The following is a 288,358-nucleotide window of genomic DNA, read 5'->3' as shown; positions in this document are numbered from 1 at the left end:
TGGTGATGAGAAGATCATCAACATATTGGAGCAGGACTCCCTCTTCTAATCTGAAGCCCTGGAGATCCCAACTGAGTGCTTCTCCAAAGATGGTTGGCCTGTTTTTAAATCCCTGGGGAACTACAGTCCAAGTTAATTGGGACTTGTGTCTTGTGTTGCAGTCTTCTCACTCAAAGGTGAACAGTGCCTGAGATTCTTGGGCAATGGGGATGCAGAAAAATTTATCTTTTAAATCAAGCACAGAGAAGTAGTTTAACATTCCAGTTATTACAGCTAGTAAGTTATACGGGTTCAGAACAACTGGGTGGATATCACTTATGATTTGGTTGATGGCTCTCAGGTCTTGTACTATCCTGTATTTTCCATTGGGTTTCTTTACTGGCAGGATGGATATGTTATATTTTGATTTGCATGGTCGAAGCAGTCTCGTTTTCAAGAATTGGGTTACCAGTTTCTGAAGTCCTTCTCGAGCCTCTCTTCTCATGGGATACTGTTTTAGATTGGGAGGCTCAACCCCTTCTTTTAGTTTGATTACCACTGGGGCTGCTCTCCCAGGCTCTCTACTACCATACAATGGGGTATACTGCTTGTAGGGTGTGTTCCAGTATTTGGGAGGAGTCTTCTATCCTCTGGGGCAGGAGAACTGTTTGTAACCATCAGCCCTTCTTGGCTGGAGCACTGTTTGTAACCGTCAGCCCTTCTTGGCTGGAGCCTGGATTTACGTAACTGGGTTTTCAGTCCCATGAAAGGAGATACTGGCCCCTAATTTGGAGAGCAAATCCCATCCCAATAAAGAGGTTGGGCATTCTGGTATGTACAGGAGTTGATGAGTGAGAGTGGGTCTCCCAGTCATCCGTATAGCTGGTTTTAAAAAGTAATTTTAATTTACTTTTTTTGATACCCCGACAATTGGGGCCTTTTTGGTGCTCAAGGGTAAGGTAAGAGGATCATTTAAAGCTGAGTGGGTGGCCACTGTGTCTAAGAGGAATTGTATTGGCCTTCCCTCTACTGTTAGGTTAACCTGGGGCTCTTCAGGGAAGATGGTGACAGTCTCTCCTGCTCAGAGCCAGTCTGTGGGAAGCCCTGGGCCCCTTCATGATTGGGGCATTACTCACCATATGTTTTGCTGGCCGGCCCTGTTCAGGGCATTTATTTTTTCAGTGTTCCTCTTTCTGACAGTAGGTGCATTGGTCTCTTTTCAGGGGGCTGAAGTTCTGCTGGTGTTCTCCTGATTCTGGTTGATGTTGTGAGGGGAACGGTTTCCTGGTTAAGGCTGCTGCCAGCAGGGTAGCCTGTTGTCTTGCTCGGCGAGTCTCCTTCTGCTCTTGTTCTTGGTCCCTATTATTAAAAACTTTAAAAGCTATTTCAAGTAATTGACAGATAGGCATACCTGGTCTTCTAATTTCTGGAGTTTTTTGTGGATATCTGTAGAGCTTTGTCCTATGAAGATGAGAGTAACTATTTGTTGATTTTTAATAGCTTCAGGATCCATGTCAGAGTCTCTGGAAGGCTTGAAAAAGTCTTTGGAGAAAATCAGAGGGTTTTTTTTTTTTTAGGTCCCTGAATTACTTCATAAATTTTTTAGAGTTTTTTTTTGTTTTTATACCTCAGATTTAAGGCCTTCTAGTAAGCACTTTTTGTAATGTTTCAGCCTACTCATGCCCTCCTTTGCATTGTAATTTCACTCTGGATCAACTCCAGGGACTGCGTTATTGGCTGGCAGTTTGTCAGGATTTTGGGGGTCTTCATTACGTTCTTTATCAGCAAACTGTCTAGCCTTTTTAAAAACCATTCTCCTCTCTTCGGAAGAGAGAACTTCCATTAAGGACTGGCTATCTGTCCAGGTGGGTTGATGGGTATTAAAGATGGACGAAAACATGTCGTGCATTTTTTGAGGATCTTGATGGTTTTGACGGTAGGTTGGGAGATTATTTTTTCAGTTAAACAAATCTGGAGTGGTGAAGGACACATGCACCAAAGCGTTCTTAATTCTCTCATCTGCTCCTGTTCTGGCCCATGTCTCTCTTAAAGGGAATTGGTCCATTTCTGTATCACCCTCTTTGCCACTACTCTGGCTAGTTGAGGAAACAGACAGTCCCTGGACAAATGTAGCACCACTGTGGGTGTGATGTGGGGAGAAAATTCCTGTTCCTGGGGTCCTGAGATCGGCTGGGGCTGCCCCCGGAGGCCTCAGGGCTGGGGTCGGCAGAAACCACTTGGGGAATCTGAGGGTAAATGGGATTATATGGGGGCAGCGGTCCTGCCACAACCTTGGATTCTTTTGCCTCAAGAACTGGTTTAGACTTCTGATTAACCTGAACCATCAATTTGCATTGTCGTTGTAATCTCTGATTATAATACAGAGTCATGAACATGTGAACATATACTTCATCCCATTTATAGATTTTCTTATAAAACATATTAATGGTACAATGGTATTATAATTCAAACTTTCCTCAGCTAGCCACTTCTCTTGATCGTCTAAGTTATATTGAGTCCAAGCTGTGCCACAGAGGAACTTCAAACACTTCCTCCTTGTGTCACCAGTTTTTAAGAAATCCCAATGGGTCAAGGTGTACTCTACGGGGGATGGTTCAGGGGTGGACTGACCGGCACCCATCTTCTTTATAGATCTTATCTCTTCTAATTAGTTGGCCAGGGGAAGGATGTATTCAAGGGGCCCTGGCTATAAAGAGGCACAGAACTCAGTTACCCTGATAAATAATTTCAGGTGGCGCAATTCAAGTACCACACCTTCCAGAGCCAATATTTGTGAGGAGTGTATTTTGTTCCAACTAAGTTACTGTCTTATATAATCTCGGTATTTAAATTAGAAAGAATGTTTCAGTACACTCCTTAGAAGAGACAGAGAGAGATAACCCTCCTGAGCAGGAAGGGCCCTGGACTCGAGCCAGCTGAGTCTTCTTAGCTAACACATGAGACAAATAGGGAGTCCAAGACACAAAGACAATATTTCTTAACCAGATTCTGTAACCAGATCCTGACCAAAAAAACATGCAGGGGTTGAGACAAAAGACCAATTGGAGACCTATGCCCTCATGCAGGTGGGGACTGAGCCCCAGGACACGATTACAGTCTCTCTAGGTGTCTTTTGGGTACAGGTGCAGGGATCAAGGGCTGTGCCCTCATGCAGGTGTGGACTCAGCCCCAGGATACAGTGATACCACCAAAAGGCCTAATAACACCTGTTACTGAGGACACAATCTACCACCTAGTAGCTACCCTAAGATGAAACTTAAAATAGGTACCTGTTTCATGACATTGTTGGAATGCTTCTGTTCTCCAACAGGGTACTTGAACGGGATGTCTGGTCCAGTGTTGGTGTTGCCCAGAAAGTCCTGTTGAACCAATGGAGGGTTGAGGTCACCCTTCGGGGGAGGTTTTGGGACCTAACTTACCCCAAGCCACAGTCTCTGCTGAGTCCCATCTGTGGTGCCAAATGAAGCTGTCAACCAATAGGTTTTTGTCAAGTAGACTAGTGAATTGAAGTCAGCCAGACACAGGGCTGGAAGAACAGAAAGGTTCATTCACTGTTTGTAAACTGGGAGACAGGCAGAGTCTCGTGACCTAAGGCTGTCAGCTCCCTGAACCAGGGCAGATTTGTTCTTTTTATAGGGAATGACATACATGAATAGTGAGGGGAGAGTCTTTAGTCTTGTGATGCATGTGCAGTCTGCATAATTTTAGTGAATAAGTTTTTGCTCATGGCTCTAAAAATATTGCACACAGCCCTAAGAAAAATGGCAACAGCTTGCTAGGTAGGTCATATAGCAGGTAGATTCGGAGTCAGTGGGCCCGTGCCTTGGCCTCCTGCCGGGAGAAGAGAAGAAACCTGTGGATTCGACCAATCATGGTGAAATGCTGTAAAAGTTGTAACAAAAATGTAGCAAGAGTAGACTTTTTTGAAAACAACTATTATGGGATGGTTAATAACCCTTAATAACCATTTCATGACTGTCTGTTTTAATTACAGGTCTGCCAAACCATTGAGAATCATGCCTGGCCAAGTTGACACATAACATTAGCCATCATGGAGAGAGAGTAGAGATCATTCACCTCTTAATTACTTTGACCTGATAGTGACATGTATAATTTCCACTTGAACTTCATTGGTAAGAGCTGGTGAAGTGGCTCCACTTAGATGCAAGGGGTTGGGTAGCACTGGAAAAATATAGCTCCTGGCTTGACAACTATTTTCTAGCAACATCTAGTTTCTGTGAAAGGGTACAGTTAGCATCCCTGTCTCAATGCTGCTAAGCAGCTGTTGGCCAGAGAATTGGACCAGTGTTTGTTGACTTTTTCTTCTTACTCTTTCAGTGGCAAGCAGCTTTTTTTCTTATATCTATTGAAAAGGACTAGGTGAGATTCCTTTAAAAAAAAAAAGAAAGAAAACGCTCCATGGGCAGCCATGGATACTATTTCAAAACAGGCAGGAAAAATAAAAGGGAGAGCTAGGGTAAAAAAAAGAAGAAAATCATAAGGCGATTATGTAGGGCAGTGAAAAATATTTTATGTGAGTTCTTCACCAAATGAAGTCTTCACAAAATGTAGTATTGGGGAAAAATTTATGAGGGGAAAAATGGGAAAGTAATCTAAACTGAGACAAATTTATAATATTCTCACACCATGAATTCTCTGTGAGAGATTTCTAAAGCACTTGCTGTTAGTTGCTGTGGAACTGGCTCTGCCTCATGGTGACGCCACGTACAGAAAAATTTTGCCTGGTCCTAGGTCATCTTCATAATTGTTCATATGCTCAAGTCCATTGTTGCCACTGTGCATTTTGAGTGCCTTCCAGTCTAGGGGTCTCATCTTCCAGCACTATGTTGTTGTTGTTGTTGTTATGTGTCATGGAGTCAATTCTGACTCATAGCGACCCTATAAGTGTCTAGGAATATATTGGACTATATCCTATTTGATCCGTAGGGTTTTCATTGGCTAATTTTCAGAATTAGATTGTCAGGCCTTTCTTCTTAGCCTGTTTTAGTCCAGAAGCTCTGCTGAAACCTGTTGACTTGGAGTGACCCTGCTAGAATTTGAAATACCAGTGGTATAGCTTCCAGCATCATAACAACACACAAGCCACCACAGTATGACAAACTGACAGACGGGTGGTGGCTAAAGCCCGTACGTACATAGTGTTCAGAGGCTGAAATAGAAAGGTGATCTTAAAAGATTATCTTCTAGTTAACTGAGGGCTTGTATTAATTCTTACACGTATTTTAGAAGATCTTAGCCCTGGGACTCCTAACCTGGACCTTAGTGAACACAAATCTGGCAAGCCACATCTAGTGATTCAACAAATATCTATTGGATATCTCCCAAGTGTCAGGTACTCTTCTAGGTGTTGAAGATACACTGGTAAAAAACACACAATTACCGTCTTTACAGAGTTTATGGTCTGGCAGGAAAACAGACACTAAGCAAATAGTTACTGCCAAAATAAAATGATTTCAATGCTAATAAATGTGAACTACTAGCTTTAGCACTTAAGTGCTCGGCTACTAACAGGAAGGTAGGCTTCCGTAAAGATTACAGCCTATGAAATCCTATGGGGCAGTTTTATTCTGTCACATGGGGTCTCTATGAGTTGAAAATTGACTCGACGGCACCTAACAACAACAACCCTAGAGGTAAGGAGAAGTTTGACAGGTGAGGAACAAAGAGAAGGCTGGAATCAGGAATTGAAATGAAAAGTGAGTCACACCATCTGTGGTGGGGAAGCTAGGCAGAACCAGGTCATGAAGGGTCTTTTAGGTCAAGCTCAAAATTTGTAATTTTAGCCTAAAAGTAAGGACAAGCTTCTAGAAGGATGTCAGCATAAGAGTCTTATGATTATAGTTGCATTTCTAAAAAGATTACTCTAGGGCTAGCCATGTCAGACGTTAAAACATTATATAATTACTGGTAGATGAATTAAATGACAACTCAATGCAACAGAAGGGACAGTCCAGCAGAAGACCCAAATGCATATAAGAAATTTGTATATGGTAAGTATGACATCTCAAATAAATGGGGAAAAATATGGATTATTCATGAACAATTTCGGTTAACTGAGTATCTCTCTAGAAAGTAGATAAAGTTGGATCCCTACTTAAGAAATCATAAAAGACCCGGAAGAAATCATGGAGAATTTAAAAAATAATCTTGGGGTTAGGGAATGTCTTTTCTCTGTAGGTTTCAAAATCCAGGCATCATAACAATGGTGGTGGCTAGGCCTAGGCCCTGGGGAGAAGCCAGCGGACGGATTCAAGGCATATTTTGAGGTAGAATCATCAGGAGCAGGATCATTGAATGGGGGCAAGGGGAGGGGGAGGAGATGAGAAAGGCAGAGAATGGGGAGATGTGAAGCATAACCTGATGACTTCCAAATTTGAAGTTTGAGGAATCCAGTGGCGGTAGTGCTGCCTACTGAGATGGGGAACAAAAGGAGAGGATGTGGCAAGGACAATCAAAAAAATTCAGCTTTGTATTAAAACCTTTTGGGCTTTAAAGGAAACCATAAAGGAAGTGAAAAGACAGCACAGAGAATGGGAAAAAAACATTTGCAAATTATATATCTCATAAGGGACAAGTAATTTGAATAGATATTTCTCCAGAGAAAATATACAAATGGCCAGCATGCTCATGAAAAGATGCTCAACATTATCAGTCAACAGGGGAATGCAATTCAAAACCACAATCAGATAACCACTTCACACCCACAAGAATGGCTGAAATAAAAAAGACAGGTAAAAACAAGTCTCAGTTAAGCTGTAGAGATTGGGACCCTTGAACATTGCTGGTGGGAATATAAAATAGTGAAACTACTTGGGAAACTGTTTAGCAGTTTTTCAGAATGTGAAACACAGAGTTACCATATGATCCAGCAATTCCATTCCTGGATTTATACCCAAGACAAATGAAAACATATGTCCACACACAGTCACACGATTGTTCGTAGCAGCATTCTTTATAATAGCCAAAAATGGAAATAACCCTAATGCCCATCAACTAGTGAACACAATGTAGAATAGCCATGCAATGGAATACTATTTGTCAATAACATGGATAAACCACAGAAACATTGCGCTAAGTGAAAGAAACCAGTTGCAAAAGACCACATATTGTATAACATATACATAAAATGTCCAAAATAGGCGAAGCTATAGAGACACAAACTAGATTGGTGATTGCTTAGGGCTGGGAAAGGGGGGTGCTGCATGCCAGAGAAGAGGGAGTTACTGCTAATGGTTACAATGACGAAAATGTTCTAAAATTAGATTATGGGGATGATAGCACAACTCTGTAAATATGTCAAAAACCATTGATTTGTACACTTTAAACACGTGAACTTTATGGTATGTAAACTATTCTCAACAAAAAAAACAACAAAGCTCTTTAAAAAAAAATCCAGCTTGAGAAACGTTAATTTTCCTAAATACTCCTGTGAATTCTCTTAGCGTGCTCTGTTCGGGCGTACTGGGAGTGAAGGGGTATCTAAGCAGAGTCGAGGGAATGCGAGGTAACACAAAGCAGAATGAGGGATGGAGTGTTGTCAGGGCATCTAACGTTCTTTCTCGGGTCTCCCAGCGGGAGGCTGCCCGCCCTTTCTCGTTTCCTAGCAACCACCTCCCAGCCTCCGCTCTTCCTCAAGCCTCACTCTTTCGTCACTTCTGCTCGCGACCGGAAGTGAGGTCTGGGCGGGTAGCTTTCCCGGGAGTTCGCTGTCTGCCACGGCGGCTGCAGCCACTGAGGAAGTGGGGTTTCCTTGGAGCTGGCGATCTCCCCTCTCTTCGGGGTTCCACTTCCGCGCCGGGCGGTGAGGGCCTCGAGGCGGGCTCCGAGGGGTCTAAGAATCGAGCCTGGGCTCCGGGCGCGAGGAAAGCGAGGCCCGGAGTCGGGGCTGGCGGGGCAAGGCGCTGAGGATCTCTGGAGTCTCTTCAGAGTGGCTGGGTCTCTGCTGCGGCCCCCAGAACCCTTCCAGGCCTTTCCCATTGCCCGCGGCCAGCGGGGTTCCCCGAGATTGAGATTTTGCTGCGGCCCCTGCCCTTCAACATCCCAGCTCCTGCCTTTGAAGGAGGACCCTTCATAGCGACAGACGTCTCTCCTGGCTGCTGACACACTTCCCCGCCTAGGCTCCGAAGTGGCTTGTCATGACTGCAGTGTGAACTAGTGAGAGATTTTTGATACTTTCTGGAGACCTAGGGTAAACGCTTATAGGTGCTCACTGCCATGTGTCTATGTGTGGCTTTTATTTCCCGCAAAACCCGAGCTAGCAGAACCTTGGGCTGCGCTTGGCAACTGTGTATTTTGGCTTACTTTTCTTTAACAGCTGCATTGCTGCAGATGAGAGAAGTTTGCGCCTTCTAGTAGCTGTGTGGGAATGCACCCTGGAATTAGGCTGGAAGTGTCCAGGGGATACTGTTTTTTTTGTGTATTAATCTGACCCTTGCAGGCATTCAGTGAGTGACCTGTTTGTATTAGGTGTTTCTGAGTTTTACGTTTTAATGCGTGTTATCTGCAAGAAGACTACAATTTCTTGAACAAGAATGTCATGTAGTACTGTTTTGACCCTTGTAGCCCCAAGCACAATACTGAATAATACATAGTAAAGGCTCATTACTATTTTAAATTTAAATAAAAAAAAATCGCATTCTAACAGGTTCAACTTAAAGAGGCTTATTTAAGTATAGTTCATCTCCTGAGAAGGACAACATAAAATAACAAGAGCTTTTTAGATAAATGTGTGTGAGGCTGTCTAGATGGCTAGATATAATGCTCTCAGTGGGAGGGAAATATGATGCATTTATCTTTTCGGAAGAGACCGGATGATGGCGTTTCATTGCTGCTTCTTTTCCTTCTTAGGTGTGTATCCTAACTTACTGACCCAGAGGTGCTTGCCATTATGGGGAATCAGCTCGCTGGTATTGCTCCTTCCCAGATCCTTTCTGTAGAGAGTTATTTTTCAGATATCCATGACTTTGAATATGATAAGAGCCTCGGAAGTACTCGTTTTTTTAAAGTTGCTCGAGCAAAGCATCGAGAAGGTTTGGTGGTTGTGAAGGTCTTTGCAATTCAGGATCCCACATTGCCTTTAACCAGCTATAAACAAGAGCTGGAGGAACTGAAAATCAGGCTTAATTCTGCTCAAAACTGTCTCCCTTTCCAGAAAGCAATGGAAAAAGCATCTGAGAAAGCAGCTATGCTCTTTAGGCAGTATGTGCGAGACAACCTCTATGATCGCATCAGTACTCGTCCATTCTTAAATAACATTGAAAAGCGCTGGATCGCTTTCCAGATACTGACAGCTGTGGACCAAGCACATAAATCTGGAGTCCGTCACGGGGACATCAAGACTGAGAATGTGATGGTCACCAGTTGGAACTGGGTTCTTCTAACTGATTTTGCCAGTTTTAAACCCACTTACCTTCCAGAGGACAACCCAGCAGATTTCAACTATTTCTTTGACACTTCACGGAGGAGAACTTGCTATATTGCTCCTGAACGTTTTGTTGATGGTGGGATGTTTGCCACTGAGTTGGAATACATGAGAGATCCTTCAACTCCGCTTGTAGACTTAAATAGTAATCAGAGAACAAGGGGAGAGTTGAAGAGAGCAATGGACATCTTTTCAGCAGGTATTTGACTTGGTCAAATTTGCTAAGGGGAGCTATGTACATATTTTAACTGTTGAGTGTAGAAATAGAGCTTTTTTTAATCTCCAGATGTTAAAAAATTAATTTCACTGTTTCAGATAGATGCAGCGTTCATTCATTTGACACGTTTAAGTGCCTAGAAAATGCAAAGAGCAGGTCATTCATTTAAACATTCAAGAAATATTTGAATACATTTCTGCTGTGTGTGTCAGGCATAGGTGATAGGTACTGGGGACATAAATGAATTATATATATCCCTCTTTTCAAGGAGCTTACACTTTAATGTGGAGATAGATAATGGAAAAGGAAATTTCAGCACAGTGTGACTTGCTATGGTGGTAATAATCATTGGATGTTGTTATAGGAACACATACTTAAATTACTCTGGGTCGTCGTGATGGGTAGGATCTTAGTTATCTAGTGCTGCTGTAACAGAGATACCACAAATGGGTGGCTTTAACAAATAGAAATTTCTTTTCTTACAGTTTAGGCGGCTTGAAGTCCGAATTCAGGGCACCAGCTCTAGGGAAAGGCTTTCTCTCTCTGTTGGCTCTGGAGGAAAGTCCTTGTCTCTTTTGAGCTTCTGCTTCCGGGTGCTCTTCATGTAGCTTGGCATCTCTCTTCCCCCATCTCTGCTTGCTTTTCTGTCCTAATCTGCTCTTAGGTGATTGGCTTAAAACACACCCTACATTGATATGGCCTCTTAACAAAGAAAACCCGTTCCCAAATGGGATTATAGCTACAGGTATAAAAACCAAACCAAACCAATTGTACAGGCAATTCACACTCATAGGGACCTTATAGGACAGAGTAGAACTGCCCCATAGGGCTTCCAGAGGCTGTAGTCATCACAGGAACCAACTGCCACATCTTTCTCTTGAGGACTAGCTGGTGGGTTCAAATCGCTGATCTTTCAGCTGCTGGGTGGTTAAACTACTGCACCACCAGGGCTCCTTGCCACAGGAATGGAAACCAAAAAAACCAAACCCGTTGCCATCGAGTGAATTCCGACTCATAGAGACCCTATAGGGCAGAGTAGAACTGCCCCATAGGGTTTCCAAGGAGTAACTGGGGGATTTGAACTGCCAACCTTTTGGTTAGCAGCGAAACGCTTAACCACCGCGCCATAGGGGTTAGGATTTACAAAACATATTTTTGGGGGACACAGTTCAATCCATGACAGGTAGGGAGATGGGATCAGGAAAGGCCCCTTAATGGAAGGATGACATTAAACTGAGATCTGAAAGACGATTGGGAACTAGCTTGAGTGGGAGTAGTCTATTTTAGGCAGAGGGTATTATACAAAGGCTTGAAGACACGAGCGTGATGCATTGATCTCTTGGGGAAGTTCAAGTAGTTTAATATGTCTGGAACGTAGGGTATGAGGTAAACGAGGCCTAGAGCAGAAAGGGTCTATAGGAACATTTTCCGATACGTATTTTAGACAAAACACTGACCATAGCACGGAGAATGGATTGCAGGGGAGCTACACTGGAGACAGGAAAACCAGTTAAGAGTTCACTGCCACAATCTGTGCAAGACATGATTGTGACTAGCTTGAGGTTGTGGCACAGTTGGAGGAGGAATGGAGAAGAGCGGTAATGTTTAAAAGATAATTGTTAGGGGCCGTTGAGTCAGTTTTGACCCAGGGACCCCATGTGACGGAGTAGATTAGCTATAATCTTAATGGGCGCAGATCACCAGGCCTTTCTCCCTAGAAGTTGCTGGATGGATATGAATTGCCAGCCTTTTGGTTGGCACCCAAGTGCTTAACTGTTGCACAACCAGGGTTCCATAAGAGATAATTGGTAGGTGGAATTGTTAGGACGTGGTGATTTGATTGAAGGATGAAGTCAAGAACATTCCATTTCCTCAACTGGGAAACTGGGTGGATAGGTCACAGAAATAGGAGACACAGGAGGACAAGCAGGTTGGGGAGGGGCTGGGGAGATGATAAGCTCTCTTTGTTTTTTTTTTAATTGTCGTAAAATATACACAACGTAAAATATGCCATTTTAATGATTTTCAAGTGTATAATCCCACTCAACTGTTGCGCAGCCATCACTGCTGTTGTTTCTAAACAGAATCTCTGCACTCTTTAAGCAATAACTCCCTAGATGAAGTCTGTTTTAGGTATGTTAAGTTGGAAGTGTCTAGGGGATATCTAGGAGAAGATGTACAACAGGGAGTTGGTTATAAAGGTTTGACACTAAGAGATTTGGAAGTTACAGGAAGTAGGTAGTAATTGTAGCCAAAGGAGTGAGACTGTAGAGAAGTGATTCTTAAGCTTTTTTGAATTCCCCTACAGACTCCTTTTTTGGAAAAACACATTCATATACATTATTTCATATACAGTTTCAGTGGGCCTGTAGACTCAGGGAAGCTGCGCCAGGATTCTAGGTCACCGAAGAACTTCAGGGATAGAGAAGAGAGGTGGGCTAAGGGTGGTACCCCGAGGAATACCATATGAACTGTACCATCAGTACCATTTTTGGTAAATTTTGGAGTGGTTTGGCTTAATCTTTTTCTCGCCTGTAGGTTTATTACAAAGAAAACATTAATTGATCCGTATTTTTGGTTAGTTAGGAAATGTAACATAATTAATGGAGAAACGTGTTTCATCTCGGGGGTGATGAATAAGAATTGTTACACAGGATTGCACCTGGGTTGGACCAGTCACCTCACTGATTTGTGTCCCGGTACTGAGAGGTGGTATTGGTAAGATAGGATTAACCTCCAGGCTGTAAATATGACAAGTTTAGAGATGTAATCACCGAAGTCCCAATTTACTTTATCAGTGAATTTATCTAAATTTTTCTTGAACCATTTTTGTAAAGTAATATGTACTCCTTTAACTTAGAAATGTGAGCACTTTCTAGTGTATGTATTCTGGCTCTGGTCACGTATGTGCATAGCCTTGTGTGCTGAAAGCACACATATCATATTTAGACATCATGAATTCACACTGATACCTCCAATTCCAGTTCCCCCTACAGGGTTCTCTTTTGCCTTCCTCTTTCCTTATTTATATGTTTCTTTTTTTTCATAGTAAGAACTCTGGCTCTTACTGGTATAAACAAATTTACCCATTTGTTTATACCTATAATACATGTATGGGGCCATGGTGGTGGAGTGGTTAAGAGCTATGGCATGCTACAGTTGCTAACCAAAAAGACTGGCAGTTCAAATCCACCAGATGCTCCTTGGAAATCCTATGGGGCAGTTCTGCTCTGTCCTATAGGGTTGCTATGAGTCGGAATCAACTCAATGGCAGTGGGCTTTAGTTTATAACACATGTATACCATTTCAGAACTGCTTCACGTGCATCACTACAATAAACAAGTCTACTTAAAAGAGTTCACGATTTGTTTGCACTCTCCTCTCCTCCCAAGATTGAGAGTATATAGTCAGATATTACGTTCATAAGCTATTTTGTTTAACTCGTTCTTTCTTTTTTGCCACCTCAGTGTGGTTATGGTGTTCGTTTGATATATAGTTAGATTCATTTATTTCAGTTTGTTTTCAATTTTTTTTCTTCTCAATCTTACTGATTTAATTTAAAAGTCAAAACAACACAAAAAGGAGACCACTAATCTACTTTCTTTATTGATTTATGTATTCTGGACATTGCGTATAAACGCAGTCATACAATATGTGGCATTTTGTGACTGCCTTCTTTCACTTAGCAAAGTGTTTTCAAGGTTCATCCATGTTGTAGAATGTATCAGTATTTCATTCCTTTTTATGTTTGAGCACTACACCATTGTATGGATATACTTCCTCTGGTTTATCCATTCATCAATTGGGGGTCATTGGAGTTCCCACTTTTTGCCTATTATGAATAATACTGGGGTGAACATTCATGTGTAGGTTTTTGTGTGGACTTATATTTTCAGTTGTCTTAAGAATATATCTAGGAGTGGAATTGTAGGGTCCTATTGGGAGCCCTGGTGGTTCAGTGGTTAAAAGCTCAGCTGTTAACCAAAAGGTTGGCAGTTTGAATCTAGAGTTTCCTTGGGAACTCTGTGGGGCCCTGGTGGTTCAGTGGTTAAAAGCTCAGCTGTTAACCAAAAGGCTGGCAGTTTGAATCTAGAGTTTCCTTGGGAACTCTATGGGGCAGTTCTACTCTGTCCTGTAGGGTTGCTGTGAGTCCTAAATCGACTTGACGGCAACAGGTTTTTTTTTTTTATGGTAACTGTGAGGGAGCACTGGTGGCACAGTGGTTAAGTGTTTGGCTGCTAATGGGAAGGTCATTAGTTCGAACCCACCAGCCGCTTCACGGGAGAAAGATGTGGCAGTCTGCTTTCGTAAAGATTACAGCTTCGGAAATCCTATAGGGCAGTTCTGTTCTGTCCTGTAGGGTTGCTGTGAGTTGGAATTGACTTGATGGCAACAGGAAAGGAAGGGTAACTATGTTTAGCATTTTGAGGAATTGCCAAAATGTTTTTCAAAGTTACTGTTCCCATCAGCAATATATGAGGGTTCCAGTTTCTCCACATCCTCTCCCATACGTGTTATTGTCTTTTTTTTTTTTTACTTACAGCCATTTTTTAGTGGGTGTAAAGTGGTGTCTCACGGTTTTGATGTGCATTTCCATCTTGTCATGTGCTCATTGGCTATTTGTATTTTTTTTGTGTGTGGAGAAATGCCTGTTCACATCTTTTGTCTCTTTTTTAATTGGGTTGCCTTTTTATTATTGAGTTGTTAGAGTTGTTTATGTATTCTGGATAGTAGATCTTTATCAGATATACGATTTGCAATTATTTCTTCCATTCTGGGTGGTGTCATTTTACTTTCTTGATAGTGTCCTTTGAAGCACAAAATTTTTAATTTTGCAACTCTCATTTATTCATTTTTTCTTGTCGCTTGTGCTTTTGATGTGAAACCTTAGAAACCCTTGCCTAATCCAAGGTCATAAAGATTTATATACCTGTGTTTTTTTCTAAGATGTTTATAATTTTGCTCTTACATTTAGGTCTGTGATCTGTTTTGAGTAATTTTGTATGTGGTGTGAGGTAGGGATCAAAATTCATCCTTTTGCTTGTGAATATCCAGTAGTCCCAGCATCTTATGTTGAAAAGACACTTCTTTTGCCATTGAATTGTCCTGGCACCCTTGTTGAAAGATGGTCGTATTTGTGCACTTCAGCTCTATTCCATTGCTCAATATGTGGCAGTCTGCTTTTGTAAAGATTACAGCCTTGGAAACCCTATAGGACAGTTCTGTCGTGTCCTGTAGGGTTGCTGGGCCAGTACCATACTGCCTTGATTACTGCAGCTTTGTAGTAAGTTTTGAAATCTGCATGTGTGAGTCTTCTAACTTCGTTCTTTTCTTTCAAGATTGTTTTGGCTATTCTGAGTCTCTTGGATTCCTACATAAATTTTAGGACCAGCTTTTCAATTTCTGCAAAATAGGCAACTGTAGATTTGATAGGGGTTGCGCACTGAATTTGTAGGTCAGTTTGTGGAAGATTGCCATCTTAACAATATTAAGCCTTCCAAACTATGAATATGGGATGTCGTTCCATTTATTTAGGTCTTCTTTAATTTCTTTCAACAACATTTTGTAGTTTTCAGTGTACAAGTATTGTTAAAATTAACCCCAATTATTTTCTTATTGTCAATGGAATTGTTTTATTAATTTCATTTTTATTGTTTACTGCTAGTTAATAGAAATGCAATTGATTATCGTGCACCTTTTCTGAACTCATTTGTTCTAATATTTTTTGTGTGTGTGAATTCCTTAGGATTTTCCATATACAAGAAGATAATGCTTCCTGCCAGTAGAGGGAGTTTACTTCTTTCCAATCTGGATACCTTTTTTTTTCCCCTTGCCTAATTACCCTTTTTCAATTGCCTAAGAACCTTTGTGGAAACCCTGGTTGCATAGTGGTTAGGTGCTATGGCTGCTAACGAAAAGGTCGGCAGTTCGAATCCACCAGGCGCTCTTTGGAAACTCTGTGGGGCAGTTTTACTCTGTCCTATAGGGTCATTATTAGTTGGAATCGACTTGATGGCAGCGGGTTTTGGGATTTTTTTAAGAACCTTTAAGACAATGTTGAGTAGAAGTTGTGAGAACAGGCATCCTTGTTGTTTCTGATCTTAGGGGGAAAGCATTTAGTCTTTCACCGTTAAGTATGATGTAAACTGCAAGTTTTTGCTGATGCCCTTTATCAGCTGAGTGTTTTTATCATGAAAGTGTTGGATTTTCTCAAATGCTTTTTCATTACCTATTGAAGTAATTGGGTGATTTTTGTTTTCTTTATTAATATGATGTATTTATTGATTGATTTTTGTATTTGGAACTTGCCTTTTATTCCTGGCATAAATCCCATTTGCATGGTGTATAATCCTGGATTCATTGTGTGTGTGCGCGTGTAAGGATTTTTGCATTTATATTCATCAGGGATATTGGTCTTCTTTAGTTTTTTTTTTTTTCTTATACTGTCTTTGTCTGGTTTGGCATGAGGATAATGTTGGCCTCATAGAATGAGTTGGGAAGTGTTCTTTTTTTTGGAAAAGTTTGAGAAGGATGAGTGTCAGTTCTTTAACATTTGGTGGAATTCACCCATAAAGCCATCTTGGCTTGGGCTTTTCTTTGTGGGTACTTTTCCGTTACTAACTTAATCTCTTTACTTATATATCTGTTCTGATTTTCTATGTATTTTTAACTCAGTTTTGGTAGTTCGTGCCTTTCTAGGCATTTGTCCGTTTCATTTAGATTATCTAATTTATTGGCATGCAGTTGTTCTTAGTATCCTTTATAATCCCTTTTTCTTCTGTGAGATTGGTGGTAATGTCCCCTTTTCGATCCCGATTTTGATAACTTGAGTATCCTCTGTTTTTTCCTGGTCAGTGTGGTAAAGGGTTGTCAATTTCGTTAATCTTTTCAAAGAACTCACATTTAGCTTCTTTGATGTTTTCTATTCTGTATTCATTAACTTCTGCTCCGTTTATTATTTTCTGCCTTTTACTCCCTTTGGTTTTAGTTTACTATTATTTTTTGTTTCTAAAGGTTAAGGTTAGGTTAGTATTTTGAGATCATTCTTTTTTAATACAGTGTTTATAGCTATAAATTTCCTCCAAGTGTAGCTTTAGATGCATCTTGTATGTTTTGGTGTGCTGTGTTTTTGTTTTCATTTATTTCAAAGTATTTTCTAATTTCCCTCTGACCCACTGGTCGTTTAGGAGTATGTTGTTTAATTTCCATATATTTGTGAACTTCCCAAATTTTCTTCTGTCACTGATTTTTTATTTTCTTTCCATTGTGGCTATATATGTAAAAAAAAAAAAATTTTTTTTAATATATATATACGTGTATATATATGTACTTATTTTTTGTAGCTATATATGTGTACATATATATAGTATATACACACACTCATTTTAAATTATGGAACTAGCAGGTAATTCTATTTTATTTTTATTTAAGAGGAAGAAAAATTGAATAGTCCTTTTTAACTTTAAACTCTTAGAAATTGATGATTAGACAATAGGCATTTTCCCTGTCTTGCTTGATTGTAGTTGTTACATTTTCAGTTTTATGAACTCTTTGAATTTGTGATATATATTATTGATATCTTGTGTTTCATTTCTAATGGAGTTGTATCTGCTATTTTCCAGGTTGCGTGATAGCTGAGCTTTTTACAGAAGGTGTACCACTATTTGATCTCTCTCAGCTTTTGGCTTATAGAAATGGACATTTTTTCCCTGAACAAGTGCTAAATAAAATTGAAGATCGCAGTATCAGAGAATTGGTAACTATGCTACAGATATTTACTATAAAGTTTTTAATGGAATTATATCCCCACTTTTGCATTAGCTCTCAGGAATACTATGATTTTGGAAAAAAAAACAACGAAGTCCCATAGACTAATACAGCCTATTGCCTTAATTTTGTTAGGGAGAAATTTGCTACTTTTTACCCTTCTTAAATATATTGGTTTTAAATAAAGAAACAAATAAATAAGTGTATATATATGTGTGTGTGCATGTGTGTGTGTGTATGTGTATATGTATGCATATATCTTACCATTATAATCTTTAGTTCTGCTTTAATTTATAATTGGCAACATAGATGTAGAAGCAGGTACTTGAGAGTTGGACAGGTTGTACAGGATAAAACCTGCTACTAAGAAATGAAGAAGATAGACATGTAAAATGAATGAGACAGGAATATCAACTTGAATATAATACAGCAGAATAGGCCATTTCATATACAGGGAGACCCTGGGTTACTAACTGTGTCTATAAAAGTTGAATTTGTAGGTAAGTTGGAACACAGGTGCATAACGTTCTTAATTAGCCTTACCTTGAGTCGCTGTGAGTTGGAAATCGACTCGATGGCAACAGGTTTTGTTTTGTTTTTGGTTTTAGTGCAAGAAAAGCCTTGAAGACTTTTCAGTGACTTAAAAGCTGCACACTTGCAGCAAGTGAAGGTCACTGTGACAAAGAATTAGTTGCGAATGGGGGTTGGTTCAGTTGTTTGAAAGTGAGTGCAAATTTACATAATATGAAGGCCAAGTATGAGTTGTTCATAAGTTTGATTTTGGAATCTGGGGGACTGCCAGTAGAAGCAAATAGTTTTGTATACCTTCCTTGACCCTGATGGCAGTTTTGGAAGGGGAACTATAGAACCAATCACAAATTAGTATTGTAGAATGGATGTGAGGAATTCTGTAAGAGGTCAGCCTAAGCTGTGTTATCCACATTTTTGTTTGAGGGCATCTTTTTTTTTTTGCCACAGAAAATGTGCTTTATTTAAAATACTGTTTTAGCTACCCAAATAATTGTATGTGCTACTTTTTTTTTTTTTTGTATTTTAGATGAAGGTTTACAGAACAAACTAGTTTCTCAATAAACAGTATACATATTGTTTTATGATGTTGGTTAAGAGCCCCACGACATGTCAACACTCTCCCTTCTTGACTTTGAGTTCCCAGTTACCAGCTTTCCTATCCCCTTCTGCCTTCTAGTCCTTGCCCCTGGGCTGGTGTGCCCCTTTAGTCTCTTTTTTTCAAATGGGCCTGTCTAATCTTTGGCTAAACGGTGAACCTCAGTAGTGACTTCATTACTGAGCTAAAAGGGTGTCAAGGGGCCATACTGTTGGGGTTTCTCCAGCCTCTGTCAGGCCAGCAAGTCTGGTCTTTTTTGTGAGTTAGAATTTTGTTCTGCATTTTTTTCCAGCTCTGTCTGGGAACCTCTGTTGTGATCCCTGTCAGAGCGATCAGTGGAGGTAGCTGTGTGCCATCTCGTTGTGCTGGACTCAGTCTGGTGGGGGCCATGGTAGTTGTGGTCCATTAGTCCTTTGGACTAATCTTTCTGTTGTATCTTTAGTTTTCTTCATTCTCCCTTGCTCCCCAAGGGGTGATACTGGTGTAGTATCTTAGATGGCTGCTCACAGGCTTTTAAGACCCCAGATGCTACTCATCAAAGTAGATGGTAGAACATTTTCTTTATAAGCTACATTATGTCATTTGAGCTAGGTGTTCCCGGAGAACATGGTCCCCACAGCTGAGGGCATCTTTTTTAAGTCAGTAAGGTAACTGATACTTGTGATAATGACTCTTGAGTCAGGGAAAAAGTTATATTTAGAATATTTTTTAATAAGGTGGAGAAACATATAATAAAATGTTAATTTCTCTTAAAATGGTGACTATTAAAATGCAAGATTCTTCGGAGGAAGCCAGTTACCTCATGTTCAGTGAGCAGTGTACTGGACTAGGAATTAGCATACCTGTGTGCTTTTTGTTTGGGGATGCCGCAGATTGGCCATGTAATTTTGCCGTGTAATTCAGGTCCTTTGGGCCTACATTTTCTCAACTGTGAAAGAAGTAAATTTGACTGATCTTTAAGGTTTAATGCACATGTAAAAGCAGTTCTGTTAGATCATCTTTCCGTATTTACAGTACATTTGATTCCTCCAAGTTCAATGCTAAGCGCCTGTTTAGAATATAAACAAAGTTCAAATAAATAGATACATTTTTATGATATTTTATAATATTTAAATAATGACTTATGCACAAAGAGAGTCCATGAAAGATTATATTATATTCTGACATTCTGACACAATGAAAAAAATTATTTCCCTATGATGTTAGAAAAAAAGGATAAATTCAGATTAAAAAAAAAAAAAACATTGCCATTGAGGTGATTCTGGCTCATAGTGACCCTATAGGACAGAGTAGAACTGCCCCATGAGGTTTCTAAAGCTGTAATCTTTATGGAAGCAGACTGCCACATCTTTCTCCTGCAGAGTGGCTAGTGGGTTTTAACCACCAACCTTTCCGTTAACAGCTGAGCGCTTTAACCACTGTGCCCCAGGGCTCCTTTAATTTCAGATTAGGTATATCATCTCCAGCATTAGCAGGATTTAGCATCTCTTTTGCACCACTTGAAAAGTTTTAAACCACCACTTTCCCTTTTAACTATACCCAAGAGCTACCCTTAAGCCTTTGGACTTGGGACAATAGGCTCTAGACCAAGAACTCTTATCCTGGGATATGTAGATGGATTTCAGGGATTCTGTGAATATTTCAAGAGTTGTATGTAATTCTCTATGCAAAAATGTCTATACATTTTTTTTTTTCTTGGAGAAGACCCATTGCTTTTCTTAGATTCTCACTAGTGTGTGCCTTGAGTTGTGGGGGCGATGTATAATAATGGGGAATGCTGAATAGGGTATAATCTCCTCTGTGTGTGTTTGGGCCAGTGCATTACATTAGTATGTAATTTCCTGTTGCTTTCTAGGATGACATTGGAGTCACATTTTACTTAGTCAGGTTCTGAAAGTAGTATGTCAGGTGAAGATTGAAAATAGTAAGAATTACCTCAAAAATTCTTTAAATCTCACATGTAAGTTGTCCATGTTGGTTTCATCGGGTTTAATTTGCTGTTCTCAAATCTTATTTTTTACTCCCTTTCTCCCCTTGGTGTAGGTAACTCAGATGATTCACCGTGAGCCAGATAAACGTTTATTGGCAGAAGATTACTTAAAGCAACAGCGTGGCAATGCCTTTCCTGAAATATTTTACACTTTCCTTCAGCCCTACATGGCCCAGTTTGCCAAGGAGACATTTCTGTCTGCAGATGAGCGTATTCTGGTTATACGGAAGGATTTGGACAACATTATTCACAACCTCTGTGGACGTGACCCACCAGAAAACACCGAGGGGGAACCTAAGGACAATGGGCTGGTTATCTTGGTGTCTGTTATAACGTCCTGCCTGCAGACCCTGAAGTACTGCGATTCCAAACTTGCTGCTTTGGAACTTATTCTCCATTTGGCCCCACGATTAAGTGTAGAGATCCTTCTGGATCGTATTACTCCATATCTTCTGCATTTTAGCAACGACTCTGTTCCCAGAGTGAGGGCTGAAGCCTTGAGGACGTTGACCAAAGTTCTTGCTCTTGTCAAGGAGGTTCCTCGCAATGATATCAATATCTATCCGGAATATATCCTGCCAGGCATAGCCCACTTAGCCCAGGATGATGCCACCATCGTCAGACTAGCCTACGCTGGTAAGAGTTTTTTTGTCCAAGTAATAGCTACTCAGTTATTTTTAAAGTTAGTGGCTGTAGTACTTCTTATTTCTCTGATGTCTTTGGGAGTGTTTAAGTGTAAACTTTGGTCCATGTAACTGCTTGGGTACATGTAGATAATGTGGATAGCTAGTCTGTTTCTAGGACTCAGCTTTTGTGTGCCCTCTTATTTTTGAAGTGATCAGAATTATTAAGTGAAAAAAGCACATTACATAATACGTATTTTTTTTTTTTTTTTTTAAACCAGGAGTATTAGATTTAACTTGGAATAATACTAATGCTTCGAAGTATGTGATTTTGAGCTAATGTCTTTAGGCCGTTGCAAAGTTTCTCTGAAGAGATACGCTTGTTGGCCTATCAGTTTTAGGATACAGCAATCTATTGCTATTGAAGAATGCTAATTTTGTTGGTAATTTGGTGATGAGAGAACCTACCACACTAGTTTACTGAATTTTCAGATCCTTCTTTCAGTTATAATAGCACTTAAGATATGTGGCTTCTTTCTGATGAGGTGGGCGTGCTATACATCATGCCAACTTGTTTTACTTGTGTAATTCTCACTCAAAACCAGGTGGTACAGATTCATGTTGTTAGCTCCCAAAATCAATTTGAACATGCTTATTTCTGAATGGCAAATCTTACTGAAATATTTACATAATCTTTTAATTTATTTCTACAGTATAATCTGATAGAGATCAAGGATTTTATTTTGAAATCTTTGTGAAAAGTACATAATATGCCTCTGGTGATGATATTGTCACTGTTTTATGATTTGCCTGTCATTGTTAGTAATGATGCATGTGAAAAACGGTCTTTGCATTCTGACTTTGCCTCTGTGCACATCCACAAAGTAAGTGGTGGTTATTGGTTGTATTTCAAACACATGTATTTATCTATCTATTTAGTTATTTATGGATCCCAGTTTCAGTAGCAGTATAGGTATAAACTTCAGGCCTAGACAAACGAGAATTTCCTGAAGATACAGAGTGCTTCTCATTTATAACAAACCTTATTTATAATTCACTTGGCAAATATAAATCATTGAACCAAATCAAATCAAATGAAAGCTTATAGGTTTTTAAAAAGAAGCTTATTGTCTTTACTCAAGTTTCATGACTCTATTTTTGGCTCGCTGAATCTTAGTCTGTTCTCAGTTACGTTAAATAAGTTGTGATGTGTAGGTGCCACGTTACCATCATGATGGTTATTTACAGCCATAGCATACTCATAGCTACTATTTATTGAAAAACCTCTGCATGTCAGGGCATCTACTGCTCAAGTTGCAGGGATTGTTGCAACGAACCCTTGGAACCACCTTAAGCAGATAGATGTTATATTACCCCTCATTTTATGGGTGAGGAAATTGAGACTTGGCGAAGCTGAGTAATTGGACTGAAATGTCTGAAGAATCAGGTCTGATTCTTTCTTAATTCTCAGAGCTGCGGGCATAGACTTTGATTTTAAAGCAACCTTAATTTTCTTTGGTCTTCTGGCTCTTTTTGGTGAGAGAGTCCATGACAATCCAAGGCCAGTTCCAGTACCTTCCAGTGTCCCTCCATCATGACTGAATGTGTGATAAAATAGCCTTTTTAAGTACAGCTAGAAGTCTATTTGAACTTGTGTGGTTAAATATAGTTAAGCCACATGTGTCAGTAATGATGAAAGTTGGAAATCAATATAATTTTCTTACTTCATAGTACTTTAAAGATGCTAGTATAGGTTTGTATCTTATGTAAAGTGAACTTGCACGTACGCTGTGGTTTATGGGTTTAAAAGGGGAAATAAGCATAAATGTAGTCAGATTTTAGAGGTGAGGAAAGAGACTCCTCCTACTGAAGATGGTTCATTAAAGTGAAATTTTGACTTATTGGGGGATGGTCCAGAACTCTCCTCTCTTTAGAGTGAGCAGGTATTATGAGTATTAACATCTTGGTTATTTAGAGATAAGATTTTGTTCTGTTCAGAACAATGTCGAGTCTGGCAGGGGTGGAGAGTGGGACCCCAAGATAAAAGGAATCGTTGTATTTAATAGGATTTGCTATTGTGAGCTATAGCTCGATTTCAAAAGTAAGGAAAAAGTAAGTTTCAGAACCAGTACAATAAGGTAGTAAACTTTATGTTCAATTCTATCTACTAATAAGGAAAAGTACAGTCTTTGGTTGGTTATGGGCATATGTTGAGAAGCAAGAAGTGAGAGGGAAAGAAGGGAAGAGAAACAAGAATTAATAAAAATGAGAGGAAGAGGAAAGTATAGGCAAATGAGAGGAAGGGGAAAGTATAAGCAAAGTGCAGATGTAACAGCAAACGTGACAGCAGAAATCAGAAGTAGGTATTTTTGCAGTGCTGAGGAGAGTCAGACAGTTGTCTTAATAATAGACTATCAGGAAGAGAAAGACAGCTGCAGAAATGTGGCGCGGTGTCACATCGTCTGCTAAGAACTTCACAGCATCACCTGTAAGGCAATCTAACCATGGCTGATTCAGTTTGTTAATGGGTCTTTGAGGTAGATGTGACTTCTCATTTATGTAGAAACTGAGCCTCAGGTTGGTGAAGCGGTCAGCTAAAAAGTGGCAGGGTCGAGTTGTGAGCTTAGCTCTGTCTGATTCCAAAACCCAGCTTGATCTGTTATTTTTATGTGAAGGTTTCTCTGTTAGCTTAATAAATACCTCTAACTTGTCAAGATACTGTTTATAGGGTAGGTCTCTGTAAAAAGATGAGGTTTTTTTTTTTTGGCCACAATAAATTTGGGACTAGAATTTGGGCCGTTGATGTATTTTTCTTTTAAAAAAGCATGTTTCATTATTAAAACTGGAGGTTTGGGGATAGTTATAAATTATGAGATGAGTTATTAAAAATCTGATTAGGGTTAAGTGCTAAATTCAAAAGTCCTACTTTTCCCCCTTTGTTTTATGATTGTTATTTATATGTGTAAAGACTTAGGAAAACTTATAAACATTCCAGAGATTTAAGATGATACTTATTATAAGTCACCCTGTTTTTATCTTACAGAAAACATAGCATTGCTGGCAGAAACAGCTCTGAGATTCCTGGAATTAGTGCAGTTAAAAAATCTCAATATGGAAAATGACCCAAATAGTGAAGAAATAGATGAAGTTACACATCCCAATGGAAATTATGACACAGGTAGTATAATTTTCTCCTCCAGATTTCCTATTTTTAAGACTGAATTGTTAATGCTAACTTGTAAAACCTATCATTTGTAATTTTCATGTAAAATCAAGGAAAACCAGGTACATAGATGGGAGGGGTTCTGGGTTCCTGATCGTTCTCTCTGTTCTCTGACACTGTCATCTGACCAGAAAATGTCTCCATAGATTCTAAAGTCAGTTGTTTTTCAGCCAGAATTGATTTGTGTCAACAGTAAAGCTAGTGGAATTATATAATTCTTATAAAGAATCTAAACTCTCCATGTATGAGTATCTTCTGAGTATCCTCAACCACAGATTGTTTTTAGTTCATAGCATCTCTGGCTTACATAGCAAAACCCTCATTTTACTGTAAAAGAACAGATGTGATGGTAAACTCTTTGAGGCCAGAGCCCCTGTGTTAGGTTTCTTTACATTCACATAGCTCTTACCAGGTTTTCAGTTAACGTTTGTTGATTTAGAAGTTAAGTAATATATTTAGATCTATTCCAAGATGTTTCTAGTTGAAAAAAACTGCTGAAATCTAGTTTTCAGATTTGTATGCTATAGACAGCTGTAGTTACTCTGTTACTTGTTAGAATGGTACCATTTTTAGACAGCATATTATCTAGATCTGAATATTATTAAATGATTTAAAATTTATGAGAGGAATTACCAGGAAGGAAAGCCTAGATTTGTCTTTCAGTGGTAGAATTCTCACCTTCCTTGTGAGGCACCCGGGTTTGACTCCCAGCCGTCAGTGGTGGTTTGTATGTTCTGTGATGCCGAACAGGTTTCAGCAGAGCTTTCAAACTAAGATGAACTAGGAAGAAAGGCCCGGTGGTCTAATTCTGAAAATCAGCCAGTGAGAATTCTGTGGATCACGATGGTCCGAGCTGCAATTGATCATGAGGATGGTGCAGGACTGGGCAGCGTTTTGTTCTGTGGTGCGTGGAGTCACCATGGGTCAGGGCCAACTTGACAGCAGCTAAGAACAACAAATTGGGAAATAATACTGTCATACATTGTATGATCACAATGGAATTAGGTAGTAAGACTTTTTAGTTAAAGTTTTTCTTCAGGTGAGCATATAAGTTTGCATAGCAGACCTTCTTTTCTGGTATGTAGCTGGACCAAGACTGGCTTTTGTCTCCCTTTATGTAATCAACAAATAATTTTTAAATGTAAACTCTGCATCGGGCAACTATGTTCTGCCCTAGGCACATACATTTTAGTAAGGGGAAGACAGATAACTAAGTAAATAAATGAAAAAGGTAAGATGAAAAGTGGTTGGAGAAGAAGGCAGGGGCCAGGTCACGTAAAGCCCTCACAGGACTTGCCTGTGGACTTGAAAAACAATGTATTTTCCAGCTTTCTAAAGTGTAATAAAACTGTCTTTAAAAATGCTTACTAAAAGTGTTAACCTTTATCATCAGATTTTATCGTGAACCTAATCCAGTACGTTCAAATCCTTTATTAAGTCATCTTTTTGGGGCAATATGATCTCCTTTCTGGTGCTTCTCTACAATTTTCTCCTTGGGCTTCATACATGGAGCTTTTTAATTAGTGAGATAATGACCATGCTGTGGCACCTGCTTATTCGGATGTTCCTCAATTTATATTTCAGTTTTCCACCTGTCCTTCAGAGCTTTGGATAGTGGACAAACTTAGTGGTTATAGACGTTCTACGGCAGCTTCTGTAATATCCTATCCCGTGAGGAGTAAGAAAGAAGACTGAGTCTATAGGTATGGGTAGAAATTTTTATCCTATCTTTATTATTTTTTTTTTCAGAGCTCCAAGCCTTACATGAAATGGTCCAGCAGAAAGTTGTCACTTTGCTAAGTGACCCAGAAAATATTGTGAAACAAACCCTGATGGAAAATGGAATAACACGGCTTTGTGTATTCTTTGGACGTCAGAAAGCCAACGATGTGTTGTTGTCCCACATGATCACTTTCCTAAATGATAAGAATGATTGGCATTTGCGTGGAGCTTTTTTTGATAGTATAGTTGGTATGTTTTTTGTTTTTAAATTCATCTTTGAAATTTTGAATCATCCTTCCAAACAAAGAATTTAATGGAATTTGAAGGATAAGTGAGAGTACTACCAAAGTTCGTTAATAATGAAATTAATTCCTAGTATTTATGTCTGTCTTCATGCTGCTATTGGATGATAAAAGTATCTTCGCTAATCAAAGGATTGATTAATTAAACTGTGATAAAGCCACTTGAAGGAATACCATGTGATAATTAAAAGCCGTATTTTAAAAGAATATTTAATGACTGGGGAAAATACAATGAAATATTGTTTACATGACTAAAGTAGGCTGTAATCTACTTACAGTATCCCAGTTGTGTAAAGGTGGTAACAAAAGTCATGTATGTTTGGAAAAAAGGCTGGACTGCACTGATAATGTTTATAGTGGCTATTGCTAGGCCTTGGATTATAGGTGATTGTTTTCTTTGCATTTTCCATATTTGTTAAGTTTTCTACAGTAAGCATGCATCACTTTTAGAATCAGAAAGTAACAGTTAAAATGTAATCGTATTTGAAAATCAGTCTAATTAGAAAGAAAGTTAAAACTTTTACAGGCTTTGCCTTGTGCAAACTGAAAACTGAAAAATTAAGCAGTGTTGTGTTTTTTAAAATTTCTGTTCTTTTATGTTGCACTTCTGGTTTTTCAGCTTTATCTAGAGAATGTAGGTGTCTTGTATTTTTATCTGGATGACTCCTATTACGTTTAGATTCAAAATTAGAAAGAAAGTGAACTTTACTTTGAGTGGGTTAAGTTTGATACAGGGTATAGTATTTTTCTCTCTTGAATAACTGATGCCTTTCTCCCCAGATACACTGGTCTTCTCATGTTTAGATTTGGTCAGTATTATATGCCAAAGCCATGTTGTTTATTTATTTTTATTGTACTTTAGATGAAGGTTTACAGAACAAGTTAGTTTCTCATTAAACAGTCCACATATTATTTTATGACATTGGTTAACAGCCCCACCATTTGTCAACACTCTCCCTTCTCAACCTCGGATTCCCTATTACCAGCTTTCCTGTTCTCTCCTGCCTTCTAGTCCTTGCCCCTGGGCTGGTGTGCCCCTTTAGTCTCGTTTTGTGGGCCTGCCCAATCTTTGGCTGAAGGGTGAACCTCAGTAGTGACTTCTTTACTGGGCTGAAGGGTTTCTGGGGGCCATACTCTCAGGGTTTCTCCAGTCTCTTGTCAAGCTAGCGAGTCTGGTCTTTCTTTTTCAGTTAGAATTTTGTTCTACATTTTTCTCCAGCTCTTTCCGGGACCCTGTATTGTGATCCTTGTCAGAGCAGTCAGTGGTGGTAGCCAGGTACCATCTCGTTGTACTGGACTCAGTCTGGTAGAGGCTGTGGTAGATGTGGTCCATTAGTCCTTTGTAATAACTTTTCCCTTGTATCTCTAGTTTTCTTCATTCTTCCTTGCTCTCAAAGGGGTAAGACCCGTGGAGTATCCTAGATGGCCGCTCATAGGCAAAGCCATGTTATTATGATCACCTACTGACCCTTTCTATTTCATTTCCTACACGATTATAATAGCTTGTCTGGTACTCTAAAAGGCTTAAAGATTAATTATTTCTATGCATCGTGTATTAGTTTCCTAAGGCTGCTGAAACAAAATACCAGAAATTGGGTGACTTATTAAGGACGGAGACTTATTGTCGCACAGATTGGAGGCTAGTAGTCTAAATTTAGGCTATCATCAGGGCTGTGTTCTCTCCGAAGGCTCTAGGGGAAGATCCTTTCTTGGCATTTCCTAGCATTGCTTGGCTTGTGGATGCATCTTCACATGGCCCTCTTCTTGTTTGTGTCTCTTTTTTTCTTTTATAAGGATCACCCTGTTCTTGTATGACCTCATGTTAACTGATAACACCTTCAAAGACCCTATTTCCAAGCAAGGTCACATTCAGAGGTACAGGGGTTAGGATTTGAACATATCTTTTTGGGAGACACAATTCAATCCATAACACATTGGAAAACTTGACTGGTATCCAAACTTTCTCATGAGGTAAGTAGGTCCTGCAGGTCTTCCCCTTCTCTTTCCATCTTATCTGTCCCATTCTGTCATATATACTGAGGCACTTCATGATTAAAAGCAGATCAGGCATTATGTTTTGGTTCCCAATAAAGTAGGATAGTTACTGCTATAAATTTTGGAGTTGGATATTTTTTCCTAAAAATTATTAAAAAAAAGGAAAGATACTCATATGGCAGTAGTATTGATATTTCTGCAATTGCTGTCATTTAATGTTTCAGCAAAAAGGGCACTTGCTACTTTAGAAAACTTTTAAATTGCTTGCTATTTTTGCTTTGTTATTCCTGGTTGTTCATATTACTGTTATACCTCCTCTTTTCCGGTGTCTTTAGTTTGTCTTTTATTTTTGCATTACTGTACTTTACTGAAGTGTCTCATTCTTACATCTTGGACTCTTAACTCAGTTCCTGAATGTAGTATACTTTGCTTCTCATATCTTTCTGTCTTCTTCTTCCAAATGATTTTATTTCCTCTACCTTTTCTTGGGAAAAGGTGGTTCTTAGACTTCTTCCATCTATTGGTCAATTCATGTATGTTTTGTCTCTCTTTTTAAAATTTTTATTGTGCTTTAAGTGAAAGTTTACAAATCAAGTCAGTCTCTCATACGAAAATTTACATACACCTTGCTATATACTCCTAACTGCTCTACCCCTAATGAGACAGCCCGGTCCTTCCCTTCACTCTCTCTTTTCGTGTCCGTTACACCAGCTTCTAACCCCCTCTCCCCTCCAGATAGGAGATGCTAACGTAGTCTCAAGTGTCTACTTCATCCAGAAAGCTCATTCTTCACCAGCATCTTTTTCTATCCCATTGTCCAGTCCAATCCCCGTCTGAAGAGTTGGCTTTGGGACTGGTTCCTGTCCTGGGCTAACAGAAGGTCTGGGGACCATGACCTCTGGGGTCCTTCTAGTCTCAGTCAGACCATTAAGTCTGTTCTTTTTATGAGAATTTGGGATCTGCATCCCACTGCTCTCCTGCTCCTTCAGGGGTTCTCTGTTGTGTTCTCTGTCAGGTCAGTCATCAATTGTAGCCGGGCATCATCTAGTTCTTTTGGTCTCAGGCTAATGTAGTCTCTGGTTTATGTGGCCCTTTCTGCCTCTTGGGCTCATTATTACCTTGTGTCTTTGGTGTTTTTCATTCTCCTTTGCTCCAGGTGGGTTGAAATCAATTGATGCATTTTAGATGACCACTTGCTAGTGTTTAAGACCCCAGATGCCACTCTCCACAGTGGGATGCAGAATGTTTTCTTAATAGATTTTATTATGCCAGTTGACTTAGAGAGACACTTGATTTCTTGACTGCTGCTTCCATGGGTGTTGATTGTGGAAATCCTTGACAAATAACTATCATTTCTTGGCAAATACTTTTCTCAGGTTGTTCTTTAGCTTGGTTTTTATTTTTAATGTATTTTTAGCAACTTTTATGTGGTCAATTTATTTGATCTTTGGCTTTGTGATTTTTTTTTTTAAACTTTTGTCCTTGAAGCCTCTTTCTATTCCAGAAGTTAGGTTAATAATCTGTTTTAATGCTTTCTTTTTCACACTTTACTGTACTGTTTAGTTGATCTTTATTTTGGGGTATGTGATTTATAAATTTTTTTTCTTCTTGGAAATGTAGCCAATTTTCTCGACACCATTTAATGAACAATTCGTTTCTTCCCTATTAATTTGAGAAGTTTTCTTTATCTTCTGTTGCATGCATGTCTGTCAGGGTCAGTTTTCTGGGTATCTACTTTATTTCATTGGTTTCTCTATTCTGATATTCATATTACACTCTAATAGCCACATCAGATTTTCATTATTATATATTTATTATCAACTTTAGTGTCTGCTAGGGTAAGTTCCACAGATGTCACTCTTCTTTTCCAAAATATTTTTAGCTATTTTAGTTCTTTGTACACTTCAGTTTATAAAGTTCTTAAATATAATCTGCTGAAATTTTAGATGATTTCTAAAATTATTTTTTTCAATCACGGGAAACGTGCTTTTAAAAATATCTCTTCTTTATGCCAGGTGAAGATTAAATCACTCATGTTATACCCTGATCCCTCTTTCCTTCAGTTTTTGATATGTAGGTTACTGTTTTCAGTACTTCAGTTTTTTGTTTTTGTTATTTTAAATAATTAAATCTATTTCTTATTGATGTACTTCTGATTTGCCACAAGGAAAGTTATGCCCCTCTCCTTCTCTCCAACTCTCTCCTGTATTTTTGGTAATTGAAAAATCAAGTAATTGTTGAAAATCCAACTAGCATTTTCATTTTCATGGTTGGTAATATTTATATACTGTTCTCTTAATAAAGAAACCCTGGTGATGTACTGGTTAAGAACTACATCTGCTAACCAAAAGGTGGTCAGTTCAGACCCACCAGGCGCTCCTTGGAAACTCTGTGGGGCAGCTCTACTCTGTCCTGTAGGGTCCCTGTGAGTCAGAATCGACTTGGTTTTTTGGAATCATAATATCAGTCTTCTGTGCTTTGTGTACATTGATTCTCAAAGTTCAAAAAAATTTACATGATTCTGAATGTACAAATTTTATTGACTAGAGAGCCAAATAGTACATTATATTTCCTTTACCTCCATCCCAAAGCTAGAACCCCTCTACTACTTGATAAGAATGTTTATAGCATCAAGGTGAATTGATTCTCCTTTCCTTCTCTACCAGTTACTGAAAACACAGTACATTTTAGTTTGTTTCATATTTAGACCATGACTTTCTTGAATAATTTTTTTTTTTTTTTTTTTTTGCCATGGAGTTTCAGATTCCTTTGTTTTCCTTTTAGAGAGAGAAGAGATATATGCTTTCTTCACCATATTTGTTGCCGATTTTTAATTTTGTTCTTGATTACATTCTTGAAATTTATTGGCTTTCAATTTTAATTTGGCCTGATTGATTTATAGCTCTTTGCTAGCTATCATCTTGCTGGGTTTTTTTCCCTTGGAATTCCTGGGTTAGATCTACCATTTTCTACATTCTGCTCTTTCTTACTATTTTGCTGGAGTGCATCCCCTCTGCTGGCCTTGCCATGTATTGAAATTACCTATTTTGTTCTCATATTTAATTGACAGTTTGAGTGTAGAATTTCATTCATAACTTTGAAGGGCTTGCCTGTTGTCTCTAACCTCCGTTGCTGCTGAGGATCATCAGATTCCAGTCTGATTCACTTCCCCCATTAAAAATCTAAACCCACTGCCGTGGAATTGATGCTGATTCATAGCGACCCTGTAGGACAGAGTAGAGCTGCCCCGTAAGCTTTCCAAGCTGTAAATCTTTGTGGAGGCAGACTGCCACATCTTTGTCCTGCAGAGCAACTGGTCGGTTCGAACCGCTGACCTTTTGGTTAGCAGCTGAGCACTTAAACACTGCACCACCAGGACTCTTTTTTTCCTTTTTAAAAACCAAACCAAACCCAACCCAACCCAACCCAACCCGTTGCTGTCAAGTCACTTCGACTCATAGCAACCCTATAGGAGGACAGAGTAGAACCGCCCTATAGAGTATCCAGGGATTCAACTGCTGGATTCAGACTGCTGACCTTTTGGTTAGCAGCTGTAGATCTTAACCACTACGCCACCAGGGTTTCCTTTCCTTTTTAGGAGATCTGTATTTTCCTTTCTTAGGATTTTTTCTTAAGATTTTTCTTTTCCTTGGTGTCCTGAAATTTCTTGACGATTTGCTTTGGTGTGGATCTTTTATTGTAGTGTAGGAAGTGTGATGCCCACTCTTCCTTGATCATTGCTCACTTGGTAGGCTTTTTGATTAATTTTATTTTTTTATTTAATGATACTTTCTACTTTCAGGTCTCAAATAATCATGCAGTGTTATTTCTCTTTTCCAGGTGTTGCTGCCTATGTTGGCTGGCAAAGCTCCTCAATTCTCAAACCCCTGCTGCAACAAGGCCTTAGTGATGCCGAGGAATTTGTTATTGTTAAAGCTCTCAATGCCCTTACCTGTATGTGCCAGTTAGGTCTGCTACAAAAACCTCATGTCTATGAATTTGCCAGTGATATTGGTAAGTTTCTCTCTCTCAGACTTACGATGAGAAAATTAGAGCATGAAAGGAGAAGTAACAACGGATAGACCATTGTCAAAGGTCTAGGCAATATAGAGTCAGAATTTCAACTTGTCCTACTGTTGATTGTGTGTGTGTATGTGTGTGTACATGTGTACTTGCACTGAATGTGAGAGGCCCATAGGCAGACTGACAGGATTATTTGGTAAATATTTCATTGTTTTATCTGTGTTTAAATCTTTGTGACCCTTGAAATATGAAGTTTTTAAAGCTGTTGTTTTTTAAATGATGCGGATAAAGACATGACTGCTCTGGAGATTAAACTAATTTTTTGGACACTTGACCACTAGTCAAGCTGAAAATTGGCTGTGGAGGATTATCTATGACATCTGTCATTGCATTGATTGCCAGTTAAGAAATTATAGTATTGAAGTTACTACTGTTAGTAATTTTATAAATCAATGAAAGCCATTAATTCCCTGACCTTAATAACACTTATGTATTTCCCTGAAAGTTTTAGAATTCAGAGTAAGACCAGACAAGTCAATATGGCAAATTCTAAAATTAAGAATATCTGGAACATTTTAGTCTTACTATCTCTTCATCTTAAGATAGGAAGCAATGTAAGATTGCCAGTTGGCTCTGTACTGAAGAAACATAAAACCTTAGAAAATTGTCTTTTTTGTAAAAAAATACCTAATTGCTACTGAATGCTTTGCCAAGGAAAATTAGTAGAAAGCCAGAACTGGTTAAACTTGATCGTAGGTTTTCCTTGAGGCAGTTTGCAGCAGGAAAAGATTCAGTTTTTATTGTTTATTTGATTGTTGAGAAACGAGATGGTGGCTAGTAGATATGTGACATTTATAGAAAATTTTAAGACACAAATGTAGCTGTTTTAAAAAAACAAAAGGGAAATTAAAGCATGCCTATGTAAGTTTCAAGGAGCCCTGGTGACACAGTGGTTAAGTGCTTGTCTGCTAATCGAAAGCTCAGTGGTTTGAATCTACCAGCTGTTCCACGGGAGAAAGATGTGGCAGCCTACTTCTGTAAAGATTTCACCCTTGGAAACTCTGTGGGGCGGTTCTGCTCTGTCTTATGTGGTTGCTAAGAGTTGGAATTGGCTTGATAGCAGTGCGGTTTTTTTTTTTGGTGTATGTAAATTTCTATTTTTTTCAACCCTGTTCGTTTCCTAGGACTGCCATAACAAGTTACCACAAACTGGTTGCTTAAAACAACAGAAATTAATTTTCTAACAGTTTCGAAGGCTGTTATGGTGTTCTTTTGTGCTGTCTGGTCAATTCCGACTCATAGCGACCCTATAAGGACTCTCTGGGACGGAGTTGAATTGCCCCATAGGATTTTATAGGCTGTACTGTTTAACAGGAGCAGGTTGCCAGATCTTTTCTTTCACGGAGTGGCCGGTGGGTTCAAACCACCAACCTTTCTGTTAGCAGCTGAGTGCTTAGCTGTTGCACCATCAGGGCTCTCTTCTGGAGGATAGAAGTATGAAATCTAGGTGTTGGCAGAGCCATGCTCTCTGTGAAGACTCTAGGGGAGAATCTGTCCCATGGCTTTCTCTTAGGTTCTGGTATTGCCAGGAATCCTTGATGTTCCTTGGCTTGTAGACACATTAGTCTCTGCCTCTGTCATCACATGTTGTTCTCCTTGTGTGTCTGTTTCTGTATCTACTTTCTTTCTTTTTTAAAATTGTGCTTCAGGTAAAAGTTTACAGCTCAAATTAATTTGTCATACAAAAATTTATACACATATTGTTATGTGACCGTAGTTGCAGCCCCTATAATGTGACAGCACACTCCCTCTTTCCACCCCGGGTTTCCCATGTCCGTTCAACCAGCTCCTATCCCTTTCTGCCTTCTCATCCCGCCTCTGGACAGGAGCTGCCCATTTAGTCTCCTGTATAAAAAAAAAAAAAAATTTTTTTTTTTTTTTATCTACTTGAAGTAAGAAGCACACTCCTCATGAGTATTATTTTACATTTTATAGTCCAGTCTAATCTCTGTTTGAAGAGTTGGCTTTGGCAGTGATTTTAGTTCTGGGTTAACAGAGCGTCTGGGGGCCTTGTCTGGGGTTCCTCAAGTCTCAGTCAGATCATTAAGCCTGGTCTTTTTACGTGAATTTGAGTTCTGCACCGCGCTGTGCTCCTCCTCCATCAGGGACTCTCTGTTGTGTTCACTGTCAGGGCAGTCGGTGGTGGTAGCCAGGCACTGTCTAGTTCTTCTGGACCCAGGCTGATGGACTCTGGTTTCTGTGGCCCTGTTGTCTCTTGGGCTGATATTTTCCTTGTGTCTTTGGTGTTCTTCATTTTCCTTTGTTCCAGGTAGGTTGAGACCAATTGATACATCTTAGATGGCTGCTTGCAAGCTTTTAAGACCCCATACGCCACTCACCAAAGTTGGATGCAGAACATTTACTTAATAAATTTAGTTATGCCAATTGACCTAGGTGTTCCCTGAATCCATGGTCCCTAGACACCCGCCCCTGCTACTCTGTTCTTTGAAGTGTTTGGTTGCGTTAGGAAACTTCTTAGCTTTTGGTTTCGTCCAGTTGTGCTGACTTCCCCTGTATTGTGTGTTGTCCTTCCCTTTGCCTAAGATAATTCTTGTCTACTGTCTAGTTAGTGAATTCCCCTCTCCCTTCCTCCTCACCTTTGTAACCATCAAAGAATGTTTTCTTCTGTGTTTAAACCTTTTCTTGAGTTCTTATAGTAGCAGTCTCATACAATATTTGTCCTTTTGTGAGTGACTAATTTCACTCAGCATAATGTCTTCCAGATTCATCCATGTTATGAGATGTTTCACAAATTTACCATTGTTCTTTATTGTTGTGTAGTATTTCATTGTGTGACTATACCATAATTTATCCATTCATCTGTTGATGGGCTCCTAGGATGTTTCCATCTTTTTGCTGTTGTGAACAGTGCTGCAATGAACATGGGTGTGCATATATGTATTCATGTGAGGGCTCTAATTTCCCTAGGATATATTCAAGCAATGGGATTACTGGATTTTATGGTACTTCTAGCTTTTTAAGAAAGCACCAAATGGATTTCCAAAGTGGTTGTACCATTTTACATTCCCACCAGCAGTGTCTACACAACCTCTCCGACATTTGTTATTTTGTGTTTATTTGGATTAATGCTAGCCTTGTTGGGGTGAGACGGTATTTCATGGTAGTTTTGATTTGCATCTCTCTAATGGCTAATGATCATGAGCATTTCCTCATATGTCTGTTAGCCGCCTGAATGTGTCTTCTTTGGTGAAGTGCCTGTTCATATCGTTTGCCCATTTTTTAATTGGGTTATTTGTCTTTTTGTGGTTGAAGTTTTGCAGTATCTTGTAGATTTTAGAGTTTAGACCTTGACTGGTTATGTCATAACCCCAAATTTTTTTCCAGTCTGTAGGTTGTCTTTTTACTCTTTTGGTGAAGCCTTTTGATGAGACTAAGTGTTGAATTTTTGGATCTTCCGGTTTTCTAGTTTCTCTTCTGGTATTTGTGCACTGTTAGTTATGTTTTGTATTCTGTTTATGCCATGAATTAGGGCTCCTAGCATTGTCTCTATTTTTTCTTTCATGATTTTTATTGTTTTAGATTTTATATTTAGGTATTTGATCCATTTTGAATTAGTTTTTGTACATTGTGTGAGGTACGGGTCTTGTTTTATTTTTTTGCAGTTGGTTATCCATTTATGCCAGCGCCATTTGTTAAAGAGATGGTCTTTTTCTCCACTTAAGAGACTTTGGGCCTTTGTTAAATATCATCTGCTAATATGTGGATGAATTTATGCCTGGATTCTCAGTTCTGCTCCATTGGTCTAGGTACCTGTTGTTGTACCAGTACCAGCCTGTTTTGACTACTGCGGCGGTATACTAGGTTCTGAAATCAGGTTGTGTGAAGCTTCCCACTTTGTTCTTCTTCTTCAGTAATGCTTTACTTATCTGAGGCCTCTTCCCTTGCCATACAAAGTTACTGATTTGTTCCTCCATCTTGTTAAAAAACGTCATTGCAATTTGGATAGGGATTGTGTTGTATCTGTAGATCGCTTTTGGTAGAATTGACATTTTCACAATGTTGAGTCTTCCTATCCACGAGCAAGGTATGTTTTGGTTTCTTGCAGTAGTGTCTTGTAGTTTTCTTTGTATAGGTCTTTTACATCCCTGGTTAGATTTATTCCTAAGTATTTTACCTTTTGGGGGCTATTATAAATGGTATTGATTTGGTGATTTACTCTTTGAAGTTCTCTCTGTTGGTGTAGAGAAATCCAACTGATTTTTGTATGTTTATCTTATATCCTGGTACTTTGTGGAAATCTATTAGTTCCAGTAGTTTTCTTGTGCATTCTTTGGGATTTTCTGTGTATAAGATCATGTCATCTGCAAATAGAGTTGCTCTTACTTCTTTCTTACCAATTTGGATGCCCTTTATTCTTTTTCTAGCCTAATTGCTCTGGCTAGGACCTCCAGCACAATGTTGAGTAAGAGTGGTGATAAAGGGCACCTTTGCCTGGTTCCTGTTCTCAAGGGGAATGCTTTCAGACTGTCTCCATTTAGAATGATGTTGGCTGTTGTCTTTGTATAACTGCCTTTATACATTTCTGTGTCCCAACGGTTCTGGTAGGATGTGTTTTCAGTTGAGGAAATTCCTTTCTGTTCTATTTCTTTGAGAATTTTTATCATGAATGGGTGTTGGACTTAGTCAAATGCCTTTTTTTGCATCAATTGGTAAGATTGTGTGGTTCTTCCTTATCTTTTATTTATGTGATGGATTACATTGATTGTTTTTCTAGTGGTGAACATACCAGCATACCTGGTATGAATCCCACTTGGTCATGATGAATTATTTTTTGTTAAGTTGTTAAATTCTGTTGTCTAGAATTTTGTTGAGGATTTTTGCATCTATGTTCATGAGGGATATTGGTCTGCAATTTTCTTTTTTTGTGGTGTTTTTTTTTTTTACATGGTTTTGGTATCAGGGTTATGCTGGCTTCATAGAATGATTTTGGGAATTGTCCATCCTTTTCCATGCTCTGAAATATCTTTAGTAGTAGTGGTGTTAACTCTTCTCTGAATGTTTGGTAGAATTCTCTGGTGAAGCTGTCAGGGCCAGGGCTTTTTTTTGTTTGGGAGTTTTTTCATTACCTCTTCAATTTCTTCTTTTGTTATAGGTTTATTTCTTTTTTGTATTAGTTCAGGTAGGTAATGTGTTTCCAAAAATTTGTCTGTTTCTTTTAGGCTTTCAAATTTGTTGAAGTACAGTTTTTCATAGTATTCTATTCTGATTCTTTTAATTTCAGTTGGGTCTCTTGTGACATCACCCGTTCTCATTTCTTATTTGGGTTATTTGCTTCCTCTCCTGTTTTTCTTTTGTCAGTTTGGCCAGTGGTTTTTTCGATTTTGTTGATCTTTTCAAAGAACCAGCTTTTGGTCTTGTTAACTCTTTCAGTTGCTTTTCTATTCTTTATTTCATTTGTTTCTGCCTTTAATTTTTATTATTTCCATTTTTCTGGAGCCCGTGGGCTTCTTTTGCTGCTCTTTTTGTTTGTTCGAGTTGTAGGGTTAATGTACAGATTTTGGCCCTTTCTTCTTTTTAGATGTGTGCATTTATTGATATAAATTGACCTCTGAGCACTGCTTTTGCTGTGTCCCAAAGGTTCTGGTGGGATGTGTTTTCATTCTCATTTGATTTTGTGAATTTCTTTATTCTGTCCTTAATTTCTTCAATAACCCAGTGGTTTTTGACCAAGCTGTTGTTCAGTTTCCATGTATTTGATTTTTTTTCCTTGCTTTTTCTGTTATTGATTTCTACTTTTGTGGCTTTATGGTCAGAAAAAATGGTTTGTAATATTTTGGTCTGTTGGCTTCTGTTAAGGCTTGCTCTGTGGCCTAATATGTGGCCTGTTCTGGAGAATGTTCCATGTGCATTGGAAAAGAAAGTATACTTGGCTGCTGTTGGGTGGAGTGTTCTGTATATGTCTATGAGATCAAATTGGTTGATTGTGGCATTTAGATCTTCAGTGTCTTTATTGAGTTTCTTTCTGGATGTTCAGTCCTTCACCGAAAGTGGTGTGTTGAAGTCTCCTGCTATTATTGTGGAGCTGTCTATTTCTCTTTTCAATGCAGTTAGAGTTTGTTTTATGTATTATATTTATGTCCACCTGGTTTATTGACCCTTTAATCATTAAATAGTGTCCTTCCTTATCCTTTGTGGTGGATTTTGCTTTAAAGTCTATTTTGTCAGAGATTAATATTGCCACTCCTGCTCTTTTTGGGTTGTTGTTTGGCTGATATATTTTTTCCATCCTTTGAGTTTTAGTTTGCGTGTTTGAGTTTGAGTTGTGTCTCTTGTAGGCAGCATATAGACGGATGGTGTTTTTTGTCCATTCTGTCACTGTATATTTCTTTATTGATGCATTTAGTCTGTTTACATTCAGTGTAATTATTGATAAGTATGAGTTTATTGCTGTCATTTTGATGTTTTTTTTTGTGTTGCTGAGTTTCTTTGTTCCACTGAATTTTCTGTGCTTTTAGTAGTTTTTTTAATGTATTTTTCTTTTAATCTTTTTCACTGCTGTTAATTTTGTATTTCCTGAGTCTTTATTGTTTCTTGTTTTTTATTTTGATGTGTAGGATTGTTAGTTGCCCTTGTGGTTACCTTAATATTTACTTTTATTTTTCTAAGTTTAAGCCAATCTTTTACTTCTTGATATTGCCATGACTTCCTCTCCGTATAAAAATTCTGTGACTACATTATTTAGTCCCTTTTTTGTTTTAATGTTGTCATCCTTTACATATTGATGTCTCTGTTTTCCTATTTTCAGTGTTTTAGCTTTGATTTGCTTTTGTGAGTTCCCTATTTAGGTTGACATTTCGTTGTTTTGCCCTGTGTTCTAGTCTTGGGTTGTTATCTGATGTTACTGATTTTCTAACCAGAGAACTCCCTTTAGTATTCCTTGTAATTTTGGTTTGGCTTTTACAAATCCCCTTAACTTCTGTTTATCTGGAAATGCCCAAATTTTGTCATCATATTTGAGAGATAGTTTTGGTGGATATATAATTCTTGGCTGGCAGTTTTTTTCCTTCAAGGCTTTATATATGTTATCCTATTGCCTTCTTGCCTGCATGGTTTCTGCTGAGTACTCCAAGCTTAGTCTTACTGACTCTCCTTTGTAGGTGACTTATTTCTTTGTAGCTGCTCTTAAAATTATATCTTTGGTTTTGGCAAGTTGGATTATAAAATGTCTCGGTGACTTTCTTTTGGTATCTACCCTGTGTGTGGTTCAATCAGCTTCTTGGAAAGATATCTTCTCATCTTTCACAATATCAAGGAAGTTTTCTGCCAACAAATCTTTAATAATTCCCTTTATTTTCTGTTATCCCACCCTGCCCCCCTCCCCCCTAGTTCTGGTACTGCAGTCACTTGTAGATTATTCCTTTTGATAAAGTCCCACGTAATTCTTATGGTATTGTTATATTTTTAATTTTTTATATGATTTTTCCTCAAATAAATTGGTGTCAAGTGCTTTATCTTCAGTTGCACTAATTTTGACTTCCATTGCCTTAGTTCTACTCCTATGACTTTCTGTTGTTGTCTGATTCTGAAATTTTATTGTTAATCTTTTGGATTTCTGTTTGCTGTCTCTCTGTGGATTCTTGTAGCCTATTAAATTTGTCATTATTCTCTTGTATAGCCTTCTTTAGTTCCTCTGTTGCGTTGCTGTGTGTTCCTTGGCTTAGTATGTGTTTTGCCTGATCTCTTGAAGAGTTGTATATATTAATCTTTTGAGTTCTATGTCCAGTGACTCCAAGACTTTATCTTCCTCTGGGAGGCTTCTTGATTCTTTGTTTTGGTTACTTGCTGAACCCATCATCGTCTTCATCTTTACATGATTTGATATTGATTATTGTCTCTGAGCCATCAGTAAGTTATTATATGTATTTTATGTTTGTTTACTCTATGCTAGCTTCTTGTTTTGTTTTGATATGCCTAAATAGGCTGGTCATGTGAGCTGCTTTGATCATTGGCATCTTTGAAGCTCTCACATCCTGTCACCAGGTGGTTAGAGCTGTTACTGGGTATGCGAGCCCTGGAGTCCATTTGCTTTTCTTGTGTGGATTTAGCTGAGGTGTCCAGGTCGTCGGTCACTGAGTGTGTGGTGCAGGTTCTCACTTACAGTCCTAGGTGGGTAGGGCTACGTAGGGGTGATTGGAGTAAGCACAGGTATCTGGCTGCAGTAGGGGGTTATGTGCTGAGCAAGGTAGGGGGCTGATGGCTGCCCCTGGATGCCTGGGTTGAAGGTGTGTCTGTGTTTCCTAGAGCGCATAGCAGGGTGGGTTTTGCAGCTGGACTTTGGGCATCCAGTGCTATTGACAGTGAGGACTGGGAGGCACCACTTATTCTTGGACCCTTGTTGTGGGTGGCTAGGTGGAGTGGGTGGAGCCACCAGTCCTCAGGGCCCTGATATGGGTAGGTGAGGACCCTGCTTAATGGGCTGAGCAGTGTCAAATATCACGAATCTACCAAGCCCCCTTAGCTGTTGCAGCTGAAAATAGGCTCCAGATATGTACTGTGTTGTACTGTGCTAATGAGGGCCTACACTGTTGACATGGGTCCACACAGGTCTAGGCAGGGGCGAAAGGCATTTAAAGTCTGTGGACTTCTTATGCCTGTACCTAGGTAAAGGGGCTGTGTGTGCCCTGAGTTCCTGGATTAGGGGAGCTGGCAGATTATTTTTTCCTGTTAATTTGTTCCCTCTCCAAAGCTGGGAGAATGGCTCAGGGTGCAAGACGGGTTCTACTTGCGGCCCAGGGGGTGCAGCAGTCGCTGAAGCTGGTCCGGTACTGGAGCAGAGTGGGGAGCGGATGTGTAAATAGGACAGAGGTACTTCCCAGGGGGCGAAGGATTTTTTTGATCCTGCGGGGTAGGTTAGACACTTGCATTTAACTTTTGCAGATTTAGCACCACTTCTCTCTGGTTCTGGAGGCTTGAGCAGACTCTCTGCTGCTTGGTTTCTTCCAATGTGGAAAACTCATCCCGAATGCTACTGCTTGCCTCAGCCTGTGCATGCCGGCCGATCCAGCCTGTGGAGTGCCAGCCAGGTCAGGTCTGGCAAATGGTCACTGCTTCTAAACTGTCTCTCCCTCCTGCTGCCACTCACTTCGACTCCTCAACTTTATCTTTGATTTTCAGGGCTCCGAGATTGTCATATATAATGGATTCACTTGTTTTTTTCGGGTCTTTGTTGTAAGAGGGACCACAGGAAGCATCTGACTGCTCTGCCATCTTGCCCCTCACCCCCGCCATCTTGGGCCTGCCTCTCCTTTTCTTATAAAGATACCAGTCATATTGGATTACAGCCCACCCTAATATGGTGTGACCTGATCTTAACTTGATTACATCTGCAAAGACCCTATTTTCAAATAAGGTCAAATTCACAGATACTGTGGGGTTAGGGCTTCAATATAACTTATTTGGTGGGGGGACACAGTTCAACATTCTCACATTCTAATATCTTGATTTTGACTTTGATCCTCCTCATTTTAATGACTATCTTCTGTATATAAATATGAACTCCTGTAATTGTAATACATTTCTTCTCTTGCCTAGTTATTTGGAAATTATTTTTCAGATTAAATATAGCTTATAATTAACATTTTATTTATTTCAAAAATGTTTAGGCAGTATTTAAACAAAAATCGTCATAGCTTTTACCCTTCCCCTTAAATTTTGCTGAGATTTTTCTGGGCCCAGTTATTTCTAGGCATTGAACACAAGATGAACATATGGGATACTCATGTATCTTTAGTGTCAAAATAAATTATTTTCTTTAGGTACAGAATAAACCTCATGTGGTACGATTTCTTTCATGGGGAAGTCTCTTAGATCCAGACCTGAACTTGATACCAGCTATGCAAATAAAAGCCTTGCTAAGAAAAATCAAGTTGACATTTTGAACTATCTAAAAGAAAAATAGTTTTTAGGAATTTTAAAACACTTGTTAAATGACAAGCTGTATATGTATCTTTTTGTTCTGTCTTTAAACTGCAAGTAGTCAGTCTGTTATAGTGACACTTAAAGGGAACGGTGGTGGTAGTGGTGGTGGCGCCATCTATCATGATTCCCTTGCTAGTCCATTTTATATGTGTATTTCTTTAGATGAAGATTTATAGAAAACATTGGTTTCTCATTAAACGATTAATACACATATTGTTTTGTTGCATGGGTTGCCAACCCAGCAACTTGTCAACATTCTCTCCACCTTGACCTTGGGTTCCCCATTTCCATTCATCCAGCTTCCCTGTCCTTTCCTGCCTTCTCGTCCTTGCTCTTGGGCTGGTGTGCCAATTTAGTCTCGTATATATGTTGAGCTACGTGTATTGTTTGTTTTATGGGCCTGTCTAATCATTGACTGAAGGGTGAACCTCAGGCGTGACTTCAGTACTCAGTGAAAAAGGTGTCTGGGGGCCATACTCCCAGGGTTTCTCCAGTCTGTGTCAGATCATTCAGTCTGGTCTTTTTTTTTTTTAAATTGTACTTTAGATGAAGGTTTGTAGGGAAAACTAGCTAACTAGCTTCTCATTAAACAATAGGCATATTATTTTGTGACATTGGTTGCCAACCCCATGACATGTCAACGCTCTCCCCTTCTCAACCTTCGGTTCCCCATTACCAGCTTTCCTGTCTTCTCCTGCTTTCTTGTCCTTGCCCCTGGGCTGGTGTGCCCGTTTAGTCTAGTTTTATTTTATGGGCCTGTCTAATCTTTGGCTGAAGGATGAACCTCAAGAAAGACTTCATTACTAAGGTAAAAGGATTTCCAGGTGCCATACTCTCGGGGTTTCCCCAGTCTTTGTCAGACCAGTAAGTCTACTCTTTTTCTTTTCTTTGAGTTAGAATTTTGTTCTACGTTTTTCTCCAGCTCTCTAGGACCCTTTCTTGTGATCCCTGTCAGAGCAGTTGGTGGTGGTAGCTGGGTACCATCTAGTTGTGCTGGACTCGGTCTGGTGGAGGCTGTGGTAGATGTGGTCCATTAGTCCTTTAGACTAATATTTCCCTTGTGTCTTTGGTTTTCTTCATTCTCCCTTGCTCCAGTCGGGGTGGGACCAGTGGAGTATCTTAGATGGCTGCTCACAAGCGTTTAAGACCCTAGACGCTACTCACCAAAGTAGGATGTAGGAGGTTTTCTTTATAAACTATGTTATGCCAATTGAGCTAGATGTCCTCCGAGACCATGGTCCCCAGCCCTCAACCTAGTAATTCGGTCCCTCAGGGATTTTGGATATGTCTATGAAGCTTCCATGACCTTGCCTTGGTCAAGTTGTGCTGACTTCCCCAGTGTTGTGTACTGTCTTACCCTTGATGTTGTTGGTTCTCTAACCAAAGGACTCTAGTAATTCTAGAAAGTTTGGTTTGGTTTTTACATATTCCCTTAATTTCTGTTTATCTGGAAATGTCCTAATTTCGCCGTCATATTTGAGCAAGAGTTTTGCAGGATATATTATTCTCATTTGGCTATTTTTTTCTATCAAGGTTTTATATATATCATCCCATTGCTCTCTTGTCTGCATGGATTCTGCTGAGTAATCAGAGTTTAGTCTTATTGCTTTTCCTTTATGTGACTTTTTGTTCTTCTCAAGCTATTCTCAGGATTCTTTCTTTGTCTTTGGTTATGGCTAATGTGATTATGATATGTCCTGGTGCCTTGGTTTTCAGGTCTGTCTTGTATGGGGTTCCTTCAGCTTCTTGGATGGTCAGCTTTTCATATTTCGTGATATTAGGGAAGTTTTCTGTTAGTAAATCTTCAACAATCCTGTGTTTTCCATTTTCTCCCCCTCTTCTGGAACTCTGATCACACGCAGATTATTGCTTTTGGTTGTATCCCACATCATTCTCAGGTTTTCTTCATTTTCCTCAAAGTGATATCCAAGGATTTGTCTTCAATTTTGCTGATTCTGTTTTCTGTTGTTTCCGATTTGCACAGTCTGTCTCTGAAGTCTGTTGTTTATCTTTTAGATTTCTAATTGCTGTATTTATATGATTTCTAATTGTTTGTTTTTTTGTGACATTTCGTTCCTGTATTATTTTCCTGAATTCTTCCATTGCTTTGTCTGTGTTTTCCCTGATTTTGTCTATTTTTTCCTTATTTTTGTCTGTGTTTTCCTTCACCTCTTTCTTAATCTCTTGGAAAAACCAAAAAACCAAACCCGTTGCCGGCGAGTCGATTCCCACTTGTAGCAACCCTATAGGACAGAGTAGAACTGCCCTATAGTGTTTCCAAGGAGTGCCTGGTGGATTTGAACTGCTAACCTTTAGGTTAGCAGCCGTAGCACTTAACCACTATTCCATCAGGGTTTCCTTGGAGAGGGCTGAATATTAGACTTTAGAATTCTCTATCAGGTAGCCCCATGCCTCTTCCTTCACTGGAGGGACTTCTGGTGTTTTATTTTGGTCACTTTCTTGAACCACCCTGTCCTGTTTTTTTTTTTTAAATATGTTTTGATCTTGTCTACTGTCTCTGGGACATTCAGAATTATTTTCTTCGCTTATTGATTACAGACTTGTTTGCTTTGTTCTGTTCTTTGTTTGGTTATGTCTAGGCAGGTGGGCTGGGCATGCTTTGTTGTTTGCTTGTTTGTGGGCACGATACTTCTCACCACCTTGTCCAAGTGGGCAGAACCAGTTGCTCAGCTATGGTGCAGCAGGGCAGGTCCAGTGGGCGGCGGGGGCGGGGGGATGGGGTGGATCATCGGCAGCAAGAGCTGGGGTCAACAGGGCAAGGGTGGGGGTCTAAGCCGTTGCTGCTCAGGGCACAGTGCTCAGTGCAGATAGGAGGGAAGGGGAGGATGTTATGTGCGGAAGTATGTGGGTGAACGAAAGAAGAGAGAGAAACGGAAGGTGAAAAAGGAGAAAATAAAAAAAGAAGGAAAAAAGAAAAAATGAAAGAAAAAAGAAAATGAAGGAAAAAAGATAAAAAAAAAGTAAATAAAATGGCAGCACAGTAGGGTTTGGCAGGTAGTGGTGAGACAGACCTGGAGAGGCCGTGTGCTGGTGGCCCTCTAGCCAAGCGATGCAGCTTGGCCTGTTGAAAAGGGTTGTGGGTGGCACACGGGGCTAGGCTGGTGAGGGAAAGGAGAGAAGTTAAAGGGAGAAGAAACAAACAAACCAAGAAAACAAAAACAACCCTAAAAAAAATAAATGGGATGCTGAGGGAGCTGGCCTTTAGGGGCAGGGTGGAATTGGGATGACAGCCAGCTGATGTCTCTCAATGCTCAGCGCATCATGGCCCATCAGGAATGGGCGGAGACAGCACAGGGCCTATATATACACATATATATACATACGTACATATATACATATATATATACATGTGTATATATATATATATATATATATGACACTGAGGGAACCAGCCTGTGGGGGTGGTGCAGACCCAGGAGGCGGTGTGCCAGAGATGCAGCACAGCCTGTCACACGGGGCTAGGTGGGTGAGAGAAAGGAAAGGAAGGAAGGAAGGGATAGAGAAAGAACAAACAACAACAGAAAAGAAAATAAAACAAAAAGGTGGCGTTGAAGGAGCTGGTTGGTGACAGCAGTTCATGCCTGGGATGGTCATGTGCCACTGAGTCTCTAGCTGAGTGGAAAGGAAGGAAGGGAGAGAGAAGAAACAAAAAAAGTTAATAACAAGAGCAAAAAAAAAAAAAAAGTCCTGAAGGAGCCAGCTGGTGGGGGCAGTGAGCTCGTCTCTCTGGCCACGTGACTGTGGCTGGCTGAAAAGCAGTGGAGGCCACGTAGAGGGAAGAAGGATGGGATAACGTGTATCACTGGTTACTGAGTGCTCTGTGTCCTGTTGGGAGCTCTGTGAAGTTGCCTTCCTGTGTACTTCTGTGTGCATTCCTTGGTGGCTGTAGTCCAAGATGGCAAATCCGTGCCGCATTAGCTGGTAGGGGGCCTCCACTCTGTTCTCTGTCAGTTTCTTATTCCATTCGATGCTTGATCAAGCTCTTTATCCCTTCATTTGATGCGTAGTGTTCCAGGATTGACATTTGTATGTTTTACTTAGTTTTTCGGGTCTTTGTTGCAGAGGGGACGGCATGATGCTTCTGTTGGTAGTGCCATGTTGCTGTAAAACTATACTCTTGCCATTTTCCCCTGTCTTTGTCCCCAGATAATTGGAATATGTTTGATGGAGAAAAGATCGAGTATACTGTTTTACAATAAAAGAAATTCTCTTGATTCAGTTTTCTTCTTTTTTGAGTATTTATGGTGCTTTGTGTCAATCAGTTATTGATACAATAATGTGGAGTAACAATCAACCACAGAATCTCAGTAAATATTCTCACTCACCTTCAGTGGGTTGTTGGGTGACTCCCCTTCTAGCTGTGTGTCTGTGTACTGTCTGGGGTGATTGTGATCCATCTGTCTCATTCTGGGGCCCAGGTTGGAGGAATAGCAGCTACCTGGATTATGTTCTCATAGTGATGGCAGAAGCACGAGGGGTAAAGCCTAGCTCTGCAGCACATTTCAAGACTCTGTTTGTGTCACTTCCACTAACATCCCATTGGTCTAAGCAAGTAGCATGGCTGAGCCAAAACCAAGGGAAATGGGAGTATCCTTTGTTCTCCATGAATGAGCCCTTGGTAAGGCTGTGGTTGTGTAATGCTAGTGTTCTGGAAACTAAAGAATGGGGACCAATAATTCAGTCTAATACAGTGTTTAACTCCTGCCAAGCCAGTATAGAGTTAGCTACTTTCTGGGGGTTTTAGTGGTCTCCAGGCCTCATTTTCTCTGTTGCCAAAGGAAATCTACCAGTGCTTCTTTGTTGAATGGATCAGAGTCTGCAGGATATTTACACAATAACCAAACTCTCTCTCTCTATGCTTAGAAGAATTAGAAATGGGAGAACTTAGAGATATTTTGAATAAATCTTTTCTCCTTCCCCTTTTTATGAAGGTAATGTTTGCATCAAAGAGCCCTGATGGTGCAGTGGTTAAGCACTTGGCTGCTAACCAAAAGGTTGGCAGTTCAAACCTATTCCCTGTTCCATGGAAGAAAGATTTGCCTTTCTGCTTCTGTAAAGATTATAGCCTTGGAAACGCTATGGGGCAGTTCTGCTGCATCTTACAGGGTTGCCATGAGTTGGAATCAACTCCACAGCAATGGGTTTTAATGTTTGCATATTACAGTATTCTGGTTATTAGGACAAATTTCTTATAAGTATACTCTAAATGGAGATGATGTCTTTGCATATTCAGAACTAATATAAATGCTTTTTTTTGTTTTTAGAAGTTTCAATTTTTTTTTAAATCAGGTTAGTTTTACTTTAATTAGTTGAAATCATTGGTTTTAGGTTTAATACACAAAATTCTTAAAAGAGGGTGAAAATTTTCTGGTTTAATCTTATATTTTAAACTTATAAGAATAGGTATAACATTTTCTACCTCTTTAATTTCCATCCATAATGACTTGTGAATGATCTATTAGTTTTATTTTTTTATGTAATTAATTTTGTTGTTGTTAAGAGCATACGCAGCAAAACATACACCAATTCATCAGTTCTACATGTATAATTCAGTGACACTGATTTACATTCTTGGAGTTGTGGAACCATTGTCACCCACCTTTTCTTAAAAGAGCATAGTGTTCAAGGCAGGCATTCTTTACTAGTTAAGCTAAGCTTTTGTTTGATTTTAAGAAGACTTAAGGGAATATTTTTGGTTTAAGGTTTAAAGATTATCTAGGGGAATAGTTTCAGGGGTTCATCCAACTACGTGGTTCCAGAAAGTCTGGATTCAATGAAAATTTAATATTCTGTTCTGCATTTTATCCCTTTTGATCAGGATTCTTCTATAGAATCTTCATTCAAACTGTTCAATAGTGGTAGCTGGGCACCATCCGGTTCTTCTAGTCTCATGGCAGAGGAGGCAGTTGTTCATGAAGGCAATTAGCCATACATTCCATTTCCTCCTCTGCAAAGGGTGCTGATGGAATTTTGATGGGCTTTGCATTGAATTTATAAATCGCTTTGGGTAGTACTGACAGCTTAACTATATCACACCTTCGGTTGCAGCAATACATTGACAGGGAATTGCCAGAAATTCAAGCTGGATTCAGAAGAGGATGTGGAACAAGGGGTATCATTGCTGATGTCAGATGGATCTTGGCCAAAAGCAGAGAGTACCAGAAAGATGTTTACCTGTGTTTTATTGAATATGCAAAGGCATTCGACCATGTGGATCGCAACAAATTACGGCTAACATTGCAAAGAATGGAAATTCCAGAATACTTAATTGTGCTTGTAAGGAACCTGTACTTAGACCAAGAGGCAGTCATTTGAACAGAACAAGGGAATAGTGCATGGTTTCAAGTCAAGAAGGGTGTGTGTCAGGGTTGTATCCTTTCACCATACTTGTTCATTCCGCATGCTGAACAAATAATTCAAGAAACTAGACTATATGAAGAAGAACGAGGCATCAAGATTGGAAAAGACTCATTAACAACCTGCAATAGGCAGATGGTACAACCTTGCTTGCTAAAAGTGAAGTGGACTTGAAGCACTTACTGATGAACATCAAAGACCACAGCCTTCAGTACACCTCAACATAAAGTAAACAAAAGTCCTCACAACTAGACCAATAAAAAACATCATGGTAAACAGAGAAAATATTGAAGCTGTAAAGGATTTCATTTTACTTGGATCCATAATCAACACGCATGGAAGCAACAGTCAAGAAATTAAATGATGCATTGCATTGGGCAAATCTGCTGCAAAATATTTCTTTGAAGTGTTAAAAAAGCAGTGATGTCACTTTAAAGACTAAGGTGCCATAGTGTTTTTAGTCTCGTGTGCATGTGAAAGCTGGACAATGAATAAGGAAGACTGAAGAAGAATAAATGCTGTGATGGTTAAGCTTGTATGTCAACTTGCCTGGGCCATGATTCTAGTGTTTTGGCAATTATATAATGTTGTGATTACTTCCCTATTGAAATTTGATATGTGATCACCCCCACAAGGGAATCTGCTGAGTGGTACTGGTGGGGGTGGGGCCTGTGGTGGCTTATCGCCCCCTCGGCCTTCATCTGTCCACCTTCCACCACCTATTTCCGTCTTGCTCACCTTACCAAGATTTTTGGCTTTTTCTGGATCCAGCAGCTGCCTCTTGTCTGACCTCTGGCTCTTGGAACTTGAGCTAGCAGCATCTTGGGATTTGTGGATCTTCACAGCCTGTGAGTGAGAGTCCTGCTCCGCAACCTGCTGATCTTGGGTTCGCCAGCTCCTGCAGCTACGTGAATCAGAAGAAAGTTTGTGGTCTTGCCTGCCAACCTTGGGATTCCTCAACCTTCACAGCCTGTGAGCGGGGGCCCTGCTTTCCAACCTGATGATCTTGGGCTCACCAGCTTCAGTGACTCTGTGAGTTGGGAAGAGCCTCTGTCCTGATCCACAGACTTGGGACGTTCCAACTTCTGTAATGGCATGAGCTGTTTCCTTGGTATAAATCTCTCTCTAGATATATTTATACAGTTAACTGGTTTTGCTTCTCTTGAGGACCCAGCCTAAGACAGATGCGTTTGAATTACAATGTTGGTGAAGAATATTGAATATACCATGGACTGTCAGAAGAATGAACAAATCTGTCTTGGAAGAAGTATAGGTAGAATGCTCATTAGAAGCGAGGATGGCAAGACTTTATCTCACATACTTTGGACACGTTATCAGGAGGGACAAGTGCCTGCAGAAAGACATCATGCTTGGTAAAGTAGAGGACCAGTGAAAAAGAGGAAGATCCTCGACGAGATGGATTGACACAGTAGCTGCAACAATGGGCTCGGGCATAACAATGGTTGTGAGGATGGCACAGGACCCACCAGAGTTTCGTTCCATTGTACATAGGGTTGCTATGAGTCAGAACTGACTTGACGGCACCTAATGACAACAGTCCATCAGCATGGCATGTCATTCTATTTATTTAGTTCTTTAATTTGTTTCAGTGTTTTTTTTCTGTGTACAAGTTTTTCACCTTCCTGGTTAAATTTATCCTTAGGTACCTTATTCTTTTAGATTTCATTGTAAATCATAATGTTTCCTTTATTTCCTTTTCTGTTTGCTCATTGCTGATGTATAGAAACCCGACTGAGTTTTGTGTGTTGACCCTGTACCCTGCCACTTTGCTGAATTTATGTATTAGTTCTAATACCTTTTTTTGTGGAACCTTTGGGATTTTCTATGCATAGGGTCATGTCATCTGGGAAGGGGATAGTTTTGCTTCCGCCTTCCTGATTTGGATGCCTTTTATTTATTTGCTGTAGCCTAATTGCTCTGGCTAGGACTTCCAGAACAAAGTTGAATAGCAGTGGTGAAAGTGAGCATCCCTCTTTTGTTCCTTATCTTAATGTCTGTCCGTTAGTTTTTAATCCAGTCCTGCAAATGGGTAGGTGCTCACACATCTTTGCACTGGCTAAAAAATATCAAATTTAAGTCTTCAGAAAGGAGGTAGGTATTTTTATTGCTTCATGATGTTGCTTATATTTATGGTAAGGGGATAGTATAATACCAGCATGTTCACTTGATTGATTTTATATCTTGGGTTATTTGAGGATTTGAAGGCACCTGATAGTAGCATTGTGGTACAATCCTTTATCAGTTGTTCTGTAAGGCGAAAATTTGTCCTGATAGTTTGAAGTTATTTGTGTACCTGGTTTGAGTTATACCTTTTTTCCTCCTCTACAGCGCCCTTCCTTTGTCATCCCAATCTGTGGATACGCTATGGTGCCGTGGGATTTATTACAGTGGTAGCTGATAAGATAAGCACAGCTGATGTCTACTGCAAACTGATGCCTTACCTTGACCCATATATTACCCAGCCAATAATACAGGTATACGTATTCCAGCTTGGAATCCATCCTCCCTCCAAGCTGTGTTCCTTTCAAAAACTGTTCAGAAAGGCCTTGTTTAAAATTTTAAAGATTGATAGTGTGCTACAGCATTTTCATACTTCTTTCACGCTAGTTAATGTTAGTGGATCAAGCACTTTGGAAGGTGAGAAAAGTTCCGGAGAATGTATGCTATGTACGTCATGGTATGCATACTGTAGCATTCAGTCGTTCATACTTAGGTGTGATACTCTAAAGCATCTGCTGTTAAAGTCAAATGTAATCTATCAAAAATGAATACTGAGGGACCCTTGCTGTCGCTGTAGAAGGTATAACTGCTTTCAGCCAAAGTTAGCATTTATAATACATTAGAAAAAGCTTTTTCATATGTTTGTTGTTTGCACCAGCTGGTGCTGGTTTAATTTTTTTTTTTTTTTTTAAATCTAACGAACCCCTCTACCTCTCAGCAGTTTAGAACTTGATGATACACTTTGGGTCTTTGATTTATACAAGGCAAAAATTATTTATCCAGCTCGTAAGTGTTTACACTATCAAAATAGATATTTAAATTGAATGGAATGTTGAAGGATGATTCTGGTGGTTAAACACCCTGAAGATGTCTTATTTTTACACAAGCTCTGTTTCCCACTTGGAAACCTGTATGCCTTTGTGGCTTTCTCCTACTTTTATATCCCAGCATGTTTTCCCTTTCGTTAGAAAGAACAGCCTGGATACCCTGTGGAAACTAGAAATCTTGGGTGTGCTGTCAGTCCTTACTTTTTCCCTTAGATTTATCCATTTCTGGGGATGATCTGTTTCAGAGTTTGTAAAATTATTGATTTTTAAACTCTAAGAACAATTTATATACACATGAAAGATGGATAATATTACCAGAAAATAAGCTTTTGTCTTTTTGAAGTGTATTTCAGCTTTCCTGAAGTAAGGTTTAAAGGTGCATACTACTTCTGACTAGTTATTCTATTTATAAGTTTATTTATTAAACTTTATAACACAATGTGGAGAAAGCATTGCGGGATTTAAAAATTGGATTCATTTGTAATAACTTTTTTAGTGGTGGTTTACTATAATAAATCTGACATACGTGTGGTTTGTTACAATCTGCATTGAGGACTCTGTTTTCTCAGACTTTTTTTTTCTTTTATCATTGTTTTATATTTTGAAAGGCCAGGATCAGGAGTTGAGAGACTAATTGTCCATTTGCTTCCTAATCTTACCTCTGCAGTTTGATTGGACAGAGGATACCCTTTTATATTGAAAGGTTTTGTATTTATCAAAAAGATACAGGTCTTCACTGGCCAACTCGCCAGTATTTAAATATACCTGAAGAAAGTCCACTTAATTACTGTTAGTGCTTGTTCTTTTTACTATATATGCATTGACAAGGAAAATATTCTTGAGCATAATAAAAGAAGGATGTTATGAACTCCATGGGTAGAGTAATGTTTTTTAGAAGTAGTTGAACTTACTGAGAAAACTTGGTGACTGCGGGGAAGACCTGTGGTTATTGAGCATCTTTTCTGGACCAGTACCTATTGGCTGTTAGACCTGTGAACTGCAGGTGCTTTTCAATCTGGGAAGTCGTCTGCCATATTGAGATCTAGAAGAGGCTGTTTTTCATCTTCTAAAAATTTCTAGCCTGGGTATTTATTATTAGTTTTCTGGTATGGCAGGCACAGATGTGTACTCTGATGCTAACATTGAGGAGTAAGAAATGGCTTAGCCCTTTAAAATTCAATAGTATTCTTCTTTCTTCTACACAAAAATTGCAGATGTTGATAGCCACCATTTTAGAAATAATACCCTATGTTAATTTTACACAGGTTGTACTTACTGAATTTGAAGATTACAATATTTTGTATCTTTGGCTGATTGTTTTTATTTTTCTAACATAGATTGAAAGAAAACTCGTTCTACTCAGTGTTCTAAAAGAGCCAGTAAGTCGTTCTATATTCGATTATGCTTTGAGGTCTAAAGATATTACTAGCTTGTTCAGACATCTTCATATGCGTCAGAAGAAACGAAATGGGTCTCTCTTTGACTGCCCTCCACCCGAGGATCCTGCCATAGCACAGCTTCTGAAGAAATTGCTCTCTCAGGTTGTATTACCTTTCTGAAATCTTATATTTAAATGCAAATTTCATAAAAATATTGAAGCCTCCATCTAGCTATTAAAAATGTTTTTGGTTAACTAGGTTGTATCATAACAGATGAGTGAGTAAATCTGGCAGACATGCATTTACTCTAGTACCTAGGAGATAGTGGGATGATGAGGCGGCATCGAGCTGAGCTAAATAAGGAATCATGGAGACCTGCCAAGCCTCTTTGGTGATTACTAGCTATATAAATGAGGGAAAGGCAGTAGATATAACCTTTCAACACAACATTTATAGAGTGCTCACTACTTGCAAACAGCTGAAATAAGTGGGAATTATAAATACATCTTAGGTTGGATAAACCAGCAGTTTACTGCTGTATCTTAAAGGCTTATGAATTTTGATGAATTAACAAGTATTGTTAGAACCTAGGAGGTAATCTTTGTATTATACTTGGTATTGGTAAGGCTTTTTTAGAAATATTGAGCTTAATTTCAGTATTCTGCTTTAAGAGGGTTGTGTGAAACCTAGAGAGGTCAAGATAGGAATAAAAATGGTTAGAAATAAAGTTTCTGAATAAATGCGCCATGTGTCATAAGGCAAACACTGAGGGACAGTCTTAATGATTGTCTTTAAGTCTGCCTACGGTGTTTGTAAAGAGAGGACTTGGCAGTTGTCTTACGTCCAAGGAGGAAAGAAGGTGAGAAATACCTTCAGGTGCAGACAGAGAATTTTCTCAGTTTGGGATATAAATCCTTTCGTGTATTGCCCTTGCCACTGAGCATCTCCTGGGTACTGGGATCCAATGCTGTGGTGCCCAGATGTTGGTTTGGGTGATTGAACTTTGGGACAGCCTTCTGTGGGAGGCTGGTCGATAACTATTTTTATTGTTTTGGCTCTGGATTTGCCGGGAGGCTGGGCTGCCTCTGAATATCCCTTCCAGGCCAGTGGTTCTGTTTCTTGTATTCTAGAAAACTTAATTTGATGTGACTTCAGTTGCCCAGGAGCTTTTTCTCTGGGTTTTACTTTAACCTTGGCTCATAAATTGTATCTATTTTCTATTTTAGAGAGCCACAGAAAATTGGATATTGAGTCGCATCTTTCTAGTTTTTCCCCCTGAATAAGTGATCCTTAAAAAAATTTTTTTAGAATGCAATAAAAACTACCTCAGTCTATTTTGGTGAAAATATACATGGTCATACACCATTTCAGTAATATCTGCATATATAATTCAGTGACATTGATTACAGTCTCCAAGTTGTGCAGACATTCTCACCATTCTTCTCTGAATTGTTCTACCACCAAGGTACATGTATGTGTGTATTTTCACCAAAAAAAAAAAAAAAAAAAGTGGAAATAAAAAGGAAACAAAAAAAAAACCAATTACCCCAATCTCAATGCTTCTTCTGGCTTGACTAGCCTGTGATTCTTTGGTATTTCTTTTCCTTCTGAATTTAATTTAAATTAAATATATTAAATTAAAAGCTTGTATACTTTAGCCCCTCAAACAACAAATCCATTGCTGTTGAGGTGATTCGACTCATAGCGACACTGTAGGACAGACTAGAACTGCCCCAGAGGATCTCCAAAGAGCGGCTGGTGGATTCGATCTACCAACCTTTTGGTTAGCAGCCGAGCTTTTAACCACTTTGCCACCGGGGCTCCACTTTAGTCCCTAGTCTCTGTTTTCTATCTTGCTGTGGTTTAACTTCTACTACTGCCCTGGGTGAAGGGAGGGAGAGGGAAGCAGCCGTTCCCTCAGCCTTTCTACTTTCTGCTTCCCACTGTTCTTCTCCCAGGCCCTGCCCCACTGTTGCGTCTTCAGTGCCAGCCACCATTACTGGATGCCATGATGAAGTCGCTGAAGCTGGCTGACTCACAGTCCTCTGAGATGTCAGTGCTTGTTGTATTTGTTTGTCATTTATTCCTTCACTTGTCTGAGTGGAAAAAAGAGGAGCAAGTAATCCCCTATTTATGTTGTTTCTGGTGATAATAGCTTTAGGAGACTCATAAAGGTTAGGAGACTACCTACACTCTGTTTCAAGAGGATAGGCACTGCTAGTACAAGGGAGAGTAGGTCAGATATCTGAGGTCCTTAGAAGAAATAACAACCGAACAACGCCAGGTTCCATTTTTTGAGTACCTGCTGTGAGTGTGCCACTGCATTGTAGTTGGTGCTCTCCATAATTTGTGACTGCCCTTAAAACAAGCCTGAACAACAGATGTTACCCCCATTTCGTAGGTAAGAGAACTGAAAATAAAGAGGGCTAACTTGCCTATTATGCTCACACAGTTCAGGAAATTTCAAGGCTAGAATTTGAACCTAAGGCTGTCTAACTCCAAAGCCTACACTCTACATCATGCCGTGTCACCTCTCAAAAGACAAATGAGGGACAGGGAACTAAGACTGAGAAGCTTACTTGGGTTTTATTCGAATTTATGAAGCAGCTCATCTCCAAATCCTTGGAGACCTTTTCTCTGCCTTCACTTCTTTCTGGTCCCTGTATGGCCTGAGTTTCTAGGGATTACTAGCAGGGCATAGAGCTAGGGGAGGCGTTGGAGCAGGGAATTGAGTCCTCTTTTCTACCATCAGGGGTATAGAGGGAAGAGACATGTCTTTAGTCTTAGTAAGTAGGAATTCGAAACATTCCTACAGAATTTTTATACTTGAGGTTCTGCAGTGCTCTTTTGTATAAGACTATACTTGACATTACATCACGGATAGAATAGGTCTTTCTAGACCAACTTCACATCGTTTCTATGGGGAAATATGTTCAAAGTTCTAGATAATAGACTTAGAATACACTTTGGGAACATTACTCAGATGGGAGTTGGGATCTGCTTGTACTCCAGATTTTCAGTAGGACTTACCATCTGGAGGTGACACATGGCAGGGCTGTTTTAGATAGATCTCATCTACAAGAGCTCCCTGTTTTATTTGTATCCATTTAATCGGTGCTAATGCAGAATACAAAATTATTTCACTCTGTATCTTAAAAAACTGATGAGGATTGACAGTTTTAACCTATTAGTAATTTTTATTTCAATAATTTTTGGCTGAGTAGTCTAGACACAGGTGTAACATTGAAAAGGCATAAGGAGATGTACAAGAAGATGTAAATTTTCCTTCAACCCCTGACCCCAGTCACCTGAGCTTCTTCCTAAGTCCAGATTAACTCAGGCAGGCTTCTCAGCCTTAGCTTCCTATTCCTTGTTTATTTTCTTTTGAGAGACAACATAGCGTGGTGTGGGGGTGTGGGCTTTGAAATTCTGTATTTAGTGGATGCTGGGCATTGTGACTTTTGTGTTGTTAGTTGCTGAATTCCTTTAGTCTTCAACTTGTGCTGTTGTACAGTTAAGTTACTTGGAATCAGCTTGATCCTTGTAAGCTTAGTTAGGACAGGTCCAGAGCAACCTTTAGTCTATGGCCAATTTAGCCCCATTACAAAGGACTTCCGAGACTGTGCATGGTGTCCTGTGTTTTAAGAGATCTTTCTACTCTGGCTGGTGGGAACATGAACTATTCCCAGCCCCATGTAAACTCCGAGAATTGTTTGGCCTACGGCTTTCTGGTTGCTCCTGGCCTTGGATAGTTTCTTCTTACACATATGTAGTTCAATACTTAGTCAAAGACCAGAGGGGTCCTTCTGTAGCTCTCTCTCTCTGTAGATCCCACCTTTCCAGTTCTCTGTCCCACAGATTTAGTCTTCTTGGTTTCCTTGAGGAAACCCTGGTGGCGTAGTGGTTAAGGGCTATGGCTGCTAACCTAAAGGTCAGCAGTTCGAATCCACCAGTTGCTCCTTGGAAACCCTATGGGGCAGTTCTACTCTGTCCTATAGGGTCTCTATGAGTCAGAATCAACTCAACAGCAATGGGTTTTTGGTTTGGTCTCCTTGAACTCTTGATCTTCTCTTCTGCTCAGCCCCATTGCCAAGGTTTGTTTGAGTTCCCACCCTTGTGCCATGGCCTGGAAACTCTTTACAGGGAGTATGCTGGGGACAGTTGTAGGACTCATCTTAGGTCTCACAGCCCTGCACTGCCTGTTGTCCAGTGCCTGAACAATGTTGTTGCATGTAGTTTGTCTGGTTTTATAGTTGTATGGAGTGGGAGGGGGAATCTGGTCCCTGTTACCCCATCATGGCCAGAAGCAGATGTCCTTGGGGTGTTAGTGGGCTTCTATCAGTATTGCACTTTCTTAGTTAGATTAAGTTAATAGTAAGTCTGGATCTCTGGTAGAGAGAGATCTCCAAGTTTGTTTTTGATTTTCAAGATTGTCTTGGCTACCTTTGCTCCTTTGCGTTTCTGTATACATTTTTAAATCAGTTTGTTACTTTCTACAAAAAAAAAAAAAAAAGTGGTATATTGATTGAGATTGCGTTGAACCTATGGGAAAGAATTGACGTCATAATACTGAGAATTCCAGTCCGTGAACATGGCATATGTCTTCATTTAATTAGGTCTTTTGAAATTTATCACAACAGTGTTTTATGGTTTATTTTGTAGAATTTTTGACACACCTTTTATTATGAGTATTTTAGGTATTTGCTTTTTTAATGCTATTGTAAACAGTGTATTTAAAATATTATTTTCTGTTTCTAGCTGGTATGTAGGAAAATTTTTTATATTGACCTTGTTTCCACCAACCTCACGAAACTTATTAATTCTAATAATTTGTGTATTTCTTTTCAGTTTGCACATTCCCAATCTTATCATGTGTGAATAGTAACAGTTTTGTTCATTTTTTACCAACCTGAATAGCTTTGTTTTATTTTATGGTCTTATTTTAGTGACTAAAATCTTCAGTATAGTGTTAAGTAGAATTGGTGATAGTGGCCATTCTTAGCTTGTTTCTCATATTGGGAAAACTCTCAGTATTACATCACTTAGTGTGATGTTTGTACAATCTTTTTATCAGATTAAGGAAATTCCCTTCTATTCTTGACTTGCTAACAAATGCTTTTTATCTACTGAGATCATTGCATGATTTTTCTCTTCGGTTAATGTGGTGGACTACATTGGTTTATTTTCAGATGCTAAACCAACCTTTTATTCCTGGATTTTTGGAATAAATACAATATTGTCATATTGTACTATCATTTTTATATATACTTGATTTAGTTCAGCCATTGCTGTCAAGTTGATTCTGACTCATAGCTACGCTATAAAAAAAAAAAAGAGTAAAACTGCCCCATAGGGTTTCCAAGGAGCGGCTGGTGGATTCAAACTACTGACCTTTTGGTTAGCAGCCTGAATTCTTAATCACTGTGCCGTCAGGGCTTTGGTTTATTGAATATTTTTTACATTTAGATTTATAATGAGCTTGTCCCGTAATTTTCCTTTCTTGTACCCTTGTCAGATTTTTTGTTTTGTTTTTGGTGCTGTATTCCTAACATTTTCTTTTTGTTGTGATATAAATCACAGACCATAAAATTCACTCTTTTAAAGTATACAATTTAGTAGTTTTTAATATATTCATAAAGTCATGCAACCATCACCACTATCTAATCCCAGAACATTTCCATCATTCCAGAAAGAAACCTTGTACCCGTTAGTAGTCATTCCCCATTTGTCCCTTCCCCAGTACCTGGCAGCCACTAATCTGCTTTCTGTCTCTATGGATTTGCCTATTCCAGGCATTTCATACAAATGGAATCACAAATATGTAGCCTTTGGTCTGGGTTCTTTGACACAGCATGGTGTTTTCAAGGCTTATCCATGTTGTAACACGTGTCAATACTTCATTCCCTTTTATGGTTATTACAGTGGCCCAATTTTTTGTGGACTAAAACATACAATAACAAAAAGAATATAACTCTTATTATAGCTATAAAATTGTCTGTGAATTTTAGGAGAAGTGAAAATAAAGAATCTCAGGCTAATATTGGGAAAAAATTCAGTCAAGGATCTCTGTTTGATTGTTGTACCTTAATGCAATTTTATTTCATTGTTTCTTAGGTTTCTAATTTCCTCGGATTTGCTTGTAATATATTATGCCTGTAATTGTGAATATTACTTTAAACTCTAGTGAGATTCTAGATTGGTGCCTTAAGGCAATCGCCATTTTGGTAAATGAGTGTTTTTTGTTCATTTGTGTAATAAAAACAGCACCAGAAGATTCTGTGAATGACTGGAAAGTAAAGCAGAAAATGTAGAACTGCACCATTTACCAGAATATTTAAGGTGCATATTGAATTAATTATTTAGTTATTTACTATTTATTGTGTCTCAGTTTCAAGTGTTCTAAGTGCCTTAACTCATTAAAATTTCACTGTGACCTTACATGATGGGTGCTGGCAATGATCCTCATTTTATAGAAGAATAAATGGAGGCATAGAGAAATTGGGTGACTTGCCCAGGGTCACACAGATAGTAAGTAATGGAGCTGGGATTTGAACCTAGGAAGTCTATCTCCAATCATACCATTACCCTAGAATGCTACTGGGTGTGTTGCTTACATTAAAGCTTAGCTGGCAGTCCTAATTGCCGAGATTTGTAGAATGTTTTATATATCACACAGTGCCTTTACATATGCCTCATTTAATATTCTTTTACACTCCTGGGAGCAAGGTTGAAGTAGGTACACTTTCTTTTGCTTAATTTTGTACTTTTGGAATTTTTGTTTAGATATTAAACATTTATTTACTTATCAGTTATGTGTTGAAGATCTGCTAGATTCAAGGTATACTGCGTTTTAAGTTCTTTGGAGATTTCAAAGATGAATTGTATGTGAATGCTGTCATTTAGAAAGAAGCTTAAGATATAAAAAAGTCAATTGTGATAACAAAGTAGAACATGCTCTAATCTAGTACCTGTTCTGGGAGGTCAGAAAAGTGAGATGTTACTCTGTATTGATACTTTCTTTTTATTTTGCCTTTGCTTGCTTCCTTTCTCCCTTCTGACTCTTGCAGTTTTAAATTGGATGGTTTCACCCTTCAGTTGCTGGTCATTCCAAGGCCAGTTGTTATTACTCGTGAAAATAACCTAAAATGTGTGGTTTTATTTGATTTTAGGGAATGACTGAGGAAGAGGAAGATAAACTTCTGGCACTGAAAGACTTCATGATGAAATCTAACAAAGCAAAGGCCAATATAGTGGACCAGAGCCATCTTCATGATAGTAGTCAGAAAGGTGTAATTGACCTGGCAGCCTTAGGCATAACTGGGAGACAAGTTGATCTTGTTAAAACCAAACAGGAACCAGATGACAAGCGGGGTTAGTATATGCATGCTTGTGTGTGTGTGTTAGCTGGTTTTGGCAAATTAATAAAATTAAAAGTCACATTTCCCAGATACAGAACTTGCAAATACAGTGACTCCATTACTTAGAGAGATTTTGGGGAAGAAAAGTGGGGAAGCTAACTAACAGTTAAGAGATTAAGTAACCTGCCAAAATCACAGCCAGTGTGTGTCAGAACCAGGAATTAAACCAAGGCTTGACTCCAGAGCCCTACTGTTACAGTAAAACCATGTTGCCTCTGTGGAGGTATGTGATCGAAGGTGAAATTCTGCCTTTTTAACCCTTTAAACATCAACCCAAGGCCAATGGTCTAGTTAAAATGAGATGAAGATTTCTAGTTTGTTATTAGTAGAAAAATGCCCAGTGAATTAAAAAATTATTTTGGTATTGACATTGAAATACAAAAGGGTAGAGACTAGAGAAGCTTAATTACTTAAAGAAGTCTTGAGATTTGGAACTGTCAGCTTTTGTGACATTGGCACTAACTGAATAAAGTTTTTATGATCTTGTGGGTTCTTCTTTTAATCTTTTTGCAGATGTACTCACAAATACTTGCCTTCAAAATTCCCTCTATTATAGTATCAGATTTTCAGGGTGACTAATGAATTATATTTAAAAGAATCCTCTGTCAAACTTTAGATAAAGTATTTGCAACTTAATTATTAGTGGTTTATATCATAATATATAAACCACTTAAAAATATATTTCAAACACTCATACATATTAATAAGAAAAGTGCAAGCACCCCAAAAGGAAAATGAGTGAAGGATTTGAATAGGCAACTTACAGAAATGTATATGTAAAAAAGGAAATCATTAAATAAGTGCAAACTAAAGCAGTGAGGTGCCATTTTCTGCCTGTATAATTAGCAAAGATCGATGATACCTAGTGATGGCAACCAAACCAAAACCCACTGCCACTGAGCCGATTCTGACTCATAGCGACCCCAGAGGGTTTCCGAGGTTGTAAATCTGGAAGCAGACTGCCACATCTTTCCCCCATGGAGCTGCTGGTGGTTTCGAACCCCTGACCTTTCGATTATCAGTCAATTGCTTTAACCACTGCACCACCAGGGCTCCTAGTGATGGCAAGGGTGTGGGAAAACAGGCATTTTCATACACTGCTGGTGAGAATATAAATTGAACATAATCTTTTTTTAGAAGGCAGTTTGACATTGTCTTTAGTTTAAAATGTCCTTATTCTTTGACTCACCATTATTAGTTCTGGAAATTTCCCCTAAGAAACACTGATAGGCACATGAAGAAGTATGTACAAGAATGTTCTCAGTCGTGTTAAAAAAAAAAAGAAAAGAAATCAAAATGTCCATTACTACTGGAATGGTTAAGTCAACGTTCTAGATGTTTATTTAAGAGGGAGAAAAAAAGCAAGTTGTAAAGTAGTGTGTACTCTATTTTTCAAAATAACATGATAGTATATATTAAGCTATATAGTTTTTGAGATTTAAAAAGTTGGGAGACTGTACATCAAGCTACTGGAATTATGGGGCAATTCATGTTATGTTTTGATAATGCTAGAATTCAGTGGTATTTAATATACTTTTTGTAATCGGACAAAGGTAAGAACAGAGTTTCACATCTGTCTGTAACTAGGAGCTAGCTTTATAGCAGTTGACCTTATTTTCTTCTATGTAACTGATACTGGAAATAGAGAGGTCATATTTAGCATTATGGTCAGTGACGTTTGCAAAGGTTTTTACTGTTGATTCTTCAGATAAAGTGAATACTTGAAAACAAGCCAGCCTTAGAAAACCAGGAAACAGGCCTTTCTAATTGAAAGCTCATCTTTTCCTTCTGCCTTAGAGGTGCAGCGAGAGCTAATTAGCTGATCTATAAGTATAAATAAGTTAGACATCCTAAGAAACAAATATGAAAGGAAATGAATTGCTGTCCCTCCCCCATCAAAAAAGAAAAAAAAAAAAGGCAATAAAGGCACATACTGGCTTTAGAGACTACCTTCAGATTAACTACTCTGAATATGTTTTCATAGCTAGAAAGCATGTAAAACAAGACTCAAATGTGAATGAAGAATGGAAAAGCATGTTTGGGTCACTGGAGCCACCGAACATCCCCCAGGCGCTACCTAAAGGGAGTGACCAGGAGGTGATTCAGACTGGGAAGCCGCCTCGCTCCGAGTCCTCTGCTGGCATTTGTGTCCCTTTGTCAACTTCTCCACAGGTACTGTGACCTAGGGAATACTCCTTATGCCTTTGAATTCCATTCTACTGCTTTGGATGTTTAAAGACTGTGTACTGTACTGGAAAAATCAATATGGTGCCTCGTCCTTTAGAGAGGGCACGTTTCTTGTTAAGACAGGTTTATCTTTCATTTTATAGCCAAGAGGAAATCTAGTTATTGAAATCACCCAAAAGGTCTCATTTTAGAATATTCACCAATCGACGGCACTGGGTACCAATAAAGTGATCTGAAATTGTAGGTTGAAGACATTATTGTGAACTGTGGTTGTAATGAGGCCACAGTAAACCTTTTAAGTCTTAGATTCTTTCTCTAATGTAACAGTTTTATCTGTAAAAATAACAATAATACCTCTGGAAAGAAAAGTCCCAAGCTTGCTATTTGTGGTAAGCGTTATGATGATTTCGATGAGTTTGAAAGAAGTTCTTGTAATTTAAGGTAATTCTTCCCTAGCCAGTCATATTTTAAATGAAAAATACTGAGCCAGACTGATAAGATAATTTCTTATTTTCATTTAAATGAATGAGTTTTTTTGTTTAATGTTATTGCTGTGCTGTTAATTTTTTAAAAATAGTGTAGAGAGGTTTGAAAATGTAACATTTGTGGTTTCACTTCACTTAATTTGGTTCCCGCTTAAGTCAGTGTATTTAAATGGATTTAATGATTGGTACATTAATAAGGACAAAAAGTTGATATAATGAATAGAGAGAACATGGGTACTTTTTTTCTTTAAACATACTTTGTTTATGACATAAATACATATCATTCTTTTTGTTTTCCAGGTTCCGGAAGTGACCAATGTCCAAAATAGAAAACCGACAATACAGGTTCTAAGTAGTACAGTTTTACCATCCACCTCCCAGATTCGGATCACAACTTGCAAGACTGAACTTCAGCAACTCATACAACAGAAGCGGGAGCAGTGCAATGCTGAGAGGATAGCTAAGCAGATGATGGAAAACGCTGAATGGGAGAGCAAACCACCACCACCTGGTAAAAGTGCCATTGATAGGTAGTTTTATTTCAGCCTAGGTGCCTAAGCGTGGGATCTAATGGAGGGAACAGATACTCAATTACCAGGCAAAGGAAATAAGGACAAAATCATCATTAGGAAGCCCAGAGGAAAGGGCAGAAGTGAGAAATCTTACTTACAGGGAATTTGGGTATCCTTATCTCTGGGGGCTGCTTATAGTGCCAGGTTTAGGCCAATCTGTGCCTCATTTCCCCAGTTATAGTGCCAGGCTTTACCTGCCTGCCTGGCGTCATGCTACTTTCTCAGTGAACGTGAGGGTTCTTGGAGGAAGCTCTTGCTTATAGTTTCTGAATGGTTTAACATATATATGTTAATATTCTTTAAAAAATGATGGAAAAATTTTAAAAGAAAACAAAATCAGCTATAATCTTACCACTCACCAATTAAGATTTTGGTGAAACATACCTGAGAAGTTTTAAAAATATTTGGAAATATTTCAGGTGAAAATGTGGCTTGACTACCTTAACAGACTTGCCCGGAATAATTGTGGCAGAGCCAGTATTTCATGTTAGGATTTGTGGAGCATTTTTAGTTTATTTTTGATGAATTCCTATATTTAGACTTTACTAATACAGATTTACCTGGAAAACTCTCTGAGAAGAAAAACACAGTGTACTTTTGTGTAGAGAAGAATCACATAAATGTCCATGGGCTTCAGATGTGGGCTTGGGAAAATGCTGGTGAAGGTTAATGATTTGAAGGTTTAGAAAATATTGTTATGTGGTAAAGGGTATTTCTAGTCACATAAATTTTCTTATCAAAATAAATATCCTGGAGTGTTTAAGGTGTTTCTGTGACATAAGTCAATATTGTTTACCAGCCCTGCTTTAGGAAAGAAAAAAAAAAATCACGAACTTTATATTTTATGATCAAATCTGTTGTTATAAGTGGCATTTTATGTATAGGTAGAATTATGTATTTTATTCAGTAATCACAGAAATAGTGGCAAATTTTGTGGTTTAAGAAATATGTAATGACTGTTGGACTCTTGATTTTTTTTCCTTCCACACTTGGGTGGTTCTGTGAAATAGATTTTCTCTAGAGGGAAGTGTTCAACCTAGCCTGGTAGATTATCTTGACTTCATGGCAGAGTGTTTTTGATCACTTCCAAATCCAGCATACCCGCCTTAGAAATCACATTCAGCTCTTCTTCCCACATATGGGAGCTAGGCAGCCAGAGGAAATGTTTGATTTTTTATCTCAAAATCAGCCAGGTTTGGCCATATTTTTGGTTTCATTTTTGTTTCTCGGTGAAAAGAAATCATCCTAAAATAACATTTTGTTGTCATTTAATTAGGCACAGTGCTGACTCCCAATACAGTATGATCTTTAGCATAGCATTAAATAGATCAATATAAAATATTATTAAATATTATACTTAATGCAACTTAAAACATTTTATTCTTTAAATATTGAGGATAGTTACATGCAGGGACCTGTTTTAGGTACTGTGAATGATTCAGAACGGATAAGACATGGTCTCTGGCCTCAGGGAATTTATAGTTTATTAGGGTAAGTTAATCATACACAGAAAGAGTACACATAATAAAATGTAGAAGCGTATGGTGCCCTGGTAGCACAGTGGTTAAGAGCTTGGCTGCTAACCAAAAGGTCAGCAGTTCGAATCCACTAGCCGCTTCTTGGAAGCCTTATGGGGGCAGTTCTGCTCTGTCCTGTAGGGTCCTTATGAGTTGGAATCGACTTGATGGCAATGAGTTTAGTTTATAGATGTCATAAAGGAAGTACTGGAAAGTCCTTTGACATTCTTAGGCTGTCATTTATAATACCATTTATACTAGCATGTTGATACCACAGAATAAATGATTATAGGTAGAGAAGGGTGTTTGGATGTTTATTATGGACTAGGGACAGTACTGACTCTTTATATACCTCATTTATCTATATAGTCACTCTTTGGGTTAAGTAATATCCCCCTTATTTTACATTTGAGGAAACTAAGCTTAGGGAATTTAATTAAGTGGCCCAAGGTCAAATGGTGGAGCTGAGCCTTTGAGACTTTGAAGCTCAGGCTGCCTAGCTAGAGACCATTCTCTGCATTACCTCATTCTACTGAGCCAGTATGCAGGGTTTTTAAGGGTAGCAAGCAACTGCTGTGCCTTCTCCTCAGCCCTCAGGAGAAGAGTCTGAAGTACAGTCTTTCTGAGGTTGTTTGTGTAACACTTGATTGCTATCTTGTATGTCTTACTCGCTAGATAATATCTGTCATGACCCAGCAGACTGTTCTGTATTGGCTAGCTACCCTTTAATTGCTTAGTTCTTCTGATTGTTCGCAAACTGGTATTGGTGATGGTGGCTGGGGACGTGGGGGAGGTTGTTTTTGTAGACTACAGTTTAAGACACACTACTTTGCCTTCTTTAGGGTGGCGCCCTAAGGGGTTACTAGTTGCACATCTTCATGAACACAAATCTGCTGTGAATCGAATTAGAGTTTCTGATGAACACTCACTCTTTGCAACATGTTCAAATGATGGCACAGTGAAAATCTGGAATAGTCAAAAGATGGAAGGGAAGACCACCACTACCAGGTAACATGCTCAGGAGGAAATCAATTCATTCATTTATTCAATCAACAAATGTTTATTGAATGTTTGTGACAGGTGCTGTTTTAGATGTCAAGGATACAACAGTGATGAATGGACAAAAATCCCTCTTGTATAGAGCTTACATTCTAGTGGGAGGTGACAGACAATAAGCAATATGACTAAGTAAAACATACAGTGTGTTAGGTGGTGAAAAAATGTTAGGGAGAAAAATAGAATCAGACGGGGGATAGGGACTGCAGTAGGGGTGGGATAGGGTAGCATTTAAATAAATTGGCCAGAAGAAGGCCTCACAGAAAATGATACTTGAGGAAAGACTTGAAAAAGCTCAGGGAAGGAGCAATGTGGGTATCTGGGGGAAGAGCACCCCAGGCAGAGGAAACAGGAATTGGAATGACCCTGAGGTGGAAACATGTTTGAGGAAAGCAGAGAGGCCTGAATGGCTGGAACAGAATGAGCAAGAGAGAGGGAAAGGTAAAAGGGACCAGATTAGAAGGGGCCTTGTAGACCACTGTAAAGGACTTTGGCTTTTACTGTGAGTGAGTTGGGAATCCTTTGGAGGGTCCTGAGCAGAGGAGCGATGTCAGTTAGATTTCAACAGAATTCCTCTGCCTCTTGTGTTGAGAATAGACTGAAGTAGGGCTAGGGCACAGGCAGTCAGAAGGCTTTTACAGTAGTTCAAGCAAGAGATGATTGCCTGCCTCCACCCACCCTTCTTTCCCCTCCATCCCCTGCCCTCCCCTCCATTCCTTTCCTTCCTGTCAGTACTACCGTATTATATTTGTTCTGAGCCTAGTTTGGTCTGATGAGAAGGCTACTAGAAATCAAAAGTTGAATCTCATCTACATAAAAAGATGTGGGGAATCTCTGTTGTTTTTCTCATTATCAGTTCATTGACCATACCAAAAAAAACCCCAAACCTATAGCCGTCAAGTTGATTCGAACTCAAGGTGACCCTATAGGACAGAGTAGTAGAACTGACCCATAGAGTTTCCAAGGAGTGGCTGGTAGATTTGAACTGCCGACATTTTGGTTAGCAGCTGAGCTCTTAACCACTGAGCCGCTAGGGCTCCATAGCTGCCACAAAATCGTCAAGCAACAGAATATTTGATAACTAAAACCATTTAAAAGTTTACTCCTTACTTACAAACCTGTTAGATTTTGTGCTGTTTTGTTTATTTTTTAGAAAGGCTCTGTGTTTTTATACCATGCATAGTTGTTCTTTGTGTGTGTGTTCATTCTCCCTTGGTATCGCATTGTTCAGAATGTAAATCAAAAACCAATAAAAGAAGACTGGCTCTAATTTTTTGTCAACATTTTATTATGAAATTTTCAAACCTACAAGAAAAGTAGAAAGATTTTCTCAGTGAATATCCAAATACTTGCCACTCAGATTCTATAATTAATAATTTTATATTTGCTATGTCATATAGTTATTCATCTATCCATCCACCATCAATCTACTTTATTTATTTTTTGATGTGTTTCAAAGTAAGTTGCAGACATCCGTACCCTTTTACTATTTGTTTATTGTTCTTTTTCCTTTTTGACCTAAAATTGATATGCTTTGAGGTCCACAGATCTTCAGTGAACCATACCATGAGTCCTGACAAATGCATGCCCTGTGCAGCCTAACCCTGTGCAGATACAGAACGTGACCATCACACCAGGATGTTACTGCATGGCCCTTCCCATTCCATCCCTACCGCTCCCCCTACAACCTGCGATCATTCTTTTGATTTCTTTCCCACCATTGACTAGCATTTTGATTAGCATTTTAAACACCTCTTCTGTCCTATAGGGTCGCTATGAGTCGGAATCGACTCAACGGCACTGGGCTTTTCTGATCATTATTTTCCAGGTGGTTCTTCATTATTATCATCATCAATTTTATTCATTTCCTTTTTATTAGGAGGATACATTTCATTAATAAGAGTAAACTTTATAAGCACTTTGCAAAATCCCCTCCCCCCCTTGTTAATTGCCATGTGATTCTTGTTACAGAGCCATGCTTCTGTATCCTGGTGTCACATTTCAGACAGTGCTATCCCAGAAACTGGTGTTTTAGCGGGCTGCATAGTCTTTGAGGAGTGTGGATTAGGACAGTGGTCCTGGCCTGGAGGCAGCTGCTCTCTTGCTCTGAAGTAACATTTGACTCTCTTGGTAGAGGAGGGCAGTGGGCCTTGGCTTGGATGTGCTCTATCCCAGGTCCAGGGTGAGGAGGAGGGAAATGTTTGCCCTCATCACATGCCTTCATGGACTGATGAAAGGAGAGGGAGACCATTATTGTTGCCAGCTGGTAGTAGGGCAAGAGCAGCAAAACTGGTGTTTCTCCTTAGGAAATGTTACTCTAGTACATTCTGACCACTGAGGTTTCCCCCTCGCATTCTGTTAGCTGAGCAGCCAGTTCCCAGTTCTGACTTTTTTGTTGAGTTACGAGTGGTGATTTAGGCCACCTGGTTCTCACTTCTGCTGTTTTCATCTTTCCTATTTGAGTTACACTTTCAGCTTGTCCCTTGAGGTTAGTTCTTGAAAAACTGCCATTTTTCTAAAGCTTTGCCCAGATTTTCAGTTTATTCTTTTATAATATCATATATAATATCACGTAATGTATTTTCCATGTCTGCTTCTTGGCCTGTCCTATTTCTGGCTCATTTAGCTTCTCAGTTTTAGGGGGGATCGATCTCTTGGTACTTGCTGAATTTGAGGTAAAGCATCTGAGTGGAGCCGTGTCAGAGTGAAGAGTTGGAACAATATGAGGGAGCGCAGGGAAGCTTTCAGTGTTAGGGTTACATGTTTTGAAATCATTAGTAGTGTTGACAGTTGAAGTTTTTGAGTGGTATGGCTACTCTGAAGGAAAGGGAATGTAAAGGGCAACAAAAGTCTGAGGCCTGCATCTTAGGAAATTGAAGTTGGGGGGCAGGAAGAGCAGGGCCAGAAAAGGAGAGAGAAAAAACCAGATAGACTGGAACAGAAGAGAGAGTTTTAAGAAATGGACCCAAAGGCAGCTCTCAAATGCAATTAAAAACCCAAGTAGCATGAAAACCTAGTTAGGCCGTTGGGGCATTTTTATACAGTGCCTTCTGGTGGAATACAGTTGATATGTCTCCCCTGGGGTTGGAAACCTGGTGGTGTAGTGGTTAAGTGTTACTGCTGCTAACCAAAAGGTCAGCAGTTCGAATCGCCAGGCGCTCCTTGGAAACTCTATGGGGCAGTTCTACTCTGCCCTATAGGGTTGCTGTGAGTTGGAATCGACTTGATGGCAGTGGGTTTGGTTTGGTTTTTGGCGGAGGGTTTTTTGACAGTACAGGTCACGAGCCTTTACTGTGTCCATATCCTAAGGAAATAACTAAGAATAAGCTTATTAACTTGCCCTAATCCCATCCTGGAGCCCCTAGATAGTGCAGTCGGTTAACTTGCTCACTGTTAACTGAAAGGTTAGAGGTTTGAATCTACCCGGAGATGCCCCAGAAGAAAGAGCTGGTGATCTCCTGAAAAATCAGCCATTGAAAACCCTACTCTGACATACATGGGGTTGCCATGAGTTGGAATTGACTCAAGGTAACTTTTTTTTAAATCACATTCCCTTTTTCCCAACTCAGTGATAACCTTGAAAACTAATTTCCCCACAACTACGTTAGCTGTGAAAATCCGAGGTCTAGTAGCCACTAAGGAGTCGTGGTAGCTCAGTGGTTAAAGCGCTCGACTGTTAACCTCAAGTTCAGCTGTTTGAATCCATCAGCCGCACCTCAGGAAAAAATGGCAGTTAGCTTCTGTAAAGATGACAGCCTTGGTAACCTTATGGAGCAGTTCGACTCTGTCCAATAGGGTTGCTATGAGTTGAAATTGACTTCACCGGAGTGGGTTTGAAATTTTGGGAGTAGCCACTAAACCAAACCAAACTTCTTGCCTTCAAGTCGATTCTGACTGATAGCAACCCTGTGGGACAGAGTACAACTGCCCCATGGGGTTTGCAAGGCTGTAAATCTTTAGAGAAGATTGCCACATCTTTCTCCTGTAGAGTGGCTGATGGTTTGAACTACTGACCTATCAGTTAGCAGCCGAGTGCTTTAACCATTGTGCCACCAGTGCTCCGGAGTAGCCCCTAAAACCAAACCTGTGGCCGTCCAGTCAATTCCGACTTACAGCGACCCTGTAGGACAGAGTAGAATTGCCCCATAGAGTTTCTAAGGAACGGCTGGTGGATTTGAACTTTTGGTTAGCTGCCGAGCTCTTAACCACTGCGCCTCCAGGACTCCCGAGTAGCCACTAGAGGGGTCATAATGGCTTTGGAACTCCCCAAAAGCCTCAGAGAAGTGTCACTATTTTGCTTGTCTGGGAGCCCACCGAAAGCTCCATCCTCAGAGCCTGTCATTACTTGACTCAGCTTGCTGTGTTAGAAAAACCCTACGCACAGGGCATTTGCCAAAAATAATAGTAGCAGTTGTTTCACGTTGCAGCTGCCTGAGGAGGCAGTGCCAGTGGGGGCTTATAAATAACCAGAAAGTGGAAGCCACAGTATTCATCAGCTGATGAATAGGTACCAACCAACGTGGTGTGTCCGTATAATAGAGTGTGACTCACGCATAAAAAGCAGTGAAGTACTGATACACGCTGCATCGTAGATAAACCTTGAAAACATCATGCTAAGTCAAAGAAGCCAGATGCAAAGGCCACATACTGTATGATTCCAGTTTTATTAAATGCCCAGAATAGGCAAATCCATAGAAAATGAAAGTAGATTAGTTTTTCCCAGGGTGAAGAGACAGGGACAAGGGGATTGAATGCTAATGGATATGGGTTGGGTTTCTTTTCGGGCTGATGAAAATGTTCTGGAATTAGGTAGTGGTGACCTGTGCAGAACTCTGTTAATACAGTGGAACCTGTGAGAGCCGGAATGTGACAGTGGAACCTGTGAGAGCCGGAATGTGACGGGACTGCCTTGTTTCCCCGGTGCAGTCTTACCACTTTTCTCTCGCTCTCTATTAAGAATCCTACCTCATAAATACCCAGTGAGTTTGCTTTCTCTGACAAGTTTCCACCTTACACAGGTTCCAGCTTTCATAGGTTTTATTGTATGTTAAAAATCACTGAATTGTATACTTTATGGTATGTGGATTGTATCTCAATAAAGCTATTATATATAAAAAAGTAAAAGAGAGAGGTCATCAGTATTTAAAAAGTATATAAAATATTCCATATTTATGTAAAAAAGTAAGTATGTACGTTTGTAATATGTGTAGATAACCCTTTGGAAGAATGTATTATAAAATGTTAATAGCGTTTGTCTCTGGGTGGTAGAAATGATTTTACTTTATTGTTTTCTGTAGTTTGATAGTGTTTGTAGATTTAATATGTATTTTTAACTGGTGTAATAAAATGAAATAAATTATAAAATATGGATTAATAAATTCGGTGAGTAGGGGTTTGTGACCTTTTCGAGGTAATGGCCCCTTAGAATGATGAGGGTGCAACCTGTGCAGAGGGGAGTAGTGGAGCGAATTGGTGGTAATAGGAGACACCCTGTGTAGATTGTATATTCAGGAAGTTTGGCAGTGAATTTAAGGAAGAAGAATGGAAATGACAGCTTAAGTGGTCAGCAGGTAGGTGGGAGAGACTGAAGATTATAATAAAGTTGTACATTTATCAATGTTTTATATATTATCTTCATTATGACCCAGTTAGGTAAATGAGGCAATCCCTGTTTTGCAGATAAGTAAACTGCAGCACAGAACAGGTTAAGTGGCTTGACCAAAATCATACAGATAGTCAGAAGTGGAACTCAAGCCTTTGATCCCAAAGCCAGTGCTTTTCCTGCTCTGCCAGACTGCATTTTAGGAAGTGTAAAATAACAGACGGGTGTTAGACTAAGGGTTTAAAGTATTACAGGAGCTGGAGGAGAACTGAGTCAGGACCTGAGAAAGGACCTTCCTTCTGAGAAAGAAGGAAGGACCAACCGTCTAAGAACTGCAGTGTAGGTTAAGGTGGCCATTAGGAGGTATCAGAAGAAAAGGTGATTTTGTTCCAGTGTTTTTGAGCGGGATTCTTGTTTTTATTACGAAACTAGGGAGATAAAATGGACCTTAAAGTATTAATGTTGTTTGTTAAATGTCATGTGGGCATTTATTTAACATTAACAATAATAATGCATTTGTGCCTTTTCAGAAATGAAACTTTATTTTTCTCTCATTCAGATCTATTCTTACATATAGCCGAATCGGAGGACGCGTCAAGACGCTCACATTCTGCCAGGGTTCCCATTACTTAGCTATAGCGTCTGATAATGGTGCTGTCCAGCTTCTTGGGATAGAGGCTTCTAAGCTGCCCAAGTCTCCTAAAATTCATCCTCTACAGAGCAGGTATCCATCTTTGGTTTCTTTTTTAAAACTTTGCGTGTAGTGTACTGTGCCAATTTAATGTCCACCCCCTCCCATGTAGTTTGGATCAACTGAGGGCCTCTTATATTGTACTTCTTTTTTTTAAGTGCATGAAATAAATAAAACTGCTCAAAATTATCACATCTAGTTAGTTTCAACAAACTATGTCTGCATGTTTTATTTTCTGCCAGTTTGTCAAAGGTCAGAGGGGCAGCTTTGAACTTGTGGCTCATCCCAGTCTGGAATCTGTCCGAATAACCTCATTATCAGTTACACGTTCCATCTCAACTCTGTCTGCCTGGCGTGTAGAATTTGAGTGTCCTTCATAAAGAAAACTCAAACGTCAGCATTCTGTCACTTGGCATTAAAGACTCTGTAGGTGATGGGAATATGGTATGGAGCTTTTAGATAGATGATTTATCTTATTTTTAAAACAAAATACTAGCTGTTTTTATTTAAGAATTTTCTTACTACAAATTACGGTCACTTACAGATTAAACACCTGTGAAAGGTGAGATATTTAAAGACAAAGCAGAACTGTTTCTCAACTGACCAATATGTATTAGACTCTGAGGATTCTAAAGACAAATAAGATATGTTATGCTTTCTTGAAACTGAAGTCTAGTGGAAGAAATGGACAAACGTGCTGTCACAGGGACAGCGGGAGCCAGCATGAAGGGGGTTAGGAGGAAGGCCTAAAAAAAGCAGAGCGAGGAGGTGCTTGTGGTTTAGTGGTTAAGTCATGGCCATTGGACAGCTAAGACAGAAATGGATGTTTGTTGGGTCACTTAGGATTTTTTGTTTTTGCATTTGAAAACACTTATTTTCAACACATTCACAAAAGAGATTTGGGCAGCTTTTGCCCGGAACATGTTATGTATGGCCTTTAGCTAAAAACAAATACCTGCCAGTTTTCTTTTAAACCCATTTCATCAGACGATGACTGTACAGTAATGCACCTTTGGATTCCATGTAAATTAACAAAAAGTTTCTGGGAAAATGTGGGGTGACTGCTGGCAAGACACACAGATGCACACATTCTGTGCACAGTTACCGCTCAGCCTGCTGTACCTTTTACTCTGAATGTTACTGTCTTTAAGCAAACATCAATTACCTAGGTTGGGAGATTGTGCCAAGATGCATAGATTTCACTCTGCTTGACAGCAGTGTGCTCCAGGGAAACCTTGCATAAGCCTCGTTTTTTTGTTTCATTCAACCAGATCAATTATTGTCATGGATCTTAACAATTAGAATCTGTAGAATCATTTCACTTTTTGTCGTTTGGATTTTTCATCACCCCTCTGGAGGGAACTGTCGAAGTCAGAATGTTTGTAAATATTTGTTTAAGACAGGGGCCAGCAAATGACAGCATATATAATGTGGCCTATAAACTAGGAGTGATCCTTGCGTTTTTGCATTTTTGAAAGATAGTGTAAAAAATAAAGAAGAGTATGCAACAAAGATGTATGTGATTCGCAAAGCCTAAAATATTTATCATCTGGCTCTTTATAGTATCTGGCTCTTTACAGGAAATGTTAGCTGACCCCGGTCTAAGAGATAAAACTAAAACATTATGTGCGAAAGCGTGATATGTACCAATTATGGAGGCCAGCCAGTGTGTTTCGTAATATCCTTTCTGGTCTTAAAAGCTTGGGAAAAACTAGTGCACCCACACAGTGTAATAGAACTCAGCAAAAATAAATAAAAAGGAAAGAAATATTGATTCATGTAACAACATTGATGAATCTTAAAATCATCTTGTTAAATGCAAGAACCCAGACCCAAAAAGGCTATATGTATTGTATGTTTCCTATTATATGACCTTCTGGAAAAGGCAGAATCATAGGAAAGAAAACAGGTTGTGAGTAGGGGAAGGGCTTGACTACAAAGGGGCTGTATAAGATAATTTGTGGGATATGCAACTGTTGTGTATGCTTGGGTAGAGATAGATACATGACTATACATTTGTCAAAACCCTTAGAATTTGCGCTACAAAAAGTGAATTTTACTGTATGTAAATTGAAAAAAAAAAAAAATCAACCAGGATATGGGGAAAAAATGGAAAGCAATCTGTGACCAATGAATGGAATGCAATCTGTGACAAATGAATCTGTTTCACAAATGAATCATAGTCACAATGAAAGAGATGGAGAATAAAGGAGCCAAACTGAGTAACTTTGGAAAACATTGTTTTAACTGGATACTTACTGCAAGGCTAATGACAAAAGGAACCAAACACAAATATTGTACTCTAGTTGGTTGTTTTCACAGGGATATGGGTTAGCAATTCTGAAACTACTGTAAAAATATATTAGAATCTAACAAATAAGTATATTTCTCACTGTTGGAGAAAAAAATTACAAGTAAGGAAAGGGGGAAATAGGAATGAACCTGGTGCTGGATAGGAGTCAGAGATACTACTTTATCAGTACAGACTCATGGTATATGTATATGCGTATGTGTAGATCTGTGTATGTATATTAAGTTTATGTACATGTACATGCACACACAAATAAAGAAATATACATGTGTCTGCATGTATGAGATAGTAGACATAATATATTTCCTAGCTCTGTCCATTGAGAGTGGCTACACGCAGGAACACCCCTGCAGCAGTGAAGCACACTTAGTGCCCAGATCTTGGTTTAAATACCATATTCCAGTAAAAGGAACCAGGACCCCTTGGAGAATTGGTTGGTTCTAGGCCTGAGGCAGGGAAGATACAAGATAAGCTTGGTATATCTTTTGGCACTAGAAAGATACAAAGTGCTCAAAAAAGATATCAGAAGAGCCCGAGAACGAATCTGAAAGAGCTTCCAGTGGCCAAAGTGAGAACAACTTGAGCAAAAAAAAAATGATTATATTGGATTGTAATTCATGAGTTAAAAAAATATCCACAAGCACATATTGATACAAATAAGTAACTGAATAAATAAACGAATGGGGCAAAAGTGACAGACAACTCTTTACAAAAGAATTCTAATTAATAAATACAGAAGGAATGAGGGAAATCAGAAAGTCACCATTAGAATACCACAGTAATAATTGGTGCAGGCATGGCTCATCAATGGATGCTAAAACGTGTGGGCAAAAGCTTTAGCAAAAACAGGAATTTTCTATAGTCTCAAAATATTCCCGCAGATATTGGGGGGAAAATAATAAGTACAATGGAAACTCTTAGCAGACACCAGCTTAGCCAAATGACCAAGGTTGACATCACCAGGAATGCATATTGATGTCACGTACTCCTTCACTGATGTGCTGAGAAGGCACATTGCCTCAGGCTAATCATGAGAAAGCATCAGACAAAACCAGACTGATAGACATTCTACAAAATAACTAACCGGCTGCCTTAAAAAATGTCAGGGTCATGAAAGGTGGGAAGAGACTAAGGAGACATGAAAACTGAATTCCAAGTGTTGTCCTAGATTGGATCTTGAAACAGAAAAAGGATACTAGTGGAAAAACCGGTGAAGTCTGAATATATTCTGCACTTTAATTAATAACGCTATATCAAGGTTCATTTCTTAGTCTCGGTAATTGTTTTATGGTTGTGTAAGATGAAAAAAAAAATTTTTTTTTTTTAAGATGTTAACATGCAGGGAAGGTGGGTGAAGGGTATAAAGGAGGGACATTCCTTAGGATGTTTGCAAACCTTCTGTAAGTCCAAAATTATTTTTTAAAGATGCCTCAGCTAGATGGATCACATAGTTTTGATTTCCTGACCAGGGATAGAACATAAATTCATCTTAAATGGAAGCTGGTGCTATGTTTTCAGTGGCTGGAAAAGCCTCCCCGTCCTGCTTTGTGTATTTCCCTAGAATCCTAGACCCGAAGGAGGATGGCTGTGTTGTGGATATGCACCATTTCAACTCTGGGGCGCAGTCTGTTCTGGCCTACGCCACTGTGAACGGCTCGCTGGTTGGCTGGGACCTCAGGTCTTCAAGCAATGCATGGACCTTAAAGCACGATTTGAAGTCGGGCCTCATCACTTCCTTTGCCGTGGACATCCACCAGTGCTGGCTCTGCATTGGTAAGCTGACTTTCACGTCACTGACTGGGTTGGACTTGGCATCTCATGAAAGTGACTTTTTTTTTTCAATTGGTAATTTTTTTTCCCATCTCCTTTTTCCTCTATAATTATAATCACTTGCGTTGAATTTTTAAGTTAAAAAACAGATTTGAAAGGATGCAGTCAGTATCTCAAGGCATAAACCAATTAATTTCTTCTTTTTCTCATTCTTACATGAGCCACTTTATAATCATTGTAGTGGTCTGATTTGCTAGCGTTCTCTGATTCTGTCAGGGAAGCAGCTGGCTTGGTTTGTGGAAAACAGCATTTGAGTTTGGGTAGACAGGTTTTAAATTCCAGTAACTTCAGATAAACTACTTAACTCCTCTGAGTCTCAGTTTCCTCATCTTCAAATGAAGCTAATCCTTTCAAGGGCTGCTTTGAGGATTTAAAGAGGCATGGGAGAGGACCTGAACAACAGTTAATTGCTTCACTACTCCCCCCTGCCCCCCACTTTTCCTCAGAGGCTAAAGATGTGCTGGGTGAGCTTGTTTCCTCTGTTTTTACTTTCACATTTTTCCCCCATATAGGCTTCGAGCCTACCGTTTGAGAAACTACCACGTCTGTTTTGTTTTTTTTTTCCTACTTTGTACTCTCATTCAGAGGAATTACAATTCTGCTGTGCTTACATCGGAAACCTTGGTGGCGTAGTGGTTAAGTACTAGGGCTGTTAACCAAAAGCTTGGCAGTTTGAATCCACCAGGCGCTCCCTGGAAACTCTATGAGGCAGTTCTACTCTGCCCTGTAGGGTTGCTATGAGTTGGAATCGACTTGACGGCAATGGTTTTTTTTTTTTTTTGTAATTTTTATTGTGCTTTAAGTGAAAGTTTACAAATCAAGTCAGTCTCTCACACAAAAACCCCTATACACCTTGCTACACACTCCCAATTACTCTCCTACTAAGGAGACAGCCTGCTCTCTCCCTCCACTCTCTCTTTTTGTGTCCATTTCTCCAGCTTCTAACCCCCTCCACCCTCTCATCTCCGCTCCAGGCAGGAGACGCCAACATAGTCTCAAGTGTCCCCCTGATCCAAGATGCTCACTCATCACCAGCATCCCTCTCCAACCCATTGTCCAGTCCAATCCATGTCTGACGAGCTGGCTTCAGGAATGGTTCCAGTCCTGGGCCAACAGAAGGCCTGGGGGCCGTGACCACCAGGGTCCTTCTAGCCTCAGTCAGACCATTAAGTCTGGTCTTTTTCTGAGAATATGGGGTCTGCATCCCACTGCTCTCCTGCTCTCTCAGGGGTTCTCTGTTGTGCTCCCTGTCAGGGCTGTCATTGGTTGTAGCTGGGCACCGTCTAGTTCTTCTGGTCTCAGGATGATGTAGTCTCTGGTTCATGTGGCCCTTTCTGTCTCTTGGGCTCATAATTACCTTGTGTCCTTGGTGTTCTTCATTCTCCCTTGATCCAGGTGGGTTGAGACTCATTGATGCATCTTAGATGGCCGCTTGCTAGGGTTTAAGACCCCAGATGCCACTCTTCAAAGTGGGATGCAGAATGTTATGCCAGTTGACTTATATGTCCCCTGAAACCATGGTCCCCAAATCCCTGCCCCTGCTTCACTGGCCTTCAAAGCATTCAGTTTATTCAGGAAACTTCTTTGCTTTTGGTTTAGTCCAGTTGTGCTGACCTCGCCTAGCAACGGGTTTTTGAATGGAGTATAAACTAGCAAATTACATCGATGCCTTTTAGGCACCTTGATCAGCTTTGAGGAGCGCAACCAATGCTACCTGTAGCTATTTGAGCCATCATCCTGGAGTGTGATATGGTGACAACCAAGGGACCCAGCTGTGTCTTGCCTTTTCTTATCCCCCATCTCTCCACTGGAGTTGGAGACCAATCCAAGAATGTGCTCTTTGCCTCTCTCATAACAAGCTGCCAGTGTTGGAGCAGGCACTGTTCTTTTTGGATGAGGGGGCTTTCCCACAGGGGTTTGAGTTGTCACGGGCAGATTCTCACACAGGTACTTACCCAATTTTACTGTAATTGTATACCCATACTCATCTTTAGAATATCTAGGAGAAAAAGGCACCTGGAAGTGATTGAAACTGAATGATAACTACAGAGCTGCTGCCACTTTGGAGTTGGTAAATTGATCATTGAATGGCCGCAAAACATCGCTGGTTCTTTAAGGCATCCTGAACATTTTGACTTACCAAATTCAGTTTATATCTTCTCTAGAGCTTCTGTTTTTGTGGGTACCTTTGGCAGTTAATAACAGTACCAGTAATTAATGAATTATTCACTTTCAATTTACATTCATTAAACAGTTCTGTAATAGCATTGCAATAAGCACTTTGTTATTTAGTAGCTAGAGGTGCTGTTTGAAACTGGGGAGAGCAGCTTCCTGAAAACAGCCTTTTTCTAAACGACTAAGGCAGTTTCAAAATACATTTATATAAAGCTAATGCTGTTTACGATTTGTATAAATGCAACCTGATGTGTCTTGATCATGAAATGACTGTCTACTTGTGCTCTTTTTCTTTAAGGTACAAGCTGCGGTACCATGGCTTGTTGGGACATGAGGTTCCAGTTGCCAATTTCCAGTCACTGTCATCCTTCTAGGGCTCGAATCAGGCGACTGTCAATGCACCCACTGTATCAGTCCTGGGTGACTGCAGGTAAATGGAGGGCTGCCTATCACATGTTGGGGATTTTCTTGGAAAGTGGATAATAATCCTGCTGTCAAGACTCATGTTGCTGGAGTTTTTTAATTTTGCATTTAGACCGAACACTTGAGTCTGCCCCATTCTGACCACAGAAGTTCCCGCCACTGATATCTCACTGGCATCCCTTGCTTATGGTGTTTAAAAATGATCTCATCACACCAAAGACACAAGGTAATTATGAGCCCAAGAGACAGAAAGGGCCACGTAAACCAGAGACTACATCAGCCTGAGACCAGAAGAACTAGATGGTGCCCAGCTACAACTGATGTCTGCCCTGACAGGGAACACAACAGAGAACCCCTGAGGGAGCAGGAGAGCAGTGGGATGCAGACCCCAAATTCTCATAAAAAGACCAGATTAATGGTCTGACTGAGACTAGAAGGACCCTGAAGGTCATGGTCCCCAGACCTTCTGTTAGCCAAAGACAGGAACCATTCCCACAGGCAACTCTTCAGACAGGGATTGGACTGGACAATGGGATAGAAAATGATGCTGGTGAAGAATGAGCTTCTTGGATCAAGTAGACACATGATACTATGTTGGCATCTCCTGTCTGGAGAGGAGAAGAGATGAGAGGGCAGAGGGGGTCAGAAGCTGGTGGAAGGGACTCAAGAAAAGAGAGTGCAGGGAAGGAGTGTGCTGTCTCATTAGGGGGGAGAGCAATTAGGAGTATATAGCAAGGTGTATATAAATTTTTATATGAGAGACTGACTTGGTATGTAAACTTTGACTTAAAGCACAATAAAAAAAAAAAGATCTCATCAGTTACCATCACAGTTGTTCATTCTTAACAGTCCCCTTACCATCTCCCATTCCATTTCTTTTTCATGTATCTTCTGTTTTTGTTAGAACGGTTAGTATCTTTCTAGAAGTCTGAGTTAGAAACCTTAATTCATCCTTCTCAATGCCCATTTCTTGTGGATCTGTTTCTGTTTTTCTCACAGCTTCCCTTCCTTCTGGTTTTGAATCTCACGGCCTTCACTGGCACTCACTTTTTCTTGTGTAGATTCTTGGGCAAGACACTTGCACATATCTTTGAAATTGATTTTCCTCATCTGTAAAATGTGTTTAAAAGCACTTACCTTACAGAGTTGTCAGAATTTGAGATAAAACGTGTCAAGTACATAGCGTTGTACACAGTTAGTTCTTGATAAATCTTGGCTGTTGTTATCGTTTCCTCATTGGTCCTCTTGCCTCTAGGCTCTTTCTAGTCCCTTTTCATAACACAGTCCGTCTCATACAGTGCTACTGTCAGAGTCACCATGTTGCCAAATTCAGTGGCCTTTACTTACCCCTCCTCTTACTTGACTTATCATGTGGTCACTTGATCATTTGTATCTTTTCGAAATACTTTTCTTACATGGTTTCAAGGGCATCACTCTCTGGTGATCTATTGGTTTTTCCTACCTTCCTGACTTTTAAAGTTTGGCTTGCCACTGGGTACAGTCTTTAGTCTTAACTAACCTCTTCTCCTTCTACACTGGATCCTTCTGTGAGCTCATCCAGTGCATGCTTTAAATATCAAATTTATATTTCTGGCTTTGATATTTCCCTTAAAATTCGTATTCCTATATCTGTCTACTTAAAATTTAGGGCCTACCCAGGTAATCCAGGATAATCTGTCTCAAAGTTCTTAAATTAATCACATTTGCAAGTCACTCCGCCATATAAGGTAACATTCACAGATCAGGGATTAGGAGCTCCATATCTTTGGGGCCATTGTTTGCCTATCACAGGATGAACCCATCTAGAACCCAGAGGACACAGGAGCCTGTTGACGGGGTCCATACTTGTCAGCCTTAGAATGGCAAACGGAGGCTGACCAGCACTACCACTCTCTCCTACTAACCTCCCATCCACACTGCTCCAACCACACTGGCCTCCTGATTTACTCCGTGAGCTGAGAACACTCCTGCTTCAGGGCCTTTTTATTTTTTTGTTTATTATCTTCACTAGAATGTAAGTCCCATGAAACAGAATTTTTCTGCTTTGTTTATCATGTTTTCTTCAGTGCCTGGGACAGTGACTGGCTCATAGTAAATTACTGGCTCAGTAAGTGTTGATGAATTAATGAAGCCTGGGATGTTGTCCTGTTTCTGTTGAGTCGATTCTGACTTACAGTGACCCTATAGGACAGAGTAGAACTTCCCTGTAGAGATTCCAAGGAGTGGCTGATGAATTTGAACTGCCAACCTACTGGTTGGCAGCTGAGTTCTTAACCACTGTGCTATCAAGTTGGAGCCCTGGCGGCACAGTGGTTAAGAGTTTGGTTGCTAACCAAAAAGGCTGGCAGTTCAAATCACCAGCTGTCCCTTGGAAACCCTACGGGGCAGTTCTACTCTGTCCTATAGGGTCGCCATGAGTCAAAACTGACTCGATGGCAGTGGGTTTGGTGAGATGTTGTCATGCCCGCTGCTCAAAAATGCCTCAGGGATAATGTCTACCCTTCTCAGGCATGTAGTCCCAGTTCTCTATAATCTGCCTTCACCTTTCTTTCCTCTCTACCCTCCATCTCCCACTCCGCCCTGTCGCAACTGTGCTTCAGTCGAACCAACTAATGTGTTTTCTCAAAATGCCCAGAGATTTTTGCTTTTGTGTTTTTTCCTCATTCCATTCTTGCTGCCTGAATTGGTCTACCTTCTGCTTGTATCTATCCAGTTGTCCAGTTTTACCTGTTCTTTCAGTCCTAGCTGAAATGTCTTCTCCATGAACCGGCCTGGATTCTCACTCACTGCATGTAATCTCATTGTCTTATGTGTTACACATTTTTTTCATTTCTAGGCTGTAGATTTCTTGAGGGCAAGATCTACTTGTGATCTGCCTTTCTCTCCGCCTAGTTGGAGACCAGTAAATATTTACAGGGAGGTTGTTAAAAATATTGTTTTTTTGTACTCATATAGTCTGGTCACAGGGTCACGATTTTTTTAAAAAAAACACTAGTCGGTATTTCATGCAGGATGGGAAAAAATGGGAATCAGTACAGGCTGACTTGCATCATCTGCCAAGATGTGAAAGCTCCGAGAACAATGATTCTGGTCTTTGTCCCCCTCAGCTGTTCAGGGCAACAATGAAGTGTCCATGTGGGACATGGAGACTGGTGACAGAAGATTTACTCTCTGGGCCAGCAGTGCACCTCCGCTTTCGGAGTTACAGGTTTGACTCCAGTTTTCCTGTAAAGGCCAGTATTATGTATCACATGGAAATACTTTCTGGCATTATACCAAGCATGGTATCTGTTGGGCTTTTGGGTTATGTTTTAAATTTGGGTTTTTAATAAAATCAAGTATCATGAGGCTAGTGCTGCGTAGTTTGTTTGTTTTTTTCCTAATTCCTTAGGTGTACTAGTGTCTGCTTCATTAGATGCTTCGGTTGCCAGCTCCGTGAAGCTTGTGATGTCCCTTTGGAACCCCAGTAAGGCCTAGGTTAATTAAGAAATCCCATATTGAAGTTTAGATTGTTAAAAAATGGAACATGATCCTCTTACATATACCTTTGTTTTTAATTATCATGTAGCCTTGTTGAGGCAAATGGCGGGAGATTTTTTTTTCTCCTTTAGTTGGGGTCCCGCTCAAGGTGGTCATGAAAATGAAAAGATTTAAGGGAGCTGAACAGGCTGTGCCTCTCTATTCAGAGTGGTAGAAAGCAAACACGTTTTCAAGTCTGGGAGAAAGAATTAGCTATGACGTACACGGACTGGTCTCTTATTTCATCAGCTAGCCAGGTGCCTGTGGTCTAAAAAGCCACTAATATTTAGCTTGCCTTTGAAAATGTACCGTCATTTATGAAATATATTATGTCTTTTATTTGACTCCATATTTATTTCTCTTAAGCCTTCTTCTCACAGTGTTCATGGTATCTACTGTAGTCCTGCAGATGGAAATCCTATCCTACTAACAGCTGGCTCAGACATGAAAATAAGGTACAGTATTATGAAAAGAATGTTTAACACAAAAGACTTACAGAAAAGGATTATAAAATGTGAATGCATACTTTGGTTAATATAAAGGTATTATTATTATAGTTATTAGCATCATTGTAATGTTTAAAATCATCAACATCTTGCAGGGGCAGCTGTTAATATTTTATCTGTAATTAATTCTCTGCTATTAGTTCTAGAAAAATCTCTTTTCCTAATGCAAAAGAAAATAAGCTATGTATTGATGAATGTAAACCAATGACCATTAGTTCCTCCCATTATCCATCAGAGGTGAATTACCATTTTTTTCCTTTCCCCTAGGTTTTGGGACTTGGCTTACCCAGAGAGGTCCTACATTGTTGCCGGAAGTACTAGTTCCCCGTCTGTGTCCTACTACAGGAAGATAATAGAAGGCACTGAAGTCGTCCAGGTACAATAGTCTTTATTTATTCTCTCAACTTTTGTAGGTTCAAAATAGCTTTCAGAAACGTTGAGTTGATTAAAATAAATGGCCTTGGACAGTGGTGGCAGTATTTCTTTGAGTTTAAGAAATTATTTTCTCTTGGTTTTTCTGTATTTCTTAAATGAACTTTTATTAAGATATAATAGACATAGAAAGTAAACATAGTGTCCTTGGACTCAATGGATTTTCACAGACCAATCACATCTGTGACACCAGATCAAGAAATAGGGCATTACAAGCATTCCAGAAGCACCTTCCCATGTGCTGTTCTACTCACTATTTCCCCCGTCCTCTTGTAAGGGTAACTGCTATTTTGACTTTCACAGCATAGGTTAATTTTGCGTGTGTTTGTACTTTATATTAATTAAACCATACAGTATTTACTTTTTGGTGGATGACTTCTTTTGCTTAGTATGATGTTTGTGACATTCATTCATCCATACCATTGTGTGTAGTTGTGAATCATTCATTTTTATTGCCTTATTCCATTGATTGAGTATACCACAATTTATTTACCTGTTTTCCTGTTAATGGGTATTTGGGGAGTTTTCAGCTTCAGGCTATTATGAATAGTGTTGCTATGGACATTCTAGCACATACCTTTTTTATATATATAATTTATTTTATTTTATTTTTCTTGTCATTGTTGAGAATACACACAGCAAAACGTACACCAATTCAACAGTTTCTACATGTACAATTCAGTGACATTGATTACATTCTTTGAGTTGTGCAACTGTTCTTACCTTCCTTTTCTGAGCTGTTCTTTGTCCATTAACATAAACTTAGTGCCCCCTGAGTTTCCTGTCTAATTTTTTTGAGTTGCTGTTGTCAATTTGATCCCACATAGATAGATCTTAAAAGAGCACAGCGCTCAAGGCACACATTCTTGAGTAGTTAAGCTAAACTTTTTTTTTTTTTTTAATTGTGCTTTGGGTGAAGGTTTACAGAATAAATTAGCTTCCCATTCAATAGTTTGTACACAAATTGTTCCGTGACATTGGTTGGAATACCTGCAACGTGTCAGCACTCTCCCCATTACCACCGTGAGTTTCCCATTTCCATTCATCCAGTTTTCCTGCCCCTTCCTGCCTTCTCATCTTTGCTTTTAGGGCAGATGTTGCCCTTTTGGTCTCATATAGATGGTTGTTCTAAGAACACTTTCCTCATGTGTGTTATTGTTTATTTATAAGCCTGTCTATTATTTGGCTGAAAGGTGATCTCTGGGAATGGCTTTAGTTCCAGGTTGGAAGGGTGTTTAAGGGCCGCAGTCTTGGAATTCTTCCAGTCTCTCTTGGACCAGTAAATCTGGTCTTTTTTAAGAATTTGAATTTTGTTCTCTATTTTTTCCCCACTCTAACTGGGATCCTCTATGATAACCCTGGTCAGAGCGGCCAGTAGTGGTAGCCGGGCACCATTTAGTCCTTCTGTCTCAGGTTAATGGAGGCTCTGGTTCTTGTGGTCCATTAGTCCTTTGGGCTAATTATTTCCTTGAATCTTTGGTTTTCTTCACTCTCCTTTGCTGTTGATGGAAAGAGACCAATAGTTGTATCTTAGGTAGCTGCTCACAAGCTTTTAAGACACCAGATGCTACTCACCAAAGTAGGGTGTAGAACATCGTTTTTATGAACTGTGTTATGGCAATTGATGTAGCTGTCCCCTGAGACTATGGTCCTGAGCCTTTAAGCTCAGTAACCAGGTATTTGGTTATGTCTAGGATGTTTCCATGCCTGTGCCCCCAATGTGCTCTGTTATATGTGTGTGTGTGTGTATGAATATACACACAGCACATACAAATATGTATGTAGTAATATCCACAGCCAAACCTATATATGCACATGGGTATACTCCCATATGCCATCCACACCTATTCAGCATACGTATCTACCTATGTATCCACTCATAAATTATTGTTTATTACTATTCTTGTTGTGGGATTATATATGTTATAGTATTTACCGTTGTTGTCTTTTGTTCTTGTGTACCTCTCAGTGTCTTTCCTTGCCTTGGTCGTGTTTTGCTGACTCTCCCCATATTGTGTACTGCCTTTCCCTTCACCAAAGTTAAGACGTGTCTACTCACTAGTTTGTGATTTTTCCCTCCTGTCCTTGATAACCATCAAAAATGTTTTGTTCTGTGTGTAAACCTTTTCTTGACTATTTATGATAGTGGTCACATACAGTATTTGTCCTTTTGTGATTGACTTATTTCACTCAGCATAATTGTCCTCCAGATTGATCCATGTTGTGAGATGTTTCATGAATTCATCACCATTCTTTATCATTGCATAGTATTCCATTGTGTGTATGCACTGTAGTTTATCCATTCATCCAGTGATGGACACTTGGGTTGTTTCCATCTTTTTGCTGTTGTGAATAATACTGTAATGAACATGGGTGTATATATCTCTAATCTTGTCATGGCTCTTATTTCCCTAGGATATATACCTAGGAATGAGATTGCTGGATCATACAGTATTTCTATTTCTAGCTTTTTAAGGAAGCGTCATACCATTTTCCATAGTGGTTATACCATTTTACATTCCTACCAGCAGTGTATAAGAGTTCCAATCTCCCCATAACCTTGCCAGCGTTTGTTATTACTTGGTTTTAAGGAGATTTCGGGGATATTTTGTTGTAAGCGGTAGTTAGAGGGATTCATCTAGCTTCCATGGCTCTAGAAAATCTGTATTTCATGAGAATTTGAAATTTTGTTCTATACTTTTCACCTTTTATTCGTGATTCTTCTATAGAATCTTTGATCAAACTCTTCAGTAGTGGTAGCCGGACACCATCCAGCTCTTCTGGTCTCATAGCAAAGAGGGCAATTGTGTATGGAGGCAGTTAGCCACACATTCTATTTCTTCCTTGTGTTCCTGATTGTCTTTCTTCCTCTGATGCTCCAGGCAAATAGAGACAAATGGTTGTACTTTGGATGGCCATTTGCAAGGTTTTAAGACCCCAGGTACTACACAACAAACTAGGCAGTAGAACAGAAGCACTAAACACAATATTAGACCAATTAACTGGTCTAACCAAACCCGTTGCCATCGAGTCGATTCCAGCTCATAGTGACCCTATAGGACAGAGTGGAACTGCCCCGTAGAGTTTCCAGTGAAACCATAGCACATGTCTTTTAGTGAAGTTATATACATGTTCATTTGTTTTTAACTACCACCCATGACATTTTTTAATAATGAAAACTTTGACTTTAATTTTCAATTAGAGATTTTTTACTGATTCTTTCACTGGCATTAGGTTATTCCTTCTTAGAAGGAATTCCATCTGTTTGAGTCAACAGGAAGAAATGGTAGAGCAGCAAGTTGTAACCATGGATAGAAGTGACTATAAAATAAAAGCCCGATTCTATCTACTTGCTTTATAGTTACAAACCCTTTTATGTTAGTTTTAAAGAAAACTGACAAAAAAATAAGCCATTGCCTCTAAGTAAAATGCGGTTTAACCTGTAAGTCAGAGGGCTGCTCTAATTGCTACCTGTTCAGCATCAGTCCAGTTCTCTCCAGTGCTAAGCATCTGTGTCTCTCCAGCCTTGGGCAGGCCCAGAAACCTTTTGGCATCAGATCTGGGGACTCCAAATGAAGCCCCTGTTCTGGGGACCAGACACACTGCCACTAGACATACGATTGAGAAATTTGATTCTATAGAGATGACTTTATTGTAGTGGCTCTTGTACCATCATTGACAAATATACAGGGTGCAGTTTTCTTAAACTGTGAAAATATAGGCAGTCTTCATGAAAACGTATGCTTAAAAAATAAATGAATTGAACAGTAGGCACTTTATATACTCTCTCGGTCCTTAACTTTCTAAGGAAGTGCTTTTGTTATTTTCTGTTACAAATTAGAGCAGCAAAGCTGGAATTTCAACCTGGCTGTTGGGACTCTAAAGCTTATGTTCTTGCCTTAGGCAGAAACTCTGTATGAGGTGACGTCATTACCTGAAAGTGCACGGCCAGAGTGGGTGCTCGGTACGTGGAAGTGTGCTTCCTTCCATGACAGATCATGACGAGCTTTAGAAACACTGACCATCTGATGTTTGTTTACTTCCTGTGTTGTGGTCATTTATACCTCTTTCAATTATATTGTTTCCCTTAGCTTTTTCTTTTGATGTTCACCAATGTTAATATGCACAGACTCTTTGCTTATTTATAAGTTTTCCTTATTTTTAAGAGGCTACTCATGAGACCCAGTGACTGGAAACCTAGAAGATTATTTTGGACCCTCCCTCTTTACTTCTTTCATTCAGTGTACTATTTGTGACTTCATAAAAGGTGAAGCATGGTTACTTCACAAAAGGTGTTAAATATATATACATACAGATATCGTAGAAGCAAGAATGCGACAAGACTTAGAATGTGATACAGGCTTTTAACTCTTGGCTTTCTCCTTGACTTTTAACCATGAAACAGGAGATTCAGAATAAGCAGAAAGTAGGACCGAGTGATGATGCCCCTAGGAGGGGCCCAGAGTCTCTGCCTGTAGGACACCATGACATCATCACGGATGTTGCCACGTTCCAGACAACACAGGGCTTCATCGTCACTGCTTCTAGAGACGGGATTGTTAAGGTGTGGAAATAAAAGCCTAGTGACTTGTATTATTTGTAATAAAGCTATAAATACACTGTAACTCAAGAGAAAAGGTATTTCTAGAGAGCAGAAGTGAGCCGATTAATTTCTTTAATTTTCAGAATCATGTCTCTGTATTACTGATTCATGATTAAATAAGTCCCACCCACGGTGGTTAAGGTAGTACTTGACTAGTATACCTGTGCATATCTCTGTAAGATTTTATTGTATATGTCATGGAGGTGAGGAATTCAAATGCTAAGGCATATATGATCTCGGATTACTTTGTATTGAATAAAATGGTTGGAAAGATGGTTGTAAACTATTGTAATGTAAACACAGTTTTGCTATTAAAAATGCTATTGAAACCAGCCAATAAACTATATTCAAACATCTTAAGAATTTTTTTAAATTTTATTGTGTTTTAGGTGAAATTTATACACAAATTATTTTGTGACATTTGTTGCAGTCCCCGCAATGTGTCAGCATTCTCCCCCTTTCCCTTTCCACCCCAGGTTCTCCAGGTCCATTCGTCGGTTTTCCTGTCTTTTCCTGCCTTCTTGTCTGTGATTTTGGGCAGGTGTTGCCCATTTGGTCCCGTATACTTGACTGAACTAAGAAGCGTGTCCCTCATGTCTGTTATTGTTTGCTTTATAGGCCTGTCTAACCTTTGGCTGAAAGGTGGACTTTGGGAGTGGCTTCAGTTCTGAGTTGGCAGGATGGAACCAAACCCGTTGCATCAAGTCAATTCCGACTCACAGCAGCCCTACAGGACAGAGTACAGTCGCCCCATAGGGTTTCCAAGGCAGTAATCTTCACAGAAGCAGACCGCCGCGTCTTTCTCCCGTGGAGAGGCTGGCGGGTCTGATCTGCTGGCCTCGTGGTTAGCGGCCAAGCGCTTAACCACGGAGCCACCAGGGCGCCTTTAATGATTTTTTGTTTTTGGTAGTGTTTTTAACGGTAAACTTTAACAAAGAGATAACCTCTGCAGCAAACAATGTTTGTTCAGAGGTGAAGAGATGGACTCAGTCACAAGGAACCAGGAACCAGTGACAGAACTCGGCCTTATGCCCCACTCTGCACTCTCAGTAGTACAGTCTTTCTGTTCTGCTATCTTATCTTCCTTCCTGTGTGTTTTATAGTCTGCCTTATTAGTTATTTTGGCTGTAGGATCGACCTCCTGTGTATCAGCTCTAGAGAAATGTCTTCTTGTCCATCATCATTGTTTTTTTATGGACTTTACTACAAAACCTGAAACTTGGTTCATCAGCTTGCTTTTTATCCAGTGTAGATTTTTTTAACGCATGAAAAAGAAGGAAAAAACAAAATAAAAGGATTAAGCTGTTAAAAACATGTCAGAAGTTCATACTAATTTTTAAATGACCAAAATTGGTCTTTCCTATTACGATAAAACCCATCAAGGTTATGGATTAACCTTTGTACACAGACCCAATTCTTTCTCCGCATTTAATTCTCATCCACTTGCAGAAGGGTTTATTGTACTCAAAATATTTTAGTTTGAAAATAGTTACATGAGTTTACAAACCTAAAAAGTTGAATAGATAATCAGAGCATGGGGAAATTACTAGTTGTCTACAAAATACTCCAAAAAATTAATTTTCTATAATTCTGTAATTCAGTTATAAAACATGGCAGTTTACAGTACGTATGTCTGGCTTCATAATACTTAGTGTTTAGATAAAGTGTTTAGGTAAACAACAAAACTACTGGAAAATGCCAGTTGTTGATAAAGGTCAGAGTCAGGCACGACAGACTCTGACTAGGCCCGATAGTTTAGTGGGTTGGTAGAATTGACAAATTTGTCATTGTCATGCTGCATTGCTTCTGTTCCCCTTAAAGTTTGCTACTGAGTCAGATTTAGAGTATGCAGGGGCTAGGGAAAATTTTTCTGAAGACATAAACTGTTCTGCTGGGAATGTGTTTCAGGCCTAGAGCCATTAGATAAGCCACAGGCCTGATAAATGTGGGAAGTGCCGAGGAAAAAATGGAGTGGGCTGGCTGAGATATGGTCTTTTTCTCCTCATCTTCCACCTGTTCCTGTTCCCCTAGATCCCCCCCTTTTTAAGAAGTCATTTGGTTGAACTGTTACTATTAAAATCGGATGCCACGTTGAGTTGCATGTCTTTTTGACCTCTACTTTTTTTTTTTTAAACAAGTTTGATTCATAGTTCAGTGAAGAGATAATGGGACACAGGAAGCGTCAGTGCTTATTTGTGTGATTCTTGGTTTAAATAAAGTTTTATGTCATTTACACTCAACTTTTAGTTTTTGCTGCATTCTACTTTTAGGAGAAGAAGGAAATCATGGAAAATGCTAATAAAACCAAAAGGATCAAACCCGTTGCCATCAATTGATTCCCACCGATAATGACCCTATAGGACAGAGCAGAACTGCCCCATGGGGTTTTCCAGGAGTGGCTGGTGGATCCGAACTGCCAGCCTTTTGGTTAGCAGCCAAGTTCTTAACCATTGTGCCACCAAGGCTCCAAAATGCTAATATTCGGATTTATTTTAAAAAAGGAATTTCAGTTTGCAGTTAGTATGCCTTAAACCCCTTACAGATTAATGGTTAGAAAGCTGACCCAAAATGCTGAAATAATCTCAATCACCAAGGAAATATTTGTTTGGTGCACTTTACTTTACCAATGCAGAAAAAATAGGCAAATACATTGTGAAAGTATTCTCAACAATAAACAGAAGAAAGGGGTTTTTGTTTAATCCAAAGTTAACCAGAAAAATTTCTTTTAATTGAAATACTTCTTAAATATTATTCATCAATTTCTTGTACTTGAAACTCGATGCACCACTTAGGAAAAACGAAGAAACCTGATGTGCTTCGTTCTTCTCTGTTACCTGAGTGTGACTACGTGTAGCATTTAACTCCTTGGAATTCCTGGTCCTCTGAACTAATGGAGAACTATATCTACTATGGTGCTGCCTGAGTATGGATGGCAGAAGTGGTTAAAAAAAAAAAATACTGCAGATGGCTCTTCTTTACCAGGTTTTATGAAAGAAGTATAGAAAAGAAGATCAGATTGCATCTACTGGTCTTTGTTGTCATTAATCATCTGACCATCCAAACAGGACCTCTTCCCCAAGAGGGTGATATTCTGCTTAGCAGGGGCATTGCTACCATGTATGTTTTTCTATGGAGCTAGCTCTTAGAGTTTCAGGTAAGGTCTTAATATAGTGTCTAAATTCAATAATGCTCCGTTGGCATTTACTTGTTGAGAACAGCAGCCCCATCACAAGATTTAGTTCTGTCTTGTGCAGGGACATGAGGAGAGACAGAGAGTGCTATCAGACAATGCTACTAGGGGCTAGGTATTTTTGAAGACTTTTCCTGCTTTAACTCACTCTGATCTCTTCTGCATCTCTGCAGCCTCATATGGATTTGTAGATTAAAACAATCCAATTTTCTAGCATTTTCCAAGCTCAGTAAGTATATATACAGGTGATTTTCGGAGCTCTGCTATTCCTATTTTGGTGTTGTTCACTAAAGACTAAGTAGCTACCTGATGGGTAAGAATAACTAGAGCTTCACCCATGATAAGTTGTGTCTTTGGTCACCTTGTCTGAAGAAAATAGGAATTAGCGGAAAATAATAAATGACCATAATAAGAAAGAAGGAATAAAAGTCCATCAAAATGGCCAGGCAGGAAGCTCTGTAATGAAGGGAACTTCCACCTCAAAAGTGATAATTCATGTTCTGGAGGAATTATGAGCTGCTTGGTGAGCTAAGGAGGATTTGGAGCTGGAGAAAATTACCTTCTGCTTCTCACCTTTCTAAACAAACAACTGCAGAAGGTGTGAGGAAACCGTCCAGCACAAGCCCATCTGAGGGCTGGTGAGTCTACACAGGGACAGTGTGTTTAAATGGAATAGACATGGAAGTTCAGATTTTTGAAAACAGGACGTACCAACAGCATCCATTTCTAGGGTAAATGTCAAGGCAGACCAAAACATTAAAAAATACCTCTGGTTAAACAGATGAACATTAAACAGTACTAAGTTGAGAAAGAAGGCTTGGTTTGCAGAAAATGGACTGGACAGAGACCTATAATCAAAAAAATTAGCATTGGCCCTTGTACACACACATCTAGGCATTTTATAAAATTTACTTTCAAATTACATCTCCAGTAGACTTCTTACGCTCTTCCATCTTCTAATGATAACAGTTCTTGAACATAACAGTGTGAGAGTGCTGGAACTGTCAGGGGTAATCAAATAAATGAGCAAGATATATCTTAATAACAATGAGCGCGAGGAGTCAGGTTACCGATAACCTGCAACCTGTGACTTGTTCAACACTCCAGAGTGGACATTCGGACTCATGCAGATATCCAAATACAAGTCGCCCAGGGTTCAGGCTCTGGGCTTGGATTTAGTTATTATTTAAGTCCCAAGTCTTACTGTGCTTCCTAAAGCTAAGTTGTTCAAGTACTTCCTTTATCATGTCATTTGGAAGCAGTTTTTATCACATTTTTTCCATTTTTAAAAGTATGGGATATGCTTCTGGTAAAATTTGGAACAGCAACGTCTTTGCCGCTTCTTGTTACTCTTGAAAGATATTTTCTACCTTGAAAGAAGTGTGCTGCTTGTAATGCACCTTTTCTGAGGGTGGCTTTATGTGGTCCAGGAACAAAGCTATACAGCAAAAGAAGAGAAACATCATAGAAGATAAATGCCATTTCAACTTTAATAGACTGTATTAATCTGTCTTTCTTCCTACATGAATGGTTGTACCTGTTTCTGTTCTGCGTCCTTCCTCCAGGGTAATTTTATTAAGATTATTAAACCAAGAATTTGTACTGGCTTATATGTATCAGAAGCTAGAAAATGAGACATCTTGTCAAAGTATGTAAAAATATAAGTTCAACAGCAAAATTTTCTCCTCATGGAACATATTTTACCCAGATCTTCGTATAGTTGGTTTCTTCTGATTATTCAGATTTGGATTCAAATGGTACTTCATCAACCTTCATCAGAGACTACCAAATCTAAGTATCGCCAACCTCAGGCCCACTCCTAGTTACTCGGCACAGCACACCCTTACTTTCATCATAGGACATGAGTATCTGAATTTTGATTTACTTGTGAGCCACTTTATGATCTGTTCCCTACTCTGCCACCCACCCAGCCAGAAAGTTAGTTTCACAAGATCTTGTCTCTTCACTACAGTAATCCCAGGATTCCAGAAGAGTGCTTAGCACATCGCAGATAGTAATTACTTATTTAATGAAAACACAAATGAATGCCACTCCTTCCTTTCCTCCCTCCCTCCTGGCCATCCCTCCCTCCCTCCCTCCCTCCCTCCCTCCCTCCCTCCATCCACCCATTCGTTCATCCACCTGTCTGTCCTTCCAAATGCCTACCATGGGAGGCACTGTGTTAGGCACAGTGGAGGATGTAAAGTAGAGCCCAGCCTGGCAGGCGCATGAAGAGTTTGATTATGAACAGTGAGTAACCCAGCAGTAAAAGAGCTAGAGTCAGACTCTGGAAGGCCTTGAATGCCAGGTTGAGAAACCAGGAAGTCAGAGAGGTCAGTGCTGACTCAATGTTCTAGAACGTCTAACAAAGCTTGCGTGCTCATGGAAATGTCCTGTAATCTGCACTGTCCAGCATGACAGCCACTAACCACATGTGGCTATTGAGCGCTTGAAACGTGGTTAATGAAACTGAGGAACTGAATTTTTAATTTCAGCTGATTTAAATTTAGATATCCACATGTAGCTGGTGGCTATTGTATTGGACAGCGCAGGAAGGAAATCATTTTAGACAACCTCATTTTACAGGGACTGTAGGGACTGAAAACATGTTTATATTTCAGCCCCAGCATTTAGTAGCTGTACAGCTCTGGGCAAATCAGTTAACTAGAGTGATCCTTATTTATTCAGGTATTAAATAACCCATCTTGTTGTGAACAACAACGGAGGACTCCAGCCTCTCTTGGTTACAGATGAGGAAACTGAGGTGCATAAAGGTGAAGGTTAGTGGCAGAGCTGGGCCTATAACTCAATTTTTCTGATACTAAGAGTCCAGTGTTACTTTCACTTAACTAATTCTATTCAGGACGCCACAGAGAACTACCAAGATATTTGGAGTAAGAAAGTGAAATAGAAGGCAGGAAGGCAGATGGCCTGGGGCAGGTTGGACAGTTAAGAAGGCTCGAGGAGGCTGGCACGTGGCTGGCTATTCGTAAATATTCATAGAAGGATTGGATGAGAGCCTGGTGGGTTGAGAAGGGAGAGGTTTATCAATAGTGATAAACCTCAGCGATGAGTGAATTGAAGTCAAAGGAGGATTCAAGAGAACTCCAAAATGGAAAGATGAGAAAACAGTGGCAATATTCACTATGATCCATTTCTTCATATGTGGATTTTTCTATTTTCTCCAAGGTGTAAAATCTAACCTCACTCATAAGCCAAACAACCATCAATATTCACAAAATGAGTACAGTGAAAGGCATAGGAAGAATTTAAACAAATTGTTTCTCACACACACATACACTTAAATATTCTTTTATCTTCATCTGTAAACAGAATTAAGGGTAAAAGGAGACACCAAACCAAAAAATGTTACATAGACCCCAAAGTACCCACGCATCATGTACGTCTGGACTTTTGAAACTCAAATCAAAGTTTATCTCAATTCACTTCTGCCAGTGGGATCAGGGAATGGTTTCCAAAAATACTTTTTATTTGTGTAGGTGGCTCTTGCATGTGCCCTTGTACTCATGGCTGGCCACGTAATTTGTGAAGCCTGGTGCAAAATGAAAAAGTGCTTTTTTCTTTCCTCCGCAGTCTCACTCTCCTGACCTGTCACAGAGGGTTTTTATTTGCTATTTAATATTGCTGTCCCACAGCGTGGGGATACTCACGTGGAGTATGGACCATCTCAGGGGCCTTGCCCTATGACTTGGCCGTGCAGTAGGGGCCCTCCAGCCTCCAGACCAACACCCCAGGAAGTAGAGCCAGGCATCTCTCCTCCCCACCACCCATCATCCCAATCCATGGCAAGACATTGCAACCTTGCTAGGACATGCTAGGTGCCTGGATGGAGGTGGACAAGAGGCTCACTCCCACCTAGCCACCAGCCAAACTTGCCGTGGCACCACCAATTTGAGGTGGGACAGCTGCTGACCTGCCCTGTCCCATGACTCTGGGGGGAGTGCGCCTGACCCCAAGCCTCCTTGTGTTTGTGTCTATGTCCCTGCCAAGGTGGCAGTGGTCACTGGGTGGGCAGCCTGGGAGAGAAGGATGCCAGGAGGTGGGGAGCAGTGGAAGGCGGGATCTTGAGTGAACCAAGGCCCCATCTCCCTACCCCCACCCAACCCCGCAATGATGTACTGCCCGTTGGATTTTATTTACAGAACGCAAATTCAAAGGTGAAATTATTAATAGCGACCACACAGTGTCAAAAGTCCAGGTGTGGGCCCTTCTGAACACATGGTTGGACTGAACTTGTCCCACGCCCATGAAGCTGGCCTGCTTGTAGCACCTACCACCCCCAACTCAACGAGAATGCGCAGATACCTGTTTGCCAGCTTTAATGCATCCTCCATACTGAAGGTGCCACCCTCCACAGAGTCAGAAGGCAGGGCATCGTGTCTATTTCCTCCCTCTGAGCTGCCAGACATTTGCTGCAGAGGGAGCCCTGCCCTTGACTTCAGCAAGTATTTGCTGCTGGACAGTTCCCCAGCCTCAAGTCAAAGCGAGGAGAGATTCCAGGCAGAGACTTCTCAGAGGCTCTGAGCTGGGGCTTCTGGGTTGGGAGTGCCCCTCTTCTCTGATCACCATGCAGAAATATACATACTACACAATGTAAGAAGTCACACTGTCAAAGGTGTTTGTCTGTGACTCTCAGACTGCTGCAAACTTGATTTTAGTCATTGGCCAGGTATGTTTGTGTGTTACTACAAAATGATTTCCACAAAAACACTTTCCTAACTACTTGATTTTAATTATTTTTAATTTTTAAAGATGTAATATTTATACATGCAGAAGGATATATTATATATATTTCTAGTATAGCTATAGACATATCCTGAAGTCTAATAGAAAAATAAGCACCTTGAACCCACTCTCCCCAATTTAAGTTCTAGGACACAACACCATCCCATCTCCCTGTGTGTTCCTCTCTAATCCCCTTCCCTAGCCGTCCTCTCTGAGTATTCTGAAACTTGGATTTGTAGAAAAACAAAAACAAAAAAGACACGTGGTGGCATTCATAGGCAATATGTGGTGTAGTTTAGCCTGTTTTATAAAAACTGGCTTCATACAGTTTTTTTTTTTATTGTTGTAAAAACGCATTTGCCAGGACAGCATTTTTTTACATGTGCAATTCAATGGCACCAATTACACTAATCATGTTGAGTATATAGTCTTTGGAGACTTGCTTTTTTTCACTCTTTTTTTTCTGTAAGAGAGTTCAATGTCGTTGCATGTACTTTAGTTTGTTAATTCAGCTAGTGTCTTTTATTCCTTTGTGTGTGTATTACCACAATGTAGTCATCTATTCTGTTGATAGACATTTGGGGTTTTTCCAATTTTTTTTGCTATTATGAATGATGCTACTGTGGACTTTTTTTTTTAATATACTTGCAAAATATTTATTGATTGCTGACTGGATGGAGGCAGTCATTTTAATAATACTGGGTATGCGGTTTGGGGGCTTTAACGCATGGGGCCACAGCATCAAGGTTTCAGTAGTCCACTGTGAGGTGCCACTTAACCCTTCCTATTTGTCTACTTGAGAACAGGCAAAATTGGTTTGCTAAATGGAGAAGTAATGGGGTAATCATCCCTTTCTCTAATTAGGTCTTTTTTTTCTTTTTAATTAAGGTATTTTACTGTGTTTTCAGTGAAAGTTATGGACATTCTTGTACATATCTTTGGGGCCCATGTGCAAGAGTTTCTTCTCTAGGACATATAGCTAGGATGGGAACTTCTCGATCATAGGATATGCATATTTCAGTTCTAGTAGATATTGCCAAAAAGTTTTCCAAAGTGGTTGTAACAACAACAACAAAAAATCCCAAACCCATGTCCATCGAGTTGATTCCAACTCTTAACAACCCTATAGGACAGAGTAAAGCTGCCCCATAGGATTTCCAAGGATCACCTGGTGGATTCAAACTGCCAACCTTTTAAAGGTTAGCAACCTGAGCTCTTAACCACTGCACCACCAGGGCTCCCAAGTGGCTTTGACAGTGGTTAAGCACTCAGCTGTTCCCAGCAGTTTGAGTCCACCAACTGCTCCTTGAAAACCGTATGGGGCAGTTCTACTCCATCCTACAGGGTCGCTATGAGTCAGAATCAAGTTGACGGTAGGCACCACGTTTTCTAAGAGTATATAAGAATTCCCGTTGCTCCACATCTTTGAGACATTTGGCACTGTCAAGCATCTTAACTTTTGCTAATCTGCTGGGTATAAATGGTATCTGGTGAATTTTCCTAATTACTAATGAAGTTGGGCTTTTCCATAGGTTTACTGGCACACTTCTGTGAAATGCCTGCTCACGTCTTTTATTATTAAATTTTTTTGGTAATAAAATTATTTATAGTATTCTTACTATCTTTTTGATTCCTGGTCTATTCTTTTTATTTCCCCAATATTGTTTCTTTAGATCTTTTCTTTTTCCCTCGCTGTAGTTGCAATTTGTCTATTTTAATTAAAAAAAAAACGTTCACCTTTGTTTACACTCTTGTATGTTAATTAAAACTGTTCTATTAAGTTCTACTCTTATTATCTTCTTTGGGTATATTATGTTTTTTTCTTACCTAACATTTTAAGTACTCCTAGCGACCCTATAGGACAGAGTAGAACTGCCCCATAGGGTTTCCAAGGAGTGCCTGGCGGATTTGAACTGCCAACCCTTTGGTTAGCAGCTGTAGCACTTAGCCACTACGCCACCAGGGGTCTCTATGAGTCAGAATTGACTCGATGGCGCTGCGTTTGGTTTTTGGGTTTTGGTAACATTTTAAGTGCAATGTTCAGCTCGTTAGCTTTTAGGGTTTTAAAAAAATTCCTAATATAAGAATTAAGACTAAAAACATTCCTAAATGAAGACTTTTGGTGCATCCCATAAGTTTTGACAGGTAGCATTTCCATTATTTTACAGTTCTAAATACTTTTCAGTTTTTATGATGATACTTTTGTCCAATTAATTATTTAGAAAAAGATTTTTAATTTTGAAATGTACGGGCTTTAAAACAGTTGTTAATGATTTCTAACAATTGCATTGTGGTCAGATAACGTGCTGTGTATGCCACCAGTTTTCAGACTTGTCGACGCTTGTTTTGTAAATTAAAAACTGTGCAATGAACACCTGTAAGCTCTCCACCTTGATTCAACAGTAGTTAACATTCTGTATGTTCTTTAGAAGGATGGCTAATTTTTCTGTGCAGCGTTAGAGGTATGAGTATTAAATCAAGATTGTTATTTATTTAAACTTTTTTTATCTTTACTAATTTTCTTGTCTGCTTGACCTATCAATATTCAAACTGGTGTATTGAACCCTCTCACAGCAATGATAACTCAGGGGCAATTTCTCCTTGTAGGTTTTCCGTTTTCACTTTTTATATTTTAAAGCTATTCTATTACCCTCTGATAAATTTAGAATTGTTATATTTTCCTCACAAATTTAACACTTTGTACTCATGTACTGACCCTCTTTATATCTAAAAAAACGACTTTTTTAAAATGCCTTTGTTAAAATAGACTTTATTTGATATTAATATATCCGTCGCGGTCAAGTCGATTCTGACTGACAGAGACCTCAGAGGGTTTTCAAGGCTGTGAAACCGCATGGGAGCAGACTGCCACATCTTCCTTATGTGGAGCTGCTAGTGGTTTCGAACCTCCACCCTTTCAGTTAGCAGTTGATTACTTTAACCACTGCACCACCAGGGCTCCTAATTAGCTGTCCCAGTTTTCTTTTTTCTAACTTTTTTAAATATTTGCCTGGTATATCTTTTCCATCACTTTACTTTCAGCCTCCCCATTTCCTAATGTTGTGGGCATGTCTCTTGAAAACATTTAATATTGGATTTTGTTTTCTTTTTAAAATCAACTCCATCAACCTCTGATTGTAACTGGCATGTTTAATATATGTATTTTTATTGTGATTATCAATATATTTAAATGATTTGATTCTGTGTCTTATTTTTTGCCTTCTATTTGTTGTTCTATATATTTTTCCTTTCTTGCCTTTTTATTTAAAAATAGTTATTATGTTGTTTGTTTTTATTTCATTTTCCCTTTTGGTAGTTAGCTACTTTATATTTTTCTTTTTAATGTGTGCCCTTGAAATTTCTAATGCATTCATTGTTGTTGTTGTTAGGTGCCATCGAGTTGGTTCCAACTCATAGCGACCCTATGCACAGCAGAACAAAACACTGCCTGGTCCTGAGCCATCCTTAGAATCGTTGTTACGCTTGAGCTCATTGCTGCAGCCACTGTGTCAGTCCACCTTGTTGCGGGTCTTCCTCTTTTCTGCTGACCCTGTACTCTGCCAAACATGATGTCCTTCTCCCGGGACTGATCTCTCCTGACAACATGTCCAAAGTATATAAGACGCAGTCTCGCCATCCCTGCTTCTAAGGAGCATTCTGGTTGTACTTCTTCTAAGACAGATTTGTTCGTTCTTTTGGCAGCCCATGGTATATTCAATATTCTTCGCCAACACCACAATTCAAAGGCATCAATTCTTCTTCAGTCTTCCTTATTCATTGTCCAGCTTTCACGTGCATATGATATGATCGAAAATACCATGGCTTGGGTCAGGCACACCTTAGTCTTCAAGGTGACATCTTTGCTCTTCAACACTTTAAAGAGGTCCCTTGCAGCAGATTTACCCAATGCAATGCGTCGTTTGATCTCTTGACTGCTGCTTCCATGGCTGTTGATTGTGGATCCAAGTAAAATGAAATCCTTGACAACTTTGATCTTTTCTCTCTTTATCATGATGTTGCTCATTGGTCCATTTGTGAGGATTTTTGTTTTCTTTATGTTGAGGTGCAATCCATAGTGAAGGCTGTGGTGTTTGATCTTCATTAGTAAGTGCTTCAAGTCCTCTTCACTTTCAGCAAGCAAGGTTGTGTCATCTGCATAACGCAGGTTGTTGATGATTCTTCCTCCAATCCTGTTGCCCCGTTCTTCTTCATATAGTCCAGCTTCTCGGATTATTTGCTCAGCATACAGATTGAATAGGTATGGTGAAAGAATACAACCCTGATGCACACCTCTCCTGACCTTAAACCAATCAGTATCCCCTTGTTCTGTCTGAACAACTGCCTCTTGATCTATATAAAGATTCCTCATGAGCACAATTAAGTGTTCTGGAATTCCCATTCTTCGCAATGTTATCCATAATTTGTTATGATCCACACAGTTGAATGCCTTTGCATAGCCGATAAAACACAGGTCAACATCCTTCTGGTATTCTCTGCTTTCAGCCATATCTGACATCAAAAGTGATATCCCTGGTTCCATGTCCTCTTCTAAAACCAGCCTGAATTTCTGGAAGTTCCCTGTCGATATATTGCTGCAGCCGTTTTTGAATGATCTTCAGCAAAATTTTGCTTGTGTATGATATTAATAATATTGTTCTATGATTTCCACATTTGGTTAGATTACCTTTCTTGGGAATAGGCATAAGTATTTTTAAGCAAATAACAAGCACCTTCTATATTTGTTTGCCAGCCACTCCTTCCCCCGTGCCACGCAAGGCATTTTCATAAGTGCCGCTATGCCAATTTTTTTTTACATATTGCTGTAAAAAATTAGCATAGAACGCTTACGGAAAAAAAATACCTTGGGAGGGGAGGGAGCAGTTGGCAAACAAATGTAGAAGGCACGTGTTATTTACGTAAAATATGGCAATTCATGATGCTCAGCATCTTTTATTTATTTGTTGTGCTTTTGATGAACGTTTATAGAGCAAATTAGTTTCTCATTAGGCAATTAATACACATATTGTTTTGTGGCATTGGTTGCCAACCCCACGACATGTCAACACTTTCCTCTTCTCCACTTCGGGCTCCCCATTTCCATTCGTCCTCCTTTCCTGTCCCTTTCTGCCTTCTCATCCTTGCCCCTGGGTTGGTGTGTCCATTTAATCTCATATATATGGTTGAGCGACATGTATTATTGCTTGTTTTATGGGCCTGTCTAATCTTTGGCTGAAGGGCGAACCTCAGGAGTAACTTCAGTACTGAGTTAAAAGGGTGTCCGGGTGTCATAATCTCGGGGTTTCTCCAGTCTCTGTCAGACCAGTAAGTCTGGTCTTTTCTTGTTGAGTGAAAATTTTGTTACATTTTTCTTCAGTTCTGTCTGGGACCTGGTATCAGAACAGTTGGTGGTGGTAGCTGGGTACCATCTAGTTGTGCTGGACTAAGTCTGGTGGAGGCTGTGGTACTTGTGGCCTATTAGTCCATTGGACTTATCTTTCCCTTGTGTTTTTGGTTTTTTCCATTCTCCCTTGCTCCAGATGGGGTGGGACCAGTGGAGTATTTTAGATGGCTGCTCACAAGCTTTTAAGACCCCAGACGTTACTCACCAAAATAGAATGGAGAACATTTTCTTTATAAACTATTTTATGCCAACTGATCTAGATGTGTCCGAGACCATAGTCTTTGTCAAGCATCTTTTAATGTGGGTATTGGCCATTTATGTATCTTCTTTGGAGAAATGCTTACTCAAGTACTTTGCCCATTTTTTAATTGGGTTGATTTTTTTGTTGTTGTTGACTTGTAGGAGTTCTTTATATATCTGAATATTAAGCCCTTATTAGATGCATGATTTCCAAATATTTTCTCCCATTCCATAGGTTGTCTTTTCACTTTCTTGATAATGCCCTTTGATAAACAAGAGTTTTTAACTTTGATGAAGTCCAGTATATCTATTTTTTCTTTTGTTGCTCATGCTTTTTGTGTGGTATCTTGAAGTCCATTGCCAAATACAAGGTCCCGAAGATTTCTCACTCTTTCCTTCTAATAGTTTTATGATTTTAGCTCTTATATCTAGGCCATTGATGCATTTCAAGTTAATTTTCACATACGATGTGAGGTATGGGTCCAAATCTATTCTTCTGCATGTGGAAATCTAGTAACCTCAGCATCATTTGTTGAAGAAACTATTCTTTTTCCATTAAGTGAATGAGGCACCCTTGTCAAAAATCAGTTGGTTTTATTTCTGTTTTGTCAATTCTATTCCATTGGTCTCTACATCTATCCTTACACCAGTACCACATTGTTTTGATTACTGTAGCTTTGTAGTATGTCTTGAAATCGGGATGAGTATGCCTACTTTGTTCTTCTTTTTCAAGATTGCTTTGGCTATTCAGGGCCCCTTGCAGTTCCATATGAATTTGAGGACCAGCTTTTCCATTTCTGCAAAAAGCATTGTTGGAATTTTGATAGGGATTGTGTTGACTTTGTTAATGGTATTAAGTCTTTCAGTCCATAAACATGGAACATCTTTCCATTTAAGTCTTCTTTAATTTTTGTCAATAATGTTTTCTAGTTTTCAGTGAACAAGTCTTTCTCCTCTCTGCTTAAATTTATTTGTAGGTATTTTATTCATTTAGATGCTGTTATAAATAGAACTGCTTTCTTAGTTTCCTTTTCAGATTATTCATTGCTTGTGTATAGAAACACAACTGATTTTTGTGTGTTGATCTTGTACCTTCCAACTTTACTAAATTCAATTATTAACTCTAGTAGCTTTCTTGTGGATTCTTTGGGATTTTCTATATATATAGGATCATGTCATCTGTGAATAGAGATAGTTTTACTTCTTCCTTTCCCATTTGGATGCCTTTTATTTATTTTTCTTGCGTAGTTGCTCTGCCTAGAACTTCCAGCACAATGCTGAATAGCAGTGGTGAAAGCAGACATCCTTGTCTTATTCCTGATCTTAGGGGAAAAGCTTTCAGTCTTTCTCCATTGAGTGTGATATTCTAAAACAAAAACCAAACTTGGTGCCAAAGAATTGATTCTGGCTCATGATGACCTTTGTGTTTCAGAGCAGAACCGTGCTCCGTAAGGTTTTCTAGGCTGTGAGTTTTCAGAAGCAGTAGCTGTGGGTTTTTTTGTAAATACTCTTTATCATACTGAAGAATTTTTCTTCTATTCCTAATTTGCTGAGTGTTTTTTTTTTTTTTTTTTATCTTGAAAGGGTGTTGGATTTTGTCAAATATCATTTCTGTATCAAATGAGATAACCATGTGTTTTTTTCCCCCTACATTCTATTAAAGTGCTGTATTACTTTGATTGATTTTCTTATGTTGAACCACTTTTGCATTCCTGGGATAAATCACACTTGGTCATGGTGTATAATCCTCGTAATATGCTGTTGGGTACAGTGTTATAGTATTTTGATGAGGATTTTTGCATCTACATTTATAAGGGATATTGGTCTGTAATGTTCTTGTGGTGTCTTTATCTGGCTTTGGTATTAGGTAATGCTGGCCTCATAGAATGACTTAGAAAGTATTCTCCTGTTTTTTCAAAGAGTTTGAGAAAGAATGGTGTTAATTTTCTTTAAATGTTTGGTAGACCTTACCAATGAAGTCATCTGATCCTGGACTTTCCTCTGTTTGAAGGGGGAGGTGGTTGTTCAATGTCTTTTCTCATGTTTATATAATTAATCAGAAATATTTTATCAACATTTATACTCTTGGTACAATGGTTTTCTTCCAAAACTACCAAGTGACAGATGTTTTCTTTCCATAGCTTTGTGAACAAGTACAGCTTTTTTGTAACACCACAAATTAGATGTTACTGTTATTTAAAAAGACATTTGTTTAGATTTACCTAAATATTTACAAATTTTACTATTCATTCTTGCTTAGTGCACCTCAGCTTCCTTCTGTGGTCTTTTCATTTCCCTTCAAGTGTTTACTTCAGACGATTTTTTTAAGTAAAAGTCTTCTCAGGCTGAAATATTATTTTTGTTATCATTCATTTGGTTTGTCTTTGTTTTACCATTATTTTGAAAAGCAGTTTTTCTGAGTACACCATTTTAAGTTGATAAAATTTTTCTTCCACCACTTTGAAGGCACTCACTAGCTTTGTGGTTTCCAGTGTTGCTATTAGGAGTTCAATTACCAGTCTAGTTATAGTTTCTTTGTAAATGATCTGCTTTTTCTTTTTGGCTGCCCTCTTTGTCTTGGTGTTCTACATTTCCCTACACTATGTATAACTTGCTTTCTATTATTTATCCTGCCTGTTATATCTTGTGCCTTCTTCATCTGTGAACTCATGTCTTTTATAAGTTCTGGAAAATTATCATCCCTTTATCTCTTTGAATAATGCCTCTCACTCATTATTTCTATTTTATCTTTCTAGAATCTGATTGGCTATAGGCCAGACATTTTTGTTCTGTTCTGTCTCTAAACCTCTCATATTTATCATCTATGCATTTTGAATAATTTCCTCAGCTTTATTTTCCACTTCACTATGTTCCTCTCAGATGTGTCTATTATTCTGTTTAACCCATCTAGTAAGTTTTCCCAAGTTAATTTTTAATCCGAAAATTGTTAAATTCACAGGAAATTGGAAAGAACAGAAGAACCATTATCTGTATATCTTTCACCTAGATTCTCAACTGTTTTCATCTTGCTACTTTCTATCTACACACACACGTATATACGCACCTCTATATATATACGTGTGTGTGTAGATAGAAAGTATACGTATATATACATATATAGAGGTGCGTATATACGTGTGTGTGTAGATAGAAAGTAGCAAGATGAAAACAGTTGAGAATCTAGGTGAAAGATATACAGATACAGATAAAAATTTTTTTTTTTTTATCTATACATGTACATATATACGCACACACACACACTGTCCTACTTCCCTTTAGGAAAACCAATTGAAAGTAGGCTGCAGCCATCATACATGTTATTTTTAAAACTTCAGCATGCCTCTCTCAGGAACAAGGACATTTCTCTTATACAACCGTGTTACTATTACTACACATAAGAAAATCAACGTAACTGCAGTATCATCCAACTTAGCATTCACACTCAAATTTCCCCAACTGTCCCCCAAATGCCATTTTTTTCAGGTCTTTTCTTCTGCTTTAAAATCTAATCAAGCTTCACATAATTACATCTGGAATATATGTCTCTTTAGTCTCTCCCATTCTACAAGAGAACTCCACATCTCTCTGTTCATGACATTGAAACCTGTGAAGACCATAGGACAGTTGTTTTGAAGAACATTTCACATTCTGGAATTGTCCAACTGTTTCCTCCTTAGTAGACTTGGGTCAAACATTTCCAACACAAACCTTACGTAGGTGATGTTCTCCTCCACTGCATCGCATCGGAGGGAACATAAAACCAGAGCTGGGTCAAAGTGGGTACTGCCAGACCACACCATGTAAAGGCACATTTTCCTCTTCGTAGTTAATAAGTAATATATTAGCAGGGTTTTGAGGCTATATAATAGCCTGTTCCCAATCTTCACCCAATGGTTTTAGCATCCTTTTAATGACCCTTGCCTGGTTCTGTTATTACACTAGGGATTAAAAATTGGTGATTTTCTGATTCTACATTTATTAGCTATCATTATTCTATAAAGAAGAACTTTTCCTCTCCTTTCCCTTTTTTGGGCATCCCTACAGACTTGTGGATTTTAAAAATTCAGTGTGTTATTCAATCTATTACTATCATTAGTCTTTCTGATGTTCCAATTGTCTACAATTAGGCCAGTAGGAGTTCTTTCAAGATAGCTCCTTTGATCTTTTGACAAGACATGTAAATTTTACTCCTTTTTTCTTTCTGGCAAAAGTTGTTCTAGGCTCACATTGTGCTTTCTCTGCTACAGCCTAGAAGTGCATATTTCTCCGGGAAGTCCTGGTTCCTTTTGGTGGGAAATGGTATTTAGAAACCAAGATCTGATCATTAGGTGTGCTCATTGTCACTAGGCTGTCCCACTGGGTGTTTTATTTCAACAATTAGCTTTTCAATTTTAAAAAGTTCTGTTTGGCTGTTTTTCAGACCAACCTGTTCATTCTGAGTATCTTTTGTTCCCTCACGTTGTAAAGTAACATCACGTAGCACGAGATTCTGCCTGAATAGAATGGAAGAGGAGAAGGGGGGAAAGAAAGAAGGAAAAGAGGCGAAGGAGACAAGGGCACGTTCATTTATCAACACCAAGCAAATAATACCTTCGCAGCGGCTGTAGAGGCTGCTTTGGGTCTGCAGGGCTGAGTTTATTGCACTTTGTTTTGAAGCCTATTGGTGGATATTTATTGACTGCACCTAGGAAGAGAGAAGTCTGCGGTGAGTCTCTTATTCACAAATGTTAACATCCTGCAAATCTGCTCCATATGCCAAGTATCACTTCACTGTTCTCAACATCCATCAGAGAAAGATGCCAACTTTGGTGGCCATATGAAATAAAGGCAGATTTCCCTGGGGGAATCTCTAGATCTGAGATTAGAAAACACATCTCTGCTGAATTTAGAGGCAGAGAATTCAATTAACTTTCCAATAAGATGCCCTGAGCTGCAAAAAGCAGTCAAACATTAGAGATCAGAGCCAGTCCTAAGGTTCCAACCTCTAATTGCTGTGAACTAATCTGAAGTTATTTTTTTATTTGCTCCTTTGCAATATCAAAATGCAAAGGAAAAGGATATTCCATTTATGGTCTTTGTATCGCTAACAACAGTCACGACAGAGCCACCTTGGGTTTAATTCATTAATGGCTCATTTCATTTGGAAGTGTAAGAGATTAACATGGTCCACATAAATTAATTTTTCAAAATAATGTCACAGGCCTCTTCCTATACCATTTAAAATTTTGATATCCATTTTTAATAGGAAACCTTAAGAACTGTGTTATATATTTCCTTGGAGCATTAAATTGATCAGACTTGTTAAACACCCTTCAATCTCTTCCTGGTGACTCAGAGCCATCCTAAGTAGCAAGTTTGCTCTGGGCTGTGATACAGCACTGTCACGGGAGCTGCTGCAGTAGGCGGAGCTGTGTGCTTCAAGTGAACGGCCGAAAGCCGTGATGCTTTCCTTTGCAGGCATCAGGCTGTTTGTCAGCAGTTTTGTTTCTTGTAGGAAATGTGTTGATTCTGACGTGGACTGTGCTTGCTAAACTGTTACAGCAGTGTGCTAAATAAGAGTCACAACAACTTAGACAGGAAGTCAGAATATAATTCCCAGGAGGCCAGTGACCGTGTCTGTTTTGGTCACTCTTCGACACCCAGTACCTGGGAGAGTTAGTGGCTCAGAGTAGGTGCCTCATAAATACATGTTAATGTTGAATGGGTGCGTGTGTGTGCGCCTGCTATTGAACCAAGTGTGTAGGCTTTAATATGATTATGCCAAAGCCTTTTTTGATTTCTTGCACTTTCATGGTTATGTTTTAAAGATTGGAGATTTCCTGATACCTAAGTTCTAGAAAAGTGGTGTTTAACTGCATCATGGTTATAGTTTTCAAAACACTTTTATGTATCCCTCACTTACCCCGTATAATTTTATTTCAAGTCTCTTCCTGTAGTTGGACTAATTACTGTGAAATACCGTTATGAATGTGGGACAACCAGTGAAGGAAATTCCATCTTAAAGTTCCTTCCAATTTCTTGCCACATAGGGTCGCTATGAGTCGGATTCGACTCGACGGTACTGGGTTTGGTTTTGGCTTAAGGAGTGTTTCTTCACAAGTTTTTCAGAGTCTTGGGAGGTGTTCTTTTGTTTTACCCTTGCAAATGCCTCTGGTTACTTCCTTCAGAATGTCCCCCAGCCCCCCTTTTTTTCCTTCTTTTTTGGTAACTCCTCGTTCTGGTTCCTGTTCAAGAATCAACCAAAACCAAACCCATGGCCATCAAGTTGATTCTGACTCATAGCGACCCTATAGACCTGCCCACCAGGGTTTCCAAGGCTGTGATCTTTACAGAACCAGACTGCTACATCTTTCTTTTGAGGAGCAGCTTGTGGGTTTGAACCGCTGACCTTTTGGTTAGCAAACGAGCATTTTAACCACTGCACCAACAGGGCTCCTTATTCTAGAATATATCCACCTAAATTTCATTCTGGAAATTTCAGCATTTCTCAAACCTTAATGTGCCTATGAATCACCTGGGAATCTGGTTAAAATGCAGATTCTGGTTCAGAACGTCTGGGGTGGGGCCTGAGATTCTGCATTTCTAACCAGCTCCCAGATGATGCTGATACGGCTGGCCCTATGCTCAGATTCTGAGAAGCAGTGGACTAGAAGACACAAGGTCAGCCCCATCAGCAATCTCCCAGGGCTCCTCAGACCTCACCCTGCAAACTGAATAATCTGCGTCTGCATCCTTCATTGATCTCGCCCTGTAATGTCAGCAGCAGTTCAAGACACAATCAGGACCTACTTGTGCTGTCCTGGGTGCTCTGTTCCCTGTGTGCCTATATTTCTTTATCTGAATGTCAAGAGTTCATTCACCACGAAAATGTTCAGAAATCCTATTATTGTTGTTGTTAGGTTTCGAAGAGTCAATTCCGACTCATAGCGACCCCATCTGACAGAGTAGAACTGCCCCATAGAGTTTCCTAGGCTGTAATTTTTAGGGAGACAGATCGCCAAGTCTCTCTCCCTCAGAGCTGCTGGGTAGATTGGAATCACCAACCTTTCAGTTAGCCGCCAAGAGCTTAACTGTTTGCCCCACTGTTTGCCCCAGTAGGGCTCTTTTCAGAAATCCTACTGAGTGCTTTTCAACTTCAGAGTCATAGCAGAACAGGGCTTCTTTTTATGCACCCTGTTGCATCCAAAGTGGATTACATACTTCCAAGGCGAACTCAACCCAAGAAATGAAAGCCCATGTTTTTTTTATATGGGCACAAATTACGCTAACTACTGGCATCATAGAAAGTCATTAACGAGACTGAGAAAGTTTTGCAAGTCTGTATCTTTCATTCTGACAGGTAAAATGGTATCCGCTAATACTTCAAACTCTGCCTTCAGGACTTGGAAAAGCCAAGCCAAGGATTGTTTATTTTAATTTTTCTTTGACTCTCTCTTTTGGTGTGTTAACTGATGAAACTTTCCATTGAAGGGCAGTGAGCTATTGTTACATGGCAGGGTTTTGTACTCTGTAGCTCCAGCCCAGAGTGTGACCTCACAAACCCAGACTGCACTGCTGCATGTAGACAGATGAGTGAACAGCTGCTTGTTATGATTGTCTCTCTGTGGGAACCAGAGGCATAAAAAAGATGAGCCAGAAAATTAAATGCTTAGGAAACAGAGCCTCTCCCCTCCCCAACTGTCCATCATTACATATTTTCCTTTTTGACCCTGTGGCACCCTTGAAAACAGAGGAAAAGTTTCCAAGAATCCAGCTGAGCTCATCAACCTGTCTTTTGGGAATACCAAGTCTACTCTTAATGTGCAGAAAAGTACAGATTTTATGACTTACGCCTGAGCGAGTTTATAAAGGACTTCACAAACTTCACACCGTATCTGTGGTCAGGTTTATGAATTCGGCCAAGCTGGACCAAGTGGTGATCCAAAGGGTAGCTGGCTAGATCCTCCAGTTCCTTGTCATTCCAAGCAGGACCAAGGGAAAACACAAACAGGGCATAGCCCTGGCATTTGGCTCGCAAGGATTCCTTCTTTAAGGTTTCCTTGTCCAAGTGGCTAGTTTCTCCAACGGATACCACAAATATGACTTTGTTTCTTCTCAGGTTGGGTGTATGTAAAAAGACATTGTCTAGAGTCCACTGTAAGGCGTGACCAATGAAACGGTCTCCATTTAGTTGTTGAACTGACTCTTCCAGGTGCCTCTTCATGAGGCGTTTACTGTTGTAGGTGGTAAGGTTGAACTCAGTTCTCACGGGACTCTTCTGAGTGTTAGGTATGAAGTCAGGGGGAGCGTGGCTCAACAGGGCTACTCGGTCTCCAGTGATGGAGGTCATGGGTTCAGGAGTAATTTCAAAGTGATCTAACAGTGCTTCCATGAAGGCTCTTATGTCTTCAAAGTCGGCACTTCCCACATTCCGAGAACCATCCAGAAGGAAAGCTGCATCCACGTAAGACTGCACAGGGGGTGGTCTGGCTTGACTGCAAGAAGGATCCGGTTTGCATACATCTGCTAACCAAAAGTCACTTGGGGTTACTAAGTAGAAATGGACAGAAAATGAAAGATAGCATCTCATGTATTTGGCATTTGAGAACTGCATAGCCTTTGATGTTAAAATAGTTGCTAAATGACTTTAATATCAACAAGACTTCCTAGCACATGGTTTGCACCTATATTCAAAAAGCACTGACATTATACCCAGCCTGAGTCTTATACTTACACTAAAAATCAGGCTGTTTTCAACATCAATTTCATCTCAGCTGAATTTTAAGCTTACAAAGATTTAAATGGACAGTGTATCTCACCCACACACGAATATACTGTATCACAACATAAAAGCTAATAATTTCTCTAGATTGACAATACACGTGTTAAACCAATGGCTCTTATCTTTATGCTCCCATTGTTCTACCCTGAAAAGGTAAACTGTTTAAAAAGTGAGAGTGAAAAATAGCAACACGTCTTTTATTTCAATTTAAAGGTGTGTTTATAGCTCAATGTCCATGTATGCTCCTTAATGACAAAGCTACCACTCATCTTTGTATCTCCAGAGTGCTTACTAGTTGAAAGCTCAATACTTGTCTGCTAAAGAAATGAATATAAATATCACCTATTAATTGACTCTCAGAAAAGACGAGGTCATTCTTATAAATATGCAAATCACATTTAACTAAGGAATGTGTAGCAATAAAAACAGAGAGGGGATTGTATTGAATCCGACCACAATGAATATTCACAGGAGGTCACCTGATCCATCCTTCTTGTTTTACAGAAGAAACTGAAGCCAAGAGAGGAAAGCATTCTGCCAAAGGACACACCAGTACTTCTAGAAGTTTCTAAGATGAAGTCATGTTCTATTGTTAGAGGTAAGCCATGCGATGTAGCAGTGGAGAGGCCCCTTGGCCTGGCGGCCAGGATGCCTGGGTTCTGGCCTTGTCTCATTAACACTGTGTGCCCCTAGTCAAGCCCCTTGTTCTGTACAATTCCTCTGTAGGAAATAGAATAATATGTGTGTGCACAGCCGGTACTTAGATATGGCCATGAACCACCAATAAAAGCTACTGGATAAAAGATTAATGAGCAGAATGCAGATCCTAGGGAATCTAGCAGACTTCCTAACTTCAGTCTTGCTCACAGACTCACTACGATGTGGCTCTGAACAGGTAATGCTTCCTTACTGACATTCAGTAAAATGTCATGACCATGTATAATGGTCAGATGACAGCGCAGTAGTCAGCTGTGTGCATGGCAGTTTCTAAAATCAGAGACAGCAGGTCGCCCATTTGTTCAGTTTTGTGGGTTTTTTAACTGCGGGGAATGACAGCCAAAATAGCGTCCATTATATGCCTCAGAGACTAAACAAGTGTTTGAGCCAAAATCCATCCCCAGTCACACATGTGCAATTTCTGACTGCACGACATGTCAGCACACTGTTGTAATTGATATGTTTGAGGGTGCAAGTGAGAACACATAAGGTGGGATGTGTCTCCCCATAGCCTGGTAGGTGCTGTAACTGCTGTGAAGACTGCCAGTGCTGAAACCCACCCTGTGCAATGGGGGGCGGTTGATTAGGAAAACGGAGGGGGTTATTAGAATTGCCCCCTCTCTGTGAAGTCACTAAAATGGCAAGAATTAGCATCCCGCTAATTAAAAAAAAAAAAAAAAATTTTTTTTTTTTTAATATACATGGGGAAGGAGGGGAATTCAGCTTTTTCTTTTAGACCAAATGGGGAGTTTCAGGGAGCAGAAAAATGGACCCTCCATTAACTCGCAAAGTGCGGGCAGTGTAGACCTTGCTTTCTTGGGTTTAACCTGGCTGTGTGCTCCTAAGTAAATTATTTTTTCTCTTCAAGCCTCATTTTCTTTATCTGTAAAATGGTGCTAATAATAGTCCAAATGTTTTAGGGTGATTGAATGAAATATTCAAAGTAATAAGAACAGAGCTTGGACCATACTAAACACAGTAGTTTAAGTATTAACTATCATCACCACTGATATTATATAAGTAAGTAGCCAAGTACATGGCCTACAGTAAACACTTGATAACCGTCAGCCATTACACCTACCAGTAACCTCAGGGGCTTCCACTCTCTTCACGATTATTACCAGGACCAGTTGCCATCATGTCAGTTCTGACGTATGGAAAGCCAATGTGTATCACAGTAGAACTGTGCTCCAGAGGGTTTTCAGTGGCTAATTTTTTGGCAGTAGATAGCCAGACCTTTTCTTCTGAGGCTCCTCCGGGTGGACTCAAACCTCCAAACTTTCAGTTAGCAGCTGAACATATCAACTGTTTGTGCCACCCGGGGACTCCTCACTGTTATTAAAACCCACTACCATTGAGTTGATTCTGACTCATAGTGATCCCATTGGGTTTCAAATGCTGTAAATCTCTGCAAAAGCAGGCTGCCACATCTTTCTTCCGTGGAGCCGCTGGTGGTTTCCAACCGCTGACCTATCAGCAGTTAGCAGTTGATTGCTTTAACCACGGTGCCACCAGGGCTCCGTTGATAATTATTAGAATGCTCGAACAGAAGATTACAGTCCAGTTTTCTAGCTAGATGCTATTTAAAACACAACAATAGACACAGCCAGGTGAAACCCAAGAAGGCACACCTTTTTGAGGCCTAACATTTGGCAATTTATGAAGCTTTTTTTTCAATGAGAAATGCATGAGTATCTGCTAGTTTTCATTTCTACTGTACTAAAAAAATATCCCCAAGCAGATAGGAAGGTAATGAATTTCTAGAAAGCATTTCTTTGAGGTTGTGAACATTTGAGGTTTGAAAAACACATAAATACACTGAATTTTTATGCAAATAATGTGCACGTTATGTTTTGGCAACTGCGCAACCCCTTCACGCATTATTTTCCTAGGTGTGCTATGCACGTTAGGGTATTTTAACGTAAATAACACACGCCTTCTATGTTTGTTTGCCAACCATGCCCTCCCCCCACAAGGTATTTTCTTCTTTTTTTCTCTTTTTTTATTGTGCTTTAAGTGAAAGTTTACAATTCAAGTCAGTTTCTCATACAAAAAGTTATACACACATTTTTATGTGACCCTAGTTGCTCTCCATATAATATGGCAGCACACTTCTTCTCTCCACCCGGTATTTCCTGTGTCCATTCAACTAGCTCCTGTCCCCCTCTGCCTTCTCATCTTGCCTCCAGACAGGAGCTGCCCACCTAGTCTCATGTGTCTACTTGAGCTAAGAAGCACACTCCTCACCAGTATCATTTTATGTCTTATAGTCCAGTCTAATCTTTGTCTGAAGAGTTACCTTTGGGAATGGTTTTAGTTTTGAGCTAACAGAGTCTGGGGGCCATGCCCTCTGGGGTCCCTCCAGCCTCAGTCAGAACATTAAGCCTGGTCTTTTTGCAGAATTTGAGTTCTGCATCCCACTGTTCTCCTGCTCCATCAGGGATTCTCTGTTGTATTCCCTGTCAGGGCAGTCATCGGTTGTAGCCAGGCACCATCTAGTTCTTCTGGTCTCAGGCTGATGTAGTCTCTGGTTTATGTGGTCTTTTCTGTCTCTTGGGCTCTGATTTTCCTTGTGTCTTTGGTGTTCTTCATTCTCCTTTTCTCCAGGTGGGTTGAGACCAATTGATGCATCTTAGATGGCTGCTTGCTAGCTTTTAAGACCCTAGACACCACTCACCAAAGTGGGATGCAGAATGTTTTCTTAATATAGCTTATTATGCCAGTTCACCTAGATATCCCCTGAAACCATGGTCCCCAAACCCCTGCCCCTGCTACTCTGTCCCTCAAAGTGTTTGATTGTATTCAGGAAACTTCTTAGCTTTTGGCTTCATCCAGTTATGCTGACTTCCCCTGTACTGTGTGTTGACCTTCCCTTCACCTAAAATAATTCTTGTCTACTATCTAATCAGTGAATACCCCTCTCCCTCCCTCCCAACCTCATAACCATCAAAGGATGTTTTCTTCTGCGTTTAAACCTTTTCTTGAGTTCTTATAATATTGGTCTCATATGATATTTGTCCTTTTGCAACTGATTAATTTTAGTCAGTATAATGCCTTCCCCAGATTCATCCATGTTATGAGATGTTTCATGAATTCATTGTTGTTCTTTATCGTTAAGTAGTATTCCATTATGTGAATATGCCATAATTTGATTATCTATTCATGCATTGATCACCACATTCATGTACGTCTTTTTGCTATTGTAAACAGTACTGCAATGAATGTAGGTGTGCATATATCTATTCATGTGAGGGCTCTTATTTCATTAGGATATATTCCAAGGACCAAGATTGCTGGATCATATGGTAGTTCTATTTCTAGCTTTTTAAGGAAGCACCAAATTGATTTCCAAATTGGTTGTACTATTTCACATTCCCACCAGCAGTGTATAAGTGTTCCAGTCTTTCCACAGTCTCTCCAACATTTATTATTTTGTGTTTTTTGGATTAATGCCAGCCTGTTTTTTTTGGGGGGGGGCGAGATGGAATCTCATTGTAGTTTTGATCGGCATTTCTCTCACGGCTAATGATCGTGAATATTTCCTCATGTATCTGTTAGCTGCCTGAATGTTTTCTTTGGTGAAGTGCCTGTTCATATCCTTTGCTCATTTTTTAATTGGGTTGTCTTTTTGTTGTTGAAGTTTTACAGTATTTTGTAGATTTTAGAGATTAGATGCTGCCTGGATTTGTCGTAGCCAAAATTTTTTTCCCAGTCTGTGGGTTGTCGTTTTACTCTTTTGGTGAAGTCTTTAGATGAACATAAGTGTTTGATTTTTAGGAGCTCCAAGCTGTCTAGTTTCTCTTCTGATGTTTGTGCATTGTTAGTAATGTTCTCACGTGGCATTTTTGTAATCGTACTATGCTAATTTTTTGGATTGTATTTTAGATGAAAGTTTACAGAACAAACTAGTTTCTCATTAAACAGTTAGTACACATATTGTCTTATGACATTGGTTAGCAACCCCATGGCATGTCAACACTCTCCCTTCTCAACCTTGGGTTCCCTATTACCTGCTTTCCTGTCCCCTCCTGCCTTCTAGTCCTTGCCCCCAGGCTGTTGTGCACCTTTAGTCTCGTTTTATTTTATGGGCCTATCTAATCTTTGTCTGAAGGGTGAGCATCAGGAGTGACTTCATTACCGAGCTAAAAGGGTGTCCTGGGGCCATACTCTTGGGGTTTCTCCAGTCTCTGTCAGGCCAATAAGTCTGGTTTTTCTTGTGAGTTATAATTTTGTTCTACATTTTTCTTCAGTTCTGTCTGGGACCCTGTACCGTGATCCGTATCAGAGTAGTCAGTGGTGGTAGCCAGGCACCACCTAGTTGCACTGGACTCAGTCTGGTGGAGGCTGTGGTAGATGTGGTCCATTAGTCCTTTGGACTAATCTTTCCCTTGTATCATTAGTTTTCTTCATTCTTCCTTGCTCCCAAAAGGGTGAGACCAGTGGAGTATATTAGATGGCTGCTTACAGGCTTTTAAGACCCCAGATGCTACTCACCAAAGTAGAATGCAGAACATTTTCTTTATAAACTATGTTATGCCAATCGAGCTAGATGTTCCCAGAGACCATGGTCCTCAGTTTTGTCCCTTGGGGAGTTTGGATGTGTCTATGGAACTTCTATGACCTGCCATGTATAAGTTGTGCTGGCTTCCCCAGTATTGTGTACTGTCTTACCCTTCACCAAAGTTACCACTTATCTATTGTCTACTTAGTGTTTTTCCATCCACATCTCTCCTTTCCCTCATAATCATCAAAGATTGTTTCTTTTTGTGTGTAAGCCTTTTCATGAGCATTTACAGTAGTGGTCTCATACAATATTTGTCCTTTTGTAATTGACTTATTTCACTCAGCATAATGCCCTCCAGATTCACCCATGTTATGAGATGCTTCACAGATTCATCATTGTTCTTTATAGTTGGTTAGTACTCCACTGTGTGAATGTACCATAACTTGTTTAGCCATTCATCTGTTGATGGGCATCTAGGTTGTCTTCATCATTTTGCTGCTGTGAACAAGGCTGCAATGAACATGGGTGTGCATATGTCTATTTGTGTGATGACTCTTATTTCTCTAGGATATACTCCTAGGAGTAGGATTGCTGGAGCATATGGTATTTCTATTTATAGCTTTCTAAGGAAGTGCCATATCATTTTCCAAAATGTTTGTATCATTTTGCATTCCCACCAACAGTGCATTATCCTAATTTTTTATAGCAACACATAAAAAAATTGGCATAGCAGTTGGCAAACGAATGTAGAAGGCAAGCATTATTTGTATAAAATTCGGTACATGTATGAGCACTTAATTTACGTGGACACATTATTTGCAAAAATACGGTACTTTACAACAGCATGAAAAACTTGGCATTGAGACAGGCTAAACTTTTCTGAAAATTGTTACTGTTTCCTGGAGCTGCACTCAGTAGAGAAGCCTGGAAAGCAGCCTTCCTGCTGCAATATGTATAGGAGGAGACTCTGCTCGCTGAGCTAAGAGATTCCATCTGTGGAAGACACAGTGTGATGGGGTGAGCCCAGAGCCCCAGGGAAGTCCTCCTGGGGCCACTCACATCCCTGCTGCCAAGTTCCAGCTGCTCCTGCCAACTGTGACTCAGTGCACTAACAGGCCTGACTAGTTGATGCTTTCTCTGTGGGTCTTACCATAGCAGAAAGTGCACCGCTGGAGACTTTCTAGTGCTGGCATGTAGTCAGCCCCCGATGGAATCGTTATTATTTGGAATGTGCCAGTATCGTCGATCTGCAAGGAGCAGAAGCAAGAGAAAGAACAGCTTAGTGGGTGGGGCTGCAAAAACTTCCCAGGATTGCTCAGGGAACTGAGATCTGGAGAGGTCAAGGCTGCTTCTTCTAAGAAGGTCATGGTTGCTGCAGCACGTCAGGGAGGCTAAGAACACTGCCTGGGTTTAACCTCGATATTCCCTTTAGCTATATGACCAGGTACTTCACCTCTCTGTTTCCTCATCTGTAAAATAGGGATAATAAGCAATCAAAGCCTGTTGCCATCAAGTCGATTCCAACTCACGGTGACTGACCCCATGTGTAGAGTAGAACTGCTCCATAGGGTTTTCTTGGCTGTAATCTTTATAGAAGCAGGTTTCCAGGCCTTCCACAGTGCCGCTGGGTGGGCTCAAACTGCTAACTTTAGATTGATAGTTAAGGGAAAACCATTTGCACCACCAAGGGACCTGCTGGGATGATAACATTACTACCTAATAGGGCTATTGTGCGCATTAAATGAGTTCATAATTGTAAAGCACTTACTGGCACAGGGTGAGCGCCACGTGGGTAACTGAAGACCACCTGGCAGTTTACAAAGCACATTAATGTCTATTATCTCAACCCAACAGTGATAGTTCTGTTTACCGCCCACACTTTACAGATGAGGAAACGGGCACTCAGAAAAAGGTTAAGGGTCTGATCAAAAGACAGTGGACACTGAAGTCATTTAAAGAAGAGGATCCCCCAGGTCCCAGACAACCGTGTGAAATTTATAACCATCCTTTCAGTTCCCACTGTAAACCAAACATTGAAGGTGGCTTTGAAATGGACACCTAGATCCATGTCCAGGCGCCATTCCTCTCTAAACAACTCCCTACTCAATCCAATTTGGTCCACTGTTAGTAACCTGCCTAGGAGATTTGAGGGTAGAGAGCTGGGAGAACTGAAGGAGGCCCCAAGTAATCAAGAATAGTTAACTTGGCAGTTAACTGACTTAAAGATAATTGATAGTTGAAGAAAAATTGCAGGTATGGCCTTATCTAATGCCTAAGGGATAGGTCAGATGACATTTTAGTTTTTCTCTGTGAATCCTACTGTCTTAAGCTAATGACCCCCCTCTTTCTCTGGGAATTTCCCTTCCCATACTTCACCCATAGAGGTAGGACTCTGGCAGCCACGTTTGTATGGGACGACTCCAGCTCTCTGACCAGAGCTGACGGAACCAGGGAGGAACATTTGAGCCAATCAGATCCACTCTCTCGGGAATCTGCAGCTGGGGTCCTGAGGGTGTTGAGCCTATCCGTGTTAGCGACAAGAACGAATATAGCTGTGTTGTTGATGCTAGGTGCCATAGAGTTGGCCCCGACTCATGGCATTCCCATGCACAGTGCATGAAATGCTGCCCAGTCTTATGCCATCCCCATGATTGGTTTCAGACTGGACTGTTGTGATCCATAGGGTTTTTATTGGCTGATTTTCAGAAGAAGATCACCAGGCCTTTCTTCCTAATCTGTTTTAGTCTGGAAGCTCCTGTAAAACCTCTTTGTCATCATAGTAACATGCAAGCCTCCACTGACAGATGGGTGGTGATTGTGCTTGAGGTGTATCAGCTAGGAATTGAATCCCGGTTTCCTGCACGGAAGGAGAGAATTCTACCACTGGATCACTAATATCCCTAATAGAGCTGTAGGCTGGATGTATTGCATCTTGTGGAGTGAGGGTAAAGGAAAATGGGAGGGAGGAAGAAAGAGAGAGAGAGAGAAAGAGAGAGAGAGGAGGAGGTTGAGGAGAAGGAGGAGGGAGAGAAGGAAGTAGGGGGAGGGAAGGAGAAGGGAGAGGAATAAAGCAGATAAGAGTGAAGTGGAAATGAAAGATGGAGAGAGTCCTGGAGACTCCAGGCTTTTCCTGAGGCTCATCTCTGTTTCTGCCCCATCTTTTACTCTTCTGTGTATAGAGATGGAGAAATCTGTGCCCACGAGAATTCCTCTCTGGGAGACCATTGTGCTTGCCTTCATAAGCCACCTGGGTTAGAGGGGATCCTCTGAGGGGAGATGTGATCACTGAAGGTTCTAGCTAAATCTCTAGGTACAAGTATATGTACGGAAGAAACGATAGTCCCAAGGAGAGACTGGGAGGGAAGAAGCAGAAGGTAGCAAAGGTGAGCACTGTGTAGTATAAAAGGGTACAGAAGACCCTGTGATGGGCAGGGCAGTGCAGAAGAAGAGGGTGCAGTGACATGAATGGGGACTTTCTGTGGTGGAATGCAGTGCTCTGCAGGGTGGGGCCCCTCTTGTGACCCACAGACCTTTAGTAGAGTCTGCATATCACTGGTTCATGGTGCAAATGAATCTCTGAAGAAATGGTGGATTCTGTGTCAATGGGGTTAAGGCAGAGGCTGCTCCCCTGGACCTGAGATCAGAGGACACCTGGGTTATATCCGGATCCTTATAATAAATTCCACTTATTACGTGTACATGGGTGTACTTAAATTGGTTTTGGTGATCTGTAAACAAAGTCTTGACTAATAAACCAGCAGAAACAATTAGTCCTTATTGTTAATAGCTTTTAATAGGTATCTCCGTGCAATGTTTCAAGTGAATCAAGCCTTCATGCCATCTGGATGATGACTGGTGACTGGAAACGAAACCCAGTACCAGTCCAGAGGACATGGGTCGGACCACCTGGAAGGGGCAAAGAGCTTTCTTATTGCCAACAACCAGGATCCAGGGGGAAAAAAAAAAGCCACACAGAACATTTGAGCTAGAAAAAATCTCAGAAACCATGTAATCCAATTCCGTGATTTTACAGATGAGGAAAGTGAGTCCCAGAGGGGGTGGAATACGTAGGGCTCTACATTTAAGGTTTGCTCTCCCCAACCGAGGCCTAAGTTCCATCTTCTGTGTGAGCAGAAGATTGTAGTTTTGAATCAGTGAGTCCTAAGTCAGTTTAGAGCAATGTCTCTCAAGATGTGGTCCAGGGACTGCTGCTATTTGTCACCTAATCTTGTGTTCTGCGTGGCTATAATATGACAACTTCCATATTCCTGGTGGTTGCATTCTTTAATAATTTAGGCTTCATATTCAATCATGCAACATCATGTTGGTGTCAACCTAAAGCAGTGCCGTCCTTCTCATCGGTTCTAGTGAGTTGCTTTACTGGGGAGAGTGCACAGCGGGCCTTTGCCCCCACCATCCTCACCAAGGAAATCTCTCAATCAGTCGGTAAAGTTTGGAAGATGTTGTTTTAGAGATCACCTATCCTACCCCATATCACCGCAGCAACTATAGTTAGTACATCACGGAAAAATGCCGTAAGCTGAATGTGGGCTGGGGGTTCAAATAAAAGGGTCCTTTTGTTCACTTCTCCTGTTACTCACTTTCCTGTGCATTCAAAGAAGCACCAGCTTGGATGCAAGTTCAACTATAAAGTCCACAGACGGGCTGTATGGGGTGTTCAGCAAATGGTTCTGGATGACACCCTCTTTTTTCCTCTCTAAACATCAAGTGGTTAACATTAGAAAAAAAAAAAACAAAAACAAAGGGCTCCCTAAATTGGTGTACTCAAGGAAAAATAACATCAATATTATGGATAATTTCTTCAGACAACTATTACACTTAGACAATTGTCTTTAGACAAGTCTATATTTAAAAAAGAAATACTTTTAAAAAGATTGCTAACATTTCCCATTGAAAAATGTTCCCCAATTCAGTGGTGTCTCCAATCACTAGAATTATTTATAAAATCAAACACTATACTTCTTAATGTTTTTCTCAGCTGCAATGCCAAACAGCAGACTTAAAAAAAAAAAAAAGGGCTATCGAAAAGAGAGGAGTCCTGGGTGGTGCCAGCTATTAACCCCCTTAGCTGTTAATCAGATGGTTGGAGATTTGAGTCCAGCCAGAAGCACCTCAGAAGAAAGGCCCGGTGTCCTACTTCTGAAAAATCAGCCACTTGAAAACCCTACGGAGCACAGCTCTACTGTGACACACGTTGAGTCCCGTGAGTCAGAACTGACTGCACCGAAACTGAGTTTTAGAAGATAGACACATTTCTTGTAAGTATATTAGAAAGCGAGACACTCCTTATGTTAGAATTCCTAATGTGGCCTGGTGGTCCAGTGGTTAACAGCTATGGCTACTAATCAAAAGGTGGGTAGTTCGAATCCACCAGCTGCTCCTTGGAAACCCTACAGGGCAGTTCTACTCTGTCCTATAGGGTCATTATGAGTCCGAATTGACTCAATGGCAACAGGTTTTTTTTTTTAATGTACAGCAAGTAAAATTTCACCAGAAGTAAAAGCTAATTGTCAAAGGAATTTAGAGGAAAATTCCTAGGGCAAAACAAAGCTGAGCTTGAGATTTTCCAGTCAAAAATGGTCTTCTACTCTAGAAGGGATGACCAGTTCATCAATCAGCTGTATACCATTGCAAAAACTTTCCAAGATGGTAGCCATTTGCTAAGAAACATAGGGAAATCGCTCCATGCTATCGGAGCAGCTGCTCCTGAGTCCTGCCACACATCTGTACAGGCGCTCAATTTCAGATTGGACAACTGAACTCAGATGAATCAAGATTTATAAAATTCATGGTAATGATGAAACAAACCAGGTCTATAAAATATGACCTCAAAATGAAGACGCAGGGCAGCATGGTGCCCGTAGACCTTTGAGTTCTGTTCTTAAAAAATAATAAACAAAAGCTTAAGGTTCCTGGGTGGAGCAAATGGTTAAGTGCTTGACTACTATCCGAAACGTTAGCTGTTCCAACCCACCCAGAGGCATCTCAGAAGGTGTTCTGCTCTGCACACATGGGGTTGCCATGAGTGGGTACAACTCGATGGCAACTAACAATAACAACAACAACAACAAAAGCACAGTTGAAGAGAACAGTAGAAGAAAAAATAAAAGAGGGGAAAAAAAGCACAATGGAGAGGTACAAATGTAATTTCTCTTCTGTAATGTCAGGGATTGAGTTCCAACCAACATGTGTCTATACCTCTAGCCCTTCTAGACGACCCTGTTCATCATCTAATGTCAGCTTTCCGGGTCTCTTGTTTTTCTAGTTTACTCTTATATCCCCAGAGCCTAGAACAACACCTGGCGTGTATGAGGTGCTCACTAAACATCTGTTGGATGAATGGACCTTGGGACCAATTCTAGCTCCTCTCTGCATCTCTAGCTCTCATGCCTGAGGGATGCTGAGGACCAATGCTGCTCTGATTTATGACGGCCTATGATCAAGAACTTGAATCTTCATTGGTGCTTTTTTGAGATGAATTCCTTCAAAAAAGTGCAAAGAGTCTCTAGGCTATTTGGGTAGAATCGAGAAACCAGATTCATTAAGCTCTAAGGGAGAGTGTTAGCACTCAAAAATTAAGGGTGATGGAAAAATTTGGGTGTGGTTGGGGTGATGGTTGAACAATGTGATGAACATAATCAATGTCACTCAACTGTAAATTTGAAGATTGTTGAAAGGTAAGCATTTTGTTTTATATATATATATTTACCACAGTCGGACAAGCTAACGAATAAACCAAAAAACCCCAAGAAAATATGTCTTTGTAAGTTACTTGCTGTGCATATGCCTTTGGGTGAGTGGGTGGAATTGTGTCAGTTACGTTTATACCACAGCACCGTCAGTTATTTGCATCTGTGCCTAGATGAAGCCAAGAGGTGAGGGGGGCCCTCAGTAAACAGGGAATGATGAGGACTCTGTGTGCTACCAAATTCACGTACAGAACGTTTGAGTTGCTGCTTCTCACTCAGCAGCTCCATTTGCATAGCCTATCCCCAGTCTTTTCTAATCTATGTGTATTCTCTTTTCTGGCCCTGACACATCAGCCTTTCGTTTGCCTAATTCTGAGAGGTAGTTCAATGATGCTCACAGCAGTTTTGGCTCCTTTACAACCTCTACTTCAGGATTCTTAAATTGGTTTCAATTCAGATCATGCAACTGAATATAATAATAAAGCAAAGCAAAGTGCTTACTTCATCCTAGGCACCTATGCACCTGCATTATAAGACCTAATCTTCACATCAACTCTAGGAAATAGGTACTGTTTTCCGTATTTTACAGGTAAGTACTATATTTCAACTCTGTTTTGCTTATTTAACCACCTTTACGTAAAATTATAGAGCTGGAAAGAGCCTTAAAAGACCATTTAATCCTGGCCTCCAAGAAAGATAGACAGAAGTTACCTCAACAGGTGAGCGGCCCCTATAAAACTGATATCTTGACCACCTGAATTTAGTCCATGCCAACAGTAAATCAAACTTGCAATCCAGAAAGTTCTTTCTTAAACCTAACCTGGAGTTTCTTATTGCTATTACATTCAGTTTCTCTAATATACTCAGTTTCTCTAATATAAGGTTTTTCTCCACTAATGTTTTTTTTTCACACATTTGAAGAGCTTTGCTACTTCCTTTCTCTAAATGAGACAATTTTCAAATGGTTAGCCTTTAACAATACTGCTTTGCTGCTCTTTGGGGTCCCTCTTGAAGTTTTCTACATGAATAAAGAAGCAAACTCCATGTTAGACCAACATGGCCGTCTTGATCCGCATGTGGTTTACTCAGGAACGTTACACATTAAGATTTTAATCCTCAATCCCAGTAACTATAACTAGAGTGGCTTTTCTTTTTTAAAATTTGGATCTTTTCATGACTGCTTAGGTTATAAAATCAGCCAATTGTTTTTCATCCAAAAACCACTCCTCCCCTGGCCATATTAGTGACATCCATGCTGTTTATGGTCCTTCCTGGTTCAGTATCTTGAGACCCTGAGGCAACTCAGTAGCCCTGGGAAGCAGTAGAATAAAAACCTGGATTTAAATCCTGACGTTGAGACTTATTAGCTGTGTGAACCTGGGTAAATAGCTTCTCCAGGATCAGTTTTCTCATCTGTAAAATGGGAATAACAAGTCTATCTCTAGATACCACCTGTGAGAATCAAACAGGATAATGCATGTGAAGGGCTTAGCATGTTGCTGGTATAATAGTAACAAACAGTTATCACCATTACTCTCTACCAACACAGAATTAAAAAAATTCAAACAAAGAATCCTAATTTTGAAGACAGGAAAGTATAGTTATACGTCTAGAGGCTTGTGAACACACACACAAGATAATAATTGTTGGGCAAAAGGCTAATCCTCTTACCGCAAACGCCCGCTTGACTGAAGGGGTGTTGCTGAAAGCGATCACGACGGGAGTGATGTCAAGGGCGCTGAACTCCATGGTGGCTGTGGTGATGGAGTGGGCATCGGCAGACTGGCCACTGCTGAAAAACGTGGCGATCCTCCTGGTGTGAGCCCCTGGGAGGGTTCGCTTGAAGACATTCCTGGAAATAAACCTCATTGCTTTGCCTATCTCCCTGCCGTCCGAGGAGCTCTCATAAGGGATGGCTTCGATTTCCCTGAGAAGTCGGCTCTTGCTGTAGGTGTCTGAGAAGCGGATGAGGTGCCTGGTGTGGGAGTTATAGGAAAGGACGGCAACGCGTGCTCCCACGGGACAGCTGTTGTCCCGGACTTTAACTTCTCTCATGAGGGACAAGATCATCGCCTTCATCCGCTCAAAATCCTGCCTGGTGACATCCCGGGACTGGTCTAACGCAAACACCAACTCAGTTGGATGCACAGGGCATTCGGGCTTTCCTGAAAGGCAAGAGAAGCCAGGTGCCATTGAGGGGACTCTGACTCATGGTGATTCCATGTGTGTCAGAGTAGAACTGCATTCCATAGGGTTTTCAATGGCAGGCCTTTCTTCTGAGGTACCTATGACTGGACTTGACCCTCCAACCTTTCCTTTAGCAACAGGGTGAGTTAACTGCAATGGGCTTGGTTTTTGGTTATAAGTAAATTACCATTTCTTTCTAAACAATAAAGAGATCACAGAAATGTGAGGTCCACCAGCTCTTCATAAGCTAGCTCAGGAACTCACACCTGCCAGGGCTTGCCCAGGAGGCAAGGACGGAGTCCCCTCTGCCATGGGGCCAGCAGGGCCTTGCCCACCTTAAAAAGCACTAGGTTATTATTTCCTTCTGGTTCTTGGCACCATGACCTCCGTGACCAAAAGGAGTTCTTAGCTGGCCAGTGAGAAAAAAAATGTTCAAAGCCAAATTACACTCTTCACCTCAATGGAGACAGGAAATGTTTTATTAGCTTTTGAGCCAGACTAAGTGGGTTGAACAGATATTTAAAATTTTTTAAGGTTATGTCATTTTTTTAATAAAAATAAAAGGAGTAGAATTACGACCAGCCACTCAGGTGGTTCTGCTAGCATTCTGGCTGGGTCATTATTTGCATAGAAAGCTTCAGGTGTGATTTGGAGATAAAGGAAAAGAAGATTCACAGTGCTGCCTGAAGATATGAAAAACTTCAAGTTTTTAGGAAAAAACACATGAAGGCTAACTCAACTTGCAAAATACATCCTCCAAAACCCAGCAAACTGCAGGAACCCTGAGGATTCTGAAGAATGATGGGCTGGATGCCATGGTCCCTCGGAGGCCCTCCTGAAGGCATCATCACCACATGGAGACCCAACTTGGTTCTCTGGCCACACACTACATAGTGACGGCTGCTGCTTGTCACAGACCAGGTGACGGTGAGGATGGAGGGAGGCAAGGGTCAGCTCCAAACCACTGCCATGTAACTAACACACAACACTGGTGGCCCTCGTTCAGGCCACCTCATCTGTGTCATGAACACCACGACAGCCTCCTGACAGTCCTTTGACTTCTACACTTGTCTTCCTACTGTCCACTCTCCCCATAACAGCTCAAAGAAGCTTTAAACAATGTCTATTGGACCATGCTCCTCCCCACAATACTTTCAATAAGCTCTTCACTACTGTCTAATTGGAAACCCTGGTGGCACAGTGGTTAAGAGTTATGGCTGATAACCAAAAGGTTGGCAGTTTGAATCCACGAGGTGCTCCTTGGAAACTCTATGGGGCAGTACTCCTCTGTCCTATAGGGTCGCTATGAGTCAGTAGCAACTGGTTTGGGTTTTTTTTTTTTGGGGGGGGGGTACCAATTACAACTCACATAAAAGCCAGCCTCCTTATCATAACCTGCAAAGCCCCTGCTTACTTCTCCATTTTCTCATGTGCCGATCGCCCCCCTTGTCACTGTGCTTCAGTCATGCTGGGCGTCTGTTGGTTCCTGGGACCTGCCTGTGTGTTCCATGGCCTTGTACTTGGAGTTTCCCTGTGAGAGGCTCTGGCAAAGCTGGCTCCTTTTAACTATCCAGTCTGAACATCAATGCCACTGCCCCAAGAGATGCCCACCATCCAGAAACATCTCTCCCTTCCTACAACATGATTCTGTGTCAGGGCATCTCTCTTTCACACCAACTATAGATCCTGTAAGAGGTGCAGTGGTTAAGCCCTCGGCTGCGAACTGAAAGGTTGGCGGTTCGAACCCAACAGCCACTCCTTGGGAGAAAGATGTGACGATCTGCTTCCTTGAACATTTACAGCCTTGAAAACCCCATGGGACAGTTTTACTCTGTCCTATAGTGTTGCTAGGAGTCAGAATTGACTCAACAGCAATGCATATAAATCCAATAGAGTCCCTAAGTGGTGCAAGATGTTTACATGTTTGGCAGCCAATTGAAAGGTTGGAGGCTCAAGTCCACCCAAAGGCACCTCTTCCTGAGAAACAGCCATTGAAAGCCCTGTGGATCACAGTTCTATTCTGACACACAGGCTGGTTACTGATTATAGATCCTGTAATTCTTTTGTTTATTATCTGTCTCCCCCACTAGAATGGAAGCTCCTAAGGGCAGGAACCACGTCCATCTTATTCAGCCCTGTGTCCCCAGTGCCTAGGACAGAGCCTGGCACATAGACGGCTTTCAGTAAACATTTGTTGAATGAGTGAACAAGCGGTCAAAGAGCATGATGGTGAGGGATTTACACAAGAGCATCATGTAATAAGCGTTAATAAAATACTTGAAAACTAGCACTGAAAGGAATTCAGCCAACTTGGAAATTAACATCAGGATTGAGCTGTACACTCAGCTTAACTGCTAGCTGAACATCTCTGATTTATTCTTCACACATTTGCTCTCTGCACCTTAATCTCTAACCACCGGACTATAAAGATGACGTGAAAAAGAAAGAGAGAAAGGGGGAGAGAGAGAGAGAGAAAATGAAGGGAAAGAGATTTTTTTTTTTACAAAAAATCTCATAGTTAAGTGAATAGTAAAGCTAACCATTAAAATATTAATAATAAAAAGAAAAGCAAACCAGTTGGTTGAGAAATAGTGTGAAGCTCAGCTAAAAGTGAGTGATTTATTGGGTCTGTGCTACCAGTAGACGGCAGCAAAAAAAAGCGCGAATAAATTTATATTGTTTGGCAGGCAACACATTGTTCTAACTCATCTCTCCAGATGTACAACATTTTGGATCTTGATTAAAACACACTGTAAATAAAGATTACTCACCGCGTCTGCCAGCTGGGGAAGAAGAACAGAGGAGACTGGGTTATTATTTGGTAAGAGAAGGAGTTCTGTACCATACAGAAAAATCATCGCAGCCGAGGTTCTGCCTGGGTGTTTTTTATAGACGACCCACAAATGAAGGTGGCAAGTAGGGTATGGAGAATTTGTGGACAGAACCTAGCATGTTGGTGAAAGCTACTTCTTTCCATGGGGAAGAGATGGGAGTAGTGGTGGGACAATAAGTCAGCAGCCTGCAGTCGGCCGTCAGAGACAAAGGACCTTTCCTGAGGGGGAACACGGTCCTGCAGGGAGGTTACTGAATCTGGAAAGCTAACAGGCCCTAAGCTGTCTTTAGTCTGAATATACTTCCGGTTTCACCCATGTAAATATCTGTAGCTAGTGATTTTGTGTATGTCTCAGTGTTGGGATGTGCGTGTATTTACACATTCTAAATGTCAAACGTAGATTTACTCTGAAGAAAATGAAGCTTAAACTTTAGACTTGCACGGTACAATACAGCAGCCACTAGCATAGGTGGCTATTTAAAATCTAAATTAATTAAAATTTAATGAAGTTAAAAAAAAAAAAAAAAACAGCTCCTCAGTGGCACTAGCCACATTTCAAGTGCCCTGTATCTGAATGTGGCTAGTGGCTACTGTATCGGATAGCACCGTGGAACACTTCCATCATTCCAGAAAGTTCTACTGGCCGGTGTTGCTTTAGCCTCTCATGTGCAGGGGCCTCTTGTGAGGCCCTGGGAGGGGTGCTCGCCATATGTTCACACAACGTTTTTATAAATGCCGAAGTCATTGGCTGTGATTTCTTTTCTTGTTCTAAATAATACTTACCAGTGAAATAACTTTGTACCTACTTTTGGATTTATAATTGTATATCAGGCTCCTCGAATTTTAAATGATTTTAAAAGACCCCATCACACTTGGATCTGCCCCTCAGTCATTAAGTTCACATGGCTACCATGTTAGAAAATCTACTGTGCTGAGTCAGCCCCAAAGCAAGCAATGTTCATGACCCAGTGTATAGATTTGATTCCCGTCATGGTTCTATTCTGATAAAACACAAAGGCAGAGTTAAGGTCAACACAGAATTGAAAGTTTTAAAAAGTCTCTGTCTTGGAAACCAGTTCTCTCTATAGAAATGGACTCTAATTTGTCTATTTTTCTCCCTTAAAATTCCTTGAGGTAAATTTTGGCTTCTTTCAGTCACCTTGTTTATTTGGGTAGTCGTTAAGCATTATAAACGAACATGAAAAGTTCCCTCTCTGCTAATCCTGCAATGGAATTCCTATGATGGCACTAAAATGTATCTTGATAGAAGAGTGTCATGGACTGAATTGTGTCCCCCAAAATATGTGTCAACTTGGTTAGGCCATGATTCCTACTATCGTGTGGTTGTCCTCCATTTTGTGATTGGTATAATTTTCCTATGTGCTATATAAATCCTAATCTCTGCCTGTGGTTAATGAGGCAAGATTAATTATGTTAAAGAGGATTAGGGTGAGATGTAACACCCTTGCTCAGGTCACACTCCTGATTCAATGTAAAGGGAGTTTCCTGGGGTATGGCCTGCACCACATTTTAGCTTATAAGATAAGGGAAGCAAGCAGAGATGGGGGGACTTCATACCACCAAGAAAGCAGCCCTGGGAGCAGAGCGCTTCCATTGGACCTGGAGTCCCTGTGCCTGAGAAGCTCTTCGACCAGGGGAAGATTGATGACAAGGACCTTCCTCCAGAGCGGACAGAGAGAGAAAGCCTTCCTCTGGAGTTGATGTCCTGAATGTGAACTTGTAGCCTACTTGACTGTGAGAGAATAAATTTCTCCTTGTTAATGCCATCCACTTGTATTTCTGTTAGAGTAGCACTAGATAACTAAGACAAGGAGTCTGCTATGAGGGTCTTAAACAAATTCAGAAGAGCATTTACCAAATCAAAATGCTTTTCGCTTTTAGAATTTTGAGAGGAAGAGGGGAGAAAAAATATCCCCAGAAATGAATAATTTTACAAGCGAGTCCATTAGTCCAACTAAGAGCAAGTAAAACATGCCTTTCTAGGAAAGGAGCAAGAAACAATGAACTGAAGTCAGGTTCCCACCCACTAGGTCACCCTGTTATCATGGCTGCCTCTTTCACACCAAGTGAATTCAATCCTGTCAATTAGCGTCAGTTGTTAATGCTCATTTGAAAAAAAAAAAAATTCAATGTGACTCTTCGCCGATGGATTTCACCATCAGGAGAGTTCTGACCTCATCCTTCAATTTCCCCTACATAAAAAGCACTAGATATATTATTATTTAGCTCTTGGAATGGGTTCAAATAGACAAGCTGGCTGCCAGAAAAGAAGTTAATAGTCGCCCATCTGTGCAGACTCAAAATATATGCAGTGAGATCTCTAATTTTAAGAAATTGGCTGGTAAATTGTCTCAATTCAGAGTGCACAGTTTGCTACTTTCCTTCTATGAATAGTGACACCTGGGTGACCATTTTCAGCAGGGTACTTACGACTGTTGTCCCGCACATACTGGATGAGCTCACATGTCTGTAGTTCACAAATAAAACAGAGAGAATTAGCCAGCAGACCACTAGGTTCTCACATTGAAAATACATGCGTTTAATGCGGTGAACCAAGCACTCTTGGGATACATACCGAAAATGAAGCCCATCCTTTGGCCCCTTTCATGCCCTAGAAGAACAAAAAAACGTGGGTTTCATGGCTCTGAATACGCCAGTAGCCAGAATGTGCACCAATCATTACCCTGACAAAGTGATAACCTTTCAAAGTTCTTATTCTTTTTAAGTTAGAGGGGGGGAAAAATAAAACAGGCAAGATACTCATCGCCTAATTAACAGTAACATTCTAGGAGGAATAAACTGTAAGCAGCAAGTCGGACCCATGCAAGCTTCCCAAGGCCACTTTCCTCTGGCTCCATCTTTGGCTAACAACAATGGAGATGACAACTGGAGATTGGCACTCAGGGCTGCGGAGCAGACTATAGCTCAGACTAGATAAGGCTGAACCATTCGTCTGCACCGGCCCTCCTTAAGGCGGGGCTTCCGAGTTCCTCAACCCCTACACCTGGCCTTGGTCGCTGAACCTTTATCTGTTCCTTTCATCAGTTTTGATGACAAAGGGACCAGGCTCAAATCAAACATCTGGAAAGGTAATCATATATATAAATATTTGGGTTGGGAATAAAAGGGGAATGTGGAATTTGCTTTAATTTCATATGCTCAATCCCACATTGGAACCAGGAAAAGTTTGGCTACTCAAGAAAAAATGCAACGGAGCCTCCCTCCCAACTCCTGAAGAATAAGTTTCACGTGCATGCAACTTTTGATCATTTATTCACTTTCCTCCAGCCTTCATTCATTCACTGATCATTTACTGAATGAAACGAGAGGGTGATTTTAGACTAAGACTTTTAATTTTCTCTCCATTTCCCCAGCTTTCAAGAGATGGCAACTGATTATTAACTGGCATTTTCCCTCCTCTCTCTGACCACATAAAGGTGGAAAAATAGTGAAATGAGTGGCTAAGCAACAGAGGCAGAAATCATGCGCATTTGGACAATGACGGCGCCACACACTACTGGCTCTTCTGGTGGAAAATGACTCGGTGTGATTTATGGATTTTCAACTTACCTTGCGTCCAGGGGGTCCTGGCTCCCCAGGGGATCCTGGCTCTCCTGGAAGCCCAGCAGATATCTTGAAGCAGAATTTATTTATTTTAAAATTATATTTATACACATATATATGTGTGTTTGTGAGTGTATGTATGTTTTAAATTGTAAAGGTAATACTCTTTTACTTTAGAAAGGTGAGAGATTTCTAGAAAGCAAACAGAAGAAAAAAAATTCCCAGAAATCCCAAATAATCCTCATTAACATTTTCTCTAGCATTTTACTATTTATTCTTTCGGTGTTAAAATACATATTGATTTTTTAACTTATTTGAATCATAATTTTCTTTTCCCTTTTAAACAATATCTATCTTATGGACATCTTCATGTAACTGAATATTCTTTGGCAAAATCATTTTTCGTGGTTGCTTAGTAGTCAGAATTGACTCGATGGCAATGGGTTCTTTTTTTTAGTATTCTTTTTATTCTATGCATGCACCATGATTTATTTAATCAATCATTTATTGATGGCATTTAGGTTGTTGTAATAACCAATATTATTATAAAGTTATATGCATAATTACGATTATTTCCTTAAGAAAGCTTTCTAGAGCTGTTAATTGCTGGGACAAAGGAGAGATTTTCATTTAAATGAGATGGTAGATGACTAAAGCAAAACTCAAACAAACAGAAAACCCAGAAAAACAAAAATTAAAACATAAAACTCCTGAGACAATAAGAACAAAAGAAATCTAACAGTTGGCTAGAAGTATTTTTAGTGAAATGGGGAATAACAACAGTAATAATAACAAAAGTTATTGAAGACTGTTTACTATATCCCAGACATTTTTCCATGTGCCTTAAGCATAAAATTTATCATAAAGGAAGCTACAAAATTTGGTCAGTGGTCCTTTCTTCATTCAAAATGCCATGGAATAGACAAATTTTATAGGAATAAAAAATGAAGCATTGCTTACTGAACAGCAAATAATTATTGACGACCTTTGGGTATTGCAATGATATTTACAGTGTAGTGAGTTGAGTGAGAAATAAAATAAAATAAACTTTGTAAGCCATGTTTTATTTATAAGATACAGGTGAACTCCCAGGGGAAAAGATGGCAGATTGAACACATGCATTTAATTTTGCCCCCTCCCAGTATCCTACTAAAACGACAATAAGTAGATTTTTTTGAAAAGCAAAAGACAATAAGATGCAGAGAACGAGACAATAGCTGTAAAATCTTGGATACTGGGAAGCAGGTGTATGTATGTGAAATGACTTAGCAGACCTGAGAAAGCTGATTCCTAAGCCAGCAGCAGGGAAAGCCAAGAACTGGTGTGTTTTATACTGCACAGCCCAGTAAGGCTCAGGAATAGTTGGCAGCAGGTGCCTTTAGAAGTGGAGGTGAAGAGGAGAGGCTAAATAAGGGAAGATTCATTGAACATTATTTTAGGAAACCCCAAATCTCCTTCCTACTCTCTATAGTTGGGTGAGGGTCCTTTTTCTCACTCCAGCAACAGGCAGAGGGGTAAAATCAATGGGTCTGGACTGGGAGGTTCCAGGCAGGGTGGGGCCAGAGGTACCATAAGAAAACATTAAACAAAATATATGCAGTGCATGTGAGACCCTCAGCCCTCTTTTTCCATGTGGCCCCTAGAAAGCTGGCAGACAGTCTTTGACTTCCTGGCAGGAAATTGCAAGAATCTTCTCAGGGGAATCAGACTAGTCAAAGAAGACTTAAAGATACTGGTCTGAGAAGTTTGCTAAATAAAGAGCTCAGCCAGACCACTTTGCAATGAAACTTGTAGCTGACAAGCCCTCCCTATGCGCTCAGCTTCCATTCAGCCTTTTTGTCCTCAGTTCTTAAGCATGAAGAGACCGTGCATTTATCAGACATGTGAGAAAGAGACCAAAACAAATACAAGAAAACTGCAGGAAACAGACTATGTTGGGCAAGGAAAACTTACAATGTACCCGTTTATCTTCTCAGAGTGATAAGACATGATGTGTCAACTATGCAACAAGAACAGAATAGTATTAAAAAAAAAAAAGAACATTCAGAGAATAAAAATGAGCTCTTAGAAATTATAAGAGGAGGGTTATAAGATAAAGCCAAGAAAATCTCAGAAAGTAGAGCAAAAACACAAAGAACTGAAAAATAGAAGAGATAAGAAAATTAGAGGACTTGCCTAATATAACAAATGATAAAACCCACTGCCATTGAGTCATGGTAGGTATGCCAAAATTAGAGAAAACAGAGGAGAAGAAATCATCAAAATAAGTAATGAACAATTCTCTGAATTAAAGGACATGTGTTTTCAGTCTTAAGAGGCCCACTTATTGCTCAGGAAAATGGATAATAATGGGCCAGACATCAGAGCATAAAAACCATAAAATACCAGAACACTAAGGACAGAGAGAAGATCCAACAAGTTCCTACAGAGAGAACACTGGTCACACACAAAGGATCAGGAATCAGAATGGCTTTGGACTTCCTAAAGCAACAAAGAAGCCAGAAGGCCACGGAGAACTAATTGCCTTCCAAATTCTGAGAATCTCAACCCAGAATTGTATACTAGCCAAAAAGAAAACAATTACATATAAAGGTAGACTAGAGCTATTTTCAGATGTTGGCAGTATAAAAAAAATGTCCTTCTCATGCTCCGTTCTTAGTAGGCCACTGGATAAGTGTTCCATGAAACGAGAGAAATACAAGAGAGAGGAGTCTGGGAATGGGAAACAGAGATCCAACATGGAAGAGAGGTAAAGGGAATCTTGAGGGTGAGGGTGAAGGACAATCTCAGGGTGGCAGGTGGCATCAGTTGTTGAAGGCAGCCAACCCAGTTTGGACAGGTCAGAAGACTCTGGGTCAGGATTAAATTTGATACAATACCTAGTATATCTAAATGTCTTGAGAAGGATTTAGATAAATAGCAAACCAAGCAAAGTAAACCATCAACTTCTATGTAGAAAATCAATTCATAATACTTAAAACTTAAAAATCAAGAAGTAGCATGATATCTAGAAGCACATTGTCAATTTCAAAACAATCAAGAACTGAAAGTTGTTTCTGAGAAGGAAATGGGAAGGGGTGGGGGAGTGGTTCTGATTATTGGTTGCTGTTGAGTTGGTTCCGAATCATGGTGACCCCATGTGTTATAGAGTAGAACTGCTCCATAGGGTTGAGGGAGCGCAGGGATTGCCATTTTTTCGTTTAACAAAACTTGTAAAATTATTTGACCCTTTAAAACAGTAGGTCTTAACCGGGGATGGTGGTGGTGGTGGATTTTGCTCCCCAGTGGACATTTGATAATTTCCTAGATAGAAGTTGACGGTTGACTTTGCTTAGTTTGCCATTTATCTAAGTCTTTCCGGAGACATTTTTGGTTGTCATAACTGGTGGGAGGGGGTTGTTACTGGCATCTAGTGGGTAGAGGTGAGGGATACTGCTAAATATCCTGTGATGTATAGGATAGCCCCTCATGACAAAGAATTATCTGGCCCAAAATGTCAATAGTGCTGAGGTTGAGAGACCCTGCTTTAAACTATGTGCATGCATGAAGTTGATAAAAATATAGATACATACAAATATACATTTTTATACAAAATAAGACACATTAAAAATCAAGGCAAACTTAAAAAATTGCTCCAGTTGATTAAAAAAAAAATCAAGGTAAAGATGTAAAGAACTTAATCTAGGCAGATAGTCATTTCAAGAGAACTGAAGAGGTATGAAGAATTTAAGGCAAAGCTTTACCAAAATCTTCCAATGGAAACTTCAGCTCTTCCAAGGGGGCAACCTGGAATTTTTCACTATCTAAAACCTCAGCTTCAAATCCAAAAATACTCATGCAGAAGTAGAAAAACAGCTTGGTAGGTGAAATAACCAAGTTACAAACAGTGATACAATGCCCAACATGGGGAAGAAAAATAGAAATTCAAATATTTCCAAAGGTCAAAAGTTCATAGGTTTTCAATTAGTTTATTGGTTTCTAAAAATGATTGTTGTGCCATTGAGGGGAGGGAACCCAAGGAACTGCTGAACCTGTCAGCATGTGTCTAGTGTCTACTTAATTAACAAGCCAAGGGAAGTGATCCAGAGGTATTTCAAGGCAAAGTGACATCTGGGTTAATTTGAAAATCTATTCCAAATTAATTTTCAAATTATATCAGGCTTCAATTTTTTTCCTTAGAGCATAATATTAAAGGCTAGCTATTTTTTTTTATACAAAAACTAGTATGAGGAAAAGAATTCTAGGTGGAAAGCAATCCTCTTTGAGAGAAGGAGGTAGAAGAGAAATAAGAGTTTCCTTATTTTATCCATTTAAATCTTACTCCTAAAATCCACACAAATAATCTTTACACATAAAGCTCTTGTTACAGTCTGTAGGGAGACAAAAAAAAAAAAAAAACACTAGATCAGAGTAAAATTAACTATGATGACAAAACTGGAAAACCATCCCAAATATAATTTTTATCAGACTTCTTTTTTTGTGCTAACTGCCATGATATTAAGACCAGATTCCATAATCAGTGTTGTTCTGAAGAAAAAAGACAGAGAATGTTTTGAGAGACAATTGCCATAAAATTGTCTCTTCAATAAAACAGCCAACTCACATAAACGTGGTCTAAGTTATACAAAGAGTCAGCAAATCTAAGAAATCCGTTCTTAACCCGATGGGGCCCAAGGCAAGCCTGGGATACGGATGCCTGTGAGATGTACCGGAGACTTGTTTCCTCCAAGCCATCCAAGCATTAGGCGATATCTAAGCCCCTCCATAAAGACATATTTGGTTACAACATAAGTGGAGACTTCCTCACAAAAACTCAAGAGATACGCTCTTGAGCTAACCAAGGAGAGGACCTGTCAGTGTACACCTTATTAAAAATAGTTTCAATAAACCTTGATATTGAAGACAAAATGCCAGTGGGCATTAGATTGCACAAAACCTGACAGGAAGAAGGGATCACACTAACCATATTTTGGCAGTGCAAAAACTGTTTTGCACCACTTAAAAAACAAACAAACAAACCTGTTGCTGTCGAGTTGATTCTGACTCATAGTGACCCTATAGGGCAGAGTAGAACTGCCCTGTAGGGTTTCCAAGGAGCAGCTGGTGGATTTGAACTGCTGACCTTTTGGTTAGCAGCATGAGCTCTTAACCACTGTGCCACCAGGGCTCCAACAAGGATCTCTTAAAAATTTGTTGTTGTTGTTGTTTTGTTTTAATTTCTAGTGGTTAGAATGGTACCTTGTCCTCGAAAAGTTGAATTTAGAACTACCATATGACCCTGCAATCCTAATCCTGGGTCTATGTCCTGAAGAAGTGAAAGCAGCAGTGCAAACAGCAATGTGAACACCGATGTTCATTGCACTACTTTTCACAATAGCCAAAAGGTGGAAATAACTGCAATGTCCATTAACAGATGAATGAATAAACAAAACGTGGTATATGCATACAATGGAATATTACTCAGCCATAAAAAAGAAACGAAGTCCTGATGCATGCCACAACATGGATGAACCTTGAAAACATTGTGCTGAGCGAAGTAAGTCGGTCACAAAAGGGTCTCCCTTATATGAAATAAACAAATACCTAGAAACCAAAGAGTATTTAGTGGTTACCATGGGTGAGAGGGAGGAGGTATGGGGGAGCTTTTGCTTAGGGGGTATTGAGTTTATGTTAATACTAGTGGAATAATTTGGAAAAGGATTGTGATAATGGTCATACAACATAAAGAATGTAATCAATAGCACTGAATTATACATTAGAAATTGTTGAATTGGCAAATGTTTTGTTGTGTATATTTTTACCACAATAAAAACCAAAGACAAACAAACAAAAAAAGTCATGGTACTTTGGCAGCTAGAACAGGCGAATCTGTTCACTAACGAACAAATTCATGGACTGCTTGCCAGCACTGGGGGTAAGTAATATGCCGATTTCTCTTCCCCAGGTTGGTCTTACCAACAAGTAAGTACCATCTACAAGTCTTTGGGAACAAGTGACAACTCAAATGATTGTAAAACACATAAAGAAGGACTTCCCAAAGTAGCTGAGGTTGTAGACAGCTGGGATTTCAGAAGCTTACCGTTTTGCCTCTAGCTCCCTTGGGTCCAATTTCTCCTGGATCACCAGGGTCCCCAATCTCACCCTAAATAAGTTCAGAAAAATAAAACAAAATGATTATTATAATCAAACAAGCATATCTCAATTTTTTTTTAAACTGATCCAACATGAAGATCTTTGTTATATGTATTTCCGTCCTTAACAGTCTTCTTTGAAATGTCTTTTTTTGTTGTTGTTGTTTTGTATTTTCTAGCTCTACGGAGCACGCAGCATCCTCGTTGCTTTACTTTTCTGGCTCTCCAACTAGAACACAGGCTCCATGGCGACATGAACTGTGCCCTTTATTTTGTCCCCTGTCCCTAACCCAGGACTGGCATTTACTTAGCTCAGAAGTGAAAGCATTAAGTTAAAGGACACCCCTGCTAACTTATTATCTGAAGGTGTGTTACAAACACATTGGGGAAAACCAGCCAGGCAAAATCAGACAAACTGAGTTTTCTTCACATTTAACTTTCCTTTGAGCAAAGAAGAAAATATGTACAACAGAGGGGAAGGTGTATATCAGAGGAGAGAAAAATTTTTTAAAATTATTTTTCTCCCTTTACCCATGAGCTAAAAATGGAAATGGAATTTTTTTTTAATTATACACTTGTAAACAAATGCATGATCTTAAAACATGAAAAAAAAAATAGCCTGCTTCTTTCTTCCCTCTTTCCCTCCAGAAAGGTAGAATATTTATTATAATGAGCTATCCTTTTATTGTTCTAGGGTACGTTTCAGAACTTCAGGCTGATAAGTGAGCAAGCTTTTCTGAGTGATCTCTAGCTAATACAAAGCACACAGTACCTTAGGTCCACTTTCTCCAGGGAATCCTTCTGGGCCCTATAATTGACAGTAGGGAAGATTAACACATGCAACACATCACCCAGATACGTTCATAGTGATTTTAATTTTACCTGATACCTTGTTCGGTTTTAGTACTTCTGAACCAAAGAAGCGCCAAAACAATTGGAACCTGGTAATTGCATCTGCTATCTGAGAAACGAACCTCAATTTCTAAATTAAACTATTTGCTTAATTTCATCAAAATATCATGACAATCTAAGATAAGTGGCTAAGTGTCCACACCTGAGGAGTGATAAGTCGGCTCTCCTTCTATTGTGGGCATATCACAAGTTAGGTAGATGGTCATCTGCCCGTGTGCTTCTGAAACAGTCTGTAAAACACATTTCAGTGGAGCAATTTGGGGAGGCTACATAGTCTGACCACTGCCTGCCTGTCATTTTGTGGCTTGTGTGTTGTGATGCTGGAAGGTGTGCTACCAGTATTTCAAAAACCAGTAGGGTCACCCATGGTGGACGTGTTTTGGTGGAGTTTCCAGACTAAGACAGACTAGGAAGAAAGGCCTGGCAACCTACCTTCCAAAAAACAGCCAATGAAAACACTATGGATCACAACAGAACACTGTCTAGCTCTCTTGCCTTGGACATGCCATCAGGGGGGATCAATGGCTGGAGGAGGACATCATGAAGCAGAGAGCCAAAAAGGGTCAGGGAGACCCTTGGTGAGATGAATTGGCACAACAGCCACAACAATAGACCTGAACATGCTAGTGACCTTGAGGATGACGCAGGACCAGGCAATGTTTCATTCTGTTGTACATTAAGGTAGCCATTAGTAGAAGTCTATGGCAGTTATTTATGGTCATTCATTTTCTGGTCCTGTGTTTACCTTCTTTTGGACAAAGTCTGAAGAGGTATGATCATCTCTATTTGGTAAATGTTTTCCTGATTACTAAAGTATTATATGCTCAAAAATATATAAAAACAAAAGAATAGAACAAAGAAACATCACCCAAATCTTACTACCCAGGATCGATCATTACAAATATTTTGCCATTCTTTCTTTTAGCTTTCTAAAATATATTTCAGCATAAATGGGAAATATGATTTTCTAATTATAGATTTTTTTGACATTGTCAAATAATTTCTCCACTTCATTATAAATTTTTATATACATTCCATTTAAAGGATATCTAATATTCCAATGCTATAGGCTATTTAGTATTTCCTCTATCATGGGATATTTAAGTTGTTTTCAATTATTCCCTATTTTAGTGAACATTTCACTGGACATTTATTTTTTATTTTTTGGTTTATTTTTCCAGATAGCTTCTTGGATCATTTCTATTGGGATTTCACTTGGAATTACACTGATCCTTTGTATAAGCTTTAGACTTTCAAACAAGAATTTGGTGTGCCTCTCCATTTATTCAAGTTTTCTTTTCTATCTCAGTAAATCTTTGTTATAGGCCTCGTTTATTTTTCAGAAAGGGTGTTCTTAACTATATTATACTTTTGTTGATGTTGTAATTATGGTTGTTTTTTTTTAATTACGATTTCTAAGTGATTATTGTTGGTAGAGAGAAATCACTGGCTTTGGTACATTCATCTGTCTTACTTCCAGACACTTAAATATTCACTGACAATATAAAATTACTTTTTGATGTAAAATTAAAAGTGTTTATTTTTAAGTTACCACTTGGCCCAATGTATTCAGGAAAGTCCTGCAAAACCTCTCATGGATGGCTGGAGCCAACACTATAAAAGAACGCCACATCTTGGAATGCCTCCCTGAGTAAGCTCAAGCACACAGCTGCTAGGATTACATGTTCTGTTCAGTCTGGAACAAGTCAGGCCCTGGCCACACACCTCTGCAAAACGCCAAATTCATTTTCAAGTTTCAATCATTGCCTGTACCTTAAACCAGCAGGCGATTTTCTCCCACATCACATTCTCCACAGGGTACCAGCAAAGAAATTATCAAAATACCAAGACAGTCTTATTCACTATCTGCCTTTTTTTTTTCTCTTAAATGTGGCAAACAAACAAGCAACAACAACAAAAAATGGAAAATGGCCAGCTTCTAGCAGCTGTAACTTACTTTTTCTCCTTTAGTTCCAGCTCTACCACTACCTGGACTGCCATTGTCCCCCTGTAAACAAAGCAATGGGTTACAAACATCCCAGACTCAGAAAAAGGCAGATGCACTCACAAGAGGACTTTGATTAGGGGAAACTAGGGGTGGGGTCCTCCCTCTAGGGTATGCCACCGACATTTTGTGATAGTGACACTAAAGACAACTGTCAGTAACAGATACAATGTACTGCCCCTTAGTATTTTCATCTGTAAAACTGAAAAAATACTTACTCATAGTATTGTTTGGAAACACTGGTGGCGTAGTGGTTAAGTGCTACAGCTGCTAACCAAAAGGTTGGCCGTTCGAATCCACCAGGTGCTCCTTGGAAACCCTGTGGGGCAGTTCTACTCTGTCCTATAGGGTTTCTGTGAGTCAGAATCGACTCAACGGCAATGAGTTTGGTTTGGTTTTTTGGTTCATGGTGTTGTTATTGGGATTAAATGAGATAATATCAGGCATATAGTAATTTCTTAATAAAAGGAGCTAGTAGTATTATCTTTTGGGGATAACATGTGTATTCCATACCTTAGCTCTATTTATCAGTTTGTTAGATCAAAATACCAAAACCAAAAGCCAGTTGCCATCGAGTCAATTCTGACTCATAGTGATCCTTTGGTTAGCAGCCAGGCTCTTAACAACTGCACCACCAGGGCTAACCAAAAGGTCAGCAGTTCAAACCCACCAGCCATTCCTTGGAAACCTTATGGGGCAGTTCTACTGTGTCCTATAAGGTTGCTATGAGTCAGAATTGACTTGACAGTGAAAGGTTTGGGTTTTTTGAAATGCCTGGGCATTGACTACTGCCTGACCTATGCCGGAGGCCTTAATGAGAAGCCCTGAGCATTGGTGGAAGGATGGGTCTCTGATGAAGAGATTCTGATGTGACAAAAGATTGGAAGAAGTGTTATGGGGTACTGATGTCAAGTTTTGTCCATTTTACAATTTGGCTTCTAGAGCATCCCAGCCATGCTGTTTTGTACCAGGAAACTGCCCCCTTGGGAAGGCTGGCCACTGGCCAAGGAACTAAGCCAAGACAAGGATGATATGCCCCTCAATTTCTAGAAAACTGTAAGGCTAAACTGGGATAACCCATTGCTGTCAAGTCAATTCTGACTCTTAGCAACCCTATAGAACAGACTAGAACTGCCCCATAGGGCTTCCAAGGAGCACCTAGTGGATTAGAACCACCGACATTTTGGTTAGCAGCTGTAGTACTTAGCCACTACACCACAAACTGGGATAGTATCCTTAAAACTCTTTCAGAGAATCACACCAGGTATCGATCTATTGAACTAAAACATTCCAAGGGCCTGACTGAAAGTAGCGATAAAATGCAAACCGGCATTCCTCGAGGACCGGGCAAGCCAATATTTCCTTTATTCCCCAGATCTCCAGGTTCTCCCTGTTAAAGAGAACAATCAAATATGTCCTCAGTTAGGTTGTTACTATAATGGAAATCAGACAAAATGGCAGTGAGACAGCATTCAACCACATCTATGTGCACCACACACGCAACGACAGTGGGTCTGGGCTGTGCATGTTACACGAGAGGAACTGCAGCTGTTGGCCTGTGAGGTCTCTCAGTTGACAGCTGAAGCCTTAGTCTGATTTATTGTTTAGTGCAAGTTGCCATGTTAGCAGCCCAGTGACCCGAACCACACCCTTGGAAAGGTCTTACCAGGGCTCGAGGAGGAAGCGCTGTATTGTTTAACAAAACACTAACTAAACTGTTTCTTATGACCATCCATGCAAATCATCTGGCCGCTGCAAAGACAGCAGGTTTATTCATCCAATTCTAAGTGTGAATAAAGATACCCGAGGGAGTATGACATCCCTGGCAAGAGTCGCTGACTTCTTACTGGAAGAGCATCTACTGTGGGCTGTAAATCAACCTCAGTGTTACATTTAGGAAGTTCCAGCTATGTAGGAAAAAGTAACCCAGGCTTATTTTTTAACAAAGGGTGGTTAACTCCTTTAAAAAAAAAGAAAAAAACTTTTAATTTTTGAGTAGTTTTAGATTTGCAGAAAAGGTAGTACAGAGAATTCCCATATACCCAGACCCAGTTTCCTCCATTGTTAACATCACATTGATTACATTGGTATGGCACATTTGTCATAGCAAATGAACCAATACTGATCCGTTATTCCTAACTAATGCCCATACTTTATGCACATTTTCTTAGTTTTTACCTAATACCAGGGGCAGATTAACCAGTAGACATAGTATGCACAGCTGACAGTAAGCAAGGTAACCAAACCAAACTCCTTGCCGTTGAGTCGATTCTGATTCAGGATGATCCTATGGGACAGAGTAGTGCTGCCCCATAGGGTTTCCAAGGAGCAGCTGGTGGATTTGAACTGCCAACCCTTGTTAGCAGCCAAGCTTTTAACCACTGTGCTACCAGGGATCCGTAAGCAAGGCAGGCAGGGCTTCGTTGTGTTTGCTTACTAATTTGCAGTACATGATTTCACCTGGGTGATGTGGTGAAACCCAGGTGAAACTGTGCACTACAGATAAGAAAGTAAACACAAGTAAGGTGTTTACCAGAAGGTCAGCGAGAAAGAGGAAGACCCTCAAAAAGATGGTTTGACACAGTGGCTGCAACAATGGGCTCAAGCCTAACAACAATTGTTATGCTTGACTGGGCAGTGTTTCGTTCTGTTGTACATAGGGTCGCTATGAGTCGGAACCAACTTGACGGCACGTAACAACAACAACCTTGCTTATTGGGTAATCTGTCCCTGCCTAATGTCCTTTTTCAGTTCCAGGATCCTCACCACACTGCATTTAGTTATCTCCTTAGGTCCCTCTAGACTGTGACAGTTTCTCAGACTTTCCTTGTTTCTGATAACCTTGATAGTTTTGAAGAGTACTGATCAGGTATTTTGTAGAATGTTCCTTAATTAGGGATTGTCTGATGTTTCCTCGTGATCAGACTAGGGTTATAGGTTTTTGAGAGGAAGACCACAGAGGCGAATTGCCATTCTCATCCCATCATGACCAAGTGTACATACCATCAATGTGGCTTATCGTTATTGATGTTGACCTTGATCACCTGGTGGAGATTGTGTTTGTCAAGTTCCTCCACTGTAAAGTTACCCCTTCCCACACACACTTTCCATACTGTACTCTTTTGAAGGAAGAGTGTGGAAGTGTGTGTGCAGTCCACTCTGAAGGGGGGTGGGGAGTGGTTAACTCCTTTTATAAAGATAGAAAGGCAACGATTAGTGTGAGAGGTACAAATGGACAAGTGTCTACCAGCAACTGCACTCTAGGGGTGAAAGAGAGTAGAGTTCCATGGAGAGGCTACAGGAGATCATCTTCCCTGAAGCCCATCTTTCAGGGCAGTGATTCTCCAAGTATGTTCTGGTGACCACCTGTTCCACAATCACCTGGGGTTCATGTGTAAAGGGAAATTCCTGGACTCCATGGGAACAGGTTTCTGGTAGCTTCTCAGCTGATTCTTAAGCACGCTGAAGTTTACCGATGTCTACTTTAAGAAAGAGAAACAAGGGAAGCTAGGTGACTTGTCCAAGATCAAATGTGTGATTATTGGTAGAGTCAGGCATTGAGCCCAGGGTTAATGGCTGAGTTGCTTGCCTCGCTGGTAACTTGAGTAAGCTAGGGATACGGCTTTTGGGTTCACCTCAGTTATGATGAGCCTAGAGGCTTCTATCCATTCTGGAGCTGCCCAGAGGGTTCAGGTTTGCTTTGGAATGCTTGCCTCCCAAAATCTTGCCCCCTCCCTTGAAAAGCCCTTTTTATTAATAATGACCTTTCTTGGCACAAATACCTTGTTCATGTTTGACCTCCTACCATGCTCTCACCTCTACCCAGCTCTAGGCTCCCTCTAGCCTTGTCTACCCCTCTTTTGGTCTCTTCTATTACACCCTGTGGAGTCCTTCATTTCACATGCAAACCTTCTCTATACTCTCATGATGTGTGATACATCTTTCCTAACTGTAATAGAAACTTGATTCTCGCAGTGACACCACTCCTCTGCACTTTTCTCCATAGTTTGGGTTGGGGGGGAGCTCTTCCTCCCAGTTCCTCAGCCTTTCAAGGCCAGAAGGCAGCATTTTCTCTGCTCTAAACTTTCATTTATAGACAATTATTGCTACACAATATGCCCAGCAATTCCTTCATTTTTAAGGTGTCTGTCCTTGTCATCCACGTATCCGATTTCATCCTCTAACCAACTACTCAACTGTCTTTGCAACATTCAACTGCCGGCTTCCACCATTTCAGCCATTGCTCACAGTTCTCCATTACAAAGCTAACCCCTCTTCTTATGCCCTCAATCTTATCCTCTCTGTCTAGAAATATCTCCATTAATTCTCTATTTTTTATAACATCTTCAACTTCTTTTTTCACCCTGGTTTTCTCTTCTCTCCTCATAAACACACTGCAGTCAATCCTATCACTGAAAACAAATACCTACCTCTAATCTTTCCTGAAGTCCTGGGGACACAGTCATTAAGGGCTTGGCTGCTAACCAAAAGGTCAGCAGTTTGAATTCACCAGCTGCTCCTCGGAAACACTATGGGGGCAGTTCTATTCTGTCCTGTAGGGTTGCCATGAGTCGGAATCGACTTGAAAGGAACAGGTTTGGTTTTTGGTTTAATCTTTCCTAGACCTTGCCAGTGCTAGTAGATAATGCCCTCCTCTTTCCTTCTCTTTAAAGCCTGGTTTCTCCATAGTTTATATACCTGTATCCATTTCCTTCCCACTTACACATTGTTCAGTTCCTTGCAGTTTGCTTGCCCTTCTGTCTCCTCCCTTTAACTGTCACTCTTTTATTCTTTGGAGGGTCTTAGCAACCAGATGTGATGGTTTCTCCTTGCTTCCTCTCCTTAACTTTCTGTACCAGTTGATACTCTTGACCTCTCCTTCTTGAAATCTCCTCAGCATGCTCTTCTGTTTCTTCTCCTTCCTAATAATTCACCATATGGTTTCTTCTCACCTTTCTAACAAGTAGGTGTTACCAAGAGGTTTTTATTTTTTTATTCAAATGACTCCAAAACTGTATCTTCAGCCAGCCCTGAACTCTTTGTTACCCCCCCTAAAACTAAGTGGTTTTCTTTGCCCTTAAACCCTCATAACTTTCTTATTTCCATGACAGCATTATCGCTCATGCTGGAAGCCCCAAGTCATCTAGCATTCTTCCTTTGCCTCAGGTCCCTATTGAAAGAATCCTACTAAATCATCACAAGCCCCGCCTGCCCCACTCTATTAAGTCACCCCAACACTGCTTATCCTGAAGACTGTAAGGCCATAACAACTGGCTTCCTAACTTCAAAATATCTCTACACTGGACTGTCTATTTAAAATCTTCTAAATATCTGGCTATGTTAATATACGTCATTCAAAAAGTTTAAATAGCACTGTACTGGCACAGTGGTTAAGAGCTATAGCTGCTAACTGAAAAGTCGGCAGTTCGAATTTACCAGCCGCATCTTGGAAACCTTATGGGGCAGTTCTACTCTGTCCTATAGGGTCGCTATGAGTTGGAATCGACTGGACGAGAATGGGTTTGTTTTTTTTTCTGTCCTGGTTACTGGATAAAGTCAGTCACCATGGGTTTTCTTGTTCTATTATTAACCAGCTAGAGAGGATCATTTTTCATTCCTCAAATACTCCCACCCAGGATTTTCTAAGTCCATGCCTTCCTTCACACTATTTCTTTTACCTGGAATTCCTCATCATTTCCTATATCTACTTGTCAAAATCCTTCTTATCTTCCAAGTCCGTGTCCTCTATGATGTCTGTTCCTCCAACTCCCAAATTAGCACTTTAAACCTCCATTTCAGCCCTTTATCCCAGCCTACTTTATATCATAGGTCATAGTCCTGAAACTATTCCAGATTCTGTGGGAGATGATTCCATGTCATATTTAACATTATGTTGATGTTGTTGTTAGGTGCCATCAAGTTGGTTCCCACTCATAGCAACCCTATGTACAACAGAATGAACATCACCCAGTCCTGTGCCATCCTTACAGTTGTTGCAATGTTTGAACCCATTGTTGCAGCCACTGTGTCAGTCCATCTTGTTGAGGGTTTTCCTCTTTTTCACTGATCCTCTGCTTTACCAAACATGATGTCCTTCTCCAGGGACTGGTCCCTTTTGATAACATGTCCAAAGTACATGAGATGAAGTCTTGCCAACTTTGCTTCTAAGAGCATTCTGGCTGTACTTCTTCCAAGATAGATTTGCTCATTCTTCTGGCAGTTCACGGTATACCTAATATCATTGCCAACACCATAATTCAAAGGCGTCAATTCTTCTTCATTCTTCCTTATTGATTGTCCAACTTTTGCATGCATATGAGGTGACTGAAAATACCATGGTTTGGGTCAGGTGCACCTTAGATGTCCTCAAGGTGACATCTTTGCTTTCGAACATTTTAAAGAGGCCTTTTGCAGCAGATTTTCCCATTGCAATATGTCATTTCATTTCTTGACTGCTGCTTCAATGGGTATTTAATATTATATCACACAGAAATTCATTCATTCAACAAATATTTACTAAGCACTTACTAGGCACCAGATACTGTTCTAAGCACTAGGGATGCATCAGAAAACAAAGCCGACCAAAATCCCTGCCCTCCTGGAGCCTAGCTGAATGCCCAGTAGAGTGCTTTGGTCCTAAAACGTGTTAAGCAAAGATTTGAATGAATGGAGGAAAGGAAGAAAGCAAAGAAGGGAGAAAAGTAAGGAGGAAGAAAGGAAGGAAAGAAGAGAAGAGACAGGGAGGGAGGGAGTGAGGGAGGAAAGAAGGAAGGCCTGCCTCAGAATAGCTCCCTTTCCCTGAGGTCTCTTAATTCAGACTGGGTGTAGCCCCTCATGAGATTATGCTGCACTGGAATCTCTGACTTCATCCTGGTCCACACCCAGGTCCTTAGACATTGCTGGCTCTCTAAGAATCAAGCCATGGTGTAGGGGCAATGAGATGTGTTCTCTTTTGTGTTGAAAGGGCTCTGGCTAATAGCACCAGATACACTTCTCTTTAGCAGCAAATCTCATCTTTGGTGAGTGTCGTGGAGGTGACCTACTTTATTTCCTCGGCTTCCCAAGTGGCCTTGACTCCCTTCTTCTCCTCCTGGTCCTGGAGGCCCCTGAAACAAAACAAGGAATGCAGATATAGCAGAACATGAAGCGACTTTTCTTTAAACCCCTCATGTCTCTTTGAAGAGGAAAATGAACTACAGATGGCAAAGGAGTTATGGCTGTACTGATTCCTGCTCTGGAAAAAAGTATTGCAGCTGTCATATAAAGACTAGTAAATAGATGAAAATTAATAAAGTAATTCATGCCAGATGTTATGTAAATGCTTGTGCTTCCTTGTGAGTCTTCTCTTCCAAAGAGATTTCAGGTTCTCACTGTTTTGGTGTTAGGGCAGATGTCACTACAATGGCTAACATTTGAGGAAGGCATTCTAAATGGCATTTGCCTTCAACTTTATTCTTACTGGTCCCTTACTTTGGTAGAAAGCATTTTTGTAAAGGTAAAATTATTTCTATTTGCAAATAATATGATTCCTCTCTTAGGAAGCTCAAAAACTTTACTAAAAACAATAAGCATTAATAATAAAATTTGTTAAGGTGGTACAAGATAAATATTCAGAAAAAAGTTTTTTTTTCTCTTAGCAATAAGCTAAAAAAAGTTAATGTAAATACATTCATACTTACCAGTAAGAGAAAAATGTAAAATATTAAGAATAAATATAACAATAAAGATACAAGAAAGCGCTTTGAAGATATTATTAAAGAACAAAATAACAAAACTTAAAGAAATGGATAAATATGCTATGCATCTATATGCAAAATATATTAGATATAATAAAAGTAAGACCTTCCAACATTCTAGAAAGCATGTTTTAACAGAACAGTCTTAAAGCTGAACTTTTTAAAATCTTAATTCAAGGAAGTACGACTGCCCTCCTCTGTTATTAACACTTGGGACCAGGTTTTTCCTTTGGCGTATCCAGACACATGGCAACAAAAATATGTTTTGGTTAAACTGCTTATAGGTACTTGTAAGTAATTTCAACACCAGTGAACTGAGTTTATTTTCAGAAATATTTTTGCCATGGTTGCTATAATTTAAAAGTAAGTTAACTGTGTGTAATAAGTATGATGCTTACCAAATTTATTTTGCTCAGAAAAAAAAAAAATTGTGACATTAACCTTTTGGTCTTAAAAAAAGATAATAAGTTGGACATAAACATCTCCTAATAGAAAGGATATTGAACGAGTTGGCTACTAAGGGAGATAATAACGATCTTTACACCATCTCTCATTTTTCCCCCTTTCTTCTTTATCTAAAAGAAAAGTCTAAATTTCTTCACCCTCATAGCTCTTTAAGCCATTTCCTTCTAACTTTCACTTCCAACACTGAGTGGAGCTAGCTCCAGTGACCTTCATGTTCAATTCAGTTGACACTTTTCTGTCCTTACCTTACTGGAAAATCAAATCTGCTGCCTTTGAGTCTATTTTGACTTATAGCAACCCTATATGGTGTTGACAAAGAGTACTGAATACACCAGGGACTGCCAAAAGAATGAACAAATCTGTCTTGGAGGAAGTACAGCCAGAATGCTCCTTAGAAGCAAAGATGGCGAGACTTCGTCTCACATACTTTGGACATGTTATCAGGAGGGATCAGTCCCTGGAGAAGGACATCATGCTTTGTAAAGTGGAGGGTCAGTGAAAAAGAGGAAGACTCATACAGTGGCTGCAACGTGGGCTCAAGCATAACAACAATCATGAAGATGGTGCAGGGCTGGGCAGTGTTTCCTTCTGTTATACACAGGGTTGCTATGAGTCGGAACCAACTTGATGGTACCCAACAATAATAAACTTACTTGACTTTGCTTAGATACTTGATGAAACTTTTCCATTAACTTCTGTAATACCAAGTTACCATAGTCTTCCTTGTACCTCTCTGGTCTCCTCTCAGTAACCTTCCAAGACTTCCTTTATTCTATTTGCCTCTTGAATTTTCATGTGCCCCAAAGTGAGAAAAGTCTGACCTTACTTTTCTTACTTCATCTTCCCTTCCTGAATGACACCTTCGTAGGTCCGCTTACCACTTCTACACAGTAACTCATAAATACATGCATCTCTAGTTCAAAGACGTAGGAGCCCTGGCAGTGCAGTGGTAAAGCACTCAACTGCTAACTGAAGGGTCAGCAGTTTGAACCCACCAACTGCTCCGTGGGAGAAAGCTGTGGCAGTTGGCTTCCATAAAGATTTACAGCCTTGGGAACCCTATGGGGGTAGTTCTACTCTGTTCTACGGGGTCACTATGAGTCGAAATCGACTCAATGGCAGTGGGTTTTGGTTTAGTCGAAAGCACTCAGTTGAACACCAGACCCATATATTAAAATGCCTATTGAATATCATATAGGAATTGATTATCCTAATAATCATATTTGTCCTAAATCATGCTACTAGCCTCATATTCTGTTCTTCAAGGAATGGTACCACCATTTATTCCCCTTGAAGTCCAAGCCAGAAGCCTGAGAATCATCCTAGACCCCTCTAGCTCACATTTTAAAACCAATCAGCTCTAAATTCTACAGATTCTATTCTCTTTTTGTACTCATTCCTTCCTTCATTCCCATTGCTATCACCTATCTTCAGAGAATGATGTTAGCAAAATGGTGGGGTGGATACCTCCAAGCTCCTGTCATCCCACAAAAACATTGAATAGCAAGCAAAAAATATCAGCACAAACTTTGTTAGAACTCGTAAACAGTAAGGTTAACAGTAACCAAATGAATGCTGAATCAAGAAAAAAGCAACGTAACATGGTAGAAAAAATAACCAATGGGTCAGAGAAGAAATCACAAGGTAAATTAGGAAATACTTAAGAATGAATGAAAATGAAAGTGCAATGTATCAAAACTTATGGGATGCGGTGAAGGCAGTGATCAGAGGAAAGTTAGACCTGTAAATCGCTACATTAAAAAAGATCTCAAATCAATAGCCTAACATTACATCTTGAGGAACTAGAAAAAGAAGGCAAAACTAAACCCAAAGCTAGCAGAAGGAAGCAAATAATAAAGATAAGAGATGAAATACATGAAATAGAGAACAGAAAAACAACAGAGAAAATCAACAACAAAACCAAAAGTTGGTCTTTAAAAAAATCAATAAGAATGACAAATGTTTAGCTAGATTAACAAAGAACAAAAGAGAGATGAAGCAAGTAACTATAATCAGAAATGAAAGTGGGAATTAGTCTCTGGGTTACAGAAATTAAAAAAAAAAGATTATAAGAACAAAAGTACACTAACAAATTTGATAATCTAGATGATATGGACAAATTCCTAGGAACACCAACTACCTAATCTGACTTAAGAAGAAATATGAAATCTCAATAGACCTATAACAAGTAAAGAGATTGGATCAGTAATCAAATATGTCCAAAAAGAAAAGTCCAGGACTAGATGGCCTCACTGATGAATTCTACCAAAGATTTAGACAAATTAAACCAATTCTTCCCAAACTTCTCCAAAATACAGAATAGAAGGGAACACTTCTTAGTTCATTCTATGAGACCAGCATTAACCTGATACCAAAACCAGATAAAGACATCACACCCACCCATCCACCCACACACAAATTACAGACCAATATCCCTTAGGAATATAGATGTAAAAATTTCAACAAAGTACTAGCAAGCCAAATGCAACAGGATATATGTTGGGGTAGGACCTTAAGGTAAATGAAGCAAGAAGAACAGAGAAAGGTAAAAGAATACTTTTCTCTCAAAGATATCTCCTCCTTTTTACTGTGCATTTCTTTTATACGATAGCCATAGGCTTGGCTAGATTAGCACGTTTGATTTATGCAGAGAACTCCTAACACTGCATAAGTTATTAAGCCTTCAAAGTATTGTCAACAGAAATCATGTCCCTTTTTCTAAATGTATATCTTAAGAAAAACTTTAAAGCCCACAATTAGAAAACACTCCTGTTACTCCACTCAAGCAGCTGGTCCTTTTGTGCTGTAAAAACAATACAAAATCTACATAGTAGATTTATAGAGCCAGTAAAGAATAACACTTGTTGTACAACTGATTGTGTTTGTCTCTTGTGGTTTTCCTTTGAAAACAACAATTTAAGATGTCATTCATCATGTTCTGGATGTAGAAATATTTGAAACTGCATTTTCACTGGGTTGACAAGCAAAGAAAAAAGAAAATCATGCGTTCCAGCCGGACAAATGCAAGAGTTAGACTAGAGAGAACAGATGCCTTAAACTAATCCTGGCAATGCCAGGGGGTTGAATGATTTATGACTACAACCAAACAGCCAAAGCAAGATTAAAGGGGACTCAGTCATAGAAGTACACTATAAGGCAAATGGAATAACTTATTTTGAGTAAGAGCTACTTGGATACAACTTTGGATTCTAGACCAAGGAAAATACCAACCTTTGGATTTCAACCCCTCTACATCTCAATATTATATAGACAGAGATGGGATTATTGCTCAATATATGTTTTCCTTGGCATTTACTAATTTTTTTTCTAAATCCCAATTTGCAGAGCCAGCCGGCTTTTAAGATTCAGGGATGTGAACACGAAATAATAGCTTTTTATGAATTTAGTTTTACCATGAAATTGAAAAAGAAGTTGCCGTGCTTTTTGAAGGAGTGCATTCATCAAAATGGGGAACTAATAGCCTCGTGAGGAGTAATTAATATGCTTTAAACCATTATCTCATGAGATAAAAGCTTACTCAAATGCTTCTTAAATATTTTGATGATGAACATAGCCACTTAAGCGTTGGGCCTTTGCCCAGTTTAACTAAAGGACACAAGGTCATGGATTCCCTTTTTCCTCATGTCAGCAAGAACACAAGTCCCTGTGTCTCATTCATTCAATTACTGATTAATTTACTATACAATTATTTGTTGTGGTCCACTATGTGCCAGGCGCTGCTGTTCTGAGCTTTGGGGAGACCTTGTGGAGCTTACAATCTAGAAGGGGAGACAGAAAAACAGCTAAACAAATACATATATAATTCAATAACAGGTAAGCAAGGGCCTTGCTACTGAAAGCGTGGTTCAGGGACCAGAAGCAGCAGCAGCGTCTCCTGGGAAAGAGGTCAGCGGAAATGCAGACTCTCAGACTCCACCCCAGAGCTATTGAATCAATATTTGCATTTTAACAACTTTCCTGGGTGATTCTTATACACTTTGAAGTTGGAGAAGTGTTGACGTCTGGCAGTCATTCCCAACGTTGCTGGATGTACACTGGAATCACTTGGGAAGCTTTCAAAACTAGATATCCCGGCCCCACCTCCAAAGATTCTGATTTAAGTGGTCTTGGAGAGTCCCAGGTGGTGAAATGCTTCATGGTTTCCTCAGGATATTCTAATGTTCAGCCAGGGTTCAGGACCACTAAAGTAGGCTATATCCTTGACACCAAGAATATACGCCGCCGTATTTTATGGGAAGCCCCTGACCGTTGAGTGACATGATCTGATTTACATACAGGAGGAATTCTTAATCCACAGTAGCTGCTGGTTAACCCAGGCGAAGAAGGTTAGAAACCACCTCCCACCTCTGCAGGAGCCCACAGGGGCAGATTATCCAGTAGGCAAAGTAAGCACAGTGCTCACTTGCTTACCAGATCATCTGTAGTGAACACTTTCACATTTTTTCATATCAAAGATTCTGCTTCTAGGTATGACTGGCATCCATCTCTCTCCCAACCCCACAGCACCTTCGTAGATAATCAAAGCCTCTTTTCAAGTCTACAATCCCTGACAGGGGCAGATGACCCAGTACGCAAGGTAAGTACAGGCTTACTTGTGCTTACTTACTGATCTGTAGTACACAATTTAACATTTTGGATGTGGGGAAACCCATGTGAAATTGTGCACTACAGATTAGTAAGTAAACACAAGTAAGTCTGTGCTTACTTTCTTACTGGGTCACCCACCCCTGCACCTCTAGTTGGCCGGATCAACAACCTGCTCTGCATGGTGATGACCAGGATTTGACGTGGCTACCAAATCGAGCTCTGAAGTCAAACCTACCATCCCTTGCTGGTTCACAGGCAATAAATGACTCTATCTGAAGGAAAGAAACCACAAAGACATTCATGTTAAGACCAAGGTCAAATCCAGTTGCAGTCACCTTTTCTCTCATAACATACCTGGGGACCTTTACTTCCAAGACCTCCTTTATCTCCTTTCACACCAACATCTCCTCTTGGACCCTAAGTACACAGAATTAAAGCATTATTTTCTCCCTAAAAGAGAACAAATACTTAAAGGATGACTTGGACATTAAACATGGAAATGCTAAGTCAGTGGCATGGGCAGAAATTGGAGAGAGAGCTCCCATCTGCTTTTTGTTCTGTCTTGATCTTTTGAGCTCTACCTCATCTGTGCAGGGATACGGTAGCTTAACCTGAAACATAGGTTGAAGTGCCTGGGACCTAGAAGAAATACTGAACAGTTGAGTTTGAAAAGTTGGTGGTCTAGTGGTTAAGAGCTATGGCTGCTATCCAGAAGGTCTGCAGTTCGAATTCTCCAGGCACTCCCTGGAAATCCTATGGGGGCAGTTCTACTCTGTCCTATAGGGCCGCTATGAGTTGAAATCGACTCAAGGGCTGTGAGTTTGGTTTTGGTAGGTTCTAATTATCCTAAACATCTTTAAACTTCAAATCCATGTTTCTTACATTAAAAACAAAAACCAAAAAAATCCTTTGTTACATAAATCTCAAATCGGAACACTGAAGTGGCTTTTCTATTCAATAACTGCACTGAAGACTGGTCATAAACAAGATATGGCATATAAAGTAAGATATAATTTGGATATTTCTACTTCTCAGATATTATATTGCCTAGTAACTCTGGCTTCCATGTGTTATTCAAAGCAACCTCCATGTCGTGTTTGGTTTTAAAATATGTCATTGAAAAAGAGTAAGGGTATATAAAATGGAAGAAGGGATGTTGTACTATTACTTGTTCAGTGTGAGATAAAGCCACCAACCTATTGGAATGCTTCCTTATGATCCCAGTCCCAGCTTTTGTCAGCTGCCAAGTAACGACAAAGAAAAAGCAATAAAACTAGAAAGAGATAGAGGTCCAAGAGGGAAGACTGTTCACTGCTCTGAAATCTTGGTAAATGTGGACAAAATTTCTCTTCTGATGTTAAGGATATTTTGCCCAAGTTCCAGGCACCAAGCTGCCAACATACTACAGTTACTTTTATTTTTTAAACCTATGTGGATTTTTTTTAATGTGGATTAAAACTTTGAAAAATAGCAGAACCACTCATTGTCATGGAGACACCAAACAGCACCATTATTTCTCAAGTTTGCAAAACTAAAAGTTTGGAGAAGAAAACAATGTTCTAACTTTTTTGTGGTCTAACCTCTCATGTCAGCATTTTCTAGGACCTCCTTTTTCTTCTCACTTATTATTTTAGGCTACATTTTGCCCTCTCTGGCATTTGCTTCCTTTTCCCTCAGGTGATCAGGGTAAAGAGCCAACTACGGCTTGTTCCTTACAAAGGAAAAACTGCTTGAGGTATCTGCCTGGAGAAGTTAGCTAGAAAAAGCAGGCTGAATGCCACACTATAGATCACCTTGCTGAAGACTCCAGCTGTGTTCGGAACAATTCTTTCCTAAAGTAGAGCCATTTTTCTACATCACAGGCATCTAACTATATAACACTGAGCTCTGACTGTGCTGAATTGACCACAGTTTCCAGATTTGTGGTTCAATGTTTTCTTTGGCTCAAGGTCTCCCTGGAATACCCTAGCCAGCCTGAACCTAATACGCAGACATGGTTGCCAGGGTGTTCGTCCTTTAACCTCTTTAATGGTAATAAAGATAAAGAAGACCACGTGCTATGCAAGTCAAGATAGAGTTGCTTACTTAACTTTATTACCATGAATTCACTAACATCTGTAATTCTGCAACAGGCTTTGAGGGCTACTATCAAAGTTTCAGGTTGCCCCCACTCCCAAGTGGGAAAACAAACTTCTCCATGCTTTTGCACTTTTATTACATTCTGATATGTACCTGAGGTCCCTTTAGTCCCAGTGAGCCTTCAAGTCCATCTGGGCCTGGGACTCCTGTTGTGCCCTGTGGTGAGAAAGAATCAATCTGTTAACATTGTTTCCTAGGGACTTTGTCTCCTTTATGTGCAAGTTTATAAATAGTTTTGCAATCACAATGACAATAGATGATTTTTTCCAAAAAACTGAAAAATAGAGGAAAACAAAAGAAAAAATAAAAATAACCTATGATTCAGTCAAGCAGAGCTAACCATAGTTAATATGTCGGTGTATTTCCTTTTGGTCTGACTCATAGCCTATATATATATATATATATATATATATATATTATGTATATAAAATCAAATCCATTGCCATTGGGTCAATTCTGACTCATAGCAACCCTACGGGACAGAGTAGAATTGCCCTATAGGGTTTCCAAGGAGTGGTTGGTGGATTTGAACTGCCCGCCTTTTGGCTAGCAGCCATAGCTCTTAACCACTGGGCCACCAGGGCTTTTCTATAAAATTTATATTATATTGTATCTATCATTTTGGGTATTGGCCTTAAAAAACTGACTTCACATTTTCTTCAAAAACTCCAGTCACCTTACAGCACTATATTTCTATTCAAATAGGCTAAATATCTAAGGATCAAAAGTTCGGAATTTTCTTCACATTGCCCTTGCACTCTGCCACATATAAGAATTCCAAAAAGAGTAAGGAAGGATTAAGAAAGTTTAATTTCAGCAACTATTAGAATAAAAAACCAAACCAAACCCAGTGCCATTGAGTCGATTCCGACTCATAGTGACCCTATAGGACAGAGTAGAACTGCCCCATAGAGTTTCCAAGGAATGCCTGGCGGATTAGAACTGCCGACCCTTTGGTTAGCAGCCGTAGCACTTAACCACTACACCACCAGGGTACCTAAGTTTATATCTGAGTTGTTACACAGTTGGATGTAATTAAGTGTTCCTCACTGATACTTTTTCCATGTAAATCAAAAAGAGGAAACTCCTGAACGTCTCTCTCCTATTTCATTTATTTCATGACATCATTCTGAGTTTGTTCTCCTTTTTGTTGAAGTCTAATCTTGAAGAGGGATGGGAGGTATGTCTGTGGATGGTAAACTCTTAGTCTTCGTTTATCTGAAAATGTCTATTTTACATTTACTCATAGTTTAGCTAGGTATAAAATTCTAGGTTAACAATTATTTTTCCTCTGCACTGTGAAGATACTCCTCTGATGTTTTCTGGCATGTATTGTTTCTGCTGCAATCTAGTTTGTCATTCCTTTGTAGGTGTAACTATCTTTTCTCTCTGGTAGCATTTAAGATCTTTTTCTTTAAAAATTCTGGAGTTTTACCATGATGTGATTGAGAGTAGATTTATTATTTATCCTGAAGGCATTTTTAATCTGAGAGGATGTGTTTCCTCAATTTTGTAAAATTCTAAGTCACAACTGCTCTTTCATAAATGTTGCAGGTTAATGACACATGTATAATGAGGTTATAAATTATAAACCAATGTGCACTAGTGATATATAATATAGTTTTTGGTATAATTAACTTTTTGAACAAAACAGCCAGAGTACCTAATTTGTATTAAGGTTTTATTGCATTTTCTTGGTTTATATGAAATTGTACGGAAATAGTAAATAAGGCTTCAGAGTTGGTTGAACAAAAATCTAAAAGAGAGGTCACCCATTGAGTTATGACAGCTTGTGCTTAAAATCCTAACAAAGTTAAATGTAACAATAATTGGGTCAAGTACTGTCTCTGGTCATTTAGTTTTTATGGTCTTTGATTAAATTGCCCAAACTTTTCCAAGATTTTATTCCATAATAAATATCATCAAAAAGCAAAACAAATTTTAGGTTTGGAAAAGCCTTTACAGAGTCTTTACTCCAGATCATTGATTAGATAAAGTTATGGATTGAATTTTATCTCTCCCTCCTCAAATATGTGTCATAAATCCTAACCCCTATGCTTGTGGATATAATCCCACTTGGGAATTGGTTGTCTTTGTTATGAGAAAAAGGCAGGACTGATGTAGGATTTATCTTGAGTCAGTCTTTTTTGAGGTATAAAAAGATTAAACAAGGCATCAGAGAGAGGAATAGGGTAAAATAGACGCCAAGACACATGGAGATCTCCAAGGAACCAGGAGGCAGAAGATGAAGAGCCAAGGACTTTCCTCCATAACCACAAGAGGGTTAAAGTCTTCCCCTTGAGCTAGGGCTTTGAATTCAGACTTCTAGCCTCCTAATCTATGAGAAAAGAAATTTCTGTTTGTTACAGCCATCTGCGTGCAGTATTTCTCTTATAAAACAGACACAGAATATCTATCATTTAGAGTTCAGAAAAAAATCATTGTACCTGTGGCCCTGTAAGTCCCCTTCGGCCATGTGCTGCCTAAAACAGAAGAAAAAAGGGGAATATCATTAACTCTGACAAATAAGTTTTTAAAAATTTGATTAAATTTAGTAACAGACACCTTAAGGCACTGACATATAAAACTTTCCCACATAGTACTTAAAGCATTCAATTATTTTCTGCACCATGAAAACAAAATGTTGCCAACTCTCACTTTCTATCCTAGGGCAACGGGTAACTGAAATCACTGACAACTGAATTCTAAAGATACTTATGAAAACACATTGTGGTCAAAGTTGTCTTCCGTTAAGCTTTTACTAGAGCTGTTCACAAGCTGCAAAATTGACTGACGTGAATTTTATTTCTTTTCTTTTTTCCCTGAGCATTACCAAGTAAGCTAGAAGTCAGGATTGTAGTGGCCAAAGGGCAGGAGGCCAGAGGAAAAATTGAGAGAATTGACTCCATGAACTTTGTTATAAATTAAATTCAGAAACTAAAGACAGCCAGACTTTAATTTTATCCAAAAAAATCAAATAAAATACATCTTCCTTCAGCTTTTGGCATTCAGAAATAGAAGAACCATTCCAGCATTTGAAAGCTACTAAATTCAGTATATATACACAAACACACACAGAGATATATATGTATATACCTATTATAATTTATTTTATTTTTGTTGTTGTTGAGAATATACACAGCAGAACATACACCAATTAAACAATTTCTACGTGTACAATTCAATGACACTGATTACATTCTTCAAGTTGTGCAACCATTCTCACCCACCTTTCCCAAGTTGTTCCTCCCCCATTGACATAAATTTACCGTCCCCTACGTTTCCTATCTAATCTTTCAAGGTGTCAGTTTCATTGCATATGGATAGATCTTAAGAGAGCACAATGCTCAAGGTAGAAATTCTTTACTAGTTAAGCTAACCTATTGGTTGTTTTAAAGAAGACGTCAGGGGATATTTTTGAAGTTTAAAGATTATCTCAGGGCAATAGTTTCAAAGTTCATTCAGCTTCCATGACTCCAGAAAGTCCATGAGAATTTGAAATTATGTTCTGCATTTTCCCTCTTTTGATCAGGATCCTTTTATAGAATCTTTGATCAAACTGTTCAGTAATGGTTGTTGGGCACCATCCAGTTCTTCTGGTCTTATAGCAAAGAGGGCAGTTGTTCATAGAGGGAACTAGCCACACATTCCATATCCTCCTCTTATTCCTGACTCTCCTTCTTCCTCTGTTGCTCCAGGTGAGTAGAGACCGACTGTTGTACCTCGGAGGGGCACTTGCAAGCTTTTAGAACCCCCAAGCACTACGCAAAAAACTAGGAGGTAGAACAGAAGCACTAAACATATTATTAGGCCAATTAACTGGTATGTCCCATGAAACCATGACCCTAAACTTCCAAAATAAGGAAACAAATTACGTGAGGTGTTTGGTTGTACATAAGCAGCCCCAGTAACTACATTTTTTTTTTGGTTGTTGTTGTAAATAATATCTATCACACAACTTTTGCCAGTTCATCTTTTTACAGGTGTACAACTCACTGACAGCAATTACATTAATCAACTGTGCAACCCTATCTTTAATCAATGTGATTTTTCCTTCAATGTAAACAGAAACTCAATAGTCTGTAATAGGCCCCACCCCTTACCCCTCTTTCTGGCCCCTGGTAACCAATAATAAACTTTGGCCTCTATACATTTGCCTTTTCATGACTTTTTATATAAGTGAGGTCATACACTGTCCTTCTGGGATTGACTTATTTCACTCAACATAATGTCTTCGAGATCCATTCATACTGTAGCGTGTATCAAAACTTCATTTCTCTCCCTGGCTAAGTAGTATTCTGTTGTACGTATGTACCACATTTTGTTTATTCATTCATCCATTGATGGGCTTTTAGGTTGTTTCCACCTTTCGGCTATTGTGAATAGCGCTGCAGTGAACATTGGTGTATAAGTATCTGTTTGAGTCTCTGCTTCCAAGGCTTTTTGATATATAGCTAGGAATGGAATTGTTGGATCATATGGTAGTTCTATTTTTAGGTTTTTTAGGAACTACCACACTGTCTTCCACAACAGCGGTGCCATGTTGCATTCCCACCAGCAATGGATAAGAGTTCCAATTTCCCTACATCCTTGTCTACATTTATCATTTTCCTTTTATCTTAGTGAGAGTGAAATGGTATCTCATTGTGGTTTTGATTTGCATCTCTCAGATGGCTAATGACATTGAACATCTTTTTGTGTGTTTGGTGGTCATTTGACTGTCCTCTTTGGTAAAATGTCTATTCAAGTCCTTTTCCCATTTTATTATTGGGTTGTCTTTTTGTTGTTAAGTTGTCAAAGTTTTATATATATTTTGGTTATTAGATTCTTATCAGATATGTGGTTTCTGAAGATATTCTTCAAGTTGGTAGCTTATCTTTTTATTTTTTTGGTAAAGTCTTTTGATGAGCAAAATTGTAAATTTTTATGAGGTCCCATTTATTTATTTGATCTTTTACTGTTTGTGCTCTTGTTGTTACATTAGATAATCCACTGTTAAAAGCTAGACCTGTTGCCCTTGCGTTTTCTTCTAAAATTTTTATGGTTTTGATTTTAACATTTAGGGCCTTAATCCGTTTTGAATTTGTTTTTGTGTAAGGTGTTGAATTGGAATCAACTTAATAGCAATGGGTTTGATACGGGTTTTTGTTTAGTAATGTATCCTGTTACATTTTTCTGCATATGGAGGTCCAATTTTCCCAACACCATTTACCGAAGAGACTCTTCTTTCCCCGTTGAATGGACTTGGCACTTTTGTCAAAAATCAGTTTCCCATACATGTGTGGGTTTATTTCTAGACTCCCAATTCTATTTCATTGGTCTATGTGTCTATTGTTATACCAGTACCAGGTTGTTTTCATTACTGTAGCTATATGATATGTTTTAAAATGAGAAAATGTGAATCCTCCTGCTTTGTCTTTCTCTTTCAACATTGCTTTAGCTATTCAGAGCCTCTTGCCATCCCATATAAAGTTGAGGATTGGTTTTCCATTTCTGTAAAGAAGGCTGTTGGAATTTTGATGAGGATTGCACTGAATTTATAAATCACTTTAGGTAGTGTTGACATCTTAACATTATCAAATTTTCTAATCCATGAATGTGGAATATCTTTCCATTTATTTAATCCTTCCTTTATTTCTTTCAACAGTGTATTATAATTTTCATTGTATAAGTCTTTCACATCCCTGGCTAGATTTATTCCTAGGTATCTTATTCTCTTAGATGCTACTGTAAATGAAATTGTGTACTTAATTTCCCTTTTAGATTTCTTATTGCTGGTCAATTCAGTATATTAATAAAACATCCAATCAAAATAACTGTGCTACACAATCAAGTGAATTTTTCCAGCTACTCTCATTTGGTCTGACATGTAAGGTTAGGGTATATTTCAGATCAATATTGCACAGCTATGGAAATCAAAGGACAAAGACATTTTATTGTATAATTTAGGAACTCTCAGTAAGGTCATAGGAAGACTGGCATCCGGGATTTGCAACAGTTCAATAAACATCAGACAGCATTGTCTTGATGGAAATTTGAGATGTGCAGGTAAAAATTCTATGAGAGACCAGTGTTGTAGACTTTCAATTCTGCTACTCATATTTCAGTCAAAAGCACACTCTTATATAGGAAACAGACTGTGTACGTCTGAAAAAGGTTAGAGGTCAGTTTCTGTAAAACCTTAATGAGTTGGTTCACTGTTGATGATATTCCATTTCTACTATTGCCTTTGTTGCTTCCTGCTTCCCACACCCAAATGATTTTTAGTCATGTTTATTCTATTTTGTTGTTGTTGCTTGCTTCTAATATATCTTACATCTCTACATTTTTTTCTTTTTCTTTGCTTTTTTAGTACTACCAGCTTGCTTTTCTTCACCTTCTATTGTCTTGTTGATTTTTTATGCTCTTTTTTTAGAGTAGTCATGTTGTCTTCATTTCTTTGAGACTTTCTTTACAGAACTATTTGCCAGAATTCTTCTACTGTTTCCTTGGATAATTCCTCTTCCAGTAGGGATTTATCTATGTTTTGCAAGTAAATTTTTTCTCCTCCTTCCTTGGAGTTTCTATGCCTATGTCCTCAGTGACCTCTTTCTGATTAATAACCATCTTTGAATAAAAAAAGGGCTACCTAATTAACTGTTTGAGATGTATAGTTGGAATTGGGCCAGTAGCTTTGGTATATACATAATTATCTTAAATATATTCTCATCAGATTATTTCTGCTACATTAGGGCTACATCTCCCTTTAGCTTTTGGCATTTAAGAGATTCATGGCACTCACACAAAGTCCTGTAAGTAAGTTTCTCTGTGTTGTAGGTAATTTTTTCTATGTTGTGATGGTCACTGCTTCCTCTCCCCTCACTGCTGGCAGCCTCCACGCCTAGGTTGCTAGTTGTAAATAATACAAAGAGAATATTGTCCATCTTCTCATTATTTATACCTTCTCTGCTAAACTGCGTTCCTGGTATATTTCCTGCTCTTTTCACAATCTATGGTGACCCTGGGTTTTGCTCCCCAGCTCTTTCAGTACCATTGCAGTTACTTTTAGTGAAATTTGATTCCTGTTTGAGGTCGGAGGTAATATGTGTCAGATGTCCAAATCCTTTCTCACGAACATCCAGATTTAAGAATAGTTGGTTGGTATTGTCATCAATTGTGGCTTGAGGTTGTGGCTATTCTTTATCTATTTCTAATTTCTTTTGTTGTTTCCGGAGAGTTTCACAAAAGGGGAGTAATGTAAAAAATGTTTTTACTTTGCCATCTTTTACTGAAAGTCCCAGTTTTATTCCTTAATGGTACTTCTGAATCTATTACCCAAGGTAGGGGTCATATTTATCAGGAGTTGTGAAATTTAAATAATACTTGGAGATACTGTATTAGCCTCTAAAGAGTCTATAGCTGCTATAAAACAAACAAGTGAACCTCGCACACAAGGTTTTCCTGGATGATACTGCTGAAAATATTTTCCAGGCGTTGTAAGCTGTCTACACCCTTTCTGGAAATAAAATGATGGCAAATGCATTTCTTTATCCTGAGATGCATTAAAACATCATTAGTAAAGTGCTTTCCCAGAAATCAAATTACATACGTTTTAAATATGATATTTCCTTTTTCTCTGGCCTCAAAAATAAGAGGAAGGCGTGTTCCAAAATACAAAAATATTCTCTGGATGGGGTATAAGTAATTGGTTCTATGAATTTCTTCTGTTCAGAAAATAAAATGTATAATAAATGTAATATACCGAACTAGTTTTTGTGTTCAGTTTTAAAACATTTATTTGGTAGGGGGAGGTGGAGGAAGAAGCTTGGTTAACTAACTAAATAAAGAGGGAAAGAAAATATTGCAAAATGAGAAAAAAAAATCAAAACCAAACCCATTGCCATCGAGTCAATTCCAACTCATAGCAACCCTATAGGAGAGTAGAACTGCTCCATAGGGCTTCCAAAGAGTGCCTGGTGGATTCAAACTTCCAACCTTTTGGTTAGCAGCCAAACTCTTAACCATGACACCACCAGGGTTTCCAAAATGAGAAAACCAACCCACTGCCATCGAGTTGATTCCTACTCATAGTGGCCCTATAGGACAGAGTAGAATTGCCCCATAGATTTTCCAAGGAGTGCCTGGCGGATTTAAACTGCAGACCTCTTGGTTAGCAGCCATAGCACTTAACCACTATGCCACCAAGGTTTCCAAAATGAGAAAAAAGACAGGTCTAATTTAGAGCCCAGTGCAAGCATCTAAGTATATTTCATTAATGTTATCTTTTTCTTAAGTTTTTGGATAAAGGTTTTCTCCCATAATCTCTGTAGTTTTCCAAGTATCCAAGCACAGAGATATTTTTTGAAGTACTCTTGCAAAAGTAATAATGAAGCAAACAAACAAAAAATCCAGAAGCGTTCAATAAACAAGTAACCTAATCTCACTCTTCATTATGTCTACACCAGGACTGACTTTTCTAAGAAGTCATAAAATTTGGCAGAATAATGAAGTTTGGACTTAACATCACTGGCAATCTCAGTTAGCCTAGTGAGGAGGCCAGGCTTGGATCACTTTTCCCCTAGTTGGCTACTGTTTTGGTCTCTTTGCCCAGTTCTCTCTTTCGATTGATAATTATTCCTGCAGTGAGCACCTGCCTGCCTCAACTTCATAGGCTTTTCCCCCAAGTCCTTTGCCAGCCTTGTTCCGAGAGCTCTCTTAAGTCAGTTTCTCCAAGGTAGTGAGCTCCAGTGGCACCATCCCACCTACTCCCCGCAATCAACCATTTTCATCACAAAATAGGCTAGTGGAGCAGTGGGTCTCCTTGTCTAGAAGGGCTCTTACTGTCTTTCTTCTGGATCCTGGTGTCCCAGGAAGGCCTGGCCAGCCTCTTCCACCCTGTGAAAGGAAAAAGCAGATGTGTGACAATAATTACACAGCATTAAACATTTCCTCTTTAATATTAGCTCGTAGTGTTCTACAGAGGATGGATGGGTATACGCCAAGGAGAGAAATGTTTTTCCTTTGGAACATGGCACTACTTCTAGTGGTCATAAACCACATCTCTTTTTGGGTAATGAGGAACGGCAGGACAAAAATGCTAACGACATGGCTTCATCTTTCATAACCACTGTCTAACTTGTGTTTGGAGTGCATGTCACAGAGTATTCAAATTGCTGTCCCCATTGTGTTGACACATAGGCTATGCGTTCATTGAACCATAGTACATGGCAGGAGTATGGCTGCTACTGCTTTGAATTTCTACCTTTGGATTTCTTGCTCCCTTTGGTTTTTTTTTTTTTTGGTTAACCTGTGTAGATTAACACCCTTGTGAATAAAATCTCATAGTACTCACAAGTCTCCTTAATTTAGGGGTCTATTTTGAGACATATTTCTGATGTAATAACGACAGTAGGTAACACTTACTGCATGTTTATGGTGTAACAGAATGGGTCACTGAATCCCCATCATAACCTTCAAAAGTAACCTACTCATCTCATTTTGCAGATGAGAAAATCCAGGTTTACAGAAAGTGGCTCAAGACTTCAGAGCTGGTAAAGGGCAGAGCCAGGGACAGGATGTAAGTCTGTCCCCAAAGCAAAGTTCTTTCCACCATACCAGAGTTCTTCCCTCGGTAGAATCATGAAGGAAACTTCCTAATCAAGAAGATCCAGAGGCACACATTTTCCAGATAAATAACTATTTTTTTATAAATCCTGAAAAAAAGGCTAGGATGACCAAATTGTGACTTGCAAGATCCATGAGATTAATTCTAAGAGACTTGCCTCTAGGACGTGGGCCATACAGATCTACCAGGTCTTGTTCTTACAACGTACTACCAATAACACAATGCCTTTATAGGGTATGTGTTTTCTGGATAGCAGGAAGGCCAAAACTCTCTGGATAGCACAATTCTATCAGATATTTCCACATTTCAGGTTAGGATTTAGATGTTTACACTCAGAATGAACACCTCAAGGGTATAGCTTGGTGAAGTGAGTCACCACAAATTTAGAGGAAAAAGAAGAGAATGTTCCTTGAATCCGAGAGAGCAGATAACCAACAACAGCAACAAACCCAAGCCTGTTGCTGTCGAGTCAATTCCAACTCATAGTGACCCTATAGAACAGAGTAGAACTGCTCCATAGGATTTCCAAGGAGCTCCCGGTGGATTTGAACTGCCGGCCTTTTGGTTAGCAGCCATAGCTCTTAACTACTACACCACCAGTAGCAGATAAGCAGGTGTAAAAGATGTATGTACTCCTAGAAAAATTTCCATATATCAAGTGTATTCATTATGATTCCAAATTCTTTATTGTGCAATTCATAATCCATCACAAAGTACTTGAGCCTCATAGTTGTCCCATCATCATTTTACAAATCTATGCTCAAATGCCCACATAATTACTTGTCTTCCGTTTTCTCCTTTCAAGCCCTGGGGTCCTTGTATGCTATTGTCAGATCCAGGAACTCCCTAAAAATAGACAATAAAGAGAAAAAAATTAAGAAATTTTGAACATTTCTCCTTAAAAATGTAACTTGCATAGAACACATTTTACTACCCCAAAGGAAGTTGACAAAAGTCCAACCCATTCGAAAGCATAAAATAGGTTAAAATCACAAATGGCTTCCATGAGCATTCTTTTCCTCCTGTGCTTTGCATTATCAGGATGAGAATGGAGAACTAAGGTGAGTGTGTGAGGAGAAAGCCAGCACCCACTCGAGAAGGCACAGCCAAGGGAAGCTAGGGTGACATGACTTGTGTTTATGACAATTCTTAACCTAAGTCTAGAGGTGCCCTTTCTTGCTATTCCACTTCTTCTCTTAGCTTTCCCTCTCTTTCCTTGGGCCTAGGCAATTTTATAGTTGAGGGCTGGTAGATTTTACTCTCACCTACCCTTGGGGGAAAGAAAAAGTTTGTAATGGGTTCCACCACAATAACATAAGCACACTGAGTAATATTGCGGATACGCCTGCCACTGGCTCCTCCTCCTCCTTCTGGACACCTGGCTCCCTTCTATTCCTGTCTACTCATCCCGACTTTTCTGTTTTCCCAGAAAATACTGGAATCTTGATTTTTTTCTAATATTCATACAAATATCCCAGCAGAAACTCATTGAAAAGCAGAAACACATTATGGGATATATTATCCTTAGCCGACCAAAGGAAGGCTTTCTAACTTGGTTAGTTAGGACCACAAATAAAGCCTTGTCTCCAAGATGCCAAGACAATCAATTGATCCAGTCATTCAGTCAATGCTCCAATAAATTGAGAAGGACAACAATTACCCAACCTGCTGAGTACCACCTGCCTGGCTGTTTGGCTGAAAGCAGCCCAGACTACCTTCGTCAATCAATAAGCAATTTGAGATCACCAACAGGGACATAACGTTGCTCCACATATTTAGTGAGCTATTTAAAGGAATAGTTTTTGCACTTATAGAGTTTATAGGCTAATGCATGAAAAAATGGGCTTGGAATTTACTTTATATAACTAATATTACTAAAATTTATGTGAAAATTTAATCATTTCTTTTCCTGACATACAAAACGCCAAAGGTTGTTTTATACTCTTTCTTTCCCCTTAAGTTTAAATATTTGCCTGTTAAGTTCTTCAAGCAGGGTAGACCTAATATATAAAATTAGAAAATTGTATTTTGATGAGAAAGGTGGATCAGGAAAAGGAAGGTACTGTAAAGCCCAGAATTTTATCCCACTGGACATGTAAGACTCTTACTGTAGTTCAACTCTAAACTATTGGATCGAAGTGATGACATCGAAAAGAACCATGCATCAGCACATTTTACAGAATAGAACAACCGAATGTGCGTATGAACCAGTTGTTTGGTCAATCTGAATATGAACTGGTCCTGTATTTCTATTTCTATGCAACCGGACAAAAGCGCATCATCTAATACAAATTTATGATTACACCTGGGCCTCTAATACTAAATTACTTTAGAATGGTGACCCTTACTAGCCTCTATAAACCCAACAAATGATCTAGCTCAGTTTTCCCCCAATATTACGTGAGATTTATCTATCTTCAGGTGGGAATGGGAGATCGCACATACCTAAGCTAGCTTTCGGAAACCCTGATGGCGTAGTGGTTAAGTGCTACGGCTGCTAACCAAAGGGTCGGCAGTTCGAATCTACCAGGTGCTCCTTGGAAACTCTGTGGGGCAGTTCTACTCTGTCCTATAGGGTCACTATGAGTCGGAATCGACTCGACGGCACTGGGTTTTTTTTTGGTAAGCTAGCTTTCATGTGATCAGAAATCCTTTCTGAATAAGCTTAGATTTTCAGGAATTTGTGCCATTTGCACACGTCCCTATGAATAATCTGATCATGTGTGTGTTCCATGAACGTACGCCAGTATTTATTTCATCAGTCTTGCTCTCCCAGATTTTTCCTGAAATAGTAACCCACAAAAACCACATGTAAAGAAGAACAGTTGTCCCAGATTTGGATCTCTTTTTTCAAGTGAGTGGGAAGAATTGTTCTGCAAGGACAAATCACCTAAAGTGAGTTTTATGACAAACAGCTCTTTGCAGCGAGGCTCTAGTGGGTTGATTTTTTTAGCCAACTTGAGGTCATAGAACGTTTGCTTTTAAGTAAAAAAAAAAAAACTTTTTACATTACTCAGGCTCTTTTAAGTATCTTATATAATCACACATTCTACAGCAGACAAATTAGGGGGAATTCTGATCAAAGTGAATGGCAATTGCAGAGCAATACCCTAAAAGATGCAACCCCAAACACCCCCAAAATAGTCACCATATACAGATGACTGAAATGCCTTGTATGCGAACTTTCATTTCTTAATTATCCTTATTTGTGGATGTTTTTCTGGTTATAAATTAGGTAGTTTTGAAGTACTTGAAAACTCAAGTCATCAGATTATTATCAGAAGATTTCACTTAGTAAACAATGTTGTCCTCAAGTGCAAATTCCCTCTGCTTTTAAATAATCTCAATGCATACTCAATATATGCATTTGCCAATACATATTGTATCAAATTCTTTCTCTGATGAACACATTGTATACTGGAGGAGGAGTTATTAAAGGCTAAGCTCTGTGAGATTGCTGGTTGCCCCACATCCTCTCCAGCACTTGGTTTTGGAAGTTTTTAAAAAGTTTCAGCCGTTCTGATGAGTGTGTACATCAGTACACTGCTCTCCTACACTGCTGGTGGGAGTATAAATTAAAACAAATTTTTTGAAAAGCTGTTTGGTTGTAAATAGTTAAGCTGAATATACGCATAAACAACACGATCCAGAAGTTCTACTCCTTTATATACCCAAGAGAAATGTGTACACACGTGTACCAAAAGTCAGGTACAAGAATGTCCATAGTGATACTAATCATGACAGCAAAAACTGGGAACTACCCAAATGTCTATCAAGGCTATAATGAGTAAATAAATAGTGGTACATTCACACAATGGACTACTCTATAGCAACAAGATAGAATGAATTATTGTTATGAACAAATTTCACAAGCATAAAGTGGAGCAAAAGGAGCCAGAAACAGAAGAGTATATATTATGAGATCCCATTTATATATATTATATATATATATATTTTAAATATATTTTTATATTTATATTTTTAAATTTATATAAAAGGTCAACAACAGATAAAACTAATCTGTGGTGTTAGGATAGCAATTATCTCGGGATAGGAAGGCAGTGACTGGAGAAGGCGTGGGGGCTTCTGGGATGCTGGTAATGTTCTATTTCTTGATCTGAATGGCAGCCATACAGGTGTACTTACATTCTTCAAGCTGTGCACTTGACATTTGTGCACTTTTCTGCTGTGTGTTACAGTTCAATAAAAGTTTAAAAACAAACCTAAGTGTATGGTGAATGTAATTAGTGTCACGGAATCGTACACTTGAAACTAGTTAAAGATTTTTTGCTTTATATATTTCACCGAAATAAAATTAATTTTAAAATAAAAAACAACAAACAAGTCCTAATTCATTCAAGTTTTGGATTCAGGGAAATGAGGCTAAAAGTCTCAACTGAGAAAGACTCTTGGAGAATAGAAAAAAAAAGTGGCGACTTTTGTTTCCTTCCATTCATTCCACATTTTGAGGTACTCAGAAGGAAAACAATGGAGTGGACTGGAATTCTTTCATGGCTCTGAGGCCCAAGGACAATTCTGAACAGATATTCTTGAGAAATACGCGTGCAAGTGATGTGCAAGGGCTTCTCCTTGTCCATACTCCTCTGATACATGAAGGGGGTCTAGTGTTAGGTGTTTGCTTTTAAAATCCTACAACAGTTGTGCCTGTGATGGTTTACATTCAGGATGGCTATTGTAATACCTTTAAATGGGGATGGCTCTCTGGGTGGCGTAAGCGGTTTGTGATGGGCTGCTAACAGAAAGGTTGGAGGTTCAAACCCACCCGGCGGCTCCGTGAAAGAAAAGTCTGGTGATCTGCCTCCATTAAGATTACAGCCAAGAAAACACTATGGAACAGTTCTACTCTGTAACATGGGGGATCATGAGTCAGAACTGACTTGATGGCAACGGGTTTGTTGCTCTCTTCTCCGTATCAGAAGTGCTGATGGTAACCAAACCCAAACTAATTTATAGGCCATGCAGCCCAGGTACTTACAGGATCCCCTCGCAGGCCCTTTGGTCCATGGTCACCAGAAATCCCTCTCTTCCCTGGGTTGCCCTAAAGTTAATACAAATGAGAAGGAGAACAGGACTAGGACTAGGATTTTTACCAAAGTTAATACAAACAAACAGACAAAGAGCTTATAATCTTTTTCCTGCTTTGAAGAACTAAATATTTTTCCTACTGAGATTAATTATTTTTAAACTGGAAAGAAGAACAACCAAAATTAGTTTCAGGCATCATATGGATAATTTAAGAGTGACCTCAATTATCTGCCACGGTAGTAAAATCTGTGGTACAGACACACCTGTCACCTTGTTTAATTCTTGCCACTGCTTTGTGAATCATGTATGGCTGATTCTTTTAACGAGGCAGTTGCAAGTCAGAAAGATAGCCAATTTGCCCAAGGTGGTTGTGTCAACTGGAAAGGGCTTTCAATTCAACCGTTCACACTCTATAAATAGATAAACTTGATGACGGAAGTATGGCCGCAGCTGCCATTTGTTCAAGATGAATGTGTGGTGTGCACGTGTCATTGTGCCACCCTGCACCTCCGACCCGTCTATACCTCTAACTGCTGCCCTTGGTGTAGTCGCTGCTTTTCATTAATGGCTCCAATTCTTCAGGTTTTAGTGCCTTCCCGCTGTGGCAAGGAGTCCCTGGGTGGCACAAATGGCCAAGTGCTCGACTACTAACCTAAAGGTTGGCAGTTTGAGCCCATCTAGAGGTCTTCGGAAGACAGGCCTGGTGATCTGCTTCCTAAAGGTCACAGACTTGAAAACTCTTTGGAACACAGTTCTACTCTGCAGGCCTGCGGTTGCTATGAATTGGAACAGATTTGTTGGCAGCTAACAACAACAACAACTACTGTGTCTGGGCAAAATTCTCCACCACTGAGTTTGGCCTTGTGACTTGATTTAGCCAGAGAAAGAAACAAAAGTGTCAGTGTAAGAGTTCCAAGGTCAGGCTTCGAGAGATCGCTGAGTGTTTCTTCTTATTCTGTTGTGTTTCTGCCATATCCTTGGAAAGGACATGGCCTACATGGCCGGACTAGTTCTGCAGTACCAGGAAGAAGATAAGAGACATCTGGAACAAAGCCCCCAGCCAATGAACAGACACATGAATCAAAGTCAGTCTAGATTAACTGAACCCCTCAGACTACCTAAGAACTACATGTTTATTTCTGTATGCAACTGAGGCTTTGCAGTTCTTTGTTATACAGCAATTTGGGGCAACAGCTTACTCATGTAGCCAGGGTAGCTATTCTAGTCCATTAATCACATCTCTATTTCCCAGTGCTGCCCCTTTTTTTCATTCCTTACCTGGGATCCTTCATCACCCTTTTCTCCTTTTCTTCCAGGAAGACCATTGTCACCCTAAAAGAGAAAAAACTCAAATTTCCATTTTTGTAACAGAATCACTCAGAAGGATTCCTGTGTACAAGGAGAAGGCTTTACCTGTTCTCCATTTAATCCATCAATTCCACTTTCCCCAGCTTCTCCCTGAAAAGACAGATGAGATCAGAATAGAGCACATCCCATCGATGTGAAAAGAAGTCAGACACCAAACAAAAACAGCCTAGTTTTGTGTTCTACATACAATCTCATTGTTAGGCTGGCCCTGGGTAACATCAAGTATTACTCAGCAATAGAAACTGTCAACAAACAAGACACATCACCTGCAATCAAAGACAGGAATGCAGGGAAAAAAGAAAATGGCTGGCAATAAAAAAATGAAGGTCAAAAACCATGAAGTTTACGAAAGAAACTTCAGTTGTGCAACCTACTGGCCAATAATATCAGGAAATAAAAATATTCTGGATAACAGAAGGCAGATCAACGGATGTGCCTGGTGGCATACCTCCTGTCCAGTGAAGCCCCTGGCTCCCTGAAAATAGAAAGACAATAGTGGTTAGTGTAGGAAAATGAAATTAATATTGAAAAGGCTTTGCAATGTTTTATGTGACTCTTACCTTAGGACCTTTGGTACCATCGCATCCTTTAATACCTTGCTCTCCCACTGGTCCAGGGACTCCTCTTTCTCCCTGAGAAAGAGCACATGTCTAGATAAGCTTTTTCTATTGTAGTCTTGGATTTGTCTTGAAAACTTGAAAAATTATTTGTTGGGAAAAAAATGTGTGACTGCTCATTGTTTACAATCCATAATTCATGTTTATAAAAACTTAAGAATGGAAGCAAATCGGAGGAACTCTGATGACGGCACTTTGTTTTTGGTCCCATCTCACACTGCCCTGAGTGGAGTTCTATCTAAATATGACATGCAAACAAACAACCAGCAACTAAAGTCTATTCTCAAGGTTTCAGGAGGTATTCTGGGAATAGGTATTGAAGAATTGATGAGACATCAGAGAAGGATGATCCAGACATGATCTAGACAAGAGGCATGATTTCTAGATTAAAATTCATCTTTCTCAAATCATATACCTCTTCAGCAGTTCTTGTATTGCTGAGCTCCACCACAATCTGTGTAATCTTATTAGCTGGAAACAAAGATGTATCCTCGGCTTTTCTCTTCCCAAGTGGTCACAAGTTAGGTCTATTTAATCTCCTTAACATACCTATTCATCCTGTCCCAAGCCAAGATTAGGACAGATCTCTCTGTCTTGCACCTGGCCTACTGTGAGGCTTCTACCTGCTACCCATGCCTTAGCATTATCTATAATGTTGCCTGAGCAAGCTTTCTAAACCCACACCCCCATCATCACTCCTGTGCTTAGAACTATTCAATGACTGCCAATCAACTAGAAGACACAATACCAACTCTTCTGCAGCATATTCAAGACTGCTGCCTGGGTCCTGTCCACCATGTAACCTCCCTCTGCCGTGCTCTGTATTCCAGCCATGTGGACCCACATGCTACTCTGAAATCCAGGGCTTTGAGCCAGTTAGAACCGGTTCAATCATGGCCAACAAAGCAAAACCGGAAGAGACTCAGATGTTTAAAATTTGAGTGATCTGAGAGATAACCAGAATGGGAAAAATTAGGGAGGAAGCCCTGGAATGGGAGGCTCAGAAGATACACAGTGAGTCCTTTCAGGAGCTTGATGTGTGAAACTGGATTACTTGCACAACTGTGGAGAGTAACATACATTCAAAGCAGTGTGGTCAGCCGCCATCTTTGCATGGGGCACTGCTGTATTTAACTCTGCTCAAAATCTGACAGGTAAAAGATTTGGTTGCTATGCAATGCATATGCAGCCCTTGTTTCCTAAGAGGGAGATTAAGTTTCCAGCAGAGCTTTGACTCATAATTTTTCCCATTCCAGTTAGCCCAAATTCTAAAAATTCAGGTCTGTTCCAGTTTCGCTTCCTCAGCCACGACTGAACTGGCAAGCACTGGTTTGAAGCCCCACTGAAAACATACCATTCTCTGACTCAGTTACGTGCCCTTGAACACATTGTTCCTTCTGTAGTAGAATGTTCTTCTCCACCCACTTTGCTTGGAGAGATTCTTATTCTTTGTTCAGACGTCTGCCTAAGTATTACCCCTTGTCTGCAGCCTTTCTCTCTTATGTTCTGACTCTCAACCAAGGCTATTACTTGAGGCTGTTAGGTCTTATTCTGCCACACTTCCTTGCACCTCTTTATATACCTTTATTATAGCCCTGTGTATAATAACTGTAGCCACTGTTTTCACACTTGCCTTTTCACTAGCCTGGAAGTTACTTGAGATAGGGACAATATTTTTTCTTTTTTTTACTTTTCTTATTTCTCGGGCCTAGCATTGTGCCCGGCAAGATGCTTAATATATATTTTTTAAATGAATCAACAAATGCTTTAATGAGTTAGGTCTTTGATAAATAATGTAGTGAGTGGTAAGATGTTTAATATATAATTGTTAAATGGATGAATGGGTGGATGGAAGGAGGGAAGGATGGAAGGAGGGAGGGAGGGATGGATGGATGGATGGATGGATGGATGGATGGATGGATGGATGGATGGATGGATGCAAGAAAGAGTAAGCTCCTTTATAAACAAGGTGTGGAGTGGGTTTATCTGTGCAAAATGGGCCAGAAATGGGAAAATGGTGGTAGTTTGACTCTCCTGATGAAAAGGATAACTTTTGCATTGAGTCCATTGTACAATGTTGGTGGATGGTCAAAGAGGTTAATAAACCACTAACAACTATCAGAAGCAAGATCCTATCCATGACTAGGATCAGGAAAGCCCTGAGTTTTTGCACATAAATCCTTAGACTCTGACCTTTATTGCTTCTCTCTGAATTGATGCAAGTGATACCATATTGTAAATATATTTCTGGGAGTAGATGAATCTGAAAAACAACTTGACTTACAGTAATACCCTCATCTCCTAGGTAGCCTTCACTGCCTTTAAAGCCTGGAAGTCCCTGGAAATAAGAGAAAGGAGAAAATATTAGCATTCCATAGACCCTAAACAGAAGTAATCAAGAAAAATTCTTCAACTCTACAGTTTTATCTCATGTGGAATAATAAGGGTTTGAAAAACTACTCTCCCACTCCCAAATCAAGGCAGCATTTATACATATATAAAGAAATGGGCTATGGAGACAAGTAGCCAGGTAACTCAAGATATCATGAATGTGTGTGTGTGTGAGAATCAAGATATTGTCTACTACTCTCTCAGGGGTTATTCACAGGCCTCTAGTTTTAAGACAGGGAACAGATGGGCCCCCAAATCTGCAACTCACATAAACAAATTAAAGTAAAAAGGTCACAGGAAATGGGCCAGGGCACAGAAACAAAGCCATTCCCCAGAACAATGGGGCAGGGTATCAGAAAACAGTCCAGAAACTTCCTTAAAGTTATCTTTCAGAAGCAGCCGGATGAAACCAGCCCCAGGGGCATGCACAGGACATCTACCTGTGACCACTGTGTGACCTTCCACCAGGGGCAGCGAGGGGCTGCAGCTGTAGCTGGGGAATCGAACTCTGGGTGTGAGAGACTGCGCAGGTGTGACATCCCTTCATAAGTCTTGCTACGAATTGCAGAAGCCTCCGGGACAGGAGCCATCTTAAAGCCATCTTAGAAAGCTGCTGCGCGCACACCGCAGCTAACATACCTCCGCCCAGATGAGCCACCTCCTGGAAAACCCCACCTATACCTATGAATAAACATAAATCTTGTCCCACCCAAAAACCTTTAAAAATCCATGCAAATCCTTTGTTCTGGGAGATGTGGGTAAGCGTTACCTGGGCCCTCCTTGTTGCCACTTGAAAGCCTCTTTTAATAAAGCTTTGCTCATGTGGAAATTTCTCTGTGCCTTACCTGTTCATTCTTGACCAGTGAGAGGCAAGAACCTTATATAATTAAAGGCATAAAGGCACCAGCAACAGTTTCTGTTCAGACTCATCATCAAATGAACAGAGCTATATTTGCCCTCAGCAAATAGATTAAAACTATTGTCTTTAATTAAAAAAATCTTTTTTAGGATTTATGCTACACACAGAATAACAGACCACATGCGTTTTCCTCCCATTCTCTCTGAGGCCTGTTTTTATTTTTTTTAATATAACAACCTTTTTACATCAAGTTGAAGCATTCAGGAAACAATTGCAGCAAAACTTTCAGAGACACAGCCATGGTGATTTGGAAGTTACAGTGGTGTCTATAAATTATCCCCAAAATTAAACACACATGTAAACAAACAGGATTGAAATCATTATTAAACACCTCTGTTGTATGTTTTTGTTGTTGTTGTTGTTGTATGTTTACACATATTTCAACATTTCCTAAAGTCCAAAATAGTATTTTTACATAAGGGTAAACAAACTTTTTTGGGGGGAGGGGTTAGGAAATATGTGAATGAATTCTGGTTACTTTTTTTTTTTTTATCATTGGCCTGTTTTTGTTTGTAAATCTGTGGCAATATTTTGGCCTGGTAAAGCTGAGTAAAATATCTTAGCACCTTTTGCTCTGACAGAGTAAGCTTCTTCAGCTTGATTTTCAGCAAAATAGGTACAATATTCTCTACTTTAGGAAACCCCGGTGGCTTAGTGGTTAAGTACTACGGCTGCTAACCAAAAGGTCAGCAGTTTGAATCCACCAGGCGCTCCTTGGAAACTCTATGGGGCAGTTCTACTCTGACCTATAGGGTCGCTATGAGTCGGAATCGACTCGACGGCACTGGGGTTATTCTCTACTTGATTTTGTAAATATATAGCCGTGACTCCACAGCTATATACTTAAAAATGGAAATTAAAATGAGTTATCGGTGTTGAGGAGGCTTTCATTATTCAACATGAGGAATCACAGTTGAGTTTTTGTATCACTGTCATCACTTCTAGAACAGTGGATAATCAAGGATCCTGGCAGTTGTTTCTCCTGAGATGTCTATAAAAACTTTTGAAAAAGGTTCTTATTTAGAATGTCAAGGAAAATTCATGACTATCTAATTTGATATATAAAATGAGGAGTGAAATAGAGATTTACCTCAGAGGTTCTACCTTGGGGTTAAAGTCACCCCTTAATCTACCTAACCGCATTTCTGAAGGACATACTACATTCAAATAAAGTGAAACAGGAATCTGAACTAAAATCACCTTTTTTCCTGATGGTCCAGGAACTCCTATTGTGCCATCTCCCCCAGAGCACTTGCAGAACAAACAGCAGCACGTTCTTTCAGCAACATTGACCTTGAGTTGAGGGGGGATGGGGAATACATAACATTTGGTATCATTGCTTCCCAAATCATGCACACAAGCTCATCATGCAAATGAGACTTCTACTGGAGTTTCAGAAACCTGTTCACCATTAAAGAGACCATGTTCTAGAGTGAGAGAGAATGCATGAGACGTTCCTCTGGTACTATCTTTCCTCCTGTGATCTGCATTCTACACCCTTTGAGGAATTCTGAATTGACAAAAGATGTTTTTGGGTTCCCCAAAATGGTATCAGTTTAGCCCAGCTCATTCCATACTAATTTATTACCATGATTCCCTGTCTCCACCCTACCCCAGCATTGACCATGGTGTTATCGATTACCCTAAATAATTTTGCCTCCAAAGACTTTGTGGACTAAAATGCCTGCATGATGTTTTCCCCATTTCATGAAATTTATTTATTTTATTTTTTATTGTGCTTTAGGTGAAAGTTTATATAGCAAATTAGTTTTTCATTAAATGGTTAATACACAAATTGTTTTATGACACTGGTGCAACATGTCAACACTCTCCTCTTCTCCACCCTGGGTTCCCTATTTCGATTTGTCAAGTTTTCTTGTCCTTTCCTGCCTTCTATTCTTTGCTTTTGGGCTGGTGTGCCCATTAGTCTCCTATGCATGAATTAAACTATGAAGCCTGTTCCTCACATGTGTTATTGTTGGCCCTATAGAACTGCCTAATCTTTGGCTGAAGGGTGAACCTCAGGAGTGACTTCAGTACTGAGTTAAAAGGATGTCCAAGGGCCATACTCTCGGGGTTTCACCACTCTCTGTCGGACCAGGAAGCTTGTTTTTTTTGTGTGTGTGTATGTGTGAATTTGACTTTTGTTCTACATTTTTCTCCCGCTCTGTCCGAGGCCCTCTATTGTGATCCCTGATAGAGCAGTTGGTGGTGGTAACTGGGCACCATCTAGTTGTTCTGGGCTCAGTCTGGTAGAGGCCGTTTTGGTGAAATTTAGATGCTAGTGCATTTAAAGAGTGCCTGTAATATTGCAGGAACTAAGTTCAATGGTGAACCCTTCAGAACAGCTTGTTTGTGATACGATTTCAGAAATACCAATTACATGTCCAACATTTTGGAAGTATTTGCTATAGAGAGTAGGGGCATGGGGAGAATATTTCTCTTCGTACTTTGGCCAAAAAACTGTATATTTATAATTTTATCCTGAAACTATTTAGTCACACATATGAACAAACAGTACTGTGCCAAAAAATAGCTGGCATATTCCACTGTATTTTTACAATGAACCCACCGAATTTATTTTTAGGAAAGAAAGTTCTGTTTGAAGTAAATTCTATGCTTCACTTTAGTGGGGAAGAATCAATCTTTGTGTTGAGAAGTTTCCCATCTAAATTCTAGTGTGATGAGAAAAATGGAAATCGCTTGTGATAACCATTTAGTAATTTCCCGCCTCTAATTGTTTCCTATTACATAAATATTCTTTTTATGGCATTATAAAATACTCTGTTTTCCAGAAATTTTCAGAGAAACCAATAAAACCTGAAATGCGTGAAGCTAAATGAAAACAAATGGACTCTGCAATTTCATACTGCTTGGCTTAATGTCAGCTTTCTTTGGCTCACCAAAACCTGGCAGCACCAAAATCTATTACTATTACTATTATCATTAAAATTGATCTATGGCCATTACAGAAATTGATTATTGTTTTTCATATACAGTGTTTCATTTATGTGATATCTAAAAACTAACAGACATGTTTCAAAGAATAACTTCCTCTCTCTATGAATCACCAATACAGATTTCCAAATGGAGGAGACAGAAAAAAATACATTTTTGTAAAATAGATTCTTTGCCTTCCCCACGTAGGAAAGGGACTCCAGCAAAACTTCCATATTCTTTAAGTAATCGTTTTTATATTTTATAATTGACTCCACGGCACTGGGATATTATATATAGTGGTGGCATAGTGGTTAAGTGCTACGGCTGCTAACCAAGAGGTCGGCAGTTCGAATCCACCAGGCACTCCTTGGAAACTCTATCGGGCAGTTCTACTCTGTCCTATAGGGTCACTATGAGTAGGAATCGACTCGACGGCAGTGGGTTTGGATATTACATGTATATATTATTATACTGAACAAACTATGTTTAAATATATATTTATATACTAATTCTATTGGTGGCAAATAGCAGCAGCTAGCACTTCATTTGAAAGTGTCCCGATATCCTGATTACAGACTTTACAAGTTATTAACAAATGGCACATTATTAGCCATTTTTAAAATTATTAACGTAAAAGCCGTGCCACATAACTTGGTAACACTTCACCATCCTAGTTAAAATTCTTGTACCTTTTTGAAAGAAATATGATTGAGATGCGTCTTATTTAGGCATTGCTGTTAGTGTTGTGGAAACCCTGGTGGTGTAGTGGTTAAATGCTGCAGCTACTAACCAAAGGGTCGGCAGTTCAAATCCACCAGGCGCTCCTTGGAAACTCTATGGGGACAGTTCTACTCTGTCCTATAGGGCTGCTATGAGTCGGAATTGACTCGACGGCACTGGGTTTGGTTATTGCTGTTTGTTGCCTTTCAGTGGGTTCTAAAAATAGATCATAACATAAAAATCTCAACGTCAGGACAAGCCTTAAAAATCCTTCACTCTCACATCAAGTACAGTGTATGACATCCACCGTCACTACTCCAGGAGCAGATTGTTCTTTCCCTAGTTGCGCTCTAAATGTGACTGGCTCTTGTTTATGGGTTACATTGTAGGGAAAACATACATCTCAAACACTATAACCAGACTCTGTGGTGAGATGTGATGGATGCCCAGGCTCTTCGAGGAATGTGACAACTGGCTGCCTGAGGGAACAGCTGGTTCCAGCTTTGCATCTCGGGTTCTCTGGCACTTTCGCTTGTTGACTGGAATTTGGGCAGGACTACAGGTGCTGCTATTTAAGTAATTTTTTCTTATTTCTTTTTATTCTTCTTTTTGCCAGGCATATAAATTAAACATGCCTTGTCACATCTCCTTCATCTTACATTTCTTTCAAAACTCCCTCCTGTTTACGTTGTTCTTTTTTTTTAATTTAGAAAAATCTTTCTTTGCTCCAAAACGAACAGAATGAGTCCAAACTCATAAGCATAAATATTAAATCTACATTCAAAATGAATAGAAAGTTTAAATTCACCCGCCTTTTCGGAATAACTTACCAGCTGCTTTGACAGTCGGCTCCTGAGATCTCTCATTCCAATAATCAGCTGTGTTCTGTACTCAAATCCTTTCCCAAACTCAATGGAGAGAAGATTGTCCAGGTCACTTGAATGAGCAGCTCCGTCCAGGGCAACAGTTATGAGTGCATTCAGGCCTATTCAATGCAGTTAAACAGTTGTCAGTTACACTTAACAGTAGCTGACAACAGGCAACAGTTGACAATTCCCCAAAACAGATGGCTTTGGTTACCATCATCTTTTTGCACATGTATTTAAATTGTTTTTCTAGGAATTGTATTCTACTTGCAGGAAAAGAAGTCATTTTATTGTCCACTTCACCCAACCACTTGATGTAAAATTAACCAGTGATGAGACTACAGTAACAGCACAAAAGAAATGGGATTAAACTAAATAGACTAGAGCCAAGGAAAATTGTAACAGAGCCTGCAGTTCCCAGATGATTTGAATTGAAAGAATGAGTTCATTGGGCATCCTAAACACCGCCCCCCCCAAAAAAAAACCAGAACAAATTCACTGCCGTTGAGTTGATTCCGATTCATAGCAACCCTGTATGATAGAGTAGAATAGCCCCATAGGGTTTTCAAGGAGGGGCTGCAGATTCGAACTGCCAACCTTTTAGTTCGGAGCCAAGCTCTTAGACACTGCGCCACCAGGACATCCTAAAGTACAGAGAAATTCACAAATGTAGAGAACAGGTGATCTAAATTTTTGCCACTCAAAGAAGGATGGGATCCTCGGCATCACGTGGGAGTTCATCAGAAATGCAGACTCTCAGGCCTCATCCCGGATGTACTGAATCAGAATTTGTATTTTAACACACCCCCAGGTGATTTGTATGCATGCTAAATTTGAGAAGCACAGCTCTAAATGACGTCATAAGGAATCCAAAATCAAGTTGGAACTATAAGTAATAAAAGACAGCAACAGACCTATTGTTAAAAAAAAAAAAAAAAAAATTTTTTTTTTTTTTAGGTAATTAGAAATAAATGACACCATTTATTTCTAACTGCCCAGATTGAGTCAGAATCAACTCGGTGGCAACAGGTTCGGTTTGGTTTTGGTGACTGCCTGAAAAGGAGCCCTAGTGGTGCAGTGGGTAAGCACTCAGCTGCTAACTGAAAGGTTGCCAGTTTGAACCCGCCAGCCACTCCAAGGGAGAAAGATGGGGCAGTCTGATTCTGTAGAGATTTACAGCCTTGGAAACCCTATGGGCAGTTCTACTCTGTCTTTTACGGTCACTACGAGTAGGAATTGACTCAACAGCAATGGGTTTGGTTTGGGTTTGGAATTGCCCGGGGCTGTGGTTCACAGACCTTGGCATTTCTTAGACCAGGCATTTTAATAACATAAATGTAATACGGACATAATCACAGAATAAAGACCAGGGCTAAAGATTGAATAAATTTAGCTTAAAGAAAACCAGACTCTACTGGCATCATTTGCCTCATTTTATTACACATGAGTAAAGAATTTTCTGGGTGGGATTTGGGAACCAATTCACTGGAGTAGATAAAGAACCGTTCAAGCAGTTGGCTGAGAGTCAGGAACACCTTCTTATTTATGCTTATATGACCTGAGTTTAGAATGAAGCAAGGGGTTGATGTGAGAAGAATGAAGGGAATAAAGTTTCAGGGGCATATTGAGGAGGCTCAAGTTCTTCAAGAGGCAAACAGAGTGGTTGGCTGAAGAGGAGGAGTCAAGGAGAGAAACACCAAGGAATAAGGTGACCAACTCGTCCTTTTTTGCCTGGGACTTTCTGATTTCAGTGCCGAAAGTCCTGGATTCCAGGAAACCTCACAGTCCCAGGGAAACCAAGACAGTTGGTGGTCACCCTTTCAAGAATGAGAATGGGGACAGGGAGTAAAGACGTGGTGGATATCTGTTAGCTGAGGTAGGTAGTGAAGAATGCCGTGTAGATCATTTGAAGCTTAATCATCAAGAGAGGGCACGCTAACATACCTGCATACATTTAAACCACGTGCATTTATAAGGAAGGAGCCCTCGGCACAGTGGTTAAGTGCTTGGCTGTTAATCAAAAGGTTGGCAGTTCAAACCCATCCAACAACTCTACTGGTGATGACGGGGAGACCTGGTGATCTACTCCTATAAAGATTGCAGCCTAGAAAACCATATGAGGCAGTTCTACTGTGTCATATGGGGTCACTATGAGTCTAAAATCAATTTGGCAGCATCTAACAACAACCATGTATTTATAAGGGAAAATATTCCCACATTTGATTTGTTTTGTTAGTTCCAAGAAATGTAAAAATTTATGAGTTATAAGAACAATGGGAATATTGACTTGCAGGAAATATGCATATAATTATTTCTGGTAAGAATGAATGGATATCAATCTTGCTCCTCTCAGGAGCAGGGGACTCCAATAAATGAGCCACATGATCTTAAATACAATATCTAAAATTTCCTAAAAATTAGAGTAGACAAGATTTTTTAAAAAGTGGGAGAATAAAGAATCACTGAATAGATTCTAGGGTTTTAAATTCTAAAAATTAGCAAACTAAGTCAAGCCTCAGTTTACATAGATAAGTTCTAAAGGCACGTCCATCATCCGGGACACTTTCCTCCTTGTCTCCTTCTTAGTCCTTGGTAATTGCACAGTTCACCTGGCCTCATATTAGGAAGGATCTCCTAGACATACAAGTCATAGGGCGCAGCACCTACTCAAACCCTGTGTGTAAATATGGGAAGTCAGTGCTAGAGGTACTCTTGGTTCATATTGTCAGCATCCCTGAGAGCCATTTGACACTTTTCAAAGAACACTATAATCATCATCCTTTTATTTCTCCCTTTTGAATATTCTTAATTTCTGGGGATATGATTAAAAATCAGCTTCTGAAATGGAAACTCCTTTATTAGATTTCTTTGGTGGTTGGAAGAAAGAAAATGAGACTTGATCTTAGAAACTTCCTGAAGAAAGCTCTGATGTTGTGTGCAAGCACTCTATCTTTTTCCCCCACAAAAGAAAAGTGAAATAAAAAAAAAAATTAAAAACCAGCTTGTTCTCAATCTTAATTAAAATAGCCACTACAGTTATAAAAAAAAAGATCAAGACTTGGCAGATTAAAGAGAAGGCGGTTTTAGTAAATAAAGGGTAAAATTAAAATCATTACTCGCTAGCTGTAAATTCAGAGAACTTTGTAATTTGTTTAAGATTGAGGAGAGAGAACCAAACAGAAATGACAAAATCCAGCCAGCATCTACTAACTAATCTGGGAGGTAGATGTCTTATGTCAGGTTCCCTAGAAGCAGAGCCTGAGCCAGGGTTTGGGGCGCACCTAATTTATTGAAAAAGTGCTCTCAAAAGAAAGGGAGGGAGGGAAGCAGGATAAGGCAGGGGAAGGAGCTGAACAAGGTGTGTTAGCTCTAGTCTAGCTTCAGCCTGTCCCCATGGCGAGCCCTGGAGCATAAAATGCACCACAGCACTTTGAGGCTTGGATCCAACCCAATTCCCACAAGTAGCATGGGGTGCTACCTTCCAGGTAAGGCAATTCACATTGGCCAAAGGCTATTCTCCAGAGAAGGAAGAAGCTGTGCATTGTTTGTAGCCAGTACTCACAGCATCTGTGGGTGTGCCGAGGGGACCGTGGGGTGGGTGAACTTGCCTAAAAGGGGGATACCGGTAGGGCACCAGTAGCCTCCACTTACAGAAGAGTATTTCTATCCTTAATCAAACCAGCACACATGGATGCATTTTTCTTCTTCTGACTCATATTTAGTAAGAACTGACACTGAGGCCAACTGCCATTGGCTTCTAAAGCCAAAGCCCGGTGCAAGAGCTTTAAAAAGTCATAAACACCGTAGTTGTTCCAGCTGTGGTATGAAGGAAACCAAAACCAGATCCACTGCTGTCGAGTCAATTCTCTCACAGAGACCCTATAGGACAGAGTAGAACTGCCTCATAGGGGTTTCCTAGGGTGTAATCTTCACGGGAGCAGATCGTCAGGTCTTTTCACCAGAAGAGCAGCCAGTGGCTTCAAACCGTGGACCTTTTGGTCAGCAGCCAAACACTTAACCACTGCACCGCCAGGGCCTTTGGTATGAAGGAAGGAACAGATTAAAAAAAAAACCCAAACATGAATAAACTTGTCCAACAATGCTTGCAACTCTGGAAACTTTAAGAGTGTTAGAGGAAAATAATCTAATACCTTCTTTCTTGGTGCAGGAGAAATGTACTGTCCACTTTTACGGATACTAAAGAAGTAACAATGTTAGATAATGTGGGACAAGGGAGACAGGAACACTCTCACGAAAACTTAAGAAGAAATACAGTAATACAAGACAAAGGATAGGATTTGTATTTAGCATTCTTCATATGCGTACTGCATAACATGAGGAAAAAAAAGATGCCAGAACGTCCTGAGGGCCCATTTGCTCTGCCAAGCGCATACAGAGTGGAGAGTTTGGAAAATTTAGGGATATTTGAGTGCCTGGAAACTTAAGAGCCAGGGTTGAGTGCTAAGATAATAAAGTTAATAAACACTCCTTTCCCATACCTCCCCCATACTTAGTACCTTGTTTTCTAAGTTCATCAGATTTTTGTTCAAGTTTTTCAACATCATCATCCAATCCATCTGAAAATAAAAGAACCACCTAGGAAAATGTTAAAAAAAAAAAAAAAAGAGAGAGAGAGAGATGAGTAAAAAGAAGGTCATGGCAATCGTTGACCAACAAATAAAATAAAACCATGTTACCTTTCCTCGAGCAGCTGATTTATTCTGAAATGCATCCCATAGTGAGCTCAAGAGGTTTGCGTTGAGAAGAGACGGCTCTTTAACTGTTACATCCTTCAAGCTGTTCAGGATATTTTCACTGTAGATCTCAAACTTGGGGGAGTATTTTTTCATGGCATTTGTCACTTGAAAAGCTATACTAACCTGAGTCTCTGTCCCGACCTCACAGCTTACCCCATTGAGGGAGCTGACAGCATGTAAGATGTCTTGAAGGTAGGTTCCCATCCAAGACTGATCTTCAAGTAAACTCTGCCCTTTCTGCTGAGTTGAGATATCGAATCCCACCACAATGTCCACAAAACAATCTAGGATTCAAAGGATAAGTATCTCTTATTAGATTAACAAACACCTTTAATTGGCTCATATGCCATGACTGATTCAAGTGATTTGGAATTATTTCTATTTCAGTTATAAAATTGGAAAACAAGGAAGACTGCGGGTAAGTAATGAAAGAGGCTGAGAATCACTCTTTTATTACCTGTAAAAATGTAAGTGTCGTTATTTGTTGTTAAGTTGGTATAAAGTCTACATAATTCTATAACAAAGTTCTGAAAGATTTTATTGAGGTCATTGAAAAAGCCATGCAGAGCCATTTAAATAGTTCTAAAGTACGTCCTAGAAACGCTAATAGTCTAAAATAAGAAGGTCATATCATCCTACTTATCAGTTGAGGTCATTCAACAAATACTAACTTACAACAATTATAAGGCAAATGTAAATGTATTTGAATAGAGAAAATCAGTTAAGAAAAAGTAAATCACAAAGTATTTGCCTAAAAGAAGGGTCTTCTATGATTTATCTTTCTAAAAATGGTCTCTGATTTCTCTTTTTATTTCTTAACATCCACCCAGACATGAAACAGTCAAAAACAAAAATGAAAATTCAAGAGGTCTTTTGAGATCTTGCTTGGTTTGAGTCCTAGAAGAAATTAGGACTCTTCTTTCCTGAAGAAACTAAATACCAAATTACTGTACCCATATTCAACCATGTCAAAGAAGGCGCTGCCTTCCGGAGTCCAGCCACTCAGTAAGCCAAAGTCATTGTCATTTTGGGGTTCAAGAAATACTGACAGAGATGTTGCATCAAGAGCACTTTGCTCTTATCCTTAATCATTCCAGGGAAATCCAGCATTTGAGAAGCTAGAAAGGGCTTGATATTTTAAGCTGAGCCTCTTAAAGGCAGTTAATTAGAGAAGGATAAAGTCTGAGAAACAGTTTTAATTCTCCTGGAATCCACATTTCTGGGGTCCATGGAATTGGGGAGACCCACCAGGTCAGTACCCTGAGATCTTCTTTTGAACCTTGAAGCTTGAGAAAACTGGTTTCCTAAAGTCACTTTTAAGTCAAACAATAGCCTAGTAATAGCATCATGAAGACTGTTTTGCCTTAGGCATTGGGCTGTTCAGAAAAAATTATCTTTGTGCAGTCAGTTTCGAGAAACAGAAACTCCCACTTCAGACTAGAAGCTGTATTTTAGGGTAAATTGTTATTATATAAACACTCTTCCAGCCCTTTTCCATGGCAATGCTGATAAGATGGGGTCTAAGAATGTTTGGAAGTTCTTTCCAGTTTGGAACATTTTTGACTCCCTAGTAGCACAGTGCAGTGCTTAAGAGCTCAGCTGCCAACCAAAAGGTCGACAGTTCGAATCCACCAGCCTCTCTTTGGAAACCCTATAGGGCCGTTCTACTTTGTCCTATAAGGTCAAGTAGTCAAAATGTTACCCGGATTTGCAAATCATATATCAAATAAACTTCAATCAGTTTCTATTACTGGCTTAATATGATTTTTGTTTTAACAAGTCATATGACACATAACTCTTCATTCAAGAGTTTTTAATTGGTTAAAAACTCCACCCTTCTCAGGCAAACTCAACACATATGACTTGCTTGGCAAAATAAGAAGTGTTTATTTTTAATTTCCCTGTTTATATCAGCAGTTTTTCAGATAATCATTGTGTGGAAAAACGTCTGCCCACATTACTTGGCCAGCTGGACACACGGGCCAGTTGGACATTTGCAAGTTTTTTCAACCAAATGTCAGTTTCAAGCCTTAAAACTAGGGCTGGTAACTTGATTCATTTTTAATGAGAGAAAACTTTGGTGAGGGAAAATAAAAGCCTTACTTGATAATAAATTTTCACCATGATATTCAAGGTAAATCAATGTGTTATCAAAAAATTTGCAAGATTGGTCTTCTTATTTTACTAGACAATCTCATCTCAGATATTCAGAAAGTGAAGAGAAAAAAGACAGACAGAAGGGACCCTCAGAATGCACCCATTCCAAAATTCCTCTTGAGCCCATAGACTCTCACTTCTATCTTGAGATCAAAAGTCTCACTCCTGAACAAACATTGTTCAAACCTTTGAACAGAGAATCATTCAGTGACCAAGATATGTTACTGCCTTCAAGGTAAATAGATTCTTGTGGGGGAAAAAAAATCTGCAGAAATGCCTAAATGACATTGAATGACCCTGGGAAAGTATTTCAACTTTTTATCTAGATTGCTGAAATTACAAATGCTACCTAAGAAATGTTCTGGTGTTTATTGGGCTAATTCAAATTGATAAACAATTTGCTAATAATGTAACCAAAAGGATGTTATTTGGGGAATGAGTCCAGAATCAGCAGCCATGTGTGTACGTACAATTAGAGAAAGACCTATTCTGATCAAGTGGACTTTCACCTAACAGCGTTGAACACTATGGAGGCGCTTGCCCATAAACCAAGATCCCTTCAAAGTTTCAGAGCTGGAGACTTCCATGACAGAGGTTATGTTTTAGAGCAAATCTGGCAGTGGTGATTAGAATTAACTGGAAGCAGGGATAGCTTTGAAAGCGAGCCACAGGGAGAAGTCTAAAATTAAATTTCCAAAGAGAAGTAAGGAAAGATTGAATTGGAATAGAAGAAGTGGGAATAGAAAAGCGGTGATGAATGGAAGAGAAATGAAGAACGTAATCTACGGGACTGGCTATAAAAAGCTATAGAGGGTGACAAAAAACTAGTGCTCTAAGCTTTTGACTAGTCTTCAGAAACAAGCAGTGTGGGAGCCTGGAGGAGGGAGGTCTTTGATTAGGAAGTCAGAAAGTTTGGTTTCAGTCACGTATTGGTCACGACCCTGTTACTGTGAAATAACTTTTGGCAAATCATTTATCTTCTCTGGGCATTGATTTTCTTGTCTATAAAAACACGATTATGTATTTTAAAATAAAAATACAAAAGAACAAAAAACAGGGGATTGGACCAGACGGTTGCAGTCTCATGGCTCCATGCCAGGCCCAAAAGCTGGTTCTAATGATACGACTCATAAATAAAACACATAATTAGAGTTGATGATGGCAAAGTTTTAGTACTAGCAAACAGTGTCAAGTGGCCAGGATATAAGAAGACTGGAGATTCTTGAGAAAATACCTTAAAGGGGAAACTGAGGCTCTTATTAGCTGGAATGGTAGAAAAATTTGTTCGGGCCCTTCGAAAGGAATATCTTAGATGAAAAAAGGGGAAGAAAGATCTAGAACATATAGCTAGGTACTGTAAGAGACCCAGTTTAAATGCTTCTCAGATTTGCTTGGTTTTCTTTCTCTCCTCTTGGTTCCCTTCCTCCTCTTTCCCCAGGGCTTGGGCATTTGTCCAATGGACAGCACCAGCTGCCACCACCATCTGGTCTACCAGTACTGCGGGGGTGAAGGCCAGACTTTGACATGGCCTCCATGATGCCCACAGTAGTAAAACTACAGTTGCTCTCATGCTCGCATCCAGCCCAGCTGAACTCATGGAGGCTCTGTTCCCTCCACCACTTCAGCCCCAGATGTAGTGCACTGCAGGTCATACAGCTTCCCAAAGGGGCTGGATAACATAACCCAGGAGGGTGGGAGAGTTACTCTCCATAAAACTTTGACCAATGAAAGGCAGGAGATGGGGAGGAATTGGCAGGAAAATCCCATCCTTTCTTCCCTGATGGAGTGTTCCATGCAGTTGCTCTATATGGCTTCTCTGGCAGTGTCTCGTATAACTAAGATACCAGTTATGCTTTCTTAAGAAGCTGTGGATAGCTTGGTAACACATGGCATTGCATTTATTTTCCCACCTTCCCTGCACCACTTCCCCTCCCTTCACACCTGCTTCCCTGGGATTGTAGCTCCAATAAAGGATTAACACATAAACTTTGCTTTAAGCTCTGTGTTCTAGAGAACCCAACTAAGACAGAAATCTAACGAGATCCTCATCAAGAAAAGTTGGAAATTGCCATGTTTTGTTCCCCTTATATTTCCCACATTCCTTAACTCAAATCCTGAGCTTCTCTTTATCTTACTTCATCCTAATCAGATTGGCCTTTTGCTTAATCTCCTTTTTGATTCATCTACACATAATAATAATGGAAACCCTGGTGGCGTAGTGGTTAAGAGGTACGGCAGCTGATCAAAAGGTTGGCAGTTCGAATCCACCAGGCTCTTCCTGGAAACCCCATGGGGCAGTTCTACTCTGTCCTGTAGGATCGCTATGAGTTGGAATCAACTCAAAGGTAATGGGTAGTAGTAGTATCCATAATAATAGATGCAAAATATGAGAAGTGTTCCTGATTCTTTCGCTACCTAAACATGGCTCCATGCTAAAAAGGTCTTTCACAATGCTGAAAATTTCCTGATGTCCCCTCTAGGTGGGCAGAGTAGACAGGGTCAAAGACATACCAGAAACGTAAGCACGGATGAATGTAAGCAAACAGATATTGGAGTTTAGTTGCTTCAAGGAATTTGGTGTATGTTGAGACATTAAAGATGAATACAGCTTTGAAGTGTTGTGTGGTATGATGGATTGTTTTTGTGTGTCCTTTCTAGCCATGGTCTTATAACTTCCACCCAAGTGATTGGGTGGGACCGTGTGATAGGGCAATTGTGGCCCACCAAAGGGATTGGTCAGTTTTGCCATCCTGCTGGGCTTGAAATGAGCCACCCCAGAGGCCAGAGAGAGAAGAAGATACAACCACCACCAAGGAAGAATGGCCAGGAGCCAGCACGTCCTTTGGACCTGGGATCCCTGCGCTGAGAAGCTCCTGGACAGAGGGAGCTAGCTGCAACCTTGAAGATGGTGAAAACTGGCAGCAGAGACTCTGCAAGCACACCTGGAGCGAGGCTGTCCTGGTGGAAGAACTATATCCCTGAGTGTTCCTGAGTCTGAATTGTAACTGTTACTTCCCTGATAAACCCAATAATCGTGAGTATTGTCTGTGAGTTTTGTGTGGCCATTGCAATGAATTATCAAACCTGGCAGAGAAGTAGAGAGTGTCATGGGAGGGACTGCCAGGGCCAGAGCTGGTAAGGATGGTGGGAGTTGGTAAAGAGGAGGCATATCTGACCTCTGCCTCATAGGAATCATCTTGGGCTGTAGGTCTTGATTCTCCTCTCCCCTTGTAAAGTTAGAGGAGGTTGATACTACCTCCACGCCATTTTTACATGTTGCTAAAATATTTAGTTTGTAAACGAAGAAACTCTTGGTAATTATCCTTCTGTGAACTAACCCCATTACTCCACACAGGGGCAGATTAACCAGTAAGCAAAGTATAAAAAAACTAGTGGCACAGGCTTAATTGTGCTTGGGCTTAACTGTGCTTACTTACTAATCTGTAGTGCCCAATTTCCCATAGATTTCTTCACGCCTTTGGTGTGGTGAAAAACAGGTGAAATTGTGTACTACGGATTAATAAGTAAGCACAAGTAAGCCCGTGCATACCTTGCTTATTGGGTAGCCATCCCTGACTCCCTGCATTTGCATTTGTAAGATTACTTCCAGGAACCCTCTGCAGCACTCTGTGATAGCAACTCGTACACACTGAACATTTACCAGGCACTTCTCATTCTTTATCTCATTCTTTATCTCACGTATCTGTATGAAATGCAGAATAAGTAGAAATGTTTTACTTACAGCATTCATTTCCAGAAGAGGAAATTGAGACTTACAAAAGGTTGCCTGAGACCTCACAGTTATTACATGGCACACTTGGGATTCAGATCCAGGATTGCCTAATTTTCCCTCCTGTATAGCCTGTGGTGATGATAGGTCATGCGAATTCCTCCTTCTGTTACTAGATTGTGCTGGTGGGAGCTGACAGTTTAGCGGTGTGTAGCTTCCTTAGGGAGCAGCAGTTTATGAGAACAATTTCAAAGATACAAACCCATAATGTCTTAATAAGCTCCAACTATTAGTTAGTGAGGCATGGCACTTAGACGCTAGTTCTTTATAATGTCAATACAGATACCCTAGACAACTACATCAAGAAAACAGCCAGTTTAACAAAAGAAAATGGGCTGGAGTCAGACAAACAGGTTTCAAATTTGCTTAATCTGCTACTTACTGTACTACTGTGGCCAAAAACTATTGTGGCCAGGTGATCAATATTCCTTTAAGGCCCAGTTTCTTCACTTACAAATGGGGGGAGAAATACAAGCTACGCAGGGTGTTGGGAGATTTAAATGCGATAATGCATTTAAAGTGTTTAGGGCACCATGCTCGACCCCTCGTAGAGGCTCAAGAAACATTGATTCTTAGCACTGCCCTCATATCTCCATGTGGGTGACCTTCCTCTCACATATATTGAATCACAGTGTACAATTAGAGAAACTCTTAGAGGTTATTTAATTTTACAGATGAGGAAATTAAGGCTCAGAAACAGTGTGATTTCTCCAAAATTGTACATATTTTACTAAGAAGCAGATCCGGGTTTTCAGACTCTAAGCTCAAGAGCCCTGGTGTTTTAATGGTTAAGCCTTCACCTGCTAACCGAAAGGTTGGCAGTTCAAACCCACCAGCGGCTACATGGGAGAAAAATCTGTTTATCTGCTTCTGTAAAAAATTAAAGCCTAGGAAACCCTATGGGACAGCTTTACTCTGTCACATGGCGTCCCTATGAGTCAGAATCCACTCGACATACCTAACAACAACAAGCTACTCAAGCTACTGTCTTATTCCTTTAATTTTGAGTTTACCGATTACGAAGAACTGGCATCCCTTAATATATTTGTACATGCCTTTGAAGCATTGTCAGCATTCATTCCAGCCCCATCGGTCCTCAGCCCACAGCTTGGCTACAAACGCCTCACATTCTTGATTGTTGGAGTAATGATTTCAAGTTTATCTTAATATAAAGTACTTTTCTTATTTTTTGTTTCATGACTGTTTGCTTTAAAGATAACTCACTCTCTACTTGGAGCGTACATTCCTGTTTTTGACTTTACACATGGTTTTCTCTCATTCTTTCCAGGAGAGGCTAGATGGTTCCAAGATAATCTTCTGGTTATTAATTGGAAATAAGTATTTCATATGAAACAGGAAATTAACATGGAAGGTTTGGTTGAGGTACACAGACAACAGATGACACACTGTGAAGTATGAGGAGATCATGAAGCAGGCTTGACAAAAATATAGCCTCTAAGCAGTTATAGGACTCTTAACCTTTAACTTACATGCAGGTTTGCACTAGGAGTTTAAAAGAACATTTTGGGGAAGGCTGTTTATATACAATCAGTGCTCTCTCTCTTTCTCACATATACATTTCCTTGTTAAGTCAAGAGAAAGGGGTTTTCAGAGATAACTTGGGGTCACCTGATCTTTGACAAGGGTCCAAAGTCCATCAAATGTGGAAAGACAGTCTTTTTAACAAGCGGAGCTGGGAAAACTGGATGTCCATCTGCAACAAAATGAAACAGGACCCATACCTTACACCGTATACAAAAACTAATTCAAAATGGATAAAAGACCCAAATATAAAACCAAAACTAAAAAGATCATGGAAGGAAAAATAGGGTCAATGCTAGGAGCCCTAATAAAAAAAAAAATACACGGCATAAATAGGATACAAATCATAACTAACAATACACAAACACCAGAAGATAAGCTAGATAACTAGGATCTTCTAAAAATTAGAACACTTATGCTTATCAAAAAAAAAAAAAAAATTTTTTTTTTTTTTTTTTATCAAAAGACTTCACCAAAAGAGTAAAAAGAGTACCTACAGACTGGGAAAAAAAAATTGGCTATGACATATTCAAAAAGGTCTAATCTCTAAAATCTATAGGAAAATCTAACACCTCTACAACAAAAAGACAAATAATCCAATTAAAAAATGGGCAAAGCATATGAACAGATACTTCACCAAAGAAGACATCCAGGCAGCTAACAGGTACATGAGGAAGTGCTTGCGATCACTAGCCATTAGAGAAATGCAAATGAAAACTACAACGAATTACCATCTCACCTTGACGTTACTGGCACGAATCAAAAAAAAAAAAAAAAAAAAAAAAAAGACAAACATTGGGGAGTCTGCAGTGAAATTGGAGCTTTTATGCACTGCTGGTGGAAATGCAAAATGGTACAAACATTTTGGAAAATGATATGGCACTTCCCTAAAAAGCTAGAAATAGAAATACCATATGATCCAGCAATCCCACTCCTAGAAATATATCCTAGAGAAATAAGAGCCATGACATGAATAGACATATACATACCCATGTTCATTGCAGCGTTATTCACAATACCAAAAAGAAACAACCTTGGTGTCCATCAGCAGACGGACGGATAAACAAATTATGGTATATACACAATGGAATACAACGACATGAAGAAGAACAATGATGAATCTGCAAAACATCTCACGACGTGGATGAATTTGAAGGGCATTATGCTAGAGAAATAAGACAATCACAAAAGAACAAATACTGTATGAGACCACTATTATAGAAACTCATGAAAAAGTTTACACACAGAAAGAAACAATCTTTTGGCTAGAGGTGGGGAGGGGTGCGGGGGAAAAACACTAGACAATAGATAAGTGGTAACTTTGGTAAAGGGTGAGACAGTACGCAATACTGGGGAAGAAAGTACAACTTGGAAACCCTGGTGGCATAGTAGTTAAGTGCTACAGCTGCTAACCAAAGGGTCAGCAGTTCGAATCTGCCAGCCGCTCATTGGAAACTCTGTGGGGCAGTTCTACTCTGTCCTATAAGGTCGCTATAAGTCAGAATCGACTTGACGGCACTGGGTTTGGCTTTTTTGGGTTTAAGTACAACTTGACCAAGACAAAATCCTAGAAGATTCATAGACACATCCAAACTCCCCGAGGGACCAAGTTATTGGGCTAAAGTCTGGGAATCCTGATCTTGGAGGGATATCTAGCTCAATTGGCATACATAGTTTATAAAGAAAATGTTCTACAACCTACTTTGGTGAGTAGCATCTCGGGTCTTAAAAGCTTGTGAGCAGCCATCTAGGATACTGCATTGGTCCCACCTCATCTGAAGCAAGGGAGAATGAAGATAACCAAAGACATAGGGAAAGACTAGTTCAAAGGACTTATGGGCCACGACTACCACAGCCTCCACCAGCCTGAGTCCAGCACAACTAGATAGTGCCCAGCTACCACTACTGACTGCTCTGACAGGGATCACAGTAGAGGGTCCCAGACAGAGCTGGAGAAAAATGTAGAACAAAATTCGAACTCACAAAAAAAAAAAAAAAAGACCAGACTTACTGGTCTGACAGAGACTGGAGAAACCGGAGAATATGGCCCCAGGCACCTTTTAACTCCGTACTGAAGTCACTCCTGAGGCTCACTGTTCAGCCAAAGGTTAGACAGGCCTATAGAACAAACAATAACACACATAGTTCAACCATCTACATGAGACTAAATGGGCACACCAGCCCAATGTCAAGGACAAGAAGGCAGGAGGGGACAGGAAAGCTGGATGAATGGAAATGGGGAACCCAAGGTCAAGAAGGGGAGAGTGTTGACATGTCATGGGGTTGGCAACCAATGTCACAAAACAATATGTGTATTAATTGTTTAATGAAAAACCAATTTGCTCTGTAAACACCTAAGCACAATAAAAAAAAAAAGATAACTTGGAAATCACTCAAGTCTGGTAATTCTAAAGAATGAGACACAGGATGGTGTGCTCCTGTTCCTGCAGAGGAAAAGCAACCATATTGGAGGGCTGTAATTTTCAGAGTTTGTTGGGAGCCAATTGATATGTTATTTCCCAATGTGCTGATATGGCCAATATAAGAAAGAGTTGTTGTGGGCTCGTTTGACTTCCTGTTCAAGAAGGCTATCTGAAGGAGGCAAACAGATCTTAGAAGGATAAAGCTGGAGGCATCACCGGATGCCCAGGGGCTGAAGACAGCATAAGGGACCATCTGAGATTGAGATATACTTACCCTCCTCCAGGGAACTCTGGTTGAGAGACTTCCTGACCAGTGTTCTTTGACAGGGGTGGAGATGATGGGGGTGAGTAGAGAAATCTCGGAAGGACCCATGAAAGGGCCCAGTTTTAGACAGGGGCTGCAAACACTGAAAACCTAAAACTTCCCTGCACCTCTTTAGCTCTTCTCCCTTCCCCAGCCAACTCTGGAGAGGCCAGAAACCATGGTCAGCAAGATGGGGGCAGGACCTGGGAGAGGGTATAGAAGTGAAAGGTAGGGAACAATGGGTAAAACCCCGACCACATATGTCCTCTTCTCTCATGGCAGGCGAGCAGCCTGCAACAGACCGGAAAAGTGGAATAACCTTGAACCAATTTTAAAGTTTTAATAGTTATGCTGGAATGGACATATTAATCACCAATAGGAAGTTCATTTATTTCCTGAAAGTAATTAGGGGCAAGGGAAGAGCTAGCCCCCATGAATAAATCAAACGGATCACCGGTAGACGAAAATGAGGTGACTTTATAATTACATTTCAGGTGTCATGCTTATTCAAGGTAGAATTTAAATATGCATTTTCTCACTTAAACCTCACAACAATCTTTTGAACTAGGTGCTACTATCGTTCTCATTTCACAGATGAGAAGATTAAACTTTGAGAAGTTAAGCATCTTTCTCAAGAAAAAAATACCTATAGAGCAGGGATCTACAGTCAGGCTGTCTGCAGGGCTGCCTCTTAACTACCTTGGAGCTTTTGTCTTCTTCATGGAAGTAAGTAGCTTTCCTCTCCTTGGCAAAAATTAGGATTACTATTTACCATGGGTAGTTAGTTATATAGAGCCAAAGCCAACCCATAGGACACCTTTATAAAAATAGAAAAAGTTAACCCTTTCTTCAATCCCTTTACTTCCATCTGTTGGAAAATGTCAAAATGTGCCAATTTTTAAGAAAATACTAACTTCTGCAGTAAAGTTTTATAATAAGGTCACAAATCTCTAGAATGTTCCCTACATACCTATACCACAGCACTCAGACACCCTGTAGGTTCTACTGCCAGGCAACTAAAATCCACTAACTAGTTCATTTTTTGAGACCCCTTCTCAAACCTCTGAAATGAACCAGACTGTAAACAATGGACATTCCCTCACACTTTCTGAAGTGGAAACGTTCCCATTCACAAGGACAGTATGCTCTCTCAGGAGAGACAGAGATAAAAAGATACATGCTCTCAAACACCTTTTTTCTCAATCCACAGATCATAAAAAAATGCTTGATAGCTGTGAAAAGTTCAAAATCCAAATTCTCCCATAAGCCCTAACCCCAAAAGACACTGCCCTGAAGCTGATTTCGACTCATGGCAAACCTACAAGACAGAGTAGAACTGCCCCACAGGGTTTCCAAGGCTGTAATCTTTAGGGAAGCAGACTGCCACCTCTTTCTTCCTCCATGATGCTGGTGGGTTTGAATCCTCAACCTTTCATTGGCAGCTGATGGCTTAACCACGGTGCCACCAGGGCACCTTTCACCAGCCCCAGAGGATGTGAATAGAGCTTGAGGTGAATGTCAGTGAAGACAGGGAGAGGGAGAATAAATATGAAGAACTCGTTAAATACTTACTGCTCTCACCCCCTGAGGTACAGACGTGGCGAACGATCCTTTTTTTGACCTTTTTTAGCTCGTCAAAGTTTTCCACTGTCATTTTTTTGTCTGCGGTCCCAGTGATCTGAATGAGCTCCTGGTCATCCACGTCCCCAATGCCCACAGAGTAGATGTCGATCCCTCTGTGTCTCAGGTCTTCAGCTGCCTGAGCCACCTCATCTTGGGACCGCCCATCTGTGAGGAGCAGCAGCACCTGTGGGGTACCTGCATTGATTCTACTGCCCATGTCGGAGTGGAAGTAATACCCCACCTGGCGGAGGGCAGCGCCGATGTGAGTGTACCCGAAGATCTGGTTGATGTTTTCAATCTGAAGTGAAATCTCCTTTTCACCTGTGAAACGCCCCAGTGGGAACTCTGGCCGATAGGCATCACTAAACTGGGCTGCTCCAATACGCACTCTGTTGTGGCTGACATCCAAGTCTTGAACAACAGAGGCCAAAAATTCCTTCATCTTCTTGAAGTCATCTGGATGAATGCTATTAGAACCATCCATGAGGAAGACAAGATCCACTTTTTCAAGTCCACAATCTACAAAGAAGCGGAAAGGGAACAGCAGCAACAATGAAAATCATATTGTTATTCTTTCTTTAACTCTCCAAAAGTAAATTCGATGTTTGCAGCTATACAGAAATGATATATCTGAAAGTGGCTTCTTGTCTTATCCTGCACAGTGGTCACATTACTTGGAGAACAAATAAGAACAAACAGCCACTCGTAAAGGCAGCCATAGGCATGGACAACTTACACATCCTTTTACAATGCTCTGAGCTTGCCTAGTTGGTCTTACGCCATCTTCTTTTCCCAGAACTGGGGAGGGTGCTACAGAAAACTTGTTCTCACCTGCTATCAAGATTTGTTCCTTCTAGAAAGCCAAGTGACTGTAGTAGCTCAGCAAGAAAAAACAAACAAAAAAGCTCACATTCATTTTGGGATTCAAAGACACAGATGGTTTGTATCATTGACTTGGCTTCCCTAATGAGTTGAGCCAATAAATACTACTCTGATTTATTAGGGCAAATTGAAGAGAGGTTTTAAAATCATGCCTTATGGCCTGCACCTGATCAGTTTTCCTCTTTATTAACCCTCTTTTTGGTGCATGTAAAAATGTCTGCTTGAGAAAAATGTTTGGGGACAAACAATGCTGTATAGTTTAGAAATGTTTCCCCTGTATTGTCAGAGCAAATACAAAACAAAAGGAATATGAAAGCATTGCTGATGAGTGAGTTATGCTTGGCGCACAACTCATGTGTGTTCCTCAGCCTTCTGGTAAGCATTATCGTTCCCTTGAATTCCCCAGTGATCCCACCAGTGACCCAAGTAAATTCTCATTTTAGCCTCAGGAAAGATTAACGGTGGCTGAGATTCCTGCAGTAGAGATAAGCAATAACCAGTAATGTGGCAAATAGATCCTTCAGGAATTGCTTAACTCATTAAATGTTTTTGCTTAAGATTCAAAGAAAAGAAATCAAGTACTCTTTTTATCTACCCAAAGGAGAACAAATGCTATGTCCACTTCTCCAATGTACTGTGGAAGATCAGTTCATTTTTGAGATTTGAGAAAGACAGATTCAATTTTAGGCACTGGCCACGAAGAGGTAAACAATTTGTCCCAGTTTTCAAAAAGACCCAGAAAGTTTTTGTTAGTTTTGTGAAAGAAAAAAAATGGTAGCTGCGTTCTAAAGACACAAAGCATAGAAAAATCAAAAGAGGTAAATAAATAATATTTTAAAAAGAACTGCACCAAGAAGTTGGAATCCTGGATTCATAGCAATTCATCTAATAAAAATAGTATATTTAATACAATACACCTTAGCAAAACTACTAAGGAATTTTGTTGTTGTTGTTAGTCACCATCAAATTGATTCCAACTCATGGCGACCCCATATGTGCAGAGTAGAACTTCTCCATAGGGTTTTCAAGGCTGTGACCTTTCAGAAGCAGTTCACCAAGCTGTCTTCCAAGGCACCTCTTGGTGGGTTTGTACCGCCATCCTTCTGGTTAGTAGTCCAGTGCTTAAACATTTGCACCACCCAGGGACTTCAAGGAATTTTAATAGGCCACAATTTCTTTCTGAACCGGAAGTATAAAACGGTAGCCAAATAAATAAGTAAACAAATGCGCCAATGAAATCTTCAGCTGCCAGAATAGAAACACAGTGACCAGGGCAAAGCAAGTCCCACTGTAATCTGCCTTGGAAACATCTTACTAGGAAAAAAAAAAAAAAAAAACCAAAAACCCACTGCCGTCCAGTCGACTTAGCAACCCTATAGGACAGAGTAGAGCTGTCCGATAGAGTTTCCAGGGAGCACCTGGCAGATTCAAACTGCCGACCTCTCGGTAAGCAGCCGTAGCACTTAACCACTATGCAACCATGGTATTCTAGGCTAGAATAGAGCATTTAACACTGGGCTTCACATTTTAAACAACCTTGTGCCATAGGAGAAGTAGGTGAAGCATCTGGGGACTTTTAGCCTGGAGGAGGAAAGACTTCAGGCGATGATGCTAGTTCTTAGGAGGAGACAGAATTCGACTTCTTGTGTAAAGAGCTGGAAGAAGAACTAGTGTATGTTCCAATAAATAAAGCCTAATCGTGAATTTTCCTTTATTAGAAGAAACGAGTAGGAATGTTGTAGAAGGTATTTCTCCTTGAGGAGGCAAATTAAATGTCCTCGAGGTCTTTCCAACCCTGAGATTCTGGAACTGTGGGAAATTCTACGAAACAATTAGTGTTCCTCTCTTCTCTCTGGAGAACTTTGTTCTGAAAGTTGTTACTTTGGTGCTCCCTCATTTGGCCCTCTGCTAATATTAGGAAAATCATAACCGACAAACCTTACCTACTTTTGAAGAGTTACAGACGCTGGCTGACACGTCTGAAAATATCCCCTTCAGGCCTCCAAAAGTCTCCACGAAGAAGTACTTGTCACTTGACCCTGCCATAGCTAACAGCTCCACTTGATTGGCGCCAGCAATCCCCACAGCTAGGACTAGAATGCCCTTGTCCCGCAATGCCCTTGCTGTGGTGTTGAGTTTATCCGCATCATGGGATTCCCCATCGGTGATCACAATGAGGACCTGGGGGACCCCCTTTTGTAGGCGGCTGCCCCGGACTTCGGTGAACATGTGGTCTGAGAAGCCTAGTGCTTCGGCGGTATAAGTGCTGCCCCCCATGGGCTGGTCACCCTGGAGCCGTGAAATCACCTCCCATTTTGTGCCCAGGTCACCAAGATAAAACAGCACCTCTGGGTCATCAGCATACTTCAGAGCACCAAACCGGACCTGATTCTTGCCAACATCGGCTTTTTTCACCAAGCCAATCATAAAGTCCTTCATGATATTATACTCATCGTGGTCAATGCTGCCAGAGCTATCAATCACAAATACAACATCTAAAACTTCAATCCGCTTGCATTCTAAAAGAGGAAGAGAAAGGAAAACTGTATAAAATTGGCTTTGGATATCATGGGAGACTTTTTAAAGCAACAAACTTTATATTTTAGGGGTGTTTAGGTGTATAGAAAAATTACATGGAAAGTATAGAAATTCCCATATATCTCCTCTCCCCGCCCTGCCCCCCCCCCCCGCACATAGTTTTCATGGGAGATTTTTTCATTTCCCTTTTTGTAAAAATTGTTGGTGTTTCTTCTGCAAGGAATCATGTTCTACATTAGAATGTCGATTCCCTAAATAACCGAGACAAGACATTCATTTGTGCTGCCCGTACATAGCAATCCTCAAGTAGGGGAACTCGTGGGACAAGACAGATGTGAAGTGAAGTCCACTGTAGGGGTGTGAGGGAGCCAGTCAGCACAGAATCACCAGGAACAAAAATTTCAAGTACTTCTGGTCTTAAAAAGAATGTACAATGTTGTGGAATTTTTCTCCTATAAATGGTTTCTTCAACATGTGCTTTCATTTACACAAATTTATCTTTTTTTTTAAGCCACAAGGATGGTGAGATTTTCTTCTTCAGATAAACCTTGCAGAAAACGACAGAAAGAAATCAGTTTGACAACACTGTATATTTTTTTCATGGTTCTATGATGGCTGACTTTTCAAGGTTACATTTTCTCCCTTTTTGTCTTTCTTGAAACATTATCTATTTTCATTATTGGACCTGATCATAGACATAAGCCCATTTCTCCCTTGGCCCAACTCAGTTATCCTAGCATGATGCCCCTACTAACTTTCTTAATCTTGGGTCAAGGCCATGGAAAGGTAATTTAGCAGAAAAGACCCAATTAATACTTTAACCATGGGTAACGTGTTCCATTTGAAGGGCACAGCATTCCAAACTGTAACTCATCTCTTCTGGAGAAGTGGAATTGTAAGATGGTTAGTTATTTAGACCTTGAATCACACATTTGCTCTAAGGCCTCGGAAACACATGTTCCAAATGTCAACTCATCCATTTCTTAGAAATGGGATTTTAAGAAACAACCCACACTCCCCAGAGACTCGCCAAATGTCCCTTCTTTGCCAGCTACTTGCTGACTATGTGGTAGGGCTGTTAAAAACCCTGTAGCCAATGTGCTTACCCCACTGATTGGAGGCCATATGTACTGAACCATAAATCAAATTCTTAAGCAAGGCTGGTTCCAATAAGAAAGAAACTATGTCTCTCTGGCCTTCTGATATCCTGCAAAACCTAGTTGGACCACTCAGGGGCTGGGCGTAGATTGCTCAGTGTTGGGACCCTTCTAAGGGTTCTGATTTGTTCGGGGGCATGGGGCAGAATTACCAGGGAAATAAATCAGGTATATTCCTCTTCCCTCAAAATGCTGACCATGGTCACAAAACTGTCTACTGTGAATTGAACATAATTTGAATAAGAGAGCAATGTTCCTCTCTTCCTTCGAAATTCCATTAAGACCTATCTCCTTCATAGATACTTTTCAGAATGCCTCTGCCATCAAGCCCTGTGGGTCATAGTGCAAAACAGTCCCTTACATTTTTTGAACTTTCATATGTTTTATCACTTCCATTTCTCTGCAGGTTCCTGGGAGAAGGGTGGGGACTACACCATTTACTTCCTTTGAAGCATCCATTGTTTTAGTTCCCTTACTAAATTCATCCTTTATAGAATTTAATGAACATCAAAGTGTTTTCCAAAACATTGGCTTATTTTATACAAGCATTCTTTTTAAAAAAAAATTGTAAAAATACATTTGTAATGGATGCTTGGCCAAAGGGGAGCCATCCTGGGCAGGAGATTATGCCCCTCTAGTGCCTACCTCGACAGCCCACATGTAGCCCATGACACAGGTACAAAAGACTGGGCCCCTTGCCTCCAGGAAGGACCAATTCTGAGGTATAATTCATGCTCTAGAACTCTCCATGGGATGAGGCTGAAGCTAGACTCCAACTAAGACCATCTCCTCATTGAGCTCCTACCCATGCCCTTCCCTGCTTTCCTTACTTCTCTCTGAGAGCTCCCTCTCAGTAAATCGCTTAAGAATCCCAGACTCACCCTCTGTTTCTAGGGAGCCTAACCTAAGACACGGGATGATACTTTTCCTAATCGGAGGATTTATTACCCTAGTACACAAACGGGAAAGAGTCTAGGTGCACCAAAATTGTTCCTTCCCATTAACCCAACTGCTTAATTTGACAGTTCTGTTTAGGAAAGTTGCATTTCACAAGCAGGTCAAAATCGACTGGGATAAATTTTCAATTAACCAAAAAAGTGCACGATGTTCAGACAGTGGTCCATCAATTCAGGAAGTAATGGGTAGCATTGACACCCGATGTTTGGATAGTCCTGCTAGTGAACGTGCCCATGCCTACCTTCACGGGGGCTGCAAATTCCAAAAACAAGATCATTTTCAATGTGCTGCAGGATGTCAAAATTCTCAACGTAAAAAACCATCTCCGGCCTCCCGCTGATCTCCTCCAGCTGGGTAACATTGGAGCCAAACACCCCCACAGAGTAGATAATGATGCCTTCTTGCCGAAGTGCTACTGCTGGTTCCTTCACTATGTCATGAGCTTCGCCATCCGTGATGAGGATGAGGAATTTCCTGATGTTGGACCGGGCCCCTTTGGCAGGATGGAAGTACTGAGATACAAAGGTCAGGGCACTTCCAGTCAAAGTGGTTTGTCCGATGTGAGTCATGCGGTCTATTGCATGTGAAATTTCACTTTGGGACGTGAATCTGTTGAGTGGAAACTCCTCCTTATTGATATCGCTGAACTGGACGACACCAATTTGCACCCAATCTGCCCCAATCTGAGACTTGCTCACCAGGTTCTTCATAAATGTTTTCATTTTGCTGAAGTTTTCAGGTCCTATACTGCCTGAACTGTCCACCAGAAACATGATGTCAGCTTTCATCTCTTTGCAGGCTGCATGAGAGAAATAGGGATGTTTATTCAAGGTGGCTACATGTAAAAAAGTGAGTGAACAGGGAAATCCAAAACCCAAATGATTCTAAACTGAAATTAAGCATGTGCTTGGTCAGGGCTGTTAGCAAGCAAATAAAGCATTGAAGGCAACAACAGTGAGAAGATTGTATTTGTTTAGTAATTTGCTTTAATACGTACCTCAGGGTCTCTCCACCCGCACTTTTGACGTTTTGAGCTAGATAATTCTTTATCGTGGGCAGCTATCTGTGCGTTGCAGGACATAGTAGGATGTTTAGCCATTTAATACCAGTAGCATCCCCTCAATTGTAACAATGAAAAGTGTCTCTAAACATTGTCAAATGTTCCCTTAGGGGGAGAAGCCACCCCTGGTTGCAAACTACTGATATAGCTCTAAAAGATTTCATAAAAAACAACTTAAATAAACCTGAAGTAATCCTAATTTCTGAAATTATTTAATCACATGGCACACTGCAGCGTCAAATTGTACATCTACCCTTAGCAGGGATCTGCGGGAGAAGCTAATTAGTACTTATTAGGGAAACTCTGAAATATCACAATGCTATGAGCCCTTATTTTTGTTTGAGCAAAAAACATAGTCATAGGTCAACAAATCTCAACTTAGAAATGCATATTCTTTCTCTAAACCACCAATGTCAAATCTTGCCAGGAGTGCAATTTGTGATCTGAAGTCAAAAGGTAAAGTCACTATTTCTCTTACCTTCTTTAGCACAGATTTCTTGAACAACTTGGTTTCTTATGTCTTTCAAAGAGTCAAAGTCATGCACGTAGTACACTCTCCTGTCCTCACCCGCGATTTCCCGCAGCTGTGTTTCGTTGGCCTCCCTGACCCCTATAGCATAAACGTTGATGAGCGCTTCTCTCAGTCTGTTCGCGGGCTCCAAGACGCTATCCTTGGACACGCCACTTGTCAGGACAATAAGGTGATATGGCACTCGGTTTCCTCGCTGCTGCTTTGATTTTTGTAACTGCTGCAGAGTAAAATTCAGGGCTGCACCTGTGTTTGTATTCCCACCTATCTGCCTAATGTTTTCAATGGCCTTTTCCAGATCGTGCTTGTTTGAGTATTTACCAATCACAAATTCCAAGTCACAGGTGTCAGCGTACTGGACAGCCCCGACCCGCACCTTATGGGGTGCGATGTTGAACATCCCTACAATCCCCGACAGGAAGGTCTTCATTTCTTGGAAGTCAGTGGCTTGGGTGCTCCCTGACCCATCAATGAGCAGATAGATGTCAGCTTCTTCTGTGTCCACGCAACCTAAAATAGAACAAAAAATTGAATCTGGTATCTAGGACAAGTGTGAAGAAGAAATGGGAGCAGGTGAGGAGAAAAACAAGTATGAGCTTCTCCAAACAGAAAGATAGGAAACAGCTCTGAGGCTTAAAAGACAGGCTTGAAATTGTGAATCTAAGCATCTGCTGGGCCAAATGAATTGCTTCTGAGATGTCAGTACTATTTGGATATTTCTGTGCCATGAATCAGGGTAAACCTAGATAGAGCAAAAAAAAAAAGTAGAAAGAAAAACTTTAAGTGCATTTTGAAAGTCATTTCTCTCATAAGTAAATAACTGCTTAGCAAAAAATCGAGAGGTACGTTGTGAAGTGCAGAAGGCATTTAATTGAACATTGTGGTCATATGAGTAATCTTACTTGAAATCTTGAACAAATTATTTACTCCTCACTCATACCTGGTCAAATAACTAAACCAGCAGGATTGTCAGTGGCTTTATGTATGTAGGACAATGATGTTTTTATAGTACACGTGCTATAAATATTTGCCTAAGAATGTATTCATACAGATATATAAATACATAGAATATGTGTCTACATGAAATATATTAAAAATATATAAAGTACATTGCTGTCTATCTCTGTCTCTAAACTCTAGATACTGGAATGGAGCTTTATAACAAATTCATTATCCCAGGCTCAATTCGAATCATAACTTGCTGGCTTCTGGTAGATTCCAACTCATAGCAACCCTATAGGGCTGAGTAGAACTGCCCCATCACGTTACCCAGGGTGTAAATCTTTACGGAAGCAGACTGCCACGTCCTTCTCCCTCACAGTGGCTGGGGGGTTTGAACCACTGACCTTTAGGTTAACAGCCGAGAGCATAACCACTGTACCACCAGTGCGCCTATCCAAATTATACTTCCTATTTATTCTCCAAATTGGAATTTGGGGATAAGGAAAGAAGATAAGGGAGAGAAAAAAATATCAAAAAGAAAATAAAGGAAAGAGAAGGGGAACATGTGAAACAAAGGGGAGACAGAAAAAAAAGTGAAGAAAACCAGCAAAATATGGTGTCCTTGGAGTATTTATAAGTAGCAATCAAATTACCACTACTGAAAATAGGAGGTGAAAAGTTCAACACTTCAATACCTTTTACTCTCCCCCATATTACACTTTGTATTATCAAACTAACATAAAAAATTAGAAACTTGTTCTCCCCACCCATAGTATGTCCCACCAATCCCTTTTGTATGTGCAACACCTGAAAGACAAAAAGAGATGACACACGCACGCACACAAAAGAAATATGACCTGAAAAATCTTTCTCTCAGTAAAAGGCCTTACCAGATTTGAGGTTTTCTGTCCGTTCTGAGAAGACAGAGACTGTGTGCGTTATTTGATTCCGCAGCTTCTTCAGAAACGTCTGGTTGTGGGCGGCAAGGTCCGAGAAGGTTTTCAGTTTGGAGATGTACTGTTCAGCAGGGTGAGAGGCTATCTTCTCCAACTGGGCATCACTAGCCCCCTCTATGCCCATGGTGAAGATGGTCACGCCCTCGCGCCGGAGGTTCACAGCTGCCTTGGTCACATTGTCTTCTGACGGTCTATGTGTCACCAGCACTGCGATCTGAGGCACCCCTTGATTCTTCCGACTGCCTTTCTGTGCCCTGAAGACTTCCTTCTTGATCTTCCTGATGGCAGCTCCAGTGTAGGCCTTCCCGGTCTGGGGCGAGAGGTTCTGTATATGCTGGAGAACCTCTGACTTATTCACACCTGCACTCAGTGAGTTTATCACCGTCGTCTCATTGCTATAGGCCACAAGGGCAACCCGCATGCAATGTTCCTTTATGTCAAGAGCAGAGACACTCTCTTCCAGGAAGTCTTTAAGATAGTCAAAGTCGTCCAGGCTGCCATTGATCGACACATCCAACAGGAACACGACATCGGCCACAGAATGGCCTTGGCAAACTGTGTGGGCAAAAAGGGAACAATCACAGTTTAAGTTGGAGGTTCAGCATCTCTGTTCAGCATAAGAAGGTGTGAAGAGCATCTACCATAACTTGGCTGTACACTTAAAGAAAGAAAGAGGTATACAAAGTGATCATGCAGCTGAGATCAGAGGGACTAGGATCAAATACTGGATCTTGCCTAAACACCTAGCTTCAGTTTCCTCATCTGTAAAGTGAAGAAAATAAAAATAATAATTCCCTCACAGAGTTGTTATGGGGATTAACTGAGATCATGGGCTTAGCTTTACTGAGTGAACAGTACCCATTGCTATCAAATTGAAATTATTTAAATCATTATCATCATTATAATCAAGAAGCTATAGTCCAAATATTACTAAGCAATGGTCACAGAATAGCAATTGTGCTTTCAATTATTTTATTTGGGAAAGATACTAGTAATAAGGATCCTTATTTTCAGAGATTCTCACAAGAAACACACTATTATCAAAGCCGTTGTTACTGTTAGTTGGCATCGAGTCAATTTCAACTCATGGTGACCCCACGTGTTACAGAGTAGAACTGCTCCACAGGGTTTTCCTGGCTGTAATCTTAATGAAAGCAGATTACCAGGACTTTCTTTCACAGTACCACTGGGTGGGTTTGAACCACCAACCTTTATGTCAACAGTCGAGTGCAAACTGTTTATACCACCTAGGGATCTGTCTACTACGAACAGATAATTATATATATCATTTAATTCAAGTTGATTTAACTAGGAATAATGTGTTTCCTCATTAATTATTTGGATGTTTGCACTGTGAACAAATTGTTTTTTAGTGACTGTCCCCTGCCCCTTGCTTGAATGATGTTCATGGACTCTTGGCCATTCCTGTCAGTAGAAGAGTGAAAAGAGGACTAACCAGGAGGGCAGGTTGGAAGTGGAACAGAAAACAGGGGGTTAATTCAGAACAAAGCAGCAGGAACGGAGGCACTGTGGGGCTAAAACCACATGGGGCTGGGACTCGGAAGACCTGACCCAGCTCTGACTTCAAATTTCCACCTGTCCCTGGGCCAGATCACAACACCTCTAGGGATGGCCACAATTTCGTCTCTGCGAGTAGGGGTTTGGACAATCTGAAGTTGTTTCTAGCTCTAAGATTCTGGGATTAAATCATGTGGCTCAGGGATTTCTTTAGGAGCAAATTTACCTTTTTAATTCACCTGTAATAAAATGACACAGCAGCTAAAGCCCAGGGAGGTAGCTCAGAAGTAAGCTGGGTGGCTGGGAGAAGGTGGCCCTGAAGTTTAAAAAGCCTGTGAATGGTGCACAATGCACATAAACTCTATGTGGAGAACCAAGGCTGTGGGTTCACTGGGTTTAAAATGGCCACAATCATTGGGCCTCTTGAGCACAGCATATTTAACATTCTGAAAATTCAGCCCAGGGGAAAGGGATGTTCATAGAGTTTCAGTTCTCTCCTCATGCTGATTTTTGAAAAGTGTTTTTTGTCATCATTTCTATACATGTATCTGAGCCCACCTTCTACAAGGACATCATCGGCTACTCCTTCCTTGTACTGAGTCACATCCCTGATGATCTGCGTCATGTTTTGGGAAAACGTGCTGAGGTCTCTGGCTGTCCTCAGGTGGAAATGAAACTGAGAAGTGGCCATGGCCTTCAGGTTTTCCTCCGAAGCTCCCTGCAGCCCCACAGAGACAATTCTCACCCCGTCATTCCGCAGGGCCCTAGCAGCCTCTTCCACGTCATCCTCAGACTCTGCTGAAGCCAGGACCACCAAAATGGGGGGAAACAGTTTCTTGTCTCTCCCGTTTGTGGGTGCAGAGAAATAGGTCCTGTGGGCCTCCTGGAGAGCATTTCCTATCCGCAGGGACCCACCAAGGAACTCAAAGTTCTTCTTGAGGTGGGTCAGCATGGGGTTCTTGCCCTTGAAGGTGCTCAGTTGGAATTCATCGAGGAGCTCATCGCTGTACTGGGCCAGGGCCAAGCGGTATTTGTTGGCCTCTATGGGGAGACTGTTGATCACTCTGTGGATGAATGCTTTCACAAACGGGAAGGACTTAGCTCCCATGTGATCCGAGCTGTCCACCAGAAACACGACATCTGCATACTCGGGGCCTACAAAACCACAACAAACATGAATGAAGCAAAAAAACTTAAAAATTTACTGCCATATTTAATGCCAACTCTATGAAAAGAAACTTACTTTTCTCTTTTATTGATTTTCTACTTCCTTTCCCCATGAACAGAAAATAGTAGCCTCCGATCACAAATTCTCTCAGGAAAAAGAAATGTTTGTTTCTTGGGCCTATGCATTTATTACTACCTCTTATTTGAACTAATTACAAAATTAAGCCTTAGGAGTTAACTAACAGGTAAATGTAGAGAAGTAGAAAATCATTGGTGTTTATACCTTTTGTGGATAACTTCCCCTTGTACTTTTTTTTTGGCTTTCAGAGTTTGATCTGAGTTTACATTAACAGGATAAAAATTATACTTGAGAATCAAATTGCTTTGAAAAGACAGTCTATCATTGTGACTCCCACTTAGGCAATGCAGAAAATGACCTGATTGGCTTCTAAATACCTTAGTTTTGAATTTCAAAGTATCAAAATGATGTTTAAAAAAGTCTCAAAATCATAAAAATATGGATTTGCCTTAATTTATTTTAAGGTTATTTATAATATTTTTGAGAAATCATAAAGAGTGAGCATTATAGTTGGTAAATGTATTCTCACGTATGTGTAATATGATGGAAATCAATATATCTTGGGCCATAACCTTTAGCGCTTCATTTGATGCTAGATTCAATGCTAGGTATCTAGAATTATATTTTTTATGAGCTAGAGAATCATTGGGTTCAAGCATTAAATACCTTTTCCTTTTGGTCTGATGGTTTGTTTGGATTCAGAGTTCCTACCCCCTTGCATGAGGTCAATTTCTTGTCTAGGGAAGAAAGGGAAATTGTGTACATATGTATATGTATGTGTATGTTTATTTAAGAAAATACAGTGTAATTGAACAAGTAATGGAAGGTCTGACTTTGTAATCGGCTAACTCTATGAGCTCTATCAAGTCATTCAATGTACCTTGGCCTCGGTTTCCCTCTGCTTTAAAATGAGCAGCTTCAACTAGAAAATATTTAAGTTCTTTCTAATGTGATTCTGATGATCTGAAACAGTGACTAGATAAATTCTAGTCAAGTTAAAATAACTTCAATCTTTTCCTTTCTACCATCACTAGGGAGCCCACGTTGACATCCCTGTTGTGTTGTTTCGTTCTTTTTATAGCAGTCCAATTGAGGCATAGTGGACAAAACGGTTCTTTTTTATCTTTGAAACAACCAAACTCTGACCAGTTTGAGATTCTTTTAATGATCATACAGCCAGCAGCGTCTCAGGCGAAGAAATACGTGAGGGCAAATCAACACCTTTATCCCAGAGAAGGCTGGAACTTTCACAAGGACTATCAGTAAAGCCCCACCCAGAATGGCTTACTGTGACCAGCAGCAAGCTCTCTTTTCATCAGTGAGACCTCGCATCTTGTGTGGGGACAGGAAATATAGATGACTGGCACATGAGGTGGATTCAACAACTAGAGAAAAGGCATTGCCTCTCTTTAAAAAGCTTAATACCAGGCCCAGTGAGACATCAAAGGAAGACATTTTCAGGGCAAAGTCTAGTTTATCTGTTCAGAAAATTGGCTGCCAAGATCAAAGTTCTTGAGGAAGCTGTAAAAGCCAGTATAGGTAGCCCTGGATATGAATTGAAGAGGTGGTAGAGATAGTGAAGGGTGGGCCAACATTCTGACTTTAAGTCCACTGGACATAGAGAACTGACAAAAAGTAGAAAGCAGCTGCGGAACACTTTCTTTCCAGGGTGAATGCCCTTTCTTTACAATAAGCAGACAAGCAGTTTAAATTGGAGCAAACTCTGGGCACTTACCCAAGACATCCTCTGGCACAAACAAATTAGAAAAAGACATTTCACACATTTTCCAGACCTGAACCTAATGTGAATGGATAGAATTTTCATGCAACTTCCCAGAGGCCCAAAAGGAATTGAAACTGAGGATAAAATGACATCTTTCATCTGTCTATTGTTAACAAGGAATAAGGCCCCAAAACAAATGATCTTCAAAGGAACACATGTGACGTTGAAAAGAAATTGAACTACCACTGTCCCAACCACCAAAAACAAAACAGAACAATACAGTAAAACTCCTGACTTTTAAGTAAGCCCAAATTGGATGTTATCTATTTTCCATAATGGAAGTTAAGGAAGATCATTCTTTCCATGCATTTTTTCCTTACCAGAATCCTGGTTCACAGAATCGTGGAGACAAGTTATCATGAGCAACAAAATCAGCAGCATGTTCATATTGTGACCTGAAAAATCTCCAACTTGAAATCTGAAAAGGTAAAAACATAAACATCTAAAATTGTTGTGGTTATTATCTGGAAATCAAAACTTACCCAAATATTAGCAAATAAAATTGTATAATAAATTGAGTGCAACAGAAGACAAGGAATTTCTGGGGTTCCTTGACCTTCTGATCTGTGAAGTATCTTAGAGAAAAGAAGAACCAACAATTTTAGTCATCAGAGCTTATCCTGGTCCACAGTCCCCCAGCAACATGAGATTTTGGATACTCAGTGGTAGTAGCCAGACGCATTCTCGTTCCAACAATATTATGTTCCTGTTAATCATTTTCCTTATACCCTAGAGTCACTCTCTTTCTACCCATTGCCAAGACAATTGAGAGTTCATGGCTGGGACACAGTCTAAGCCATGTTTTCTTAATCTCTCCAGCATGGAAACATAGGTGTATTTCATCTTTGAGTCATATTTAGTATTTCTAGGTGCAGACAAAGGAACTCTGGTGGTGCAAAACATAGCACTTGACAAAGTAAAGTCCGGCAGTTCGAACCCATCCATTGGCTCCCTGGGAGAAAGATCTGGTAATCTGCTTCTTTAAAGATTACAGCCAAGAAAACCTTACAGGGCAATTCAACTCTAATCTGTCACAACTCGATGGCACCTAACAACAACAAGATGTGGTCAAAAGTTCTTTTCTTCTTCTTCCTAGGTAGTAAGAAAGATAACCATTTCTCTTTATGCTTAAATTTGAGGTATATATTTAAAAAAATGAACTTTCATATTTCATTTGATGTCTTGCTACTCAAAAGGACTTTATTTGAGCCATTTGTTTCCAACTACTTAGAATCGAATGAAGCAAGGTTTTTCAGTTTTGTAGTTTGGTCTAAAGCATTTTTAACTACCTTAAAATGTTCATTTCATAGAACGAAATAAAATATTAAACATATTGAAAACAAATATTTTAATGAAGCAGGGTGGGCTCATTCATTCACTCATTCATCTATTGAACAGGAAGAAATTATCCATATAATAAACTAGAGTCTGTGCGTCCTGCCTAATTCTTACCCCAATGTGTATTTGCAATGTTACAGGTGGCTGTCTCACTCCATATTAGGCAGATTCCTACTGATTTAATAGTTGGCCCCTTCTGAAAATGGCCGTTTCACATGAGAAGCTCCAGCTCAATTTTCTCACCTGTTCCATTCTGGCTCTGAAATTCTGGAATTTGGGACTCGGTTCATTCCTTCATAAGAAGCTACATGATACAAACTTTTCAGGCTGTAGGTCAACTTATCTGTCCTATCCTAGTAGTAATCAATGAGCTGGAAAAGACTCTTAAGAGCTAATTTTTAGTCTAAACCTCTTGTTTTAGAGGAACTTAAATCTCAAAGTGGTTTGTCTAAGTGAAAATCAAGTCATATCATCTGTACATATTTTTCATTCCTGTATATGGTAATAAATGATAAATTTTATCATTTGTTGAGACTTTGCTATGTGCCATGCCCTGTGCTAAGTTTTACCTCCATTCTCCTATTTGATACTGATACTCATAACAGCCCTAGTCAACCCACTGCAGTCGAGTTGATTCCGACCATAGCGACCCTACAAGACAGAATAGAACTGCCCCATAGAGTTTCCTTCCAAGCCTGTAAATCTTCACCGAAGCAGGCTGCCACATCTTTCTCGTGGAGCAGATGGTGGGTTTGAACCGCTGGCCTTTCGGCTAACAGCTGAGTGCTTAACCACTACGTCACCAGGGCTCCTATCAACCCTAGAGCAGGTATTATTGTTGCTCCTATTTTACAGATAAGGAAACAGTGATTCATGAAGGATAAATAAGTGACTCAAGGCCACATTGTTGAGACTAGAACTCACATCTGCCTGACTTCAAAACCTATCCTTTCAAACACTCAGTTACCCTGCATCCCCAGATCTGGGAACACAAAAAGTGTCTCCTAGTTTCTTCTTTCCATTTTTTTTTTTTGCTTAGTGCTGGGAGATATTGGTACTCGTTATCATTTCTTTTTATTTTGTCTTAAAAAAAACAGCTTTACAGTGTTTTCATCTTTACCGTTTATGAGTTTTGTAAAGAAATGCAGGTTTCAGGAGGCATGAGAGGCAAAAGAGAAGATGCGTCAAGGAGAATCAATGGGATCATTGTCAAAGGTTTCAGCAGTCAAGACAGGCAGAGAACAATAGTGGATGAAAGTTAGAAGGCCTGGATGAGGAAGCAAGGAGTAGATAAGGCCACAAGAGTCCCCAAGCAGCATGCAGTGAGGGATACAGGTGGGCTAACACTGTCAGGGGGGCGACACCAAATGGTTGTCTATAAAAATACCCCTGTAGTTAGTTATAACAACAAAAACATTTTTTGTAAGCTCAGCTCACATGTGTCAATATACCTACAAAGCTAAAACTCTATGCTAATTTATTTTTTGAACCTTCTGATGCACCCTGGTCAGACCTGTCCTTATTACCCAGTTACAACGACACTAGGAATCACCTGGTTACATCTGCATCTGCAACAAGCACTGTCGTTTTCGTTGCTGCCTGTGTTTTTGTAGTTGCTGATTTTGTCGAATTTTCTGGTGTTTTAGCTACAATATTGTGGCAACGAGTACTTGTGAACCTGTATCAATAACTTTTTTGAGAATGAAGTAGTCATTAAAGGAAAAGAAGGAGTGATAAACAGGAATTTATGATCTATGAGTAACATTAGAACAAAAAACATCATTAAGGATTCTGTATGGCCTTGTATGGGATGAGGTCCATGGGGCGGGGGTGGGGGGGGTGACACCAACCCTAGCAATGCCACTGCATGCAGTATCTGGAAACTTCCCCACTCAGATGCTAATGCCACTGGCACACTAAAAACGAAGCTCTCTGGCTTAGCATCTTGTGTAGGAGTTTTCTTGCAGGCTTTAAATAACATTCCAAATCCAGTGTGCTATAAGGCTATGCCATGATGAGACACAGTGAGCGACTCTCTTGAGGTGTTTATGTGCCCTACTATGTGCGTATGTGGGGGGAGAACTGGTAGGACTAAACCTCCAAGTTCATGCTTGGGAGGCAAGGAGAATGTGTTCATTTTCACTTCATCAAAATATGGATGTGGCCTGAACAATCTGCAGCTTGAAATCTGAAAATGCAAAAATATAAACATCTGAAATTGTTGTGGTTATTATTTGGGAATTGTCCCAGTCTGGGTTCACTAGAGGAGCAAAACCAATGAACCACATATATAAATATATATATAGAAAGAGATTTACTTCAAGGAAATGGCTCACCCAATTGTGGGGACTGGCAAGTCCCCAATCCGTGGGTCAGGCAGCAGGCTGAAGGTTTCTGCCGGCTAACGTGGTTGCAGGGGCCGACAAACCCAAAATCTGCAGGTCGAGTGGCAGGTTGAAGGCTTCAGCTGGCTCACATGGCTGCAGGGGCTGACAAACCCAAAATCTGCAGGTCAGGTGATGAGAAATATACAGGATTGAGAAAGAGAGCTAGCTTTGCCAGAACATCCATTTATGTACTGGAGGCAGGCCCTACCCCCAAGGAAACTCCCCTTTCAACTAATTGGCTGCTGACATCAGATCACCAAGTCACAGGTGATTACATAGTATCCGCCAAACCACTGAGAATCATAGCCTGGCCAAATTGACACATAACATTAACTATCACAGTCCACCCCTTATCAACCTGGCACCTATACACATCTCCTTAAACCACACATAATCTCTAAATAAAGGCAATTTTAAAGTCATACTTGTGCCTACATGATACATGTATACAACCTAAATGCACTAGCCCCTGTTACCTCTTGTATTTTATGATAAGTAATGGGATAAGGGAGTGAAGAAAACAAAGATATTTTATAAATAAATGGGGTGCAACAGGGAATAAGCAATTTCTTCCCATAGTCTGTATGGTGTTCTGCTACCAGATATGACTAAGATTTTCATACTTAAATTTTAAACATATCTGATCACTGAAGACATCTGAGGGGAGAATAAAGAAGGTATTTGTTGAAAGTAATCAACATAAAATTGAAACATTCACTCCATCTCAATATAACAACAGCGAAATTGCCTCTCATTACGGAAACACTCTCAAAGGCACCGTTCCCTTGAATCTGAAAATTGCTGCACTCTGTTCATTCAGAATTAGGCGAGCAGAGACTAATAAATCTCTTTTGGAAGTTACAGACTTCTTTTAAAAAAATCTGGATCTCTGTAAATTCTATGTTGAAAAGGTAGAATGTTTCTGATTTAAACTACAGCTGCAAAAGCAATGCAGCCACCCAACACTTGGCTTCAAACCCAGAATGTTTAGAATGTGTGCAACACCTCTCTCGAGGCTATTATGTACCAGTGTTCTAGGGAGACATCTGCCCCACACAACCCAATTCATAATCCAGGCTAAGTTCTCGAAAAAATATCAACAACCCACAAGGGACACAAAAGAGACTCAGCAGAATGAACATAAATACCAGTCCTTTCCCTTAAAATGAAGCATGCAAGATTCATCATTTCCAAGTACTGATTTTATCTCTCTTCAGAAACTAGAATATTGTCAGCTTTTGCACAACACTAAATCTTTGCCGCCAAGTTGAAGATAATGGTTGTTTGCTTACTTAACCCCTCATCTTTTCACTACTTCCCTTCTTTAAGGCATTCTACTTCTCAGAGGTCAAAATATAGAAAGAAGAATATTCAAAATAAGACTTAAGTTCATGTTAAAATGTTGCAGAATAGACCTTTGGGACACAACAGATACAAATAAATATTGCTGAATCAATGAAAGTAAGGAAAACAAAATACACAATCACTCATGGTACAAGCAAGTTGCGTAGTTTTGCTTTTGACACTACACTTTTCCCCAACTGCATTTTCCAGAATCACGAAAAGAGGATGTATATACTGATCACATTTGAACAAGGCCATACAGGTGACCTGGCCACTTTTCAATGTTGAAGAGGCACTTGACATGGTAGAACAGCTCATGATCTGAGGTTCACTCTGACCCTAAACTGTTGCATGACCTTAGACAACACCACCTTACTTCCCTAGCTTCCTAATCTGAAGCACATCGGGTTACATTCTCTCTAAATCCAAGCAACTCTACATTTGAAGAGTTCACTGATCCAACAAACACAGCTGAAAATATTAGCATAAAAAATGTGTTCCTAGAAATCAGTGAAAAAGCCCTGGTGGCGCGATGGTTAAATGCTTAGCTGTTTTAACTCATCAGTCCACCTGGCGCTCTGCAGAAGAAAGATGTGGCGGACTGCTCCCATAAAGATGTCAGCCTAGGAAACCCTATGGGGCAGCTCTATATTGTCCTGTAGGGTCACTATGAGCTGGAATCAACTCAATGGCACACAACAACAACAGAAATCAGTAGAAAAGAACAAACAACAACAACAACAAAAAAAGGGCCAAAAAGCATAAACAGGAATTTCATAGAAGCCAGTATACATATAGGCACCAAACATACAAAGAGATGTTTAAATTCATTTGTGATCAGTGGGAATTGGTGTAACATTTACATCCATTCAATTGGCAACACGCACGAAATCCGACAAAATTAAGTATTGGAGAGGATGTGGATACTCATATACATTGCTGGGGATAAAGGTGTACCACCACTTTGGAAAATTGTTTGACACTGTTTTAGGCTGGGTTCTCTACAGAACCAAAACAAATGAAGCATACATATATATGTAGAGACAGAGAGAGAGACTTAGCTCAAGGAAATGGCTCAAGCAGTTGTAGAGGCTAGAAAGTCCCAAGTCTGTGGGTCATGTGTCAGGGTGGAGGCTTCTTCTGACTCATGTAGCTGCAGGGGCTGATGAACCCAAAATTGGCAGGTCAGATGGCAGGCTGCTTGCTCACAGGCCACGGAGGCTGACAAATCCCAAGATCACCAGGCCAGCAGAGCACTGGCTCAAGTCCCAAGAAATGGAGATCAGATGATGATGAACCAGATGCTGAATCCAGAGTGAGCAAAAACCAGCAAGCTTTGCCATAACATCCATAAATATATATTGGATGCAGCCCACATCCCTGAGGAAACTCCCTTTACAACTGATTGGTTGATCACAGCATGGAAGTTATTTCATTATATCACAAAATGGAGGATAATTACATCATGACATAACTACCAAATTACAGCATTACATACCAGCCAAACCACTGAGAATCATGGCCCAGCCAAGTTGACACACAACCTTAACTATCACAGGTACTATCTTATAAAACTGAACTTTCTCACGCCTTATGTCCTACCAATTGTCTATTAGAATGTCCTAGAATGTCTATTCCTAGGACATTCTTTCACACATATGACAGGAGATTTGTCCAAGAAATTTTATAGTAGCGCTGATTGCAATTGCACAGATCTGGAAATAACCCAAAGAGTTATTGACAGGAAAATGAAGATATCAATGTATAACAGAGTATTACACATCAATCAAAATTAACCACTAGAGGCAAAAATATAAATATTAGCAATATAATGGATGAAAAAGTAAGTCCCAGAAAATTATATACAGAATGATACCCTTTTTATACTGTTAGTTTAATACATAATATTAAATCATATACTTTTAAAGGAATATAAATGTAATAAAACTACATTTTAAAAATCTAAGGGAACGACAAACACAAGATTCAGGATAGTGGTCACACAGAATGTGGGAGGCAGGGTAATGAGATTGGGAAGAAGCTCATTGTAGATAAAAGGTATTGTTAATATTCTAGTTTCTATATGGGTAGGAGGTTTGTGGATTTATTACGTTATTAATAAATAAACAAATAGACGGGCTTGGAAGGACCAGTGGATGAAAGTGAATAATGAACTAAGAATTAGGATTAATTCAATTCTGCGTACTGAGAACCAATAAATGTATTTCAAAAAATAATCAAGAAATGTTTTTAATTAATTAAATACATCTACTGGAAAAGAGGAAAAAAAAAAAAATCAGGCAATTAAGCCAAGAGTCCACTGAAACATTGAGAACAGGTTTGGAATAGTTACAGGGAGAAATTTGTCCTCCTGAGACTGTCATGCATGGTAAGTTTTATATTAGTGGGGCTGTACAAGGGAATCAAAGAGCACGTTTTGACCAAAAAAAAAAAAAAACCCCAACTTTCCTTGCGACAATAGCTCCCCACACATTCTGCAGGATTTAATTAAAGAAATTCAAAGAACTCAGATTTCAGCAATGACAAATCACCTAGCAGTAGTCACGGTTGCTGTGGCAGGCACCTCCAGCTGTTCATCAACAATTGTGCTGCCCCTTCACCTTGCAGAGCTGTTACTCAGATGTGGCTACCCAGGGGGGTCTACGTTTCCCAGCCTCACTTGCAATGGCTAAATGATGGTGTTCTAGCCATTGGTACATGACAGAAGTGAGGTCTGCCACTTCCAGGCCTGGCCTTAAGACCTCTCACAGGGCAGTCCTCCACTTTTTTTTCCTTTTCCTTCCCATTGGTTGGAATGGAGATAACGTCAAGGGCCAAATGTTTTTAAAGATGGCAGAGCCACACTCAGTCTGGGTGCCTGAGAGACTGTGTGAAAAGGGGCCAGCCACAAATGTGTTTATCCACCTACTTCGGTGAAATCAGTAATAATTTAACTTCCTATTGTGTATGAGCCAGTATACCTTTTGAGGTTTATTCGCCACAACAGCGTCACCCAAACCAATGCAGCCCCACTCCTCATAACAATAGGGTAGCATGAAATAGTAAGGACAGGAAGTTAAGGTGAGAGAATTTTTGAGAGGGGCAGAGGATGAGTGGATCGAGTTCCTGAGGTAGAGTGGGCATCACTCCCCTGAAAATGACTTGGCAAGCCCCAACACGGAGCTTATCCTCCAATTACACTAGCTTTCCCCAGACATTTCCAAACCTTAACATTCATATAGGCTTGCATAAGAATAACATTTGTTTAAATATAACATTTTGCTTAGGTATAACATTTTGAATATACCATGGACTGCCAGAAGAACAAACAGGTCTATCTTGGAAGAAATGCAGCCAGCGTGCTCCTTGGAAGCAAGGATGGTGAGGTTTTGTCTCACGTACTTTGGACATGTTATCAGGAGGGACGAGTCCCTGGAGAAGGACATCATGCTTGGTAAAGTAGAGGGTCAGTGAAAAAGAGGAAGACCCTCAAGAAGATGGATTGATACAGTGGCTGCAACAATGGGCTCAAGCATAACAATGCTTGTGAAGATGGCGCAAGGCTGGGCAGTGTTTCGTTCTGTTGCAGATGGGGCCGCTATGAGTCAGAACTGACTGACTCAATGGCTCCTAACAACAACAGATGACATTTTGTACTTTCCAAGTCCTTTTGTAGTCATTATCTCCCTGAATCCTGACAGTACTCTGTGAGGCAGGTAGGAATTATTATTCCCATTTGACAAAGGAAATATCTGAGGTTTAGTAAAGTTGAGCATTTCCCCAGGCAGGGGTTGCACTGGTTGTGGACTCTCTCCACTAACTCATGGTGTTTTACCTGATCGCTGCTGATGAAGGAATTTAATCTCACATGCTGGAATGTACCGGTAGTACTCAGCTACTTCTCAACACCGTTTTTACTTCCACCCTCATCTAATTTGTAATTTTTTTTTTTACTTGAAATTAGTTCTTTAATTTGTCCTCTTAGTGGACACCAACTGCTGTGAATTTCTGCTGCTGACAACTGATCTCATTAAGTCGGAATAGTGGCTCCTCATCTCCAAGCTGCTGTTTTTCTGCATTTGCTTAAAGCTACAAAAGGACAGCCATACTGACCTGATTCTTAAAAGCCAACAATGACATCAGCTAAACAGAAATCTGTTCAGCAATACCCAGAAGGACCAGAGAAGTAATAAAATACATTGGATCATTGATAAAATATTTATTCACTGCAACTAACTCAAAAGCATGCATGGCTTAATGTGATAGAAAGTAGGAACCAGATCTACCGGTCCTTTTTAATAACCCTGTCGTTAAGTCAAAAGTAAAGTCTACCATATGTTGACCTCAGCGGCAGGCTTGCAAAAGTGAAAAGAGATTCAGACATAGAGGAGCATTCTGAGGTTGACATGGTGTTTTTGTCAGCTCAAGTAAGTACTGGGTGCTTTTTGAAAAACATTTTTTCCATACATTGAGCAAACAGAGTAAAGAGTAACTCATAAGATCCGTGCTTTGAATGAGTATAGTTGTGGGGTACAGGGTGTGGGTGGATTCCTGGAATGAATAATGATAACAGCTAATACTTAGTGAGCACTTACTATATGCCAGGCCTTTTCCTAAGGGCTACACTCAATCACCTCAACGACTCCAGTGAGTGTTAATCTTACTAGACTCATTTTACAGATGAGGAGACTGAGTCACAGGCTTTTGTAACTTGCCAAAAGTCTACTAACTGATAGAAGTGGAATCAACTAATTAATCAAAAGTGAAGAGAGTGCCCCCGGCTGTCCTCACCTATTTTAAGGAAACTGGGAGACCTATGATTTAATTGGTGAGCAATAAAAAAATACAGGATATAATCAAAGTACCGTTAACTCTTAAGTTGGTGTTAAAGTGTTAAATTGTTGACTACAGCAGCCATCTCAGTTCATGGTACCACCACTCACCAAGTTGCCCAAGCTAAAACAGGAATTATCATTGATTCCACTCTTTCTTTCATACCTCTGAGCAAATATGGTTGGCTTTACATAAAAAAGCAAGTCCCAGACTCAGCTACTTCTCAACACCGTTTTTACTTCCACCCTCATCTAAGACACCATCATTTCACCTGGATTTTAGCAAAAGCCTCCTAATTTTACTCCCTGCTTCTGATCTTGCCCATTTACAGACTGTTCTGTTATTATTGTTAATTGATGTGGAACTGACTCTGACTCATGGTGCCTGGTCTGGAACAGAACAGCAGAACAAACAACAAACAGAACAAAACAATGCCTGGTCTTGTCCTATCTTCATGATGGCTTATGCAATTAAGTCTATTGTTAAGTACTGTGTCAATCCATCTGTTATGAATTTAATAGTGTTCTCCAAAAATATGTGTCAACTTGGCTAGGCCATGATTCTCAGTATCATGTAATTATCTTCCATTGCAGGATCTGATATAATTATCCTATGTATTGTAAATCCTAACCTCTATAATGTTAATGGGAGTCCTGATGGTGCAGTGGCTAAGAGATCAGCTGCTAACCAAGAGGTCTGCCGTCCAAATCCACCAGCCACTCCTTGGAAACCCTATGGGGCAGTTCTACTCTGTCCTATAGGGTCGCTAAGAGTCAGAATCGACTTGACAGAGACAGGGATAAGTATGATGTTAATAAAGCAGGATTACAGGCAGTTATCTTAATGAGGCAGGATACAATCTATAGGATTAGATTTATTTTGAGTCAATCTCTTTTGAGATATAAGAGATTAAACAAGTGAGGAGAGATCAGGCGACTTCCTAATACCAAAAAAGAAAAGCCAGAAGTGAAGCACGTCCTTTGGAGACCCTGGATCCTCATGTCAAGAACCTCCTAGACCCAGAGGAACATGGATGCTGTCTTAGTCATCTAGAGCTGATATAACAGAAATACCACAAGTGGATGGCTTTAACAAAGAGAAATTTATTTTCTTACAGTCTAGTGGGCTATAAGTCCAAATTCAGGGCATCAGCTCCAGGGGAAGTCTTCCTCTCTCTGTTGGCTCTTCTCTTGGTCCTTCTCATCAGTCCTTCTCATCAGTCTTCCCCTGGACTAGGAGCTTCTCCACACAGGAACCCAGGTCCAAAGGAGGTGCTTTACTCCTGGCACTGCTTTCTTGGTGGTATGAGGTCCCCTCCCCACTCTGCTCACTTCCCTTTCCTTACATGTCTTGTAAGATAAAAGCTGGTACAGGCCAGACCCCAGGGAAACTCCCTTTACATTGAATCAGGGATGTGACCTTAGTAAGGGTGTTACAATCCCACCCTAATACTCTTTAACATAAAATTACAATCACAAAATGGAGGACAACCACACAATACTGGGAATCATGGCCTAACTAAGTTGACACATATTTTGGGGGGACGCAATTCAATCCAAGACAGATGCCAAGACACATGGAGATCCCCAAGGAATGCCTATCCCACAGATATTGAAAGGAGACAAGGATCTTCCCCCAGAACCAACATAGAGAGAAAGCCTTCCCTTAAAGCTGGTGCCTGGAATTCAAACTTGTAGACTCCTAAACTGTGAGAGAATAAATTTCTGTTTGATAAAGCTGTCCACTTGTGGTATTTCTGATATATAGAGATACTAGAAAACTAAGACACCATCTCATTGAGGGTTTTCCTTGTTTTTGCTGACCCATTGTTCAACTAGTTTTCTTTGACTAATTTTTGGAAGTAAAGTGTAGGTTCTTCTTCCTAGTATGTCTTATCTGGAAGACTATTCTAGAATGCTTCATTTTAAACTAAAAATGAGATCATCTGAAATCCCCACTCAAAATTCCTTACCATGACCAACAAGGCCCTACATGACTCTCTCACACACATTAAAAAAAAAAAAACTACCGCTAATTCTCTAACTTTATCCTACCTCCCCTCGCCCCGCATTGCCCCAGCTTCATTGATCTTGCTTTTTCTCAAAAAGGACAAATTTCTACCTCAGAGCCTTCATATTTTTTGCTTTTTCACTTTGTTTAGATGTCTGTTCAAATATCATGTCCTCCTTAAAGAAACTTTCTGTTAGTGCCCTCTTGAAAATAATTTCCCCCTACATATCTCCCATCACTGCCCAACATCTGACCCTGCATTATTTCTCTTCTGATAACTTGTCATCAACTGCGAATTTATTGTGGTGATATGTGTTTCCTTGTTTATAGTCTGCCTTCACACAGAAATGGGAACACGGGGAGGGTAGGTGTCTTAGGCTGGGTTCTCTAGAGAAGCAAAACCAGTGAAGCAGAGAGAGAGAGAGATTATCTCAAGGAAATGGGTCACGCAGTTGTAGAGGCTGGCAAGTCCCAAGTCCACGGGTCAGGTGTCAGGCTGGAGGCTTCTCCTGACTCATGTTGCTGCAGGGGCTGATGGAAGCAAAATCAGCAGGTAAGACAGCAGTTGCTGGATCAAGTCCCAAGACCCAGAGGTCAGATAATAATGAGCTGAATGCCAGATCCAGAGCAGAGCAAGCCAGAAAGTCCACATATACTGGATGCGAACCACACTTCCAAGGACTCCCCTTCAACTGACCAGGTGCTCACAGCAGATCCCATCATGGAGGTGATTACATTGTATCAGATCTTATCATGTAGGTGATTACATCATTACATAACTATCAAACTACATCGTAACTGTCAAATCACTGAGAATCATGGCCCAGCCAAGTTGATACACAACTTTAAGCATCACAGTAGGGAACTGTCTTTTCCATGCTGTATCCCAGTGCCTGGAACAGTGACTAACCCACTGTGGTGCTTGCAGGAACAAATGAATGGATGCACGATGGACGGACAGATGAAAACAGATATAAGCTGGGTGTGGTGAAGGGAGAAAAGGACTCATGTAGGAGATGAGACTTGAGCTTCACTTTGAAGAACAAACATAATTTGGTTGCATGAAGAGGAAAAGGAAAACAAATCTGAGGCTCATGAAGATGAGTGAACACAAATCACCATGTCAGACTGACTAACAGACACATTTTCTAACTTCTGCTAAATAAAAAATAGAAAAGTTGGGCCTCTGGTCTGGAGAAATGGCAACGATAAAGATAGAAACTCTTCCCATGTGCCAGCTACCATTTAGTATTCATAGCAATTCTATGAAGTTTATTCTATTATTATTATTCCCATTTTTTATTCTATTATTATTATCCCCATTTTACAGATTAGAAATTGAGGTTCAGCAGAGTTAAAGAACTTGCCAAAAATCCCACAGTGAGGATTTAAACCCAAGCATTCTGACACCTGAGTACCAAGACTTTATCACAATTCTCCACTGTAATTCTGTATAAAAAACAGGTTTATAGATAAGAAAAGAAACTCGAGTGTGGTGAAAAATGGGTATGGAGATTGAACGTATGAAATCCACATGATATAGGAATCCAAAACTTAGGAATTAATGTAAAAACTGGTCTCAACGAGTGGAACCACAAGACTGTTGCAGAGGCAAAGTCAAAACTACTATTGATGGGCATTTCGACAACCTTAGACACACGGAAATCTCACACACATAAAAACAACTACTGCTAAAGATGAAATCACAGCAATAAAAAAAAAAAAAGCAAACTATGAAGGTAAATAAGCTACTCTGATGGGGAAGCAGCAGATTCCACAAAGAGATGTGACACCCCAAGAACACAAGGTAATAAAATAACCTAAAAGAGGCCATGAAGCAAGATGTTAAAGGTATTTAAAGACATAATAACAAAAATCAAACGTGTTGCTACCCAGCCAATTCTGACTCATAGTGATCCTGTAGGACAGAGCAGAACTGCCCCGTAGGGTTTTCAAGGAGGAACTTGTGGATTCCACCTTGGTTAGCAGGCAAACGCTTAACCACTGGCACCACCAGGGCTCTCTGAAAGAGATAATAGGAAGTATGAAGTATAAATACCGTAATGAAATATTAGAAGATCACAAAATGAGTATATCTGAAAACAACCATCAAAACATTTTGCTGTTCAAAAAAAAGCCCTGGCCCGGATGGCTTCACTGCACAGTTCTACCAAACTTTCAGAGAAGAGTTAACACCACTACTACTAAAGGTATTTCAGAGCATAGAAAAGGACAGAATACTACCAAACTTATTCTATGAAGCGGCCATATCCTTGATACCAAAACCAGGTAAAGACACCACAAAAGAAGAAAATTACAGATCTATATTCCTCATGAACGTAGATGCAAAAGTCCTCAACAAAATTTTAGCCAGTAGTACTCAACAACATATCAAAAAAAATAATTCACCATGACCAAGTGGGATTCATACCAGGTATGCAGGGATGGTTCAACATTAGAAAAACAATTAATGTAATCCATCATATAAATAAAACAAAAGACACGAATCACATGATTTTATCAATTGATGCAGAAAAGGCATTTGACAAAGTTCAACACCCATTCATGATAAAAACCCTCAGCAAAATAGGAATAGAAGGAAAATTCCTCAACATAATAAAGGGCATTTATACAAAGCCAGCAGCCAACATCATCCTAAATGCAGAGAGCGTGAAAGCATTTCCTTTGAGATCTGGAACCAAACAAGGATGCCCTTTATCACCACTCTTATTCAACATTGTGCTGGAGGTCCTAGCCAGAGCAATTAGGCTAGATGAAGAAATAAAGGGCATCCAGATTGGCAAGGAAGAAGTAAAATTATCTCTATTTGCAGATGACATAATCTTATACACAGAAAACCCTAAGGAATCCTCCAGAAAGCTACTGAAACTTATGAAGAGTTCAGCAGAGTATCGGGATACAAGATAAACATACAAAAATCAGTTGGATTCCCCTACACCAACAAAAAGAACATCAGAGAGGAAATCACAAAATCAATACCATTTACCATAGCCCCCAAGAAGATAAAATACTTAGGAATAAATCTTACCAGAGATGTAAAAGACTTATACAAAGAAAACTACAAAACACTTCTGCAAGAAGCCAAAAGAGACTTACGTAAGTGGAAAAACATACCTTGCTCGTGGATAGGAAGACTTAATATTATAAAAATGTCTATTCTACCAAAAGCAATCCATAGATTTTATGCAATTCCGATCCAAATTCCAACGACATTCTTTAATGAGGTGAAAAAACAAATCACCAACTTCATATGGAAGGGAAAGAGGCCCTGGATAAGTAAAGGATTACTGAAAAGGAAGAACAAAGTGGGAGGCCTCACTCTACCTGATTTTAGAACCTATTATACAGCCACAGTAGTCAAAACAGCCTGGTACTGGTACAAGAACAGATACATAGACCAATGGAACCAAATTGAGAATCCACACATAAATCCATCCACATATGAACACTTGATATTTGACAAAGGCCCCAAAACAGTTGAATGGGGAAAAGACAGTCTTTTTAACAAATGGTGCTGGCATAACTGGATATCCATCTGCAAAAAAATGAAACAAGACCCATACCTCACTCCATGCAAAAAACAAGATCAAAATGGATCAAAAACCCAAATATAAAATCTAAAACGATAAAGATCATGGGAGAAAAAATAGGGACTACATTAGAAGCCCTAATACATGGCAAAAACGGTATACAAAACAATACTAAAAATGCAGAAGAAAAAGTAGATAACTGGGAACTCCTAAAAATCAAACCCCTATGCTTATCCAAAGACTTCACCAAAAGAGTAAAAAGCCTACCTACAGACTGGGAAGAAGTTTTTAGCTATGACATTTCCAATCAGCGCCTGTTCTCTAAAATCTACATGGTACTGCAAAAACTCAACTGCAAAAAGACAAATAACCCAATTAAAATATGGGCAAAAAGTATGAACAGACACTTCACTAAAGAAGACATTCAGATAGCTAACAGATACATGAGGAAATGCTCACAATCATTAGCCATTAGAGAAATGCAAATCAAAACTACAATGAGATTTCATCTTACTCCAACAAGGTTGGCATTAATCCGTAAAACAGAAAACGATAAATGTTGGAGAGGCTGTGGAGAGATTGGAACACTTAGAAGCTGCTGGTGGGAATGTCAAATGGTACAACCACTTTGGAAATCTATTTGACACTTTTTTTTTTATGGTAGTTCTATTTCTAGCTTTTTAAGGAAGTGTCAAATAGATTTCCAAAGTGGTTGTACCATTTGACATTCCCACCAGCAGTGTCTACAAAGTGCCAGCTTGGCCCAGTAATCATAGTCCCCAGACCTTCTGTTGGCCCAGGACAGGAACCATTCCCAAACCAATTCTTCAGACATGGATTGGACTGGACAACGGGTTGGAGATGGATGCTGGTGAGAAGTGAGCTTCTTGGATCAGGTGGACACTTGAGGCTATGTTTGCATCTCCTCCCTGGAGGGGAGATGAGAGGGTAGAGGGGATTAGAAGCTGGCGAAATGGACATGAAAAGAGAGAGTGGAGGGAGGGAGCGGGCTTTCTCATTAGGGGGAGAGCAATTGGGAGTATGTTAGCAAGGTGTATATAAGTTTTTGTGTGAGAGACTGACTTGAGTTGTAAATATAAGTTTTTGTGTGAGAGACTGACTTGAGTTGTAAATATAAGTTTTTGTGTGAGAGACTGACTTGATTTGTAAACTTTTGCTTAAAGCACAATAAAAATCAGAAAAAAAATCTTGTTGTTGTTAGGTGTCGTTGAGTTGGTTCTGACTCATAGCAACCCTCTGTACAACAAAGTGAACACTGCCTGGTGCTGAGCCATCCTCACAATTGTTGATATGCTTGAGGCCATTGTTGCAGCCACTGTGTTAATCCATCTTATTAGGGTCTTCCTCTTTTTTGCTGACCCTCTACTTTATCAAGCATAATGTCCTTCTCCAGGGACGGTATCCTCCTGATAACGTGTCCAAAGTATGTGAGACAAAGTCTTGCTATCCTCGCTTCTAAGGAACATACTGGCTATACTTCTTCCGAGAGAGATTTGTTCATTCTTCTGGCAGTTCATGGTACATTTAATATTCTTTGCCAAAACCACAATTCAGAGGTGTCAATTCTTCTTCAGTCTTCTTTATTCATTATCCAGCTTTTGCATGCATATGAGGCAGTTGAAAATACCATGGCTTGGGTCAGGCGCACCTTCGTCTTCAAGGTGACATCTTTGTTCTTCAACACTTTAAAGAGGTCTTTTGCAGCAAATTTGCCCAATGCAATGTATCATTTGAATAATTTAGGTCTCCATGATTCAATAGGAATAAATCATAAAACAAAGTGAGAAAAGTAGTTGTAGCTTGATACGACCTCATTCCTGAATGAGGGGCTCCAAATCCGAAAGGTATTTAAGAAAAAGAACAAATTTGGACATAAGGATGGGCGACTGAAAGATGATGTAAGGAAATACAACAAACATCCCCAAATGCTGAAAAAATGAATTTTTATTTCCATTTAAATATGTTCCTTTAAAAAAAAAAGTCCTGGAATGCAGGGATATGGAGGGATTATAAACAGACAAAAAATCGCACTTATTAAAAATGGGGTAGATTATAAATATGGCCATAAATTTTTTACTACTGCTCCCATTGGGAAAACCAAAAAAAGGAAGAAAAAAAAAAAGCAATTCTGACTTACAGTGACTGTATTGGACAGAGTAGAATTGCCCCATAGAGCTCCCAAGGAGTGGCTGGTGGATTCAAACTGCCAACCTTCTGGTTAGCAGCCGAGCTCTTAACCACTGTGCCACCAGGGCTCCTCCCATTGGAAGGGAGAGTCTAATTCCCTTCTCTTTGAATCTGGGTTCGCCTTAATGACTTACTTGACCAATAGCATGTGGCAGAAGTGATGCACTGAGACTTTCAGTGGTAGGTCAAAAGAAGCTTGGTAGCTTCCACCAGGCTTGTGCAGTGCTTGCTCTGGGAGAAGCCAGGTGCCCTGTAAGATGTTCCGTGTCTGGGACTACCATTCTGTGAAGAAGCCCAAGCTAGGCCCATGGAGAGGCTATGTGGAAATAAAGAGACACCTCATTGGCCCCCAGTAGAAAAGTTTTTGGATGATTCCAGCTCCAGTCACCATCTGAATGAGACCCCGACCAAGAAGTGGCAATAACTGCTGAAGAGAACCTAGTCAACACGGAGAACCATGAGACATAATAAGTTGTCATTTGGGGGCCACTAAACTTTGGAATAGCCTATTTTGAAAATTTAGATAACTAGTACAGGAAGGAAGATCTTTTTTGAAACGCTGAGTTTTGAGATGTCCACATGTCATGAAAGTGGAGTCATCCTACAGGCAGATGGACACTTAGGTTTGGAGCTGTAGTGAGCCACTGTCACACTCATAAGTATAGTCAATCTGCAGTCACCAGCTTTGGCCAAACACTGCCCCAGCCTCTGGGAACACAAGATCCAGCAAACGTAGCCCTGGACCTCAGAAAGCTCTCAGTCTGATAGGAGAGGCAGCAAAAGTAGCACAGTGAGTCTGGTGTTCTGATGCGGAGGGGCAAGTCCAATGAGCTGTAGAAGCTCAGAAAGGGGATATCTCTGTGCCTTGGCATGGGCAGCTGGTGTGTGTGTTGGGGGGCGGTCACAGAGATGATTCTTCCAGAAGAGGGGCTATTTCAACCAGTTCAGAAGGATAAGTATTTGGTGCCAAGCACAGGTACTCCCTGAGGGAATAAGACCTAGACAATGAGGATAGTGAGAATTATTGACCAATGCCGTAATTTCCTGGAACTTGAAGTCAGTAACTAGGCAAATTGCATTGCCTTGGCAACTGCCCCATTAGTTAATTTATATAGTAATCTTGGAAGGACACAGACAGGCCCCTTCCTACATTACCTTAAAGGCTATCGAAAAAGAAAATTAGTTAATGCAAAATGTGATATGCAAATCCATGTATTCATTTGTTCATTTAGCATTTTCCAAGGTAATATTTCATCCTAAGCCCTCCTGTACTGGCTATGTACCAATAAAAAAAAAAGCATAGTTTTGCCTTTTGGGGAAAATGCCCACACTTCTATAGTTCACAAAATACTCTTACTTCATTACTATCCTGTGAAACAGACTCAACCATTCCCATTTTACAGATATTAATACCAAAACTCAGGAAGAATGCGCTAATCTCCCAAGCTCACATGGCTGGTGAACAGCAGTATTTGGACTCAGATCAAATTCTCTGGTCCTCTTTCCAGGTCTGCCCCTGCCTTCAAGGAGTTCGATGGAGGTGGGCAAACAAAGCACGTGTACATAAGACAGTGAAAAGACACCCAAGTAAGTGACAATGTACACGAGGGAAAGACAAAGCATAAAGTGTGATCTGAAGAGGGAGGGGAGGGCTATCTATTGGGCCACATTTAGTGGCAGTGAGTTTTGAATCAGATTTTGTGGAAAGTGATAAACTTGTTTTGGTGGAAGGAAGGGAAGAGTGTGTTCAGCAAGCTAAGCCACAATACTTTGCCTATATCTCCTTGGCACGTAGTCATAATATCTGTAGAACTCTGTGCGTACGATACGTTTTCTGTGCTCCATTTCCTCATCGGTAAAATAGGGATGGAAACACCTCATTTCCTAGATTCGAAGTACACATTTCCATGCCATTTTAACATTTATGAAATCTAGGCCTTAAAATAGATTTGTACATTTCCTGTTGTTTTCTTTTTTTCCTCTTCCTTGAAAGCTATTGGTCAACTCATAGTATCTGAGAATTAGAGAAAGGTGAAGTCATTTTGCCTTACCTATCCCCTAGGGAGAAGAGAAAATGGGACTATCAAATGAGATTAAGTCCCCATCACAGTGATTGCCCCTCAGCATCACCCGAGGAGGTTTTCAAATCTATCAATGCCTTGGCCCCATCAACAGAGATCCTAATTTCATCCATCTGGAGTAGGGACCTGTTGGGTATTTTTTGAAAGCTGCCAAGTGATTGTAAAGTACAGCTAAGACTGAGGATCAATACCCTATTCCAGCTATTCAGGTAGTCAGCAAACTACCACCTGTGGACCAAATCGATCCTTTGTGTGTTTGGGTAAATAAAGTTTTACTGATACTGTATTTATGGTCACTCCCATTCGTTTACGAATTATCTATAGCTCCTTTTATGCTACAATGGCAGAAATGAGTAGTTAACAGAAGCTCATCTGGCTCTTTGTAGAAAAATCTTCCAGCCCTTGCTTTATGCTGTTGCTACTCAAACTGTGGTCCCTGGGATCAGCATCACCAGCAATTCGGAGCCTATTAGAAACCCATAAGCTCAAGCTCTACTGAAGCAGACTGTGCATCTTAACAAGATCCCGAGGTGATACACAGGCATGTTGAAGTTTGAGACGCGCTGCCTTGTGCCCATCTGAACCTGCCACCCTCTCTGACCACTTTTTTTTGCCCCTGCACGCTTGGCACGTGCTTGGTTCTCATCCTCCAGGATTTCACTGCAATACTACTTCCTCAAGAGGGCCCTTTCCTCCTACCCTGGTTTAAATTAGACTTTGTGAATTTCTTGAATGTTTTTGTTGTTAGCTGCCTTCAAGTCCCACTGACTCATGGTGATCCCATGCACAATGGGATGAAATGCTGCGTGGTCCTGTGCCAGCCCGTGTTCGTTTGCGGATTGGACAATGTTTCATTGTGATCCATAGGATTGTCATTGGCTGATCTTTTGAAAGTAGATTGCCCCAGGCCTTTCTCCCAGTTTCTTCCAGTTATTATTCCCTTATTGTGCGTCTCACAACCTGTAACTACATATTTATCTGTGTGCTTATCTCTTCAATGTCTGTCCCCTCCCTAGACTGGAAGCCTCACCAGGGAAGAATCTGGGTCTCAAGACAAGAGGACCAGCTCTGAAAAGTGTACAGCACAACTGGGTGTTGCTTCCAAGAGTTGGGCAAAGAAAAGAGGAAAGAGCAAGGTTGGAAGTAATTTGAATGAAAAGAACAGAACGAATTATCATGCAGACCTGGTAGGATGCAGCCTAGAAGGTCTCGACTGGAGCAGCTAGGTTAGATTTAACGTTCTCTTTTTGTATTCCAGGGATAAATATTAGTATTCAATCACACAGAAGCGTCGAAGCACTCTGGTAAACCTCCACAGAGCAAGGATCCAATTTCCCCAGCTGTTCAGTAAATGAAATATCCATATATCAGGAATTTAATGAGAAAGGCAGAAGGCCAAGGATGTTATCATTGTTCAAGAAAGTTACATTTCAAGCAGCTTTTCACTTCCAACAGAATAGAGGAAACTCTTAATTGCATTCCATTTTCTTTTCCCTCTTAACCACAGCTTGCCTTAACTGATTTTTTTTTTGTTGCAACATGCCCTGGGAAGGGGGGTGAACATTTTTGAATGGCTAAAATTTTATATGAAAATTAAGAACACCAGCTGCTCTTATCTAAAGATCTGTACTGTCTTTCAAATCAGAACACAAGTCAGATGGCTCAGGCTGACCTCCTCTGGGTCCTGGGCATAATAGCACTCCCCAACAATGAGATGAGATTAATGATCTTTGCTGGAGAATAAATCAAGCTCTAAACTCTGAGAAATGGGGAAGAAATATCACAGACTCAAGGCGCCCCAACCAAGCCTCTAAGGTGATTAGAATAATGCTGGCCACCATTTGTCAGTGGCTGGCTAAATAGACTAGTCACTCATTAGGAATATCTGAAGTACATTTTTGTAGTCTCTCCCTCCGCCAAGGAGCTCTAGTGGTGCAATGGTTAAGCACTAGGCTACTCACTGGAAGACTGGTGGGTTGGAACTACACAGGAGAAAGATTTGGTGATCTGCTCCCGTAAAGATATCAGCCTAGGAAACCCTATGGGGCAGTTCTACTCTGTCATATGGGGTCACAATGACTTGGAATTGACTCGATGACAACACAACAATAATAACAACTCCCTCCCCCAAATAAGAGTATGGGGTTTGGAAGGGTACCATAAGTGGGAAAGTAGCCTCAGTGAGGATGATGAGATGGACTGCAGTGCCAGCACAGAAGCCTTAGGCCAGTCACTTGGCTTAAACCCTCAGACACTCATTTTTTTTAAATGGAAAGGTGGTTTTAGTTTGTATATCCATTCACTTATTCATTCATTCAAGAAATATTCACTGAGCATCTACTCTATGGTAGGCACTGTGTTAGGCAGTAGGCATGCAATGAAAAGCAAAACCAGGCATGGTCTTTGTCTTCCTGGAGCTGAAAGTCTACCGTGGGAGCTAAGTATTTATGAACGATCACATCAGTAAGTAAAGTCACAACTGTTACATGCTGTAAAAGTTTCTCTGAAACCCCGCAGCCAACCCATCAGCAAGGCATGTCAAGCATACCTTCAAAATATATTCTAAATCTAACTGCTTCTCACTAGCTCTCACCCAAATCCATGACCCATCCCCCTTTTTTTTTTAATTGTGGTAAGTATATATAATAAAACATTTGCCACTTGCATTGCGATTGATTACTTTCGTGTGGCCTTTCTAGCCATGGTCTTATAACTCCACCCAGGTAATTGTGGCCCACCAAGGGGATTGGTCGGTTTTGCTTTAAAAAACAGCCAAACCCAGAGCAGAGAGAGGGATCCTACCACCACCAAGGAAGAAAAGCCAGAAGCGGAGTGTGCATCCTTTGGACTAGGATCCTTAGGCTGAAAAGCTCCTGGAAGCAAGAGACCAAGAGAGAGAAAAAGAGAGAGAGAGAGCAAGCTGTAACCCTGAAGACTGTGAGAAGGATGGGAGGAAAGACCCAGCAACCAGGAGATGGTGCAGTGGACTTCCCAGCCCATGGATAGAGGAAACTGAGTGTCTTTGGGAAGAGACTGAGGGCCAGGGAGAGTTGTGCCTTTGAGCACAACTAGGAAGAGGCTATCCTGATGGAAGAACTGTATCCTGAGTGTTCCTGAGCCTGAATTGTGACTGTTACTTCTCTAATACATCCCATAATCATGAGTATGGTCTATGTGGTCATTGCAATGAATTATCGAACCCAGTAGAGACTGCTATGGGAGGGGTGATTGGTGTCAGAGTTGGTAAAGATGGCGGAGAGAGGAGGTATGTCTGACCTCTGCCTCATAGGAATCAGCCTTGGGCTGTCGATCTTGATTCTCCTTTCTGCTTGCGAAGTTAGAGGAGGTCAGACACCGCCCCCATCCTGTTTTTACACCATTTCAACATTTTTTTGTATGTTTATCTCATATCTTGCTAATCTGCTGAATATTTCTATTAGTTCCAGTAGTTTTCTCGTGGAGTCTTTTGGGTTTTCTGTGTAGAGTATCATATCATACACAAATAGGGAGAGTTTAACTTCATTACAAATTTGGATGCCCTTTTTTCTTTTTCTTGCCTTATTGCTCTAGCTTGGACTCCCAATGCTGTATTAAATAGGAGTGGTGATAAAGGACATCCTTGTCTTGTCCTGTTCTCAAGGGGAATGTTTTCAGCCTCTCTCCATTAAGAATGATGTCGGCCGTTGGTTTTGCATAGATGCCCTTTTTTTATGCGGAGAAATTTTCCTTCTATACCTATTTTACTGAGAATTTTTATCAGGAATGGGCATTGGACTTTGTCGAATGCCTTTTCTGTGTCTATTGAGATGGTCATGTGATTCTTTTCCTTCTTTTATTTATGTGGGGGATTACGTTGATTGATTTTCTAATGTTGAACCATCCTTGCATACCTGGTGTGAATCCTACTTGATTGTGGTGTATTTTTTTTTTTTATATGATGCTGAATTCTATTGGTTAGAATTTTGTTGAGAATTTTTGAATCTATATTCATGAGAGATATTGGTCTGTAATTTTCTTTTTTTGTGGTGTCTTTTCCAGGTTTTGGTATCAGGGTTATGCTGGCTTCATAGAATGAATTTGAAAGTATCACTTCTTTTTCTATGTTCTGAAATAGTTTGAGTAGTACTGGTGCAAGCTCTTCTCTGAAAGTTTGGTAGAATTCTCCAGTGAAGCCATCTGAGCCAGGGCTTTTTTTGGTTGGGAGTTTTTTTACTACCTTTTCAATCTCTTCTCTTGTTATGTGTCTGTTCAGATTTTCAACATCATTTTGTGTTAGTTTGGGTAGGTAGTGTGTTTCTAGAAATTTGTCCATTTCCTCTAGTTTTTCAAATTTGTTGGAGTACAGCTTTTCATAATATTCTGTTATGGTCTTTTTTATTTCAGTTGGGTCCCCCATTTCATTTCTTATATGGATTATTTGCATCCTTTCCTGTTTTTCTTTTGCGAATTTGGCCAGTGGTTTGTCGATTTTGTTGATCCTTTCAAAGAACCTACTTTTGGTTTTGTTGATTCTTTCATTGTTTTTCAATTCTCTATTTCATTTATTTCTGCTCTGATCTTTATTATTTCCTTTCCTCTGGTGGCTGTTGGCTTCTTTTGCTGTTTTTCTATTTGTTCAAGTTGTGTAGCTAATGTTTTGATTTTGTCCCTTTCCTCTTTTTTGATGTGTGCATCTATTGCTATAAATTGACCTCTGAGGACTGCCTTTGCTGTGTCCCAAAGGCTGTAGTATGATTTGTTTCAATTCTCATTTGATTCTAGGAATTTTTTTAATTCTATTTCTGATTTCTTCTATTTCCCAGTGTTTTTTAAGCAGGATTGTTATTCAATTTCTATGCAATTGATTTTTTTCCCTAACTCTTCTTGTTGTTAATTTCTACTTTGTTGGCATTGTGGTCAGAGAAGTTTGTGAACTTTCTTCGTGGTCACCTTGAAATTTACCCTTATATTCCTAGATTTGAACCAGTCTATTATTATTTGGTATTGCCTCGCCTTCCTCTCCATTTGAAAGTTCTATACCTACACCATTTATTCCCTCTTTTATTGTTCTGATGTTGTTGTCATTTACAGATTAACCTCTCTGGTTCCCTGTTGCAATTCTTTTGGTTTTGGATAGTCCTTAATTGTTCATTTCCTACATTGATATCTGGCTGGTACAATCTTGCATACTAGATTCAGGCTGTGGTCTGATGTTTGTTCTCAGACCAGAGGACTCCGTTTAATAATTCTTGTAAGTTTGGCTTGGTTTTTACATATTGCCTTAATTCCTGTTTATCTGGAAATGTCCTAATTTCACCATCATATTTGAACGAAAGTTTTGTAGGATATGTTATTCGTGGTTGGCAATTTTTTTTCTTTCAAGGTCTTATATATGTCATCCTATTGTCTTCTGGCCCGCATGGTTTCTGCCAAACAATCAGGGCTTAGTCTTATTGTTTCTCCTCTGTGTGTGACTTTTTGTTTTTCTCTAGCTGCTCCCAGGATTTTTAATTTATCTTTGGTTTTAGCAAATGTGATTATGATATACCTTGATGCTTTTCTTTTGGAGTCTGTCCTATATGGGGTTTGTTGAGATTCTTGGATGGTCAGTTTCTCATTATTCATATATTAGGGAAGTTATCTGTCAGCAATTCTTCAGTAATCTTCTCTGTGTTTTCCATTTTCTCTTCCTGTTCTGGAACTCTGATCATTCACAAATTTTTGCTTTTGATTGTATCCCACATAATTCTCAGGGTTTCCTCATTTTCCTTCATTCTTTTTTCTGATTTTCCCTCAAATGGAATTGTAGCCAAGTGCTTGTCTTCAATTTCACTGATCTTTTCTTCCGTCATTTCAAATGTGCTCCTCGGCCCTTCTGTGACACTGTCCATTTCTGAAATCTTGTTGTTTATCTTTTGAATTTCTAATTGTTGTTTTTGTATGATTTCTAGGTGTGAATTTATTTTGGCATTTTGTTCCTGTATTATTTTCCTGAATTCTTCCATTTTTTTGTCTGTATTTTCCACAAATTTATCTGCCTTTTCCATAAATTTGTGTTTTTACCTCATTTTTGTCTGCTTTTTGCTTCAACTCTTGGATAGCTCTGAATATTGGAGATTTGAATTCCCGGTCAGGTAGTTCTAGTGCCTGTTCTTCTACTGGAAAGTCATCTGGTGTTTTATTTTGGATGCATAGTGGAATTGTTTTGTCTGTTTTTTAATATGTTTTGATATTGTCTTTGGGACATTCAGTAGTTATTTTCTTCATTTCTTGATTGTAGATTTGTTTGTTTTGTCCTGGTTTTTTGTTTTATTTGGTTATGTCTGAGCAAGCGGGCTGTGTGTTCTTTGTTGTATGCTCATCTGTAGTCGTGATAATTTTCACCTCCTTGTCCAATGGATGGGGCCAGTCACTCAGCTATGGTGCAGCAGGACAGGTCTAGCAGGTGCTCTGTCTTCTGCTGGGAACTTCATGAAGCTGCTGTCCCATACTCCCTGTCCACTGATCTGCAATGTGGGTGAGGTGAATCCAAACAGCATGGATGCTGCACTTCCTGGCTGGCCAAGCCACTGCTCCAGCCAGGAAGCTTGGAAGTACAACAGCAGAGAAAGGATGTGGAGGGGGGGAGCATGCAGCACTGGTTACCAGGTGCTCTGTCTCCAGCCGGGAGCTCCGTGAAGCTGCTTTCCCATCCTCCCTGTTCGCTGACCCCTGACAGGACTCCAAGATGGTGAATCCATGCTGCATTAGCTGATAAGTTCCCTCTGCACGTATCTCTCCTTGCTCTCTGTCCTCTGCAGTTTCTCATTCTATTTGGTATTTGCCTGAGTTCTTTATCTCCTCACTTGACACTTCAGGTTTCAGGAATGAAGCTTGTCTGTTGTACTTAGTTCTTCAGGTCTTTGCTGTGGAGGGATGGAATGGTGCTTCTGTCTATGGCGCCATGTTGGCTGGAAGTTCTCAACATTTTTTTACACGTACAATTCAGTGAAATTATGTTTATCGTGTTGTGCACCCATCACCACTATTTGTGTCCACATTTTTCCATCACCTCTAACAGAGCTCAATGCCTCCCAAGCAATGAGTCCCTCTTCCCCCTTCCCTCTCCCTCCTCATCCACTGCTGGTGGGATTGTAAGTGGTACAGCCTCTACAGAAAACAGTTTGGAGGTTCCACCATTACTTCTTGCCAGGATTATGGCACTAACAGGTCTCCCTGCTTCAAGTCTTATCCACCTCAATCTATTTTTCACACAGCAATCAGAAAGGTCTCTGAAGACCATAAATTAGATCAGTACCCTCATATTCAAAATCTCCAGTGACTTTCCATTGAGCTAAGATAAAATTCCAATTCTTTACCCATGGCTCATAGGGCTCCACATGATGGGGGCTGTGCCAGTTCTCTGATCTCATCCTCTTTACTATCCTTTCATTCACTCCACCCGGCCACACTGGCTTCCTTGCTATTCCCTGAACATTCCAAAGTTATTCTTGCCTGGAAATGTCCTTCTCTCCGGATGGCCTCATGCCTCACTCCCATATTCACTCAGGTCTCTGCTCCAATGCCACTGCCTCAGAAAGGCCTACCTGACTACCCCATCCCAATAAACCTCCCATCCCCTTACAGTCAGTCACTAACCCCTTACTTAATCCTTTCTTTTCCTTCCTAGCACTAAACACCATCTGAGAGTTATTTGATGACTTGTCTCCCTCTGGAGGTGGGAGTTTGTTATTCCTGTTCTCCAGCTCCTAGGATTGGGTTTGTACATAAAAAAAGTGCTTAGTAAGGATTTGTTGACTTACAATATGCAATGATGACATATAAAAAGAAGTGATTAACTCAAAGAGGTCAAGGGAGGCTTTCTTGAGGCAGTGTTGTTGAGCTAAGATCTAAAGGAATGGAGGCAGTTAACCAGGCCAAGAGGAGTGTGGTGTTCTAGGAGAGAGGGATAGCACATGCTAAGGCCCTGTGGCAGGAAGGAAAGTGATGTGCTCAAGGAACCAAAGGAAGTTCAATATGAATAGAACACAGCAAGTGAAGAGGAGCACAGCCCTGGATGAGGCTGGACAAGACAAGTGGCCATGGCTTTGCAGGGCCTGCTAATGATTTCCATCCTTATCTCAACATAATTGGAAAGTTATTGAGCGATTTTAATTGTGAGGGAAGGCGGGAGGAAGGTAGAGCCAAACACGTATGTTTACAAATAATACTTGAATGATTTGTAAGATCCCTTCCTGCTACCAAATTCTAGGAACCTATGAAAAGCTAAACAGCAAAACAAGAAAGAACTTTTGAAAACTTTAACTCAAATCAACTTCAATAACAAAAATTCAAGCTACTGAGTATGGTGTGTTTCTAAAATATCACCATTTGGGGACTTTATGTTCACACTGAGCTCAGCATTCTTCCTTTCTTCCCTCCTCTAAAAAAAATATCGAGTCAAAATTTTCTCATCATGAAAACTAAGACTTCTGACTATTTACTTTGCCCAGTGCAGGGGTCTAAATGGCACATCAACAGTGGAAACTTCTAGGCTCTTGAAGCACATATTTTCTAGTTTACCTAGAAGAACAGACAGAAGGCAGAATATCAAGGCTTGAGTTTTGCCTTATGGCTGGATTCCAATTTCCCCACTGGCTGTGATCTTGAACAAGTTGATATACCTTGAAACCTCCTTAACCCTCATCTGTGATTAACACTTTCCTCACTGTGTTGCTGTAAGGACTGAATGTGATAACGTATATAAAGTCTTAATAAATGCTGAATTAATTGACTTTGAAAATTCTCTGAATTGGAGAATTCAAAGATCCACTGTGTAAAGAAACCTGGAGTCAACCATCTCCTTCTTCTTGGGGTAATTCTTGCCCAGCTGCCTCTCACTTACTGTCTGAAGCAAGTGGCATGGCTACAGCTCTGAATCCAGGGCACATGTCTCCTTTCTAAATGGGAGTCTGACAGGTATGCAGGGCACATGGAATCATGACCTCAGTGCACTACCCAACTTCAGCTGCTGCTAATGGAGATGACAATGGAATACCTATGCCTAATTGTGACATTCTGTATAAAAACAATTAAAGAACTGATGGAGCACTGAGAAATAAACAGTTAAGTAAAAACCCTCAAACTTTTAAGTGTAAACAGGCATCTATTTAAAGTATTTTGCAGCTAGGAATACATATTTATGGATTCAAGTTCTATCCAAGAGAATGAGATGGGTCTCCAACATATACAATACACCAACCATCAATCTACCTGTTTTTCTTAGTAAAAGCTGGTAATTACAAATTGCTACCTGTGCCCAAAATTGTTGGAATATGTGGAACCAAAGCGAATTTACAAACTTTGTGTGTAACCCCTGGCCTCAATGAGTTTGAAAAATGCATCACCATAGTTTTTCACTTTATATATCTATATACTTTCCACAATTAAAAAAAAAAAGGATTATGAACAAATTTTCTTTTTAAAAAAATGGATTACCGTAGACTACTAGGTAAGTGTACCAAAGCAGTAACTTATTAAATAATACCTTAAAGTCTTTAAAGTGTGGAGGCAGCTCCCTGGGGTGCTATTATCCCAATTTCCACCCCAATTATGTGCTTAGCTTGCTCTGCACTTCTGCAATCTAAAAAGTTCTTCCTTGAATCATTGACCAGTGTAAGTCCATGATTTTGTTTAGTGCTTGTCTCCGCCCAGTTAAATCACTTACAAATGTGCATCTGACTTTGAGCCTTTTGATGACAGTTCCCTGGAGGCTCAACAATTCATTGCTTAAATGGTGCTGTTGTGGAATAATGACAGTAATCATGAAGAAGAGGAAAAACCAAAAGGGAAAAAGCCCCTCAGTTTAGAAACTGGATACATGGCATTAGTCTGGGTGACACAGATGTTGAAGCTTGAGAAGAAGGATTGGTTGGAAGAAACTGTGTGAGGGAGTTAGACTCCGTTATGTGTTATTATATTGCTTAACTTCCAAAAAAAAATTGCCCCGCGCCAGGTTTGAAAGGTCATCAGAAAGGCAGGATGCTTTTGGATTCATGACACTTTCCTCCTCCTGGGTTCCACCCAAAAACTCTATATTAAAGTGCCCTTTAACTTATGCTTCCTGGAATGCAGCCTTTACCCTCTCAAAACATCACAGGATGAAGTCAAGCGTGGTACTTATCTTACTGAGCACAAAGTAGTTATAATTTATTGAGTACCAACTGTGTGCCAGGCACCAAAAATCCATAATTTCTCCAGATCTTTTCAAGCAATCTGCGGCTTAGGTAATATTTCCACTATAGATGAGAAAACTAAAGTTCAGAGAGGTTATATGATTTGCCCATGGTCACTAGCATGTAAGAAATCTGATCTCAACTCATTTATTCATACAACAGATATTTACTGAACTTCTACTATATGGCTGGCACTGAAGACAGCCTGGTGAATAGGAAAGACTCAGGAAGCACAGTTTAGTGGAGAGGCAGCTAATGCAGGCAAAGCAGTATGATTAGGCAAGGCCAAGGTTCTGTGGCAACCCAGGGCAGAAATGCTTTCCCAAGGAATGGACATATTAGCTGGGCCTGAAAGGGAGACAAGGAGTTATCCAGGTGAAGAGTTGTTGAAATACTGTGCTAGGTAGAGAAAATTCTAAGTACAGATGGCAGGAGGTGGGAGAGAGCAAGCTGTCCTCAAAGAACTGGAGGATTGGGGTTGGTGGTAAAGGGAGATGGGAAGGCATGAGGCAGGAGAAGTAGATGAAGATTGGACAGTGGAAGAATTTTAAATCAGAATAAGAATTTTGGATTTTATCCACAGACTTTGGAATATTTTAAGGAAAGGAAAGTATGAATCGAGAGTTTTAGGAAGCTCACTCAGGTAGAAATAGACAGAATGCTAGAAGGGTAGGTGGACTAAGAGGGAGATGTTGTCCAGGTGAAAGAGATGATGGTGGCTTGGGAATTTTTTTTTTTTGTGGGGGGAACTAGGAGTAGTGATGACATAGAGTAGGGAGATACGTGTTTGCAGAAATGATTAGAAAGTTAAATTGTAAGGACTCGGTGATAGATTAGATAGTATTGTTGGTGAGGGCTGAAGAGAAGGATGGGGCTTCAAGCCTACTTAACAGTTTTGGGGGGAGTCACTGAGCTGTGCCATTCTTCAGAAGAGAGGAAAGTTTGGAGGGAAGATAATGAGTTTTATTTGGTTCTTGTTGGGTTTGTGGTGCAAGATGTTCAAGTGCCTTGTGGGCAGTCAGATATCCGGGTCCGGAGTTGGGAATATGACTAGAAAACCATGACAAATAAATGAGGATTAAGCCCTTGGCAGGAATGTATTTGGCATGCATTTGTTAGTTCGTTGTATGGTGGTGGCTTGTATGTTGCTATGATATGGAAGCTATGCCACTGGTCTTTCAAATACCAGCAAGTCACCCATGGTGGACAGGTTTCAGCAGAGCTTCCAGATTAAGACAGACTAGGAAAAAGGACCTGACAGTCCACTTCTGAAAAAACTGGCCAGAGAAAACCTTACGAATAGGAGTGGAACATTGTCCAATATAGTGTCTGAAGATGAGCCCCTCAGGAGCTCAAAATACAAATGGGGAAGAGCTGCCTCCTCAAAATAGAGTTGACCTTAATGACTTCGATGGAGTCAAGCTCTCAGAACCTTCATTTACTGATGTGGCATGACTCAAAATGAGAAGAAACAACTGCAAACATCCATTAATAGTTGGAACATGGAAATGTATGAAATATGAATCTAAGAAATTGGAAGTCATCAAAAATGAAATGGACCACATAAAAAGATAGATATCCTAGGCATTAGTGAGGTGAAATGGACTGGTATTGGCCATTTTGAATACAACAATCATATGGTCTACTATGTCAGGAATGACAAATTAAAGAGGAATGGCATCACATTCATTGTCAAAAGGAATATTTTAAGAATAATCCTGAAGTACAAGTAGGCGTATTTATCCACACACCTACAAGGAAGACCAGTTAATGTGACTATTACTCAAATCAACGCACCAACCCCTAATGCCAAGATGAGGAAATTAAAGATATTTACCAACTTCTGCAGTGTGAAATTGATCAAACATGCAATCAGGATGCATTGATAATTACTGGTGATTGGAATTCGAAAGTTGAAAACAAAGAAGAAGGATTAGCAGTTGGAAAATATGGCCTTGGTGGTAGAAACAACACAGAAGACCACAAGATAGAATTTTCCAAGACCAATGACTTTTTCATTGCAAATACCTTTTTCAACAACATAAATAGCGACTATGCACTTGAACCTCACTGGATGAAAAACACAGGAATCAAATCAATTACACCTGTGGAAAGAGGCAATGGAAAAGATTGATATCATCAGTAAGAATAAGGCCAGGGGCCTACTGTGGAACAGGGCATCAATTACTCTTATGCAAGTTTAAGTTGAAGCTGAAGAAAATTAAAACAAGTACAATGGAATCAAAATATGACCTTGAGTATATCCCACCTGAATTTGGAGACCATCTCAAGAATAGATTTGATGTATTGAACACTAATGACCAAAGACCAAAGTAGTCATGGGATGACATCAAAGACATCATGCAGGAAGAAAGTCAAACGTCATTAAAAAGACGCGGAAGAAAGAAAACACCAAAATTAATGTCAGAAGAGACTCTGAAATTTGCTCTTGAGCGTAGAGTAGCTAAAGTGAATGGAAGAAATGATGGAGTAAAAGAGCTGAACAGAATATTTCAAAGGGTGGTGGGAAAAGACAAAGTAAAGAATTATGATGAAATGTGCTAAGACCTGGAGTTAGAAAAACAAGAGGGGAGAACACGCTCAGCATTTCTCAAGCTGAAAGAACTGAAGAAACAAATTCAAGCCTCGAGTTGCAATACTGAAGGATTCTATGGGAAAAGATATTGAATGGCATACAAGCGTCAAAAGAAGATGGAAGGAATACACAGAGTCACTGTATCAAAAAGAATTGGCAGACGTTCATCCATTTCAAAAGGCAGCAAATGATCAATGACCAATGGTATTGAAGGAAGAAGGCCAAGCTGCACTAGAGGCATTGGTAAAAAAACAAAGCTCCAGGAATTGACAGAATACCAAATGAGATGTTTCAACAAACAGATGCAGCACAGGAGGCGCCCACCCCTCCATGCCGAGGAATTTGGAAGGCAGCTACCTGGCCAAATGACTGGAAGAGGTTCTTATTTGTGCCCATTTCGAAGAAAGGTGATCCAAGAGAGTGTGGAAATTATCATGCAATGTCATTAATATCACATGAAAGTAAAATTTTGCAGAAGAAAATTCAAAAACAGTTGCAGCAGTACATTGACAATGAAATTCCAGAAATTCAAGCTGGATTCAGAAGCGGACGAGGAATGAGGGATATCATTGCTGATGTCAGATGGACCTTGGCTGAAAGTAGATAATATCAGAAAGATGCCTTTGACTATACAAAGGCATTCGACTGTGTGGATCATAACAAACTATGGGTAACGTTGTGAAGAATGGAAATTCCAGATCACTTAATTGTGCTCATGAGGAACCTGTACATAGACCAAGAGGCAGTTGTTCAAAGAGAACAAGGGGATACCGCGTGGCTTAAAATCAGGAAAGTTGTGCATTAGGGTTGTGTTCTTTCACCACACTTTTTCAATCTGCATGCTGAGCAAATAATCCGAGAAGTTAAACTGTATGAAGAAGAACATGGCATCAGGATCGGAAGACTTATTAACAAACTGTGATATGCAGATGGCACAACTTTGTCTGCGAAAATGAAGAGGATTTGAAGTACTGCTGAAAATCAAAGACTTAAGTAAGGATTATATCTCTGCATAAAAAAACACAAAAATCCTCACAACTGGACCAATAAGCAGGATCGTGATAGGATGAGAAAATACTGAAGTAGTCAAAGATTTCATTTTACTTGGATCCGCAGTCAAGCAGCAATCAAGAAGTCAACATATTGTATTCAGCAAATCTGCTGCAAAGACTTCTTTAGAGTGTTGAAAAGCAAAGATGTCACTTTGAGGCTAACGTGCCCCTAACCAAAGCCAGGATGTTTTCAGTTGCCTCGTATGTGTGTTAAAGCTGGACAATGAATACAGAAGACCAAAGAAGCATTGCTGCATTTGAAACATGGTTTTGACAAAGAATAGTGAATATACCATGGACTGCCAGAAGAACAAGCAAGTCTGTCTAGGAAGCACAGCCAGTGATCCTTGGAAACAAGGACTTTGTTATCAAAGGGAACCAGTCCCTGGAGAAGGGTCAGTGAAAAAGAGGAAGACCCTCAGTGAGATGGATTGACACGGTGGCTCCAACAATGGGCTCGAGCATAGCAAGGATTGTGAGGATGGGGCAGGACTGGGCAGTGTTTCCTTCTTTTGTGCTTTGGGTTGCTATGAGTCAGAACTGACTCCAAGGCACCTAACAACAACAAGCAGGAATATACACAGGCCAGTTCAATCTACACAGAGCATGTGTTTGACCCACTCCTCATACCCAGTAGAACGTGTTCTTTGTGTAAAGTTACTGAGCCCTCAGTGATATCTCCCTTCATGTCCCTGTGACACAGTTGCCAAAGAGTTGATGGCAATTTTGGAAGCATTTGGATCAGGTTATGACCAACAAACTAATTGATCCAGACATAAGTGAAGCAGTGTTGGCTGGAGCAAAATTTTGTTCTCCAGCGTGGAAGGCAAGAGTTTCAGTCTTGATTTAATTTTTGACTAGAATGAAATCTATAGTATACATACTTATAGCTAAAACACTGTGTTTATTGAAATAGCTTGCAAGCTTTTGTTGGTTAGTGTTATGGATTGAACAGTGCCCCCCCCCAAACATGTGTTGTAAATCCTAACCCCTATAAAAAAAAACCCCTATAGTATGGTTATAATCCCATTTGAGAATTGGTTTTCTTTGTTATGCTAATGAGACAGTATTAGCATAAGGTGAGTCTTAAATCAATCTCTTTTGAGATGTAAATTGAGCAGATTAGGTACAAAAAAAAGCAAGCAGAGATGGGGAAAGATAGATGCTATGCTACTTGAAGATCACAGAGGAAACAAGAAACAGAAGCTGAGAAGAGACAAGAACTTTGCCCCAGAGCAGTCAGAGAAAGGGAGCCTTCCCCTGGAGGTGGCACCCTGAATTTGGACTTGTAGCCTCCTAAACTGTGAGAAAATAAATTTCTGTTTGTTAAAGCCACCCACTTGTGGTATTTCTGTTATAGCAGCACCAGATAACTAAGACAGAGTTGGGTTCACCCAAAAGTAGACACTGGAATAAGAATTTATGCAGTTCATTTATTTGAAAGCACTGGTAGACCAGTGGGGAAATGAGACAGGGACGGAAAGGAAGCCAATATAGAATGGGCATATTATCACTAAGGGCTGCTGGAGGTCAATTCCATTGGGACCTCTGGGAGAAGTTAAAGATCAGCTCTTGGAGATACCAAGAGTTGTCTCCCTGCAAGATGTGAGAAAGTTGGGGTATTTATTCATCAGCTCTGATCTGTAACTGGATGAGAGTTTGCTCTGAGCAGTGTTAATTCCCAAGCCCTTTTGGCCTACCCACAGGAGTCAGGCGTGACTCTGAGCCCAGAGAGAGCCCTCAGACAGTCACAGGTGCTGGAAGTAAGAAAACGCCTTCAGCACGCCTGGAACAATGGCGGCAGAGCGGGTGTGGGCAGGGCACTGACATCATCTGCTACTCCAGTAGAGGGAATCTGCTATAATCTATGACATTATCTTTTTGATATTACTGATTTCAACAGTCGCGGATAAAATGTGAAAGTACATGAGACTATAGAGTTAACTACACATGTTCTTGGGGTAAGGTAAAAAAGGTAGGGGTACCAAAATCTGGTACATGGACTATTTGACACACTACTGGGATTTTTTCCACCAAACAGTAACAGCCAAATATGACTACAGCTTGCTCATGATCTTCAAAGTTCTATTGTATTTGGACTCATGGAATGGAGACTTACAGTCAGCATTCCTTGCCAAACATTAATCAAGTTGTTTTTAAAGGACTCAATAAGTGATTAGTTTATGATTTTTCAAGCCAGCACAAATGCCTTTGCCAGCTAACTCCGGCAAAAATTTTCCCCTCTCAAGCCTAGGATATAGTACTTCAAGCATTACAGATATATTCTAGAGCCCATTCAATACCCAAATACTTAATCGTATGTGGTTAAACACGTATTTATTTATGCCTTCGTGACTTAAGAGGAATGTTAAGGTTTGCGTTCGTAAGACTAAGATAGCTCGGATGCTCTCTTTTTCTTCGCTCCCTTCCACTGATAGAGTCCTTGGGGAAACCTTTCTCATCATGCAAGAATTAAATCAGTAAATTTCCTTAGACTTGTTGTTTGGAAATATAAAAAGCATTAGCTCTTAGGTTATCTCAGTTAATCAAGATAACTCACAAAGGTCAGCTTTAGAGGCAGTAACAAACACTAGGCCAGCTGTCTCTTGCTTTAGCAGGACGGAACTTCGGAAGCAGACAGAGAGGTAACACCACCTCCTTTTTCTGGCTCTGAGGTTTTGTATCTTTTGGATTTTCTAAGCACATCTGCTTCAGTTTTACATGAGAAGCATACGCCAGCCAGACTTTTGAAAGTGTTTAACAGTCGCTCATTTATCAAATATTTGTTTTGAGGACCTACTAAGTGCCAGGTACTGTGAGTGTGGAAAGTGTTAGGGATATGAGAGACGTAAGAGATCTTTCCTTCTGCACATGGTTTATGTTAGCCAAACAGGACTCATTTGTTCATTCATGGCCACAGGGAACCTCTTCCAAATTTCCCTGCCAGGCCCTTGGGGTCACCACAAGGGGGAAAAGACAGGTTTTGGAAGGAGGGTGAGAGACCAGGAGAGAGGGTGAGGCAAAGTCTCTGGCTGTTACTACTTCATCAAGAAAAGTCTGGCCTTTAACCCTGTTCTGTCAAGGATCCTCTGGGCCTTTTTTAACTCTCCATTCCCTTGAACAGCCGAGGGTGCTTTTTGAGCCTTTATTTTAAAATTCTGAAAATATAAATACATTTCTCCTGACAGTAGAAAGATATCTGTATTACCACAAAACCATTACCCAAAGAAATTAAAACACTGAGTGCATTTGTCAAAGCCTCCTACCTGTACGGACAATCTGATCTCCATGGGAGAAGTTTCCCCAAACCATAAAGCACAGAGATATGAAGGAAAGCATAAGGACATCAGAGTAGTCATAGCCCCCAAACAGCTGTCCTGGAAGGACAGCAGCATGCTTGAATGGCAGATCTTTCCTTAAATGATTTCTACAAACTGGAATACTTCCAGTGAAACAGGGAGATAACGAAGTTTGGTGAGTCTCTGGTTTCCGTTAATCATGTGTTATACTCCCTGGGAACAGAGACATTTCAGTGAGGTCAGTGCATGGAATAAAATCGGCCTCAACGTTAAGTGAATTATTGGGAAGGGTTCTGCTTCTCTGATCCTTAAGCTAAACCCTCACCATTAGCCTCATCTACTGAGCGCCTGCACTTGGCATTTTACAAGGACCTTCCTATTTGTTTCTCACACATCCCTGTGAAGGAAGGAGATATCACGGCTCCATGTGCCAGGTGAATTGGTCATCGTCCAAGCTCATCTGTAACTACATCTGTTTGAGAGCAAAGCTAAACCACTTCTTACTTTAAATAACAAGAAGAGGAAGGTCAGGAAGGGAGAAAAAGATTTTAGTCAACATTTGATCACCCCGGAAAAGCTTTCTATTCATGATACTTCTTTGATCTAGATATAGAAAAATCTAATTTTCATATTTATTTCTTGGACTGTAGGAGTAAGTAGAGCCCCTGGACAATGCAAATGGTTAACCCACTCAGCTGCTAGCCAATAGGTTGAAGGTTCTTAGTCCACCCAGAGGCACCTTAGAAGAAAGGCCTGGCAAAGCACTTCTGAGAAGTCAGCCATTGAAAACCCTATGGAGCACAGCTCTACTCTGACACACATGGGGTCACCATGAGTCAGAGTCAACTCAAGGGCATTGGTACTGGTTTTAGTAGGCGAGAATGTTCTTTGATTGCAAACAATGAGGATCATTAGTCTGGACCACTTTTATTTATTTGCACAGAGTATAGCTAACCATTGCATATTTTTGAGAAGATGTAGGGCCAGGGGATATTTAATGACAAGGAAGTTCTTGTCAGTCATTTTTAAGAACTATAACATTAATGGGACTATATAGTATAATGTACATATGTTGCTGTTAGGTGCCCTCAAGTTGATTTTGACTCATAGTGACACTGTGTGACAGACTAGGACTGCCCTATAGGGTTTTCTTGCTGTAATCGTCACAGAAGCAGAGCGCCAGCTCTTTCCCCTGCGTAGCCGCTGAGAGAAACTGCCAAACTTTGGGTTTGAACTGCCAAACTTTAGGTTAGCAGGTGAGTGCCTAACTGTTTGTGCTACCGGGGTTCCTTATGCTGTATACACAGCCGAATAAATATTCCACCTGTTTTTAACAATTCTTGCAGCCTGCCTTTCATTTCACGACTTAACTAGCTAGTAACTATTTGAAGAGAATGAGAAAGCTGGAAACTGCAAGTACATTTTCTTTAGCAACTTTTTTGTTGTTGTTGAGAATTATTTCCCAAGAAGATTTCACAGATTTTTTTTTTTTTTTTTTTGCTGTTGCTACTAAAAAAAGCTGAAGATGATTCACCAATCAGTGCTTACCATCAAGTCTTTTAGGAAAATCATAAAATTTGATTTCACACGGCACAATGTCCAAAACACACCTAAGTATGGGTGGAAGGAAATTTTTTTTTTTCAGGGTCTCCTCTGCACTTCTAGTATTTTGAAATAAAATGAGAGAAGCAGAGAACTGACAACTTTTTTCTAAGGACAAAAGCTTTTAAAGCCACATATTTTAAAGCACTTTTTTTTAGAAGCTTCAGTATTTTTATGTAGGCAACTCCAACTATAGACACTAAACAAAAAATTTAACATTTTAACTTAAAAAATGACATACCTGAAAATTTTATATTAAAAATTCTCATCAGAGAGACCATTTTTTTTTTTTTTCCAAGGCAATGTGACTGTTAAATCCTTCTTGGAAATTCTCTCAAAAGATTTCTAACATCCTTTCTGTGCCAAGCCTTATCATTCTTACTGACCTCTCAGAAAGTTTGAATTAACATCAGCCCTCTTCCCTAACAAAACATGTCCCTCCGCTGGGAACCGTTTTTGTAAATATTTCCATAAGATAAATTTCTAAAATCAGGCGTGAGAAATCGTTATCATAAAAGAACACACAAGAAAAGAAAATTACTTCCTAGTTCCAAACCGTTTCTCCCTCTTCCAGCTGCCTCCTTCCCCGTCAACATTATTGGTGCTGTTGATACTGAGCCAGGCAGTTGGGGCCCCCTCACAGCAGGATAGCGTTGGGATTTTCCCCGCTCTCCTCAGACAACAGTAAAAATTCAACCATCTTCAATAAATTTGTGTGAGGTGCGGGAGGAAATGTACAGGCTGGGTATGTAGAGGCTCGGGAGTGACTTTTTCCACTCAGGCTGCCTTGCTGTTGACCTCATTCATTCCCCGCCGCAGAGTCCGGAGTGTCTGCCGCCTGCCAGGCTCTGTGCTGGGCGTGGGGACACAGTGTTGGGCTGGGCACCTCTCAGTCTTCCAGGCGCCCACGTGTGCGGTGGGGGACACACAGCCGGGGGCAGGGAATGACAACACAGTGTGCTGTAGGTTCTCTGATAGAGGGATACAGAAAACTACAAAAGAAACAAAAAAAAGAGCTGAGGGCAGCTAAGTGCCCGGAAGACGTGAAAAACCTGAAGGAGGCGATTTGGAGCGTTCGAAATCCACTTCTTTCCTTTCCACCTCACGCAGCCCCCACTATTCCGAGCCGCTCCTCCCATCCAAGTACTGATCACTTGTAAACGGAGTTCTGGCTCTTTTTTGCAGTACCAGCGGACTTCGGCTCCAGGACTTACCTCGGGGAAACGTTCACGCAGCCCCCAGCCCTGCACTTCCCAAGCCTAGGGCGGGTTCCCGCTTGGCGCGCAGGGCGCTGGAGCGCAGCGCCGAGTCCCGCCAACGCCGGAGAGGCTAGGCTGACCTTGGGAACCGTGGAAGGGACGGGCGGCGGCACCGGCAGCCTCTCACCTCCGGGTGTCCGCGAAAGGGCAGCGGTTCCCATTCCCCTCCCCGCCACTATATAAGCGCTTCTCCCCGCCCCGGGCCCGACCCTTCCCCGCCCCGGCGGCCCCGGGCCCAGCGCACGTCCCCCGGGAGGGAAGTGCAGCCACAGGGAGGTGATGATGGAAGCGGGAGTGAGGGGATCCTGGAGGATGTAACTGTTCCACCGGCTCCGCCTCAACGTGGAACCCCTACTGTCAGCTCCCCACTGGGGTAAGAAATTGAGGGAGGGGAAATTGGAGCTTCGGTGGTGCGTTCCTCCTCTGCGCGCAGCCGACGGGCCGGGCGCGCGGATCCCAGGCGCACGACAGGCGGCAGGTCTGCTCCTACTATTAGAACTGCTGTATTTGCTCTGGGATCTACTTGCAGAAGTGGGGTCCTGCAAGGAAGCCCGAAAGCCTTCTCCTTCTTGGCTGGGAATAGAAACTTGGGGCGCGAATCCTGGCCACTGTGCACCCCATGGCTGAGGTCAAGCGTCATCTGGGCCCTGCTCAGAATGCAGGGTCTGGAGAATATCCATGACTCTTTTATCTACTGACTCTCTTGCTATCTGTCTGTTCATTGATCCATCCATTTAGTTATTTTAAGAAGATTTGAGCATCTATTAAACACGTTGCCCTCCAGTCAATTCCGACTCATAGCGACTCTATAAGACAAAGTAGAACTGTCTCATACGTGCTTGGGATACGAAACCTACTAAGTTGAGTTCTCAGCCTGACAAACTAGTTGAGGTGGGGTTCTCATGGGAACACAGAAGAGGGTCTCCTAACTCACCCTTAAGGCCAGAAGAAGCTTTCCCAGGAAATAAAGTCCACTCTGAAATCTAAAGAGTTAGCCAGGCATAAAAGCAGGGAAAAGACAGTCTCAGGCAAATGGAACAGAAGCTGCAAAGGCCAGGAAAACAGAGGAATCACTGCCCCTGTTCAGGGGAACCAAACATGTTTTTTGTGTTTTTAATTTGATACTTAATGTAATTCTAAGTAAAATTTAATTTTTTAGAGAGAAATTGGAGTCCCTGGTGGCACAAATGGCTAGATACCCAACTACTAGCCAAAAGGTTGGCTGCTTGAACCCACTTAAAGGGGCCTCAAAAGATAGGCCTGGTGATCTGTTTCCAAAAGTGTTTCTATAGGACACAGCAGAAATGCCCCATAGGGTTGTTACACAGGAGCAGCTGGTGGAGTCAAACTGCTGACCTTTTGGTTAGCAGCCAAGCTCTTAACCACTGTACCACCAGGGCTCCTCCAAAAGGTCACAATGTTGAAAAACCTATGGAATGCAGTTCTACTCTGACACACATGTGTAACCATGAGCCTGAATGGACTCCACATCGTTCACCTAACAATGACAGAGAGGTAAACTTGTAAGTGGTAGAGCTGGGCTTTGAAGGCAGGCAGTCCAACTCTGGAGTCTGTCCATTCAACCACTACTCTGGGGTGTCAACTCAGCAAATGACAAATTCAAAACCGAGATTATTCCCCATGGATTCCTCTGGAAGCCGGATATGACTTCAAATCCCAGCTAGACCACCCACTAACTGCAACTTTGGCCAGGTGATTAACCTCAGTTTCTTCCCCACTGGAGTGGAAATAATAAAGACACTTTTCTGGTGTCCTTTATTGAATGTCCTGGGTCATGAGGCTTCATGTTCTGGTTCACTGCCTTGGCAAAAGACTCCTCTGTGTCTCCCTTGGCTTTGGTGCAGGGAAGGCTGAGATAATTAAAAAAAAAAAAAATTGAAACATGTCAAATTACTACTACTTTTAATTAAATGATTTTAAAAAGATAATTCAAGTTTTCATATTCTTATATAGTGTTTTTTCTTTTTTTTAATACGCTTGATAACCCAAGCATACGTTCCTTATTCCAGGATCATATTGAAAAAGACAGATGTGACTCCTGAGTGGCAGGCTTTCTACCAATTGCCAGCCCTCCCAAAGTGATTTTCACAAAGTGCGCCATACGTGCAAACAATACCCATCGTATTATGGCTCCATAGAAATTACCAGCCTGATAGAAAGGTTTCTAGAAGTCATGAGCCTATGACCCATGACCCAGACAGATTAATAATCACATCAGTTCAATGGAGGGGGGGGGCTTAATAGCGCCACCTCAACCACAAACTGAGTCCTCTTGGCATACTGTTTTGGGACATCTCAAAATATTTTATCAGATGCCCTGGATCTTCTGATGCCCAAACAATTATTCACAGCTGGATCAAACTTTGGCCAGCACCCAAAGAATTAGACTTTCTTTCACCCAGCCTGGTACAAAAAGACAGAGAAGAAAGAAAGGTTCTTGGGTCTTTTAAATGCAGGTGGTTGCCTGAAATGACCCCAGTCTTTCCCATTGTGCAGCCCTTGATTCCTGGACCGGGGAAATAATGGGCAGGTATCCAGTGTTCTTCACTGTGTTTTTGGAGCTTTTTCCAGAACATCTGTAACTTAAGAGGAAGTGTGGGTGCCATATGGGTTTGATCACTCTGCTACCTTAATGCCTTAAAGGGCTCCCCACTGCTTGCAGAGAAGAGCCCAAACTCTTCCTTCTCGCCTCATTTCCCACCATCTTGTCACACTCCCACTACTGATCATGAACTCCATGAGCCTCAGTAATGCCTCACATTGCATGATCTCATGCTGCTTTCATACTTCTTTGCCTTGTTAAGGCTGTTCTCTCTGCATTTATTTATTCATTCTTTCAGCAAAATATATACCGAATAATTACTATAGGCCAGGCACTGTGAAAGACGGGAATCATTTTTTTATAATGATAGTCTATATTTTTTACATCATAATTTAAAATAATATATTTAACCCAAGCATCTTATTTGGTTTACTAGGATCCACCTACTACTAGAGGGTCAATATGAGTGAGAATCAAATTGAGGGCAATGGGTTGCTTTGGGGGTTTATGTGGCAGATACTGTATTAAACACCAAGGATGCCTAATGTTGGAGATGAATAACTAAGCTACTTATTAATATAAGTCTGTATGTAATATGTATTATGAGAAAAGCTCTGGAAGAAGATAGTCTTTAGATGAAATGTTGAACCTGGAGTTGATGAAGAAGGTTGAGGGAGGAGTGTGATAGTAAGAGCAAGCAGCATATAAGGAAGCCAATGGTGACTAGGGTGCAGCACAATGAAGAGGCATGAAATGAAATGAGATTACAGAAGTAGTTGGGGAGCAGGTGATGGATTGGATGTGAGTGAGTGAATGAGTGAGGGAGAAGGAGGGAGGAACCTAGGATAAGGCTAAAATCTGACTTACAGCTATGTGGGGGGGGGGCAACACCATTTACTGAGACAGGGAACATAGGAGGAGAAGGAGATTTGGGGAAAGAGTGGAAGAAAATAATTCCACTTTGGATATTTTGAGCATGAAATGCCTGGGAGCTGTCCAAGTGGCGATGCTCAGTGGCCCCGTGGATATATACAGGGCTAGAGCTTGGAAGTGAGGCCTCAAAAGGAGACATGAATTTGGGTTCATCATAAAATTGGTCATTGAAGCCACAAGAGAGTATGAAGTGATACAGGGGGAGGTCATCCATTCATTCATTGAAGAAATAATCATTGAGCTCCTACTGCGTGGGAGGCCCTATTCTAGATCCTGGGAATTCATAAAGGAACAAAATGAATGAGATGGATGAGAGGGGAAGGTTACAATTTTACTGCAATAGGAAGGTGACTTTGGGCAAAGTCTTGAATGGAGACAAGGAAGTAAGTCCTAGGGGATATCTGAAGGAAGACTGTTCCAGGCAGAAAGCATAGTCAATATGAAGGCACTGAGTTAGGAGCATGACTGGTGTGTTTGAGCAAAGGGAAGAGGCCAAAGTGGCTGGAACAGGGTGTGTAAAGTGAGGAGTAGGAGGGGATGAAGTCAGAGAGAAAATGGGGGGGGGGGTGCAGGTCATGGAGAGAAATGGAGGCTTTTGAGCAAAGAAGTAACATAGCTTAACTTCTGTTTGTAAAGGATTCCTCGCTGCTGTGTTGGAAACCTTGGTGGCATAGTAGTTAACAGCTACTGCTGTTAACCACAAGGTTGGCAGATTGAATCCACCAGGCACTCCTTGGAAACCCTATGGGGCAGTTCTACTCTGTCCTATAGGGTCACTATAGGGTCACAATGAGTCGGAGTTAACTCAACGGCAATGGGTTTTTTTTTTTTTTTAAATGGGGCTGCTGCGTTAATAATTGACTGTAGTATGACATAAACTGGAGACAGTCCTGGCAAATAGCTGACATTTAAGGGATGAGCAGAGGAAAAGGGTACTCAGCTCAGTGGGAATGTTGATGAAGGGCCAGGTGCAAACTATCATAAGGATGTAGACTCTCCAGGATTTTTTGTGAAGGCAAGACAGGAGGAGACCAGGGAACAGCCCTGTCTCAGAAGACAAAGGAAGATCGTGTTGTAGGAAGAGACTCAGGGATGTGTCAAAGGTCGCAGAAAGGTAGGGAAGGATAAGGTTTGAGTAGTATCTTTTGGATTTGGGAATACAGGGAACAATGAACTGGTAAAAGGTAGAAGTCGGAGCTTGGTGGGTCATAGAGTGAAAAGCAGATGAAAACGTTGAATGAGAGTGGACTCTTCCAAAAAATATGGTTGAAAAATCAAGAAAAGCTGGGGTTGTTACTTCACCAAGGCATAGTATTGACAGGCTGCTCATCTTATTTATTCTAGCATAGCTTTTCTCTCCTGGAGACAAATGGAAGAAGACTTTGCCCTGATAAAGTGGACCAAGAATAAGCAAAAGAAGTGTGAAGATGTCTATATTACAGTAATTCTGGCCCCAACACTTTTCAAGATTTTCCATCTTTCTTATCCTTCAAAAGGAAATCTAGGAATATGGGCATACTAAATATTCTGGTAGTAAATAGTCAGGAAATGGGGAGAATTCTAGGATAATCTCATACTGTACTTTAGGAATTCTGTAGTAGTACAGTAAACCCCAAGGTAGTCGAAGTTGGATCTGTCACCATTGACAATTGGCTCCTGTGATACTTAAGGTTGTGTGTCAACTTGATTGGGCCATGATTCTCAGTTGTTTGTCAGTTATGATGTAGTTTGGCAGCCATATAATGATGTGATCACCTCCATGATGAGATTTGATATAAGGTGATCTTTCCCGGTTACTTGGTCAGTAGAGAACAGTCTAAATTTCACTATCTTACTTTTGTGCCTTCTGAGATCATATGGACTGTCCACAAAACATTGGTTTTCATTAATCTTGCAATAACTCAACCCCCAAATTTATGAATTTTATTTTACACATGATGTTTAAGGTTATGTGTTAACTTGGATAGGCCATGATTATCAATGGTTTGGCAGATGTTATGTAATTATCCTCCACTTTGTGATCAGATGTGAGTAGTCAGTCAGTTGAAAGGGGAGTTTCCTTGGAGGTGTGGCCTATATCCAATATATATGGATGTTTAGGCAAAGCTCACCTTCTCTCCATCCTGCATCCAACTCATGATCCTCTGACCTCTGGTTCTTGGGACATGAGCCAGCAGTCTGCTATCTGACTTGCAAATTTTGGGTTCACCAGCTCTGACAGACTTGTGAACCAACGGCCTGCTAATTTTGGGTCTGTCAGCCCCTACAACCACGCGGGTCAGGAGAAGCCTCCAGTCTAATGCCTGACCCACAGATTTGGAACTTGCCAACCTCCACAACTGCATGAGCCATTTCCTTGAAATAAATCCCTCTCTACGTACATTTATGTACATACATGCTTCACTGGGTTTGCTCCTCTGGGGAACCCAGCCTAAGACGCACCCGATTTACCATATTGTAGCAGGTGTTTACTGGTACAATTGCTTACTTAGGGTATTGCTGGATGAGTCAAAGAGAGATATTCTTTTTCAGACACTGAGGTTTTTGAGTCAACCATGATGTCAGAGTAGAGGAAGGTTTTTCTTCCCCCAACCAGCCAAATAAATGTTAAGAGGCTGGAGACGTGGAGCCAAATTCTCTGTCAGTTCACTCTTAATAGGCCATTAGGGCCTAATTACAATTCAGCAGGAATCTTCTAAATGCCCTTCTCAAGACTGAATAGTAAGTATACCATGTTTAAAAAAACCAAACCAAGCCGTTTGTCATTGAGTTGATTCTGACTTCTGACTCATGGTGACCCCTTGTGTTACAGAACAGAACTGATGCATAGGGTTTCCTTGGCTGTAATTTTTTTTTCAGGAGCATGTTTATTGTGTTTGAGATGATACGTCAGGTGTTTCCTGAGCTACAAAGGGTAAAAGTGAAGCAGGGAGTCATGAAAGGGTTATTAAGGGTCATTAACTATCCCATAATTTTTGTTTTTCAGACAAGTCTACTCTCTCTACTCTCACTACATTTTTGTTACAAGTTTTACAGCACTTCACCATGATTGGTCGAATCCTCAGGTTTCTTCTCTTCTCCTGGCAGGTGACAGTAGCCAGCTGCTGCCATTTTTTTAGGGCTGTGAGCAATATTTTTAGATCCCGTGTGCAAAAACTCATTCACAAAAATTATTCAGGCTGTACAAGCATCACAAGACTGAAGATCCTCCCCACACTGTTCATGCATATGTATGTCACTCCCTATAAAAAGAGTAAATCTGCCCTGGTTCAGGGAGCTGGCAGCCTTGGGTCACGAGATCCTGCCTGCCTTCCAGTTCACAAACTGTGAATAAGCCTTTCCGTTCTTCCAACCCTATGTCTGGCTGACTTCAATTCTCTAGTCTGCTTGACAAGAACCTATTAGTTTATGACTTCAAAAGGAAATCCTTTCATTACAAACTGACAGAGGTAAAACACTTTCTCAACAACTTGGCTGTGATCTTTATGGAAGCAGATCACCAGGCCTTTTTTCTGTGGAGCTATAGCATGCGTTCGAACTGCCATTTGTGCCCCCCAGGGACCTATATTATGTTTAAAGGGACAGAAAACAACCAAACAGTAATTCTCCGATTCAATGAAACAACATTTTACTGTTCTCCCTGTGCTGGGCATTGGCATTATCCTAGTTTTCCACCTCCCCTGCTCAAGAAGCAGACCCTTCAACTAGAATTCATGTGTAAGTAGTTTGTTTGGGAGGTGATTCCAGAAAACACTGTTAGTGAGTTGGGAAGTGAGTCAAGAAAGAGAAAGCAGCCAATGAACGGTGTGTTACCAAGCAAATTACCACTTTGGGCAATTGGAGCTGAGTCCCACCAGGGAATGCTGGGAAACAGTGTAGAGCACACCTCAGTTACTTATCCATCAGATCTCTGTTACTGGTTAAGAGTTGCTCTCAGGAGGACTAACTAACTCTCTGGTACTTCTGACTCACCCTGGGACTAGGGAGAACGGCCAGAATTGAGTCCTGACAGGATACGGGGGTGTGAGGGAAAGGGCATTGACAATATTAGCTGGAAAGACCTTTCAAATCTGTGTGCGTGGGTCAGTATGTGGGCCCCCAGGGGGACAGCTGGACACCAACCCCAAAGAAAAGCAAGCTGTGATTTGAGGCTCACATTACCCAAACAAGCGGAACATAAAATTCTCTTGAGGTTTGTGTGCAGGCAAGCTCCCAGTCTAGAAAAATCTTTGACAGGAGGAGGAAGAGGGTCCATACTAGCCCCTGTTACTTTTTTTTCTGAGTTTTTGCCTGTCCTGAATTGTTTCTCTACTTAGTTCCTCTCTTCCCCTGCCAAATTCTGGTGCTTATGGTAGGGACCAGTAGACACCGGTCTGCCCGCAGGGAGTTTACATTAGAAACATTTAAATCTCTATTTGAGGAGCATCAGCGTGGAAGAAGTATCCCTGCAGTGTACAAACAGTGTCAGTGTTTTGTGTGATGTGGGACTTAGGTATTTAACTGCGGCCGCTGATGAGTTTAATTGAAAATGCAGACATCAAAAGTTGGTTCATGATGTGGTTTTCCTTTATCTAAACAAGAGTTGTTCCTTTTGATTCCATCTCAAATAATTCAATATGTTGACTGAGTGCACAGTCCAGATGATCAAATCTCTGCAAATTGGATAATGCATAAAAGCTCTGCCAAAGGTCTCAACTCATAATCTCAGTGCTTCAATATGTACGTATTTTATTTTCACAAAGAGGTGGATTTAAATATCCTAGTGCATTTTCCAACTTTTTTTCTTTTTTGCCATGAAAATGCCAATAATTTTGTTCCTATTTAAATTTTATGACCTGATTCTGAGGCCCTCAAAGAGTGTGAGAAAATCACTCTGTAAGACTCATGGCACTCTTTGGAGGCAAATTTTATTTGAGATTCCTTCTCGCTTTCCAATTATTTATGAGTTTAAGCTGTAGCACATGGTGTTTCCATACAGTGACCACAAGTATTGAATTTTCCAAGGCTGAAGGCTTTATTACATTAATAATAATGAAACTTTATAATTCAGACTTAGATATCAAACAGGTAGGAAGTGTAATCTCTAAGTCTGCAAGAATGTTATCTACCTTTTCACCATTATTTAAGGAAACATAGGGCAACTGCTGTAATATGTGATTTAGGCAGCACAACTAATTGTATTTGAAAGCATGTCCCCCTTGGCAGTGTGATGCATTGCTTTTATGTGGCCTTTCTTGCCATGGTCTTTTAACTCCCACCCAGGTGATTGGGTGGGATTGTGCAGATAGGGTAAGTATGGGCCACCAATGAGATTGGTCAGTTTTGGCACCCCACTGAGCTTGAAATGAGCCATGCCAGAGGTGGGAAAATAAGAATCTCATCACCACCAAGGAAGAATAGCCAGCAGGAAAGAGAGTGTCCTTTGGACCTGGGATCCCTGCGCTAGGAAGCTTCTGGACACAGAAGACAGAGAGAGCTGTAACTCTGAAGACAGCAAAAAGCAGCAGCAGAGACCTGGTGGCACAGACCTAGCAGCAGGAGAAGGCATGGTGGGCTTCCCGGCCCATGGAGAAAGAAAGCTGAGTGCATTTGGGCAGAGGCCGAGGGCCAGGGAGAGGGGTGCCTGTGAGCACAGCCGGGAAGAGGCTGTCCCAATGGAAGAACTGTATCCTGAGTGTTCCCGAACCTGAATTGTAACATGTTACTTCCCTAATAGAACCCATAATCGTGAGTATTGTCTGCGAGTTGTGTACGGCCACTGCGATGAATTATTGAACCCAGCAGAGAAGTAGAGGGCTGTGGGAGGGATCGTTGGTGTCAGAATTGGTAAAGATGGAGGAGAAAGGAGACACATCTGACCTCTGCCTCAGAGGAGTCAGCCTTGGGCTGTTGACCTTGATTCTTCTTCCCCCTGGTGAAGTTAACAGTGGTCAGACACCGTCTCTACACTGTTTTTACACCCATGCTCTGTTCATACTGACCTTGCAGGTAAAAGGCGTGAAAAGAGGAATGTAGAATTTGGAGGGGAGTTTTTTCGTAACATGCACACACTAAAAATAGTTCAGATAAATACATTTACTAGAATTTGATCTAGAGTTTTTCTTGAGTATAGGCGGAAGCCTTATTCTGAGGTTTTGCTCAGCCAGAAGAGATTGTGTTATTGGAACTGCCTGAACTCAAGTCCATTCTAGGCATCTGGAGAAGCAGCAGATCTCTACTGAAAAACAAAAATAATAAGCCAGTGCTTTCAAAGAGGCATGATTCATCCATTTAAGAACAATTAACTCAAGACCATTTGTGAGTCTATTGGTTCTATGTTTCCAGCAATTTTTAATACACAATAGTGAGTAGTAAAGCCAAGAAGGACAACTAATAAATTGAAAACTGCAATGAGATTTATTAAGGAGCAACAGCCATGGACATTACTTCAACTGCTAATTTTTCTGTAAGAAAGATTATTGAATAAATATGTGTGAACATCTGAGGTTTTGTTTATTTCAGAAATGCCCCTTTAAGGAATAATTAGCTTTTCCCCCACAACTCTCACAAAACTAGCCTCTTCTTGTATCTTATTTCCATTCCAAGGTCTCTTGTGCTATAATTTCTTGTTGTTGTTGTTAATAAACATTTTTGTTGTTGTGTGTTGTCTTAGTCATCTAGTGCTGCTATAACAGAAATACCACAAGTGGATAGCTTTAACAAAGAGAAATTTATTTTCTTACAGCCTAGTAAGCTAGAAGTCCAAATTCAGGGCGTCAGCTCCAGAGAAAGGCTTTTTCTCTCTGTCAGCTCTGGAGAAAGGTCCTTGTCATCCACCTTCCCTTGGTTTGGGAGCATCTTGGTGCAGAACCTCAGGTCCTAAGGACACACTCTGCTCCTGGCACTGCTTTCTTGGTATGAGCTGCCCAACCCTCTGCTTGCTTCTCTTTCCTTTTATCTCTTGAGAGATAAAAGGTGGTGAAGGCCACACCCCAGGGAAAATCTCTTTACATTGGATCAGGGATGTGGCCTGAGCAAGGGTGTTATATCCCACTGTAATCCTCTTTAACAACAGGCAGAGATTATGGCTTATGACACATAGGAAAATCACAAAATGGAGGACAACAACACATGGCCTAACCGAGTTGACACATATTTTGGGGGGACACAATTCAATCCATTACATGTGTCGAGTCGATTCTGACTGATAGAGACCCTATACGATAGAGTAGAACCACCCCATAGGGTTTCTAAGGCTGTAATCTTTATGGAGGAGCCCTAGTGGTGCAGTGCTTAAGAGCTTGGCTGCTAACGATAAGGTTGGCAGTTGGGATCCACCAACAGCTCCTTGGAAACCCTATGGGGCAGTTTTACTCTATAAGGTTGCTATGAGGTGGAATCAACTTGATGGCAATAAGTTTTTAATCTTTATGAAAGCAGACTCCCACAACTTTCTCCCGTGGAATGGCTGGCAGATTCAAACCATTGATCTTTCGGTTAGCAGCTGAGCGTTTAACCTGCTCCACCGGGGCTCATTCTTTGAGGATAGGATTATTTAATAGAGGAGAGTATTAATTAGCAGTCAGAAGTATGTATCATTGCACTGTTTCCATTTTTCCAAGGCTGAAGCTTCTTTTAATATTTGTGCTCAGACTGATTGATGAACTAAAAGAAAACTTAAAGATTATCAAGTCCATCTTCTGCCTTTTACACGTGAAGAGATGGGGGCACAGGGAGGGCAAGCAAGGCCACACAGCAGTTGATGGCAGAGCCAAGCCCCAAATTGTTGCCCCCTGCTCTTGACCTGCTGCCCCTTACTTCCTTAACCACCACGCTTTGAAATGTGCAATCCAATCCAGTTTTTCTTTCCTGGGAAATCTCCCTCTAGTTTTCCATGGTGGATTCCTCTCTTATTAGGAAATTACTTAATTTCCCATAAGTAAATTTATACCTCCAAAAGGTATGAATTGAAAAATAATGAGTCACAACTGGGCTTCTATATCTTTATATATTTTGTCAAGAAATAAGCTACTTGGGGAGACTAATCTACAGGGTGAACAATGAGACTTTTCTAGCAGAAACAACTGATTCTCTTATTTTCTTGTTGTCCAAGGAAGCATACATTTCCATTTCTCTAAAATGAGTGTGACAGACAGCTGACTGTCCACAAAAGTTTTGTGCTCCACCTTCCCTAGAATGAAGTTTTAACCAGGAAGCTAGAAACCACAATTTTCTTACTCCCTTGCATCCATATCATCATTTAATGCCTTTGGACTATGATGCTGTTGAAGAATATTGAATATACCCTGGACTGCCAAAAAACAAACAAATCAGTCTTAGAAGAAATGCAACCAGAATATTCCTTAGAAGCAGGAATGGCGGACAAGCTTACTTTGAACACATCACCAGGAAAGACCAATAGCTACGTTTGGAAAAGTAGAGGGTCAGCAAAAATGAAAGGAACCTCAGTGAGATGAATTAATACAATAGCTGTCACAATGGACTCAAACATACTTAATGATCATGAAAATGGCGCAGGACTGAGCAATGTTTCGTTCTGTAATACATAAGTTCCCCGTGAGTCGATGTCAATTAACCACAACAACTTGCATGCATGTATGGGCATGACTAGTTTTGGCCAGTAGAAATGCAAGCAAAGGCGATTGATGAGTCATTACCAGACCAAGGGGTATAAGAAACAAAATTTCCTTGCCCTCTTATGTTCCCATTTACTCTTTCCTTGTAGAGTAGCTGAATCCAGAAAGGGAGGGTTGAGTCAGAAGATGGAACAAGCATGCATCCTTGAATCCTCTAAGTTACCATGTAGAAGGCTGCCTGCTAAAGATAAAGTCAGTACGGGGCCATAAATAAGATATAAACTTCTAATGTGTTAACTGTACAGTTATCTATTGCTGTGTAACAAACCACTGCAACACTTAGAGGCTAAAAATAGCAACAATCATTCATTTTGCTCACACAACTTTAATTTGGGCAGGGCTTTATTGGGTCAGTTATACCCTGTTCTACTTGGTATCTGCTGGGGCAGATGTGCTGGGGACTGGAGGGTCCACTTTCAAGATGGCGCACTCACATGGCTGGTGAGTAAGCGCTAGCTGTCAGCCAGGAGCTCAGCTCAGGCTGAGGACTAAAGGCCCCAGTTCCTCTCTATTCTGGCTTTTCTATAGGCTGCTTGGCTTCTTCATGGAATGGTGGCTGCTTTCCAAGAGCAAATGTTTCAAGAGACAGAAAGCAGGTCATTTTTTGAGGTTTGAGCCTAGAAACTGGCATAATATCATTCCCACTGTACTTTATTGATCAAGCAGTCATAGAGCTCAGATTCAAGGGACAGGACAGAGACCTCTCTTTTCAGTAAGAAGAATGTCAGTGAATTTTGAGGTCATGTTTTAAAATCATCGTGTATAAGCCACTGTGGTTTTGGAGTTTATATGTTGCAGTGGCTAGTGTTATGTTTACAATTACTACAGTGAGAACTGGGGCAAGGTAAGCAAGGTAAGCAAGCAAGGTAAGCACAGCTTACTTGTGCTTACTTACTAATCTAAACTGGTCACTATAGCTTAGTCAATAAGCACAAATAAGGTCATGCTTACTTTGCTTACTGGGTAATCCATCCCTGTCAGGGACTGTAAATTTAAAAAGAGGCTTTGATTCTGTAGGAAGGTACTGTGGGGTTGGAAGAATGACAGATGCCAGCCATACCTAGAAGCAGAATCGTTGATGTGGTGAAAAAAATTGTGAAATTGTTCACAACGTTGATCTGGTAAGCAAAGGAAACACCGTGCTTATCTTGCCTATTGCATAATCCACCCCTGAGTGAGAGAGAAGAAAAAATGCCAACTCCTTAGCAGTCTTAGATATTTTAATTATAGGTCTCAAAAAACAAATAACAATAACAAAACTTTCACAAAGGGGCCTTTATCTTTTGTCGGTTACAAAATGAAGAGATCTTTAAGGGACTTCTGCAAAGCCCACTGACTTCAGCTTTCAAATGTACTTGCAGATCTCTTAGAAATCAATGAGAAAAAGATGAACCCTGAAAGAAACTAACAGGCAGAAAGCATGACTAGATGATTCACAGAAAGATAAGTATGAATAAACAATATGGAAAAAAAGCTACCATGGTCATTTGTTGAGTTGACTGCCCAAGGCCCATTTCTCCTCCCTCGATTTCTCTTGAGAAGTTACCACTTTCTCTCTGGCGAAGATGGTTCAGTGGGATTGTAATCAGAGCACTGTCCGTCTCTAGCCTAGATTGGCACATAGTCCAGGCTAAGCCAACTGGAACTTGAACGTTAAGGCAGGAATTGAGAGACCAAAACTCTGTGGGTTCCAGACCCAACCCAATGATGCCCTTCTATGCTGAGTCCACTGCTGGATGCCTGCTTCCTCACCTTCACAAATGCCTGTGTTCTGCCCACTCCTAAGCCCGGTTCTCCACCCACTCATTAATTTTGTGGGTCTCTGATATCCTCCCACTCTCCCACACTACATTATTCTTGATTTAACCCAAGCAGAATTGTTTCCTGTCAGTTGTAATCAAGAACACTAATCAATACAAATGTTCACCTGCAGCAGTAGTGAAATACATATATATTAAAGCAGTGAGATATAATTCCACATATTAAACAAGCAAACATTTTTAAAAATGAATGGTTGAACCACATGATGACTATAACTAATGTCACTGAATTATGCACGTGAAGAATGTTGAAAAGGCAAATGATTTGTTACCAACATTACTACTGTGGATATATAAACATACATATGTGTATATATATATACACATGTATACGAATACCAAACCAAACCCATTGCCATTGAGTCAATTTTGACTTATTGCAGCGCTATAGGACAGAGTAGAACTGCCCCATAGCATTTCCAAGGAGTGCCTGGAAGATTCGAACTGCTGACCTTTTCGTTAGCAGCTGAGTTCTTTTTTTTTTTTTTTATTAACTTTTATTGAGCTTCAAGTGAACGTTTACAAATCAAGTCAGACTGTCACATATAAGTTTATATACACCTTACTCCGTACTCCCACTTGCTCTCCCCCTAATGAGTCAGCCCTTCCGGTCTCTCCTTTCGTGACAATTTTGCCAGCTTCCAACCCTCTCTATCCTCCCATCCCCCCTCCAGACAGGAGATGCCAACGCAGTCTCAAGTGTCCACCTGATATCATTAGCTCACTCTTCATCAGCATCTCTCTCCTACCCACTGTCCAGTCCCTTTCATGTCTGCTGAGTTGTCTTCGGGAGTGGTTCCTGTCCTGGGCCAACAGAAGGTTTGGGAACCATGACCGCCGGGATTCCTCTAGTCTCAGTCAGACCATTAAGTATGGTCTTTTTGTGAGAATTTGGGGTCTGCAACCCACTGATCTCCTGCTCCCTCAGGGATTCTCTGTTGTGCTCCCTGTCAGGGCAGTCATCAGTTGTGGCCGGGCACCAACTAGTTCTTCTGGTCTCAGGATGATGTAAGTCTCTGGTTCATGTGGCCCTTTCTGTCTCTTGGGCTCTTAGTTATCGTGTGACCTTGGTGTTCTTCATTCTCCTTTGATCCAGGTGGGTTGAGACCAATTGATGCATCTTAGATGGCCACTTGTTAGCATTTAAGACCCCAGACGCCACATTTCAAAGTGGGATGCAGAATGTTTTCATAATAGAATTATTTTGCCAATTGACTTAGAAGTCCCCTTAAGCCATAGTCCCCAAACCCCCGCCCTTGCTCCGCTGACCTTTGAAGTATTCAGTTTATCCAGGCAACTTCTTTGCTTTTGGTCCGGTCCAGTTGAGTTGAGCTGACCTTCCATGTATTGAGTATTGTCCTTCCCTTCACCTGAAGCAGTTCTTATCTACTAATTAATCAGTAAAAAACCCTCTCACACCCTCCCTCCCTCCCCCCACCTGGTAACCACAAAAGTATGTGTTCTTCTCAGTTTATACTATTTCTCAAAATCTTATAATAGTGGTCTTATACAATATTTGTCCTTTTGCCTCTGACTAATTTCGCTCAGCATAATGCCTTCCAGGTTCCTCCATGTTATGAAATGTTTCACAGATTCGTCACTGTTCTTTATCAATGCGTAGTATTCCATTGTGTGAATATACCACAATTTTTTTACCCATTCATCCGTTGATGGACACCTTGGTTGCTTCCAGCTTTTTGCTATTGTAAACAGAGCTGCAATAAACATGGGTGTGCATATATCTGTTTGTGTGAAGGCTCTTATTTCTCTAGGGTATATTCCGAGGAGTGGGATTTCTGGGTTGTATGGTAGTTCTATTTGTAACTGTTTAAGATAATGCCAAATAGATTTCCAAAGTGGTTGTACCATTTTACATTCCCACCAGCAGTGTATAAGAGTTACAATCTCTCCACAGCCTCTCCAACATTTATTATTTTGTATTTTTTGTATTAATGCCAGCCTTGTTGGAGTGAGATGGAATCTCATCGTAGTTTGAATTTGCATTTCTCTAATGGCTAATGATCGAGAGCATTTTCTCATGTATCTGTTAGCTGCCTGAATATCTTCTTTAGTGAAGTGTGTGTTCATATCCTTTGCCCACTTCTTGATTGGGTTGTTTGTCTTTTTGTGGTTGAGTTTTAACAGAATCATACAGATTTTAGAGATCAGGCGCTGGTCGGAGATGTCATAGCTGAAAATTCTTTCCCAGTCTGTAGGTGATCTTTTTACTCTTTTGGTGAAGTCTCTAGATGAGCATAGGTGTTTGATTTTTAGGAGCTCCCAGTTATCTGGTTTCTCTTCATCATTTTTGGTAATGTTTTGTATTCTGTTTATGCCTTGTATTAGGACTCCTAAGGTTGTCCCTATTTTTTCTTCCATGATCTTTATCGTTTTAGTCTTTATGTTTAGGTCTTTGATCCACTTGGAGTTAGTTTTTGTGCATGGTGTGAGGTATGGGTCCTGTTTTATTTCTTTGCAATGGATATCCAGTTATGCCAGCACCATTTGTTAAAAAGAGTATCTTTTCCTCAATTAACTGGCACTGGGCCTTTGTCAAATATCAGCTGCTCATATGTGGATGGATTTATATCTGGGTTCTCAGTTCTGTTCCACTGGTCTATGTGTCTGTTGTTGTACCAGTACCAGGCTGTTTTGACTACTGTGGCTGTATAATAGGTTCTGAAATCAGGTAGAGTGAGGCCTCCCACTTTCTTCTTCTTTTTCAATAATGCTTTGCTTATCCAAGGCTTCTTTCTCTTCCGTATGAAGTTGGTGATTTGTTTCTCTATCACATTAAAAAATGACATTGGAATTTGGATCGGAAGTGCATTGTATGTATAGATGGCTTTTGGTAGAATAGACATTTTTACTATGTTAAGTCTTCCTATCCATGAGCAAGGTATGTTTTTCCACTTAAGTATGTCCTTCTTAATTTCTTGTAGTTTTCTTTGTATAGGTCTTTTACATCTTTGGTAAGATTTATTCCTAAGTATTTTATCTTCTTGGGGGCTACTGTGAATGGTATTGATTTGGTTATTTCCTCTTCGATGTTCTTTTTGTTGATGTAGAAGAATCCAAGTGATTTTTGTACGTTTATTTTATAATCTGAGACTCTGCCAAACTCTTCTATTAGTTTCAGTAGTTTTCTGGAGGATTCCTTAGGGTTTTCTGTGTATAAGATCATGTCATCTGCAAATAGAGATAATTTAACTTCCCCCTTGCCAATCCGGATGCCGTTTATTTCTTTGTCTAGCCTAATTGCTCTGGCTAGGACTTCTAGCACAATGTTGAATAAGAGTAGTGATAAAGGGCATCCTTGTCTGGTTCCCGTTCTCAAGGGAAATTGGTTAGCAGCTGAGTTCTTAATCACTGTGCCATCAGGGCTTCATATATATGAATGGCACTACCCAATTTTGTTAAAGTTTTGGAGAAATGGCCCTTCTCTTAATTGTTGGTAGGAGTGTAAATTGGTACAATCTGTCAGGAAGGCAAAGAAATATATATCAACAAACTTAAAATGTACACATGCTTTAATCCAGTAACATAAAAGTTCTGTGTAAAGACTCAGCTACAAGGATATTTATTAAAGTTTTATTTATAACAGGGAAAAATTAAAGCAATATATACAACTTGGGTGACCATATAATGTATTATCCAAAAGGCGGCACTTTTGAGAATGAAAAGAGGTGGTATTAATAATCATGGCAATATAGAGGTATAAACCAGGCCTGTTCCAGGCCAACTGGGATGCTCATTGTTGCCTTGTACATAACCAATGATCAGAGGCTAGTATCAAAATGGTAGTATACATCCATACCACAGAATTCAGTGAAATTATTTAAAATGCTGGTACATTAAGGAAACCCTGGTGGCATAGTGGTTAAGTGCTACAGCTGCTAACCAAAGGGTTGGCAATTTGAATCCGCCAGGCGCTCCTTGGAAACTCTGTGGGGCAGTTCTACCCTGTTCTATAGTGTCGCTATGAGTCAGAATCGAATCGACGGCACTGGGTTTTTTTTTCGGGGGGGCGGTTTAGTATATTAAAATCTTATATTTATTTGGGTCTGTTTCTAGAACTTTTTATGACTCCATTGATTGACCTGTATCTTTTTGTACCTGTTTAAAAATTGCTATGGCTTCATGTTATGTTTTACTACATGATAAAGCAAGTCTCCCTGTGTTTGTTTTCTTTTTAAGAATTCTTCCAGATGAAATTTATAGTAATTTCTTCAAGTTCCACACCCACCCTCTCCAATGTTTAATTATACATTATTTTGGGGAGGAAAGACATCTTTACTTATTCTATCTTTTAAGAATATGGCATGTGTCTACTTTTATTTATTTTCTTTCATATTGCTCTGTGGAATTTTATAGTTTCTCTACACTTCTTGTCAAGTTTATTTCTACATAATTTACTTTGTTTTCTTTACTGTAAATACTGTCCCACCGTTATTGTTATATGAAACATTATAGATTTTTGTATATTTGTATAACCAGCTATCCCACTAAGCATTCTTTTCAATTATAATAGCACCTCATTGCATTTTTCTTGGATTTTCTAGGTAGATGATCGTATTATTTGAAAAGAGTCATGATTTTGCCTCTTCCTTTCCAATTTTGTTTTATTGTCTTATTACATTTGTTAGTATTTCCAGAATGGAGTTTAGGAATAGTGGAGTTAAGAGGCATCACTGTCCATTTCTGACTTTAATGGGAATGTACCCTATCCCCATTTTTTCACACACTTCAATGCACCTTCTCCCCTTCTCCTGCTAACTCCTACCTGTCATTCAGATCTCAAAGCATCACTTCTTCTAGAATGCCCAGACTTGAGGGTCTGAACTAGACCAGGTCTCCCTACTTACATTCTTTTAGTGTCTCATGTGTCTTTACTTCGTTACACTCGCCACAGTTTTTAGGAATTATTCGTGTTATGTGACTAATGGCTGTCTACCCCACTCATCTACGAGCTTCATGAAGTCTAGAAACTTGTCTGATTTTGTTAACAGTGCAATATCCAGCACCTAACCAAGAGCTGAAGGGACTGATCTCAATAAGTACTTGTTGAGTAAATACTTTCTCACATTTTATCAGTAGGCATAAAAATAGTACAGCTCATTTTCCTTTTTCCTGTTGCTGTATTAGTGCTTTTATTATTGAATTTTAGAATTTTTTGTGTTTTTGGTTTATTAAGTTCCAGAATTGGAATAATTGCCCTCAGTGACCACATAATAGGAAGTCAGAGTTGCTGTTTGAGGGTGGGACCAAATGCTTGGATGCTTTCCTGTCCAGGTCTGCCATGCTATCACAGCCTGGCACGCACTGGTCTGGGGAATAGAAAATGCTCTACCAGTGGAGGTCCACTCTTTTCCTCACCTCCAATCTTTGTCCCTTCAAGACCGTTTTTGCCAGGGTTCTTTTCCTTTTGTTACTGTACCATTTCCTTGAGAAGGTGAGTTCAGTGTTGGTTCTTCTTGGATTTTGTACAAACTCAACTTGAAGTTTGTGGTAAGCAGTTGGCATCACTCTCTTGAACTCTTACCAAGTATCCCTTCCCCTTCCCTTTTGCTTCTTTGTGCTCATCTCAGCTCATAGGGATAAAGTGAAATTTTGCTCTTAAACATCTTTTTTGGAAATTTACTTGTAAAAGCCATCCCAAATCCTTTTGAGAATTAGTTGAGGACAAAACAAACACATAACCAGCCAACTGGGTGGCAATAATACATCAGTGAACACCAGTAATGTGATACCACTTTGTCACTGTCTGGTAAATCATTTAGCCTCCCCGGGCTTCAGTTTTCTCATCTCTGAAATGGGACTATAATAGTACCTACTCACAGGACTGTAGGCCCCTAGGAGGCACAAGTGGTTTGTACTGGACTACTAATCTAAATGTTGGCTGTTCAAACCTACCTGGTGGCACTGTGGAAGAAAGGCCTGGTGACCAGCTTCCATTGATTACAGCAAAGAAAACCCTACAGAGCAGTTCTACTCTGTAACACATGGGATTGTCATGAATTGGAATCGATTCAATGGCACTGGATTTACTCATAGGGCTATTGTGAGAATTGGAGTATGTAGAGTGCTTAGGACGGTGCCTGGATATTATTACAAGAGAGATCTTGTGCTGAAGAATCAAGTTAAATGGATATTTCAGGAAATAACCACAACCGTACACATGGATCTTTACACAGAAAGCAAGTGTTGGAGGAAGGGGCATTATAAGAGTTAGTCCCACATTTTGATGTAAGAATTCTACAGAATTCTTACTTTAGGAATCCTTTTTGGAGCATCCCTGACATTAGCTAGTTGCTGTCGAGTTGATTCTGACTCAGGGCAACTCCATGTATTTTAGAGTAGAATTGCACTCCATAGGGTTTTCAAGGCTGTGGCCTTTCAGAAGCACAATTTCAGGTTTTTCTTCTGAAGCACCTCTGGGTAGGTTCAAGCCACCAACCTTTCCATTAGCAGCCAAAAGTTTAACTGTTTGTGCCACCCAGGGACTCCTTCCTGATATTAGTCACCCAGTATTGGCTTGAATACTTTCTCTGAAAGCAAGCTCACTACCTTTCAAACGTGTTGTTGAACAGTGAAGCATTTAATGTATTTTAATATATGTCATGTATCAACATTAATTTTGTCATATTTTTTCGAATAGTCTCCCCACTCAATCATTTGTGTGTGTTTTTTTTAATACTTACATGGATTTTCTTAAATTTTGGGCCTTGAATAAAATAAACTTTTTACCTAGAAAAAAATGAGCAAAAAATAATGAAAAGACAATTAACAGTATACAAAAACCAAACCCACTGCCTTTGAGTAGATTCCCACTCACAGCGACCCAATAAGACAGAGTAGAATGGCCCCATAGGGTTTCCAGGCTGTAATTTTTATGGGAGCTGGCCACCCCATCTTTCTTCCAAAGAGCGGCTGGTAGGTTCGAACTGCCAATCTGTTGGTTAGCAGCTGAGTGCTTAATCACTGCACCACCAAAACCCAAACCAAAACCACTGCCGTCGAGTTGATTCCAACTCATAGTGACCACCCAGGCACCCTAATTACTAGTATAATGAGTATAAATGGCCAATAAATATATGAAAAAATGTCCAACCTCATAGTAATGAATGGTATGTAAGCTAAAATCAGGAAATACAATTTTTGCATAAAGAATTGGCAGAGATAGAAAAAAGATAATATTGGTTATTCCTAGAATGTTATATGATGAGTTCACTCATACAGTGCAGATGGGATTGTAAATTATTATAGTGTGGCCTCAAAAAAATTCATGCCCTAAAACTTGATAACACCACCTCTAGGAATCTACCCCAGGGAAATAATCAGAAATGTATTTAAAATTTTTTTATATAGATAAAAATATTAACAAATTAATGTCCAAACACAAATCAAAAAAACAGAAAATAACAAATGGAGAGGCTGCAGGGATATCGGAATTCTAATGCACCACTGGTGGGAATGCAAAATGGTACAACATTTTGGAAAATGATATGGCGCTGCCTTAGAAAGAAATAGAAATACCGTATGATCTAGCAATCCATTCCTAGGAATATATCCTAGAGAAATGAGTCATCACACAAATAGACATATGCACACCCATGTCCATTGCAGCATTGTTCACAACAGCAAAAAGACGGAAACAACCTAGATGCCCAACAACAGATAAATGGATAAACAAACTGTGGTACATACACACAATGGAATACTATGCAGTGATAAAGAACCACGATGAATCTGTGAAGCATCTCACAACATGGATGAATCTGGAGGGCATTACGATGAGTGAAATGAGTCCATTACAAAAGGGCAAATATTGTATGAGACCACTACTGTAAAAACTCATGAAGAAGTTTACACACAAAAAGAAACAATCTTTGGTGGTTATGAGGGAAGGGAGGGTGGGGGTGGAAAAACACTAAATAGACACTAGATAAGTGGTAACACTGGTGAAGGGTAAGACAATACGCAACACTGGGGAAGCCAGCACAACTTGTACAGAGTAAGGTCATGAAAGCTCCACGGCCAAATCCAAACTCCCTTAGGGACCAAATTACTGAGCTGAGGGCTGTGGGGACCATGGTCTCAGGGACCATCTAGCTCAATTGGCGTAACATAGTTTATAAAGAAAATGCTCTACATTCTACTTTGGTGAATAGATTCTAGGGTCTTAAAAGCCTGTGAGTGGCCATCTAAGATCTCACCCCTTCAGGAGCAATGGAAAATGAAGAAAACTAAAGACACAAGGGAAAGACTAGTCCAAAGGACTAATAGACCACATCTACCATGGCCTCCACCAGACTGAGTCCAGTACAACTAGATGGTGCCTGGCTACCACCACTGACTGCTCTGACAGGGATCACAATAGAAGGTTCCAGACAGAGCTGGGGAAAAATGTAGAACAACATTCTGACCTAAAAAAAGGCCTGACAGAGACTGGAGAAACCCCAAGGGTATGGCCCCCAGACACCCTTTAGATCAGTAAAGAAGTCACTCCGGAGGTTCACCTTTTAGCCAAAGATTAGACAGACCCACAGGACAAAATGAGACTAAAGGAGTACACCGCCCAGGGGCAAGGACTAGAAGACAGGAGGGGACAGGAAGTACATGTATTAACAGTTTAATGAGAAGCTATTTTGTTCTGTAAACCTTCATCTAAAGTACAAAAAAAAAAAAACATGTGCAAATACAAAAAAAAACAGCTAGTGTCCAAAAATTTAGAGAATAATTAAATAGGTAGATTGTGCCATATAAACTATAAAAGGAATGCTATATTTTGCAACCAGTGAAAATAATGTGTTGATTAATATTTTTTTGATAAGGGGAAATGCTGATATATAACAATATATTGTAGGAAGAGTACATCACAAAGCAATATACCCATTTATGTAGATAGATACATAGATATCCCTGTTTTCTATGTATTTATCCATCTATCTGTGCTAATACAGTAGCCGCTAGGCACATGGTGAGCACCTAGTCACGTGACTGAGGTCTGAATTTTTAATTTCGTTTAATTTTAATCAATTCAAATATAAATAAAAAATCTTGTACTCATTTCAGTTATTAAAAATGTTACAGCGTGTTTGGAACAACTTGGGTTTTTCAATCTGCTTTTTTTTAGCTTTGAATTTTATAAAATTTAAATACAGATTAAGTATTTTTGATGAAAATTCAGAGTGCGAATTGAGATAAACTATAACAGCAAAATAAATACTAGATTTCCTAGACCTAGTTAAAAAAAAGAATGTAAAGTATTTCAATAATAACTTTTTATATTGATTATAAGTTGAAATGATAATTTTTGGATATATGGGTTAAATAAAACATTATTTAAAGTTCATTTTACCAATTTTTTAATTCTTTTTAATGTGACTACTATGTTTTTTTTGTTTTGTTTTGTTTTTACTATGTAGTGTGGAAACCCTGGTGGCATAGTGGTTAAGCGTTATGGCTGCTAATCAAAAAGGTCAGCAGTTTGAATTCGCCAGGCACTCCTTGGAAACCCTGTGGGGTGGTTCTACTCTGTCCTGTAGGGTCTCTATGAGTCAGAATTGACTTGACTGCAATGCGTTTTTTTTTTAATGGGACTAGAAAAACAAAACCAAACCCAGTGCCTTGGAGTCGATTCCAACTCATAGCGACCCTATAGGACAGAGTAGAGCTGCCCCATAGAATTTCCAAGGAGGGTCTGGCAGATTCGAACTGCCGACCCTTTGGTTAGTAGCTGTAGCACTTAACCTCTGCGCCACCAGGGTTTAGACTGTATAATGTAAAATTACCTGTGTGGTTCTCACTGCATTTTCATTGGACATTATTGATCCAGAGCAGGAAACAAGCAGGAGACAAGTTTTTCTTTAGTTGAATTGTACTTTTGAAATTTTCTATAATGGACACATATTATTTTAAAATAATGGGGAAAATGCTACTTAAAAAAGAAAATACAAGCTCATCTTTAGCAGCAAGATATAATAAAAAAAATTTCCGAACGTGCCTCTCCTGACCTTCATAGTACAAATAATTTACTTTTCAGGAATAAGACTCTCTAGGCTATTGGGGAAATAGTATTTCATGGAAAACCAAAAAAACCCAGCGCAGTCGAGTCGATTCTGACCCATAGCGACCCTATATGGAGCAGTACCTAAAAGAAGAGGAAATTCAGTTAGTCTGGGTCCACATGTGGGAATTTGAGAGCATTTGTTAATAGCTCAAATACAATTATCTAACACATTTTGTGAGAACTCTTTTCTTGAGCCTTGAATAATTTTTTAGTTATCTTTCTGAATCTTGGCTCTGAGTTAATGTTTTCTTATTCCTGGGGGATTTTATTGTTAGATTTTGAAAAGATCAACTATCTTTGGAAACTATGTAAGATGCATTTCCAGAAGCCTATTCTTGTACAGAAATCAGAGCAAAAGGGAACTTGCAATTTTCATTGACATTTTTTTCTTTCCTTTCCAATATAACAGTCTGAGAAAATTCCTGAAAAGGAATGATTCTGCTGAGTTCTTTAAATGATCCCTCTCCACCATCAATTTTTTATTCCACACCATGGGGCAAAATGCTCAGCGTCAGCAGGGATGGCAGGGATTAGGCCTAAACTATTTGTGACTTAGGTCCTTGAGGGGCGCAAATGGTTTGTGCTTGACTAAATGTTGGCAGTTGGAACCCACCCAGCAGTACTGTGAAAGAAAGACCTGGCAATCTGCTTCCATTAAATTACAGCCAAAAAAACCCTAGAGAGCAGTTCTACTCTGTAGCACATGGGGTCGCCATGAGTAGGAATTGACTCAATGGCAACGGGTATTGTTTGTTTTGTTTGTACCTGTGATCCAGCCCTACATATTCCCCAAAGTAGATAACATGGACCCCTATATACTAGCATTGACTACTCATAGGTGGGTATTTCTATGTCTCTTTAAAGACAAACAAACTGAATTTTTACCCACACCTTTCAACTTCTAATGCCAGTGTTCATGTTTCACTGGTGGTGTCTCCCTGAATAAAATGTTATGATAGAAATACTAGCTGTATGTTGTACATTGGAAGATGAAGGAAACTTCTGATTCACCATGGCAGAGGACCACACACATTTAATTTATTATTTTTTTTATTGTGCTTTAAGTGAAAGTTTACAATTCAAGTCAGTTTCTCATACAAAAACTTATACACACATTGTTATATGACCCTAGTTGCTCTCCCTGCAACGTGACAGCACACTCCTTCTCTCCACCCTGTATTTCCCGTGTCCATTCGACCAGCTCCTGTCCACATCTGCCATCTCATCTTGCCTCCAGGCAGGAGCTGCCCACGTAGTCTCATATGTCTACTTGTGCTAAGAAGCACACCCCTCACCAGTATCATTTTATGTCTTACAGTCCAGTCTAATCTTTGTCTGAAGAGTTGGCTTTGGGAATGGTTTTAGTTTTGGGCTAACAGAGAGTCTGGGGGCCACGTCCTCTGGGGTCCCGCCAGTCTCGGTCACACCATTAAGTCTGGTCTTTTTACTAGAATTTGAGGTCTGCATACCACTTTTCTCCTGCTCCATCAGGGATTCGCTGTTGTGTTCCCTGTCAGGGCAGTCACTGGTGGTAGCTGGGCACCAACTAGTTCTTCCACTCTCAGGCTGATGGAGTCTCTGGTTTATGTGGCTCTTTCTTTCTCTTGGGCTCTTATTTTCCTTGTGTCTTTGACGTTCTTCATTCTCTTTTGCTCTAAGTGGGTCGAGATCAAACGATGCATCTTAGATGGCTGCTTGCTAGCTTTTAAGACCCCAAAGTGGGATGCAAAAAGTTTTCCTAGTACACTTTGTTATGCCAGCTGGCCTAGATGTCCCCTGAAACCATGGTCCCCAAATCCCTGCCCCTGCTACTCTGTCCCTCGAAGTGTTTGGTCGTATCCAGGAAACTTCTTAGCTTTTGGATTAGCCCAGTTGTGCTGACTTCCCCTGTACTGTGTGTTGACCTTCCCTTCACCTAAAATAATTCTTGTCTACTGTCTTATTAGTGAATACCCCTCTCCTTCCCTCCCACCCTCGTAATCATCAAAGAATATTTTCTTCTGTGTTTAAACCTTTTCTTGGGTTTTTATAATAGTGGTCTCATACAGTATTTGTCCTTTTTGCAACCGACTAATTTCACTCAGCATAATACCTTCCAGGGTCCTCCACGTTATGAGATGTTTCACAGATTCATTGTTGTTCTTTATCATCTCATAGTATTCCATTGTGTGAATATACCATAATTTGTTTATACATTCATCCATTGGTGGACACCTTGGTTGTTTCCATCTTTTTGCTATTGTAAACAGTGCTGCAATAAACATGAGTTTGCATATATCTATTCGTGTGAAGTCTCTTATTTCTCTAGGATATACTCCAAGGAGTGGGATTGCTGGATCTTGTGGTAGTTCTATTTCTAGCTTTCTAAGGAAGCCCCAAATCAATTTCCAAAGTGGTTGTACCATTTTACATTCCCACCAGCAGTGTATAATTGTTGCGGTCTCTTCACACCCTCTCCAACATTTATTATTTTGTGTTTTTTAGATTAATGCCAGCCTTGTTGGGGTGAGATGGTATCTCATTGTAGTTTTGATTTACATTTTCTAACGGCTAATGATCATGAGCATTTCCTCACATATCTGTTAGCCCTCTGAATGTCTTCTTTGGTGAAGTCCCTGTTCATATTCTTTGCCCATTTTTTAATTGGGTTATTTGTCTTTTTGTTGTTGAGGTTTTACAGTATCTTGTACATTTAAAGATTAGACACTGATTGGATTTGTCATAGCCAAAAATTTTTTCCCATTCTTTAGGTTGTCTTTTTACTCTTATGATGAAGTCCTTGGATGAGCGTAAGTGTTTGATTTTTAGGAGCTCCCAGTTATTTAGTTTCTTTTCTGGTGTTTGTGCATTGTTAGTAATGTTTTGTCCCCCACTTGAAGCACTTACTAATGAAGATCAAAGACCAGAGCCTTCAGTATGGATTGCACCTCAACATAAAGAAAACAAAAATCCTCACAACTGGGCCAATGAGCAACATCATGATAAACAGAGAAAAGATTGAAGTTGTCAAAGATTTCATTTTACTTGGATCCATAATCAACAGCCATGGAAGCAGCAGCTAAGAAATCAAATGATGCATTGCATTGGGTAAATATGCTGCAAAAGACCTCTTCAAAGTGTTGAAGAGCAAAGATATCACCTTGAAGACTAAGGTGTGCCTGACCCAAGCCATGGTGTTTTCAATCACATCATATGCATGTGAAAGCTGGACAATAAATAAGGAAGACTGAAGAAGAACTGATGCCTTTGAATTGTGGTGTTGGCGAAGAATATTGAATATACCATGGACCGCCAGAAGAAAGAACAAATCTGTCTTGGAAGAAGTGCGGCCAGAATGCTCCTTAGAAGCAAGGATGGTGAGACTGCTTCTTACATACTTTGGACATGTTATCAGGAGGGATCAGTTGCTGAAGAAAGCCATCATGGTTGGCAAAGTACAGGTTCAGTGGAAAAGAGGAAGACCCTCAAAGAGGTGGGTTGACACAGTGGCTGCAACAATGAGCTCAAGCATAACAATGATTGTAAGGATGATGCAGGACCGGGCAGTGTTTTACGTTGCTGTGCATAGGGTCGCTATGAGTTGGAACTGACTCAATGGCACTTAATAACAACAACAACAGTAATGTTTTGTATACCGTTTATGCCATGTATTAGGGCTCAGCAACACAGCTCAAGGAGCCGATGGAACTCCTGTGACAGCAACTGAAACACGTAGTCAGCTTTCTGTTGAAACTGTAGATAACCAGGAAACATGGAGAGTCAGTGGGATATTCTGGGGAAGGGATGAGGGGGAAGGCTACAGGAAGGCAGTGGCTGATCCTAAGAAAGACCAATTCTATTCAGAAAGTAGCTGCAGGCACCAAAAAAAGTAACAAATTCTTAACCACAGAATTTAGAAGCAGAAAGAACCTTAGGGAAGATTAGCTTAACCCCCTCATTTTACTGACAATGATGATGCGTAGGAGCAAGATGATCGCTAGCCTTATTTGAGTATTTTCATATGCTGGGCATTGTGCTGTGTATTATCTCATTCAATCCAAAGAGCCAAGTAAAGTTTTTATCCCCATTTTGTAGATGAATTGGAGATTCACTCAAGGTGGCACATTTAGTTAGGGCTTTTTAGAATGCAAGCGCTCGATTCTGAATCCTGGCTATTTTTCTTTATACCCTATTTTACCTCTTTACATGAGGATGTGTGAAAAGAATGCAGACTTTGGGAGATCCAGGCAAATCCAGATCTAAATCCCAAGATACCTTGGACTGTGTGACCTTCTTTTTCTGAGTCCTAGATCCCTCATTTAGCAAATGGAAATAATGATCTCTTACTCCTGTGTTTCTGTTAGCATTAAATGAAATAATGGATATAGAATGCCCACCACAGCGTCTGGTAAACTGTAAGAACTCAACAAACATGTTTTTTTGTGGTTGTTTTTTCTTTTCTTCTCCCTCTTCTTCTTGCTTTAATGTGGAGAGAGTATATACTTAATTGGTCTTTTCAGTGACTGTCCTTTTTAGTCACTATATGTTACAGCGTCATATAACTATGATTGTGAGGATGGTGCAGGACCAGGCGGTGTTTCATTCTATTGTACATAGGGTCGCTCTGAGGAGCAACTGACTCGACAGTACCTAACAACAACAATATGTTATGTTGATCTTCCAGATGGACTGCAGTCTCGGTCATCTAGTGCTGCTCTAGCAGAAATACCGCAAGTGAATGGCTTTAATAAAGAGAAGTTTATTTTCTCACGGTGAAGTTGGCTAAAAGTCCAAATTCAGGGCGTCAGCTACAGGGGAAGGCTTTCTCTCTCTGTTGGCTCTGGAGGAAGGTCTTTCTTGTCCATCTTCCCCTGGACTAGGAGCTTCTCTGCACAGGAACCCCCGGACTTAAGGACGCCCTCTGCTACCGGTGCTTCTTTCTTGGTGGTATGAGGTTCCCCGGTCTGTCTGCTCCCTTCTTTCTTTTATATCTCAAGAGATTGCCTCAAGACACAATCCAGTCTTGTAGATTGAGTCCTGCCTCACTAACACAACTGCCGCCCATCCTCCCTCATTAACATCATAGAGGCAGGATTTACAATATGTAGGAAAATCACACAATACTGGGAATCATGGTCCAGCCAGGCTGATGCACAGATTTTCGGGGGGGGGACATAATTCAATCACGACAACTGCCTAGATATCCACATACATGTGAGGGCACGCGTAATGAAGCATTTGAAGAGAAAAGGAGAAGAATATCAAGAAATAATTTTAAGTAACCCCAAAATGACTCTTTTGTCTGTGTTCCTAATATAACTGAGAGTTATTTAGCTGACATTCAGCTGCATAGTAGAATTACCTGGAGCTTTAAAAAAAGTCCAGTGTCCAGGTTTCACTGCACACAATTTGATCAAAATCCCTGGGGGTGAGGTTCAGGCAACAGTAGTTTAAAAAACTCGTCGGGTAATTACAACATGCACCCAAATGTGAGAACCATTGAACTACACTAGAGCTGTGGTTCTCAGCTTGTGGGCCTGGGGCCAGCAGCATCAGTGTGCCCTGGGAACCTGTTGGAAATAGATGCGAGGCCTTTCCCCATACCTATTTAATCAGACTGGGGTTGGGGAAGGGGCAGAAAGCTGTGTTTTAACAAGCGCTGTAGGGGACTTTGTTGCATGCCGTAGTTTGAGAACCACTGGTCTAGACATTCAGCCCTCTCCCTATCCTCTGCCCAAACCAATCAAGTACCATGTCCTACCAATTTTACCTTTTAAATATTTCCTTATATGCCCACCCATCTTCATCCTGACCAACACTGTCTATTCTCACCTGGGTAACTGATTACCCTGTGACTAGTTATTTTCCCCTCAATAGTCAGCTATCTATAATGGTAGTTTAGCCTTGTCCGTGTCCATATCTGTCTTGAAAGAAGTACAGCCAGAGTGCTCCTTAGAAGCAAGGATGGCAAAATGGCATCTTACATACCTTGGACATGTTGTCAGGGTGGATCAGTCCCTGGAGAAGGACAACATACTTAGTAAAGTACAGGGTCAGTGAAAAAGAGGAAAGCCCTCAGTGAGATGGATTGACACAGTGGCTGTAACAATGGGCTCAAGCATAACAACGATTGTGAGCATGGTGCATGACTGGGCAGTGTTTCATTCTGTTGTACATAGGGTTGCTTTGAATAGGAACCAACTCAACAGCACTTAACTACAACAGCAATAACCATGTCCTGTCCCTGTCCTCAGAGGTCCCCAGTGCCTCCAGAATAGAATCTAAACTCCTTAGCATGGTGCACAAGGCCCTCCACTGCTGGCCTGTACTAACCTCTCTATTCTTATCTCCCATCATCCCTTGACTCTGTTTAATATGGAATCTATATAGTCCTTCTCCCTTCCCCATGAACACATGGGGTTTATGTTTTAAACAAAAACCTACTCTAAGGACAAAGAGTCCTTTTTACTGGATTGCCTACCTCATTTTTGCCTAGCTAAATTATTTCCAATCATTTTACTTCAGATCAAGTTACCTCCTTGAAGACATATTTGAGTTCCCAGTCTGAGTGAAGGAGTCCTCCATATTCTCACGGGGCTCTCAGTATAGCCTCACCTTAGCAACATCGGTTTAAATTGAAATGATCTCTGTCTGGGCCTTCCTAGCTAGACCATGATCTCAAAGCATATGTCATGTCATCTTTGTATTCCCTGTCCTTAGCACAATGCTTGCTACATGGTAGGTGGTCAATGTACAATGCCAAGCTGAACTGAACATCTACAAAATGTATCCACTCATTTGCAGAGCTTTAAGCAAATGAGCTCTAGGTCAGCACTTCTCATACCTAAGTGTGCACATAAACCACCAGGAGATCTTGTTCAAATGAAGATTCTGACCCTGTGGACTTGGGGTGGAGCCCAGAGATTCTGCATTTCTAACAGGTTTCCAGGTGATGCCGATGCTAGTGGTCATGGGCACCACCTATACTTTGAGTAGCTAGGATCTTGGCCATCCACAGCCATTAAACACAGCGCATTTGTAGATCAATGTATGTGTTATAGATTGAATTATGTCCCCCCAAAATGTGTGTCAACTTGGCTAGTCCATGATTCCCAGTATTGCATGATTGTCCACCATTTTGTCATCTGATGTGATTTTTCTATGTGTTGTAAATCCTTCCTCTATGATGTTAATGAGGCAGGATTAAAGGCAGTTATGTTAATGAGGCAGGACTTAATCTACAAGATTAGGCTGTATCTTAAGTCAATCTCTTTTGAGACGTAAAAGAGAGAAATGATCAGAGAGACAGGGGGACCTCATACCACCAAGAAAGCAGCATCAGAAGCAGAACGAGTCCTTTGGACTTGAGCTTCCTGTGCTGAGAAACTCCTGGTCCAGGGGAAGATCGATGACAACATCCTTACCCCAGAGCCAAGACAGAGAAAATCTTTACCTGGAGCTGGCACCCTGAATTTGGACTTCTACTCTACTAAACTGTGAGAGAATAAACTTCTCTTTGCTGAAGCCGACCGCTTCTGGTATTTCTGTCATAGCGGCACAAAAAAACTAAGACATTATGTCATGCAAAAAAAAAATTTTTTTGTACTTTGCAGAGGTGCTTGTTCCTGAAAAATAATGGATAAAAGATGATTTGTGTTGCTGACTGGTCTAGTCTCATGATGTCTATCATCCTAGAGCTGTACATTCTTCAGAAAGAGATTACAACAGTCCTCCTGTGAGCCAGACATCAGCACAGCTGTTTTCCCCATCATGGGAGATGAGAGCTTTCTTATCAGCCACAGTTGTGTAAAGGACACCTTCCAGCCATTGTAGGACCTTTTTTCAACACAGAATCCAAATTCAGTTTGGGAAGTAGAAGCTAGGGAGAAGCAGGGAGGGAGGCCAACAGGATGTTGTCCTGGCTCAGCAAGAGAGAACACATTCATTCATCCTTTCCTGCACGAAGAAAAGTAGCTACTGAACACCTATTAAGTTCCTACCATTCTGCAGGGTGAAAGGTGCTACAAGTTGGTGAAGTAGACAATGGAAGGATAGAGAAGAAATCTAGTCAAAAGAAAATTCCAGACTTGGGGCTGGACCTCTGATATTCTGGGGATAGGAGAAGTGCTCTCGAAGTAGACACAGTTCAATCTCGAGAGCTAGAAAGAGGTTTCAGTCTAGGGAGACTTATAGAAACTCTAAGGAGCCCTGGGGGTACAGTGGTTAAAGTGCTTGGCTGCTAACCAGAAGGTCAGTGGTTCAAACCACCTGCCACTCCATGGTAGAATGATGAGGCATTCTGTTTCTGGAAAGATTACAGCCTTGGAAACCCTATGGAGCAGTTCCACTTTGTCCTATAGGGCTGCTATGAGTCGGAATCAACTCAACAGCAATGGGTTTGTTTGTTTGTTTGGCTGTAAGGACTTTGGCGTCCCTGGGCAGTGGAAACGGTTAATGCACTCAGCTGTTAACTGAAAGGTTGGAGATCTGAGTCCACACAGAGGCACCTCAGAAGAAAGGCCTGGAGATCTTCTTCCCAAAGAAAGCAGCCATTAAAAGCCCTATGGAGCACAATTCTACTCCGGCAGGCATGGGGTCGGCATGAGTCAGAATCAACTCAATGGCAACTGGTTATAGAGACTACACAGGCTTCCAGTTATGACTATTGAACTTCTCATCCCCACTGCCCACACTCAGATATAAGATTTAGGAATCATATTTAAGATGTCAAATGAAGTTTCCCAGAGATATCACAGGATTCTTAGTCATTATAATTCAGACCAGCTGCTCTACAGAGCATTGTCTCATGTCACATAAAGCTGCAGTGGCTAGCTATGGGTCATTTCTGCACAGAAACTGGAAACTGGGTGCTAAATGCGTGCACTGAGGCATGCAGTTATAGTCATCCCCTATTTAAATAGGTTGGCAGATATTTTAACATGTTGATGGAAATGTGAAATGGTCCAAGATTAAAAAATGCTTGCTTATTTTTTTTTTTTTTGAGGCTTTTTAAAAAAAAGTCTTCAGCAAGTCACCATAATATCCATGGCCTCAGCTTTCATTAATCCCTAGATTTCCACTCCAGCTACACTGGTCTCCTTACAAGCCCTGCTTAGACTGCCAATTTCCCCATTTGCCTCAGTGCACAGGTACACAGCCCTTGCTAACTTTTTTTTACTTGTCCTGTCATTACGCATGTCAGTCCCCCCTCCTTGCTCCCAGACCAAACCGTATTTATCCTTCAAGGTGAATTTGTTCATGAAAGTATCAAATCTCTATTGGGTGCCTTTTAAGTGCCAGCACCACCCTGGGTATTGGGACTTCCGTGCCTCCTTGGGGGGATACAGTCAAGAAAATGTGCCATTATAACCCTTCCCAGGTGTGGCTCAGTGGTGTAAATAACTAAGTGCTCAGCTACTAGCTGAAAGTTTGGCTATTCAAACCCACGCAGGGGTGCCTCAGAGGATGGGCCTGGTGATCTGCTTCTGAAAGCTCACATTCTTGAAAACCCTATGGGGATATTCTATTCTGACACACGTAGGGTCGCCTTTGTGGGAACTGACCTGACTGCAACTAAAAACAACTCTCCCCAATGAGGGCCTAGAGGATAGATTCAGGTGCGAGGAGAATACACAGTTAGGCAGGGGTTACCTTATTCAGTTTTGGAAAGTTTATGGAAGGTCTCCCAAGTAGGCAAGAGCCAGCCTGGTCAGGAGGGGAAGAGGTTCCTTGCAGTGGGAAGAGATTAGGCTGGAATGGTGAGCAAAGTTCAGATTATGCTGGATCTTGTAAGGCATAGAAGGAGCTTGTATTATTATCTTAAAGGAACCAGAAGAAGAGCTTTAAATTGTGACCCTGTGTGAATCTCACTTATTCCCCGAAGTCTTCTCCATTTATTTAAATCTCAAGTGATTTCTTCCTTCTTTCATTCCCGAAGCCAATTGCTGGCTCTATATAGCAGTCTTACACTGAATTCTTGCACTGTATTTTTTATCATTCTGTGGTCATTCTCTGCTGTTGGTTTTCAACTCTTTTTGTGCCCATAACATACATTCAAGTGTTATATTTTTGGCTTGAATACCCCAAGTACATAGTACATTTACTTAAAACAAAACCCACTGCTGTCGAGTTGATTCCAACTCATAGTGACCCTATAGGATAGAGTAGAACTGACTGTGATGGTTAAGGTTGTGTGTCAACTTGGCTGGGCCATGATTCTGAGTGGTTTAGCAATTACAATGTAGTTTGGCAGTTATATAATGATGTAATCAACTCCATGATGAGCTCTGTTATGAGCAGCCAATCAGTTGAAAGGGAGTTTCCTTGAGGGTTTGGCCTGCCTCCATATATAAATTAATGTTGCAGTAAGACTCTCATTCTGCATCCTGCATCTGGCTCGTCATCATCTAACCTCTAGTTCTTGGCATTTGAGCTAGCAGCTTACTTGCTGACCTTGGGATTTTTTGGCCTCTGCATCCTGTGAGCCAGTGGTCTGCCAGGTGACCTGCCGATTTTGGGTTTGTCAACCTCTGCAGCTATATGATTCAGGAGAAGCCTCCAGCCTGACACTTGACCCGTGGACTTGGAACTTGCCAGCCTCTATAACCACATGAGCCATTTCTTTGAGATAAATCTCTCTCTCTGTACACACACACACACACCCATATGTACTCTCCCCTGGTTTTACTTTTTTAGAGAACCTAGCCTAAGACATTTGGTACCAAGAAGTAGGGGTGCTGCTCTAACAAATACCTACATCGTGGAAGTGGTTTTGGAATTGGGTAACGGGAGGAGGCTGGAAGAATTTTAAGCTGCCTAATAGTAAAACTCTAATAGGATAATGGGGCACCCAAAGCCAAAGGAGCTGAACTGCGGTCCCAGTGGCTTCTGGAAGGCAGAACTGAAGCCCAGAGTGGAGAAGCCTCCACCCAGAATCCAGAGGGCTTGGCGAACATCTAGAATCTGAAGGGCAGGGCCATTGCTCGGATGGTACCAAAGAACAGAGGATTATTTTCAAGACTTGAGAGCTAATGTAAATTTTTCTGGTGGATTTTGAACTTGCTTGGTGCCTGTTATCTTTTCTTTACCTGCCATTTCTCCCATTTGTAACGGAAGTGTCTACCTTGTGCCTGTTCCACCATAGTACTTTGGAAACAGATAGCCTGTAGTCTAGATTTCATAGGTTCACAGATGAAGAGGAATTTTGCCTCAGGATGGAATATATCTAAAGACTTAACCACATTTGATTTAGATGATTCAAAAGATGAGATTTTTGGACTTGGAGTGATTTAAGACTTTTGGGGTGATGTGATCATGTTTGGCAGGATGGTAGGACATGAATTTTGGAAGACCAAAGGATGGAATGTTATGATGGATTGAATTGTATCCTCCCAAAATATGTGTTGTAAATCCTAACCTCTATACCTGTGATTATAATCCCATTTGAGAATGGGTTGTCTTCGTTATGTTAATGAGGCAGGATTAATATAGGGTATGTCTTGAGTCAATCTCTTACAAAATATAAAAAGAGCAGATGAAGGAAGCCAAGATGGGAGAAGGTAGACACCATGTCACATGAAGATCACCAAGGAAACAAGAAAAAAAACCTTCTCCTAGCTCTGGTGCCCTGAATTCAGACTTCAGTCTCCTAATCCCACATGTCTGTCAGTTTGTCGTACTGTGGTTCCTTGCCTGTTGCTGTGATGCTGGAATCTATGCCACTGATATTTCAAACACCAGCAGGGTCACCCCGTGGTGGACAGGATTCAGATGAGTTTCCAGACTAAGACAGACTAGGAAGAACACTCAGGTTGGAAGGCCCTCAAAATACGACTGGCAAAGAGCTACCTCCTCAAAGTAGAGTTGACCTTAATGACGTGGATGGAGTCAAACATTTGAGACCTACATTTGCTGATGTGACATGACTCAAAATGGGAAGAAACAAGTGAAACACATCCAATGATAATAGAAAAATGGAATGTACAAAGTTTGAATCTAGGAAGATTGGAAATCATCAAAAGTGAAATGGAATGCATAAACATCAATATCCTAAGCATTAGTGAGCTGAAATGGACTGGTATTGGCCACATTGAATTGGACAATCGTATGGTCTACTATGCCAGGAATGACATATTGAAGAGGAATGTCACTGAATTCATCATCAAAAATAACATTTTAAGACTTAATCTGAAATACAATGCTGTCAGTGATAGGACAATATCCATACGACTACTGGGAAGACCACTTAATATGACTATTATTCAAATTTACACACCAACCACTAAGGCCAAAGATGAAGAAATTGAAGATTTTTACCAACATCTGCAGTCTGAAATTGATCAAGCAGTCAAGATGCATGAATAACTACTGGTGATTGGAATGTGCAAGTTGGAAACAAAAAAGAATTTGTATTTGGAAAATATGGCCTTGGTGATAGAAACGACCTCAAGATCACATGACAGAATTTTGCAAGATCAGCTTCCTCTTCATGGAAAAAATGCCTTTATTCAACAACATAAATGGTGACTATACACATGAATCTCACCAGATGAAATACACAGGAATCAAATTGACTACATCTGTGGGAAGAGACAATGCAACAGCTCAATATCATCAGTCAGAACAAGGCCAGGGACCAAGTGTGAAACAGATCATCAATTGCTCATATGCAAGTTCAAGTTGAAGAAAATTAGGGCAAGTTCATGACAGCCAAAGTATGACTCTGAGTATATCCCATCAGAATTTAGAGACCATCTCAAGAATAGATTTGATGCATTGGACACTAATGACCAAAGACCAGACGAGTTGTGGAATGACATCAAGGGCATCATACATGAAGAAAGCAAGAAGTCATTAAAAAGACAGGAAAGAAAGAAGGACCAAAATGGATATCAGAAGGGACTCTGAAACTGGCTTTTGAATGTAGAGTAGCTAAAGCAAAAGGAAGAAATGATGAAGTAAAAGAACTGAATAGATTTCAAATGGCAGTTTCAGAAGACAAACTAAAGTATTATAATGAAATGTGCAAAAACCTGGAATTGGAAAACCAAAAAGGAAGAATACACTTGGCATTTCTCAAGCTGAAAGAACTGAAGAAAAGATTCAAGCCTCAAGTTGCAAATTAAAGGATTCTACAGGGAAAATATTGAAGGATGCGGGAAGCATCAAAAGAAAATGGAAGGAATACACAGAGTCACTGTACCAAAAAGAATTGGCCAACATTCAAGCATTTCGGAAGGTAGCATATGATCAAGAACCAATGGTGTTGAAGGAAGAACTCCAAGCTTCACTGAAGGCATTGGTGAGAGACAAGGCTCCAAGAATTGATAGAATATCAATTGAGATGTTTCAACAAACAGATGCTGTGCTAGAAGTGCTCACTCATCTATGCCAAGAAATTCGGAAGACAGCTACCTGGCCAACCAACTGGAAGAGATCCATATTTGTATCCATTCCAAAGAAACGTGATCCAAAAAAGTTCAAAAATTATCAAACAATATCATTAATATCACACGCAAGTAAAATTTTGCTGAAGAACATTCAAAAGTTGTTACAGCGGTACATCAACAGGGAACTGCCAGAAATTCAAGCTGGATTCAGAAGAGGACACGGAACCAGGGATATCACAGCTGATGTTAGATGGATTCTGGTGGGAAGCAGAGAATACCAGAAAGATATTTACCTGTGTTTTATTGACTATGCAAAAGCATTTGACTGTGTGGATCATAACAAATTATGGATAACATTTTGAAGAATGAGAATTCCAGAACACTTAATTGTGCTCATGAGGAACCTGTACATAAACCAAGAGGCAGTCATTTGAATAAAACAAGGAGATACTGCTTTGTTTAAAGTCAACAAAGATGTGTGTCAGGATTATAGCCTTTCACCATACCTATTCAATCTGTATGCTGAGCAAATAATCTGAAAATCTGGACTATATGAAGAAGAATGGGGCATCAGGATTGGAGGAAGACTCACTAACATCCTGTGTTAACGCTGATGACACAATCTTACTTGCTGAAAGTGAAGAGGACTTGAAGCATTTACTGATGAAGATCAAAGACCACAGCCTTCAGTATGAATTACGCCTCAACATAAAAAAAAAAAAAAAACATAAAGAAAACAAAAATCCTCAACACTGGACCAATAAGCAACATCACGACAAACGGAGAAAATATTGAAGTGGTCAAGGATTTCATTTTATTTGGATCCACAATCAAGGCCCATGGAAGCAGTAGTCAAGAAATCAAAAGATGCATTGCACTGGGCAAATCTTCTGAAAAAGACCTCTTTAAAGTGTTAAAAAGCAAAAATGTCACTTTGAGGACTAAGGTGAGCCTGATCTCAGCCATGGTGTTTTCAATCGCCTCATTTGCATGTGAAAGCTGGACAGTGAATAAGGAAGACCAAAGAAGAATTGACACTTTTGAATTACAATGCTGGTAAAGAATATTGAATATACCATGGACTGCCAGAAGAATGAACAAATCCCATTGGAAGAAGTACAGCCCCAT

General features: G+C 40.1%; 2 protein-coding genes across 4 annotated transcripts; one reads left to right on the top strand and one right to left on the bottom strand.

The window, feature by feature from the left end:
- Positions 1–7,685: 7,685 nt before the first annotated feature.
- On the top strand, positions 7,686–88,938 carry PIK3R4 (phosphoinositide-3-kinase regulatory subunit 4). Of its 3 annotated transcripts, XM_064277324.1 has the most exons (20): positions 7,686–8,175; positions 8,869–9,641; positions 17,282–17,415; positions 20,596–21,178; positions 24,209–24,343; positions 26,138–26,359; positions 32,248–32,421; positions 51,157–51,302; positions 53,213–53,416; positions 60,424–60,625; positions 62,657–62,844; positions 63,645–63,855; positions 66,276–66,441; positions 72,651–72,815; positions 76,655–76,866; positions 79,397–79,528; positions 82,629–82,729; positions 83,407–83,495; positions 83,814–83,922; positions 88,384–88,938. In XM_064277324.1, the coding sequence occupies exons 2-20, from the start codon at positions 8,909–8,911 to the stop codon at positions 88,552–88,554; spliced, it is 4,077 nt and encodes a 1,358-aa protein (XP_064133394.1). In that variant the 5' UTR covers positions 7,686–8,175; positions 8,869–8,908; the 3' UTR covers positions 88,555–88,938. The 3 variants fall into 3 exon arrangements, 2 of the variants coding, with proteins under 2 accessions (XP_064133394.1, XP_064133395.1); XR_010319551.1 differs by lacking the exons at positions 82,629–82,729; positions 88,384–88,938; XM_064277325.1 differs by lacking the exons at positions 82,629–82,729; positions 83,407–83,495; positions 83,814–83,922; positions 88,384–88,938 and adding an exon at positions 79,634–82,603.
- Positions 88,939–106,301: 17,363 nt separating this feature from the next.
- COL6A6 (collagen type VI alpha 6 chain) lies at positions 106,302–210,823 on the bottom strand. The gene is made up of 35 exons (XM_023540035.2): positions 210,407–210,823; positions 207,616–208,212; positions 205,474–206,094; positions 203,591–204,151; positions 202,294–202,851; positions 199,344–199,919; positions 196,468–197,037; positions 184,620–184,963; positions 184,440–184,518; positions 179,887–180,041; positions 176,597–176,689; positions 174,371–174,424; positions 172,030–172,101; positions 171,918–171,944; positions 171,515–171,559; positions 171,380–171,433; positions 170,052–170,114; positions 165,836–165,901; positions 164,272–164,325; positions 157,899–157,934; positions 155,545–155,607; positions 153,667–153,729; positions 147,547–147,609; positions 141,831–141,893; positions 140,456–140,506; positions 138,359–138,394; positions 137,535–137,597; positions 131,462–131,524; positions 130,467–130,502; positions 130,322–130,358; positions 127,809–127,820; positions 124,522–125,015; positions 117,291–117,387; positions 109,989–110,660; positions 106,302–106,842 (listed from the first exon to the last, which is right to left on the bottom strand). The coding sequence occupies exons 1-35, from the start codon at positions 210,471–210,473 to the stop codon at positions 106,721–106,723; spliced, it is 6,627 nt and encodes a 2,208-aa protein (XP_023395803.2). The 5' UTR covers positions 210,474–210,823; the 3' UTR covers positions 106,302–106,720.
- Between the last annotated feature and the right edge of the window lie 77,535 nt (positions 210,824–288,358).

This window comes from Loxodonta africana, chromosome 27 (assembly GCF_030014295.1).
Source record: "Loxodonta africana isolate mLoxAfr1 chromosome 27, mLoxAfr1.hap2, whole genome shotgun sequence".
NCBI classification, from domain to species: Eukaryota; Metazoa; Chordata; class Mammalia; order Proboscidea; family Elephantidae; genus Loxodonta; species Loxodonta africana.
The sequence above is the reverse complement of the archived record's forward strand: the minus strand, read 5'-3'. Positions and strand labels throughout refer to the sequence as shown.

Excerpts from the sequence above, each read along its gene's own strand:
- PIK3R4 (XM_064277324.1), top strand. The coding sequence starts at position 8,909 with ATGGGGAATCAGCTCGCTGGTATTGCTCCTTCCCAGATCCTTTCTGTA. Across the intron at positions 60,626-62,656 it reads GGAACCAGATGACAAGCGGG|CTAGAAAGCATGTAAAACAA; the intron begins GTTAGTATATGC and ends ATGTTTTCATAG. Across the intron at positions 72,816-76,654 it reads ATTCATCCTCTACAGAGCAG|AATCCTAGACCCGAAGGAGG; the intron begins GTATCCATCTTT and ends GTATTTCCCTAG.
- COL6A6 (XM_023540035.2), bottom strand. The coding sequence starts at position 210,473 with ATGAACATGCTGCTGATTTTGTTGCTCATGATAACTTGTCTCCACGAT. Across the intron at positions 184,519-184,619 it reads AATCAGCTGCTCGAGGAAAG|GTGGTTCTTTTATTTTCAGA; the intron begins GTAACATGGTTT and ends ACATTTTCCTAG. Across the intron at positions 110,661-117,290 it reads GCGGTGCACTTTCTGCTATG|ATGTATGCAAACCGGATCCT; the intron begins GTAAGACCCACA and ends TTTGGTTAGCAG.